The sequence below is a fragment of the Brienomyrus brachyistius genome, chromosome 9, assembly GCF_023856365.1.
Source record: "Brienomyrus brachyistius isolate T26 chromosome 9, BBRACH_0.4, whole genome shotgun sequence".
NCBI classification, from domain to species: Eukaryota; Metazoa; Chordata; class Actinopteri; order Osteoglossiformes; family Mormyridae; genus Brienomyrus; species Brienomyrus brachyistius.
The window spans coordinates 7973316-8189460 of record NC_064541.1 but is presented as its reverse complement, the minus strand read 5'-3'; the positions used below and the strand labels follow the sequence as shown (position 1 = coordinate 8189460).

The following is a 216145-nucleotide window of genomic DNA, read 5'->3' as shown; positions in this document are numbered from 1 at the left end:
TCTGTATCACGTAGATTTCCACTACTTCCTCCCTGCCGCTCCATATGCATTCTGAATGACCAGGAGTACCGCTTCTGTGGAATTAATCTTTTGACAAGCGTTTAAAGTCGTGGTTTTGTGAGCGTGTGTGTGGGGGGGGGGGGATTGTGGGTGGCTCGGGGGAGCTCCTGAAAGACCCAATGTCCTGTAATTACAGCAAAACGAGGCTCATAACCCTAACCCTCTTGGGGGGAAATGAAAACAGACCCGGTGATTCATACACGTGTTTTCCTGAGCCTGTGACAACATACGTTTAATACACATTGGTGCTAAAAATTAAGTAAATATTCCCTTTATTGCTTAACAAAAATGCCGGACATGTAGTCATAATTGCATGATTTGAAAGTCGCTGTCACTGACAAAAGGAAATACAGTTTTTTGGCAACCGTTGCCTACATATTGCATTTTATGAGCCTGGTAGTCATGTACCGTGGTTTCAAGGGAAAATGAATTAAAAGCAGGCGCTATTAGATCAAATTAAGGCCACATAGTTTAATACATGACTCGCTATGGCCCAAAAGGGCAATATCTTTCTGGGGCTGGTGTTATGGGCACAGCTGCCATGGGAGAACTCGAACCCGGGGACAGAAAGTTAAGAGTTATCTGGGGGGGTAATTTAAGTGGCACAGTTAACGCTGATCTTATAAGACAGAGAATGGAGGTTTTTACAGTAGGTGGGGAACGGTCTCATGCTTATGGAATGCTTCCCCCCCCCAGTCTGAAAGGGGATTTCGCTATGATTTCACTGTGCTCTTCTTGGAGGGTCTTGACTTACCCCCCCATCCTTCCCAGCCACCACCCAAAACAATAAGCCGCTTGTTTCCCGCCCCACCAGAGTACGGCCACCGGACCCCCCACCCCCTCAGCTTCCCCGTCGTGCCCCGGAGCCTCAACTCATGATGTCTTGTCGCTTTCTCGGGTTTGCCCAGTCAGGAGCAGACCGCTCCTCCCAGGAAGATCAGAATGCCAACATGCCATCATCGGCCACCTTGTCTGATACTAACAGCACCTCAGCAGTCCTGCGACTGTCGCCTTTGACGCTCATAACAAAGATGTAACACAGAGCAATACCGCCTGTTTCCCCAACATAACCACTAAACTACCACTTCTCTTTGGAGGGGACATGTACCATAAACCTGTAATCCTAACCAACGCACTAATTAGTAGCTGTGCTGCTAAAGGCCTCTTATAAAGTTTTAGTTATATTCCTGGTTAGTCATCAGTGAATGAGACCAGACACAGGGGGCCTCAAAGGTCATTTTCCAGGTAATTTTGGAGCTCAGTGTTTAGCCAACAAACTACAAAAACAGAGAGGAGTTAGAAAATCACATACGGTTTGTTTGTAGTTAAATTTACCGCCGAGGGCCACCATGTCTGCAGGGTCTGGACGTTCGAGTTGGATGAGCTTACACCCAATCCGAATACCAGCTCCGCGAAACCAGTCAAGAACGGAACCTGAGTGAATCCCAGTGGACCTGCGGGCTTTCATGGCTGGTGCGGGTTCTGCAGATGTTGACGTCCAGAACCAGAACCAACAGATTCAAATGGTGATGATGTTAAACACGCACATAGGATAGTTCAGGTTATGGATTCTCCCACCGGCAACAAGATTTTCAGTTTAAACATTTAAACACATCAGGGATATATAAAACTGATCCTCCATGGGGTGGGGTGGGGGGGCTCCTTTACTTATCAAATGCGTCGGCTCTTGTGGGTACAATTAGATACTTTCTAGTCCAAGATAAAAGAAACCACATGTGTTGAGTGGTAGGTCTCCCTTTGTGCAAGATCTCCGTGTGGGTTTGGCAGGAAAGCCGGATGTGGACTGGGCCTGAGACCGAGACATGGAGGCGGGCCAAACCCGTGTGATGGGTTAATGGGGAGTCAGAGACGGAAGGCGACCTGCCTGCCCCTGGAGTTCGGCCCTTCAGCCCCAACGGACTCGCTCACGGCATCTCTGAAGCTGAGCAGCCCCAGCCTGACCCATGAGATTTGCGCACTTATTCTGCGTTCCAGTTAATAGCTGACTGACCCCTGACGTCTGTCCAGAAAAGGGAACCTACTATTCCGGTAATGAATTCAATAATGCGCACAGTAGCTGAGATTTCACAATAAAACAGGAAACTCCATTTCCGCCACCATCGCAGGTGCCTCTTAAAACCCAAATTGGTCTTTCAAAACCTGCAAATACCAAAAGGGACAAAAAGGGCACAGAATGCTCTCACACATTAAGAGAAACGTGTTTTTAAGCAACTGGCTGTTTTTACGAACTGACACACACGCTGCTCCTGAGGGTCCTGCAGTGGGGAACCGCCTGAGAAAATCATGCACGACTTTTCCATTTAGCTCCTTCGCAATAAATGAAAGCTGCTCTGGTGTCTCCATGTGCATTCGGTCTTCTGTAAGTTCTGTGAACTTTTCAAATTGCACACCATGTCGTCATTAACCCCCCCACCCTGTCCCTGCTTTTTGCAAACATTATAGAATAAAACGTCATGACACAGAGTGGCACCGAACCAAATCCTTGGCAACACAGGAAGAAATGTGACTAAATCAGTTGTAATTAGACTAATAAATGTTTTAATATGGATCTGCTGGAAACAAAGCAGGTCTCACTGGTACATGCTAAACCTTCATTGTAAATCCCAGTAAGGGTATGATGCCCTCTGCTAAGAGTCAAAGGCCTTTCCATTTCTGTAGCAGTGAAACAATTTACGGGAGGCGTTCCTCTACGGACGTTAAATGGGGACCTGGCTTTTAATACAAGGATGCAATAAAATTTGTGTGTATGTTTAGTTATAATCTAAGGGGACTTTATGACAGAGTAAACCCCAGATTTAAAAAGAATAAATGAACACTCCTCTGGCAAATTCCGGAAGGCATATTGATTTGATTGTTTTTAATAAAGTGCTAAGTAACACAGATGCTTGACTGTATCCATAAAATGCATTTATAATCAGGTTCTGCTGCCATATTGGCCCAATCACATGGCCACTTTTTAAATATATGCTATTTTTTTTTACAGTGGGAAAGGCTCATTACTGAATGGATTTCGTTGATGCGGGCCCTCAGAGCGGCTTAGCCAGCGAGTACCTGTGCCCAACGCTTTCTGCTGCTTTTATTGGGGTCTGGTGGCTCCGAAGCACTCGCTGTTCCGGGGGACGAGGACACAGATGTGGTTTTTGGTTTTCTCAGTGCGTCGGGGGCTGAGGGGGCAGTTGCGGAGGTGGGAGGAGGGTGGGGCGTTGGGGGAGGAGGGGTCCTACCTGCCGGGCATGTGTGAAATCGTTGCCATGTGAGTTTTGACGTCTGCCGTTACACCAGACGATTGAGATTAGCTTAACGTGGTGGCAACCTGAATGGGGAAAGATGGGGCGGTGGGCTGGGCTGGATGCCGAAGTCGGTGTTTTTTACTTCACTCGCTGCATCTTTTCATGCTTCTTTCACACCAAGAGCAGTTCAGCTCCATATTAAGACGGGCGCGTGATACGGACTGGATGTCGCCTGTGATTTAGCAGCGGCCGTTGCCGCCCTCGTTACTTAACCGAACGAGCTGACCAGAAGTGAGGGCGCTGGCCCGCTGCAGCTTTGTTGACAGGAAAGGGCGTACGTTCAGGCGCCTTGTGCCGTGCTCTGGGTGGTTTTTGCGGACAGGGGGGGACTGCAGTTTCCAGAGCGCCTTCATGCTCCAGCCCCAGGCCAGCGACTGCGGGGGCCGTAAAAATGTTTGTGCAGAGAAATGCTGGGTCGCGGTGGAGTTCACCCAGAGCAGGGCCTTCAGTTACAGAGAGGCCGACCCTAATGAGAGAGAGCACCAGCTCTACAAGTGAGGCTTCCTTCATCAAAGACCCCAGGAGTACCGCTCCCAAAATATGTACCACGCCCCTTCCATAATGCAGTTCTTCCCAAGTGCCGGTTTTGACATCATTTCCTCACTCTCCCTCCATGTCAGAGGACTGAACGATGTGTGAAAATATCATACAGGTATAATAACAAGGACTGCACTCCAGTGTCACTCATTAGCAACGACCCAGCGGCATTGTGGGTAATGAAAGGCTTCATGTGGTGGAGAGAAGGTGTGGAGCTCCACCTCCCTCCATCAGCCATAAATGTCTGTCTGCCGTTTCCACGGATACACAAACTCCAGCCGCTGACAGAGGGCATGAGCGTCACCTATTTGTTACCTACGCATATTTTTGTACAGTCTGACTTACTTTGCCTCCTACATTTATGCAGCCACACAATTGCTAAAGCGTTTCGGCTGCTCTTTCTCCGTCACAAAATGCGAATGTGCCTTCTGGGCCTTAAATCTTTTGCATGATTAAATCTCGACCTTCCCTCCCCCATGACTCTATTTTAATAAATACATAATAATACATCACCTTGACAACCATACTTTATGTTTTACATTATGTGCTGCCTTCCAAGAGTATTCCACAGGTGTAAAAACACACTCGATGAAATTTGATTTTAAAAACAAATATAGCGTGTGACCTTCTGTGCATAGCAGGTTCCAGGATTCATTAGTCAGTTAGTCCGCTCCTGCGATAGGATCACAAATGCATCAGTTACACTCTGATTGTTTAATTGTCGTCGGGTTAGGGTGCGTTTACTGCTCACACCGGTTTTCAAGGTATCTGCAGTTTCTGAGATTAGGAAACATCACTCACAGACACCTGGGCCCGATCGTTAGTTTGGCTGGTCTGGGTTTGGTTCGTCGTCGTGTCGTGGATTACGAGCCACAAACTGCTACTGAATAAGTCCTAGAAATTGAATGGAATTACCTTTCCATCATTAATTTGTTAATTATTTTTTGTCTAAGATTATGTAAATTAGCTAATTGTCTCAAGGGTGTCTGAGGGGCATGAATACCCTGGCAGATTCTGGGGGGGGGGGGGGGGGGCAACACCCTCGAATAAGTAAAATTGCCCAAGGAGTCATTTTGTTAGGGGCCGCAGAATTTTGAGGTTTGCCACTTAATCGTGCGCTACCTGCCATCTGGGGCAGTACGGTGACTCTCCGGCCTGCATGGCCTCTGCGCTACCTGCCCCCTGGGGCAGTACGGTGACTCTCCGGCCCGTGTCGCCTCTGTGCTACCTGCCACCTGGGGCAGTAGGGTGACTCAGCGGCCCACATGGCCTCTTCAATGGGCTCTTGCCCCACCCTCCCCATGTCCCTGATCAGGATAAGTGGTTGAAAGATAGATGGATGAAGGGACAGGCTACGTTTATAGGTAATACTGCTGGTTCTTTTTTACTTTTTTATGATCAGTGTCCTAGTGACAAATTACCGGCTTTTTTGTGAGTAATTGTGAACTCTGGGTATTGACTGAAAAAGCAGAAATGGGTGTTTGGATAGGGTTAGGGTTAGGGTTAGGTTGGTGTTCCTTCAGGTGGACCTAAGTCCCAACCTGGTCTCCAGGAACGTACCTCCTGTCCTGCACTGTCACCATCACCCTGCCAAAGGTGAACGGGGGAAGGGAAGCTTCGTGGTTCTGACGTCCATCACGGCACATCTCGAACTCCTCACTGCATCGTCTCATGAAGTGACCTCAGCCCTCCCCTTAGAAGCTGCTACAGAGGAATGAGTCAGTGACACTGATGCTTAGCGGCAGCTGGGCGTCCAGCCGTGAGGACAGAGGCCAAACGCGGGCATGTTCTCAAGTTCCCATCCACTCTCCACGGTACGAATACCACGGTACGAATACGGGAAGCGTGGTCGCCTGTGTCACTCTGGATAAAAGCGTCCACTAAACTATCCTGACATGCTAGACATTTTAGTCCAAAGTAAATGCTGTTCCACCAAAAAATGTACAATCACCATAATTTACTGAAAGTATTTGTTGTAAGTATCCTTCCCAAAGGTACAACAGTAGATGCCCTCCTGGGAATAGACTATCAGTGTCTGTTCCCAGCATGGCCCTGGCTACGTTACACATTACCACATGCTTTCTAGAAATGAGGCTTAAAGGAATGTCGCGTTACAACCGACCGGGTCGACCGCAAAGAACTCTGGAAGTTTCCTTTTGGTCTGACACGGATCTCAAAGCATGTAAACTGCTTGGCCGATTCTGAGACATTAACTTTAACTCACGCTGTGTCGCGTCTGACATGCGGCCTGTATCGACATCCACCTCCCAAGATCCCAGCCCCGAGTCGTGCATCTTTCTGTCTTCCCTCCAAAATGCTAAATGACGGAGGGGGTGCTCCTTTTTCCGTCGATATTAACCTATTTTTTCCTCCCCTCGATTGCTTTTCCAGCTACTCGTCCAGTAGGATGGGGCACCAACTGCTAACCGCTCCGTTTCGTCCATCTTGCTTTACACCCAGGACTCATAACGTAATGTGGCAAGTATTACGCGTTAAGTGTGTAATGATATATTTTCTCAGCTGTAGCGTGGGGGTCTCGCTGTGGCAGAGCCGGGTCGGGTCTCACTAAATTGGTGCGTGTCGTTAAGTGAAAAGCGCACCGCTCGCCAGGGAAACGCTGGCCAGGGTCTTGAGGGAAACCCATTACCACATGATATTGGTGGGGGGGGGGGGGGGGGGCGGGGGACCAGGAAGATGCTGGCAAACCCAGACTTCACCATCTGACAGTGAGGAAATATCCATTTTAATATGGGGGATAGTGGTCCTGGCCAGACACTGGCCTCCACATGGAAACTCGCGACTAAAGTCTCCATCCAACGTGGCTGATGCCCGTCGAATTAACCAGTGAACGCCGAACTTCAAATAACCGGGAGTGACCAAGAACCTCTGGATAGCTAAAAGATATGGGACGGTTCTTCGGCCGCTGGTGCGGCTGCTCTTCCAGGGATGCACTCTGACCGCGACCTGATACACGTGAACCGAATCTGACTCGATCTGCTCGCTTTGCACCATCAGGATCTGCTCCCACCCTCATCTGCGTGGGGGCGACAGTGAGACGTACAAATCCCGACCAGGGGGACGTCTTTAGCAGACAACTCCTTTGCAGCCGCGAGCACGACCTGCTGAGCCGTTTGGGGCAGCAGTCCTGTTTCCCAACAGCAACCAACAGGAATCCATTTTTTATCAAACACCGATCCTGCACAGAGAGATCACGTAACTGAGTGTGACAGCAGGGATTTCTGGGAAAAATTCACCACCAGCAACGTCCACTGAAATGAAGAAGGAACCTTGGTCACACAACTGCTAAGGCAACATATTTAACACAAATGCGTAACATTATCGCATTAAATAAAACGTGTTACAGCTAACGAGAGCCTCCAACGAGGCGTCTCAGGTCAACGTGAAGCCAACGTTCATTCAGCGTTGCGTGGGAGACCCTTGATCTCCTGGGTAACGCTGCCGGCTGATTACGATGGACAAAACACAGCTTGCCTCTTACCTGCATTTCATTTAATTACATTTGATACATTCACAGGGCTTTTTAAATTCAAATGTAAAACAGAAGGACAACACACACATAGATGCCCATGGGTATCTAATTTTTTCCGTGCCCGTGGGGCTGGAGGGTTAGAACCATCTGGAAGGCCACTAAACGTCGCTAACCTTCTTCAAATGCCCCATTATTCCCCCCTCCTCGCCCCCCAACGGTGACACCACCTCCTAAAGGGGCCCTTCTCCTGGGACCCCACGGAGCGGATGCATGGATGCCACGAGGAGTCAGCCACTCCTGTTCTGCCCTTTTAGTGACTTTGATTATAATGCAGTGTTATTCAAAACACATGTGACTCGGGTGGTAATACCCAGCAGCTGAATGCCCCCCCCCCCCCCCCAGGGCACTCTTTGTTATATATAAAATACGCTTCCACATGCTAACATTTACAGAATGATTTCTTTTTAATTGCGTTGCGCTTTTTAATTTGCTTTGGACTAATGCTTTTAAAAGCAGGCTGGAGACCTTCCATTGAAGTCCCTCCTTATTCTGGACAGGATCTCTCCCTTTTCTTGATTGCCACCGCCTCGGCCCCCCGGTTTGTACCTGACAGCTCACATTAACCTGCGGCGCTCCCCTGTCAAATATGACTTGTGGAATTTAGCTGCCCAGGGGAGCCCCCCCCCCAGGACCGCTGCGGTGTGTGAGGGTTTCCCCAGAGGTGGCTCTTCAAACGACCGGCGGCAGATTAGCGAGTTGGGCAGGGCAGCGTCGGCATCCATCACGCCACGCGGCAGGCCGGGCCACTAAAAGGGGAACATGTTGTGTAACCCAAAACGCTGGGGCTCTAATGCATCCGAGTCGCGGTAAAAACAGGCAGCGGTGATGGTTATCTCACGGGCCGGGCAGACGCGCCGCTCAGCTAACGACTTCCAGCGATAACGTGCATCCAGTCAGAACTGTCAGAATAAATAGTATCTGAAATGGGCTGAAATTTAACTCCGCCGTCGACGGCCCAGAGTCTATTCCCAAAATCCACATTTTGGGATTGAAACATCTATATTCATACCAAATGTGACTAGTAAAGTCAGAGTCGTTTCAACAGACGCCATCGCTGTGGTTCCGACAGAGAGGCTCAAAAACACTGTCATGCTTTACCTGTAAAAAAGGGAGGATTTTCACAGCTGCTAATGACTTTGTTTCATTTTCCCGGTCACTTAATCTGCTATAAATCCAGCCGGCTCGGACGCAGGGTGTCCTACTGGGATGTCACATCCAGGTGTGTCTCTCTGTCCTCCCCCGCAGACAGAGAAATCAGTACATCACACCCTAATCCCTCATTTCCGCTAAAAATCAAGCACCTCATGACTTATGGTTGGAACTCGGGCCCCATGAGACCCCCCAGACATCTATGCTACTGTAACTCGTCCACTGTCGGTGTGTCGGTGTCATGTGGCCCTTCTTTATTTAATGGTTCCAGTCAACACCCCCCCCCCCCCCCATAAAGGGCATTTTCACACCGTGGGGAGCAGAGTTGGAGTGTGTGGTGCAACGTTTGGGTTTCCTGCTGACTCACTTCGAGCCCCTCGGGTGGATTTGGGGCCGAGGATGACCTGGGGTAGTCTGGCCAAATGAGTATCAAAGCTTTATTTAAACACTCCCCCCCCCCCCCCAAACTCGCCAGTGAACCATCAATGAAACGTAATCGTTTTCCCCCTGATCGTTATCGAGGTGGATTTAGGGCATGTTATAACAAAACACACATTTTTATAGAACACTCCTTCCTACTAAAGTACTGTTAATAGGGACTAAGCTATAAACGTCCGTCAGTTTGATGCAAAAGCGAGGAGCGAAGTGCTTCCTTTGCTGTTTGCAAGTGAGGGCTGTGTTCGCTGTGTTCGTGCGCTACTGCAGCAAAGTAGGTGACTAACCTGCCGGTCTCATACCCTAACAGAGCCCCCCCCCCGTCTGGGTCACCCCGAGTGCTTCATCTGTGTTAAAGCTAAAACCATCTATGTTTAAATTCCTCTCCATTCTCACCACTTTCTTAAACTAATACTCAAATAAAACCACATCCTCCAGTCCCATCCTGAGTCGGATTCCTGTTATAATTTCATTTTGTTTTTATTTAGGCCCAGAACCGGAAAGTTAATTCCTGTTTATTCCATGTGCTGCGATAAAATTGTTGACTTCCTGTCTGAGCCTGCTGACATTTTCAGGGAAAAGGTGCCGGTCGAGCCGCTGCCCTCCAGGGGTTGTCGACGCCTTGCACGGGCTATCGATGACCGCTGCGTGTCATTTATGGTTTCTGGGGGGCATGCCTTCCTCGGGCATTTTTAACAGCCAGTGACACGTGCTGGAAAGTGTAGCGGTTAGCGTGCGTTACAGAGTATGACTCCTCAGCCCAACCCAGGCACTTGGTCACAGGCTATAAAACTTCACCTCCAGATCAGAAATGCTGATGGCAGAATCAATTATCCCTGAAGTTGGCTGTCCAGCGAATACCGCCACTGTCCTGCAGGGTCTTCATTATTTACCCCAGTCATTATCATGCATACTAGGACCGCGTGGGACATCCTCTCTCTTTATGAATCGTTATTCACAAAACCCACCAGGGGGTGGCATGCTGCTTTGCACCTCCGATATCTGGTTGTGATTTACGGCTCTCGGGCCGCAGGAGGGCGCCCCCGAATCACCCCATCGAGCCCCATTTGCTGGAGCGGTCGCCTCCTCGCAATCCATCATGTTTGTCGGGGCACTGCTCCGGTCCAATCGGATTCATCAGCATGTCATCCAAGGTGGGGAGGGGTGACTCATGCAAAGATCATTGGGGTGGCGGGTGGTCTCCATGAAAAATGGCCACTGTGAATTAACTGAACATTCGGAATCTCCTTGAAGCAGTTATTGATTTTTATTTAACTTAATTCAGCTGTACGATTAAATGAATTGAAATCTAGTCAAGGACATACGTGTGCACAGTTCTCATCCAAGTTCCTTACTGAACACGACTGGATTTCCAGCTTCTCCATCTTTGTCCTCTGGTGTGACCCAAACCCCATCTCTTATTACCGCCGAAAATGGGCTCTCTGAACCTAAATACCCCATTTGCTAATTAATAGCCATCTTCTCCACTTTAATTAGTACAGAACTCAGCTGATATTGATGGCGATGATCCATAACGCTGTGGCGGACACAGATTCCTTTGCTGGTCATGTGAAGCTGCTGGCGTCGGTGGGTCTTGGGGGTTTGGCACTGGAGTTTGCCGATGACAGCTCGCAGCAAGTTGAAGTGTTCCCCGCTCAGAATGTCGGAAATTAAGAAATAACCTCAGTGGGTCTTTACGGTAATAACCAGAGAGAATCATTATGATTAAATATTGTGTCCTGGTGCTTATTTCACCAACAAAGATACCAATTTGCCCTTGATTTTTTTAAAATTTGCTTTCATAATGTATCCATTAAAGTATTCCAACAGCAGGTAATGAGTCACGAAATTACAGAAAAATAACAAGCCGTCCATCGGTTTTCAGCCTTCGGTGTTTGTTTTCTTGGAACTTAACAATCTCCTTGTTTTCCCACACAGGGCACTTGGCAGGGGCGTCAGAAGCATTTTGAATGTGAGGGGGACACAGTCGCATAAAAGTAATATTTTATATTAAATGTGGAGGGGAGGGGGGGGTCCAAACTAATAATTATGAAATGTGAGGGGGCGACGCCCATGGCACTTGCAGCCACTCAGGTGCTTTGCGCGGCGGTTTTGGCGAAGACTCCGATCAACGCATTTCGTTTGTTCTTCTGGTTAAATGACAACAGCGCCACCTTCTGGTAAAATACGTCAATTTCTTCGTTTTCTCCAAAGTTGTCTCCGTGCAGTTTCCGAATCGGTCCGTCACTAAAATGATGACTTCTCCTATAATGAACGCTAGGACTTCTCCTTATATTCATCAACTCATTTATCCAGATTGACTAAATTCACTGGGACTGTTCCATTTGTCTTTGTGCAGAAACGTTCGAATCCAGCTATTGGGACCAACTTCACAACTGTGCCCGTCCAGACAAAATGAAAAACACATTTCCTTGAGTCAAACGCGCATTTTAAAATGACATTTACGTTTCTACGATGAGAATCACACGCTGATTCATTCGAAACAGCACATTACCTCATTGCCGAACAGTAAATGAGATGTAATTGGGTCCTATTATAACTGGTGCGCGTAGCTGTTAGGGAAGGTCAGGACCCTTAAAAGGTGTCCAGTTTAACTTGTCCTTTGAACGGGCAGTTGCGTAAATGGGCTTCATATGCTCGGCTGAACTGGGGATCAGGCTGGTCCGCCGGTCATAGATGTTGGTCACACACTCGGGATGGAAATTTAAAGCGACAGCATCGGCACACTGACACATGTTCTTGCTGAATTGCATTTGTGTGGCGCTCATCTCAGGTGATGGGATGTGTCCTTCCTAAGGGTAGATCGTGCTGCGGAAGAATGACGTCCAGGTTTATCTGTAATAAGGCACAAAGGAGCTCTGATCCCCGTGAACTCAGTGAACCCGTCATGGTACACTTAGTAAGAATACCTACTTGCAGGTTCAACTCTCAGAAAGAAAATATATCTCTAGAGACCCTAGGAAGTCATTTGGCCACAAAAGTGTCGATAAAATATCAAGTGTTTTCCGTTGTGAGCTGCGGCTGTTTGGATAACAGCATCCGCTAAAATAGGCCCATACATAAAATAAAATGAATGCAACTAAACGAACGGTATTTTATGTGCAGTCGATGTATTGCTAAGGCCGCTATTTAGCTGGTTGCGGTCGATTATGGATTAGTACGGGACCACAGTAGACATCGATCATAAGCTTTGGTCCACCAAATAAATTTACCAAGCCGAGATGTCCGGCTCGGTCACTCGTCAGCTGCCTGACATCGTTACGATCAAAGTCACCCGGTCTTTTTTCAAAAAAGAGAGAAAGAACTCCTCATAAATTGGATCTTCTTCCGAATTCCCACCATAAAGACACACGATACACTTATTTTAGTCACTTATCCTGCTACTTCGTTAAAAGTTAAATACACGCAACTTACTGCTGAATAAACGAGGAAAAAATAAAGTAAATGCAATACTGTGGATTGAATATATATGCCTATAGGGCGATCATGTTGCGGCGTTCAGTTTTTAATGACTAGACTGTCCCGTTTAGTGGATACATAGTAAATAAGTCGTTTGGTTTTATTGGGATAGAAACTGCTGGGGCTGAAAAGTACGGGGTTCAAGAAAAACATCGAACGCGACATAGGACTTGGACCGCGAGCCGAGGCTCCGCATTGCGCGCACCCCGCTTTATTCGATCCATGTGCGAATTCAGCCCCCAGGCCGGATTAGTAAAATGAGAAAGGGCTCACATTTAAGCCCGTTCCCTGCTGAAAGGGGGAGCCAGCACTGCTTCTGACCCCACCGACACCTAGACACGCGTTGAATATGTATGCCCTTGACCCAGTCTAATTGTTTCACCATCCCCGAGATGTACAGGAAATGTTAATCTTTTCACATAAAACTCGAGAAATTGCAGTCAAGACAGAGACGAGGCAGCAAACCTGAAATTTTAACCGAGAGCTGTGAATAACTACGTATAGCGTCTCTTTGCCACTAGGTGGCATGAGTTCGCGTGTTCTCTTACTGCAACCTGTCTGTATACGAGTATAGAGTATTTGGTTCTGATAGTCGCACAGACAGGCTACAGATATAAAGACATATATACACAAATATACTTGTACCAGGTTGGTTCCCCTTTACATTCATAACTGCCTTAATTTTAAACAAGGTACTTGAAACATTCCTTGGACACTTCGGCCCATTTTGACATGAGGGCATCACACGCTTGCGGCAGATCTTTCGGCTCCACCTTTATGATGCGGATCTCCTGTTCCACCACATCTCATAGGTGTTCTATTGATTTGAGATCTGGTGAGCGTGGAGTCCATTTGTATACAGTGAACTCATTGTCATGTTGAGGAATCCAGTCCTTAGATGATATGAGCTTTGTGGCATGGCGTGTTATCCTGCTGGAAGTAGCCATTAGAAGCTGGGTACACTGTGCTCATTTAGAGATGGACATAGTCAGCAACAATACTAAGGTAGGCTGTGGCAATTTAATAATGCTTAACCGGGGCTCAAAATGTGCCAAGAAAATATTCCCACACCATTATACCACCAGCAGCAGCCTGAACTGTTGATACAAGGCAAGGTTAAAGCTCTAAATTAGGGTCTCTTGAGACCCCAGAAAAATTATGAAGAGTGGCATAATAGGGTCCTTTTAATCCCAGTTCAAGCTTAAGTTTTCCATAAGCAAATCTGACCTTAATACTCTGTATATGTACACAGATCTGCACCTTCAATAGAGTTACTACACAGATACTCTTTACGAACAGCCTGACAATTGAAATTCCTATTTAAAAACAGATTTGCCGTTTTTATCATTACAGGATCAGGGTGATTCCGGTGGTTTTATTTTTCTTGTTTGTCTTTGGGAATGGGAATCCAGGAATGTCATGCAAGGTAACAATTTGGGGGAACGGATCAGTGCTGCACTTCTCATTGGAGCCACTTGAGGGCAGTGTTGCATTAGCAATGGGGAAATGTAGAGCTATGGTCCATTTAGGCTGCTGTCCACATCTGTTAAACCCGGGGTGTATAGCCCTTATGGATTGAATGACGATGAAATAAGCATAAAATCAAGGAGTTAGCTGTGTATGTGAATAAAACTTTGATTTCTGATTTCTGACAGGATGGGTACATCTGCTGTAACTTTCTATTATGTTGTCACTGTTCTGGGGTATTTGATACATTTTCATGGCTGAGGTCATCACAGGACATTTAAATGTCTGAATGTTTTCATGGGTGAAAGACATTTTCCAGGCAGCTGATGTAAACTCCATCCATTTTCTGCCGATTCAGCTTTTTGAACACTGGATGCCTTCTTAGCTCAGGTCAATTTCCTCCCATTCGGCCTGTTCTGGGCAGGTCCAGAAGACTGGCAGGGACTGGGAATACTGGGCCTGTGCCCGGCTGTGGCCACAGGGCCTGGAGCCTGGATTTGGGGAGCACCCTGTTTCGCCGGCGCCGGCTCCCATTAAGAGGGGGCTTCAATATGAGCCGGGGCAGCCTACAATGCCAGCCTCTGTCGGGGGTTCTGAAGCAGCACAAAGAAAGTAAGGTCAAGGAGTGCCAGCTCGCAGAATGTGGGCTGGAGAGGTAGCAGGACAAAGGAGGACAGACAGTGACCCCTGATGCCTCTGATCGCTGCCCCTACATCCCATCCCAGCATGCCTCAGTACCTTCAAAGACACTGCGCTCAAAGGGTCTTTATGAAAGCGCAGAACACCTCTGTGCCGAACTGAAAGCGATTCAGCCCCTGTTCCAGCTCAAAGGCTTGGCCTGTATGGAAGTTACTTCCATGTTGGCCATCAGAGAATTTTCAAGCTACATCTTCAACGTTTCAACCTTTCTTTGCACACACGCACACGACAGAGCGTTTGAGCCTTCTAAGAGTGACACAGGAAGAATCCAAAAAACATGAAAGAACCCTAAAAACAAAAGATGGCACAGCTGCTGATGTGACATGCAAGGAAGCCCGACCAAAAGTTTAAAGTTCCAGGCAGAAATGAGAAAGGCGCCTTCCTGAATTCCTATTGGCAGGTGGCCATCTATATACAGCGCTGACAGAAAGTCTTGGTATACTAGCTTAATTCTGTAAAAATATTGCAAAATTATTGGCTTTATAGCAAAGGCCATTGAATAGCAATGTTTCAAAAATCTGCACATATCATCCACACAGACATTTTCCTTTTATTAGGTGTCATATTTTTTGAGTGACTCATTCAGTTCTGTTCTTGCCATTTTGCTATAAATTGCAATTGTAGTCATTGACTCCCCAAGCGAAACTAAACATTATGCAATATGTTATTGCAAAGGTGTTACCAATTAAAAAGCATCCAATGAGACTGATTGTCAATGAACCTTTTAACCCAAAACAGCTGTTTTTGAACTATAATTTGGGTTTAAATTTATTACTACTTGAAATGAATGTTTTGCTTAAAACTACTGGTTGTTTCTAATGCTGTACACCTTCTGAGAGCGTTCCTGTAGGCCGGCCGATGGGATGCGTTTTCTTGCCTAACATTTGGTAACAGTTTAATGTCAAAAGCAGCTGTGCAGAGAACACCCTGTACAGCACACTGCATGAGCCTCACTGGGCTCCTGCGTCCAGTGTGCCATGCAGTGGGGAGGTCCTTATGACAGTGATGATGCCAGGCCCAGTTTCCTGTGGCAACCCGTGATCCTGTATCCCATGAACGAAGCTTCTGTCGTTTCCATCAGGGGCTAATGAATGCATCTGGAACATCGCGAATGTGAGATGGCACAGGGATTCTCTCTGACTGGGACATGTTGGAAAGACCAAGTGAAAAACTTTTCATTAGTTGAAGACTGTTGGCAGTTCCATCTAGAAAGGTTGCCAACAAGCACCACTAATCCAGGGAAATTCAGAGATAAAAGGTAAATTCTCATTTTGTGTGCTCTTATCTCACGGGTGGTGTACGGCCCATTGACATGGCTCTTTCAAGATAATAAACTTAGATATAAAAAGCATGCTTAAGAAATGGACCTTGGAAATCTTAACCTTCTGGGATGCACAGGGATTCTTGTGTTCCTTTCATCTTCCAGCACCATCCCCAGTCTCCTGTACTTCGGTTTCCTCTGCAGATGTTTCCTCTGTAAGATGGTAGGACAGATTGAACTCGTATATGAGATAAAGTCCCTACATTCTGTTTGAGGCATTCAGAGATTAAGCGGTGTGTTTTACACGCACAATTTCAGCGTAATTGTTCCGATTACCTCTGGAAAGGCCCAAAGTGAATACTCTTTAAAGCAAGGTCTCCGATCTCAAACACATGTTACATTTGCTCTGCACGCAAAAGCAGGAATACGATTTACATTGACTTGTTTAACTTCTCAAGGCAGTTAGCAAAGGTTCCTGTTCACAGCTATGGAAATGTAAATAATTCATCCACGTCCCTTATTCTATTACATAACTTACATAAGAACATTTTGCAAGTGACATAATTACTTTTCGTATTGCACCTTGACACAACACAACACACATGGCCTATTGGTCTATGCTTGGCCATCGATATGTCCCGACACCCTCGTGCTCTGTCTTCCTCCCCACATGTGTGGGCGGTGTCTGCCGTGGGCACCATCTGAGCGTGACATCATCGGTTTACAGACAGACACCATGGGTGTGGCCTATGATATGCTGGCTGACAGACCTGCAGATGTGCCACTCATTGTTGGACTTTAATCTTGACCTCAGATTACACCTCAATTTTATTCTTTCTCTGACTTAGCTTGCTCAGGGGGGCTTGGGCAGCCAGCTGACCTTGGACCACAAGAAGTGTTATACTTTACTTGGAAATTTTTGGTTCCTTTCCACCATTGTCTTCTTTCTTTCTTTCTTTCTTTCTTTCTTTCTTTCTTTCTTTCTTTCTTTCTTTCTTTCTTTCTTTCTTTCTGTTTCATATACAGTATAAATGATGAAATAACAGATTACCACATACCCTTATCAAGCCCCTTTGGGGTGAATAAAATGCCTATATTGTGCTGTATGTTATCTTCCACTGTCTTGTCTTTTATTGCATGGCTGTTTCACCTTTACACTTTATCGCCCTCATTTGTTCTAATGTCTCACTTTGTCCCCATCCCTCCCCTGCAACTGTGGCACAAGAATTTCACCGCATTCCTTGGAACGCGTGACAATAAAACTTGACACTTGTAAAAAAAATTATGGAGCTTTATTTTAACTGTGAATATTTCTAAAGCCCAAGTGCTTCATGCCGCATTGCTCCACCTACGGCCTTTTGCTGCTGGTTACTCGGCTGTCTGCAACACCCACGCATTTTTTAAAGGACGCACTCAAAAGAAGCTTAGAAATGGCAGCAAGTACGAATTTTCTTCACCTGCTTCAGGATCTCAATGTTTTATGCTAACAGTCATTCTCTACCCAGCACCGGGAACCAAATATAACTTATTTATTTTATTGAGTTTTGGGGTTTCAGTTAACGACCCTGTGTCTTGTTCAGTCCTACATATGATTTAATTACGAAACTAATAATTAGCGAGATTTAATCAACTTTTGACTGGTACCTGGAATACGAGATGCAGTGGCTCTCTGTCTGTTATTCCCAGTTACCTCACAGCCCTTGAGGACCAAGGATGCACACCCTGGTTTACGGCCTTCAGCTAGGTGCTCCTCTGCCTCATCTTGCCCTATGCTCCAGCCTCAACAGGCAATGTCTTTCTCTGGAGGACACGGCTGTCCCCCTGGGCCGTTTGTGGGGCCTTCCAGTGAATCAAGGGAGTCTTGTTTGACACAGCTGACATGGGGTGGGGGGTCGACATCAGCGACTCCGTGGGTGCAGCCGAAATCCCATACTTACAGACTGATAATGACCTCCATTAGAAGCTGGGTATTTACCAATGACGCAGCTTGATCCCCAGTAAAATTTAAAAACTGTTAAAATGTGTTAGAGTGGACACTTCCTCCATCATCTTGACATCTTGTCCGAGCAAACAATATTCTTTGCTGCTTAAAAGTGGCTACAAGAATGATTCCTGACCGTAGGGGGATGTCTTACGAACAGAGGTTGGCAGAGTTAAATTCACTCAGCCTCGAGCAAGGGAGACTAAAAGGGTTTAGATGCTGTTCATCCGAATTGTTGCTTCAAAATAAGTTCTAATGCAAGAACCCGTGGCCTCAGTCGGAAGTTATAGGGGGAACACTTTAGTTTGGATATGAGAAAGAACTTCTTCTCAGAGCATGTAATTAGAGTATGGAATGGTCTAGTTAAGACCCTAGATTCCTTCAAATCTGAACAGGACAAGATCACTCAAGTAAATGATTAGTTTGACTCCCTGCAAGTGAGCTTGACGAGCCAAATGACCTCCTTTGGCTACAGATACATCCTTATCTTCTTTGCCTCTGGCGGCAGCTCCAGTGGCCTTGTGGGATAGCATAACATCCATCACTCTCACATATGGTAACTCCAGTACACTTTAGCGTGTTTTCTGACAGGGGGAACCCGGAGTACCCAGAGAAAACCCCACGATTACACATGAAGAACATGCAAACTCCACAGACATGAACCCAGGCTAGGCACTCGAACCCAGAGCCTAGAGGTGTGATGCAACCATGTCTACTGCTGGGCCATCGCACCACCCCGCAAGAGGATGTTCAATACGGAAAACATTATGCTAATTGTGGCCGTGAGTCGATTAAGGCTAATGCTGGTTACAGTCAGTCATAATCGGCAGTTTGGGAGCATTTTAGTTCGCTAATACATTAAACTTCTTATTTATTGTACATATTTATTTTTACAATGTGCAAATAAGCGTCTCTTAGCTTTGGTCACTCCAACGTGTCCATAGATGCATTGCCTTCGGTTTACACTGTTCATAATTGTCTGTGCCTGCAGTTTTAATAATAAATCATTTCAAAATTCTGTTTTTCCTGCTGTACCAAAATTACACCGAATTGCAAACCCAAAACTGAAGTTTTCCCTGAGTTGCGAATTTTGTGTATCGTTACAACTCCATGTAGGAAGGCGTCAGAATATTTCGGGCAATCGGTGGCTTCCTCTTGGGACGGGAACCCATCCCAGTATGGGGATGTAATGGTTATTCCAGTTTAGATGTTTTACTACCAGAGAAACATACCAGACTATACTTGCATCATCAGTGAGATGTGGCAGGTTTCTCCAACCATGTTAAGCTTGTTAAAAGTTGCACTTTACTTTTCTTAACAGTATTGATTTCTTCCTCCAGGACTGAATGTATCTGCCTGACAGATGCAGCTTGTCCACAGGGACATCTGCTGTGAGATTCCACGTGACTGATTTGGGGCTGACATGCTGATCTTCTTGCAGGTGTGATGTTTCGTGGACCTCACCCAGTAACTATGTTTGCCCAAAGGCTGGGCTGTTTGTTAAAAGGGTGCAGTGACTCTGTGGTGCAGCATTCTTGAAATCTGGTAGCTTATTTATTCATCATGTAGTGAGGTCTGTGTGAACAGGACGTTCAAAGCACGAATCAATAATCACATGTGTGCTAAACCTGCACCACGTAATACGTCTCAGTTTCTAAGCATGACTCCTTTTAAACAGACACAGATTATTATAAAAGGTATTATGATAGCAAATAAAGCAATATATGCAAAGTTTCCACTTACAGATGATAAATATTTTCTTACACGAATTTAAATAAGATCAGTGCCTACATGGAAGATCAGTATCGAAAAGTAAATAATGACAGTTGCTAGAGCATATTAATAAGTTAATTTAAAGGAAATACAACAACTATTTGGAAACTAAAATAAATAAATAAAACCACCCAGCCTTTATGCTTTTATCAATAATGTTCCCCCATCCGTGAGCCCCCATCAGGACGGATGCAGTGCGCGGTGCTGATGCGGCTCCCGGTGTTTCGCGTTTTTTTCATCCGAAACGCGGCAGCGGTGAATCCGCCGCATTGCTCACCGCGTCCGTGTAGCCGCTTATTGCTTTAGGGGGTGCCGATGTGTCGAGAGTGTGTCCACCCTAAATATCACTTGGCATCCCCCCCTCTCCAGGAAGCAGGCTGGGCGGGAGCTGTCAGGTGTACGATTTCCCCTTCGTTAATGATTCATTTTTAGAAAGGCACGGGAGGGCCGCGGAGGAAGGGCGGACAGCGGCGCTGCACGTCCGGACGCATAGCGGCGGACTGCGGATTGTGCCAAGCCAGCCTTTAAGGATAGGAGTGGCTATTTAAACATTACACACCGGATCGCTGAAGGGGTGGGGAAGCCAGTATTCCCTGGCGGAGCGATCGGCCGCATTCATGGGCTTGTGAAAGGACGGACCGACGCTGCAGGGCTGGATCCGCGCACGGTAAGCACCCCCAAAATGCACGGCGATGCCTATTTTTACCCGTCTTGTGGTTTCCCCCCGTGTGCATTTCACACTCAAGTCGTATCGCATAACACATAACAGTCGTCAACATGAGAATATGAACCGCAAGGCGAGAAGCAGATTCATAATTTCACGTTATTTGTTCACCGATCCAGTTGTTCTGAGGACATGCATTTACTTACAAGGATTAAAATTAGGAGGCAGGTGCACTGAGCTTTGCTACGCTAGAATAACGGCATTTTTTACACAGTAAACCCAGGGCAGTAGTGTCTTCTTTTTCTTCAGTTTGTTGTGCAATCACATCTACTTTACTCTACTCTGGTATTTCGTAAACAGGACTTGACAATGACTTTATATGAAGTAAGAAGTAACCATATAGCACACGTAATAAAAAGACGTGTGGGTTGCTGTCACGCGCCGTAATATATATATATATATATATATATATATATATATATATATATATATATATATATATATATATATATATATATATATACCATGTAACCGAAACGTTTCTCAAAGCCCGTTTTCAGTTGGTGGTAAGTCTTGCACCTTTGGATCACTACCCCCCACCCCCCAAGCAGGGAAAGGTCCAGACTAAGGCGCAGTTTAAAAGTGCCGCTGTCGCTTCCTTGCGCAGCCCGCTAATAGACCTGGGACGGTGCTAATGAATTATCCAATCGGGGAGGGCCTTGCAGCGGTCGGGCTGCGCTCTACCAGGGGGAAGGCAGCAAGCTAGGATATCGGGGATTGTGTGGGCAATTGACATGACAGCGTGTTAGCATAATTACGTCGACAGCGCATAACCTTGCCTTCTTGCAGCGGAATAATAATTCTAATGATGAGTACAGCCACTTTGCTCTGTAGCCTTTATCGGCCTAGTTTATTAATCACACGAACAGACACATCGCTTAAGGTACAACACTCCACACTTCGTGAGTGTTAACATACAGAACAAGAAAGACATTCCCTTATATAGGGGGTGCTGCCAAAAGTATACGCCCTACAAACACTGCCACCTTTTGGTCATGTGTTGGTACAGTTATATGCAATCATACATTTATCAACACTCCCACTTATGATTGACTTGTATACTGTATAACTTTAACCTAGTCAAATAAACAAACAAAAATGATAATCAAATGCCAAGCATTTACACACCGAACATGACCCTCGCAAATTTCATTTGCTTAAGTTTGGAGATAGGCTTGGTCATAGCATCGGCAACCATGTCATCTGTGGGACAGTAAGTAAGTGTCATCTCCTCGTTCCTTATGGTGGACCTAATAAAGTGATATTTAATGTCCACATGTTTACATCTTTGCCTGGACACAGGGTTCCTAACAAGTGCAATAGTCCCCTGGTTGTCCTCATAAACAACTGTTTTCATGTATACATGGGTATCTATACCTTTCAGCAGTTGCTCCAAATAAATACACTCCTGTATTGTTAGAGCTAGAGCCATGTATTCGGCTTCACACGTTGACAGGGCTACTGTGGGTTGCTTTTTGGTCTTCCAAGAGATCAATGAACTGTCTTTAGCCATACTCACACAATAACCACTCACGCTACGCCTGTCACTGGTGTCTGCCCCCCAGTCTGCGTCACTATAAGCTATGAGGCCTAAACTTTCGCCGCTCTTTCTGAAACAGAGCTGTCTGTCTGCAGTCCCCTTGAGATAACGTAAAACATGTTTCACTGTAGTCCAGTGCTCGTCTGTGGGGTTTGCAAAATGCTGTGATAACTTGCTTACCACGAAACATAGGTCAGGTCGTGTACAGGTAGCCAAGTATATGAGGCCGCCCACAGCCTCTCTATATTTCCTCACATCAGTCATCTTAGGTGCATCCACGGAATAGTCTATCTTTTGGTCACATGGTGTTTCCCTAGTTCTACACTCCTGCATGTCAAAACGATTCAAGATCTTTCCGACATACTTCTCTTGTGACATTTTTATGCAACCATCAGACTGGTCAAAGTCTATGCCTAGGAAATGCTTTAACCCGCCTAGATCCTTCATCTTAAACCTAGTGGAAAGCACGGTCTTCACCTGTCCCAGACTCTTGGTGTTGTTGGCTGCAATGATAAGATCATCCACCCAAATAACAACTATTACTTTACCTGTTTGTTTGGATTCTTTTGTATACACACAGTAGTCTGCTGGGTTCTGTGTAAAACCATCCTCAACTAGGCATGTGTGAAGCATCTCATTCCAATTACGTCCCGACTGTTTCAAGCCGTAAATGGACCTTTTTAACTTGCACACAAGCCCCTTTCCTCCCTTCTCGTAACCCTCCGGCTGTTCCATATAGATGTCACGATCGATGGGTGCATGCAGATAGGCTGTTTTTACATCCATTTGATGTAGTATCAAGTTCTCTTGAGCTGCCTTCTGCATCACTACGCGCATACTGGTCAGATTGGCTGTAGGTGAAAATGTCTCACCATAATCTATCCCTGCCTTCTGACTATATCCTTTTGCTACGAATCTAGCCTTGTATCGGTGATGTCCGTCACTGTCCTCCTTAATGGAATATACCCATTTACCCCCCACTGTCTCTCTGCCCTCTGGTAACGTAGTCAAGGTAAAGGTCTGGTTGTCCTCTAAAGACTGAAACTCCTCATCCATTGCTCTCTTCCATTCTTCTGACTCAGTTGATGCCATAGCCTCTTTAAAAGTTAGTGGAATACCACAAACAGCTCGGTAGCAATAGTCCATGCTAGTGAGTGTGCTGTCGTCCTCGTCACTATCCTCCTGACTATAATCCTTCAGATACCCTGGAGGTTTACGCTCTCTGATGGGATATTTCCCTCTGCTTGAGGCCTGTGACGTCACCCTAGGGAGTTCCTCGCCATCACCCTCTACTGACTGTGGATTATCAGTCTGTATATCAGTGTTGAGGGTACTAGACTGTGGTGTCTGTCTATCTTTACTATTCACTATGGGGTCCAGTTCTAGTTCCTTAGTCTGAGTCTCGTTTTCGCAGGTTGTCTTTGTGATAAATTTTACTAATCTGTGCTTTTGTACTTTATGTTTACCGGGGTAGTAGACTAGGAAGGCGGGGCTACCTTTGTCATGTCCTATGAACAGTCCCTTCTCGCACCTAGAATCTAATTTACCCCCGTCTGGTTGATAGGCATAGCACACAGACCCAAACTTGTACATTTTGGCTAGATCACACTTTTTTCCCGTCAGTGCTGTGTAAGGTGTAGTACCCGTGTACTTGTTAAAGCACCGATTCCTGGTGTAGGCAGCTTCCTGAATGGCATAATGCCAAAGGCTTTTGGGCAGACCACTGTCAATGAGCTTACACCTTGCCATTTCAAAAAGAGTGCGTCCCGCCCTCTCTGCTATCCCGTTCTGGTGAGGCGAGTAGGGACAAGACGTCTCGTGTTTGATTTTATTCTTTCTCAGTAGTGTCTGAAACTCTCTATTGATGAACTCAGTCCCGTTATCTGATCGAATGCATTTTATGCTGCCGTAAGGCGCTACATCGGCCAGGAACTTCTCAGTGGCCTGAACTGAATCACTCTTTGCTTTGAGAAAGTAAACGAACACCGCCCCTGTGCATACATCTGTGAAAGATTGCATATACTTGAAACCTTCTATTGATCCGTTGCTTACTGGACCAGCTAGATCCGTGTTCACCAGCTCAAGTGGTGCCTTTACTTTGTCGGTTGGCTCTCTGTTTCTTGTTTGAGTAAACTTACCCTCAATACATACACTACATTCTTTATCAGGTCTACGCTTTGCACCTTTAATGTGCATGCCTGTTGTTACTTCCTGCAATCTCAATATGTCCTCGTAGTTACAATGACCCATGATCTCGTGCCATGTCTGGATATCATGGCTGACATAACACACATCATTTTCATCACCCTCAGTTTGCAAGTAGTACATTCTCTTACACACATGAATGTTAAACCTTGCGCCACCAGGCGCCACAAGAACATTTTTACCTTCGTCAAAGAACACCTTGGCACCATTAGCGGTGGCACTCTTAACTGAGAAAAGTTCTTGTGGGAAGGAAGGGATGTAGAGGGCGCTTTTTAACGTCACTGTACATCGGCGTCCCTCGCTGTCGATGAGGCACACCTGTGCGTCTCCCCTGCCCTGTGCCAACCCGTAGGTGCGCTTCCCGTCTGCCAGCTCCATGCTGTGCCTCTCGGGCCTAAAGGTGCTATCAAAGTTCTTGAACCGGCTCCTGACGTTGATTATGTGGGATGACGCGCCCGTGTCGACGAGCAGCCCTTTTCTCTGGATCGGTAGCTGTTGCCCTGACTGGTTGGCCTCTTCTGCCTGCGCCCCGAAAGTGAAGTCTTCTCTTCCCGCGGCTTCCCGCCCGCCATCTCGCCCGCGACTGGCCTTACTGCTGTCGCCACCACGGTCGCCATCTTGGGCACACGCGCACCGAGAGCCCTGTGCACGTTCCTTCTTTCTACACGCTTTATCTGTGTGACCCGTGGTTTTGCAGAAACTACACCAAACTTTCTTTGTGCAGTTATTTTTCCGGTGGCCTTTTTCTCCGCATCGCCAACACACTAGATCTGTCACGTGTGCGTCCTTCTTCTTTGGCGCCGCCTGGGCCTTCAGGACTCGCTCTCCCGCTTCCTCGGCGGTTGGGTCTGAATCTTCCGATGCTTCAAAGTTTCGCAACTTGGCTTTAAACTCTCCCAACTTCATATCCGCTGAACCATGTGTAACCATCAGCGTGAACGGCTTGTACTTTTCTGGTAGTCCCCTCATAACCATCGCCATCATCAGTCCCTCACTTGGTGCTTCACCCGCACCTCTGAGCGCCGTAATGATTTGCTCTGCTCTGATAATGTATTCGGTTACGGTCTCTGTGTTCGTTTTCTTCAGCGAAGTAAGTGTTATATACAGGGAGACAATTCGTGGCCTACCTTTACCGATGTAGTGTTCTCGTAACACTCGGAGACTCTCTCTGCCTTTGTCTTTAGTGTCTCTGAATATCAGTCCCAAGCTCGTATTGTCGAGTAATGGCGCGAGCGCGCAATATGCATCCGCATTAAGCTTGTCCTCTTGGGTCTGTTCTTCCACCGTTAGAGGTGCAGCAGGCTCGTTCAGGATTGTCTGTTTCAGGCCAACACTGTGCATGCAGCACAACATTCTTTCTTCCCAGAGCTCATACTCCTCTGCTCTCCCGTCGAACGTGGGCCATTTGGTCTTGCTTCTGTTCGTCATGGCTTTCTGTGTCTGTAGCTCAGCTTAACTCCCGTTTCGGCTTACATTTAGCTCTCCGGTTCTCTCGCCGCTAAACTAGCTATCACTTTCAGTCAACTACTGTAGCTACTTCTTGACGCGCTAGTAACTAACCGTCTTGCTATCGCACATGTCTGCCTTTTCCTGGGCCCATAACCTGTTAGCATAATTACGTCGACAGCGCATAACCTTGCCTTCTTGCAGCGGAATAATAATTCTAATGATGAGTACAGCCACTTTGCTCTGTAGCCTTTATCGGCCTAGTTTATTAATCACACGAACAGACACATCGCTTAAGGTACAACACTCCACACTTCGTGAGTGTTAACATACAGAACAAGAAAGACATTCCCTTATATAGGGGGTGCTGCCAAAAGTATACGCCCTACAAACACTGCCACCTTTTGGTCATGTGTTGGTACAGTTATATGCAATCATACATTTATCAACACAGCGGCATTCATTTTGACACCCCCAACATCCATCCTCCTAAAACTTAATTGCAGTTTATAATCAGTTTGGACATTATTTTCTAAGGATGGAGACAAGAAAATGGAGATAAAGACTTTAACGATGGGTATTCCATCCATCCATCCATCCATCCATCCATCCATCCATCCATCCATGGCCTCATGACATACTGATTGAATTTTGCTGCCCAGTAGAGATTCCCATAATGACTTTAGCAAAGCTAAACATTTTCGGACTCCTGCCCCCCCAGCTGCATTGTCTGTTACAGGGTGAATCTTAAGGCCTGCTGTGTGTCACATCCTAAATTAAAGCAAGTGTCTTGGTGTTAGCAAACCACTTGATTTTTGTGACTCCTTGGTAGACGGATCACGGTACTGCATTCTCCTCAGAGCGATGGTCATTATTTGTAGTGAGGAAATGCTCTTCAGTTCCCCTTTCTACCAGCCATTGCTGCATTTTCAGCATGAGCTCTGCTGCCTGTTTTACGTCACAAGCAGCCGTGCAATGCTCCGGTTCACCCAGCAGGAGTCACTCTACTGATGAGCGGACACTTTTCCATCTTGAGGTTGGAGCACATTGCTGGAACACGGCTGAGGGCTGGAATTCTTCTTCCTGTTGCTCGTGGTTTGTGAGACTTGCGTGAGCTGGCTTTTCACGCTGCGCCTGTATAAGCACGTCGGCCCAGCACTGCAGTGGAGCTGCACAAACTCCTGCGTTGGGCATCAGAACCACAGCGAGCTCCTCTGACTATTATTAGACTGACCCACATATAGGGGAAGGTGGGGGGAGGGGTTCGATTTATGATATAGATCACAGAGAAGAGAGTTACAGTTATTTGGGAAGACTTTCTGAAGTGAGGGCCATCCTCACATTTCAGTGGGGGTGGGGGGGCGTGTATATCTAATTGGACCCATGGCAGAACTGGCACAGGTCCTGGATATCTATGCTGGAGGAAATGGCCTTACAGGCAAAGACAACCTACCCCCCCACCCCCACTCACCCCAATCTGTTTCATATTCATAAATCTAATATCGCAGGTCTTGTCTTTTTATTATGAATAAATTCTGCATTTCATGGAACTTCACCGGCATGCAGTCACCTGGATAGAAGATGCAAATGTCTGAGCTGCAGCACCCATCCATTTGCATTTAGCTCCAGTTGCTAAAAGATAAATAAAAATGGCCCATGTCTAACAAGATAAGCGACAGCCGTATGCTTGGCTTCCCAGCCGTCGGGAAGATTATCTGAAAAAGTTCCCCAATGCTTGTCAAAAGCATCCATGTTGGTATTTCAAGTGGATGCTAGCGAATCGATCTAGCTCAGTGTGTCCAGAGCTGCCTGTACACCGTTGCGCGTACATCGCTGCGCGTACACCGCTGCCCGTACACCGCTGTGCGTACAACGCTGCCCGTACACCGCTGTGCGTACACCGGTGCCTGTACATCACTGCGCATACTCCGCTGCCTGTACATCACTGCGCATACTCTGCTGCCCGTACATCACTGTGCGTACACCGCTGACCCATACACTGTTGCGCGTACACCGCTGCCTGTACATCACTGCGCGTACACCATTGGCCGTATCTCACTGCGCGTACACCGCTGCCTGTACATCACTGCGCGTACACCGCTGCCCGTACATCACTGCGCGTACACCACTGCCCGTACACTGCTGCGCGCGCATCACTGCGCGTACAGTGCTGCCCGTACATTGCTGCGCGTACACCGCTGCCCGTACATCACTGTGCGTACATCACTGCCCGTACATCACTGCGCGTACACCACTGCCCGTATACTGCTGCGCGCGCATCACTGCGCGTACACTGCTGCCTGTAGATCACTGCGCTTACATCGATGCCCGTACACCGCTGCGCGTACACCGATGCCCGTACACCGCTGCGCGTACACCGATGCCCATACACCGCTGCGCGTACACTGCTGTCCGTACACCACTGCGCGTTTGAGCAGACACGTGCGCTAGCACACGTGCAGAGAAGTTTTAACCAGCCTTAAGGCTCCTTGCTTCTACCTCATGTTGATGAGTTGATGGAATACTATGTTTTGACTTGTCCTCAGTTCTCCTCAGACGCCATTCCAGTGGCGCCGATATGCTAAAAGATCAGCAGTGAGAGCACCCTGGGAAATGTTACTGGTGCCATGAACAGTGTTGTGGCGTGTCTGTGTATGGATAAGTGCTTCTTCATGTCAGCTGCCACTCATACTGGTGTAGGAGTGACACGGCCCTTTTGGGAAAGGGACTTAGCGTCATAAACACTTTATTTCAAGTTGATCTTCGTTCAGTCGGTTTCCTCGCGCATGTGGGTCAGAGTGAACCCTGAAGATGGTGCCTCTTAGAAGCTACGCTAATGATGTTTCTCTTCCAGCTCCTTATCCAATCACATGTTTTTGCTGCTTTTATTTCCATCCCCTTTTGTTCCCCTTTTGTTCCCATTGATTTTCATTCCCGCCATGGTTTCTGAGGCTGTATTCAGTCACATGGTGATCGACCATTAGGGTTGACATCTATTTCGTTTGTGGCTCATAATTAGGGATAATAAGCCGCTGAATAGCTAATAAACAAAAGCTCCAGGACTCGTCTGATTGGCTACTTGGCTGCTTTGGTTCGCACCTTCCCTCGGTCTTAACTGAGACTGTAGCAACAGCGAGAGACAGTGTATATGAGACAGATTGTACTGCGCTGTCAGTCTCTGGTCTGACCTACTTCCCATTGGTCACATTATTGGTTCTCATCAAGATGTGATGTCACAGTAATGCCGCCATCCTCGCTGGTCAAGCCACTTTTCACTCATTACATTTTTCCATTCCAGGTTCTGGGTATAGTGTGTTTTAAATATTTAATCTACAAATGAATTTTTGAATATGCTTCTATCCATCCATCCATCCATCCATCCATCCATCCATCCATCCATCCATCCATCCATCCATCCATCCATCCATCCATCAATCAGTTCATCCATTTTACGTACCAGCTTGTCTAATGTAGGGTCATGGGGGTTCGGAGCCGATCCCAGAAGCTACGGGCACAAGGCAGGGAATAATCCAGAATGGGGAGCCAAATCATTTTCGGGGGACCTGAAAAATGACACGTTTTTATTACATTGTGGGGAACACACACACACACACACACACGCACACACATATCATTCACGCCTGTGTGCTATTTAGTACCTCCAGTTAACCTCAGCATGTTTTTGGACTGTGGGGGGGAAACCGGCGGAAACCCCACGACGACATGGGGAGAACATGCAAACTCCACACATGAGCCAGAGTGGAAATAATCTAGTGGTTAAATTGCCTATTCATGTCTCTTAAAGAGCCTTATACTGTTCTGATGCTAAAAAACTATTAACTTAAATGCCATCCATCCATCCATCCATCATCTCCCGCTTGATCCGGGGTCGGGTCGCGGGGGCAGCAGCCTCAGCAGGGAGACCCAGACTTCCCTCTCCCCGGCCACTTCGTCTAGCTCCTCTGGGGGGACCCCGAGGCGTTCCCAGGCCAGCCGAGAGACATAGTCTCTCCAGCGTGTCCTGGGTCTTCCCCGGGGTCTCCTCCCAGTGGGACATGCCCGGAATACCTCCCCAGGGAGGCGTCCCGGAGGCATCCTGATCAGATGCCCGAGCCACCTCATCTGGCTCCTCTCGATGCGGAGGAGCAGCGGCTCTACTCTGAGTCCCTCCCGAATGACTGAGCTCCTCACCCTATCTCTAAGGGAGAGCCCAGCCACCCTGCGGAGGAAACTCATTTCGGCCGCTTGTACCCGCGATCTCGTTCTTTCGGTCACAACCCAAAGCTCATGACCATAGGTGAGGGTAGGAACGTAGATCGACTGGTAAATCGAGAGCTTCGCCTTTTGGCTCAGCTCTCTCTTCACCATGACAGACCGATGCAGCGCCCGCATGACTGCCGACGCCGCACCGATCCGCCTGTCGATCTCCCGCTCCATCGTTCCCCCACTCGTGAACAAGATCCCGAGATACTTAAACTCCTCCACTTGGGGGAGGACCCCATCCCCAACCCGGAGAGAGCACTCTACCCTTTTCCGGCTGAGAACCATGGTCTCGGATTTGGAGGTGCTGATTCTCATCCCAGCCGCTTCGCACTCGGCTGCGAACTGCTCCAGCGAGAGCTGAAGGTCACGGCTCGATGAGGCCAACAGAACCACATCATCTGCAAAAAGCAGAGACCTAATCCTGAGGTCACCGAACCGGACGCCCTCAACGCCCTGGCTGCGCCTAGAAATTCTGTCCATAAAAACTATGAACAGAATCGGTGACAAAGGGCAGCCCTGACGGAGTCCAACCCTCACCGGGAACGAGTCCGACTTATTGCCGCCCATGCGGACCAAACTCTGGCACCGGTCATACAGGGACCGAACCGCCCTTAAAAGGGAGCCCGGTACCCCATACTCCCGGAGCACTCCCCACAGGACCCCACGAGGGACATGGTCGAATGCCTTTTCCAAGTCCACAAAACACATGTAGACTGGTCGGGCAAACTCCCATGAACCCTCCAGAACCCTGCTGAGAGTATAGAGCTGGTCCACTGTTCCACGGCCAGGGCGAAAACCACACTGCTCCTCCTGAATCCGAGGTTCGACAATCCGGCGGACCCTCCTTTCCAGGACCCCCGAATAGACCTTACCAGGGAGGCTGAGGAGTGTGATCCCCCTGTAGTTGGAGCACACCCTCCGGTCCCCCTTCTTAAAGAGGGGGACCACCACCCCGGTCTGCCAGTCCAGAGGTACTGCCCCCGATGTCCACGCGATGCTGCAGATGCGTGTCAACCAGGACAGCCCCGCAGCATCCAGAGCCTTGAGGAACTCTGGGCGAATCTCGTCCACCCCCGGGGCCCGGCCACCGAGGAGCTTTTTGACCACCTCAGCGACCTCCACCCCCGAGATAGGCGAGTCCACCCCCAAGTCCCCACACTCTGCTTCCATATTGGAAGGCGTGTCGGTGGGATTGAGGAGGTCTTCGAAGTACTCCCTCCACCGACCCAAAACGTCCCGAGCTGAGGTCAGCAGCGCACCATCCCCACCATAAATAGTGTTGATGCTGCACCGCTTTCCCGCCCGGAGCCGCCGGATGGTGGACCAGAATCTCCTCGAAGCCGTCCGGAAGTCGTTCTCCATGGCCTCACCAAACTCCTCCCACACCCGAGTTTTTGCCTCAGCGACCGCCAAAGCCGCATTCCGCTTGGCCTGCCGGTAGCCGTCAGCTGCGTCTGGAGTCCCACAGGCCAGAAAGGCCCGATAAGACTCCTTCTTCAGCTTGACGGCATCCCTTACCACCGGTGTCCACCAGCGGGTTCGGGGATTACCGCCGCGACAGGCACCGACCACCTTGCGGCCGCAGCTCCGGTCAGCCGCCTCCACAATGGAGGCACGGAACATGGCCCATTCGGACTCAATGTCCCCCGCCTCCCCCGGGATATGGGAGAAGTTCTGCTGGAGGTAGGAGTTGAAACTCTCCCTGACAGGGGATTCCGCCAGACGTTCCCAGCAGACCCTCACTATACGCTTGGGCCTGCCAGGCCTGGCCGGCTTCCTCCCCCACCAGCGGAGCCAACCCACCACCAGGTAGTGATCGGTTGACAGCTCCGCCCCTCTCTTCACCCGAGTGTCCAAAACATGCGGCCGCAAGTCCGACGACACGACTACAAAGTCGATCATCGAACTGCGGCCTAGGGTGTCCTGGTGCCAAGTGCACATATGGACACCCTTATGCTTGAACATGGTGTTCATTATGGACAGTCCGTGACGAGCACAGAAGTCCAATAACAAAACACCGCTCGGGTTCAGATCGGGGGGGCCGTTCCTCCCAATCACGCCCCTCCAGGTCTCACTGTCGCTGCCCACGTGAGCATTGAAGTCCCCCAGCAGAACAAGGGAGTCCCCAGGAGGAGCGCTCTCCAACACCCCTTCCAAGGACTCCAAAAAGGGTTGGTATTCCGAACTGCTGTTTGGCGCATAAGCGCAAACAACAGTCAGGACCCGTCCCCCCACCCGAAGGCGGAGGGAGGCTACCCTCTCGTCCACTGCGGTAAACCCCAATGTACAGGCGCCCAGCCTGGGGGCAATAAGTATGCCCACGCCCGCTCGGCGCCTCTCCCCGCGGGCAACTCCAGAGTGGAAAAGGGTCCAACCCCCCTCAAGGAGACTGGTTCCAGAGCCCAAGCCGTGCGTCGAGGTGAGTCCGACTATATCTAGCCGGAACTTCACAACCTCGCGCACCAGCTCAGGCTCTTTCCCCATCAGAGAGGTGACATTCCATGTCCCTAGAGCTAGCTTCTGCAGCCGAGGATCGGACCGCCAAGGTCCCCGCCTTTGGCCACCGCCCAGATCACTTCGCACCCGACCCCTTTGGCCTCTCCCATGGGTGGTGAGCCCATTGGAGGGGGGACCCACGTGCCTTGTTCGGGCTGCGCCCGACCAGGCCCCATGGGTGTAGGCCTGGCCGCCAGGCGCTCGCCATCGAGCCCCACCCCCAGTTAACTTAAATGCATTTTAACAAAGCAGTACAAATGAGCATAATTTAGATGTATAAACTAAGCACTAATGGGCTAAGAAGCATAATTTTCTATAATCAAGGGGCATAACTAAACATATGAGAAGGTCATGGGTTCCAAGCCCCATTTGTGTGGCTGGTTATACAGTCTGGGGAGTGACCACAGTATGTTCAGGGATTGCAGCCGAAAGGACAGCTGCTGCGGATCCATTAGATAGATACATTTAGTGATAAAAATCCTGTGTAGCTCAGCAGGAAGCACCAGGCTATCCACATTTTGCACATCACAAAAGCATCCACTAAATAAATAGATGAAATGGTAATTTAATTTGACACTTGCATCATGTTATTGTAGTTCATTACACCATATGCATCATATAGATATATGCAATAAAAAATTAATCATACATCGTGCTGATTTAAAAAGGGCCGTAACCTGATATTGGGTTAGAGGTTGGAGGACAGACAGGTGGATGGCTAACTGAAAAGCTCAGTGCTATTCAAGCACTTCAGGTGAAGCACATTCCTTAAGAGAGACCTACAGGCCGTTGATTAGCCTCACAAAGCCTTAACCGTGATGCTATGTTCTGACTCACACATCCTTCCTTGAATTATTTTAGTCTATATCCGGCTGGGTAAAGGCGGTACCCCCCGCAGGCAGATCCTTAATAGTACCTTGCTCCAGCTGAATCATGCATATTCTGATTCCTGTAACAAGTACCCACGGCCGCACTATATAAGCCGAGGCGACATGCAGAACCTTAGCATTGCAGAAACAACCACAGAAGGAAAGCAGAGGTAGACAGACCAGGCCCAGAAAGCAGAAACCCAGGCCGAGATTTTGTTTCAGCCAACCAGCTGAGTATAAAGAGTCACAGACGGAGAGTATTTCATTGGTTGGTTGCAACAAAATCTTGGTCTGGATTGTTACTCGCTGGAGATGGACTGTCTACCTCTGGAAAGTTTACAGCGCTAGTGTCTTAATTTTAAGAGGGTGAAAATCTGCAGAAAAGTCTTAACTGGAGATAAAATAGCATTGACATGGGCTGTAGTTGGTGCTGGGGAGGGTAGTTGCAGTCTTTAGCATCTGCAAAGCCTCACTTACCGCTGTTCTGAAAGCTCATTTACTCACTGATGTCGATGTTCTTTTATGAGTGCTGGGTTGTGCTACGACAATAGACAGTCATTGAATTCATTTCTAAACAAGGCACATCTTTGCTGAGTGGGAGGGGATGTTGTCGTAGATACCATTTAATGAAGAGCCTTGGATGCTCGAAAGAGAAGCTTGGAGTGTTATTCACTGGGATTAGTGGGACCAGACCTAATTATGAAATCCTTCTGGTTAATTATTTGTCTGGAAACGACATATGTCCAGAGCGATTTGTGTGTTATCCAGTCATGCAGAAAACATCAGGGCTCTAGGTCTGTCTAGTGAGGGATGGCTGTGCTTGTGCGTGGGGGTGTTCATGACTTTGAGATATTTTACCAGGAGGTTGGTCCTTTGTACGTCTGATGTCAACGCAGAATAAAAACATTTAACATGCCCAAGGCTTGTTTCTCCTCTAATGGAAAATGCTTACAGTAAGTGAAACTGAGCGGTAAAAATGCCATTAACAGCAGCCCTCATATCTGCAGTATAACTTATCTGTTTATTTCGCTGTTTGCAGAATGTCAGGCTTTGCTCTCTCTATCCCTGAAAGATTCACACTGTATCTCCTCTAAGAATCAATCTGTTGTTTTCTTTAGCTACCACGCCATCTTCTGCCTTCTCATATACAAAGCGCCGTAACATCCTAACAATTTTATCACATTTATGGCTAATAGTTTGGTTAACCACCATATTTACCAAATGGTACCCGTCAGGAGACCACAATTGGAAAGTTTGCCGATATTTGTTGTTTTCTGCTGGGCATTTGGATGGCGCTTCTGGCTGGCCACATCAGCCCTCACGCAGCCCTGTCTCGCTGGCTCCGAGGCAACAAGGAGCGCAAACGTTCTCCCATCTCGCCCCTTTGTTTTCTTCTCACCTCTGCGACGTGTTGTCATGGCAACCCGGCCACAAGATGGTGGGAAGCATCCTACTTCCTGCCGCCCACAGTAATAAATCACCTTCAGTCGACTGAACTGTGCATGTTAATGCTCCCCCCCCCCCCCAGGTGGATATATCGTCTATGTGATCAGGCTGCGGCTGTTTTTGTTTTCCCTCTGTAAAGGCTGTGCCTTTTCTGTGATTAGATCAGCCCCATCCGTAATACATATCCCCATTATGTACCTAAGGTTGATTGAGGGCAGACATTTTTAATGTCAGTTCAGGCTCAACTAGTGACTCCCAGTGAAGAGTTTGTGTGTGTGTGTGTGAGAGAGAGAGAGAGAGAGAGAGAGACAGAGAGAGAGAGACAGAAAGAAAGATTTGTTTGTACTTGTGTGTATGTTTGTGTGCTTTGAGTTTTTTGTAAAGCCCAAAATCGCTGTGATATTAGCTTGTTTTACTCTCTTGATCAATACTTTATGGTCCTTTATAGAAATAATTCTGTAAGGTTCAGTCATGATCACGATATCAGCTTTCAAAGAACCATGTGAAAACAGTGACTGACTGATATTATGTTTGTGTGACGATTCATCTGCAGGATGTAAGTTAAGCTCTGGTAAACACCCAGGTTTATGAATAAACAGAACTGTCAGTTATTAAAGGCATTTTTGGGGCAGCATCTTGTAGAAATAACCGATGACAAGTTTTTGAAGCTTTCTGAATTGGCTTTTTTAACTTATTCCCTTGATTTTCAGAGTTCAAAGCCCCTAACATGCCTTCTGTTTGTACATTTGTACATCCGTTTATGCATGTGAATATTTTACTGAAGGTATTTATGTATGTAAATTGACCGACTCTTCATTTGAAGATCACAGGGAGAACATGTGTATTCTTTTTTGACAAAACAGGTATTGCGATTCATTTATAATGCATATAGCAAAGCCCTTTTCGTGCTCAGCGTCATATTTCATTTATTATTTAGGCCGCGAGTGTCACCGTTCAGCTGAAGCTGGAGTGGGGGTATGGCAGGGGGGGCCGTTAGCCATCCTGATGTGTGTTGACATTATGAGGGCTGCGCAGATTCTGCTCTCTTTACATAGATCACTCCTCCTCTGTCAGCCAACACACAGCCATTCCCCTAACCCTGCTCAGAGAGGGAATTCCCACCAACCTGTAGTGGGAAATGCCCTTTAGGTTTTTCGTCTCTCAAGTGAGGATTAAACATTTAACTACAAAAAACAAGCATTTGGAAATGTGTAATGGTGTGTGTTTCCAGGAGGTGGGTTGATGTCAATGAAAATGGCTGCAAATTCATTGGAATCGTTAGCATCCATTTGATTTTTCAGTAATAGCGGTTGTTGTGCATTAACCTTCTATCCCACGCTTCTGTCGGTTCTGTTGGTCATGCTAATACAACAGTAAAGTATGTTTCTGCATGTAAATAATTTGCTGACAGGACACACTGGGTGGAGATGCTCAGTAGTGACCCCTAGTGTTTCACTGTGTCTTTCTCACCAGGCCATGGCAGCGCAACGGGAGAAGAAATGGGATGACAGGGGATCGGAAGGGAGCTCCTGGGGAGACATTAGCCCCCCCTGCCCTGGGGACACGTTGCCGTGGAACCTGGACAAGCACCAGAGAGTGAAACGCTCCAAGTCGGCCTCTGGAGATGTGCTGGATCCGGCAGAGCGGGCCGTCATCCGCATCGCAGGTGGGGGGGGCGTACCTCGTTTGAGTCACTAACATGCGTGACCACACAGGACATATCAACATATGAACACACATATGCATGTCAGACACCAGCTAGCTCCACCCCCCGACGGCTTAAAATGGCCAGGGTGTGAAAACGTGACGTATTCTGTTTGAGCGGCTGGCAAGTTGGCTGGAAACCGCTCAGCTGTAAACAAATAATGTCAGCCTGCCAGAGGGAGGGGGAGGGGCCCGCCTAGAGAGAGCAGACAATAGGGGGTGTGTTGGTGACATCAGCCCCGAACATTGTGTGATGTGGCAGAAATACACATGAATGGCTTAAGAGACATTAGGTCTTATCACTCGCTTAATGCTCATAATTATGCTTCTGAGCAAGATGATTTTCATTCTTGTTTTTTCAATGATATGGTACTAATGTGGTATGGTACTGAAATGCTGTGGTCCTAATTGGTGTGCTACAGAAATGCTGTGGCACTAAAAGTGTATGGTACTGAAATGCTGTGATACTAACGTATTATGGTGCTGAAATGCTGTGGCATGAAAGAGGTATGGTACTGAAATGCTGTGATACTAAAGTATTATGGTGCTGAAATGCTGTGTTACTAAATTGGTGCCGTACTGAAATGCTGTGGTACTAAAGTGGTATGGTGCTGAAATGCTGTGGTACTAAAGTGGTGTCGTACTGAAATGCTATGGTACTAAAATGGTATGGTGCTGAAATGCTGTGGTACTAAAGTGGTGTCGTACTGAAATGCTGTAGTACTACAATGTTACAATTGTGACATGGTATGGTACTGAAATGCCATGCAACTAAAGTTGCAAAGAGGTATGGTACTGAAGTGTTATGGTACTAATATGGCATGGTACTGTTAGGGTGCTGAAATGCTACACTATACTATACAAATGTAAATGTCAGATTACAGTACTTAAATCTTTAATAGACCTTTACCCTAAGTAGCCAACATCATTCATTTTGGATGTTGCTGGAGGTCTTTTGAGTGTTGAGCCTTCGAGTCCCACTGTGGACAGAATTATGGTGCATGTTGCCTTCTGTGAGTGGCTTGATTAATTCCAGTATGTTGAATCAGGCAGTGATTGAAGTAATAGCAGCTCTTTTGGGTTTCAGAACTGTGTTCCCCTGTCATATGGGCTTTAGATGTGCAGGTGATTATCCCCAAGATCCAGTTGCCTCTTCCGCCTTTGTGTGTTAGCCCCACTTGGCCTGGAAGTCTGTGGAGACTGTTAGCGATGTCCACAGCATCCCCGCTTCATCACTCCACCCTTTGTGAGGCCGTCTTCTCCTCACCTTTCAGAGCAAGGTGTTTCTGGGGCATCAGAGGGGTGCCTTGGCTGCCGGCCATTGCTGCCTCACAGCAACGTAGCAAACTCAACCGAACGCACGAGTCTAGCTGAGCCCAACTCGGCCAATCATGGTAGAACGTGCTTCATGGTTTCCGATGTCATTGCGGTCCTTTAGACTTCCTGCAGAAGGCAGTGGAGGTGTTTGTCAGGGTGAAAGGTCATCTCGCACCCATACTAGGAAATGTGCTGATATATAAGGTCATTCAACCTCAGGTGAGGCTGAGAAACAGAAGGGATGTTCAAGGCTGCCGCCGTGTGGCTGGCTTTGATCAGGCAGGCTTGGGCTGCTCTGATGCCCTTGTTTTTTCTTCAAGCAGCCCTCCCATGCTTCACTGTGGGAGCATGCTGCTCATGACCATATTTGGCAGGAGGTCAGTGTTGTGGGCGGGGGGGGGGGGGGGGTGGATGGGCTGACCTGCTGGCCAGCATGTGATCGGTTTCAAATGGGCATGTAGTGCAGATGTACGGACAGCCTACAGCATTTTAAAAGTGTGAGGCAGCCACCTGTCTAGCTGACACAACACCCCCGTTCATCGCCATGGGGACACGCCGCAGCCATGCCGGTCATCGATCCCTGAGTGTAAATGTGCCGACCTTTGACCCTGGGCCAGCTGGTCTCGCTATTCTGGCCAACGCCTTGCACCTCCTGGCCCGATGGGTGCGGATCGCTGGTCAGCAGACGCGCTGAAAGGCGTGGGACGCGCTGTGTGGTCCGCAAACGGAATGTTCTAGAGAGAGGAGAGGGGTTACCGCAGATGAGACCCTCCCTTAAATACCTTTCCATATCTTCCTGCTGGAACCATGGAGACCAGATTATTTGATTACATTTGATTACTCAGTTACCTCGAATTACACATAGTTTGTATTTGTGTTGTGTCACATTGTTACATGATGGTGTGACTGTTTCACATTTTGATTAAAGAAATTCGGTGGAAGAGCCGTTCCCTAGTTTGTGTGTGAAATGTGATCATTAAACAAATCATTGTGAAATCAACCAAGGAGTTTGTTCTCCTTCATAGCTGTGTTGTGTGTGTGAAAGATTTAAGGTCCAAACAGCTGTTATGTTTCACACTGCTGGTGCAAATCAGCTCATGCCTTTCTGAGAGCAAAACTTCCCACCCCCCCCAGATCCGTTGACTTCCCTGCCTGCAATACCCTCAATGTCCACAGTGTGGCAGCAAGTACACTGAATCACACAAATGCTGGAACAAGCATGGAAACCAATGGAAGAAGGGGTTCATATTTCGGTTTACCCATAATTACTCCAGCAGAAAGGCTTTTTTTTTCCTCTGAAGCTTTTTTTTTTCAAATACATGAGTACTTTCAGCCAGCACAGAAGCATGTGAGCTGGAAATGAGTATAGAATTCGATTATAAACAAAGGCTGCTCACGATGAGAGCTGGAATCTGCTTGTTTTGTCATAGTTAAATGAGCCCTTTTATGGAGCCTGTAGACTGGGAAATGGTGGACAAATGAAAGTTTGGGAATGAGAAGCTGAATTCTTTATTTAAATTTCTGATGAGTACCCCCTACTGGACTGGATGATAATCAGTATGTGCCATTAAACGTCGTAATAATGAATTGTTTCTTTTCCCCAAATATTAGGTTTCAGAACCTGCGGGTTACAAATAGTACTAAGAATGTGCTAGAACCTATTGTCGTGATTCACTGTCACTCTGTATATGTCTGTGCTGAACTGGGTACTATTGGCGAACAGGATAAACTGGGGCATTTCTGTTGTACCTTTGAATAAGACGGTTAAGCTGTAATTTTGTAAGCTGTGGAAACTGGTGTCAAACTCCGCTGGCTAACTGGAATACTGCAGGCTAACGATATGAGGATGCTTACCTGAAACTAAACAAAAGAAAGTCATTAATGCAAAGCCCAGAGAATGGAGACCCTGGGCTGCGTTCCTGGAGGGCCGCACATCTGCCTGTTGCTAGAGAAATGGTGCTCAATCCATCACCGTGTGTCCGTAACTTCTCCGGCATTTTGAATGTAAATGGGACTGACGGCTGACATTTATAGCTTATTTGCTCTCTGTGTGTCACTAAAGGTGTGGGGCTACGTTATGTCTGTGGTTTACAGACCTGCAGAACACAGTGATGAATATATCTGCTGGATGTATTACCAAAGCGAAACGGTTGGAATCTCTGATTCCTTAGGTACTGCTGTCCTCTGTGGAACTTACCTGGAGATCTTTTGGTTACCAGGCAACATCCCAAACCAGGCCACTGTTTACAGTGAGATCTTCTGAGGACCTGTTGCGTCATTGTCACGTAGGAGGCCGGTCTCACTTATCTGCATGGATCTCGTGGTCAAACGGATGTTTCATTCCTTAACACTTTGTCGCGAGTGATGTAGTTCGACTTGTTAATCCAGCTGGACATGAAACAGGAATCGAAACTTCAACCAGCAGTAGTGGAGGTATGGGGGGGATGCTGCGGAGGGGGGGGGGGGTGCTGGATTTGGCCCAGGAGTAACCAACAAAAGGACCAATGGGAACTTGGATAAGGCGGGACAGAAAGCCTCACCTGGCTAGTGTCCTGTGTCATGTGATATCTGTGAAATCACAGAAGAACAATGTGATGTGGAATTCAGCTGAACAGGGAACGTGCTGTATTACTTACGACTTCCATGCTCTTCAGTTTCATATCTGGTACTGAAATGGATTCTGCCAGCTCCATCTGCTTGTAGGTGTGCTTGCCATCTTGTAGTGTCACATTATAGGGTGAGTGAATCAGTGCTGTGAGTGATGTTGGTGGATTTCGGTGTCACTGTGCGAGGGGGGAGGACACACATGGTAAATCCTCCAGAATAGTGCAGGTATTTTTGCCACAGGTGACAGTATAGCAGATGCTTTTAGGTGGCTGGACTCCATTCAGCTTCTAAATGGAATTTCTAAAGGCACTAATGAGTGTGAGGTAGCAGACAGCATTCTGGCTACTGGACCTTCTCAGTGGAGAGCAGTTGAGGTCCTGTTGACCAGCAAGGTGCTTAGCCTGAGCAGTGAGGTTACAAAGAGTCTGTCCGTCTGTCCATCCATCCATCCATCCATCCATCCATCCATCCATCCATCCATCCATCCATCCATCCATCCATCCACCGACCGTCTAACTGCTTATACTGCTCCTGGAACCTGGTAAGAAAGCAGACATGTAAAATTAGAGTCACTTTGCAAAGTAGCTTCACACATCAGGTTTCTGTCACACACACACACACACACACACACACACACACACACGCACACGCACGCACGCACACACACAAACATAAAGATGTAGGCTCTTGTTCTCCTGCATCTACTGAGCCCTAGTCCTGTAGAAAAAGATTTGCATTCTATTTTTATAGCCCCCAGAAAGTACACTTTCCACTTTCCTTTGGCGGGTAAGCGGGTGGGCTAAGGCGTGGAGGGAGGGTGGGGGGTGTTGGAGTTACATTTTCCATGTTTGTCTTCCCCTGATATTGCAGAGCCAAGATTTGCCCTCTAGGCTGGGACTCGATTCGGGAACATCCCTCTCTATCCCTCTCTGCCGTGCTCCTCAGTCAAGGAGCGATGTTGGGCTTTGGAATTTCAAGGTGGGGGGGGGGGGGCGGTTTCAGAAAGGGTAGTGGTGTGATGTGGAGTAAATACAGGCAGGCACAGGTCATGGGAAAGTGACTGTACAGACGGCGATTCCAGTATCCCGGGAAGTACAGCGTGTTTGACTGAAGCCTTCATGATGGGTGTGTTACAAATGACGGCGTGTGCAGTCCGTGTTTATTTATAGCTTCTTCATTACACAGCTTCTGACGGGAAGCCCCCACGTTCTGTGGGTGTCATTCCTCGATGCCGTGTAAGATCGGAGAGGAGACTGATTTTGGCCTGCGTGTCTGCTGCGAGCTACATTGCTACAGTATGCTTTGGATATGATCCTCCATCACAGGTGCATTATGGGAACAAGCTGCCATTTAGTCAAGGTCAAGGTCTCTGGCCCTCACAGCAGTTTGTTTGAGCGGCGCATGTCCTGCGTTTGCTCAGTGCCCGGCGAACCTCTTGTAAATGTGTGCGTGTGGGGGGGGGGGGGGCTGCTTGCCTGGGTCTTACTACTGCATCTGTGTGCGTGCCTGTCTCTTTAAGAGGCGGGGTTTGACATGTGCAGCGTGGGTATTTCCATGTCTCAGTTTGGGAAGAGGAGGGGAGGGGGCCAGCAGTGGCTGCGGTGGAATGAGACCCAGAGTGAGAGAGAGAGGAGAAAGACAGAGAGAGAGAAAGAGAGAAGAGCGACTGGCTGAATTCTGACAGCCCAGCAGGCAAGAAGTTGCTCCAGTCAGGAGGGAAGGCAGAAAGAAGAAGGGGAGATAAAGGGGAGCTGCTTCAGGTGACGGCCATGGCCACGTTTGACCCCCCTGTCCTTCCCCCCAATGCGGAGGAGCAGGATTTCGTCCAGGCTTACGAGAACGTCAGGGAGAGATACAAAGGTAAAGGGGTCTCACTGGAAGGCCCAATGTGTGTGTGTGTGTGTGTGTGTGTGTGTGTGTGGGGGGGGGGGGGGGTCTTGTCAAGGTGAGGGCGGGCAGCCCTGACCCTGAGCATGGGCTCTGTTTGAGCCGTTCCCCGTGGCGTCACTCTGGAGGTTTGGGCATCTGTGAGGACACCTGTGAGGGCACAGAGTGTGAGCGCTGTGTGGTTTGGGCATCTGTGAGGACACCTGTGAGGGCACAGAGTGTGAGCGCTGTGTGGTTTGGGCATCTGTGAGGACACCTGTGAGGGCACAGAGTGTGAGCACTGTGTGGTTTGGGCATCTGTGAGGACACCTGTGAGGGCACAGAGTGTGAGCGCTGCGTGATTTGGGCACCGTGCCCCAGCCCCTGTACGGCACGCCAGCTTCTGCACCGCTTCCGCCATCGCTGTCGAAAGAGGTCAAAGGTCAGCGGTCAGTCCCGCCAAAGTGCAGGAGCTCAGGGACTTTGGGGGCTGTTGTTGAGAGCATTATTGCCGTTCTGAAGCACCTGTGATGGAGGGTCACCCCCCCACCACTTAACAGTTGATACAGCATAGAGACCCCCCTCCACTCTCATGACACCTATGTGTCTGTGTGCCAAACAGTATCACACACTTTAGTATGTGTGTGTGGGACACACACCTTTCACACTGTGTGTTCCCAGAGAGCTTTGTCTGACATCTCCTTAATTGCTTAAAAGTAGGAATACAGAACTGCATTGTTGCTGTGTTTTGGTGGCAATACTTAACAAAAAACTGTGGTACGTTTTGAATGATGGCATATGTCAGTCAAAAGATCACCATGCAATCTTAATCGTGACTTGAGGATTTACACCCCGTCTCACACATACAAATGCACACATGCGCATACACGCACGCACATGTCACACACACACACATGCGCACACATACATACACATACACAGACACGCACGCACACACACACACACACACACACTCACACACGTCAGGTACACCTATCCTTATGGGGCCTGCTCATTCACTTCTATGGGAAAAATGCTAACGCTAACTATGACAACCATAACCCCCACCCTGCCCTAACCAAGCAAACCGTACAAGAGTTTTTGCATTTCTAATTTTTTCCATAGCAGTTACTGATTTTTATAAAATAGAATTTTCCCTTATGGGGACCAGGAAACCGGTCCCCATCAGGGAAAAAAACGGCTATTTATCACGTTATGGGGACATTGTGTTCTCATAAGGATAGGTATACCCGCTCGCACACACACACACACACACACTTGCGCACGCATGCGCACACACGCAAACACACACTCGCACACACACATACGCACAGACAGACAGACAGACAGACAGACACACACACACACAGATACACACAGACAGACAGACACACACACACAGATAGACAGACACACACACAGATACACACAGACAGACACACACACACACAGACAGAAAGACAGACACACACACAGACAGACAGACACACAGACAGACACACACACACACACACACACACAGATAGACAGACACACAGACAGACAGACACACACACAGATACACACAGACAGACACACATACATAGATAGACAGACAGACACACACAGACATGCAGCACCACATGTCAATCCATGCCTTTGTGTCTGTTGTCCCTGAGGGTCACATGCAGAGATTAAGATGCTGCATCTGTGAGACAGAATCTGTTTGCACGTCTTCCTCTGTCATCTTTTGATGCTCTCTCTCATGCACCCTCTCATGCTTTCGTTTGCCACCCCTGGCTCCGCACCAGCTGATCGGCCTGAAGATGCCAGTGAAAGGGGGTCTTCTAAAAATATCGCCCCAGTTCGCCGCCGGTGCTAGCTGATTCAGGGCCTCCACGGCTGCGGGTGCAGGGGCCTGGAGATGGCCCGGCTGTGTATGGGAGACGCACGCATGCGAGGACCAGGCTTGCTCCCTTATTAAGGCATCGGAGCTTCTCACGGTGCATCTGATTGTTTGACGGCTCTATTTAAGGAGTTCAGGCACTGAAGGGAACAGCTCCAGACCTCTGTCCTGTCAGGCCCATGTGTAAAACGGCACCTGCGGGAGGGCATCTTGTGTAACATGTGACCAGCGGCTGAGTGACAGATCATGTTGTCAGGCAGTTTGGCCGCCTCCAGGATTGTATCAGGAAAAAAAAGTGGACATCTCTGTCCACAGAATTTTCCCATAATTGGAAAGCCATCTGAGTCTGATCCCGTTCGGAAGGACTTGCTCTTCGGCGGCCAGTGTGACTCTTCCCTGGGCCGTCATTCCTCCTCTGTCCTGTAGATTTACTCCATCTTGTCTCTTTCGCTCAGCTGCTAAGTTGCATTTGTGCTCTGAGACGTCTGCTTTCTCTCTGGGGTACGGTTGCTATAGAAGCACGCCAGACATCGCATTCCAGGCGTTTGTGGACATTAATTAGGAGACACAGCCACCCCCCCCTCTATTTTCCAATCAAGCCTTTAAAGCTGTGAGTTATGCTGTGAGGTCTCAAACAGTTATCACGCTGTTTCCTTTAGGATCCTTCCATGATGCGCCCATGTTTATACAATGATTTAAGTCCCCAAGGAGGGCTGTGTTTCCTGAAGCATTTCACCCTGCACTGTTTAAAATGCTGAGGATGCTTCAGTGGTGACTCTCTTTTAGGGCTCTTTTGTAAACGCAGGATCTCCAGCTCGCCCTGGGTTCCAGCCATCAGGTGCCCTCTGCTGTACATCGCCGGTCCCAGTCATCGAAATCATGGATCATTTGGTAACGCCGATGTTTCATTCCTTAACGTATCGTCTCGAGTGATGCAGTGTGACCTGTTCATCCAGCCAGACATGAAACATGACATGAAACTTCGACCAGCAGTGGTGCATATATCGGCTTGAAATATAGGGGTGGGTGGGATTCCTGCCATAACCCTGCAGGAACCAGGATTGAAACCAGTGAGAATTGAAGTCTGAAGGCAGGTCAAAGAACTTCACCTCCATCACTGTTATATGTAAACTTCAGATCAGAGGTCTGTCCTAACTGTCTACGACCCACAATGTCTGATTAAGGTCTATTCTTACAACATCAGCACTATTTGATGCTTTGCTGTAAAACACAAACAAGCCTTAGAGACTTCCTGCGAGATTCTCCTCTCTGTCCTTTCGTGCGACTGGCAGCTGGCGAGCTGCTCTAAGTGGGATTCCTCGTTGGCCTATCAGGCATCCACGCCAGCTCTCAACACTCGTGACAAGTTGTGGCGTATGGATGGACGCTGGCCGTGCTGTGAATCGGACCTCTCACACGAACATCAGCAGGTCTCTGGTCCTCCTGGACTGAGATACACCTGACAATGTGTTCTGACTGAAAACGATACCAGTTTACCAGTTGTCTGGAAATGTCCGTAGAATTAGGTTTAATGGTGGGCAGCTGGGGGTGTCAAGACAAATGGTCATTGCAGCTTCTTGGAAGGGGATATGGAGATTGGTCTGTGGAAAGTTAGACATGTCTTTAAAAATAGACAGCACCTGGGTACAGTGCCCTTGGGGGGGGGGGGGGGGGGGGTGGCACCACTGAATGTATTCAGTGTTTCTGGAAATGCCATACTCGAGTTGCCTTGAGGAAAGGGTTGGGAACAGCCCTCAACACCTTGGCGTTTGAGCTTCTGGAAGCTCAGTGACCTAGCCAGCTAGTCTTTCAAGGAATCTATCCTCCTAGAAGTTGTATGTCTGACTCAGTTTCCCTTAATCAGCCTCACTGGTTGTCCAGTGAAGTTGGTGGAGCAGTGGCTCTGAGGCTAGGGATCTGTGCCAGCCGGAAGGTTGTTAGGTCGAACCTTGTGAGTGATTCCAGGAGTGATACTCCATGAGCAATTCGCTTAACCTGCAGGCGCTTTGCCTTGGGTATGATGCTAGTTTACATCCAGCCCTGCGAGCAGGTCCTCCTAAAGGTTGGTGGCAGGACTGGCATTCCAGGCATCAGACAGCCACTTCACACTGGTCCATCCCGAATAGTGTGGTGCTGAGGTGCTGCCCACTGTGGCTGCACTCAGGTTCTCATCTCTTAGGTGCCTCATTGTGTGGTGAGTGCAGTAGTGCGGCATCAGTGCCATTAAATTAAAATCACAATCCGTGATACAGATCAGTGTTTCTCAAACCAGTCCAGAGGGGTCGTCAGATGGTCCATGTTTTTGCTACCTCCATATTCCCTGGAGGTTGGGGGGAGTAAAAACGTGGAGCGTCTGGGGGTCCCCAAGCACTGGTGTGAGAAACACTGATCACACTGTTTACAAACCAAACCAACCAAATTGGAATGTATATAATAATGTTCATTAGTCATCTAATTTAACCAGCAATTGACTTATGATAGCAAAAGTGTTTTTTAAGTTATTTTTTACAGTCCACATTTCAAATTCAATGTGCAGTTTTTGCTTGATGTGAGACATAAAGGTCCATGATAACGTGGATCAGCCATTCAAATTAGTGATTTGAATTCCTGGTTTTTAGCCATTGTTTACTGTGTGACACAAGTTCAGTGTTCTAGCAGTCCAGTGGTACATAAAATTTGTTTGTTTATCTCCAGGTTTGCTAACAGATCAGAAATGATCAGTTAAGGTTTAAGTTCAAAATCTAGTCACTAAGTTGAGATCCACTGAGACAGATAATCGGCAAAGAAGTGAGATGTACAGACAGAGCTGAGATGTTACGCATGTTGAGATCGCTTTGTTCCATGTCGGCCTGCATTTCATGTAGCACTGTTACAGCCTCTGAACACGTAGGCATCGTGTGATTGGTGCTTGCTGGTCTGTCCTGATGTTAGTGTTAAGTAGTACTGCATTGCAATTCTTGAAATAACTCAGAAACGCTTATTGTGGATTCATTCGCAACTGATCATGATAAATTGTCGTCACGTCTCCTGCCTCTGCAGTATCTGACCTGCAGCATCTTTGCTTTGACAGGTGTGTCATAATGTATGCAGTGTAAGGTGTCCTATGACTGATAAAGAATATTTTATCAGTATTCACAGAAGCGATTGCATCTTTGTGGATAAAACACACTAGAATAGAACATGTTTGCTGATACTGTTGACATCAGGGCCTTTTTTTACAGGCCATTTCTGACTGGGAGCTTCCTGGTAAACAGCGACAAACTGCATTTGCCGTTTCCTTGGAGATCATGCTGAATGTGTAGCTCAGAAAGTCTTTCCTCCTCATGCCAGAATGGTTTTGCTTGTGGCCACCTGGGTTCAGACCGGACCACATCATCCAGCATGAAGCTGGCAAACGTTTCGGTATCGACAGTCCAGTTGTAAAGTGAGCTGTTTGCAAAAGAAGGGGTTAAAATACCTGATTCTCCCATAAAAGTGGACAAAGAAGAAAGCAGGTGGATTTTTAAAGGATGATAATAAAATTATTCTAAGTATCAAATATAAACACATTTTATTTTGAATGATTTTTTTCAGCATGGTTGAAAGTGACTAGCTTCTCTGCCAGCTGGATGTCTGTAGGCTCTGTTTCGGGTATCTTTTGGTGTTGACTACACACCGTCTGGCTCAGGGTGTCCTTTCCGAGCTGGGAGTAAGGCTGCGGAACCTTCAGGTGACATGTCTGCGCTGATAACGTTGCCTCATTTTCAGTTTACCTCAACTTTGCTTGGGTTTTCAACTAAAGTGGCCTGTGTGGAAGAGAGTACCCTTGGTTAGATACTAGGGTCCAACAGCAGTACACCTGCGTCTCACTTGCTGAGCCTCTGTGCTGCCTACTGGATCATTTGCCTCTTTAGTTGTGATGGGGGTGTGCTGGTAGCTCTTCTCTAGCTTTCCATGCAGTTAAAGCATATTCTTTTCTGAAACTCTGTTAGTCACTGTGCCAGGAACTGGGAACTGAGCTTGGATGTTGAGTGACACCGACAAGCTTGGAACAAAGGTCACATTTTCATGACAGTAGAATGATTAGTACCCACATTCTGCAGTGATTCCCTATGGCTATGGTCTGCAGTCTACACCGCTCATGTTGCTGAATGATATTATTAGTCTCTTTCTACAGTAGGTCTGATGAATGTGACTGGTCTGTACCTAAACCAGTACCTCACAAAACCTGGTCCATTGATTCATAGTGGTCTATAGTTATTCTCATTGAGGAAAAGGTGTCTACCCTTATTTCAACTGAGTACCCTTAGACATCACCACTGAGTACAAGAGGCCCTTAGTTATCCCCACTGAGTACAAGAGGCCCTTAGTTAACTCTATTGAGTACAAGAGGCCCTTAGTTATCCCCACTGAGTACAAGAGGCCCTTAGTTATCACCACTGAATACAAGAGGCCCTTAGTTATCCCCACTGAGTACAAGAGGCCCTTAGTTATCACCACTGAGTACGAAAGGCCCTTAGTTATCCCCACTGAGTACAAGAGGCCCTTAGTTATCCCCATTGAGTATGAACCATCTATACTATCCCTGTTGAGTACTACTGTTCTTTATTTAGTTCCATTCAGTACAAGTTGTCTATACTTATTCCCATTGAATATGAGTGGTCTTTAGTTAGCTGCATTAAGTACAGGTCATCTAATTGGCTCCAGTGGTATTTTAATTAAAAATGTATCAGTCACTCTAATCAGTCTTCTATGAATTACAACACAATGTGGTGCTCTTATTGCAAACATGAATCACCGCTTTACCACTGAATGTCATAACCGATAGGAGCTTGTGCTGATATTATTGTTACCTATTCTGTGGTATAGAAGGGTGTGTGTCTTTGGCATGTCTACCCCACAACTCTGGCTAAAGTGCATTTTAGTCAGCAGTCTACTGATTTCCTGCTGCCTGACACGCCTCACTGCCCGCCATTTCTGTCCTGTGCCCCACCTCCCCCAGTGTCCAGTCTATTGCCTCTCTCCAGGGAATGATGTTGGTATTAGCAGACCTCCTGTCCCACCCAATGGCTCAATTCACCCAGCAAACGGAGAAAACTGTGAAGAATTTTAAATTGTCGCATAATGATGGAAGACCTGGCCTGCGTGCACGCACAGGATGCTGTGCCTCTGTTCGGCCTATGGTCATGGTCTGTGGTCCAAAGGTAAAGAAGCTGGGGATGGGGGAACGAGTGCAGGGCAACTGTGACCTGAGAATGCCAGCGTATGGCCTGAGAACTGTGTGCTTTCAACCGCACCCATGCTGGCCCTGAGAGTTACACTGGGAGTTGTACTTTGAATGGCAATGCTATTTACTCATTTCCGTGTGGTAGTCATTTGAGCAGCGATGGTCACGCTCAGATGAGGAGGTGTTTATGAGATAAGAAGGGCATCGTTTGAATGTGTTTATATGTGGGGTTTCTGCCGTGACCTTTGATTTGGATTATTGTGAGATGTGTCATCTGTCAATTTTCTGTGCTAATGAGTCACGATCAAATACCTAAACCTGTGTGACCAGATAAGTCAGATACAGCGTTTGCATGGAATGAGCAGAACGTAGAACAGGCTGGAGATTTCTAGGAAGCACGAGCTGAACAGGGTAGAGGGAAGTAAGGGCCAGAGAGGCAGCAGAAGGAGGCTGGCCGGCCTGCCGAGGAGGAACGCCTCATAGATCCTCGGGCAAGAATGCACTCGAACCCGTGTCAGATTGCTTTTACATGCATGAGATTTCCATTAGCAAGATGTCTGAAAGACAGGCTGTTTGATAGTGTCCTGCATGGCCACAGCAATGACAGGATAAGACTGAAAGCTTCTCATTGGCTAATGTATCCTTGTGGCGATACAAGCTGGCGAATCATGACTTGATGTGTTGTCAAGTTGTTGTGGTGAAATCAGGTATATTTATGAAAAACTTTAGTTACGCTTAGACAACGATCAATAGATAGATAGATAGATAGAGAGATATATAGATAGATAGACAGATGCACACATACAGTGCTGTGAAAAAGTATCCTGATTAATTATTTTTATGCATATTTGTCACACATGTTTCAGATCATCAAACAAATTCTAAAATTAGGCAAAGATAACCAAGGTTAATAAAAAATGCAGTTTTTAAATGATGATGTCATTTATTAAGGGAAAGAAGCTATCCAAACCAACCTGGCCCTGTGTGAAAAAGTAATCTAATAACTGGTTGTGCCCCCTTACTTTTGTGATGTTTTGTGGGCCGGTTTTGTGAGAGCTCGTCTTTCTTCCCCAGCTCTGGCATTATATAGACTATACACCAGGGGTATCCAACCCATCGTATTTTATTGGTAACCAACCCAAATTATCGACCTCACTGTCCCGCCGGTATCAATACACAAAAGCCACAAGCTCAACCCACCTGGATCAGGTGTGACTAACCCACCCCAGTCAACAGTACCCCCTGGCTTCATGAGGACCAGCCAGAAAATCTGTGCTGTGTGTATTTTGCTGCAGTATGAACAAGAATTATCTCATGGGACTGATGAAGTGCATTTTATGTTCTCACACAAGCTCTGGATTTGGTTTTATCCCACGATAACCAATATTCGCTGAGTAGTCATGCTGCTTACTTACACGCGGTGTTACTGGGAATTCTGTCAGACCAGCCAGGAAGCGAAACAATGGGCAGCTTTACCGCCTGAGTGGGTCACCGTGCGGCCTGTCAGCGTTGCTGGTTCACGCGCCGGCCTGGTGACCTTCAGAGGCACGCTAACAGGTCAGTGTTTGATGTTCATGCATGCAAGCTGGAAACTATGTGATGCCTGGTCCAGTTCTGTGGTGAAGTCTTCATCTCCGCCGTCTTTGACCCCATTCCTGACATCTTTTAATCAGATCACATGGTGTGTGGTCCAAGCAGAGATGTCACACGTGTCACCCTAAGCCAAATGTCTCCGTTTCTTGGGTGGTATTTCCTTTTGATGTGTGGCGTCAGGCGACAGTAAGAGACAATTGTTTGCCAGGGAAAAGCACCTGTCGACCCCAAACTCAGGTTCCCCCCTCCCCCCCGAGCACCAGTGACCATGAAAAAAGCGGGTGGGTGTCCAGGTCTAATTTAAACCCCCCTGGGGGGGTCTTGTTTCGCTCTCAGGGCACAAATCATGCCAGTCAGCCACCATCGATTGCAGAAAAAGCTTCTTTGGCCATTAAAAATGCAAGTGAGTGTTTAACATGCATTATTTATACATACAAAAAATTACACATGTTTTTGAAATGGTCTTATTGTTTCTTCAGACCTAAAAAAACAAGAAAAGAATGTTGTTGTTAGTGGCAAGTGTTTGTACCAATTTTTTTAACTTTTATTACTGTTTTGTCAGTGTCGCTCCCAGAATGCAAAGATCCCTCTGAAATTTGAGAGGGGGGCTTTTTAATGACCTTGGTAATGACTCAGAATTACCCCCACCCCTTTTAATCTTGGTCAGCGGTGATGGGGAGTTACCCAAGTTGCTTTGTCAGAGAGATTTGCAGGGACACTTCGGAACATTAATGTTGCCTCAACGACGGAACGTTTGGTAGTTTGATTAAATTGGTGTATTTTAAACAGCACAGAAATGCAACAAGAAATTGGCTCCGTGGTACTGAGTAAAATCTTTTCAGAGATTATTAAGTACCAATAACGAGAGTTGATTTCTCTTATTGCACAGTGACTGTGCTGTGGACATACGCTTTAGTCACGGGGGATTTCAAAAGCATCAGTATTGACAGGTCCCTCTGCATTGTTCCGCAGAACATCGTGTAACGGCTCAGATAATGTTTGATAGTTTAACTTGTTCTTGCTTAAGAAACTGATCTGGCAATACTTACGGTGGAAATATCTGTTGTTTTTTCTCCTGGCCTTCCGGTTGGTTTTGGCCAAATAGTAAATGTGTCCCTGTCTACGTCTGCAGTGTGTCGCTTTATGATGACGCCTTCCCACTTCCTGTCCTGTTTCCTGTCAGGCATTGCTTTTCCTCTGACCAATTTATGTATTAATACTGATCTTTCATCAAAATGAAAGACCAGTATTAATTACAGATTTCTGGTGACTCTATGGGATGGATCCCAGCTTCTACTCTTTAAGGAGTGTATATTTAGTGTTTTCTGTATGTCTGTGTCTGTATGTGATAAAGACCTGTTATTTTGACATTGTGGGGTCCACACAAAGATCTGTGAATGCAATCAAAAAATTTAAAATGCCAAAAGTCTTGTATTTAGTTTGATTACTTATGGTTAAGGTTAGGGCTGGGTAGGTCATCATGGGTTATGGTCATCGAAACGAATGGAGAGTCCTCACAAAGATATAATTACAAACCAGTGTGTGTGCGGGGGAGGGTGCGTATGTGTGTGTGTGTGTGTGTGAAACCTTCTGTAACAGAGGAAGTCTGCAGGAAGTGAGCAGAGAGCGTGGGCTGGTTATGTGACACGGCACATCCCAGTTCGTGACCAGAGATTCCCATTTCCTTCCTTTGCCCCCAGGAGAGGCAGAATTCGGCTTAAACAAGGAGCCTGGCCTCTCTCTCTCAACATGTCCATCCCTTACATTCCCTCAGTCGTCATTTCTATTCCTGTTTTCTTACAGTAGGGCTGCAGAATGTTTGGACACCTTTTCCTGAGAGTGATGCTTGAGGTCCTCATTAATTTTACCAAACAAGTGACTCACCTCACTTTGATTCTCAGACTTGGATCAATAATTAGCACTGAGTGACTAAGAAGGTAAATATCTCCCTGCTTTATTTTGGATGGTGGTCAGTCATTGGTGGTCCTGTGAGCAATATTGATAATAATAATTCAACTCTAGCACTGTGTCTGTGCTGAGTTTGGTTTGGAGAAGAAGACATCTTCAGATTTGATGGTTTACAGCCCAAACTTGAAACAAATACGAAACATGCCCTGTAGGTGGCGCCTATGTGGAACCTTTTGACAGTAATTCTCATTGAGCTGAACAATCTACTCGACTTTAGGGTAACAACAGCGAGATTCCTGTTTGAGTCCCACATCAAAGTATTGAAGGAGAGAAGACTTTGAACCTCTTTTGTTAGCCAGACACAAATAGTGTAACAAAGAAATCGTTGTAAGGGCTTTTTACCGAGACAGTAATGTTTAATTCAGTAAAAGGGATTTTTGTGTTGTCTGTAGACAGTTTTGGGAAACACTGAATAGCAGCAAGGATCACATGCTGCCCTGGAGGTTTCCGCCAGGGGCTGCTGTTGTTTTGGACAGGAGACATTTTGGCGTTGTGTTCCAGGCAAAATGACTTTCCAAGTTTGTTCATATCCAGGCGACGTCTTGTCCTGTCCAGTCTGGACAAATGAAAGTGGCCCAGCCAGGGCCGAATCTGGCTCGTATTTCAAAGTCATATAAGCAGGTGACTGATTTTGTAGTGCAAATCCTTAGTTTTAGGATTAAATCGTTCTTAGATATTTTTTAAATTAACAAATGATCTCAAGACCACAACCCAAAATATTAAAAAGTAATAAAAAGAAAATGGATTAAGTGTCTCATTATTAACTGATTTTAATGATCACTTTAAAATCCAGGAAATCCGGCATCCATTTTAATGTGGGTGGGCAGGCTGATGTTACATCATATGAATGACAATAAGACGCGGGAGGTGAAATATCTAGCAGCTTCTGGGTCAGTGTTGCTCTTATCAGTGTCAAATCTGCATAACTGGAGATACATGGATATTTCAAATAATGGTTTTGCCTACATCGCTAGAACCACCAACAAATGGAAACTGTTAAATCTGAGTTATAATTGTAAGCATTATTAGTTATTTTCTGAGAGAAGTCCTTCTCCCAAGAGAATTGCGATTTTTGTAATGGTAATGATTTTCCAATACAGTTTGTTCTGTTACTCTGATGTATTGTAGTGATTTTCACCACGATGTGATGTTATTTATGCCTGATGACTGTGCAGATTTCTTCTGCCAAAGACGAGATTCGAGTGGATTAAATTTGGGCAGAGCAGAGCAGTTCTTCAGTGGATCTTGAAGAGGACGTGACTGAATGGAGGCGTATAAGGGTCGGCGGGTTGGGCATGCACATGTCAGGATGTGGCCCGTTTGGGGCACATGGGGGCAGGGTGTAAGGTCATTAACAGCCTTAATTCTGCTTCATTCTACAGACTGTAACTGCCAGAGAAACTGCATCACTCAGACATCCCTGTTCATTAAGCACCACATCATGCAGTATGAAATGATCTGCATTTAGTTACTGTGCTTTTACATTAGGACACTAGGTTCCTGTATAGGCCAATGTGATGCTTACAGCATCATCACCATCGTAGGTGCTGCACTTCATATTACAAGCATCATTATCGTCATCATCATTATCGTTCATCATCATTATCGTCATCATCACTGTCGTCATCCTCATTATCGTCATCCTCATTATCGTCATCATCACTGTCATCATCATCATTATCATCATCATTACTGTCGTCATCATCATTATCGTTCATCCTCATTATCGTCATCATCACTGTCATCATCATCATTATCGTCATCATCATTATTGTCATCATCACTGCCATCATCATCATTATCGTCATCATTACTGTCATCATCATCATTATCGTTCATCATCATTATCGTCATCATCATTATCGTCATCATCACTGCCATCATCATCATTATCGTCATCATTACTGTCATCATCATCATTATCGTTCATCATCATTATCGTCATCATCATTATCGTCGTCATCATCACTATTGTCATTATATGATCATCATTAACAACATAAGCACCAGCTTTCTCATCATTATATCATCATCTTTAGCATCATACAAATTTCCAGCTCAGCAGGAACTCCGTTCCTTGGATTTCACAAAAAAGGAGATAATAAAAGAGAGAGAGAGAGAGAGAGAGAGAGAGAGAGAGAGAGAGAGAGAGAGAGCTTTAGAGAGAGGTTGGTTCAAACTGAAAGTGAAGGATGGGGGATTAAGACTGCACGCGTAGTGAGTGACAGGCTGGCTTTGGCACTGGAGGGAGGCAGTATTGGTTTCAGTCTTTCTCATGTGTGTGTCTGACTGCTTTCCAGGTCTGCTTCACTCCTAGCCTCCGCCAAGGGCAGCAGCTAATTATGAGCTCCATATGAGCCAGGTTCTTGTTTCCCAGTAGTGCCTGGCCGTCCGCCCAGTGTGTTTTATCTGCTTCTCTTTCAGGCCAGGGCAAACTTATACAGGCACAGCTTTTAGGTCCCCATCCTTTCCCTGCGGTCTTTCCTCTTTCTTTTCTCTTTACTTCTTTCATGTTTCTCTCCTTCTTTACCTCCCCCCGCCCGTATGTGTATCTCACACCCTCTGTGTCCGTAGCTCTGTCTGGCTCCTTTCTGTACACCAGGTTGGTGTTGGTGCAGGGAACTGGTTCTCGTGCGACGTGCTGGTTTGGTGCTAAGCTGTAGGGCAGAAGAATGTGCGTGTGAGGGGCTCACCACGAAAGACCGGCCCAGAGGGGGGTTCTTTGTGAGGCGAGAAAGGAGAGAGACAGGGCGGGGGCTGCGATGGTGGTGGGGGGGTTCCACTATATGATCCAAGCCCCGCAGGGCAACTGGAAGCTTCTTGATGAACTTGAGACTGCTTTTTATTACTGGGAATTAATTGGCTGAGAACAACTCGCACATCATGTATATGGACATGGCTTGGCTCCGTGTCTCTCAGCGCTCCAACGCGTGCCCTTTCCGGTAAGCAGGCTTGCGTGTTTTTCACAGTTTGCCTTTTTAGCGGCGTCTCTCGAAGTCATCTGCACATATCTCACTGTCAATGAGATTTTCACATTTTGTGTTGCCCAAACTCGAGGGCCTGGCACAAGGATGCGAAAACTGCCCGTCGTAATGTCACATGATCAGCGTGAGACAGGTTGCAGGATTCTGCAGTGCTGACAACCAGTCGTCACTCGTCACCACGGGGACCGAGGCTGGACCTGGTGAGACGGTCGGAGGATAGGTGGTCAGTTAGCATGCCGTGTTTGTCTGACACTGCATCCTGTGTCGTGGGGAATCGGAACAGGCCGGTCTGGCCCAATGGACCTGAACCGGCGCCAAGTCACACAGGTCGCTGTCTGCTGGCTTCGCCCCCGTCCGCTGTCTGTGACGCTCATTCAGGAGCTCAGGACATGACCTCCCACCGGGGCTGGTAGCATTGGCTCCCCGATTTGTGATATATCTCCATAGAAAAACGGTTCATTTGGCAAACGCTACACATCCAGTCATAGAGTCACTGCTCCTGCTGTCATCACAGATTCTTAAAATGATAATTTTATATTACAATCCACCAATAGATAAACAACAATGTGAAGGAGTGGCTGAATCAATATGTCTTTAGCATCTTTAGGTATTTAACCAAACACCCAAAGAGTACTATGACCCGCATAGTTTCCATTCATACAGTTAAATATTTAACTCAAGCATTTTAAGCTGGGAACTTCAGTAACCCCATGCACAGTTATAGTGCCTTTTGAGTGACCTCATCTTCAATTTGAGTATCTTTTGGCTCTTTAACTACTTCGCCACCTGCTGGTGAGAAGTATTATTAATGCTGACTGCAGTTGCAGCATGCAGGGGTGCCCCTTGTGCGTTTTTTCCTCTGTACAGCTCTGTGTATAAGGATTTTGTCTTTTGTCTGGAATTTGGAGCATATCTGTTAGAATATGGAAATGTATTATGTATAGATGTTAAGTATGTGAAATATCATCTGTTCTCTGGTCAATGCTTTGAACTTGTTAGAAATATAAAGGGATCGTCTGCTTTATTCGAAGCTCTGATCAGAGCCCCTAAGACCAGAGTGGAGCTGCTGAGATGGAGCTGAGGAATGTGTGGGGGTGTGAGCTCCACAATGGTGACCAGTGCCCCCCCTTCGCATGACCCCCCTAGCCCCCCCTCCGTAACCCCTTATCCTCCTCGCCATCCTGCCCTCATTAATGTCTCCCGCATGTTGTTTTACATCTCCCCTGAGAAGGGCGTGCTTGACATTTTTCTCAGCCTTGATGGTTTCGTCTCAGGAAAACATTCTGCTGTGAAAATGGATGCTTTTGGTGTTAGAAATTCGGGTTTTCTGGGGCTCGAATCTTAAGATTTTATGATTCTGATATTCGGGTGAAGTGCTGTGGCTCCCGGGGTGAAGCTCCCAGTGTTTCAGAGGTAGCGTTGGGGAGGGAATGTCAGCGGTGTGCCGTAAACGGAAATTTTGGCAGCCTCGCATTTTGCGGGATTCAGGGGGACGCTCAAGTGTGCGAGTGAGTCAGCATTTTTCGATTGTGCTTTCGCTCCCTGTTTTATTGCCTGTGACGTTGCCCTCATTTTTATGAACGTGAACCCCTGTAGGTAAAAGGGCACCTTGACAAGACTACCAGTTGGGGGCGGTGAAGCTTGTTGGGGGGTAACTTATCCGACTGGCTAGTTGACTGCCGTTCCAGGTGTTTCCGTACTGACTCTGCCGAGAACGGCCTGGGTTTGTCACTGCCGGCACTGTCGGGGGTCCTGGCCGGGACTTTGTGAACGTTGGCCCACTTAAAAACAGCAGAGATGCACCACCCAGCTTTTGTTCTAAAGGGATTTCCTGCATAGCGGCTGGGGGGTGGGGGGAGGGGGGGGGGAGGGTTCAACAGAGGGGTCGTCAAAGGATTGAGACAGTGTCAGAGAGCCGCTTGTCCTGCCATGGGGGAGGGGTGAGGGGTAACCTTGGAGACAAGGCTAAGGAGTCCCTTCCCAGTGCCGGACTCGGCTCATCAATGAATCAGACGTGAGAGCTGTTCCGTGATTGGCCGAAAGGGGCCAGACTCAACTGGGTGGAGCTTCACCCTAATTTTTTTTGCTCACAGCCAAATTCACGTGTAGACAGCAAAAGTGAGGGAGGCTGAGTGAGTGAGAGAGAAGGACACGGGGAGGGAGGGGGCCTCAGACACAGTAGCCACCGGCACGACCAGTAGCACCGCGGAGCGGACGGAGAGAGAGACAGTGAGACGTGGCCTGCAGTGGCAGGAGCATCCTGAGAGCCCGGAGCCAGAGACACAGACGAGCTTAGAAGCGGCATGGAGTGCAGATCTATTCAGCAGGAGATCACCTCCCTGAAAGGTACCACCCACGCCGCTGTGCCTTCCTGTTGCCCTTGGCTTGGGTTTTTCAGTGTGCTGTGTGTGTGTGTGTGTGTGTGTGGAGATCCAGCCTAAGGGGCCGTATGTCTGGTGGTCTTGGGTTGGGGATGTTTGAGTCCTGTGCCAGAGCACATCAATCATAGCCTCCTCATTCAGTTGGCACGGAGACGGGGGCACGGTCTTGGGCTGGATGTGTCCTGGGCTGGGGGTCGGGGTTTGGGCTAGATGCAGGTCCCCGTCTCCCCCACACAGAAACCTACTTGGAGGCCTGGGTTTCATTCCCAGATGGGCTGGATTTGAGGCTATAGAGGCTCCACTGTACCTCCTGACACCCCCCACCACATCACCGTCTGTGTGCTTCGGAAACTCCAGAACTTGCATTTCCTAGGCAAATATGACAAACAAATCCCCCCCCCCCCCAGTCCTTATTTAGCCCGAATATGTTATTGTGATTTGTCCACTTCTCTGGTGTTGTGTCTCTTTCACCTGAATCGTTTGGGGTGATTTGACCAGGTGGTGGAGGCTGCACATCTCATTCGTCGCTGTCCTGGGTGTGACATGCTGAATTCGTGTTCTGGTCATACCCTCTGTGTCTCATGGGACGGGCAGACAGAGATGCGGAACTGAGGCGGACGGCGAATAAGCAAATCTTTGAGCGGTGGAGACGTCTCTTAAACGATCGCGTCCGTTGTGTCCTGTTAGGGCCCCTCCCAGCGTCTGTCGACCCATGGCCTCTGTATAGCTCCGTCCTCGTAGACCATACTGCCCGGACTTATTTCTGACCCAGCAGCAAAGCAGAATGTGATCCTGCTTCCCTCATCTGGTTTTCATTGCCAAAAGAACCAAGACTTTTGAGAAGTAGGGTGGTCCCCTGTTTACCTGCATAAGCAGCTGACCTGCGCTGACCAATGACAGGTTCCCGAGTCCTAGACTCATGACACGATTGGAGCACAGAGACACAACGGGACCTTGGAAGCTTCTGTATTCTATCTCCTTTAGTGGATTTGAAATCTTTATATGCTGCAGGGTTCTTTGCTGAATCTGAGGATAAAAATCACCCTGGAAAAAAATATTGAATGACGCATAATGTATTTGAAACACACTTCATTAATTATTCAATATTCAATAACTGAAACATTACAGGGTGTCATAAACAGCTGATGAAATTACCCTGTAATATATTCTGTTAAATGTGAATCCTTCAAAAGAACATTTCCCAGCAGCCCTGTCGTTCGCTACGTGCATCTTTATATTCTAGCATTTGTGATTTTGGCCTTTACTCAGATTTCGTTCCATTGCTGTTTTGTGTTAACAGCTCCTCCTCACTACCCCGTGAATGTTAGCACGGCCGTGATAAATGCCAGGCAGATATTGGTTCCCACAAGCAAGCTATATGTGTACAATGCGCTGTGTTGCGCAGGCGATCAGGGAGATGAAGCCACGCAGTGATTCTGCATCGTCACTGTCCGTCTGCCGTGTCCACAGGAGCAGTGCATTGTGGGTACTGGCTGTTAGAGAAGGAGACCTCTCGTCCTGCCGTGAATCATTTCAGAAAGTTCTCATGTCTCTTGTGTCTTGTTTCTCTGCACAGACAGTGCAGCATCGATTTTCATCTCACGCCGACTTATTGACCAAGAGACACAAGCTTCCGGATCAATGACAGTCAAGCCTGGCTGGGAGTGCTACTTATGACTCTATCTTGGCTGGAGGATTTACTGGCAGAGCGTTTGGTAACATTAAAGATTGTCGGCCTCTAACCTTATGTAGCAATAGAGGCATTATATCCATTATGCTCTGTTTATACATCTTGCAGAATGAAATATTAAATCCGGTCTTTTATAAAGGGACTACTGCGTATTTATATGGGTCTGTAGAAGCCGCACTTAATGACGGGTAACACTGTCTTACGTGAAACTTACTGTTTTACGTGAATCCAGATGTGGGACTTCAGATCAGTGAGCATGTTCCACGACCCCTCAGGTTAACAGTGACTGAGTGTCTCTTACCCTCGGAGAAGGCAGGCTGGATCTCATAAAAGAGCTGTCTCACTTTCGGGCAAGAGAATTACCGCAGTGCAGCACTGGACAGGCGTGGCAATATGAACTCTTCTTACACTAGAGGGAGACATTCGGCAGCAGGTGGAATAATGGTTAAGGATTTGAGCAAAACACCATCTGTCTCCGGTCCAGCTAGAGTTGTGCTGCTGCTAATTTGCTCCTCTATAGATACCAACTGCTTTCAGATCGATAAGCCGGACTGTGTCTCCCAAAGGCATGGTCTAAATGGCGGAATGAGTTCTCCCTGGTCTTGTGAGGCTCCCAAAGCGGGCCCCACCCTTCATCCTGCGGTTCTTACACAGGAGCTAAGCTTCCCGCGGCCTTGGAGCATGTGCTGAGAGCAGTGGCTCGCTGTCTTGTGGGAGCTGACCTGTGCCCTATGATTAATTTGCTGATCCTCCCCGTTTTACCATGCCGTAAGCATGAAGCAATGTGGCTGCTTCTCCTCTGAGAAAACTCCCTCAGCAAAATGTTTTTCATTTTCCAATACTTGTTCTTTAAAGGGTCCGCCAGTTCTTATTTTAAGAGGGCGCTTGTTTGGTTTTCTCCATATCTGATCCCATGGTGTACTCAAGGAGCCTCAACTAACCCGTGTCTTCTTAAGGAAGACAGCTGCTTAAGTGAACCCCTGGTCTACTGTGCTGAAGGGTAGCGGCGTGATGAATACCCCGCCTTAGCCAAGGCACCTTACAGTTCCATAACTAATGGCCTGCTATACTAATATAACCTTAAAGAGTAGCTTCATGACTAATCACCTGCTATACTAATATAACCTTAACGGATAACTCTAACACTAATCCCATGTTATACTAAAGGCACCATAATGGATAGTCCCATAACTCATGCCATGTTATACTAAAGGCACCATAATGGATAGCCCCGTAACTAACCCCATGTTATACTAAAGGCACCATAATGGATAGCCCCATAAGTAGTCCCACGGTATAGTAAAGAAACCATTATGGATAGTCCCATATCTCATCCCACGTTATACTAAAGGCACCATAATGAATACCCCCATAACTAATCCCCTGCTGTACCCAAGTTACCTTAAAAAGTAGCTTTGTGGCTAATTAGCCCCATAACAAATCCCATGTTATATTAATCATAATGGATAGCATAAGGAATCATAATGGATAGCCCCGTAACTAATCTCATGTTATACTAAAGAAACCATAATGGATAGCCCTGTAACTCATCCCATGTTATACTAAAGGCACCGTAATGGATAGCCCGGAAACTAATCCCATTTATATTAAAGAAACTATAATGGATAGCCCCGTAACTAATCTCACATTATACTAAAGAAACCATAATGGATAGCCCCGTAACTAATCTCACGTTATACAAAAGAAACCATAATGGATAGCCCCATAACTCATCCCATGTTATACTAAAGGCACTATAATGAATACCCCCATAACTAATCCCTTGCTGTAACCAAGTTACCTTAAAAAGTAGCTTTGTGGCTAATTCCTTTCTTTATTTAAGGTACCTTAAAGCAGTTTTTCTCAAACCAGTCCTCGGAGACCCCCAGACGGTCCACATTTTTACTCTCTCTCCCAATTCCCTGGGAGCTGGGAGGGAGCAAAAATGTGGAGTCTGGGGGTCCCCAAGGACTGGTTTGAGAAACACCGCCTTAAAGATTAGGATGATGACTAATCCCCACACACCACTTAAAGTACCTTAAATGGTACCACCATGACTAATCTCCTGCTTTATCCACAACACATTAGTTTCATGGGTAAAGTCCCTCGTCTGGCCACGCATGCCTTGTTTTGTCCCTCTCACCACTAGGCATGATGGTAAAGCCATCTGGGAATATCCTCTTATCCGTCAGGAATACCAGTCAGCCCATTCCTTCCTGACCTTTCTCCACCTCAGTCTTCTATGTTACATATTTCCTGTGTATTCCCTTGAAGCATTAAGCTTAGAATGAGCACAAACAGTGGGTGAGGGCTGACAATGACTAAGTTCACTTAAATAAAGCTGGCTAAGGATGTGAGAGCCATTCCCTGCCCTTTGCCAGGGAAAACACTCGAGTCACTGGAAAACAAATACTGCTTTATTTTCTATTGCTGCATTTCCCTGTTTTTTTTTATAGCGGGTGACTTTGCCAGATCTACAACTGTGTGCCAGTGGTAATTTCCCTCCCTGGCAATTACAAAGGACTCCTGCATTTATTTAGCAATGAGATACATTTATGGTACATAACTGTTGTGGACTGACCTCTGTGCCTGAAGCACGAATGATGGAGTATCTGTGAGAGAGGATTATGCGGCTGCACCTCGACACGTCCTGGGTCACAGTGCAGGCACTCTGACAGCTGTGAGAGGGTAACCTAGTAGCTCACCTCGCACTCTCCCATCTGAATGACCTGCCCAATCAGAGAAGGCCATTACAATAACAAGCATACCTCAATCCAAATATCTCAGCACTCCACCCCAACATCAAGCCTACCCCTTTGTCTTATCATTTCAACTAATTGCACAGTAGATAAGGACCTGCCCCATGAATTCTCTGTGATCTTGTTGAGTCATTGTTTTGATTGATCTTGACCATTGTGGACAGAGCTACAGCTCTTTATCGGCTATTGCATGTTCTCTGTTCCGCCATTATACTAAAGCAATGCCTTTGTTTATGTTAAATTAAATCACAGCTTTTCACCATAACTGGTCTCGAGTCTCAAAATCAGAATTTTAATTTACAGACACGTTTTTAACCTGTAAATAAGAAAAATACATTAAATACATACTGTTTTTTCTTCGCATATGTTAGATAATACCTTGGGGGTGTTAGACTGGGCTGTAAATACATTATAATTGTTCCCACGTAAAATAATGGAAAGTTTTTCATTAATTTTTTTTTTTATTTACAATTTGGATTTTTAGAAATAAATTAGTAACACAAACCAAGGGAAAAGCTGTAACGTTAGTTTATTTACTGGTTAATAATGTTTAAGTGGGACTGTTTTATGTATTGAACTGTATAATGTATTGTTCTATAATGTACTGCAGGAACCTTTTTGGTCATATGGCGTGGAAAATAAATTTAACCAGTTAAAATAAAAAAATTAATATAGAGCTTATAGAGTTGATGGGGATGTTTCTCAGCATCTCTGTCGGAAGCACGTGAGACAGTAGGGGATCAGGGAGAAAGCTGCCTAGAGTGACCGTGCGGGGATTCGAGGAGCGAATCACCCCTCAGCGTCGCTCTATTCAAAACAAGCTGGCCTTCACCTGGGGTCCCACATCTTAGGACAGAGCATGAACAAACAACGCTCTTCTCTCTGATCTGCCTTTGCTATCTTCTGCAGTGCTGTTGTTGTGAATGAACTAATTAAAAACAAACATTTTCTCTTCTTACGGAGAATCATATTGCAGATCATGTACATGGAAGGTGAAACAGTGTGGACACTTTCCTTTGCTATGGCAAACAACCAGAAGATCTTTGAAAACATATGAGAACATGAGAAAGGAGCTGTTTTTAGTGGTCGACAGTCATCCACAAGCACAGTTACAGCAGAAAGTGAGAGGATACTTGCTCAATTCTGTAAAAATCTTGCAGATGTATTGGTTTCATAACAAAAGTCCAGTAACAAGCAGTGTTTCATATATCTGCATATACCTGCACAAGCATTTTTTTATTCAGTGTGGTTTTTTTCAGCGATACATTCAGTTCTGCTTTTGCCATTTTGTTATTAATTGCAATTGTAGTCACTGACTCCGAAAGGGTTACTAAAAACTCACGTTCGGTTAGGTTACGTTAGGGTTAGGGTTCGGGTTAGGTTACGTTGTCATAGGTTAGGTTAGGTCGTGTTGTGTTAAGTTAAGTTAGGTTATGTGGCGTCATAGAATATTACACTGGCATCATGTTGGCAAGTCTCAGGTTCAGTCAAGTCCACTACTGGGCCATAATCTGACAGTCTGGGCAGATGCAGGGACCCACTGTGGCCCCGTTGGAGGGCCAGCAACCCCTCCTTTCATGTCTCAACAAGTGCCCTCTGTGTTCAGTTAGCACGGGGGGGGGGGGGGTGTGCTACATTCTTGGTACCATCTGAACGCAGCAGGGGTGAAGAGGGAGAGTACTGCTCTCCAAAATAAGGAGATGTGTGTTGGTTTCCATGCAAATGCAGGACTCAGGAATCACATCCCCAAGAAAGCCTGGTGGTCTGTATTCAGGTGGAGTCGTCTTGTAGAAGCGCCACTCGTCGCTTGGCCAAGTCCCGAAAACACTCGGTCTTGCTGTGGCACCTCATTACAGACAAGCACCAGAAGTGGCCTTCCTACCTGACTCCACAGTGGCAGTTTTCTGTGACAGCTAGACATCTCAAGTGTGGGGATTCTGAAAATAATGAGGAACACCGGCAGTTTCATCCTTGACAAATGCTCTTGCATAAGGTTTTATATCTGTGTATAAATGTGGGGGCTTCTTACTGGCAGGTGAATGAGTCTCTACAGGCCTGCTCATCATTCTGAGCATGAAGTCCTCATCTGGGAATAGAATGACGGATGGTAGGGGGATCTGACTCTTGGATATCTGACTCTGGGACGAGGATGGGGTGATGACATATCGCAGCCTGTTTCTGTAACTCTATTTCTGTTGAGTGCTCGGGGGGGGGGGGGTTGGGTATTTATGCAGCCCGCACATTGGTGAGAATATCTGGGGACTCGGCTGCCTGTATGCCATGTCATAAAGTGGAATGAGTCTCAGCTGACCAGCTCTGACTCAGCCACGTCTGTTGGCTGCTGTGCAGGAAGACTTCGTTTGCGTGCTCCCCAGAGGGGGATAACGAGGCTCCGGTTATTGAAGTTCAGGAGAAGGGGTTCCAGGGGGCTGTGTTGGTTCAGGGCATCTGCAAGGAACAACGGCAGGAGGATTCTGGCTGAGGGGAATTTCTACTTCAGAATGAAACAGGAAAGCATCATTGTTTCTGGCATTTGTTCCTCGCAGATTAAAGGTTGGGTTATTTTTGTTGACGGCAGCTCCAGTTACGAACTTTTCGTTTCGTCCAGCTTTGTCAAGCCAGGCAGGAAGGGGGGTGATTTTTTTTACCACCTGCTGTGCTGCATGGCAGCATAAGAAAACACTAGATACAAAAAGGCCCCTTGACCTGGAACATTTCTATGTCTCTGCAGCACCAAAATAGCCTCTGACATCTTTTATATTTTATTTTATTCGAGGCGAACATACATATTGTCAGATTTTTTTTTTTTTGATTTAACTAGCAACCTTCCGATTATGGACATACAGTCTTAACCTTACGATTAACTAGTTATTAGTACTAGTTCAACAGGACCTCTTATACTCACACACTCAGGAATCATTACCAGCAGTGTTTATCTCTGACTATTAAAGTTAAAATATTTCTGTCCTTCAGTTGATGCCAGTAATTACTGGTGATTTTTCAAAGAATTTAAAGCGTGTGCTGCTTAACTCCTCCTCTTCCTCATTAATAAATGTCGAGCAGCAAGACAAGGCATCTTCTGCATTTATTCTTCCACGCCGCTCTGGGATGAGGAGGATGACGTCTGATCGATGGATGGACAGTTAGCAGCCTTGTTTTGCTTCTGCATGTGGCTTCTAACTACTGTAATTAATTGAATATCGGCCGCTACGCTTTCCAGTTGTCAGGCTGCCCCCTTTTGTCGATTCCCAGCCTCTGAAAGTATAACCATGCAAAAACAGGGTTTCACTGACAAAAAACCAGTGATGAGATCAGTTTTTTTTTTTGACTGAACTTAGCATACAAAGCCTGGTATAAGCCCCCACCTCAGGCTCCATTCACACGAATAACACAACTTGCAGTCGCGGCTGATTGCCGCATAACTGAGGGATGACCAGTCGGGAATGGAGGTGGGAGGTATTTTCGCCGGACTGCCATTAGGTGGCGCCAGGTGTTTCCTCTTTCCTTGGTCATCATCTGGACGTTTCGTCTGGCTCCAGCCCAGGTTGGAAGCCTTTGCATGTGGCTTGCCTTGTTTTAAAGGCAGTGTCCAGCCTCAGAGTAGTGTAAGTGCTCCCCAAGGGAGCTAAAATGAAAGGGCTTTATTTGTGCCAGTGCTATGCAAATGCAGTGAATTTGAGCTTCCCCACTCAGGGGGGCAGACATAAGCTTTCTCCCCCTAAATATCATCCAGACCCTCCGTGCTGTGTTCTTGGCTGCTGCTCGGTGTGGAGGCAGTATGCTCTTTCTGGGTGGTGTAATCTTGAGTTGGTTTTGTTTTCTTAAGCCGCCGTTGGCTGTGCCTTTTGTGTCTTGGCCTACTGGCCATTTCCTGTGTTCCCTTTCACGGCAGCATTGTTTGGAGTGTATCATGACAAGCCGCTGGTTTTGGAGTGGCTGGGGTGTGTGTGAGTGTGTGTGTGTGTGTGGGGGGGGGGGAACAAACGTGCTTTGGACGAAGGGTGATGGATGCGGATGTTTGCTTCCTACGCCAGTCACAATGAACGGCAGCTGAGTGAGATCGATGTGGAATCCGGCCGTCCTGCGACTGTAGAGCAGAACAAAGCAGTCGACACTGGGTCGATGCCCAGCTTCCCTTTCAGACGGTGAAACATAAACATCAGATGGAGCCGTTTATGGAGCCGTTTCAGGTTTTTTTCGCCTTGTACTGTGCCGTACTGACGATGTTCCTGAAATCGCATGTACAACAACCAAGTGGTATTTTGAAGTCTTTTTTTTTTTGCAGAAAATACTGTCCTCGTAACTGTCAGCATGCGAATATCAGCATGTGATGGAGACAAAGGAGAGGACATGCAGCCTCAGGGCCAAAGTAAATAGTGGGCAGTGTAAAGAGCCGCCGAAATGAGAACAGAACGTCCTCATTTGAGAGATTAGTGTAAGATTGCCAGTGGTGTCCAGAGGATGAAAATATATTAAATGCCCAGGTATGATAATTCTGATATTACTTGATCTCTGACAGGAGAGGCGGCTTTTAAAATCAGGCCCCTGTTAAGGAGTAGATGGTACACAGTTTATTTAAGCCTTACTTTGGAAAATGATATCTTTGAAGGTTTTCCACTGGGAAAATCATTATCAGCTTGCCAGCAGCTGCAGATTAAAGCAACGCTATTAGTTTTTTTTAACGTTCGATTGGCTCTCAGACCACAGCATGGGCTGGCGCCAGAGGTGAGGTAACCTTGTGAGCTTGGGGGGGGGGTCTCACCCCGCAGGTAAGAGTGCAAGGTCTCATAGGAAAACAACTCTCAGGATCTGAGTGTTTATAGTTCTCTTGCTCGAACCTGAACCCTTCCTGCTCTTATCACAGAAAGGTGGAGTGCTGGTTCTGAGGCTAGGGGTCTAACAATCGGAAGGTCGCTGGTTCGAATCCTGTGAATGCTGGGAGTGATTATACTTCATTGGGCCCTTGAGCAAGACCTTTAACTTGCAGATGCTCTGCTCTTGGTATGATGCTAATCTGCATCCAGCCCTCTAGCCCTGTAAGGAGGTCCTCCACTTTACAGGGTAAAGTTGGGAGTTGGTAGCAGGATTGGCACTCCAGCTACTGGGAGAAACAACTCTGCTGAGGTGTCACCTGCTGCATAGCTGAAGTCAGGTTCTCATCCCTGAGGTGGTTTGTCATGAGGTGGGTGCTGTAATCAGTGCACCTCTCTCTCTCTCTCTCTCTCTCTCTCTCTCTCTCACCACAGTCAGTCACCCCAGGACAGGTTTTTGTCCAAATTCTTCTACAGTCAACAAAGTACCATGTGACCACAAAGTACTTATACATTTCTGCAGCTAGAAATGATACAGTGTGTATTCGCTTAATTACATATTCATAAACACTCTGAAAAGCATACTGAAATAAATACAGATTGATGTTTCCTTTTCTTCAGGGATTGGTGTATAAGAGGGCTGTTTTTTGAGGGTTGTTTGAGTCGAGTTGTTTGATTGTTCATGCCCATTAATCCCCTTAATGTGTTTTCTTTTGTGCTCGTCGATTGACGTTGACTTGCATTCTGCCATTAATCATTCACCACTTCAGGCGTGGTCGCTTGCTGCACTTGTTCTGCGGTGCTACGATAATAAACTCTGCCTGCATTGTGTGGAGAGCCTCTCAGTGGTTAGCTGCCCGTCCCGCTCGCTGTACCGTGAGCGCCTGTCTGATTTTATTAGTTATATAACCAAACACGCAAGGCGTGTCAGGGTGAGAGCCCTGCTGAGAGGTGTGGCAGTTCTGCACCTCCTGCCATCGACTCCAGCTGTGACACCAGCCCTGCTGCTTTCTTCCAGCCCCTTCTGTCACCCGGTTCTGGCTGAACATGTGGGACGTGTGACGCAGATCGGTTCCTCTTCCCGTCTTCCTCTTCCTGACAACCATTGCCATCCTCCCCTCTCACCGTCACCCCTCGCATGTCCCCCCCCTCACCAGTTGACAAATACTTATCAAGGGGACCCCCAAAAGACCTCTTCCACAATTTGGTGCCCACCCAAAAATTCCCAAATGCCCACCTGGTAATGCCACTGGTTCTGGTTCTGTATCTCACCATCATCTGTCAGTCACATTCACACATGTAAATGATACCGGCGCGGTAACTGCGTGGCCATTTAAGTTTGTGTGATCCTCAGTTTGCCCTGGCGCATTTGAGGGGGGTGTTTCTCTGCATGGAAGGGACAGGGTTTCACCCTCATGGGACCGTGGAAACTTAATACCTGTTTTGTGCCTCGGGTGAGGTGAGTTTAAAGTCTCAAACACGATGCCTGGCTTTCACACGGTACGACCGGGGGCCCGTGTCGCTGTCTCGTGGGAGACCCAGTAAGGCCCACGCTTCTTCTCTCCTCCGGCTCCCGACCCGTACCAGGATCCGAGGAAGGTGGGGAAGAATCCCATTCTCTGAGACTGCCAGGCGTGACGTGTGTTGGATCAGAGAAAGAAAGAGAGAGAGAGGGAGGGAGAGAGAGGGAGACAGAGAGGCCGAGAGAGTGAGATAGGGACCAAAGCTTAGGAAAGCTTTCCCAGCAGTTCCAAAGTCCTCTTTTACCCTGGAACATGGATTACAGCTTCTCAGATAAAGGTACAGTAAGGCGACCATTAATTTGCTAAATTCAAAAGTTTGGTTGGTGGACCGTGTGCAAACCCAGCGTCTTGGGAATAGCAGCTGTGTTCTGCAGAGGGAGGGGGGCAGGTTAGGGAGCAGAACTAATGCACTACAGGTGCCTGGAATTCCGAGGCTGAGGGAGAGTGAGATGGCCGAGCAGAACACTAGCCGCTTGGGAGACTGAAAGGTGCATAACTTTAGTCGGCGGACAGGGCGGCTCTGAGGGGATGCGGAGGGGCGGAGTTTATCACGCGGTCACAGTATTTACCACACCTGTTGTCAAAAAACAATGCAGTGTTATTGAGTGCTTAAGATGTGGCGTTTTTGAAATATGCCTTTGCTTTGTACTCCTTTCAAGCTAATATTTAGATACAGTTTGAATGGAAATAGATTTATTTAATCCTCAGATACACAGTATTGACTTAAAAGCTTGGATCAGCTTATTTACATATAACTTTTGCAGTGGCTACCAAGTCTGCACTGTGAGGTTCCTGTGTGCCTCGTTTCGCGATACCGCCCCGTGTGTGACAGGCACTGGAAGCTCCGTAGCTCACTGTCACATTTCAACACCACTTGGATGGGTCTGTCCACGTAAGTGGCCAGCTGGGAGATGCATTTGTTTGCTTCTTTTGACTCAATAATTAACTGCGTGATTATAACAGGCCTTACAAACCATTCTGGATCAATCTGGCTCCACATAATGGAGGGGGAGTTGGGTAGGGTCCAGTGAAGCAGTGAGGGGTGTGCTATGAGACTGCTCCAGCAGTATGAGGGTGTACTCAAACTAGCTGATCTGTACCATGTCTGAGTACGTTTGACCCCCAAAGTCCAGTGCATTTGACTAGTGTGATCGCTCTGAACGATGCCCGGGCACAGTGCGCTTAACCATGCCCCCCCGCCCCCCCGGAGAGGCGCACCAAAGCACGGTTAGTCGGACTCAGGCACTGTATGGATGTAGTATGATCACTAACACAGAACACAGGCACCATGTGAATGATGTGACTGGCAAACGCATGCGTATAGTTAGCAATGTTTGCAGTAGTGTAATTTATAATATCACACAGCTTTGAATAACGTGGTACCACGGTACTTTATCATTACTGGTATCCCGTGCAACACTAGCCTGCAGAAACTCAGAGATATTTGGTAAAATGTGAGACTCTCATCTTATTGGTGCAGCACGGATAAATAAAAAATCACTGCATTTTATACTTGATATCTGTGTGTCATTGTACCCAAAACAATGTCAAATAAGCCACAAAATAAGGGCATCGATCATGAATTCCGGTACGCTGTACAATAGCGTTTTACTTCATATATTTTCTTCAGTATGAAAGTCGCACCGTGGTGGTGAAAGCTGGCCTGGGCCATGATCCTTAAGTGCAATGTGAGCGGGGGAGTGGGAAGGGGGGCGGGCAGTCGTACTCGGGCAACCGGGCTAAGTGTGAGTATGCAAACCCATAAAGGGCCTTTGGAAAAGGACGCAAGACCCCCTCCACCTTGAGGAAACCAAAGGCTGTGTTATGACAGTGACGTGATCTTGCCGTGTGACCACCGGAACCTGTGTGTTAGTGTGGTAGAACTTAAACACAGTATATTGTTGGCATAGTTAGGGTAGTACCAGAAACTGCCACCCATATCATGAATCAAAGTGTACTTAGTGGGTTGAGGCAGGGATTTTAGAGTAAGTACCAACCCAGGTCCGCACAGGATCGCGCTTCTCACAGTTTGCTTTTGCTGGATTGTGGCTGATTATTGGCTCAACGTTTTGCACATTTCTGTTGTTTTACACAAAATACCTTAAGATACTGCAGCAGTTAACAAGCAGTTTTGCTTTCCTGGACCATCTTACAAGCTGCGGGTGTAAAGCAAAGCAGCATTCACGTCCAGGAGCATGGCTGTAAATGTCAGCATTTTGCTGTGATCTCACTCCCGCAAAGTGCTCGTTCTCATGGTAACACAGAAGCACCTGGAAGATCAGGCTCCCAGGGAAACGACACAGTATGGCGATGTCTCAGATCTGCCGAACTTGGCAGCTGATGCTCTGTTTAATACGTCTTTTGGATCCGGCAACAGCTGATGAAGAGTTTGTTCTCGCCTGCTTGGTCTCGGTGCTTTCGGAGCATATTCTCAAGCTGTTCATTTACAAATTGGCAGCACGTTTGCAGAATGTCACTTGTCACTTGTTGGAAAGCGATGGAAAGGGTTACAGCCCTTGCTAAAGGCAAAGCTACTCAGCACAGGGCAGGTTAAACCTTCTCAAAAATGTTGGCTTGTGGAGCTTCTGTTCCTGACGCGCAGCAGCTTGGATCAAAGCGTACAGATGTTTAGCAGATTGTAGCTGCTGCTTTGTCGGTGTGGTGCTTGGCTGGGTGAGGCGGGCGTTCAAAGGGCCGTGTCTCCTGTGAGACACACAACACCTGTATCGTGTTTCACTGCTTCTCGGAGATTCCACAGCCCTTGTGCTTTACTGCCAGTTTATTGGTTCGCACAAGAGACACAGGGCCTGAAACACATAATCAGTTTCTTTGCTTCTCAGTAAAACCGTGGATTGATCTCTACCAGGGTTTCAGGTTAGTTACGGCCTTCACACATGGGGGTTACTGACAATAAGAGAGGGCAACAGTTGTTCCCAATCCCCAGAAGTTGCCCTGGTTTTTTGGTTTGAATAGTTAAAATTTTAGCTATTTAACCATCATGAAGGCTGTTTAAAGGTGGGTATTGTCCAACAGCCCCTCAGACAGGCTGTGTCTTGGCAGACTTTCGGTGATAAATTTTATTGGCTTTTTGGTGAGCTTGGCATCCCAGACCAGCCGAGGAATTCGTTGTGCTTTCGGTTCCCTGACCAGTTCCCCCACCATCATCTTATCAATTACTGGGTAATTATCTCCGCTCTTTATAATTGTGACTTTCCCTTAAATAATACTGGAGCCAGACCTCATATGTCTTTGAGTCATTTCACCGTTGGGAAGCTGAATGACGCTTTAAACCCTAACTGCACCGGGGACCGGCTGATCCCTATTTCTCAGCTGTACATCGCTTTCGATAAAAGCATCTGTTAAATCAATGCCTTTGATATTGCGTGAATTTGATATCTTGTACATGTATTTTCAAAAGTCAAAAATCATTATAAGAGCAGGATCCCCGGAGAACTATGTTCAAACAAAGAGTTTATAATTTAAAATGGGACTTCATCCCACTCCTTTGCTGTTCAGGTGTCCACCTACATGTTCATCTTGAATGTAAACTTAGGCCACATACTATGCAGACAAGGGTGAGTCTGGAGACTAGACTCGCGGTTCTGGATGTTTGAGCTTGTTTTCCTTTTGCCCTTCTCAGAAAGATAGTGAACAAAGTAAAAAATAAAATGACACCTCGTTCCAGGGTAAAATAATGTTGAACTACAAGACCCCAGGTTATATTAGAGTAAGATTGTCTTGGACGTGATCAGAAAGTCGCTTTTTCGATAAGGGGGAGATATGTAATGTTTTCACTCATATATAAAGGCTCATTGTCTGCACAAGTTGATTTATTAATGATTTTTAGTTTGATGATGCTTAAAAAATACGGTTTTGCACATCGTGAAGGTCAGATCAAGTTAAAGATGCTATATTCTTAAATCGAACTGGCAACCGCCACTGTGAGGATAATACAGAGATCACAAAGCGCCTGGCAGCTTAGTGTCACTTATTGGCAGTTTAATATGGGAAAGTATACCCGTCCGGTCACCCCAATGACGTCACCTAGTAGGAATCACAAGCGCGCTCTCTCTGCGGCAAGGCGCGCGAGCCGTGACGAACCGCGGAATCCTCACGCGGCAGTAGTCTGAGCGACCCGGGGTTCACGTGTTCATATTTTAGCCGCTTAGATTAACTAGTCAGCTGCGATCGGGCAGGACTGCTGCCGTATCCGTAAGGAGCCTTTTCTGATGGCTCACAGTTTGTTTTCACGGAAATTTACAAGTTTTCTTTCACCCAACTCCCTGATTTTTCTGCAGTTATATACGAAGCATAAGCAGTTACTATACTGTCGACAAACCCAGAATTGCCCGACACAGGACCGGTTATTCCAGTTATAACGAGAACCGCCCAGTTAGGGAATCCCTAATCTGCCCAAGATCCTTCTAGTGGGGTGTAAGGCATAACATGAAACTTCATGCCTGTCTATTTTATTTACCGCGCTGTCAGATTAAGGGGGTGGGGTAACGGGATTTTATTTGACACTCCGGATGGGCCGGTTTGACTATTTACTGCATTCTTTACTGCCTTAACTTTGTTACGGGTTATTTGTGGCTAAATGACACCATTCTGTGATATTTCCCGAAGGATTTACCAGAAGGACAGGGGTGCACAGTCAGTGTCAGTAAAATAAAGGTTCAGAAACAGCAAGCTGCAGCTTACCGATGGAATTCAGGTGTCATGGATGGCCTGGTTTACTGATGGACGATAACTTGATACATAAAGTGTCGTTTAACTTTGTTTTGGTTTCCGTTTTATTCTTTTTTAATTTAATCATTTCTCCACTAGGTGGTGCTGTTCGAAAGGAAACCGGAAATCAGTTTGCTTTAATATTTTGTTGCTTAACAGTTAGGAAGTTGTTGATATTAAGTGATATATGTTATGTTATGTCCAACTATTACTGAATCAATAAATATTTATCACCAGCCCAGTCTTTAGAAAATAACTCAAGCGCAGACCCAGAAGTGGGAAGTTCAGGTCCAGAACTTTAAGGGGGAAAATCCAGACCAAGGATTTGTTTTAAGCAACTAGCTGAGTAATCTGTGACTATTTCTCTTAATACTCAGCTGGTTGGTTGAAACAAAACCTGGTTAGTCTGGATTTGTACTCTCTGGACCTGAACTTTCCACCTCTGCACAGACCTTATAATGCAAAAAAAAACCTGTAGCCAAAAAGACCTAACCAAATACTTTACGTTTTTTGGTTTTCAGGTAAGTTCCAACCAGAACAGCTGCTGCTCAGGTTAACCAGTGGATGGTTTGAAATTCGTGGAGGATCTGAGACGGCCACTCAAACACACACACACAGGAAAGGGAAGGAGGTTGTGCAACTGTGGGCACGAGGTGGATGAGGAGCAACAGTGCTGTTGGTTCGCACGTCCGGCGGTTGTTTTGTCGGTGTCTTTTTTCACATCTGAAATTCCCTTTTCATTCTCTGCTAGTCCTGTGCAATGTAAGTATTCAAATGTCTCATTTGCAAAAAGTGCTACAAACCATTACTTGGAGCTATGCTGATGTCATCTCAGATCAGCCTTACACTGTGTTCAGTGATATCATTTTTGTGCCAAAGCGTAGTTAACTTCTATTTAATTCAGGTAAATGATGCCACCTCTTTAAAATGTGCCCATGTATTATTTATCTGAGAGCTGTCTCTTGTTGTGCAATCGACTGGTAAAAAAGCTTATGCAGGTTAAACAGGCACATGGGGCCAAGTGTTAATGTGCACTGAGGCTGTGGTTTCACTGTTCTCCTCAAACAAGCAGCCAGAAGGTCTCAGACCATGGCAGAGGCTCCTTTATAAGTGAAATAACAACAATGAAACAGTACACCAGCACCCTGTACTGGATGAATGGTTATATAAGATGGACAGATGGATGAAAAGATTAATTCTTCACAATAAAAAGAGTTCACACTGGATCCACTTACAGATAACGTGACTCACCTGCATTAACCACGCCTGAGAACACCTTCAGCAAATAGAGAAGTGGGACGGGATGACCAGGACAGCAGATGTCATGCAGATCGCAGACCTGCCCCAGACACACCCTAAACGACTCCTCTTTGCCTGATTTTTCAGGATAACACAGCATTCTGCAACTCGTCGCCGCAGTAGTTTTCATAAGCAAATTCTTACTTCTCCACCCTAACCTGCTGGCACTAATTATTTTTTTGGAAACAGAACACTTCGACAATGTTTTTTTGCAGTGCCGAGCTTCTGGCTTTATAGCAGAGAGATGTGATAAACAAGGAAAATATGGTAGAGGAATCTTATATTTATGATCGTTGATTTATGATCATCATTTGGAGGGCGATGGCCTACAGAAGGTTGTTATTGATTTATCTAAATCAGTTTGAGTTATGCCATGTCTGGATTTCATCGAGAAGTCAGTTATGAGGTGTTGGGCACGCTGATCATCTTTTCATATTCTCTCTTTGGCTTCTTTCCATACGGGCACTGCTGACTGAAGTAATGATGAGGCGAGTGAGCCAGTCCACCTCAGCATATCCATCCATGCTTTAGTTATGAATTCGGATGCGATTCCAAAGTCTGCAAGCCTCTGGTCGCAGAGGCCTTAATTGTTTTATATTTGCTACACTGAGCATGATTCCAGTCCACGTAGGTGGATGCAGAGGAACAGTTATATCTGAAACGGGGAGCCTTGTTGTTCTTAGCTGAGACTGAGGAACATATTGGTCTCTCACGCATTTCCTCGCCATAAGCTGTCTTCCTTGGCATTGTTCAGTATCTGCTCAGTTGGGCTGGGCCGGTAGCATTTTATGGCAGTCTCTGTACACAGCCATCTCTGTCTGTTTGAGCTGGCGGTCAGTCAAGATGCCATTTTCATAAGCTGCAGTTCTGTGGTTCAAAACAGGAAGTGAAATCACGGGACTCCAGATCGCAACTCTGGGAAAAGGACACATGGGTCTTGCAGATATATCCTGCCTGCACCCCCCCCCCCCCCACACACACACACACCTCACCCCTCTACTGTCAGCATGGGGCAGACAGATGCCCACCCTGAGAATCTGCCTCAGGGTGTTAGGCAGCGTTGCCCCTCACAGGTTTGAATGAGGTGAGTCACAGTCAGTACCATTTCCTTTCACCAAACTCCAGGTACCATACACTGAGTCCTGTCCTGAATTTAGACTGGTACCCCTGCAGATCCCATTCTAAAGTTTGGCTTTTGCTTGTGAGGGTGGGGTCCTGTGGTTTGCAAATTTCCTCTCCCTATGGGGTTTTGAGGCTTTTCAACAAGCTCCTGTTGTTTGGAGCCGGCTCTGGGGACTCTCTCTGTAGTGCATCCTGAGGTGGAGAGCGTGAATAGCAGCTGATTTCTAGACTCATACTAGTGGCGATTGTGGATTGGTGGAGTGTGAACATTGGGCCATGATTTGAGGTGCGTTTATCCACTCATCCATGAACAGCTGTTTACCCCCCCCATGGCCTTTCAGTGTCAAAGGCATGATTGGGGATAAAAGAGGTTTTTTTTCTTAACAGGCGGTGTGAACTCTGGGGTTTATCGAGGGGGCAGCGCTTTTCATATGAGATCTGAGCTTTAGTGTGGCTGCCAAGTTCACTGGAAACAGCGGGGGCCCCCCCACTCCATTGTGTCCAGAGATGGGTTGATTATCCAAGTGCATTCTGGGTGCTTGGTGTACTGCGGGCAAGTCTTGATTACAAGGCATTGATACATGGCTGCGAGGCATGGTTGGTCTTCGCGTTGCCGAGGTGAGGTCCTCTGTGGGTCCTGTTGACGTATGGGGCAGGTTGTGAACCCTTTCTGTAGAGTGATAAAGTTTCACACTGCTGTGACTGAACTACATCACAAATCAGTCAGAAGATAAATATGATGAGGACCAACACTGACTGTTTACTCAGCAGAAGTTGTGTGGTTAAGGATGTGGACTCCTAACCTGAGGGTCGTTGGTTCACATGCCAGGAAGGAGCCCTTCCATATTCACAAGAAAAAATGCTTAATCCACAATAAATCTCCAAGAGGAGATTGAATGCTATTCATTCCTTTGGATAAATGCTTTGGCTAGGTTACGCGATCTATCACCTGGTTTACTGGTTGACTTTCTTGTCTTGTGCTGCTGAAAAACTTACTGATGCAGGACAATACCGAGAGAAAGTAAAGAAACACAAATGGTTTCACATTAGTGAAGAAATATGACCTGATCCCTGCTTATCAGTCGACTGATATCCTAATGCACCACCCGGAAGTGCCGCTTCTGTGCACCGTAGTTTAAAGGATTTTTTTTTTCTCATCAAAGCATAGTGACAGTAAATTATTCATTCATTCCCATCAGTCAGGTGTTGCATGCTCCAGCTGGGGCAGGTAATTTCTGAAATGGGTAATGAAAGTATAAATATCGAATAGGCATGTTCAGGAAGCTGGAGGAGTACTGGCTTTCCTGTCCTTGATCTACAGATACTATACCTAAAATGCAGATTTTGCTTGGTGTTAATGCCTTAAAGGGCCCACGACTAGGCCAGACACGCTGCACTTATGCTATCATTGTAGATATGGGTGTCCAGATCATCTTGAATGATAGTCCTAGGAGATGATTTCACTAATTTCTTGTCGAACTCTGTAAGCCCTTCTGTGCCTGTGAGACTTGCTGCTTCTCACTGGTACGGGTGGGGCAGCCATGCCAGGTCCGTGCAAAAAGGCCGCAGTGTTGAGTTAGAGTTCACCACACAGTTTAATGTCACACTCGTTACATTTATTTATGTATCAGATCCTTTCATCCGAAGTGTATATTGGGGGTTAAGGATCTACTTCAGGGGCCCAATGGTGACATCACTCTGTCAGCCCTGTGATTTTAACCAGCCCACTTCTGATCGGTAACCTGCTGAGCCACACTCTGTCCCCTATATGTCCAATGAAGCAGATAATAGTGAAATTCCTGTAGTTCTAACTGCCAGAACCGGGGACCTTTAGATCTTCAGTCTAGCGCTCTCCTCACTCACCCATTATCACAGTACACTCACATTTCCTTCAAGTACCCGACCACACATACTTTTATAATCTTTAATCGTAACTATCTTTAATCTCACTAGGGGTTTGTTGAATAAGTATTCAGTTATCTCTGCTTCTCACTGCATGACTTCTCTTTTCATGCCTTCTGACATAGATATGAAAGTATTGTTTGAAGAAGTTTCACAGCGATTTGTGTCTTGCAGAGACAGAGCGTACCCTGTTTTCAACTGAGGTCATGTGTATATTACATTATGGGGTCCAAACATCCCCACATTCTGATAAAAATCTGTTATTTTGACCTTGTGGGGACATTTTTTTCTGTCCCCACAAAGGAAAACCCCGTTTTATGAAAATTTGTGAATCTGATCAAAAAAACTAAAAATGCCATAAGTCTTGTATTTTGTTTGGTTACTTTTGGGTAAAATTAGGGCTGGGTGGGGGTTACGGCTGTCAGCTGGAATTAGGGTTACGCCCATAGACATGAATGGAGAGTCCCCACAAAGATGTAGATACCTAATCTCTCTCTCTCTCTCTCTCTCTCTCTCTCGCTGAGCTCTTTGCAATTAGCCAGATGTTGCTTTAACGTTTACAATAAGCAGGGAATTATCACACATTCCATGAACAGAGTTTTAATTTTACAATTAGTGGAAAGCTGGTTTCTGAGCTACTCTCTCATGCAGTGTTGACTACGGCAGCCACTAAAGACTATTCTTCTCTAGAATAATCTATAGCTATTTTACTGACTGGTCAATTAATCTAAATGATTAATTTTCCTCTAGAAAATCCAATAGACCGTTTAATGTAAGTCTATTTTATTTTGACAACAGCAAACTATGTTATTGCAGGGTTTCAGAGAATGGACTTCCGGCACTACACTGACATTATTTTCTCCCACAAGTCGATATGCAAATTAGTGGTGCATATTAATAAGCTGCGTATTGTGATGCCCAAACGATAATAATGTGTATAAATTCGGCATATCCTTATTCAAACACTTATTCAATGGAAATTCTAAGGTAGCAGGCAGACAACTTTATGGCTGTAATAACGAGTGCATTAGCAGCTGCAAGGACAAAAGCTATTAAAAAGCTCTCTGTACTAATGGTAATTTAATAAACATGAACAGACAACACTTAGGGTGGTTTTCCTTATTCTGGTGGTCCAGAATAGCACCTGTGTGTGTTTTGTGTTCAGGTGCTCGTGCATAGAGCTGGTGAACGGGTAGTATATGCTAACTTTTCACAGTGTAAAATCATCTTTTTTTTTTGTGATTTTTTGATTATTATTCCCATAATGACATAGTGATATTAAAGGAAAAAAAAACATTTGTAATAATGAACTGAAACGTTTTAGAAATCATTTAATTAAATTTCATTAAAACAATAAAGAAGCGATGCATCGATTTAAAATACTGATCTCGTCGACGTCATCGATTACATCGACTAATCGCGGCAGCCATGCTGTGGACCCACCCCAGTGCTCTGCATGCTCTGTTGATTGATATGTCCCTCATTTTGAGAAAGGAGACCCCTTGTGGTAGATAGAGCCAGCTGAAAGCTCCGGAACTGTCAGTTACAGTACATATGGACGCAAATGCCATTCGACTGATTCATTTCACAGGCCCACAAGATAACTGAAAGCAATGACATCTGAAGTTTCCCTGAAAAACAAATCTCTTTATAGTCCCGACCTTGAAAAAAAAACTAAACTAAATGAAACTAAACCGGTCCTGTCTGCCTGCCAAGCTTTATCTTATTCAGTGTTTTCGGCAACAAAAAGCATATAGTTGAAACATTTGAACCAGATGGAAGTGTGCAAAGAGTATCTTTTGCATAACCCATTTCTTCTGACTACCACATTATTTCAGGTTTGTTAGATTTTTCACAAGCTGAAGTGTATGCGCAGGAAATACTTGTCATATAGGTATAGCCTTGTTTCAGTCCTAGTTGTGTTTGGGCACTGTTGCCAGGGGCAACAGTCATAGCTCTGACCGCAGCCCTCGGCTGGTCAGGGCATAATTTCGGTGGGTGAGTCATGTTGCCTGGGAAACTGCTGGATCCACATGGCCACACCCATCTGGGGCTTTTACCGCTGAGTCACCGGCTTCGTGGGTCTGGGTGTCGGACTAGGGAATTTCTGCTCTGCTTTCTTTTCTTGTTATACTTTTATTTTCTGTCCGTTGCCACTTGTGGCCTTCCCGTGCTAATCTTACTCTATAGTAACCCTGCAGACACCCCAGCCACTCTTCAGAGGCAGGAGTGGGCGGGGCCATCTCACATTTCAGCGAGAGTGGCAGGCCTGTGGCCGCGTGCCTTTAGGCCTTCGTGTTTGCCCCTGTCTCACTGGCACGGAATGCAGTGCAATCTGGTCGCCATCTTCTCTCCCCATAGTTATAATCCATTAGGAGCACAGTGGACAAGTGAGGCCAATCCTTCCGGACCTTAACCTCTAAATATAGATGTCTTTAGTTTGGATGTCCAGCATCTATTAAACAGATGCATCTTGTCACTATTATTATTACCATTTTTTCTATATTACTATTTTCTTCTAATATTATGTTCTATCATAAATGTTATTGGATGCTTCCAGCTACATAGTCATAATAAAATCTTAACTGAATGTTCTTAGTTCAGCATGTAACGTGACCATATATCTGCACGTTACGTGTGAGTTGTGCAGGTTATATGTTTGTGTGCCTGGGCGTGTTCATCCGTTTACTCTTTGGTGCCTCATTTTCATATGACAGATGGGACCAAAGGGCTTCTGTAGATATGCGCACATTAGTCATCAGCTTTTAATCTGATCCGAGTACTGTGAGCGTTTATTTTCCACACTTGCAGGAACATATGTGTGAGATAAGCCCTCTCTGTGAAGCTCACGGGATGTGAGTCTCCAGGCAGGACCATCCGTGTCATGGCAGCAGGTGGAGTGGTTGTTCAGGTGGGAATCACGTAACTAAAAGGCTTATTGTACTTTTGAAAAATGCCCTGAATGTAACTCGCTCCTTGCATAAATATGACCAGTGTACTCTGATTGGGGCTCGTGCCTGTGAAAACCACCGGGACAGGAAACTTGCTTTCCCTTTACCCATAATTCCACCCCTATTCCCACAATGCACTTCACCTGCTGACATGTCATTCCGAGCCAGTGGCGGGGGGATGTCTGTGCTGTGATGAAGAACACCTCGGGAGTCTGATCCACACCTCTTCAGCTCCGTGTGACTGACTCCCATCTCCAGTATTTGTTCTGATCCAGAATTATGAGGATATGAATAGGAATGTGACTATTTCACTCACTGGAATGTAGACTTTTAAATAGTAAAATGTATTGTGGAATGGTCAAGCCACAATAGCAATTAGACTGTGCGTGACAGATTAATTATATCTTATAATTAAAGGAAGTAAAAATGAATGGAGAATAACTTGTCTTGCCAGTCAGAGGTGCCCTGGCGAGTTCTTGTGAATAAAACTGGAAAATGGGGAAGTTGTGTTGAAATTATTATTGTTGTGTTGAAATTATTATTATTATTGAGTCAGTTGTTGTAGGCAGTAGTGGCCTAATGGTTAGGGAAGTGCCCTTATAGTTGAAAGATTGTTGGTTTGAATCCCGGACCAGCAAAGCACCACTAAGGTACACTGAGCAAGGCACTGCTCCCCGGGCGCTGAATTAGCTACCCGCTGGTACATCACATATGGGTTAAATGCAGAGGATACATTTTGTTGTGGTTTGTTAACACTGATCACCAAATAATTCTTCTTATTTTTTTAGTCTGACGATGCCAAATTAAAATTTTGAACACTAATCCTTCTTGTAATATTGACTCAGGCCAGTGTTTCTGCATCACAATGGTTCCCAAAAAAGCTTCACGGTGATGTTTCTATCCTGCCTGTCAGCTGGCTTGTGGCCTCCCGCACCTCGACATCCCTCCCTGGTCTCCTCTGGTCATCTTTCTGGCCACAGATGTCGCCCTTCACCTGCCCTGCACGTTTATCAGTAGCCTGGATGGCGTGGCTGCAGCCCAACAGCCCGTAGGGAGAAGATTATAAACCAGAAATGCGGGGGGGGGGGGGCAGGTGGTCAGTTAGATGGCCACACAGACAGCTAAGGCACCAAGCTGCTCCTGAAATACAACACTGCATTTTCACAAGCTGTTCCTTAGCTTACATAAAAAAAATAATGGATTTCACACCAATGCTAAGATTTGTGAATTTTCTCACCCAGGCCCCTCCCGTACCTCCCTGCCCTGCCCTTTTACCATGTTGTAGTGCTGATGTGTGGGAGTAACTGGCTGTTCTGTTGCCGCGATTCCCAAGGGAGCAGACTCAGCTCAGTGTTCCAAATGTCAGAGCACAGAGAAGCTTTTTAATGGCTTGGAGGGAGTTTAGCGTGGTGTAAATCTCACTTCATTAACTTGGACTAAGAATGGCACATTAAAAACAGGATCAGGTGGGATATCTAGGAGCACATTATGTTCAGAGAGAGTCGATGGTGCTGCTTGGGACCGGGGCCACCATTTTCCGTGCCTTTTGTCCTCCCTCATTGTCGCCGTCTCTCTCTCCCGCTCCATGGCAATGCTTGACTACCATAAATTGTCACGTGGTGAGTGTATGTCCTAGACAAGGCGCCTTGTGTGCAATCTCGGACTGGTGTTGCTGTAGCTGGGGGGGACACATGGTGGGGCAGGGGGGAGCAGAAGGGCGATTTGCTTTGGGATTTATGGGGTTCGATGATGCTGCGCATTTTCCGGCCCCAGATAAAGAAGGGGCCCCTGTTTGGTGTCTGCCCTCCTTCTTTTCTGCCCAATGGCTTACAGATGGTGGTGGGGGGGGTGGTTGGTGACCCATTCATCATTGGGGGTGGGGGACAGGAGGCGGGCCCCCTTGGGAATCCGTGGTGCAGGATTTTCGTGGTCACACAGCTTGCCGCAGAGACCCGCAAGAAGTGGCAGTGATGTCAGGCGCAGGGGCGGTGGGTGACTTCCTGGGTGACCGGTTCTGGCGTAGCAGCAGGAAAGGTAGGTGCCCTCCGCTCATCCTCGACCGGCCAAGGGAACCTGGGGAGTCAGCGGCAGGAAAACCCCCTCCCGTTTTGGATGGGATCTGCCAATTCATAAACGTATGCTGATGTGAGATTAGGAGGCTCTGTTGCTTAGTGAAACTTTAGCTTGGATCTGTCATGGAATCATACCTTTTATATACCTGCATTTCCTCTCTTTGGGAAGGAAATAAGAGCCACAGTGTCTGCAATATCAGCCCTGAAAGTGGGATTTGTCACGGAAAGTCAGATTGGAAGCAGATTCCTTCTACTTCAAGGCAGTAATTACTAATTGAATTCAGTGGTGCTCAAGTTCTGACTATTCAGCTGTCTCTCCAGCTTGGCTGGGGTTGTGCCGATATACTGCTCCCTCTGGATGGAATGGAAGACTGCATCGAATTCCCCCCTACCACAAATGAGGTCTTTTTCTCGGGTTGTTCATGGCTCAGAGATTGTGAACACAGTTTATCAAAAATCTTTCACAAGATGTTCGCTTTTCTCTGGGGGCGGTGTCGTGGCAGGACCTTCCAAAGCCTGCGTGAGTCAGTGTTCATGTTAGCATGTACTGTGCTAGCCCTAATGCTGCCTGCGGAGGTTTATAACACACAGTTTCCCATAAATCAAGTGCTTAATTTTCCTTCTGGAATCTCCTGGAAACTGGTGATTGTGGGTGAAATACTGAACATTCTCAGTAAAGAATTTGAGGAGGGTATTTTGTGCTTTCTTTTTTTTAAAAAAAATAACCACCTGTTAAGATGGGTAAAATGTTTGAGTAAACTATATATTCCATTCTTGAGCAGATTTATTGAGTATTGTAAAGCTACTGTGATTCTGGAATCTTCTGATTCCTTCCTTCCCTGTCCAGCCTGCATTGTGGTCTGGTGAAATCCCACCCACCACCTGCAGGGGGAGCCGACAGAGCCCCTGAGAGGTAGGTTACATAGAGCAGGCCAGCACAGGCTTAAAACAGGGATTAGGCCCAGATAGTGGGGATAGCAGCAAATGGACTGTGACTTCCTCCTGAATCTAGTCGATAACTGAGTTGACCATTTTGTGTCCCACACTTGCGAGTGACTTTTATATTTTTTAATTTCTTAAGACCTTCAAGTTTCCTGTCTGTATGTTTGCTGCCTGCAGGCGAGGGGCTGGAACAAGCACTCAAAAGCGGCAGGCCAGTGTGGCGGGCCAGCGTTGGCGTTGGCTCTGTCTTAACGATGCACCCCTGTGTTTGTTCTGGTCAGCACGCTCTGTACAGACCCGCCCCCCCCCCCCTGCCACACACACACAGGCACAGCCCCACCACAGCATTCAGGCTTTTCTGGCTTACTCTGTGCCTCCATGTGAGGATGTGCTATGTGCTGTGGGGTTAAACGGCTTTCCTGGGACGCATTTCTGGAATTTTGCTGTCAAACACATTTAGTGTCATGTTTAGTATAGACTGAGCAGTTTACACACACAAACACAGGGAGGGTCCCCTCTAAGGGGATCTACAGGATGCCTCTCTAATCGGAGACTCCTGTGTGAGTCACAGCCTGGTGCCTGGGAGTGTGGGGGGCGTGGGCCGGGGGGGGGGAGCTGGCTGAGCTGTGGCTCTGTGCCTGAAGCCTTCAGTCCGCCGCTCCCTTATTACGTAACTGCTGCCGTACGATTTCCTGTCTGCCGTCCGTCCCCAGGGCCTCTTTGCCAAAATGGTAGTTCAAGAGCCCGGGATCTGCCGGCTTGTGTGAACACCCACGGGAGCCCGGAGCTCACTGTCCGTAATTCCAGGGAAAAGGCGTAGCCCAGCTTTCACAATGTGTGCCGAAATCACACCCGGCGACTGAGCCGTGCCATCGCTGCTGGCCTGCTTTAAGGAGCTGACAATGTGAATTTGTTGTCTATTCAACATATAATGATTCATATAACTCCATATAATTTACCATATAACTGCTTTTAAATCTGGCTTATTGCTTTAATATATGGAAAGTACTAATTATATGTACATTATTGTACTTTTAATCCTTTCTAAATGATTCTGCCTTAGAAACTATTTTTTAAATTTAGTTCTGGGGGGGGGGGGGGTTGGGATTTACAGTTTATAGCCTTTGCCTTCTGAGCAGTTTAACATGGTTATTTTGGAGTTTGTGAAATAAACCATACACTCTGAAATTAAAACTTCCTTTAAATAATTTGACTTATAGACCCTTTGAAGCAGTGGTTCTCAAAGTCGGTCCTCGGGCCCCACTGCCCTGCTTGTTTTCCTGCTATCCCTGCCCCACACACAAGTCCCAGCTGTCTTTCAGCTTCTGATTGACTGAATACACCTGATCCAGGTAATCAGCAATGTGTAGGTCAGGGAGAGCTGGAAAACAAGCAGGGCAGTGAGGCCCGAGGACTGAGTTTAAGAACCACTGGTTAGAAGTAACAGCGCAAGACTGGAGGAAGGCTTGGTTGTCATGTGTCATGAGAACAGGTGCCGGGGAGTAACCAAGCACCCCCACAGTTGGGACCCCTATGGGGCTGGGGCTTTCCGGGTGTGCAGTGATAAGACCACCTCTCTGAGTCAGCACTTTCCTGGACCTGACAGCTGGAGAGCTCAGCTTTCAGGGAATACCGTGTTAAAGTGACTGGATTTCTTATGCATGGATACTCACATCTCTGTGTAAGGACTCACAGTGCCCCTATGTAGTTACACACTGTCCATGTGTTGAGTTAATCAGTGAGTACTCTGTGTTAGTACTTATTATGTCTGTGGAGCTTTTTGCAGTTACTCAGAATCCCCACATGTAGTTACAGTACCTGCATATAGTCACTTAGTGTCTCCATGAATACATACTCTGAGTCAGTCTGTGTATTCTGTGGATCTTTGTATTATAGCCATCTTATGCAGACACCAACGACAATATATGTAAACCGCAGTTTGTCTGAACTCCCTGCCATACCCAGTCTTGTTTGAATGCTATTTGAAAGCCAAAGTGTCAGGCTGTGTCTGCCTGTAGGTGAATGAACAGGGAAACACGATAGCTCTTCATGCCAGCAAGCAAAAATAAGGCTTGGTTAGTTGATTTTGGCGTAAATCATATTGTTCTTGTGAATCATCAAATTTATTCAGTTGCTTATTAACTTCAGTTATTAAAACTCACGTTCCTCTGTGTGAACTGTTAAGTCTTGTGCTATTGCAATAGCTTGTCTATAATTACAGATTTCTTGTGGTGAGTATTTTGTAATGCAGTCTGAGGGCTTGAGTCTTGTGACTTTTCTCTCGGCCTTCATTTATGGCAACCTGGTCCTCGGGGCAAAAACGTGGCAGGGAGCTGGGAGGGAGCAAGAACATGGACCGTCTGGGGGTCTCGGAGAACTGGATTGCGAAACACTAGTTTATAGTCATCAGTTCCCCTGGGGCGTGGCATAAGCATCATCAGATTACTGTGGGGCGTGGCATAAGCATCATCAGATTACCGTGGGGCGTGGCATAAGCATCATCAAACTACTGTGGGGCGTGGCATAAGCATCATCAAATTACTGTGGGGCGTGGCATAAGCGGCATCAGATTACCGTGGGGCGTGGCATAAGCATCATTAGATTACCGTGGGGCGTGGCATAAGCATAATCAGATTACCGTGGGCCATGGCATAAGCATCATCAAATTACTGTGGGGCGTGGCATAAACATCATCAGATTATCATGGGGCGTGGCATAAGCATCATCAGATTACCGTGGGGCGTGGCGTAAGCATCATAAAATTACTGTGGGGCATGGCATAAGCATCATCAGATTATCGTGGGGCGTGGCATAAGCATCATCAGATTACCGTGGGGCGTGGCATAAGCATCATCAAATTACTGTGGGGTGTGGCATAAGCATCATCAGATTACCGTGGGGCGAGGTTTGAGCAACCTCTTTGTGTCACAAATGACCTTCTCGTACGTGTCCTACAGCAGGTATACACATTCTGCTACAGCTGTGCTGCAGGATCTTACATGATAAAGTCAGACATTGGCCTGAGGGGGAGAACTGGGCAGTTCCAAACTTCTGTGAGCTTCAAGAGAAAAAACTAATTCTAAAGTGTCTTTCCTAAACATTAGGAGGACTGTGCAGCTTTAATACTCTGGGATTTTTGTGGGAACATGGCCTTGAATTTTTAAATATTCTTTAAAATGCCTCATGCTAAAGAGCTTGGTCTGGAGAGTCTCCAAGCCCTCAGTCGGGCATAACAGCGTCAAGAAAACACTGCTGTTTTACAACAATGGCCCGTCTGTACGTCAACACTTCTGTGTATCCTGACCCAAGAGTAAACAATACCCGTAGTGTGGAGCCTTTCATTTCTCTTTCCCTCCTGTGCTAACAATGAGAACGTAACCCACTGTGTTTTAAAGGCAGGTCGTGAACGCCTGGCATTGTCACCGATTCTTCCCACATAATTAATGCCCATCGCACTTATGTCAGCTCAATGGCGGTGTGTCTTGTTTTGATTAGGAGCGAGCTCGACTCCTCCGGCGTGCTGGACGACCGATGCCAGCGGTTGTTCTACTGTTGAAGGCAAAGTCAGTTCTGGAGGCCCTGTTCAGGAACATATTTATTCCACATTTCCAGAACGCCGGTACTTATGCAAAACATGTGTGCCAAGAACGCATCGCCCGTGGCCCGTAACGTGGGCGCAATGTGGCTCAGCTCGCAGCCGCTCGCTGATAGGCGTCATGGGCCTGTCTGCTGGTTCCTTTTATTATCGCCTTGTCTGTTTGCTTGCTGAATACTTTTTAATCTGGTGTCTTTCTTCTGTTGGTCTACCTCTTGTAAATACTTAGTCGAAAATACCTGGGCTGGGACACAAAGGGAGGATCCTGTGTTTTTTACAGCCCTGTTGGCAGCACCTGGGTAGGTGTCAGTGACAGACTTCAACTTGCGGAGAAGAGGCTGGTGCTGCCTGATCAGTTACGGTGGGTTTAGTGTCCTAGGCGCCTTCTCATTTATTTTCAGCTAATGGGCAGTTTGTGGTGACCACTGTGACCAGCTGCAACTCTGCTGAGGCAGGTCTGCTTTCATCGTGGTCTCCTGTATACTGACCCAAGGCTATAGGTGATAAGCTAGCTATGGGTTTTCTCAAGCTATACGACTTGATATTTTACTATAGGGAGAAGTTCTTAAAGGAAGTAAAAGTTCCTTTTACAACATGTGTTCAGTCACATGTGGATGCTAACCTCAATGCTATGTTCTGCTCTTGCTAACTCTGCAGGTTCTAGTTGTGGCTTGCTGAACCTTGCCAGAATGACAAATAGCTCCATTACACAACACCACCCCTCCTGGAGTTTGTGTTGAAGCAAAATAGATAAGCGTACATCCAGGAAATGCATCGGTAATTCAGTTTCGACTTGAATGATTGTGTCAGGAGTATCTTAGGCTTAGGCTTTGCGATGCCAAATATATTAAGCATGAGAGCTGGACAGATGCCAAATAGCATAGACAAACGCCGGAAAAGAATAGTAGAATAGTACAGATACCTGATATTTAAAAAGAGAGAGAGATTCCTTAGATGCAGCCCAGAAAACCTTCTTACTTTATGACTAACCTGCCTTCCGTTCTCAGTTGGGGTCAGGCCCTTGATCTGCTAGCAGGCTCTTGCATTGCCATTCTGAGCTTTCCATTTCTATGGACTGTTAGCCTAGTACCTTGGAGCAGCGAAAAAATAATTGCAGTGAAATGTAAGGCTGCGCATATCCAGGTTCATGAGCTTTACACCTCAGCCAGCATGGCAGACTACCAGCAGTATGAGGCATAGTAGTTAAGGGATAAAGATGCACATGTATCTTTATGGAAGGTTTTTTTGTGGCTATGATCTGTCATTAGTTGATACTAATACTAGTACATATTATATAATATAATATTAGTCTTTGACTGTACTGCAGTGATTGTGTGACCCTGTAGGTCTTTGACTGTGCTGAAGTGATTGTGTGACCCTGTAGGTCTTTGACTGTACTGTAGTGGTTGTTTGAGATTGTCTATGCTTCACTGTGCAGGGAGGGTTATTTGAAGGTGCTGTGCTTTGAACGTGCTGTTGACTGCGTTCTCTTGACTGAGTATAGTCATTAGGAGGTTACCACACAGGCAGCTATGCTGCTTCTCTGTTAGACTTCTCATGGTGCTCTGAAGGGCCGTGTGGTTCTGTGAGGCAACGCTTTTGGACTGAGAGCCATTCCTGACGTTCACTGCAACTTGTCAGTGTGTCACCATGCCGATCGGCTATATCGCGCACATGCATGCCCACACGCACACAAAGTGACAGATGTATAGAGGAAAAGTCACACAATCTGTGAGAGGGAAACATGAAACCACCCAGGGAATGCTGACAGATATAAGGCACGACTTTATATAGCTGGGGGCTTGCAGTTATTTCTCTTCCAAGGAGATGTGGCGTTTAAAGAGTGTTTGTCCATATTTAGTACAGGACAGTGGTGCTTACAGACTCTTGCGTCATTTAATGAGTTTTCTATCCATAACCTCACTGTTGGAATACTGACACTGAGGCACATTAAACCGAGTTGTATGACTCTTGTTTTATTATTAAGTCTGTAAGGATTAATTGTACCTCTTCTCCGCTAGTTGGCTGCCAATTCACCGAAAGTCACATTAAGAAAAGTCTTAACTGACATTTTGTGTGGAAAATGGATCACTCTGGATCGTTTGTTTATTTTAAAACATTTATGTAGATGTAGAGAATGTACAAAGATGGAAGGTGAATATCTTCAGGTGTTGGGGCCCAGGAGGCAAACTCAGTAACATACTGTACTTACTGACTTTCAAGGAAGTCAGGAGAACATCACTGTCGAGTAAAAGTCGCCCGATCACCTCCACAGGAATGATACCAAACCAGCCCTCCCATCTCGGGGCTCCCAAACTCTTTGTCCACCAAGCCTCGGGGGGAAAATTTGAGAACTGCCAAAGGTGAAGCCAAAAATACAAGAGGCGTGAGTGTCGGGCCTGGCAGTGCATTCCTGCTTTGCCCACTCCCGCTCTCCACATTATTTTAAGGCAGGTTTGCCGAGGACTGATGTCACCTGATATGAACAGTGTAAACTGTACTGGGCGTGGGCTACCCTGCCTCTGATTGCCTAGTTTGGCATTTCTAGAACAGGGGAGGTGACCCCCTTGTGTACTTTCTGTCCAGTGATTGTTGTGTGATGAGATGTAAAATGCAGAAACACATGCAGTCATCTGAGCAGTGAGTTTTCTGGAAGGCCCAGAAGTCTTCCCAGTTCTTATGCTTCAGCAAGCAGCATTCATTTCTTCAGTACAGTGTCCTGGGTGGTAGTGCACAGGCGTGTAAGGTATTTTTAGTCAGAATGCCTTTTTAGAAGCTGAGTAACAGTAGTAATGCACTGGAGGCAGAGCAGTTAAGATAAAGGCTTACTGTGCTTTCTTAGGATCCAGCCCTCACTCTTTCCCCAACCATCTCAGTTGGACCTGCCTCACCTTTGACAACATGTAGCCATTGCTGATCTTTTTCAGCTTCACTGTGGTTTAGCCACACGTGCAGAGGTGTCTCACTCGCTCTCTCGCTCTGCCGCTCGTCCATTCATTCACCCCCCCCCCTCCCATTTTGAGTTCTTTTTCCATGCCGTCTCTTCCGCGACTGAGAGAGAGGTGGGCGGGGCTGTGAGCTGGGCTGTGTGTCACTGCTGCCGCTGTAGACCAGAGCCTGCTCACTTCCAGGCTGGACTGACTGAGGACTGATTTCTGTCTCGAACAGACAGTTTTCTCTTTGTCTACGAAAAAAATCCTCTGCCGATCTTTGAAAACCAAAAGGACGAGGAACGTGAGATTAATGCGGATTGAGGTGACAGCATTTTCTCTTTCTTTTTTGTTGGACTTTGTTTAACTAACCGGAGAGCACGTGGCAGCTGGTCCCGCTGTTGGGCCCGTCTTGTAGGCAGTGAGGTCATCCAGCTCTTGTAGTGGGCGTAGCTGTTTAATTCGGCGCAGAGTAGGAGAAGGAGCAGGGATCACCATGGTAGCTGGGATGTTAATGCCGCTGGAGGACCTGAAAAAGATTTACGAGCTCCTGTTTCGCGATGGTGTCATGGTGGCCAAGAAGGACAAGTCTCCGGAGAGCCGGCACCCGGAGCTACAGGGGCGCATCACTAACCTGCAGGTAATTCGGGCTATGGGCTCACTTAAGTCCCGGGGCTACGTGAAGGAGACCTTTGCTTGGAGACACTATTACTGGTACCTCACAAACGAGGGGATCGCATACCTGCGTGAATACCTGCGGCTGCCCCCTGAGATCGTGCCTGCCTCCCTGCAGAGGGTTCGTCGCCAGGCAGCCACCTTGGAGGTGGCGCGTAGGACAGCTCGGGTCCAGACCTTGGAGGGACCCACCTCCTACGTACCTAAACCTGCCTCCCAGGTTCGTGCTGAGGGCCAAGAGATGCTGGCCGAGCGGCAGGCCTACCGGCACAAAAGGGCAGTAGCCATGGAGGAGGGGGCCCTGAGAACTGAGGGGATGGCTCGATCTCGAGGCCATCCCCTGGCTGTTGAGCCCAGGAAGCCCGGTGCATCCTGGGATTTTGGGGGCCAGAACCAGCCCTTCTCAAAGGATGGACAAGTGACTGTCAAAGAAGAGAGCGCGATGGAGAAGAGTCGGGTGAATAGAGTCTCGATGAGCAAGATGGTTCTGCCTGATGCCAAGGCCACGAAGTCTTCTACAGCAGTAACTTCTAGGGAGAAGGTCAATGCTATGGAGCAGCAGGGCCCAAAATTCACACCCATGAGAGATGGTGCACCTAAACCATTGCTCCCATCAACACTGGTGGAAACGGTGACTGTCAGACCAATGGAAGCTGCAGTGACGATGTGTACCTCAAAAGCCCCTGTGGTTAACAAGGCGGTCGAAGACGATTCTGTGAAAGCCGTCGCTGGGAACATCTCCACAAACCCAAGTCTACCTTCTGAACCTATAGCCAGTAAACCTGCCATACAGTCACCAAGGAAGGAATCTTTGACCCCTGAGGTGTTTAGTACGGTGAAGGACCAGAATGCCAGAGCAGCTTCACCAAAAATGCTGGGTGACAGTGTCACGGCCAAACCGGCACTTCCGGCAGGTACCCTTCCCGTCCCGGATGAAAAGATGAAAGACAAGGTGCGTGAGATGGCCTTGGTCACAGAAGTGACACATGAGGTTAGGAAAACACCAGGCCATGCCAAGGACGCACCACAGATGGCCTTAGAGAAGGCGCAATGGCAGGAAGTCCTCCAACCGGCTTTGGAGACCAACCAAACCAAAGAATCTGTACAGGGTGAGGATTTAACCATCACAAAGGTAATGGTTACCGGCGCCACTTTTTCCGCAGAAAGTGTCCCTGGTGAGCTAGTGCCCCCATCCTCGACAGCAATGGTGCTGCCCTCTCGCAAGTCGAAGAAGAAGAAAAAGTCAGAAAAGGCCTCTGAGGTGAAATTGACCGAGGAGACCGTGACCCCTTCTCCGGGTGACGTTACCCCTAAATCTAAGCCAACCTCGGCCCTGAAGGATCAGGCCGCCGCTCCCGTTAAGGCTGCCATTCCTGCTGGAAACTCTCTTCCCACTGAAGTCGCTGTTCCCAAGTCGGCCAGGAAGGATACAGTGCAGAAGATGGAGGCAGTGACAGTGGATCTGGGGGTTCTGCAACCTAACCTAAGCGATACCCCAGTGCAAGAAGCACTGCTCTCGAAGATGGTAGAAACTGTCCCACCAGACAGGGCTAAAGTTGTCAGAGCTAGTAAGCAACAAACAGCAGGGTCGGGTGAGACCCCTCAGTCACCCAGAGCCGAAAATGGAGTGACTGCGCAAGCCCCTGCTACAGTGGGGGAGGATGTTTCCCATCCAGGGAGCGCGAGCAGAGACGCTCGGCAGGCAATGTCAGACAGCGGCACTGCAAAGCAGAACGCAGCTGTAGCTGTGCGAGCTGATCTCTCTGCCCCAGCAGACAAAGGGAAGGCGGAGCCTGCAGAGCTGCATGCTGAAAAACCCAAGCAGGAGGTCCCAAAAACTTCTCCAGCTACAGATCCACGAGGAGCAGCGTCAGAGGCAACAAGCGCTGACAGCAGCTCTGGTGCGACACAGGCAGCATATCGGATTAGCACACACACACAGCACAGCCCTGTGACTGAGGAGCACGAGCAGCCCCTGGTCGAGAGGGACGCCCAGACTACGGATCCCACATCCCTCAGCGAGGCAGCCATGAAGAAGAAGATTGTGGTTGTGGAGGAGGTAATTGAGGAGGTGAAGCACGTTGGGTCGCCAGGAACTGAGGCACCCAATGCCTCCGGAGGTGCTGCCGACACAGGGTCCATCCCCGCCCTGCGAGCCGACGCCCCTAAGGGCAACTTGGACCACAGACCTGCCGTGTGGGTAGACGACGTGGAGGAGAAGACCTGGCCAAACTTTGTGGAAGGTTAGAGAATATCTCCACTAGGCTTTCTGTCTTCCTGTCCCACGTTTGTGATGTCACAGCCGTTGCTAAGGTTTCTCTCTGTGTTTGTGGGAGGTTCAAGGTAAACCCAGCATGGTGGCAGCATGAATAGCGTGTTTGTTTCTGCCAAGAATTGCTTGCGGTGGAATTCAAAGTGTTCTAGTCTGTTCCTGATATTTTGGCTTGAGGAGGAAAATTACTTTAAGCTTTTTCTTATATGAACATTTAGCAAGCTTGCAAATATGCTCTTTGTTTTGGAATTTTGTGTAGATGTTGTAAACACGTGGGAATTAGGAATTCTTGTCACAATTATTGTTTTTAATATGAATTTTTTTAGTTATGGCCATTTTGTGGAATCGTTAGCCATTAGCCTGCTTGCTCCTGTTGCTCTCGTACATTGGAGTAACACGTCTGTAGATACAGCCCCAAGTCCTGGGCTGGGCGTAGAACAGTTCCCTCACCGTTAACGCATGCTGCAGGCATTTACGACACTGCACGGTTGTACTTTCCGCTCTCCATGGGAGTCACGGGACGGAGCGAGCGAATCTCGGTTCTGCGGTTTCTGGCTTGCCTCCAGTGAGGTCTCATAAATGTGGGGCTCTCTGCCCTCTGTAGGGGTAGGCTGTCAGGCTGTGCGCTCCCGTCAGAACCGCTGGAGAGCTATGCTTGTCTCATCTCTCCCATATTGCGTAACAGAAACCCAGGATTGTTTGAAACCGCAAGTCTTTCAGAAATGCTCACCCTAAAACAGTATTTCTTGACAGTAAGTTTTATTTCATTGATTTATATTAGGTAGTGTTTTCGTGCATTCCTCCCTTCTGGCTTTTTAAATCTTTGAGAAGACTTGTGAGTGAGATTCCCCGTCCATTTGGTTCACAAATTTGTGGCAAGTTTTCTTTTGTTTTGCATATGCTCAGAACCCAGTCTGCTGTGGTCTGAAATAGCACAGTGGGGGAGGGAAGTTGGACCCTAAGGAGAGCTGCAGTCAGTGTCCTTGGTACATGTGAAGCAGGTGTTGGTGTCTGTGTGAAATGATGACCTCCATCAGGATCTCGCATGACACACCGTATGTATCAGACGATGCCCCCCTCCTCGTCAGTGGCCTGCCAAGCTTGCATTCTGAGCGAACACTCGGCTCTGATAACGATATTCCAAAAAATTTCACAACATTTTTCAGATAACTGAAGTTATTTTTCACACCTAACTTAACTCAATGCATCATTGAACATTGTATCCACTGTGCAGGGAACACAAAGCTGTAACGGAATTATATTTGCCTATTGGTGATACACGTAGAAAACACATTTTCTGTTTTATAGTAGGATTTCATTCTTGAGGTTGTCTTGGTCCCTCTTACGGCGTTATCAAATGATAATCATGTAAACAGTGGTGGAGTGCAGAGGTGTCATCAGGGGCACTGTTAAAAAGTCACAGACCAAATGCAAGCCATGTGTTCCGATCACGCCCAGGAATTCCAAACCCAGGAGGTGGGAAACTCACTACTGCCACCTGCTGGAACTGTTCTGGTGTTGTTCGCTCTCTAAGCAAGTAACCAGGCAGGTCGTTAAACACTCCCAGATTTCACCTCTTATTTCACCTTTTATTTTTATCTGATGGTTTGAAATTTGACACAGCTGGGAAAAAAAAATATGTACAGTATACATTCACCAGCTCACTTACCAAAACATGTAAACAAGACAATAAACTAGGTGCTCACATTAGGATTGTGAGGGCTGTCAGTTATCCTGAAACCAGTTATAATACCGTTACACATCTTCATACAAAACGTTAAAAAAAAAAGCATTTTGCCATTTTCATTCCATTCTTTTTAGGTAAAGGGGCTTACGGGTGTCTGGCTTATGAGTCCCTTCTGGATGAAATCTGAGAGGTGGATCTGAACCTGACCTTTAACAAAAAAAAAAACACTCTACCAGGTGTGTGTGCTAACATTAGTGAGTGTTGCCCCCTCCCTGCAATAAACCTGCTAGCGGAGTTGAGCAATACAGCAAATCTGCAAACACAAGGTCTGTCTGCGGCCGTATAGTGAGGGCGGAACATCGTTTGGTTACTGGCACCTGACCGGGAGAAAAGACTGTATTATTTTATCTCAGAAGGGGTATATTCCTTACACTCTGAAGTCCCGCAGATTGGGCTGGTCTTTTTAAAGACACTGAGTGGGCAATATTGTCTTATAACTGAATCATTGAAATGGTGCAGACACAAAAAAGGTAAGCCGAGTAAAAGTTTGGCTACCAGATTGTTCCGTCGCAAAACCTTCTTGCGGGTTCTTTGTCAGGACCGAGAACCACATTTATCAGTCATTCTAGTGTGAAAACGGAGTCACACCCGCATTATAACACTGGAGACGGGATTGCCAGGAGACGTGTGGCTCTCTGAGGGGTCACCTTCATCACGATGTATCGTCTCCAGCTGGCTGGCTGGAAGGAAACTTATAGCTCAGTGAACCTTATTTACAGCTACTAATATAATGTAGGAAGTGTGAGACAGTCCGCATCAGATTCCAGGAGCTTTTTCAAATCATGTGGTGCTCAGATGAATTATCCCAGTGGGACCTGTGGGATAGCACCACTAACAGCTAGCCGTCCTAAGGATCATTCAATTAAGTTCAGTTTATTTTTATAGGGCACCCTTTCCGAAATAGGTACCCCAAAGCCCTTTAGTTAGAATGGAAAAAGTAGGAGGAGAGAAGGAGGGGAGAAAACAAGGACCTCTGTGGTGATTATAAGCAAAGAAAAGCATGTGGGCCCCATATATCTTGGCTCCCCACTGCAAGCCAACCTGCAGGACTCTTGGGGCCCCAAGTCGCCGTGGTGTTGCCTCTTTGGGGACTCTCACACCAGGAAGTGTGCTTTTGGTATTTCAAGAAAGGACCAAAAGTACGGTACTTCAAACTCTTGGTTTTCCACCGGCCACAATGTCACTTTTCATTTTTTTTTTACTTTGTTTATTGTTGATTTTTTGAGTTTGCATCTTTTTTCAAGACAGCGGCCAAATTGTGTTTCACATGCTGGCTATTTGCATAACCAATCGACAGAGAAACCCAGTTGGTTTGGCACTTTAGGTACTGGAACTTTCCGTACTGGTACTCGACCAGTATTGTACCAGAACGATGATATCTGGCGTGGTGGAAAAGTGCCCTTTGTGTGAGTTGAGTGTAGCGTCCAGGCAGAAAGGAGCGGAGTGGATCTGAGGCATCGCTGCTGGGGATGCTGCCCTGCATGTGGCCCCGCATGTGGCCCCGCATGTAGCTCCGCATGTGGCCCCGCATGTGGCTCTGCACCATTCACCTTCGTTTCTCACCCATGCCCTTTCGGCTTTTCCCGGGAGCCCCATTCCTCGCTCCGTAGGGGGATAATTACCATACCAACGGAATGTTGCCCCAGGGTCAATGCCCCCCCGCCCCCTCCACATTCCACGGCCCTGTCTTTCAGGTGGGGCATCTCGCTTGCTCTCAGTGCAGGGGTTTGTGCACAAATTCTGTGCTGCTTTTTTTTAAGGGCTTATTTTTAGGAAGCATGTAATTACACAGGACCATAATTAAACTCCCCCCTACATTAAGATTTTAGGGGTTAAACTGCCCTTGGTTTAATGGAATTCCCTTTGATAAATTCCCATCACAAGGACTTAAGCTGTAGCTTGTTTTAGAATACTGTTTACTTAGTGAATTGTATGGCGTCCATAGAAACAGGTTAAAAAGCCACATGTGATATACAGTCCCTTGCCTATAATGCTTCAGCGTGGTATATTTAGGTTCAATTATGACAACCATGGAGTCCCAGAACCCAAAAGGGAACATGGTGATGGCATCTTGGGGCTCCAGCCGGCCTCCCGGCGCTTATTCACTCAGACGGGGGATTCCTGGCCTCTGCGTCATAGATTGCCTGGGTAAGGGGGTTTTTCCACTGTGGAAAACTTTGCTTTGAATCAGTTTCACATGATCTGCCTCTTACCCTGTTTTATCTTCTTTTCTCATATATATATATTTTAAATCAGTATCATTCAGGGGTCTGTCTTTTTGGTAGAGTTAACAGTGGGTGTTACTGTTGGAATGGTTGAGGGTCTGACTGCGGCTCTTACTCCAGTGTAGCTGAGCTTTGTCACGCCTGAGAGAAAGTTCTGGATCAGCCTGGGGTCTACTGGTACCTGATGTATTCTGTAATAGGCCTGGTGTTTTCCCTGTTGTACCTGCTTGTCCCGGGCAGCTCAGCTCCACTGTCTTCTTCATCCTCTAGTTTCTGTGCACAAGATTCCCTCCCTTCATGCAACGCTTGTTCTGGGAACTTCATCGTAATTATGAGCAATGTTGACAACTTGATACAAATGTGGAAGAGCCAATGGCGGCTTTAAATAGCACGAGACATCCGGCCGTTATCCTTCATCGAGGATCGGCCTGTCCGAAGGATGCGTGCCATGGGTGTACTTTGATTAAAAACGACGCGTAAACGCAGGGTTGGCAGAGGCTGGTTTAAGCTGCATCTGCCAAACGGTGATGGACATTTACCAAGTGGTCCATTGGATCATTAATGCCCCCCACCGCATGGGAGTCAGGTTGCAATTTTTTCCCCACGCAGAAGCACGATGCCACACAGTTGTGTCCCTGTCCTGTGACGTGATCTCACACATCTCTCAGGTCCGCCCCCTACGTTTTAAATGGTCTGGTCGGCTGGTCCAGGCTTCAGAATCCCGCCTGCCTCGCTACTTTCATCAGCTTCTAAGTGTGGTCGTATGACCAGCTCCCCATTTGATATTTATATCCACTTAAACTCTAATACCCTGCCGCTCCCCCGCTCCCCCCCCACCTTGCCACTCCAACCCCCCCCACCCAAAGCTAGTTGTTAGCCTTCTGGGGAGGAGGTTGACGTACTCAGACAGGAGGTATGGGCTGTCAAAGAAGGCAAACAACACGAATTAGAGTCTGAGCAAAGAGCAGCCTGTCCTCATTCCGCCAGCCCGTCCTGCTCTCGTCGCCTTGGGCCCGGCTTCTAGATGAAGATCTTACCTGGTAGGTGTCCACGCATGTCTATCGCCCGTTCCCGCGGGTAGCCGAAGTCGGGCCGTGCCGTTTGCCGAGGAGAGGGGGTGGGGCTGCGTGCGACCTTTACAGCGAGCCGGCCTGGATTCTTTTCCATTTTTAAACCTGTCCACACTATGCACGACTTAAATTACGTTTTATTGCCGTGACATTTTTTTTTTTCTCCAGCTTCTTTATTCGATGCTTTCATGACGGTCACCGGACATTTGCATGGGCAAGAGCGATATTTGATTTGTGGTAAAGCAAGCTGCCTTTATCCTCTTCCTCCTCGATGTATGCCCTGCTAAGATGCTGGCTCTGCTCTGTAGATGCGCGGCGAGAGATTGACACACCTGGATAAACGTGTTGTACAAAATGGATGCATGGACAATATACATATATAAATATTTATTGATGATTATGATCTTTTTGATGGACACTCAAACTGGCGTGCCCTTAATTTTAATTCCTCTATCCTCTAACCACTTATCTTGGTCAGCGTCACATGGGGGCCTGCAGTGTGTTGCAGGCAGTATAGCGAATGATGCAGTTCTACACCCTGGGTGGAACGCAGTAGTAGTAATATCATTAGTATTACTCTTGTTGTTAATAGTAAGTATCGATACTTTGTTAGGATTACCAGAAGCTGACAAACCATGACCCTTGCTGGCATCGGTGCTATTCTGCTGCCTTGATGGGGTTCAGTCCAAGGAAATGCTATCAGCCGGACTCTCCAGCCGAACTGGCTTCACGTTCTGTTTCTGGAAAAGAAAACATTAGCTTAAAGCATCCATCACCAACAGGAATAGCCGGGTGTAAACAGTGGGTTTGTTGAAAGCGTGCGTAATGGCGTACGGCGAGAATGAGGAACTTGGCGAGTTGTGGCGCTTGGCCTGTATGTGATTCCATTGAAGAAAGTGGCCTTTAGAAGTTTAGAAGAACTTACTGCTAGTGTAGGCATCACTCCGGCCGATGTGAACATAAAGAACAGCACCAATGGGATAGAGGGAAGAGGAGAAGGCAGAAAATCAAATAGGGGAATGAAGGAATGGCTGTTCTGGTTCTACAAAAAGGGAGAGGCAGGCCTGGAGAGGGATTAAAAGGGCAGAGGGAGAGCGACAAGCAAATTGCCCTTGGGGACAAGGAAGTAGGGATTTCCCATTTGCTGGGCTTTCTTGATGACAGGGACTGATCCGCCCATCCTATTTTGAGTTCGCCGCCCCCCCCCCCCTCACCCGGTGCCCTCCCACCTGTTGCTCGTGTCTTATTGTGGCCCGAATGCCGACGAGCTCCTCGGAGAGCGTTTTCCCAACCCTGGTGCTTCTGGGTCACATCGTCAGCCTGGTGGCCGTGTGGCGCTGGTTGGAGCAGCAGAGGCAGCGAAGTGATGGTAAGGCTGTGCCCGCGGAGTGAGGGTGAGGCTGTGCCCGCGGAGTGAGGGTGAGGCTGTGCCCGCGGAGTGAGGGTGAGGCTGTGCCCGTGGAGTGAGGGTGAGGCTGTGCCCGCGGAGTGAGGGTGAGGCTGTGCCCGCGGAGTGAGGGTGAGGCTGTGCCCGCGGAGTGAGGGTGAGGCTGTGCCCGCGGAGTGAGGGTAAGGCTGTGCCCGCGGAGTGAGGGTGAGGCTGTGCCCGCGGAGTGACGGTAAGGCTGTGCCCGCGGAGTGACGGTAAGGCTGTGCCCGCGGAGTGAGGGTAAGGCTGTGCCCGCGGAGTGAGGGTAAGGCTGTGCCCGCGGAGTGACGGTAAGGCTGTGCCCGCGGAGTGAGGGTGAGGCTGTGCTGCTGTCTGCTGCGCGTCCTGCTTCAGACACCGGGGCTGCTTAGGCGTGCTGCCCCCCCCCCCCCCTTTCCCCCCTTCCCACGCTGCATGTGGGTGGGGAAGCCATTCCTTTACATGCCAGTGCATTTTGCCAGTGTGAGACGTTTCTGCTCAATTGCTCCGTTCCAGCCCATTGATGAATCTCCTGGTTTCTGAATCTGATTAAGTCTATCACTGCATCAGAGCACTAAAATATTTATTTTGATCTCTAGATTGCATTTAGAGAGCAAGACAGGGGTGTTTCCAGCCATTGAAAAAACTCAGGGGCTAAGTCAAGTTCACCTGGAGCTTAACATTTTTCTTTTGAAGGCACCGGGGGTAAAATACTTGGGGTTAGACTTAAAATACTCTAGGCTATAGTTGCGAGGGATCAGACTTAACGACGCCCATGGAGCAAGGCAAATGTTTACATTATTACATGAGAAGATGACACTTCCCTGCCAAGAGAATTGATGGGGTGTTCTCAAAATGGGCATACTTACAGTTATCAAGAGGTCACCCTGAACACCGGTCCCATCCTGATCCACGTTCTCAGAATTTATGGATTGCTGTGGGTCTACTCCATGAATCTACTCCATGAATCTACTCCATGAATCTACTCCATGAATCTACTCCATGGTGTCAGAATATGTGAAGGTGACTGCGCATGTATCTCATCCTTGTCTTCACTTTGTCTAGATTACTGTTGTTGTATCCAATCATAATATAAAAATGTTACAGTGGGAAAACGCTGTTGATCTCGTGTTGAAGATTTCCCTTGGTGCATCCACTCCGTGTTGTAAGAATTATGAAGGTTACAGGTTACAGTCCCAGCTTTAAGCAGAGGTACAAATGGTTGACCTTTCAACAAAGGCAGCCAACCTATTTTCCTAGACCTCTTAGATCCCCCCGGCATCAATAAAACCACAGTTGTTCCTATTGATAGTCACCCTGTGGTCTGATCTTCTCTCACCTTCAAATCCAAAAGGCTCACAGTTAGAATGTTCCATTGCCAGGAGGAATGGCAATCCCAAAGACAAAAGTACCTAAACTGGTTCATTCTAATAAAGTATTATGGTGTATAAATACTCTAAATAAAACCTTAAGCTCTGAAAAAAATTGATATTTAAACCAATGCTTGTTTGATAAGGCCTTGGCAAGTTGACGGCCATCCCATACTTCCCTCTGGTTCCGTCCCCCCTCCCCCCCCCAACCCTAACCACCCCACATGTCTGCCTGGCGTGTTCCTACCTAGGGGACCCGTGACAGGCAGAGGGCACCTGCCAATAAAGAACCTAAATTTAGGTCGGCTGACTTGCTATGTGAAGCAGGACCTGCTGCAAAGTGTTTAGTCTTAAAATTAAAACGTGAAATGAATGTGAATTACAGCGTGAAATGAATAACCACTGCAGTGAACTCACAGTTGTCTCTAGTAAATGTCAGGCAGCGGTCAGTGGGCTTATTCCGGAACAGGCCCAAAAGGTTGTTGCCCTTGAGTCCTAAAAGCTTTTCTGCATGGTATCCTTGGAAACGTACAAAAATACAAGTAAAGAGTTCGTGCTAAAAGTCCCTGCAGGTAATTCATTGTCTTCCCCAACACAGTCCAGCTATCTGCACACGGCTGTAGCTCATCAGCAACTCCAGAAACCCAATAATAGGCTTCCTCCTATTGGCTCTGAACATCAGCTGAGGTCATGTGACTTCTGGGAACTATTAACTGACCATGCTACCCGGCCTGTGCTGAATGACAGTCTGGGAATTTTCTTAATATGTGGGAACCCTGCTTTTATGGGCTGCTATCAAGAAACACTGGAAAAGTACAACTTATAAACGAGACAAGCCAGAGATGGTCTGCGTTTCTCACATCTGATTTCCGATTAAGCTTGTGAGGCCCCGGCTATGTCTGTTTGTAAGATAATAATGCTCGGTGGCTTGGGGGCCTATTCAGGATCAGTACCGTCACCCTGGCATCATGACAACATAAAATGCTAAACCGGATAAGTGTGTTACCCGTGTGTTAAAATGTATCACTGCATAACACGTACAATATCTCTGCCTGTTGCATAATCAACTTGGATGTGTTGAAACCACAAAGGTGAAAGTCTGTAAGTGGATGTGAGTCTCAGTCAGCTCAGAAATACAAAAAGATGAGGTCTGTCATTTGCACTGGTACTGTCAGAAGATTTCACAAATTAACTCAGTGACACCCCCATAGGCAGATGCCTGCAACTGCAGGTCCCTGACTGAATTGTTATATCCAGGGGGAGGGAATTGGCATTTTACACAGTGCTTGACAGCTACTCGGCAACTATTGTTAGGACCCAAAGACAGACCTGGAGAAACCTCAATATGTCTCCTCCTTCCTAACCTTGTCACACCTCCCCCCATGCTGCATCCGTGCAGAATGAACTTTGCCTTTTTTATCGCCTTTGCCACTTGACTTTTACTTTACCTACTGACTTTTGTCTCTGGTTGGCCGCACTCTTCATATGGGCTGGAGGCAAATATAATTCAAACTGCTCTCCTTCTTTTGAAAGCGGATGTCTACACCCTGTTAGCCATCTAGGAATTAGACGGTGCGTACGATGACGTCTTACTTCACAGCACCGTCAGAACTCGCCTGTCCATTAGTCTCGATGCTGGGAAGGGTTTCCTGTCAGTGAGAAAGGGCCTGAATGGATCACATAGGTCACATTTAGTGTGTCTCCTCCTTCTCATACAGTGCGGCTGCTCTGATAAGCACGCTCATTCAGTTATTTTGGGATCAGATTTAGTGCAGTGTTTCTCAACATCAGTGTTTCTTTTCCCTTCCAGCTCCCGGAAGGGAGGAACGAGTTGGACTGTCTGGGGGTCCCCGAGGACCGAGATGAGAAAGACTGTTTTAGACTATTGTGTCCCACGCAATTCACGAGCTTGGTACACAGAAGCACATAGACGACCCCTTTCTCTGCATTTTCATCACTGTGTTTTTGTCCACATGGAACATGTTAAAACTGGAGTAAAATTAGACTGCCACTATTCATATGTGTATTAAATTAAATAACAGAAAACAGAATATAATAAAACAAAGTAAAACAGATACAAAATGGAGTTTAAAAGAAAATTTGGCACGATAGATATATTAAAATGCAAGCATCTCTGTAATTATTGCTGTGAGTGTCAGCACTCGGTCTAACCAGTCTTAGAGCTTGAACTATAAGGTATTTACTTGGATTAGATGCTTGTACTTGACAAGGAATGCTTCTTTCACTTTCACTAGAAGGAAGAAAGGGGAAGGTCCTTTCAGTAAAGAGGAATGGGTAGGGCTTTGCTATCAGTGTACAAGGACTGCCTGCGATTGGAGGAGCAGATGCGCTCTGGTTGAGAAGAGCATGACCCGGGGAAGGCCTGACTGAGCTTGTGATGATGGCGGCCGGTGTCCCTGATGCTGACAGCAGGGACCTGCTCCACTTGGGCTGGGAGGATCGGTACAGATGGGGCAGCTCTATGTACAATGTGGACTGGGGAGAAAGGAGACATTTTCTGCATGCCAGAATGTGCTGTGTAGGTGAGTGGTGGAGGCAGGACGGGGTGGGGTGGGGTGGCGCCACACGTGGAATTAAGGCTTTGCACACGCGAGATGGGCCAAATGGCCTTCTCTTGTTTGTAAATTTCTTATGTTATTATGGGATGCAGTACCACCAAAAATCTTGAGGGGCAGTATGGTCACCTTTTGTCACAGGACTGTGTGTTTATTGATATCAACATGCTAGCGACTAGTGTTAGTATTGAAGTAGCATCTGATTACTTTTTTTTACGAAAGAGTGACTGGAAGATATTCGAAACGGAATATTTTTAGAGGCAAGAGAGAAAATATCCTGAATACCATTGTGTACCATTGTGTGTAGAACGTCTTCATAATTCAGCAGTTTAAGTTTCCTTTGATTCTCAATTCAATCTGAGCTGAGAGCAGCATCGTGTACAAAGTACAATGAGATTCTTACTCGAATGCCTTCACTTCGGACTCCAGACAATGGAGAAAACAGTGCGAGGTTACAGTACAAAAATATAGAAGTAATATCTGTATCATGAATAAGTACGGCTGGGTGATATGCAATAATAATATTGACATGGCATGTTATGCACATGCAATTCTTATATCGCAACATGGTTGAGATCAGGCTTTTGCAGTTGGGCTGGAAAAAAATGTTATTATGAGGAAAAAATGGCATGAAAATTGTTAATATCGGTTGGTATCAATAATTATCACGATATACTTTTTTGGACTAATAATTCATTTTTTCTTTACCTTGAAGCCCTATATATATACTTAGGTTTACGCTTTACCTTAGGATTCCCCTTAAAGAGAACATGAAAAGGATGACAATTTGAATAGAATGCAAACTGAAATCTAATTTGAATTTTTCGTAGGGCGTAACACTGGTAATATGCCGACAACAAGGTTTATTGCTGTTTTTTTTTATTCACTGCTCATTACAGGGGACCGGTTTAACATGACTAGTAGAGTTGCCATCTGCCTGGTATTGAAATTATGCTGCGAGATAAGCAATATTATTTATCAGTACTGTTTGGGATTTTAGAAATCTTCGTAATAAAATTGCAGGGGGGGGTACTGTACATAGAACTAGGTCTGTTGCGATTAGTAGACACCATCAATGATGTCGATGCTGAAAATGCGTCAACATCAATATTTTTAATTGACACATCTTTTTTATTTTAATGAAATTATCATTATGATTTCTAATACGCTTCAAATGTTTTCCTTTAATATTACTGCGTAATTATGGGAGTAATTCAAATTATCACAAAACAAAAAGGTGCTTTTATACTGTTCGATGGTATATTACAGGGGCAGTAGCACTACACGAGCCATGAAGTTGTCTGCCTGCTACCTTAGAATTTCCATTGAATGAGTGTTTGAGAAAATGTTTAGGCTGAAATCTTGGCTTATTCATGGATCGACGGTACCAGTGTGTCTTGGAGCGCATTGGCCTCGATGGGACCAGTGTAATAATCGCAAACTAAACTGTAAACTAGACTTTAGTCAGCGAAAAGCAGCGCCACACCACCAACATCTTTTTCCTTATTTATCCGCAATATCTCCTCTTTTAAAAAACATTGTGGTTGCTGAGCTGTTCCTTTCTTGACTTCCGTGCTTATTGCTTCCATGATATACCAAACAGTCACATGTGTCATGCTCTCCTAGCCAAATTTAATGAGCATAAAGATATGCCGAATTCATACACATTACTAACGTTTGGGCGTCACAATACGCAGCTCATTAATTTTAGGCATACTGCTAATTTGCTTATCAAATTGCAGGTGAAAATAATGTCCGAATTGTGCTGAAAAGCAGAGGCCCATTATCTAAAGCCCCCAATAACAGAGTTCATTATCAAAATAAACTTAAACCGTCTATTTCATGTTCCATTATGGGAAATAGCAAGCTTTGCAACTTTTTTGATTGTTCCTTTTCAGTATTATTTACTATATATTTTTAATTTGTTGAAAGTTCACTGCTGCTAGTCTGGCATGAGCGCTGCATGCTACCTACAAGCCAGGCTTAATAATTTTCATCCTTGCTGCTTAAATCAGTCATGGACGAGTTTGTGAGAAATTGATTTTGAGCACCTTTTGCTTCATAAATATTGCAATGTTTATCGCAAAAAGTAGATTTTTCCCAATTTCGTTCGGCCTTAATACTAAACACCAAATACTATTACCAGATATCTAACCCAGCTTCTTGTACAGAGATTCAGGTTAGCTGCAGGGTCGCCGTTCACAGATACAGTATAACACAACATTCAACATGAGGTACTAAAATATGTGGCAGAGCAAGGTACGAATATGAAGTGGAGCAGTAGGTAGAGTATAGACAATCTTGCGACATCACTACGAAATTACCAAGTCGCTGTAGAGGCAGCTAGTGTACAACATTTCATGCCACAACCTCATACAAACAAATAAGACTGGAAATGAGGGAGCTGACCGGCATGGTTTTCTTGCACTGCCCTCTGTTGGGCATGACCTTTAATCCACCAAATTGACACTCCTTTTACCATACATGGATTATGTATGCAGTTAGCTGTCGCGGGACAGTAAGGTTATTAGTAGTATAAAATAATAGCAATAACCGTATGACACAGAGTTATGTTAAACCTTTAGGAGAATAGCAGCCCATGCTTCTAAAACACACCTCTGAAATTGAAAATTAAAGGTCATTACAGGAGTGTATATAGGGTCTTACGTGGATGATCTGCAGATTACTGATTTGATTGAAGACATAGATGATGAAATCAAGGCGTTTTATTTGTCATATCTGTGCATGTGCATAATATTCAGATCACTTTCTATGTTTCTATGAAAGGATGGATGGATGGATGGATTACAACACTTGACGTGTTTCGAAATTTTCCTGACTGATTCAGTTCTTGCGAAAATGAGAATGTACATTGGTCGTACATTGTTCGCGCGCCATCTAGTGGTTGACAAATTGAATTTAATCTACCGTTCGAATCCTTAATATTCGGGCCAAAAAGTATGTTTAGCCTCTATGATGAGACAATCAGTATTGCGAATATTACATAAAATATTAAATAGAGTATAAAGAATTTAAGTGGCCTAGGTGTATCTAAATGTAAATGAAATACTGCCACATTTTTGCTTTATTAAAAAAGAAGAAGAGCATTGTGGGTCATCTTTCACGGGCTTCTGCTCTAATGGAAGATGAATATCTGGCATCATTTTCTCTCAGCGGAGACGGTAACATGAGCTTTGGATCCAAACGTCAGTCTATAAATACAGATGTTAGTAATACCACTGCAGCTACTGTGTGTTTGGGTGCGGTTGCCATGGAAATCACTCGGTAATCAAATTTTCCAAAGGCTAGTCGGCTTTTGAACGAGTTTCTAGCTAATGTTGACTACATTTAAACATTCTCTATTAAAAATAAACAAGAAACGAAATATTATGTATTTGAATACGGAGAATTGCTTACACAATCTTAGGGTGTTGATTAGTTGCTATTTACTTTCGCAAGTAAACACATTGGGTGTAGTATGGTTTTCGGCCAACAGAGGGAGCTCGTTGTACTTATCAGATTTCCACAGCGTCATTCTCACAGTTCTAAATGAATAGAGTCCATTTGAAAATAGAGGGATCCCCATGCAGGAGGCGTGTGTTTGCTGTTTTTAAACACTGCTGTCAAGGCTGTTATATTACAGCCTCGTGTCTAAGGTTTAAGGAAGCCTGACTGTTTTTTTCTAGTGTCGACGATGAGGTTCCAGTGGCACCTAAGTTTTTGTTAAAGACGGCAGAACAGAGTGGACCTCAGGCTGTGCTGATCATTCGCTATGTCATGTGAAAGGAATGACCTTCATTTGCACAATCCTGAACTCGGCCCCTGATTGGATAGCTAAGCTCAGAGACAGGGAGTCCTTCGATACGAGGGAACTAATACATCCAGGGCGTGGCACACTGAGTTAACTTACTGCGTGCTCGCTGTGCCTGCCAAGAACGTGGCGCTCGTTCCACTCTGACGGCCTCTGAGACAGGCTGTTACAGGCAGAACCATCTCTCTGTTTGCTTCTGCCAGTGCCCAAGGCGTCCATTTTCCGTTTTACACTTCGTGGTAAATCCCCCGATGTTCGGGTGGAGCCGAAGGTGTAAGGCTGTCTGAGTATTTTCCTATTTTACTGGCATTCCATTCCCGCGGTGGGTGCAGCCGGTCGGCACACGCCATCACACGCATGCCGGGCCGGAGAAGGGGCAGTCTGCAGGGGAAGAGGCCCAGAAAGCCGTGCCAGCTCCGAGCCGCTTGCCCTGGCCGATGGATAGATCCCACCCTCATTATCTCTCTGCTCCTTCTGTTCAATCAATCACATTTTGTTCTGGGGACTGAGAGGCCTTTCTTGTGCACCCTGCTGCTGAGGAATGTGCTGGAAGCTCAGCTCGGCATACACACGCTTATCTCTCTGCTTTCTGAAGAGATTAAACAAACAAAAAACAAAAACAGGGAACTCCTTAAACATCCACGTTACAGGAATAGCGCAGGCAGGGATTATTAAGCTTGTACTTAATGAATGACCAGTGCAGGTAGGTAATCAGTAGTCAGCTTGTTGACACTCAGCCTATTCATGTGAGGTGGCCTCTTAGGCATTCTCTGTGGGTTTATGGGATGCCTGTCTCAGAACCGGCAGGGCTGTAGCCAGGATTTTTAAAATACCAAGGTCAAAAGTGTTAGCCCTTCCTAGCTGTGCCCCATAATGGACCGCAGTTATTGGAGTTGTAGAGTAAATACTGGGGACTTGACCTCGGTCTCCTCAATGGTAGCTACAGGCATGAGAACTGGTTGGCACACAATGGGCTTTCACCCCAGATTCTCTTTGGTTATGGCGCGTGTGGAGTGCAGGCCGCTTAGGGAGAGGTGTGTGTGTGCGAGGGAATGGAATCCCATGGTAAACGGCGATTCTCAGAATTGTTCTCCGATGACAAGCGGAAGCTGTTCTTCCCAAGAGTTGCTCTGCACGCATTCAGGAAACTCTGGAAGGCTTCTGTCCCGAAACGGGGCCCCATGGTCATCGAGGGGGAGAAGCCACAGCTGAGGCCAAAGCAGCTCGTGCAGCAAAGGCACAGCGCCCCCCCCCCCCCCCCCAGGGGCTTCCCTGCGTTGTGGAGGATGCACCATGTTCTTGGCCCTCAGTATTTAAGCAGGGGTGCCTGGATTTTCATCCCATTCTTCTGCCCCTAGTGCTCCCTTCTGGCTTTGCTGTGGAATTCCTAGGGATCCTTGCCCTGGGGAACGGACTTGAGGATGTTGAAGAGTCTCACCAGCACTTTATAATAAAATACTGATAGGAAGCCCGGATTGGAAGGTGCTGCTGTACCTTTGAGAGTCATACTTTTCCAGAATTAGTTTGATGCTCAATTGTTCCGGTGCTTTGTGCTTCTCATCTGAAAGTGAACATCACTGGGACTTTTGGTGACTAAGCTCAGAATCAGTTTAATGGTAGTCTGTTGCTGGGGGGGGGGGGGGGGCGTGGCTAATTTAATTTCTTGGTGGGCAGTCATGGTGTTGCCATGGATACCTGTCAGCTGAAGGATGCTGTTTTTTCTTGTGTCCTCACTATTAGCTTTGTTGTCTGTGCTCCCGCTTTTGCTGTGTGTGGTACTCAGTTCCCCTACCAGCCCTGAACAATGGTCTTCATTATTTGGCAATTGGTGCTGAAAAATACTGAGAAACTGCAGTGGAACGTAGGTTTTCCGTTTGGTCCGGCACCATTCCATGTGACCCGCAGTCTGTAAATAACGCAGTCCACTTGGAGGAGGGTAGACTGTAAAAAGGATCTGAACTCAGTCTTGGTCTGAATAAGACTGTCGGGTTTGGTGCTTACCTCCCTTCGATCTAGCAGCCTCAGCTTGACTAAGTCCTCCTGGAGCCAGACACCTACAAGTGGTAGGTGATCCGATCTAATGCAAGTGGGCAGCTGTCAATCTCCACAGTACTTCATCCCAGTTTGCCTTGTTAACATTCCTGCTTGTGTGCATCCTGGCTCCTGAGCGAATGAACTGACGGACGTGTAATGCAGAGATCCGAGTGACCCAAGCACCGTCTTTTTGTCTGACCATAATTGGCAGCACCCAGTTTTAAACAGCCCAAAACACACCTATCCCTTTGTACGCTGTTTGCAGAGGGATTAGTACCGGGTGAAGTCGTCATTCCCGAATGGGCTCACGTCGAGGGCGTGAGTGAGTCTGAGGCCCTCTGGTGTTCCGTCATGCGGGTGCTGTATTTCTGGATTTTTGCTGCTATTGGGTGTTTCCTGGTAGAGCGTCACCCCGCTCAGCTATGTCTGCCCCTCGTTACACGTCATAACAGGCTGCTGACTGAGAGTCGCACCCTTCCGTCATCCCTCTTCATCATCCATGATAATCATCAAGGAACACATCATCAAGGAACCCCTTAGACGATTCATGAGTCATGTGATATATTTTGATACTTGCTGTGCATTGACTCGCCGGTCTGAAAAGAGAGTATGGTGGCTTATCAGATGTACCGATGAGTGGAGAATGCCAGGCTCGGCCCTACATGTCCCGCCGCTCCAGTAGGCTCTGAGCGGCACCATGACAGTTCCGAGCTGGGCCGCTATTTCCCAGCTGTACCTTTATTCCATCTTCATTCTTTCACAAGCCCAGGCAGCGCGCAGAGCAAAAGCCATTAGGAAAGGGCGTGCCTTGTTGCCCCGCGGAGGAGAGGCAGCCTGCCCTCATCACATGTGTCAGCAGTTCTCAAGTATTCAAGCCGGGACAGGCAGCAGCCCGGAGCCACGTTCTTACAGAGTGCCGGTCTTTCAGAACTGCGAAGCAGAGCTGGTGGAAGGTGTCTGGTTTCTATTTCATACTTGCGGTCTGATTAGGGGCTCAAGTTTTCACTGTTTCCTGTAATGTTGTCATAAAGCTGCTTTCTTTTTCATCTTTTTGTTCCACTTAGAATGTTCTAGAACGATCGTGACACACACTAGTGAAGGTGTCTCCCAACCCAGTAGAAGGTGAAAGCATGCGGCGCTCACGGGGGGTTTGAGACCTGAACCTTCAAGACAGCCCTAAATGATGCCCCTTCTCCCTCAGTACTTCTGGACGGGCTCAGCTCTGTGGTTTTCATGCATTGGCCATGAATTTTTTTTATGCACAGCCTGGAATTCCAGCCTATTCTGTCCAGTTATATAATTACCCGCTGAAGTGGAATTATTTTCCATGTAATTTCCCGCTAGACACCACCAGCCCCTGTTAGACAAAATGATTTATCGAGCCGTCTGGCGATGGCATAGGGGAACTCCCCCAGGCGTTTAACAGGGCTTATTCGTCGCTGGGACGTTACAGACCCCAAACAGCTTCATTAACTTCCCAGATGTCTGAATGGATAGAATTTCAGTCTTTGTATTTTATGAGGACTAAGCCACTAATAACACAAACAAACCTCCAGGGACTTAGAGAACCTCGATACCCTTCCCAGGTGGGTCAGTGCCCACACATCGCCATTCCAGCTCGGGGCTGGTTTCCTGCCGATTCGGTGACCGTGCTTTTTTACATGCTTACACGTGAACACAAACATCAGCAGCCAATTTGGTGTGGCACTGATATACTGTATCTGTCTTATTTTATGGGGCTATGTTGCAACAAGTTATTGTATTTTACATGCAAAGTGTGTGTTTAAGGGCGGAGGAGTGTGTGAGACGTAGAGTAGGAGCAGAACTAGATCAGACCTGCTCTTTGCTCCCCCCTTTCTGCCTTCCTGTATGATCCTGTGGAATTCCATCAGGTAATGATTAAGGACAGGGTCAGAGGGGTCCGCACAGTAGGGGTGTGGAGCTGTGAAAAAGGCCCCTGGCGTTGCACGCTTGTGGCGTTGGGGCCCGCCCTACAAATCTGCCTCCCCTTCTCACTGTCACACCTTACTGTCACACCTCTTCCCCTCTGACCGCACCCCATATGACACAATCCTAAACGGGGGAGGAGCCAAGGTAACTCCCTGCCGACTCCGCCCTCCAGGAAGAGAGTAGGCAGCGCAGCGAGCCACTTAGTTCAGAGAGGCACCAGCCAGCGAAAAAAGGAAGCTCACAGCGCCCAGCGGGAACTCGAGACCAAACCGCTCACTCACAGCTGCTCATACCCGCTCGCAGCCGGTCGCAGGCAGCCAGCCGCACCACAGCTAGACGACCAGTCATTGTGCTCAGCGCCAACGCAAGACAGCATGTCTCAGCCGAGGTACCGAAACTTCTCCACTGACAGCCTGGGGAGAGACAGGCTTATGTCTGACGACGGCGTCTTCCAGGGGATGCTGAAAGCTACCGACGGCAGGAAAGGTGTGTGATTCGCGCAGACCGGGCCGCTCTTGACATGGTGACAGATGCCTAGCAGCCTGGCTTCCTGTGGTTAAAGCAGTAGCTGTGTGTGTGTGTGTGTGTTCAGCGGCTGCTTGCCCTTAGCTCTTTCTTAGGTAGTCTTTCCTTAACACTGCACCCTTGCTCAGTTTCCAGATGTTTCACATTCGAATTCGGCGGGCTTGTGGTTTCTCCATCTCTGTGCCTGTGAGGTCTGGTCAAACTCCGCTTTTCATTTCGAATCGGGGAATGTGTGCAGGTGTACGAACTGAGAGGAGCTTACGTTAGCGAGGTTTTTATCCTGCGCGCCACGGAGAACTGACAGGACTGCGATCCGGCATCGTGTTCTTGGAAAACCGCCTTGCTGTCGCCTCATTCCGCAAATGAATGGAAAGTCTTTTTTTTTTCCATGGCCTTGATTCGAGTGAGAACAAAAAAAAAATTAACGGTGGAGCCTTCAGTTCATATTCCTACAGTGCTTTTGGCACAAGTTGTGATTTGGAGAGGGGCGCTGTCTTCTTCACATGTCATTGTTTGAGAACCCATGTGATTGGCTGGTCCAGGCAATTGATATGAAAGCAGCCAATCAAAATCTTCTGCTGATGTAGAAGGTCCATGTGTAGCAGATATCTCCAAAACATAAACTACTGCATGGAAAGAGATGCTTGTGCAATGTCATGACATGTTATGTGTGTGTCTGTACACTAGGGGTGGGAATTAGCAGAGACTAGTTCAATATCACATTGATATCTGTTTGCCAGTTAGATATGAGCTGTGATTTTTAAAGTGGAATTGCAATTCTTCTTTTTTTACTTTTTGCTGTTAAAAAGAGACATTAATCCTGCTGCTTTTAACATGACTCATGTTGAGCATTTCAGGTCTACATTTGAAGTAAAGACATTCTCACATTAAGGAGCCTTTATTGGGCTCTACTGAACAAATAAACCAGACAAAAAAAGATCAGCGTAAATCTGTGCAGTACAAACTACAGGACTTCAGCAGTAGCTGCTATTTAGCAATTAAGGGATCATAATTAAAAATGTGGCTAGTGACACACATGCAGAAATGAGCACCCTTACAGTGTGCATGCATCTGAGACCAAGCATGGCATAGAAATCAACTGGCAAGTTGAAACTGTGAAAAATGTCTTACTAAATAGCTTGGTTTAAAAAATGAACTAAAATACAGTGGATTTGTCACTATCCTCACTATCCACTTAGCTTTGCCACTGCTGGCTGGGAGGATTTTTGAAGTTGTGTGGAGGGTTTGTTGCCATGTGCAGGCAACTGCGGGTGTGTGGTTGTCCAGCTGGGGATGGTGTTCAGAGAGATGCACGCGATTGATGGCACATATTCATGGTTTTACCACAATATTTTCCTGTGGCAAAGTGTGACAGTCCTGTGCCGACAAGTTAAGCAAAAAATGTCACCAACATGCAGTAACCTACACTTAAACTAATTAATTAAATTATTCTTTAAATTCTTGCAGGCTGCCACTTTATAAAATCACACACTTACATGTCTACTTGGCTTCCTCTTTTCAGTTATGCAGTTTCTACATTTTGTGGTTCTTTTCATACTTGCATATCTCCGTTCCTTAGATGGGCAGGATCTTTTAGTTAAGCCAGGGTTCTGATGGTGAAGTCGGGTGTCTCCCCAGTTCAAGTGGGGAGCCTGCCGTGTCGATTAATCGTTCGTGTTTTTGGGAATTTCTCCTGTGTGCTGTGCCGCTGCTTATCTTCACGCTGAGGATGATGATTAAGATTCATCAGGTATGACAGCCGTGCCTCTTTAGGAGCCCTGGTCTCCACTCGCTCAGCTCCCAGGTGCAGAGACTCAATGTTAAAGCTGCCTGTAATTGGTGATTGGAGATACCAGTTAGTCCTGGGGTTCAGGATTTACTGACTGCTGAGGTGTCATAAAAGATCTTTTCATATCTAAAAGGCGCTTGCCTTTGAATGTGCTGAACGCTCCGGGCCATTGTCAGCCGGAGAAGGAGCGTTGCTCTCTGGCTTTTGTTCAGCCCCGAGGCATCGCCTGGCAGGTCCTGCCCAGGACCCTGATGCGTCCTGGGTCAAGGTGCACTGGGCCATGACTGGAGCCCTGGGTGTCACCTTTCCCTGTGCAAGGGCTTGCGGTTGGTGTCCTGTTCATCTTCAAAGTCAATTTAAGCTGAGAAACTTGAGTTTGCGAATGGCCCATCAGTCATGCTTTCGTCTCCGTGGTAATTGATGGCCTGCCTGGACACATCAGAGTGATGGATAGATCTGCTGCGATTGGATCCTCACCCCAAGGCTCCCATGGATCCCGGCTTTTTGGCCAGTGTTTTACACTTTACTCTTCAAATGTTACATTCTCTTGCTTGTTTTGAAAGACCACACAGTTAATCTATTTCTCTGCTCATGTCAGGGATTGGGCAGCAGAGGGCGCACTTCTTAAGAGGTGGGGTTTGATGGAGGCCTAGGTGCTAATGTTACTCTGCCATCAATGTTATAAATGGATGCTGTGTCACACGGCGTGTAAGCGGATGTGCTGAACAAACACACACACACACACACAAACGCACACGTCAGTCTTCATCCGGGTCGTTGCCTCCATGCCGATCCGCCAGCAGGATCATTGTCCTCTCGAGGCCGGAGAAGTGAGAGTTTCTACAGGCGTAGGCAGACTTTCCCCATATAGCCAGCGAGCCACACCCCCCTGGTTAGTTACGTAACTCCCCCATGGGGCAGACACGCCTCTCTGTCAGAGTGAGTACCCCCCCAGACAGTGTAGCCATGTAGCATTGGCCATTAGCCAACTTTCTGTAGTGGGAGAGACACCCGCGTCTCTCTGAAGAGAGAGACCCGCGTCCTTGGGGTGAGCTGGTGGTGTGTGTGACACACGGATCTGTTAACACTGAACACAGTAGGGGGTGCAGATCCTCACTTGTCATTAACGCAGCCAGGAGCCTGACAAAGAGCCGAGAGCTTTTCCTCGGTCTGTGGATATTGTAAAGTGCCTGTTGGGGCGGGTTTCTGTCACGCTCCTCCAACCTCGTCCTTGGTCCGCCCCCCATGTGCCCTTTGCTGTTTGTGTGGGGCTGGCCTTCTCTTTTGTCATAGAGGATCGGGGCTGGGGGGGGGCTGGCATTATTGCCAGTGCTCTGTGATACCTTGCACTGTGGGAGCCTCCACCCACAAAAAGGGGGTTAGATTTGTCCTGGAAGGATTCAGACACACAGTGATGTTTTCCAGTGGATGGGTGTGGGGCACTCCCCCGAGCACCAGGCTGACCTCTGACCCCCTCAACTCTTTTGTGTCCCCCACAGATGAGCGTGATCGAGTTCAGAAGAAGACCTTCACCAAATGGGTCAACAAGCATTTGATGAAGGTAAGACCTCATGGAAGAATGTAACCTAAAGTTGTACCATAGTGGGGGGAGGGGAGTGAGGAGAGCCACAATTGCATGGGGGATCCTGACCATTGGTCACAAAATACAAAAGTCACAAAACAACCAGCATTCTTCTTTGAGAAGACTCATGAATGCTCTCCTCTTCCACTGAATATGTATTTTTGTAGCTCGTTCTGTTTGGTGCATTGTGGGTACTGCATGCTCTAATTATGGATTTCTGCGAGTCCAGTGAATGTGTTCTAGATGTTATCGAAAAGCAGAATTTAACATCTGAACATGAAATGTTGAGGATGCTGTATGGAAACTAGGTTATGCTGTAGCTTCAGGTTTCATCACTCTCCTGTAACACGGTAGTGACACTCCAAATTATGGCTAAGCTACCAGAAGTTCTGAAGTTTTTTTTTGGACTGAGGATGACCATCACCGTTTGATGTGGTGGTACCCAAAGAGACCTGGCTGACTCATTGTGACATTTCCACAGCAGAACGGTTCCGATGAGTCATATTTATTCTGACATTTACCCTAAACCCCGCTAAAGGTTTTTGATCCATTTTTAAAGGGACTGAAATGGCTGAATGTAAGATTCCTGAATGACGATTATGGTGATTTACATCATTGGTGCAAACCATATAGCAAACCATGCCAACGGCCTTGGTGTTATACAATGCCACAAGCACGTCCTGTCTTTCTGTAGAGCACTGTTTATCTAAAGATCTTTCGTTGTGTTGCGGTGGAAATAGGTTGCCATGTCGACTGTGTCATCAAACCTGCCCTTGCTATAATGAAAAAAAAAACGTGGCCATCCACCAATCTGGGCTTGCTGTTTCAGTAGCAAAAACGGAAGGAATCATGGTGAATCATTGCCGTTACTACGTTGTGGGCCACTAAGTCTCATATCGCTTGGTCTTTTAGTGCAGATGTTGAAATTCTTTGCCCACAAATCAGGAGATTTTAAGGTTTTGCTTCAGTTTTTAAGTTTTTCTTTTTTTTAATTGCTGGTATCTTATTTCATTGATATGAGAGAGAGGCCTTTTTTAAATAATTGCTCTTGTGTGATTCATATCAGGAAATCATATTTGCGTAGTAGGTGGAGTTTTACGTGGTTTTGAAGTTCTGCATAGTCGATGGTCTTGGTAGACGGGTGCCTTCAGTGAGAAGACCAAGCATACCAGAAACACAGGTCTGATGTCTGAGCACAACCTAAGAGATGGACACCTTCACATGACTGTATCTTATGAGTCTCAGACGGTTTCAGCTACCGAGGGCAGGAAAGGTGACATTTTCATTTTATATTTGTCACCAAGGAGACAATTGGATGTTGCACTTTCAGTTTTGTTTGTATGACACGTTACCAAATAATATACACTGGTAACCATGGAGATGAGACAGCACCACATCCCAGAATTATCCTCCTGATGATGTCACGCAAAAGTCACAGTGTGTTTGTCTGTCACTAGGATTGTCATAACCTCCCATTTAACATGGATGGACACAGTGTCATCATTTTAAACGGGATTCTGAAGCTCTTTTGAGACTCTTGGTTATACTTTTAAGATTATGGAAGACTAAGGGTTAGAGTTATGGTTCTTGTATTAAGGGCACCAGCAGTGGTGTGTGGAGTAATGATTGAGGCTGATCTTGAAAACATCAAAATGTCAGCATGTTATATTAGCTCGTGACCAGCTTGAAGCATTTATCCATGGAGGGTTAGACCCTCAGATATGGCAATTATGGAAGTTTACTATTTTGTGTCATTTAGGGTACAACAGCAGCACTCATGCTAGGGTTTGAATCAGCAGCAATTTGAATTAGCCTCAGTTCCCGCTATTTTCCCTACTATTCGTACCCCCCCCCCCCCCCCCCCGGCCTAATTCGTCACCATCAGGAAAAAATGAGAAAGCTAGTGGAATAAAACCTTTTTCTGAAATCTTTGACGTAAAAATAACTCAAAAGTGTCACGTTTCGTTGGCCGTGTTCTCGGGACAGCCTTCCAGCGCTGGGGGGGGGGTTCCCGAAATAGCAGTCAGCCTGGAAGGAGGGCTTCCCTGAAAAGGCCTTTGTCCTCAGTGCTGAAACGCAGGCTGTGGCCAGCGGCCCCGGGCCAGTGAAGACAAGCGCTCCGATTGCTGCCGTGCGTCTGCGAGCATGACTCACCCGCATCTGGATCTGCTCTGCCGCTGCCCGGCACTGCAGCCACAATCTGGGCCCCTGTCCAGCAGACCCGCTGAACGGTAGCACAGCTGGCCTGCAGACGGCTGAGTTTGAGGTTCTGGAGTTGGTGGTGGTGGGGAACTCAGTTCGTATTACACCAGTCCTGTGCCTTTCCAACCCTGCTTTTTGCCTCCTGAACACACCCGCACACACCCGCACACACCCACACACACCCACACACACCCGCACACACCCGTGAATGATAAAATGGATGCTGTGGGCTTGCTTCTGTTATCATCTGCAGAAAGAGCCCTCACCTCAGGGCGAGCGGCAGGGTAAATGGGTCAATTACCCAACTTTGCCCACTGACATAGACTTTTATGGCTTTTGTAAATGCATGTGCTGTGCTGTGGGGCAGGGCCCAGTTGCCAAGGGATACTGAGTCATTTCCTGCCTGGTGGCAAGAATGCTGGTGTTGTGAAATGACGACGGGAGGGGCTTTGAATGCAACCTAGGGGATAGGGGAGAGTCTCTTATATGTTTCATAAGCTGCTTTACCAGCCTGATCCAGTCTCTGATTCCCCGTCAATCTGGTCATGGGGGGGGGGGGGGGGGAGGGGTTCTGCTGTCAGTTACAAGGTAAATACCAGTTATTGAGCTTCCGTTTGATGAAGTAAAGCTGTAATGATGTCTGGGGTGTGGTACTGAATGACCGGGTACCACTTTACAATAAGGCTCCCTCTTGCCACTTGTAGATGACTTGTTTAAAATTATCTATTGATAATTTACAAAGTGTTAGAACATAATTAATAGCCAGATTATAACCCATTCATAAGCCCTTTGTATGGGTAGGGTTATTGTAAAGTGGCACCAGTGACCCCAGCAGCAGCAGGTGAGTACGTGACGCAGGCTGTAACCGACTCCCCCGTGAGCGTGTCCATCTCCTACTTATGACTGTGGGCAGCTGTCACAAGCTGCTGCCAGACGGACTCCAGCTTCTCGGCCGGAGTGGGGTCTCCAAGCTGCCAGGGTCCTCTCTTTCCTCCGAGCACTTCTCAGCATCAACAGCAGGTGGCGGAGCGGTTACGGAGCTGCATGAGGCTGCCGGTTTTATTTAAAAAAATGTCTTTAAACAACTTCCTATTTAAAGGTGATGATAAAAGTTCAATTGTCTATATAAAAGCAATGAAGCAATGTATCATACTAATCAGTAAAAAAAAAATCTTTTAATATCTCTTAATTTACTGCCTTGAATAATTAATTATTATTCATATATTGAATCATTCTTAAGTGAAACAAAAGTTTAAAAAGTACATGAAGTGAGCATTTAAGCTGTAACTGTAGACATTACGAAATGCTTTGTTAAATGCAAAAGCCCCAGGCACAATACAGCATTATTGTGATGCCGATGGAAACCTATAGCACTCACCATAAAGGGTGCGGCCCACCCTGAGTGTTCAACACAAGTAGTGTGGCAATGGCGACCTCTAGTGGGCAATGTTTGCATCACACTTTGGTGTGACCACCAGCAAGTAACACTGCATCATTCCTCCTAGTTAGTTAAGCCATGTCTGCTAGGCATCCCGAAAGGGGGTGCTGAGCGCACCACCCTGATCCTTCCCTATTCAAAGTTTCCATGCCTCTTAGAAATGCATTTTTGTCGCTTTGCGATGCCATATTGTCCCACAGCAGAATGTGTTTCTGGGTAGAATCCCCAGGGTGTCATTTTTCGCTCCATAAATTAACTTTGTCATCTGAAATGTGTCTGCTGAGGGAGACCCTCCTGTCAGCATTCTCAGAGACAGCCTCATGAGCGATGGTAGTAAGCCGCGGTTCATGATGGCTGCAGGGAACTGAGCTGTCATGCCATTAATATGATGTTACTTAGCAGTTTAGACAGACCAGATGCACCACAGGTCTCCCTGAAATCTGTCCTGGGCTGCGCTGTTTCAGTCGATGTCAGTGATTCCTGTTGGTGTAGGAACTCCAGGGAACCTGCCTGTTCACACTGAACATACATAAAGTGAATGGATTTTCAAACAAACAGTAAATAATGAAATAATAAGTAGTTAAGTGCGTGTGTACCTATGTATGCTTATGTATACTGCACAAATGTCATGTACAGCCATATTTTTTATTTGGTACGACGGCTCTGCAGAGAGATGGCCTTTGAATCTGTCATGTCTCCCCCCCCGTCCCCATTCTGTGGTGTCTGATTCCATGTGCCATCTCTCTCTGTCGTTAACTCTCCATCGCTTCTGTTCTCTACCCATGGTCCCTCAGCACTGGCGAGCAGAGGTAGGTGTTCCAGTCCTGACCTGCATGCTGACCCCTGCTTTGCTGAAATCCGCCCCCCCCCCGCCCCCTTAATCCTCCCCACTGTCACGCCCTTATTCACTGAGGTTCCACTTGAAACCTTCTGCATTTCTGTAATGAAATCCTCGATGCCAGCCTTTGTACTGCGTGTACATGCTGTTCTTCTTGGCAGTAAAGCCTCAGTGAAGAAGCGCTGTCACGCCCACCCATCCGTTTGAACATCTGACTGTCTCTGGTTACCTCCCGCCAGCTGGAGCACAGGTGCCTTGAAGTCTGAGGTGGAGGAATTTTCCAGCCTTTCTCCAAGTGCGCGATGACTTTCCTACATTTCCGTGATGAAATCGTTCATAGTTTCCAGTCATGGAACAAGACAACATTTAGTGGAACAACTGTAACAATATTATTAATAGATATTTTTAGATGATCTGGTCATCATCTACTATCAAGGGGCCTATAAATGTTCCAGACCTCAGACCAATAGTAGCACCATTCCCATGGCAACCAATAAAGCTTGCTCCCTCCCCTGCCCTCCCCCTCGCACAGTTTTTTTCCACATCAGAGGGTACACGTTTCGTGTGTTGGTTTGGTCACATGTGCTTGCTGGGATGAGTAGGCTCTGTGTGGCTGGGTACATGCGCTCCATGCAGTCCACAGCACCATCCTTAACCAATCACGTTCACATTCGCTTTGCTGGCCCTTTTCGCCAACTGTTTTGTGTATTAGATTAATTGCAAGAATAGGTGTCTTCAAACGGCGATAAGCAGGAAGGCCTTTAAACATGTGCACTCCACACTTCTGCGGGTGGTTTGTCCATGCTGGTGTGCTACAGGTATGCTGCGTCTGAATGAGAATCCGTAGCCCGAATCAGGACCACTGCTTGATGAAATACTCTGGGAATTCTGAGGACAAATAATGGCCTAGTAATTCTGAGAAATGCGAGTCATCTTTATACAGCCAGCTCACACGCAGCCAAGGAAATTTATATGACTTTAGCCTAATTCTGAGATATATTTTTATTGCTGTATGAAAAGAGCGAGGGCAGGCAGTGCTAAATTAACTGAATAAAGACAGGTATCATAAGAAGTAGCTTCTCAGCAGAATAGTTGCTCAGCTGGGTCAGTCAGCTATCTTTCCAGCCATACCTGCGGATCCGTAACATTCTGGAAGCTGGCATGCAGGGCTGCATGTAGCTCTACGTGCATTTTTTGCGTTGGCGATTAGCCCGCAGCTTGGGGTGCTCCTAGAAAGGAATTTGATCAGTATTTTCATACCACTCCCCCCAGGGACAGCATTTTATCAAGCTCTCACAGGAGTCCTGTCTTACCTGTCAAGGGGTCTGCAGCTGCTGTTGTTGCAGTCGCTGCCCTTTTGAATACCTGCAGAGACAGTGTACTGGGTGCGGTCAGTGTTGACTGGGTGTGGTTGAAGTTGGCTGGGTGTGGTCAAAGTTGGCTGGGTGTGGTCAAGACTGGATGCGTGTGGTCAAGGTTTTGCACTCACTTTCTGACCATGTAGAGAGGCATCAGTTTAGAATATATATATATATATATATATATATATATATATACATATACACATTCAAGGATTCTTTTTTGTTTTCTTTTGTTTTAAGTTATAATTTAGAGAGGTGAAAGAATATTCTGAGAAAGCTTACATTTTTTCTTTCGGCTGGAGTGATTTATTTCGGTCACAATTTAGCACAAAAGGTCATTTATTCAGCTGTCAGATGTCAGTATGTGGTTCAGATTCACCTCCAGCAGGCCCAGCACATCTCCTCGCTGCCTGGACCTAACCTCAGCCCTTTTTCCTCCCATAGGCACAATGTCAGGTGACAGACTTGTACGAAGACCTCCGCGATGGGCACAACCTCATCACCCTGCTGGAGGTTCTCTCGGGCAAGACGCTGGTGAGTGCGGCTGGCTGCTGATGTGAGGGAGGCCTGACCCCTGCTTCTGCAGCTGCCTGCCTTTCACCCCGGCCCTATCCCCCAGCTGGTCCACCCTGCATTTTGTCCCTCTCTCTTCTCTACTGCGTCACCTGTCTAAAATGTGCAAAATTGCTTTCTTTAATACCTTAATACTACTCATAATAGTTAGAAGACAGCTAATAAATGACTACATCAGAAAATAAAGAGAACCACAAGTTGCATAGCCCATACGGAAAAGAACGTATAACTGTGAGGGTGCCAGTTCATGTTCCTAAAAGGTGCTGTTGGACCCTAGAGTGTAGTGGAGTATCTATGTCCTACCCAACAACCAACTGTAAAGTTTCAATGTAGTATAAGAGGTTTGGCTAGTATTTTAATAATATTAAATTACATCATGCTATTTCACATTTCCATCCATCCATCCATCCATTTAACCATCATTTTATTTTCTAATGGCTTATCTTCGTCAGGGTCACAGGGGACTCCTTTGACAGGATGCCAATCCATCACAGGGCTCACTGCACATTTACAACTCGCCAATAAAATCTGTTCTCCAATCCTTCGGAGAACATCTGTTATCGCTGAACAATCTGTTTATCGAAACATAGTTTCCATAAGGGACCGAACTGTGACTGTCTCGGTAACCACAGTTCAGTTGGCTGTGCCCCAGCCATGTTGACAGCCATAACACATCAACATCAGTCATGCTTTTTTCTGTGAACTGTCTGTACCTTTTTGACTCCTCCTTTTCCTTTTTACCTCCCGTGTGCTGACCTCTTCCCTGACCTTTGCCCTTTCACCCTTGCCTCCTCCTTTGCTCTGCTCTGGCTGGGGTAGCCGAGGGAGCGGGACGTTGTCAGGAACTTGCGGTTGGTGAGTGGGTCTGATCTCGGGCACCTTCTTGACGTGGCATGGGGTCACTCCCATTGGCTGCGCTGTGCATGATGTCACTTCCTATTTTTTCGCTTTTTAATGGTGGACAAGCTGGCGATGCTTCCAAAGCTACTTTGGATCGGTGCCGGTATAAGACCGAGCACCTTTATTTAATCAGAAGGGCAACAACCTGTAAAATAACAGTGTTTTCCTCTGTAAAGGAAATGCACGTCCAGCATTTTTCATGTCAAGTCAGTGTCCAGCATAAATTATGTGCTGGAAAAAAATATATACTAAAATACTGGAATATTCTGTTTTCATATTACAAAATTAGACTTTTTCATATACAAATTTCATGTTTCTTCCCAAAATATGTAAAACATTGGCAGATTTGCCCGACATTGCGAAACGATGTGACATCATTCAGAGAAAGCCAGACAAAGCTGGACTAATTTTTAATAAAATACATAACTGACAAAATGCTTAAACTAATCTAAGCTGAAGCGGAGCATGTTTGATGTGTCTCTCCCGTTTCTGTTGGTCCGTGGTGGGTTTTGTAAGGTTAGGGTTAAAGCTGATGTCTGTCAGTTTGGTCCGTTCTGTCTGTCTGTCTGTGGACGCTGTGGTTTCTGTAGGCAGACCTTCTCGTTTGTGGGTTTTTTTGGTGGAATCTGTTGAATGTCTGTTTCCTTCATGAACAACTTTCGCTGCTGGCGGCGAGGTCTCGACTTCGGTGTAGGTCGGAGTATGGAATCTAGTTGTCCCAGCGGCTTTCCACAGTCTCTCGCATACATTGTATGGTTTTCACTCAGGTCCTCTCTCCTAGCTATCTGTTCAGGACCCACATTTACATCTCCCTGGAGCTGTCACATTCTGTCCCCATGTTCCCTAACCCTACCTCCATTTCCTCTTCCTTCCTCTCCTCCAGCCCCGGGAGAAAGGACGAATGCGTTTCCACAAGCTCCAGAATGTACAGATAGCGCTGGACTTCCTGAGACAAAAGCAGGTGAGATATGGTGAAATCTATGCCAGATGTATCCGAGCCCCCTTGTCGTCAATATTATCAGTGCAACAGATCAAAGGTCAAAATTTGAGTTTTATCCACTCAGGAAAGATTAAGAAGCAGCAAACTCTTCCATAGTATCTACCAAGAATGTTTCCATGTACAACTTTAAGAGTGCATTGGTAACCCAGAAGTATGTCATATCACATCAGGCGTTCATTGTGCAATAATATCATTTGAAGAGCTGCATTTAAGAAGTATAGGTTATCGAAAGGTTCTTAAGAGGAATTAACTTAGTCTCGTGACACTGCAATGGTCCTTTGCATTTACACAAAGGTCACCACGACAAAACAGGCCTTCTTTGGAATTTGCCGTGAAAGAAGCGACAATTTAATGCCGTACTTCTAAAATGCTTTTCTGTCTGTCTGCTATCATCCAGGTCAAGTTGGTGAACATCCGAAATGATGACATCGCCGACGGGAACCCCAAGCTGACGCTGGGGCTGATATGGACCATAATCCTCCACTTCCAGGTGTCAGAATCTGTCAGTATCATGTTCCCATACCATACCCTTTCTCTCTGCTTCAATCCAATCAACTCAAAATTAAATCTCCTCTTTTTTCAAATTGGTGGAGGCCTTTGCACTGTCTCTAAAACATTGTTTATAATCATGTTTTTAATTCTCATCTTTTTGGTTTAATATAAAACTTGGAAGATAATAGCAGACGTTTGACAGAACCCGAATATTTTTTTCCGTAAGTTAATTCCCAGATTGGGAACTTATGGGAAATTAGTGGTGCTTAGGTCTTCACCAAAAAACAGAGGAGGACCAGCACCTGAACATATGTTGATCACAATGTGTGGAAGCTGGGTTTCTAAAGATTTCTTGGAGCAGAGGAAATGGCTGGTGATGGGTTTTATGGGCAGAATTTCTACCATCTTGTCAGTGAGTTGACACCCCGATCACCCTGTCTGTGAGTTGACACACCCCTGCCACCCTGTCTGTGAGCTGACACGCCCCCACCACCCTGTCTGCGAGCTGACACGCCCCCGCCACCCTGTCTGTGAGCTGACACACTCCCACCACCCTGTCTGTGAGCTGACACACTCCCACCACCCTGTATGTGAGCTGACACGCCCCCGCCACCCTGTCTGTGAGCTGACACACTCCCACCACCCTGTCTGTGAGCTGACACACTCCCACCACCCTGTCTGTGAGCTGACACACCCCCACCACCATTTTTGTGAGCTGACACGCCCCCATCACCCTGTCTGTGAGCTGACACACTTCCACCACCCTTTCTGTGAGCTGCCACACCATGACCACCCTGTGTGTGAGCTGACACGCCCCCACCACCCTGTCCTCTTGTTGAAGGAGCCGTCAGTGTTGGAATAACACAGAGTAATATCCACGTGTCACAGTATGCCGAGTACCGACACAACACACACCCGTATCCATATCTTTTTAAGTTTACGTATTTGTATACATGGAGCACTTTATGCCAAGATCAAAGGTATATGAAGAACTCCCACCGGCATCCTCACAGTCACAATTCTAACTCCTTTAACTACCACACCCCCTTCTGGCTGATCTTTTATCAAACTCCTAACAGCTCCTGTCTGCAGAATTGTTTGTTTAAACAGATGTATCTAGTTAACTCAGGCCGCCCGAGGATGTGCATGCACTGCGGGCGTGTCTACACCTGAAGATGGCTTAGATAACAAAACAATTTTTGTGCCAGTGATAGCAGTTATAATGTCTGGTTTCTCTTGCGGAGACAAAGCACGAGGGCGGAGGCCAGGCCACAGGGTGGTGATTGTTCGGGGGGGGGGGGTGGGTAATGAGTCAGTGTGGATTTGTGGTGCGGAGTAGTTGGGATGGGTTGGGGCTGGTGTTGGCTTCAGTGGCCCTGACTATCGTGGGTGCGTGTGAGGGTCAGTCTCTGTCCAGCTTTGTTGGCACCATCAATGTCTGACACAAATGTGACAAACCTACCCCGTCCCCTAACCCTCCCCCTCGCAGATCTCCGACATCCAGGTGAACGGCCAGTCAGACGACATGACGGCCAAGGAGAAGCTGCTCCTGTGGTCACAGCGCATGGTGGATGGATATCAGGGCCTCCGCTGTGACAACTTCACCACCAGTTGGAGGGATGGCAAGCTATTCAATGCGGTCATCCACAGACACAAGTGAGTGCTGGCCTGGGCCATGTGGGGCTGGGGGGGAGGAGCCATTCTCAGGTGCTCTAGGTAAGGGGCAGTGCTGCGGTCCGGACAGCAAGCAGAAGCATGTGATATGGAGGCTCATTCTGGGGGGGGGGGCTTCCGGCTTTATGAGTTACTGAGACTAGACGGGAAAAGGATCAGCATGCTGTAGAAAATAAACGGGGAAAACAAAGGAGGTTTGCAACGGGCAGAAAGAAGTGGGGCGTGGGAGTCGGGGACAAAGAAAACAGGCAGCTGATGGCAGTCGGGAACTGGGTTTGCTGGGCTTACTGGGCTGAAACAAAAGAGAGCACAGTAATTTATGGACATCTAGAGAATAACCTTGGTCACCTGACTCTGAGTGCCTAGAGGCCCCGATGTCTCAAACTTGCATTGTTTCGCTGTGTAATGCCTGTGCTGACCCCCACCGTCAGCACAGGTAATGGACTTGTACCCTGGCGGGACTGAATGTGTTTTACCTGAGTCTGCTCATCAGACTCACTGCAGATGCTTCATCCACTGGGTTTCCGGATCAGGCGAGTAGAGATAATGGTAACCGGGTTGGGTTGCAGTTCCTTAGGGGTGGCGGGGGGGGGGGGGGGGGGGGGCTTTCTGTGTTTTCTCTGAGTCATTCAGTCCAGGCACATGCAGGAAGTCCCAGAGAGCGGAGGTGTACACATCGTCAGCTGCGGGTCTTTCGGCTCTTGACTCAACTTGTCCCTCAATTCATTCTTTTCATTGGACATTTCAATTATTTTCAGAGGGAATTCATGGCCTAAGGGCCTCTCATATCTGAAAGGGGAACCGCCCCTGTTTCAAAAATGAGCTGGCACTTACTAACCAGAGCTAAGACCATGGGAAATATTATTATTATTGTCATTATTATCAGTAACCATAACAGTATCATTACACAGAATGGCCTCTTATTTCCAACAGCATGTTTGCTTCTGCTGGCCCTGAAAAATGAGGCACTGACCATAATCTGAAGACTGAAATTGATTCTTCATGATTTAACGATATGATATATGGAACATATTTGTAAATGTGGACTACGCAGACATCCACGCAGACATGCACACAGACATGCACACAGACATGCACACAGACATGCATACAGACATGCACACAGACATCCACATAGACATCCACGCAGACATCCACGCAGACATGCACACAGACATCCACACAGACATGCATACAGACATGCACACAGACATCCACATAGACATCCACGCAGACATCCACGCAGACATGCACACAGACATCCACGCAGACATGCACACAGACATCCACACAGACATCCACACAGACATCCACACAGACATGCACACAGACATGCACACAGACATCCACACAGACATCCGCACAGACATCTGTGCAGACATTCACACAGACATCCACACAGACATCCACACCGACATTTGTGCTCAGTTTGCAGGCAGTGGGTTGGCTTGAATTGCGTGATGTGCCGTGGAAAGAATTCAGCCCGATCGGAACAATGGACGGTCACCTCTGATTGTCCTGCTGGGTGGATTTCACAAGGGCCAGGCTGGAGAGTGAAAGAATAGAGAGAGAATAGAGCAGGTAAAGTAAGAAAAGAGGCTAGGTGTGGCAGACAGCAGTGAGTCATTAGAGAGAGGAGAAAAGCTTCCCTTGGGGCAGGCAATTCAAGACGCTGGCATGTACCTGCAGAGAGTGGTACGCCCACCTGGCCTGCTGTCAGGCACCATGATCCAGCCCAGCAGCGCAGAGCTGGGCTTTTAGAAGCAGATGTGAGCTGCCTGGGAACAGGATTTAGGAGCTCTCGCACCTATACAGCACCCGTCGGCTAACCGTACGCTCGTTGGTCTGTAGAGATCTGGGGAAAGGTTTGGATTTTTGCATTTTGAATTCCTCTTTGGATATCTTTGTCCTTCTGGCTATTCTACCCAGTCAAGTAAAAGTGGCATGTTAAGGTTATGTTTATTCTTCGCTTAGGAAGCCTTTCTACTGCAGACGCTGGTGAGGGGAGTTTGTTTACAGAGGCACTGACGTGGAGCACGATTGGTCTATTGACAATGTCTGTCAACCAATAGGAGCCCTGACTTTTCACAAAGAAGCGCTTGGCTTGCAGTGGAGGAAGCCTCAGCATGTAGAGCATGGTGAATCATTGAATGGGACAATCTCAGTAGACACGTCAAGCTTGAACACACCCGTGGTGGACCATAAATAAACATCAGGAGGGCATGATCGACATGGAAGGAGGCGTTTAGGAGTAAGCCGCTCTGTGACTTACCTGTGACCTTCCCCCCGGTGGAGGACCGACCCATCCCACCAGCCACCATGTTTCAGAGCCTGAAGAGGAAGCTGACTCCCAGGGAGCGGCGGCGGGCTAGCTCTGCAGGCTCCGGCAGTGACCTGGAGGACCGCGTGGTCATGCTCTGCGAGGATGTCCCCTCGGAGAGCTCCTGTGACTCAGGCCATGGCTCCCAGGGGGCGGGAGGCCACTCGGGTGGGGATTCCCCCCGGATGGAGCAAAGGAATGGAAGGAGCCCCCGAGGGATTGGGCCGTCCAGCAGTCTCGAGAAGAGCGAGAGGCGGCAGTACTACGAGGCCCGCTCCGCGGAGCGTGAAAACAGCAGCAATACAGGCTACTACTCCGTGTGTTCAACTCTGCGCATCAAGGAATTGTACGACCCTCCAGTTCCTTTTTGGCTGCCTCAGTAGTCAGGGGATTAACGTCTTTTTTCGCTGGCATGCTGTCTCACCTCACTGTCGAAAGCTCGCGCAGTAGCAGTATCCCCTTTGCGCTTATGTTATGTTTCCAGGCTTTCGCAAAGTGCTGGTTTTTGGCCTTATTGTGTGTACTTAAGAATATAAGAAATATCACAGGTGAGAATAAGCTTAAAACCTGAGTGTGAAATTTTATGGAACCTGAATTGATTCAGTGGCTGTATCTACACTATAGAGGAGCTCTCCGTCATGTAAAGGCACATCTTTGTCTAAATGGATGTCAGAAGCCTTGGGCACCTGAGAGATAGGGGCTTGCTGATGCTCTAGCTGGTGGCCACATTGTGTCAGATTCCCTGTTTGGCTGATAACTGGGAACATCTGTCTTCCCACAGTGCTTCCTGGCAGTAAGGGCCAGATATTCATGTAGATTTATGGATGATGAATATTTTGCTGCTATGAAAGATTTATCCTTGTGGATATGTGAGCTGTTTGTCTGTTTACGATGTAAATATTAAGAAAAACAAACATCCTACTCAAGGAAATAGGCCCGACCTGGTTAATGTACGTAGGCTATGGGAAAATTTTTGTTGAATTTATTTTTTGCTCGTTTTGTGGAGTTCCTATTTTTGTGAGGTTATTCAAACACCAGAAATGCTTTAAAATGAATGGTTGACATTGGGCGTGGTGTGTACCGGTCGGGATTTTCAATGTGCATGATCTTTCGTAATAGGACAATGTTGAAAGAGGTGGTTTCCTGCTTGGTGCAGGGACGACGCTCCACATCTGACGAGATCTAACCGGTTTGCTGTTGAGACTCTAACCAGTGATGTGGTATGTCCCACCCCCTCACCGCAGGCCCATGCTTATCGACATGAGCAAAGTGTACCGGCAAACCAACCTGCAGAACCTGGAGCAGGCCTTCACCGTGGCGGAGAACAGCCTGGGGGTCACACGCCTGCTGGACCCCGAGGGTGAGAAGGCGCTTGCGATTCCGCCCCGTGTCTGGGTGGCGTGTCATCGCACTGCGTAGGATGAGCCCCTGCCTGTCTGATTGCACGTGCGAATGCTGTTTGTCTGCTATGCTTACAGTTGTACCCCATCTCCATGCACTTAGCCAGACGTTCTGTATTTTATATTTACTGTAAAGCTGTGTTTTAACAGTGACCACCCCCCCTCCTCCCCCCCCGCCGCAACATTTAATTGCTCATGACACTGACTTGCCTTGCCCGGGCAGTGAACAACACGAAGTATCACAAATGCCAGACTAATTACACTCAGCCGTGGCTGTAATTAAGATCGTTCCAAAGTGTATAATTTCACTTCTGCGGACCACCATCTGCATTTCCTTCAAAGGCATACTGGGTATACTGGTGGTTTTTCAAACAGCCAGGAGCTACCAGAGCTTCTGAGCTGGAAACACTGTTTCCCAAACACCTGAAGGAGGAGGACGTACTGGGAAACAGTCATGGCTTTTTACAAGCCCTGGACTCTCCAGATGCAGGGACGGATTATGGGTTGTGTGGGCCCCTGGGCAAAACGTTCACGAGGGCCCCCCCCCCACCACCACCACCAGCACCACCACCACAACCACAACCACCACAATTCAAGGGCCCTTGGCAGCCAAACACCCTCCCTATAGGGTCAGGGGCCCTTGTAGGCAGAGGATCAAAGAATGTAGGCCCTCTAAAATAGACAAACGAAAATACATTGTTGATAAGCGTTGCAAATTGTTTTGGGCTAGGGGCCCCACAGGCCCCCTGCACCCCAAGGGCCCCTGGGCAGCAGCCCCGCTGGCCCGGTCCGTAATCCGTCCCTCTCCAGATGTACTGATTGGCAAGAGCAACCACACCTCTGCAGCACGGCATGCTGTTGTGTTTACCCCCCCCCCCCATTTGCCAGGCCCGTGCTGGAGGTTTTCACCATGTTGCTCGAAAGTGAGTATACAGTGAAGGGTGTGTGTGTCAGCTTGTCACTGAGTTTGTGCCCCTCTTCCTGCTTTCAGATGTGGACGTGCCAAACCCCGATGAGAAGTCTATCATCACCTACGTCTCCTCCCTGTATGATGCCATGCCCCGGGTGGCCGACGTCCCGGATGGTGTGAAAACCAATGTGAGTATGGCGTCAGTGGGTCTGCCATACATGATTGACCTTGTTTGTAGCCACATGGTGAAAGATGATTGGCTGGCATCTGGATTGGTGGGCTTGGCTGATGAGGTAGCAGCCAGTGAAGGGCTCAGGAAGGCTTTAGCCTTTGTGCTACATTAATCCGCATTTGGAGGTCCACTTAGGACTTTTATAATAAATTAATCCTGTGTTGAATCTGGGATTTTGAACAGCTATAATGAGATCTATGTCATCTAAGCAAATAAAATCACAAAAAATCAGTAGCAATCTGCCGTGCACTCGTGCATTTTGGTTGTTTTTTTATGAGTTCTCAGTGTCATTGTCGCTGTGTATGGGTAATTACAGGATCTTCAGTGGTCTCACAAGATTCATGCTGGTCAGAGATTTTCTCAGCTGGTTTTTGTTTACTGGGGGTGGTTTTTCTACAGAACCTAAGTGGACACACTTGTCTGCCGCCTTCTCACAGGAATGTCCAAGAATGCAAGGTTGACAATCCGGCTTATCTAAGGATCTCTTTATTCTAGGCCTGGGGCGTAGCAGACACAATAAACAAATGTGCAGCCAACGTCGACCTCGTCAGGCCGTGCCTATGTTCAGCCATAATGATTGTTCCAGCGATTTCAATAAGCCCCCCTCCCCCCCGCATCCATGCTAAGGATACACAAGGCTGTGCCTGTAGTACGCAATTGAGTGTGGTGTGTCAGTAAGTGAGTTAGGGAGGTTATTCCTGATCTGGCTCACTGTTAAGATCCTCCTCTGTCACTCCTGCAGGAGCTGGAGCTGCGGTGGAAGGAGTACTATGAACTGGTCACCCTGCTTCTTCAGTGGATACGCCATTATATCACCATCTTCGAAGAGAGGAAGTTCCCTGCCAGCTACGAGGAGATCGAGGTGAGTGTCCCGCCCACCCATCTGCACATGCTCATGATTTTCCACAGGTAGACCTGTCACACGATTCTAGAAGTTTCTGACGGGGAAATCGATTCTGGCTTCCGCCTTCTGTGCTGGTCGTGATATTGCTGGAAAGCCGCTTGTTGCGTGTGACTGCAAACCGCAGTGATGAAAAGGAGAGAGCTGCCCTGTGTAGACAGGATCAAAGAGTCCTGAAGAGTGCTGTTGGCTCTCAGGGTGGGCATGGTGGGTGGGGTTTTTTGGGAGGGGATGGGGCTAAGCCTCTTCTTCTTCAGGCAGGGTGGCATAGGGTGTGGTTGAATTAAGGGTGAGTGAATTTGGGCGGGGGTAGCATTATGAAGACAAAACCTAACACGCAAGGTATGACCTGGGGACAAGTTTTCCCTTGACTAAGGAGCTAATCCCTGACAGGCCATGCAATGGAAGGATTCCAGGTGAAAATTCATGGTGACCTCATCAGATCTTTGTATCAACACAACAAGGGGACATTGAAGCTTAAATAGGTCACATTTCAGCAGTGCGCCTCTTATTTCTCTTCGTGGCATCAGACCATTGCCATTTAAAGCAACTCTTCCGATCATCCAGCCTGTCTGAACTTGTTGTTTTACCATATAAACTTTCAGACCAAGCCTGGATATCCTAACACTACATTCATGTGATTCGTGTTATGTGAGAAAATAGTTGAAATTGTACAGGAGTGACAAGTCGAATCTCACAAATGCAAAACACAGCGCATACCGGCAAAGGCTGGCATACAGCAGTTCAAGCTTGTTCACACTGGTACAGGCCAAATGTCTGATTTATTCCTGCACAATTCCTGCACAGTTTCTTGGGTTAGTCGTTTTTAATCATTTAATCCAAGAGACATAACCAAGATATTACAACATGTTGAATAAAAGCAGTATGTGAACATTTACATTTTATTAGTGGAGTAAATGTAAAGTCTCTGTATCTGTTTTGAGATATTTCACATTTAGTGGACTCTTGACCCCCAAAACAAAGCCCCCCCCCCCCCCCCCGAAAAAAAAACAAAGGTCATTACTCAAGCTGTGCTGGTTTTGGTTGCTTTCCTTTGTATAGATTCTGTGGCGCCAGTTTATGAAGTTCAAGGAGACTGAACTGCCAGCTAAAGAAACAGACAAGAATCACTCAAAGCTGATCTTCAATTCCTTTGAGGTGAGTGCATGAGTGGGGGGCCTGACCTGGGGCCGATGTAGAGTTCAGGTAGAGCACTTGTAAGGTCACGTACCCCAAGCCCAGCGGAGCACAAAGCGCTAATGACCAAACCCAACATTGGCTCTTCTGTGACTGTCTGACAAACTAACCCCCGGTGAAGGATTTTTTGTCGCTGACTCACTGCTAACTTTCCTGTGCTCCATGGATGGCTGTGAGTGAAATCCACAAACCCTCCTTCCTCTGCTCCCATTCCCAGTCTGCAGTCCAGGCTGGTCAGGTGAGAGTACCTCCAGGCTACCACCCCATCGATGTGGAGAAAGAATGGGGCCGTCTGCACCTGACAATCCTGGAGAGAGAGAGGCTGCTGAGGACCGAGCTTGAAAGGTCAGTCTGCAAAATGCTCACTGGACCCATTCTGACTTATAATGTGTTGGTGGCAACCCAGAGCTGGTCAAGTCCTAGGAGATTCAGGAGATGTTTCATTTGGTGAAAGGAGGAACCCGTTGCCTTTCCTAATTCATGGATGTTTTGGTTTCAGTCTCACTAGGACCTGGTCTATTAGCAGGCGGCAGACCAGCACTGTATCTCCATGCTAACCCTCACACTCTTCTTATTGTAGACAAGACGGTGCTTGTCTTGTTCTTGGCAGTGATTTGGCTATTAAGGCTGCCATTCTCTGGCTCCTGTGGGAGGCTCCTAGCCTAAAACTCCTGAGGTAGACAACTGGAGCTTGTCTTCCACAAGGTGGCATCACTTGCAGGGGCTGATGGGAAATATCTCACATAAAACTAGGATTTTGTTGCACAAGATCTCAAAGCTGCCATAACTTGAACAATTTCCTCATTAAAGGGACTTGGACTTAAACAGCTGTGGCAAGACGATGCTGCAAATAATTACCTCTTGGCAGCTCTTTCGTAACTTATCAAAGCTTGTGCTTGGGTTTTTTTTTCACTGTTGGGGGGGATTTGGCCTCTGTAATGGGGTGGGGGGCTTGGTTTTTGTCACAAGACGTCTGTGCTTCCCATGCCTACTGGGGGAAGCATAAAGCTCAAGCTGAAAAGGGAGGGTGGATACGTGGTGTTCTCTTTGCTTGGGTTTAGATCTGCTGTTGTACCACTGGGGGTGGACCTTCTATGACTGGAGATTTTCCAGGTTACCTCCCACATGGAAGTAATATCTTCCAGTTGCAGTTTAGAGCAGGGTTTTAATACCTGGGCCTCTGGGATTGGCTGGGAGCTGGCAGGTAGCGAAAACGTGATCTGTCTGAGGGTCCTCAAGGACAAGGTTGAGAAGCATTTGTTTAGAGTATCTGCTTTAGACAGGGAGGGCATATATATATACACACACACACATATATATACAAACGCACATATATATATATACATATATATATATATATATATACACACACTATATATATATAACAAGTATGTAAACTGTTTTTACGTACATATGTTTATTTATGTATTTCTAAAGTATTCATTTAGAGTGAATTAATATACAGTTCTTAATATCACACAACGTTCAAACCTATTCAGAAAATACATTTCCATAGAAATTATTACCCTACAGCACGAACCCTGTACTTCACAAAATATTGGGACTCATTTACCACTGCACTGGACTTGCCTATAAACTAAACCCACAGAATGTCGCACATAATTACACTCATACACGCACAGACACACACACACTGACACTCAACATTGACTCAACATTGACATATGCCACTTCTCATAAGCTCTCCCAGCTTCACAGAAAACCCCTAAATACCCCAGTGAGTGTATGGCTTTGCTGCCTCCTGTCCCGTCTTGTCTGTCTACGTCATGTCTTGTCTGTCTACGTCTCTGCACGGTCTTATAACGTCATGTCTTGTCTGTCTACGTCTCTGCACAGTCTTATAACGTCATGTCTTGTCTGTGTTACCTGCCATGTCTCATTTGTCCATCTGTGTGCCATGTTGTCATAATGGGGGGTGAGCAGGGGTGGGCAGGTTTGCAGTGGCTATTTAAAAAATCAGTTGTCCTCCGAAGAGGGGGGGGTTTGGTATTGAAAAAAAAATTATACACACACACACACACACACACACACACGCACACACACACACACACACACACACACACAGTGTTCTGAGGTGTAACTGTCTTGTTGATTTTTATGATTTGTTGTGGGAAAACATTGCATGTGCTACATATTTGGTATAACAGAACATCCATATCACTACCCCAGTGCTGGTATCTGTGCTGACATCGCCCCCGGTGGTGTTCACAGGTTAGAGCGTCTTCAGCGTATTGTCAGCAAGGTCCAAATGGAGTCCGGTGTCTGTGAGGAGCAGCTCAACCAGGTGGAGAGCCTTTTGCAGACGGTGAGTCACCAGCGAACTCTGGGTGCAGAGCTGGGTAGGGCGAGCGAGGCTAAGGGATGTTTTGAGCTGTGCAGTGACTGCTCCAGACAAAGGGGCAGGAACACAGATTTAGTTATTTCAGTGTTTGTCATTAATTAGCTCGATCAGTAACCACCGTCTTTGGCATGCTATCCAGGACATCCGTCTGCTGAACATGGGCAAGCCAGCTAAAAACATGATGGAGCTGGACAGGGACCTGGACAAGGCCGATGGTATGATACGCCTGCTCTTCAATGATGTACAGCTGCTGAAGGATGGGCGCCACCTGCAGGCCGAGCAAATGTACAGGAGGTGAGGGCACCATTTTTACGTAAAAGTCATAAGTGGGGGGGGGGCTAAAATGATAATGAAATAATCATTGAATTAATTTAGAGATTAATTGTCATTGTTGACACACCACAACACTCAGTGCACAACAACGAAATGTGTCCTCTGCATTTAACCCATATGTGACAATGTGATATAGCAGGGGGCAGATAATTCAGTGACCAGGGAGCCGTGTTTGGGGGTGGTACCTTGCTGGTCAGGGATTCGAACCTGCAATCTTTCAATTACACAAGTGCACATCCCTAACTATTAGGCCACCACTGCCCTTATTTTAAATATTAATATAATCATATTCTTTGCTGCTATTAATTAATCATACATATAGCATTAAGGGTCTCTCACTCTTCACCCTTCTGTGGATGTATTAGGATCTTCTCTGAATGCATTTAGCTGCTTGGACTGGAGATAACAGTTCTCCGATCCTCTCTGGTCATTCGCAGGGTGTACCATCTGCACGAGCGGCTGGTGAACCTGCGCACCGAGTACAACCTGAGGTTCCGTTCCAGTGTGACCCCCATCCAGGCGCCCGTCACCCTGCAGCAGACCATTGTGAAGGGCAGGCCCGAGCTGGACGAGGTGACCCTGCGCTACATCCAGGACCTGCTGGCCTGGGTGGAGGAGAACCAGAGGCGTGTGGACTCAGCTGGCTGGGGTGCGGACTTGCCCTCCGTGGAGTCGCAGCTGGGTAGCCACCGGGGACTGCACCAGACCGTGGAGGACTTCCGCTCAAAGATCGAGCGGGCTCGTGCTGATGAGGTGCGGGAAAGGGTTTGGCCAGCAAGGGAATCATTAGGCTTGCTATGGGAGGAAGGAGGAGCTTATGTTTTCAGCAGCTGTTCACAGGTTGTTTTTAATCAGTGACCTGAATGGTGGTGCCAATGTCTACATGGCTTGGGTTTCCAGATTAATTAAATGGAATCAAAAATAACCTACCGAGCAGACACTTTCAATGTGGTTCTTCACTGCCAAGTGCCTCAACTTACTGTCTACTGCCACTGTGTCTTCCCTGCAGAACCAGCTGTCACCAATCAGCAAAGGAACCTACAGGGAGTACCTGGGCAAACTGGACCTCATGTACGCCAAGCTGCTGGTGGGTACCGCAGAGAATCACTCTCCGAGGAATGCTGACACACTGCCCTGATCAGCTTATGTCTGCTACACACAAAATCCAGATTTGGTCAAAGGGACTTTAAATTAGCCTACATTCTGTCGAGTGGGTTACCATAGAGAGAGATTTGCTGGGGTTGCAGGTGGTATTGAGCTAATAGCACTCCGCTCTCCACATATAACATGAACGATGAAGTCTACAACCAGGGAGATATATTTGACTGGGCTGGTTTAGATGGAGTTTGTAGGAGGAACCTTAAGTACCTTTCTTTACGTTGGAAGAACTCGTCCAAGTCCCGCCTTCGCAACCTGGACCAGCTCCATGCCTTCGTCAGCGCCGCCACCAAGGAGCTGATGTGGCTGAACGACAAAGAGGAGGAGGAGGTGAACTTCGACTGGAGTGACCGCAACACCAACATGACTGCCAAGAAAGACAACTACTCGGTACGTCAAAAAACCAATCCAGTGACTGAAAGCCGAAAGACTGGATCTGAAGTTTTACAGGCCTATAGATAAAAGGATCAGATGAGACATAACAGGTACGTAGCTGTCAAGGAGCCAACTTAGGTACAAGTTGCTAGGTGAACCTTATACTGATTAATCAGAAATAAATACAAGGTAGGTTTGTTAAGTAGCGCGATACAATCACTGCTTAAATCCTCATGTTTTAATGAGAACTGCTAACATATCATTAAGTGGACAGACTCAGATGCAACACGCAATTAACCCATAAGTGTCTCTCGGAGAGAAAATAGTAAGTGCTAGGAAGTGCAAAAACACTAGTTGGTACCAAGTACACTTCACAATAGAACAGGTTAATGGTAGGTGGGGAGTTAGTAAGGGTCAGTGGTAGGAGATGAGGCTGGATTGAGGGACAAATATTGAGGTGTTCCTGGAAGAGGAAACTACATCTTATATTTTATTTATTCTGGACTTGCTGAGGATGACTTTTCCTAGTCAGTAACAAATATGTAAAACTGAATCAACAATGAATATTTCTTCAGTCGCTTCTGTCATTCAGCATTGTGGATGGATGGAGTGAAAAGCTGGGTCTTTATGATGAATGTCCCTCTTTGGACTCAGGGTCTGATGCGTGAGCTGGAGCAGAGGGAGAAGAAGGTGAATGAGATCCAGACCACTGGTGACAGGCTGCTGAAAGAGGGCCACCCAGGCAGAAAGACTGTAGAGGTGAGAATGAATGATGACTTTGCATGATGCATATTTGAAAGAAGGAACAGTCACTGTTGAACTACAGATCCCATTAACCTCAATGTCTCCAATTATCTGTCCAGGCTTTCACAGCTGCCTTGCAGACTCAGTGGAGCTGGATCCTTCAGCTGTGCTGCTGCATCGAAGCTCACCTCAAGGAGAATACTGCCTACTACCAGGTTGGATCATACACAACATAGCTTTCTTAAAAAATGAAGCAGAATTGAGAAGAAAAACTACTAAAGAAACGAATTTGCACAGGAACCAGGAAGTCGAACTTTTGTACTGATATTTCTGATTCTTTTCAATTGTATCACTTTGTGTATAGTTCACATGAGAAGGTTGCTTGTCTCTCTGTACGCTGAACAATTTTCTTCATCCTCTTCCCAATCCGTGCAGTTCTTTGCTGACGTGAAGGAGGCAGAGGAGAGGCTGGCAAAGACGCAGGAAGCCATGAAGAAGAAGTACACCTGCGACCGGTCTGTGACAGTGACACGCCTGGAGGACCTGCTGCTGGATGCTCTGGTGCATTCCGCTTACGTATGGCAGCCATACAGTCGCACGTCACCGTGATCGCAGTCGGCTGACGTTACGCCCTTTCGCCCGTTTGTCAAACGCAGGAGGAGAAGGAGCAGTTGAACGAGTTCAAGACTCATCTGGCCGGGCTGAACAAACGGGCCAGGACCGTGATTCAGCTGAAACCACGTAACCCCAACACCCCTGTCAAGGGCAGGCTACCCGTCCAGGCTGTGTGTGACTTCAAACAGATGGAGGTGGGTGGAGCATGACTACTCCGGTCATGTCAAACGTATCTACGGCTTCCTCATCCACAATGCTACTTGTCGCCCCATTTGAGCCCTTTTAGTTCAATCTAATTAAATATGGAAGTACTTTTCAAAAGTATATACTAACTAAATCCTCAGGCCATATTTGTATGCTGGATTTGGAGTCAGTCTTACTGATAGTATATTACCAGGCCTGAGTGTCACTCTTTGAAAGTATAAGCATAGCCCATCGTGAGCTATTCGTGTAAACAGCAAAGTGGCCCTCGTGACCCTGGGAAGGTGAATAGGCGGCCGTTGTGTTTGCCTGTCCACAGATCACTGTTCATAAAGGTGACGAGTGTCAGCTACTGAACAACTCGCAGCCCTACAAGTGGAGAGTGCAGAGCGCCTCTGGGGACGAGGCGGTGGTCCCATCTGTCTGCTTCATTGTCCCACCGCCCAACAAGGAGGCTGTGGACAGCATCTGCAGGTCAGTGCACCCCCCCCCAGTGCTGCTTCTCCATACAGCTGCTCCAGCTAATGGCCATAAGCTTGAAAGATTTCTATTGCTAATCACTTTACTTTAGTTTTCATCTGTTAAGCTGAGGCAAGTAATTCCGGTTCAGAAAGTGAAAATCCAGATCAAGATTTTTCTTCAACCAACCAGCTGAGTATAAAGAGTCACCGAGTACCGAACTGGTTGGTCGAAACAAAATCTTGGTCTGAAGTTTTACTCTCTGGAGCTGAACTATCCACCTTTGCTATTAGGACTGAATTTATATGTGTATTACCAGAAGACGATTCCTGAACAGTTTTCCTGGCTTGCCGAGGAAAGGCCGAGATTTAAGCGGAGAGGAACTGTGAGTCACTGCTTCCGCTTGTCCTTCCAGCCTGGATTCCAGCTACCAGAGGCTGATGACCCTGTGGCAGAGCCTGCACATCGACATGAGGAGTATGCTGGCCTGGCAGTACCTAGTAAGGGACATGCAGCAAATCCACTCCTGGAACATCACTACGGTGAGCATCTACCTCCAGCCCACAGCCTGCAGCCGTTTTAGAATGGACCGGAACCAGTTCCAGAATGTAATGGTATTTGTTCTGGGATGTGTTCCACAGTTTTAGAACATATTTAGGAAGCAGCTCAGTTTAATATGTCATGTGCGCTCTGAGTGCAGACAGCTCGAGGCAGCAGCAGCTTCTTAAGTATAGCTTACTCTGCAGTGAACATCTGCAGTGCTTCGTCATCTCTTCCATAGTCCCTAATTCATGTACACTCCTTGCGCTTCTTTGAATTGAACTATAAAAAGATGTTGTACTGTTCTTACAATTTACATCAGACAACAGAAGGTGTTTTTTCTTTCGCATAAAGATGGAATTCACAGATTTTGCTTTTTCATGATCTCTGTCCATGAAAAGAATGTGTCAACGTGTAGTTAATAAGAATGTTTTTCTCCCAAATGAGGTATCAGATCTCATGGAGGATTGTGAAGCTGAGCTGGCCCAGATCTGATTCACCTCACCTCACCTCACCTGTCCTCCATTTCTCCTCCTTCTCTCCCCCACCTCCCTCCAGTTTAAGACCATGAAACCCGAAGAGTACCGGCTGATTCTGAGGAACCTGGAGCTTCACTACCAGGACTTCATGAGGGACAGCCAGGACTCGCAGATGTTCGGAGCAGACGACCGAATGCAGATTGAGGCTGATTTCAACAAGGCCTCCCGCTACTATGACAGCTTGCTCCGCGGTGTGGAGAAAGGTGCGTGATGTGGGAGTGGCCAGAATGCATATATTCTAATAGCTTAAAATATGCCTCTAGGGTATGAAGTACTTGGCTCAGGGATTAATGAAGCATGTGTTATACATCACTTACATCTATTTCTTTACACTTTTGTCCACGTAACATACAAGAGAGGCAGGTAGTAGATGAGTGCTGAGTAACTGTTAAATCCACCTTTCAGGCTCAGAGGTCAGGCAGAATGGTGAGTTCCCTATAAATGGCTTTAGTTGGCTGACACAGGCGTTGGGCAAGCTCTGCCTGTTTGTGACAGAGCACACGTTCCCTTGTTTGTATCTCACCTCGCGATTCACATGCTTCTGGAAGCACTGGACCAGTCACATGGTTTGGTGTTCTTGCACGCGATTGGTTGACGTCAGGAGAGGCTTTAGTGGCTGCACTGGCTGACTGAGTGTGTGACTTTCTTAGGCTCGTTGGGTTGTGTTGCAAAAAAGGGAGACACCCCCAACAAATAAACCAAATAAGGGGCCGACCAATCTGTGCTACATCAGTAATGCTGTCCACCTAGTCCCAAGAGATGGTGGTACAAATACTGTCTCTCCTGATGCTCAGAAATCCTTGGTTTGCACAAAAATGGTTTGCCCCTCTCCATCTTCTCCTTCCTTTTCTTAATGATGGAGGGCATGTCCCAGACCATGCCTGACCCTCTGTGACCCCCATTTTCTGTCCCCATACAGGGGAGCAGAATGAGTTGACATGCCGGACTTACATCACCCAGCTGAAGGACCTGCGTCTGCAACTGGAGGGCTGTGAGGCTCGTACCGTGACTCGTATCCGCCAGCCTGTGGACAAGGAGCCTCTCAGGGACTGTGCCCAGCGTACGACTGAGCAAAAGGTATGGTGCCCCCTAGTGGCTGTCCCCTCGTATGCCTCTTTTAATTCCCAAAGGCTTGTCTTTCACAGTAAAATGCTGTAATTATCATAGTACTCAGTGTACCAAAGGAACAGAGAAACGGCAATAATCATTGATCTAACCCTGTTTTTCATTCAGTTCATTTATGGAAAATTGAGGAATGACCTGTAAGAACTGAGTGTTAAACTAAAAAGTATGTTAGCATATGCTAAATCAAAACACAGAGCCAGGTAAATTCATTGTGAGATTGCTGTCACAAATCTCAAGTTTCCCTTCTGTACATTTTTATATTATTTGTATGCATTATGATGAAATTATTTGACTCTTACCCAAAATAACCTTCTGATTAATTAATTAAATCTGATGCTGTATTTTGTCTTCTTATATACCATTTTTCTTTCTATCCCAGAAAATCCAAACGGAGCTGGATGGCATCAAAAAGGACCTGGGCAAGGTGTCTCAGGATGCAGAGGCCCTACTGGCATCGCCAGAGCAGTCCAACTCGACACCAGTGCTGAGATCAGAACTTGACCTCACCCTGCAGAAGATGGACCAGGTCTACAGCTTGTCCTCCATATACCTGGAGAAGTGAGTATCACCTTAGCTGTGACGCTTGGTCTGCTTTAGATGCTTAGGCAGTGTATGCACCAGCCAAGAAGCTACACCGGAGTTAATCTATGACAGGCCCATCAGCCCCAGCTAACAACCCCTCCCGTTGTTTTCTTCTCCTGTGCAGACTGAAGACCATCGAAGTGGTGATCCGCAGCACTCAAGGCACCGAGAACGTGCTGAAGAAGTATGAGGACCAGCTCCGCGATGTCACCAAAGTGCCAATGGATGTCAAGGAGGTGGAGATGCACCGCTCCCAGCTGAAGGTATGTGTTCATGGGCCGGGGCATCTCAGCCTGGCCTGTAGCAGCCGATTACAGCCCCACTGCTTCTTATCGGTTTGAATCATGCTTCTTATAAAGTTAAAAGTAGTTAGATGAAGAGAAATACAATGAATTTCTGTATGTTTATTGCACAGGTAGTGAATTGTTTGTAGTCTTTGGAAAGGGTTAGTTCATGGATGAGTTGCAGCATCTATTTCCTTTGCAAATCCAGTTTGCTGTAAATGACCTATAGAGACTCACCATGTATTACAAAAGCATGAATAGAAGTAATGGTCTGTAAAATAAAGATGGCAGCGTGTGGCATATATGTGTCATCTAAGGCAAGCAGTGCTGGTGAATCGGAATCGAGCTGAAATGAGCTGTGTGAGTGAGTATGTGTTCTGTCCTGTGTGGGACTGGTGTCCGATTAAGGATGTGTCCTGCCCTGCATTTACATCCCAGGAGCTCCGTGCCCCAGCTGGGAAAGTGTTTCTTGATCAGAATAACAGATGGATGAATAACATTCTTGCCCCTCTGGTGTAGAAATTACGCGGAGATGCAGAGGCCGAACAGCCCGCCTTCGACACCCTGGAGTCCGAGCTGCGCAAAGCCACGGCTGTCAGCGAGCGGCTGTCGCGACTGCACAGCGAGCGTGATGTGGAGCTGGACCACTACCGCCACCTGCTGGCTAGCCTACAGGACCGCTGGCAGGCCATGTTTGCCCAGGCGGACCTGCGGCAACGCGACCTGGAGCAGCTCGGTCGTCAGCTGGGCTACTACCGGCAGAGCTACGACTGGCTGATCCGCTGGATCGCCGACGCCAAGCAGCGGCAGGAGAACATCCAGGCTGTGCCCATCACCAACAGCAAGATCCTGAAGGAGCAGCTGGCCCAGGAGAAGGTGCAGTTGGCCTCGCTGCATGTGCCTTTGGGCTCAGATCATGAGTACTTGCCAGTTAGCTTTAAATGACCAAATGCGATTTCATTTGATTCTGTTTAAAACAGAAACTCCTGGAAGAGATTGAGAAAAACAAAGACAAAGTTGACGAGTGTCAGAAATACGCCAAGACCTACATTGACACAATCAAGGTAAACTAGCATAATGTGACGTGCAAACTAAAAGCACCTGTGCTCTCTCCCTCGAGCGATGGTGCTGCACAGAGTATGACCGCGACTGCTTTTCACAGGATTACGAGCTGCAGCTGGTAACCTACAGGGCCATTGCAGAGCCGTTGTCTCCAATAAAGAAACCCAAGATGGACTCTGCTTCTGACAACATAATCCAGGAGGTAAAGACCCTTTGGCCTGGTGCAGACTGTTACGCTTCGCTTTTATTTGTACTGTTTGGCGTACAGTTACACACAATTACGGAATTTACATGTAGATATACGTATTTATATATATAGGTTTACTCAGATTATGAAACCATCCATGTTTCAGGTCCTGCCCTTTGTTTTCTGCAATCACAATGTATCTGCAATAAAAGCTGTTTGCCCGGAATCTGTAGTGTACAGTCCCGTAGAAGTAAATCACATGTGTTTTTTTGTCCCAATCTGATAGTACGTGACCCTAAGGACACGGTACAGCGAGCTCATGACTCTGACCAGCCAGTACATCAAGTTCATCATGGACACACAGCAGCGCCTGGAGAACGAGGAGGTGCGTGACCCTCTACGTGCCTGTGCTCTTGGTTTGGTCTGCGGGATGGTTGGGCTTCTCTCTGCTTCAGGGTTTGGTTTGGGCTTCTCGGGTGCTGGTGTGGTGGTGGGGCCCATGGTCAGTAGCAGGTGGGGGAGGGCGGGGGGGGGGGGGGGGCGCTGTTTTCCCAGCATGTAGCCTGACTGAGCTTGGCCAAAGCAAATCCGGGCTGAGGATTCCCCCCATGGTACTCAGATGTTTCCTCAGAAGGTCATGTGCATGTTCAGCAGAGCAAGCTGGAGGAAACGTACTCGATTTAATGTTTGCGTGGCATTTTAGCATTTTCCGTTTGATATACATGCATTTGACCTGGTTTGCCTTGAATAACCCAAAACCAAATCAAAACCTTAATGCTTAATTAAGGCATTCATCCTAAACTGCAGGCTGCAGCTCCAGTCCTACAGAAGTGTACCTTTTGCTAATATGTTGTAGTGTTGGTTGTAAGTCTACTCAGTATCCTTTATCGAGAATATTTTCAAGCTCTAGATGTAAGAAATGACATTAAACTCCTTAGTTTGGGTTTATAAGCTTTGTTCTATTGTCTGGTGTTTGTATTGTTTAGTTATGGTTAAAGTTGTTGGCCAACCGAATCAACTCTATGCTGATCTAATTTATATCATTGTGGTCCAGCTAAAAAATAAGCTGCTTTTCTTTGAATAAAAATGCTTAAATGTCAAAGGCAGAGGTTTTCAAAAAATCGACAGTAACACACAGTGTTGACTAGTAATCGGTATAATTTTGATGAAGCAGAATGAAGCCAGATTGGTTTCAAACCATCATGCCAACTTATGAAGGACTGGAGTGGCCGACCCTGGTCTCACACTGTAGAGGAAGCTGATGTGCATTTAGTAGTCATGCTGCGATATCCGTAGTTCCTCCTTCTTTAGCCATAAGCCAGTCATTGTGTTCATTTTCAGAATAGACAGCTGTATCCGATTCTGTTCTCTGAGCTACTGAGTATGTTTCAGGCTGATAATCCCTTCCCTCAACCTTTTCTTAAATATTTAACACAATTTTCTTTATCCCGTTCTTTCTAATCCTATCTTCTTGCCTCTTTTGCTTCTCTACGCTGCTTGCCAGTGCTTTGTCATGATGAATGCTTGTCTTGTTTGGGCGCTAAAGAGGTAAATGATTCCAAAGCGATTTCTCTATCTCCGTGCCACACCCTCATTTAACACCCAGCACGCTGATCTCAGGGGTAGCCTGCATAAACCGTAAAAGAACAAAGTAGCTGTCCTGTGAGAATATAAAATGGTTAGGCTATGGTCTGCTTGCCTCATGTGTCTGACATCCCATACCGCTGTGCTCGCTGCGTGTCTGGCAGTGCGCTCTGCATCTTTCTCGAACCCGTGTCCCTCTCCTCTGCCCTTATTGCAACAGAATCACTGCCTTAGCACATAGCGGTTCACTCTCGCACATAGACCCAGGACACACGAGAGTAAAAGCTTTCACACCCATTATTTTTCCAGCCCATATCTTCCTCTATATTCTACTTCATTTTTTCCTCGCTGCTCCACTCCTGTGCTCTTTCGTACCAGTCAGATTATTATGTACAGGCTCTTCATTTACTGCTCATCCCAAAAGTGGCACACCACAGGTGTGACATAAACCAGTCCGATCCATCCATTATTTTTCTCTCCCATTTGCTATTGTTGTACGATCAAACTGTTTTAAGATGGATGTGGGGTCTCTGTTCCATACATAAGAACATAAGAACTATACAAACGAGAGGAGGCCATTCCGCCCATCAAGCTCGCTTGGGGAGAACTTAACTAATAGCTCAGAGTTGTTAAAATCTTATCTAGCTCTGATTTAAAGGAACCCAAGGATTCAGCTTGCACTACATTATCAGGAAGGCTATTCTATACTCTGACTACGCGCTGTGTAAAGAAGTGCTTCCTTATATCCAGTTTGAAATGTTCTCCCGCTAATTTCCACTTATGGCCGCGAGTTCGTGTATTTGAACTAATGCTGAAGTAACTATTTGGTTGAACAGCATCCCAGCCTTTAACTCCAATCTGAATGTTTCTTTTCTTTATTAATGACAAATAATGGACACCTACTTCTTGTCCTGAAGGAAAATCTGCCGTATTTCAATGAATTGTAGCAAGGACACTGCAGAGAGCGAATCTGTTTTCATTGTACCTCTTTAATCACAAGGCAGTATTTTTAGCTAGACTACTGACACTCGCTTGAAGATATGTGGAGAAATGAAAGCCTCTGTGCATCTCCGTGTTGCCATGTTAATGTCTGTCTCTGTCTTCCATACATTGCATAAATGTAACATGGTCTTGAGTGTCTTATCTAGAAGTCTGACATGTCTTCATATACTGAGTTTCATCTAGCATGTATAAACTAACACTTGCCTGTCTATACAATCTAATAACTTACCAGCTTACACATGCATGTGTTTGTAATCAGTCCGTCAGTCTAACATTTAACCCATTGTTCTCTAATTCATTTTTCTTTACCATTTGCTTCCACTAATACAGAAAGCTGCTGAAAAACTTAAGGAGGAAGAGAGGAGAAAAATGGCGGAGATGCAGGCTGAGTTAGAGAAGCAGAAGCAGTTAGCTGAGGCTCATGCAAAAGCCATCGCCAAGGCAGAGAAAGAGGCCCAGGAGTTAAAGCTTCGGATGCAAGAGGAGGTCAGCAAGAGGGAGGTCGTTGCTGTGGATGCAGAGAAGCAGAAGCTGAACATCCAGCAGCAACTACATGAGCTAAGGAACCTCTCGGAGCAGCAGATCAATCTCAAGAGCCAACAGGTGGATGATGCCCTGCAGAGCCGCACGAAGGTTGAGGAGGAGATACGCATCATCAGAGTCCAGCTGGACACCACCATGAAGCAAAAGACTACGGCTGAGGCGGAGCTGCAGCAACTTCGCGACCGAGCGGACAATGCAGAGCGCCTGCGGAAGGCTGCTCAGGATGAAGCAGAGAAACTCCGCAAGCAGGTCAATGATGAGTCCCAGAAGAAGCGCAAGGCAGAGGATGAGCTGAAGTTAAAGTCAGAAGCAGAAAGAGAGGCCGCCAGGCAAAAGCAAAAAGCCCTGGATGAACTGGATAGGCTGAGAATGCAGGCTGAAGAAGCAGAGCGGCAAATGAAACAAGCAGAAGTGGAAAAAGAAAGGCAGATCAAGCTGGCCCAAGATGCCGCACAGAAGAGTGCTACTGCTGAACTTCAGAGCAAACGCATGTCTTTTGCCGAGAAAACGACAAAACTCGAGGAGTCACTTAAACAGGAGCACACCACTGTCATCCAGCTGCAGGAGGAGGCGGAACGTCTCAAGAGACATCAAGAAGAAGCCGATAAAGCCAGGGAGGAAGCCGAGAAAGAGCTGGAGAAGTGGAGGCAGAAAGCTAACGAAGCACTCCGCTTGAGGCTCCAGGCTGAGGAGGACGCTCACAAGAAGAGCAGAGCCCAGGAAGAGGCAGAGAAGCAGAAGGAGGAGGCTGAGCGTGAAGCTAAGAGGAGAGCCAAGGCCGAGGAGTCTGCACTGAAGCAGAAGGACATGGCTGAGCTAGAGCTGGAGAAACAGCGCAAACTGGCAGAAGGCACAGCCCAGCAGAAACTGTCCGCTGAACAAGAACTTATACGTCTGAGAGCCGACTTTGACCATGCTGAACAGCAAAGGTCAGTGCTGGAAGACGAACTCTACCGCCTTAAAAATGAAGTGAGTGCTGCTGAACAACAGAGAAAGCAGCTCGAGGACGAGCTTTCCAAAATGAGGAGCGAAATGGAAATTCTTCTGCAGCTGAAGGCTAAGGCTGAGAAGGAGACCATGTCCAACACTGAAAAGAGCAAGCAACTCCTTGAAGCTGAGGCAACAAAGATGAGGGATCTGGCAGAGGAGGCTTCCAAACTGCGGTCTATTGCTGAAGAAGCAAAGAAGCAACGGCAGATCGCTGAAGAGGAAGCTGCCAGACAGAGAGCAGAAGCTGAGAGAATCCTTAAAGAGAAACTAACTGCCATCAATGACGCTACTCGACTTAAAACCGAAGCTGAAATCGCCCTCAAAGAGAAGGAGGCAGAGAACGAGAGACTGAGAAGACAAGCTGAAGATGAAACCTATCAGAGAAAGGCTCTCGAGGACCAAGCAACTCAGCACAAGCAAGATATTGAGCAAAAGATTAACCAGCTCAAGAAGTCCTCTGACACTGAATTAGATAGACAGAAACAAATCGTAGAAGAAACCCTCAAACAAAGGAGGATTGTGGAGGAGGAGATCCGTATCCTGAAACTTAATTTTGAGAAGGCCTCTTCTGGCAAACTAGACTTGGAACTGGAGCTGAACAAACTGAAGAACATTGCCGAAGAAACTCAACAAAGCAAGGTCCAGACGGAGAAGGAGGCAGAGAAGCTCCGCAAGCTGGTCCTGGAAGAGGAAATCAGAAGGAAGGAAGCAGAAGAGAAAGTAAGAAAGATCGCTGCTGCCGAAGAAGAGGCTGCCCGCCAGCGTAAGCTAGCACAGGAGGAAGTGGAGCGCTTAAAGAAGAGGGCGACTGAAGCTCACAAGCATAAGGAGGAAGCTGACAAAGAAGCTGAGAAGCAGATCCTTCTGGCCAAAGAGGCTGCACAGAAGTGCACTGCAGCAGAACAACAGGTCCAAAGTGTGCTTGTTCAGCAGAAGGAGGACAGCCGAGTTCAGAACAAGCTGAAGGAGGAGTTTGAAAAAGCCAGAAAGCTTGCCAAGGAAGCAGAGGAGGCCAAGGAGAAAGCTGAAAGGGAAGCTGCTCTCCTTCGCCAGCAGGCAGAGGATGCAGAGCGCCAGAAGCAAGCTGCAGAGGCGGAAGCTGCTAAACAGGCTAAAGCACAGGAGGATGCGGAGCGACTGAGAAAGGAGGCTGAACTCGAGGCTGTTAAGCGAGGCCAGGCTGAGGCAGCAGCAGTGAAACAAAAAGAACAGGCAGATGCTGAGATGGCAAAGCACAAGCAGATTGCAGAGCAGACACTGAAACAAAAGTCTCAAGTCGAACAGGAACTGACTAAGGTCAAGCTGCAGCTGGATGAGACAGACAAGCAAAAGTCTTTCTTGGATGAAGAGCTTCATCGCCTCAAAGATGAGGTCACTGACGCAATGAAGCAGAAGGCCCAGGTGGAGGAAGAGCTGTTCAAAGTCAAGATCCAGATGGAGGAACTGGTCAAACTGAAGCTCAGAATTGAGGAGGAAAACCAACGCCTGATCAGAAGAGACAAGGACAGCACTGAGAAGTTTTTGGCTGAGGAAGCAGAGAATATGAAGAGGCTGGCAGAAAAAGCTGCTCGACTCAGTGTAGAGGCCCAGGAGGCTGCCCGTATGAGACAAATTGCAGAGTCTGACCTTGCCCAGCAGAGGGCACTTGCAGAGCAGATGATGAAGGAGAAAATGCAAGTCATCCAAGAGGCCTCAAAACTGAGAACAGAGGCAGAGTTGCTCCAGAGACAAAAGGACCTGGCTCAGGAGCAGGCCCAGAAACTGTTGGAGGACAAGCAGCTGATGAAACAACGCTTACAGGAGGAGACCGAGGGCTTTCAGAAATCCCTGGAAGCTGAACGCAAGCGACAACTGATGATCACCGCTGAGGCCGAGGAACTAAAACTCAGGGTGACTCTGCTCAGCGACGCACAGACAAAAGCAGAGGAGGAAGCCAAGAGGTTCAAGAAGCAGGCGGATGAGATCAGCACTCGTCTGCATGAGACCGAGCTGTTGAATAAAGAGAAGTTCCATGTCGTAGAAAAACTGGAAGTCCAAAGACTGCAGAGTAGCAAAGAGGCTGATGAACTACGAAAAGCCATTGCTGAGCTTGAAAAAGAAAAGGATAAACTGAAAAGGGAGGCTGCAGAGTTACAAAATAAGTCAAAGGAGGTATTATTTCTAAAGTTTTATTATAAGTGCCATTTATGCTCTTTTAACAGTCTTTCCTACTAACTTAACTATGAGTGATGAAGTTCACTGTAACATTCGGCACATTCTATATAAGCTTTATATTATAATGGAAATACTTTTGAAGTACTGAATATTAATGCTTTTCATATAAAATAAATTATGTTCTTTATTGATTTAATGCTCATTAGCCACTAACTGGTCCACTTCTTACCACCCATATTAACGGGTATTTTGCCATAGTTATGCATTAATTAAAGAATTATTTTTTCCTTTTTTCTACAGACGGCTAATGCTCAGCAGGAACAAATTGAACATGAGATGATAATCCTTCAGAAGACTTTCACAACAGAGAAGGAGATGTTGCTCCAAAAAGAGAAACTTATCGAAGAGGAGAAGAAGAGGCTAGAAAAACAGTTTGAAGAAGAAGTTAAAAAAGCAAGAACCCTCAAGGATGAACAAGAGCATCAAAGAAAAGCGATGGAGGAGGAGAAGAGGAACCTTCAGAAGAACTTGGATGCTGCCCTCAAGAAGCAAACGGATGCAGAAGAAGAAATGCGCAATAAGCAGAAGGAGATGAAGGAGCTTGAAAAGAAGCGGTTAGAGCAGGAGAAGCTGCTGGCTGACGAGAACAAGAACCTCCGTGAAAAACTGAAAAAGCTTCAGGTTGCTCAGAAACCAGCAACAGCACATACGAGGGAGATTGAAATCCAAACAGAAGTAGTCCCCGAAGCAGAACTGGTTTTTGCAACATCAGTGGGAACATCAAAGGAGATTTTCAATGGCCAAAGTGGCAGGGATGATGTGGACAGGAATGGAGTCTCACCGTTGGCATTTGATGGGATCCGGGAGAAGGTCCCTGCAAGCAGACTATATGACATTGGCTTGCTGAGCAAAAAGGACTTTGATAAGTTAAATAAGGGAAAAATTACTGTGCAGGAGCTCAGCCAGGATGAAACCCTGAAGATGTACCTTAGAGGTACCAACTGCATTGGAGGCGTCTTAGTCAAACCTAACCAAAAGATGAGCATCTATCAAGCTATGAAAGAGAAGAAAATCACTCCTGGCACTGCACTGGTACTTCTGGAAGCTCAGGCAGCCTCTGGGTATATGATTGACCCAGTCAAGAATAAGCAGCTTACTGTCAATGAAGCTGTAAAGGAGGGACTAATTGGGCCTGAACTGCATAATAATATGCTCTCCGCTGAACGAGCAGTCACTGGTTACAAGGACCCATATACTGGTGGAAAAATCTCCCTCTTTGAAGCCATGAAAAAAGGTTTGATTGTGGAAAACCATGGCATTAGACTGCTTGAAGCTCAATTAGCTACTGGTGGAATCATTGACCCAGTTCATAGCCATCGTGTGCCTACCGAGACAGCCTACAAGCAAGGACAATTTGATGCACAGCTGAACAAAATTCTGTTAGATCCTACAGATGACACAAAAGGGTTCTTTGATCCAAACACTAAGGAAAATCTGACGTACTTACAGCTTTTGGAAAGGTGCACAGGAGACCCAGAAACTGGCCTGTTACTACTACCCATTACAGAGAAGGCTGCTTTAAGCGATAGAACATACACTGATGAGGAAACAAAAGATGTCTTCAGCAAGACCACTGTATCAGTTCCATTTGGAAGGTTCAAGGGAAAGAACATCACCATTTGGGAAATCATCAACTCCGAGTATTTCACTGAGGATCAAAGGAAAGATCTAATCCGACAGTACAGGACAGGGAAAATCACTGTGGAAAAAATCATCAAAATTGTTATTACTGTGGTAGAAGACAAAGAGAAAAAGAAAGAAATTGAATTTGATGGACTCAGGGGGCCTGTTCCTGCTACTGAACTTCTGGATTGCAAGATCATTGACAAAGACTTGTACAACAAACTTCACAAGGGCAATAAGTCAGTTAAAGAAGTGTCTGAGCTGGAGCCAGTAAAGAAAGCCCTGAAAGGTACTAACGGTATAGCCGGAGTGATCATTGAGTCAACAAAGGAGAAGATGCCATTCTATCAAGCTATGAAAAAAGATATTCTGAGTCCAGGCCCAGCTTTAAATCTTTTGGAGGCACAAGCTGGAACTGGGTTTATCATTGACCCAGTGAAAAATCAAAAGTTGACTGTTGATGAAGCTGTAAAAGAGGGTCTTGTTGGCCCTGAGCTACATGAAAAGTTGCGGTCTGCAGAGAGAGCTGTCACTGGCTACAAAGATCCCTACACAGGAAAAACTGTTTCTTTATTTGAAGCTATGAAGAAGGAACTCATTATCAGGGATCAAGGCATTCGTTTGCTGGAAGCTCAGCTGGCCACTGGTGGCATCATTGACCCGGTAAAAAGCTATCGAATCCCACACGATGTTGCCTGCAAGCGGGGATATTTTGATGATGAAATAAACCAGATTCTGAGTAACCCAACTGATGACACAAAGGGCTTTTTTGACCCCAACACCCAGGAAAATGTCACATACTTACAGCTCCAGGAAAGGTGCATCACTGACAAGGTGACTGGTCTTCAGCTTCTGCCTCTGTCTGAGAAAGCCATCAATGCAAAAGACTTTCAGACGTACACAGATGTACAAACTAAAGAGGCTTTCAACCAGGCAAGCATAGAAATGTCATCTGGACCATTCAAGGGAAGGAAAGTAACTATCTGGGAGCTAATCAACTCTGAGTATCTAACTGAGGAACAGAGACTTGAGCTGATCAGGCAATACAAATCTGGCAAGGTGACAATTGAAAAAATCATTAAGATTGTCATCACCATCATCGATGAGAAGGAAACAAAGAAAAATGAAGAGGTCACTTTCAAGGGACTCAGAGGTTCTGTCCCAGCTAGATCGTTGCTTGACTCCCAGATAATTGATAAAACTACATTTGAAAAGCTGCAACAAGGCAAAACTAGCCCGAAAGATGTTGCTGAACTTGACAAAGTTAAAAGTTATTTGCAAGGCACTGACTGCATTGCTGGCATTTACATCGAACCAACCAAAGAGAAGATGAGCATTTACCAAGCAATGAAGAAGAAATTACTAAGACACAACACAGGCCTCGTACTTCTTGAAGCGCAAGCAGCTACCGGATTCATTGTGGATCCAATCACAAACCAGCTGCTGACTGTGGATGAGGCCGTAAAGGCAGGCATCGTTGGCCCTGAGCTTCATGAAAAACTTCTTTCAGCTGAAAAAGCCGTAACTGGCTACAATGACCCCTACACAGGTAACAAGATCTCCCTCTTCCAAGCTATGCAGAAAGACTTCATCTTGAAGGAGCATGCTGTGCCTCTTCTCGAAGCTCAGATTGCTACTGGAGGAATCATTGACCCTGTCAATAGTCACAGGGTGCCTATGGAGGTAGCCTATGAGCGTGGCTATCTCAGCAAACCAATGTTTACGATTCTGTCCGAGCCAACAAATGACACCAAAGCATTCTCTGACCCCAACACAGAAGAAAGTGTCACTTACAAACAGCTAAAGGAGAAGTGCACGAGAGATCCTAAAACAGGATTCTGCTTGTTACGCCTTTCAAAACCAGAGTCCCCCACAGTGGTGGAGAAGACTTACCTGTACACTGAGGAACAAACTCAGAAGGATTTAGCTGACACTAAAATAGATATCCCACTTGGAGGTCATTCTGGACAGTCAATGTCTCTGTGGGATATCATGAACTCAGATATGCTCCCTGAAGAAGAAAGACTTAAACTCCTTGAAGAATATCGGTCTGGAAAAATCACAAAGGAACGAATGATCATCATAATTATAGAAATAATTGAGCAAAGGGAAATCATCAGGGGTGGGCATACTGCATCTTGCGACGTAATCAGACGAAGAGTTACAATTGAGGAACTATATAATGCTCACATTATTGACTTGGAAACTTACAATCTGCTGAAGCAAGAGAAAATAACCATTCGAGAAGTCATGGAAATGCAGACAGTGAAACAGTATCTTTTTGGCACTGGTAGCATTGCTGGGGTGTTGTCTGATGCCTCCAACCGAATCAGTATTTATCAGGCTATGAAGAGAGGACTAATGAAACCTGAAATTGCTATTAGTCTTCTGGAAGCTCAAGCAGCAACAGGGTTTATGATTGATCCAGTCAGGAATGAAATGTTAACTGTTGACGAGGCTGTCCGCAAAGGTGTTGTGGGTCCAGAGCTCCATGACAAACTTCTCTCTGCTGAGAGAGCTGTCACTGGTTATAAGGATCCTTACAGTGGTAAAATTATCTCTCTGTTCCAAGCAATGAAGAAAGACCTGCTTCCTGAAGAATATGCCCTAAAACTGCTGGAAGCACAGGCAGCCACAGGTGGCCTCGTGGATCCAGAATTCTACTTCCACCTTCCCACTGATGTTGCCATGCAGCGTGGATACATTAATAAAGAAGTCAATGAAAAGCTTTCAGGAGATGTTAAGGGTTATACTGACCCTGTCACAGATGAGAAACTATCGTATGCCCAACTGCTTAAGAGGTGCAAAATTGACAAGGGCAGTGGATTGCGAATGCTGTCACTGGCAGACAGAAGATTACTGTTCAAGGGTCTTAGGAAGCAGATTACTATAGAAGAATTGATACGCTCCCAGATCATTGACCAAAAGACAGTCACAGAACTAAATGAAGGCCTTGTTACAATTGAGGAGGTCAGCAAGGGGCTCCAGAAATATCTTGAAGGCACAAGTTGTATTTCTGGTGTATTTATCGAATCTACAAAGGAACGTCTGTCTGTTTATCAAGCAATGAAAAAGAATTTGATCAGGCCTGGAACCGCTTTTGAACTGCTGGAAGCTCAGGCAGCCACAGGATATGTCATTGACCCAATAAAGAACCTAAAGCTGACTGTAAATGAAGCTGTCAGGATGGGAATTGTGGGACCAGAGTTCAGAGACAAACTTCTCTCCGCTGAGCGTGCTGTCACAGGTTACAGAGACCCATATACTGGAAAGACTATCTCTTTATTCCAGGCTATGAAAAAAGGTCTCATTTTGAAAGACCATGGAATTCGCCTTCTGGAAGCTCAGATTGCCACTGGCGGCATCATTGATCCAGAGGAAAGTCATCGACTTCCAGTAGAGGTGGCCTACAACCGTGGCCTTTTTGATGAAGAGATGAATGAAATTCTCTCTGATCCATCTGATGACACCAAGGGATTCTTTGACCCAAATACTGAGGAGAACCTCACCTACTTAGGGCTGATGGAGAGGTGCATTACAGACCCAGATACAGGCCTCGTTCTCCTGCTTCTGAAGGACAAGAAGCGAGAGAGAAAGACATCATCCAAGTCTTCTGTTCGCAAACGCAGAGTAGTCATTGTGGACCCCGAATCTGGCAAAGAGATGTCTGTATATGAGGCATACCGCAATGGACTTATTGACCATCAGACCTACCTGGAACTTGCTGAGCAGGAATGTGAATGGGAGGAAATCACCACTACCACCTCTGATGGGACTGTGAAATCCATGATCATTGACAGAAGATCTGGACGACAGTATGACATAGATGACGCTATTTCAAGAGGCCTCATTGATCAGTCTGCTATGGATCAGTATCGTTCTGGCACTCTTTCCATCACAGAATTTGCTGATATGTTGTCTGGTACCATGAGTGGATTCCGATCCCGTTCATCCTCATTTGGATCCACTTCTTCCTATCCCATGAGTCCACTCCCATCCATCAAGACCCCAACAACAGTATGGAATGATCCAACTGAGGTAACAGGCCCAGTGGCTGGAATCCTGGATACAGACACTTTAGAGAAGGTGTCCGTAACTGAAGCTATGCATCGAAACATTTTAGACAACATCTCTGGTCAAAGACTACTGGAAGCCCAAGCATGTACTGGTGGTATCATTGATCCCACCACGGGGGAGACATTCTCTGTTGCTGATGCAGTGAGCAAAAACCTTGTTGATAAGATAATGGTTGATCGCCTCAACCTGGCTCAGAAAGCTTTCAATGGATTTGAAGATCCTAGAACCAAGACTAAAATGTCTGCTGCTCAGGCCTTGAAAAAAGGATGGCTTTATTATGAAGCTGGCCAGCGTTTCCTTGAGGTCCAGTACCTTACTGGAGGATTAATTGAACCTGATGTGTCTGTCAGAGTCTCACTAGATGAAGCTATCAGAAAGGGTACTTTGGATACACGTACTGCCCAGAAGCTGCGAGATGTGAGCGGCTATAACAAATACCTGACCTGTCCCAAAACCAAACTGAAGATTTCCTACAAAGATGCCATGGACAGAAGCATGGTTGAAGAGGGATCGGGTTTGCGTCTTCTGGAGGCATGCTCGCAGTCCAGCAAAGGCCTCTACAGCCCCTACAATGCCAGTGGTGCTGGGTCAGCTGTGGGTTCCCGGAGTGGATCAAGAACTGGGTCTAGACAAGGCTCAAGACGAGGAAGCTTTGATGCTACTGGCTCTGGTTTCACCATGAACTTCTCGTCCTCCTCCTTCAGCTCTTCATCCTACAGCCGCCGATACTAAGCCAAGCCATTGCATTAGTTATCATCAACAAGGCCTTGCCAATTTGAGGAACAACAAATCTTTGCAACAATGCTTCCAATGCACTTGTCAGCTTCATAATTTATAGGAAAAATATTCTGCTCTGCATGTGGTTGCATTAAATCATATTGCATTAATGCTGGATATAGTTATATATAAAGATCTCACTTAATGCAGTGTATATTCAGAATGATTCTTTTAGGGCTTATTTTATATTCTGAGATAAATCTAATTTCTGTGATTCTGTTTATTTGTGCAACAAAGTGCATATTTGTAAGGTTCTTGAACTCATTTAATATGTTTTGAATTGCTCAGTTTAACACTTTTTTGGTGTTAAGTAACACTATTTCGTGTTGTATATTATGATTAACACTACATATAAGGAATTTCCCAAAAAGTTATATCTGATAGAATTCTGACAGACGTATATAAAAACAAATGTATTTTTTCATGTTGTCTTCTGGTTTTAGTTTGAGATGTGTTTATCGGACATGCTGACCCAGAATTTAAAGTGATGCTCTTTACCCGAATTAAAAAAATATATATGGCTTTATACTCTGTACATGTATAGATATTTGATCAGAGATATTTTATAGGGTGAAAACTTTCCAGCAAAACATAGCAAATGATGAGCTTGCTGTCTGCAGAGCAGAATAAAGATAACAAATTTTATCACTGGAATAAAAATGCATCAAGATGCCACCATGGGAAGTCTTTTGATTTGTTCAACCAGCCTGCATTGCATAGATCAGTATAATCATTTCCCGGCTCAAAGTATCTGCATTAATACTCACCACAGACCCCTGGCACCACCAAGACACCTCAGATTAACGGAAAACTCCAGCAAATATTTTTGACCCAAACTATTATTTTTACTGGCTTGGTCCACCCTATCCACCCTCAAAAACTTGTGTGTCAAGAAATCCTAAATGGTATCAGCTGAAGATTTTGAGATGACCTCAGAAGACTCCTGACTCCACCGAGAGTGAAACTTCTAATACCTACATGCACCAACACTGACAGTTATGCATAAGTCTTCGTAAGTGACTCCAGCCCATGTCAGCCTGTTCACTCTGTACCCTGTCCTGTTCTCTCCTCCATATTTTTCTTCAGTCTTTCTTCAGTTTGTCCTGCTTCTCTTTCATCCCGATTCACTTGCATTAGCCCTTGAGAATAGTTCACAAGCTTTGGTTAGTCCTATGGTAAATTTCAGCATTTCTTACGTCCCCATGATTACCGGCACCTGTGCTGGAGAGTCCCCTATGGATTGGTGCGTGGATGTTTTCATAGGGAATCCTTAAATTTGATTAACTGAATGTTAATGCACTTTTATTTGCCATTTACAAAAATACAAATGCAGGTACCTATTTGTTCCCTATTTTGTTTGAAATATTGTTTATAAGTATCAATAATATTCATATATTATATAATAATGTTTTGAACACTGAAGTGACTTTAGTATTCTATTAATGATTTAATAAATATTACATTACTAATAAAACCCTGAAAAATGCATTTTCTTCCATGGATCACAGCCAGGATTAGCTACTGTATTAGTTGATGGGACTGCGTGCCGTTTCGCCCTTACAGTGATTGGTTGGTTATTAAATGTTGTGCAATTTTTCTTTTTAATAGATCAGCATTGGGCACAAAGGTGGAGGCATGGGTGTGCAAGCAGCTGGAACTGATCAATATCTTTGCAGAAAAACCCAAAGGTCTTCTTGTCAAGATATCCAGGTAACAGTTTGATATTGTGTGTATGTGTGTGCATGTGTGTGTGTATGAAAAACTGTTTCCGTGTAAAAGCAGAGATGAATAAATTTAATTAAATGACTCATAAGTTTATTCCCTAAATCCTTACGTTACACTCAGTCCTTCCCCACATTTTCATTTATTTTGTATCAGTTCTGTTCATGTCATTCATTTCTGTTTGTAGATCACCCTCCAGTGCCCTTATACCTTCACCTCATCTCCCACACATGGAGAGCCAATGTTGCTGATGCTCTGAGGTCATCCTGAAACCATTGGCTGCTGCGCTCCCTTCACCCACCAATCAAAAGAAACCTTTATATAGGCTTAACTTCAGAAAGTAATCTCCAGTCCAGTACCAGCCAGCATTGTTGAAGTGCCTTATGTTTTCATTTTTTGCTACATAACGTATGAATAACGAAGTCAAGGTGCTAATTGAGGTTTACAGCATTTGTGGCTAGCTGCTCCCCACCACAAACACATTATAAAACAAGTACAAGGGGAAGATCTGCTAAAATATAACTCAGTGTCGATAACACATTTCAGTCTCTAAAATTTTCCTGACTGAACATAAAAACAAGTTAGGAAAAGGGGTTGTCAAACATTACATGATGTAGTAAAGTTTATTGAGACAGTAATTTTTCATTCTGTGTTTATTCAAACCGTACACGTCAGAACAGTTAATTTCGCAGAAATATTTTTGGTGTGTATTCATTTCTAATGATGCCAGGCTTTACCTGCAGTTTCACTGATTCATTTCCTCTGCACCTCTTATTTTGCCATCTGTGTTCTGTTGTTCTTTGAAAGTACTTGACTGTAAATCATGTTTTATTTTCCATCTTTTTTTGATATATATATCTGTATTTTTGTTGTTCTGCATGCTGTACTAACCCAGAGACACAGATACAACACAAAGATGAGCAAATACGTATTCTCAGCAGTTCAGTTCTGTAGTTTAAATGTAGTTTAAAGGTTAGAGACAAATATTGTATCAAACTGACTGGTTTTGCCAATGAAAGAAAGTTTGCGTTGCAAGGCATGATAAAGATGTACGTTTTGAGGATAACACTATATTTTAATGTAAATAAACGTCTTACAAAACAGATTTACTTGTACTCTGATCATTATCAGAGGGAGGGGCGCAGAAAGGAAAACACAATTTAAAGTACAGCAGAACCTTGGAACTCGAACGCCTTTTAACTCGACCAACTCGGACATCGAATGGGGCTGCTGAATTTTTTTCTACTTGCACCTCAACCAAAATCTTGGAATTCGACCATTCCTGCTAAAACTTCTGTGGGCCAAGATGTGTTCAACTCTAGCAATCTGGACCTTGAACAGGTCGGTCGAGAAAAATCTAACCGCAATTCATCCATAAACTCGGAACACAACAAAACAAGTGAGACCTGCCAAAACCTGTACAGATCGGGACGCGTCTCTGACGGACTGAAACAAAGGCGAACGGACCCACTGGGATGCCGATGCCTATGAATCGCTCTCAGTCTCACGGCGCCTCTCGACCGAGGTCGACGCGTGAAAGCGTTTTTGTGCTTTATCTACAGCACATTTAGTGATACAGTAATCATGCCCCCTAGGAACGCGAGCAGTGATAGCAGCAAACCAAAGAGGAATGTGGTGAAAGTAACTGAAGAACTTAAAAAGGAAATTATAGGGAGACCTGAAGGTGGTGCGTGTGTCTTTGGAGGGTGATTGTCATTTATTTCATGTTTATTACTTTTGTATGTGTAGTTTTATATTGATTGATAATGCTTTTTTAGCATTAGCTAGGTAGATAAGTTTAAATAGGCAATCATCTAGAGATTTGGAATGAATTAAATTCATTTACATTATTTCTTATGGGGAAATTTGACTTCGAACTCGACCAAATCACAACTCAACCAGCCTTCTGGAATGAATTAAGTTTGAGTTCCAAGGTACCACTGCATAACATTTACACCTTTTTTACTACTCATTTACACTACAATTTGAAAATATTATTAGCAAAACAAAAGTAATTGCGAATGTTTTTTTAAATTATGTAATTATGTTGTTCAGTATGTGTATGCTAATGCTAATGTCATTTTAATAGCCTAGTCACATTTTCCAGGGTGCAATATGTCCGTTTGCCATTAGGGGGCACATTTTATTTTTCTTTGAATCATATATTGTCAATAGGACAATATAAGAAGTGTTTTTAAAAAGGTATAGAAAATGGCCTCTTTTGTTGAAGAATGACCCTGTATAATTTATAATATACAGTATATATATTATAATATAATAATAGATGACATTATACAACGCTATGTACAGTTGATATAAAAAGTGTAGACGTCCCTGTTAAAATATCACTGTAGCACACGATGGAGCTATTCAACCCCTAAGGCTCAGCTCATATAGGTTCCAGCATGTCAGTAACAGACTGATTATATATAGTTCAGAAATCCTCATTCCTCTTCTGGGGTCTCAGTCCCTTCCAGTTCACCAACCTCAGTAACTAATTAAACCAGGAAAGCAGTCACTAGTAATGGCATTAACAGATGTTTCAATCGATCAGTGACCGGCAGTGGAGGAGATTCCCACCCACTGGCTTCTGAAACTCATTCCTTTCATCTTTCTTTAGTAAATACTTTAATGAAAGACATGCATGTTTGTGAAAAGCAGGAGAAACCCTGAACGTCCCACCAGGACTGGGTGGTCAGGTCAAAGTGAGGAAATCACCTGATATTTCATTGCTTTGCTGGATACTAAATCAAGCAGGTACTGATGCCCTTTGTGACTGGCACTAAATGCTGGAGAGACTTCCTCCTCCTCCTCCTCCTCCTTCATGGATTGCCTGGAGATCAAATGGGCTGGGTACCTGTCCTTCAGGCACCTTTTGTGAGTCAAACCAGCAGCCTTCAGGTTTCAAATCCACACTGCTTAATTATCCTGCTGCAAATCTCTTCTGCTTGCTTTAGGAAGTCCAGGAAATCACTTTATAACAATCGCTAAAGTGACTTGGTGTCCAAAAACGATTAAGCGATTCTGTTAGTCATTACAGTGCTGCAGTTCCGGTACCAGGCAGATATTTTACACAAAGGTATTACTTACTCATGTTGAATCTGACAAATTCCCAAACTAGACTATTGCAGTCATCACTCTCAGCACTAAAGTTTTGTCTGCGGATTAGCGGTGGGTTTAACAGCTAGAAAATCAACTCAGATTGTAATCATAAAATAGATGTACGAGCCACTTTTGTATGTTGTCGCACCTTTTTTTTTTCCATAATAGGTGTAACATAATTTAACTGTGGCCTTTACCTGAAAAAGGGGCTTTATGGATGGATGTATAAGGAGGTTTATAGATTATTACTGCCATTTAATTCTATTTTTTCTCTCTCTTCCATTTAGGGTGATGGAAAGATGCTAGGCGTATCTAAACCGAAAGAAGACCAGAACTGGTAACTGAGATCCAAAGTACACTGAAACATGCCCTATGTGCCAAATGGAGCAAAGTTCTGCTGTAAAATGAGTCAAGCTGCTTCTTTCTGCCATTTCTATTTTTGGGAAAGGATGACCAGCTACACTGAGCAGTACTTCCTAATGGGCAATACTTCCTTATGGGCAATATTTCCTAATGGGCAATACTTCCTGATGGGCAGTACTTCCTAATGGGCAATATTTCCTGATGGGCAATACTTCCTAATGGGCAATACTTCCTGATGGGCAGTACTTCCTAATGGGCAATGCTTCCTGATGGGCAGTACTTCCTGATGGGCAATACTACCTGATAGGCAATACTTCTTAATTGGCAGCACTTCCTAATGGGCAATACTTCCTGATGGGCAGTACTTCCTTATTACTTATTTAGTATATTTTTAATTACATTTATTGTGTACACCTAGCCAGTAGGTCCCACTTTTTCCTTCAGAACCTCTTCAAGGACAGACAAGATGCATGTTCAGAGAAGCCTTTCTGCAAACCATTACTGCACAGAGCTGTTACTTGTGCTTTTGTAGCTTTTCACTGCTGACCTTGCACTTATTAACAAAGCGTTTACAGCCACAGAACTGCTGCTGAGTAGATGTTTTTTACTTATTGCGCCACTCTCTGAACTCTAGAAACTGTAGCGTGTGAAAATCCCAGCAAGGTGCTTATGTGTGAGATGCATTTCTGGCACGAGCAGCAACACCACTAAGCAAAATTGCTAAGATCACACATTTTTGCCATTTTAATGCTTAGCCAAACAGTAACAAAACCCCTTGACCCTTGTTTGTCTGTATTCAGTTGCAGCCACTTGATTTGCTTGTTTGAATGAACAGACTGTTTGCACTAACAAGCAGGTCTTTCTAATAGACAGGCCACTGAGTGTCTATTGTAATGGGTTTGCAATGTCTATGCTGAGAGTTTACAGCAACAATGGAACAGATCTTTAGTATTTATACATGATTTGGGAGCCTTTAAGAGGAGTTAGAAGCAGTTTGAGTTAGAGATACAAATAAATTTTTGTGTGTGAATTCCCTATAACACACCCCCCCCCATCCCCACCCACCTGATCCAGGAGCAATGTAGGGGAGTGGAGCCAATGGCAAGCTGAGTTCAGAGTTCAGATCCGGAGTCTGCGGCACTGGCTAAAGGACATGGAGAGAAAGCTTCCTCCTGTGGACCCAATGCTGGTCAGTCAGCTGCTCTTCACCTCCATCTAGACTTGCATTTCTCTGGCCATTCTGTTGATGAAAGGCTGTACAAGATCTCTAGACCTTTTCTTCTGCTGACTGTAATGTGAAAATACACACTGGTAGAAAACAAATATTCTTCTCCCCGGTTTTCTCAGAATTTTGCACTAAACTAACATACCTAACAGGATGTGGGTGTCGGAATTATTGTGAGTTCCCCTTATTCATGGCGAGGGACCAACAATTCTCAGATCACCTGTGGAGAGACCTTAGTAGTGAAAGTTGTTAATTGTTATTAATTTGATATATTTAAAGTTTGGTCTCAGTCATAGCGGGACTGATGCTTACATAATTGTAATTGTAATGTGGGTGAGGATTGTGGACTGCACAGTGAATTAAATTATTTAGTTCATTAATTAAGTTTTCTTTATAGTTACGATAGTAAGGGCCTTAAGGCATGAAAAGGCGATGAATAGAGCAGCTTCAGCATAATCGCTTCAGTCTCCGTTAATTCCTCAGAACCCCTCTAGCCGCTCCCTCACTGGTAAGCTGGATGTTGGCTTGCTATTCCTCAACTGCAGACGTTCAGACGACGAGAGTGGGGGGCGATCGACCTTTTCAGCAAATTCAAAGATGGCACAATTTCTGGTACCTTGTTTCTGCCACTTCAGGGTCCCTGATCACACAAAGACTGCAGTTATGCCATCAGCAACTGAATAATTGGCTAATCAGCCAAAGCACCTCATCTGGTTAATTTCGGACAGATTCAGATTGATGGAACTCTTTTCCAATTGTTCCCATGACAACACATAATGTATAAGCCTATGACTGTGTGAATCAGCTCCAAGCCCTGTAATACATCTCATTGTAGGTCAGTAATTATGTGGGCCGGGATCCTTTGTATGTCATGAGAAAAAGCCAGAGGGACCCATGACAATGGCAATGCATCAGACCGGCCTCTTTTACATAAGCCACCGTCTCTGCTGCTCAGTGTGAATCATCCTGAGCCGTCGGCTTTCTGGGGCCAAAGCGGCCGCTCCTGCAGCGGTGAACCCTGCCTCTGGATCTTACTGAGAGGGAGCGAGTGAGCGGCAGAAGGAGGGAAGAAGAGGCAGGAAGGGGGAGAAAAAGGGAAAGTAAACCAGGCGGGAGGAATGAACGGTTAGAGCAACGGAGTGCTAGATGCTTCGGGAAGGAAATTAGAGGACGGAGAACGGTGAAAGTGAGAAGACGAAGAGGAGGAAGAGAAGAAACGTGTGTGAGGCACAAAGCAACGGGATAGATGCATAAAGGAGAGCTGTGACAAGAGTGGAAGTCACCACAGAGAGGGAGAGAGAGAATAAAAGAAAGTGAGAGACTGCAGTGGGATATCATGGATGGAAATCCCCCCCCCACACACACACACAAACACACACACACAGCCTGGGGGAGGCTCCTCTGGAATGGGGGGGGCAGATTCTTTTGTGCGGCGGGCATGCAGGGAGCCTGGCGATCAGGGCGGCCTACACACATGAGAGAGCACGCTGAAAGGGCGTTAAACCGCCATCGGAGAGCGACGAATCACTGGCTGTAATATCGCTGAACGCCTGCTTCCTGTCTGCACCGCTGTCCTCGTCCAAGGGAAAGGTCACGTTGGAAAAATGCTAGCGTCGCGTCACAGATGGAAGAACGTGTAGACATGTAAAATCTATGCTTTGGGGGGGGGGGGGGGTTGGAGGGGGGTGCGGGTTAGCTGTCGTACAAAGAGGAGGACTAATTGAGTCTTGTATTTCAGCTCTTCTAAAGGACACCTGTGTCTCAATTAGGGTGACTTCCCAGGCCATGACGCTGCCTCACAGGAGAAGCATGCAGCTTACTTTACTGGTGGACAGATGGCTGGATTGTCAAACCTAAATCCTTATTCATCTGTAGTTTCCTTAATTATAATGTGCCTTATATTGTTAAGTGAAGCGTGTTACACACTGGTGCTGGCCCTTTAAGTAGATCAACACCACATGCAGAGAAGACGCTGCCATCTTTATTTAATAACACGTTCAGACCTTGCAGGAACAGAGGATGTTTGTGTTTGTGACTATTCACAAAGAGGATTTAAAATTTCTGCTTAATATCATAAACGTCTTTATCGTCACCTAGAAATAGAAAAATAAATGTTTCTGTTCATTTATAATCAGTTAATGATACACTGGTACTTAAGCTAAGCTAAATCGAGCTGAACTGTACTGAACTTTATTGTCATTCAGACTATGCGACAAGGAGTGCACAGCTAAACAGAATTGCTGTTATCCTGGGTCTATTTACGAACAGACATAAGATAAACACACGTTATACAACAGCAGATAAACGTAATGGAGAGATAGACAGACAAAGCTTAAGTGTAAAGTCCAATAAAAAGACTGAGAATAACGTCGTTACCTTGGTGAATGGTGGGAAAGTGCTCAATGACAAGAAACTTTAAAGTAATACAAAGCAATAGCAGCATTTTAAGAGAATTCCTGATAAATGTGTAGCATATAGTAGGATGTGTAGCTTAATTATCATGGTCCAATTGATTAAAATAACTTGCTCTGCTATTTGAACTTTTTTTTTCCCAGAGAAGATTTATGTGTTGTTTATGCGCACTCTTGGTTGAATGCAGATGTCAAGTTCACAGATGCATTGTGGCATTATGGGGAAGTTCACGAGCCCCCGCCCGCAGGAGCGTGTGTGAAACACACAGCACTTTTATCCTGCCGTGGCTTTGTCAGCCTACGTTCGACTACGCGGCTTTGTCATGCTAATGCGGTCGGCCTGCTCAACGGCTGTTGCCGGTGGGGCGATGTCTGCCTCACACGCCTACAATAGGGCTTCAACCCCCACCACCCCCCCCCCCCCGTTCTCGACCTCTCCATGTCACTGTGGGTTATGCTGCGTCGCTACCTGTTAGCACTGAAACACTTTCGACCGTTATCCACATGTCGATATGTGCGGTGCGGGTGGCGATCGAGTGTAGTGTGACTGCACTGTCCCCAAAAACGACTAGACAACACTGGCTTGGAGAACTTCCCTCCTGTCATCATCATTCCAGAGGAAAAATTGCGTGATAAAAGGCCTTTCTTTCTCCTTTATGGCTCCTCACCTCCTGTGTTCATTATCATCCCTGTCTGTTTAATAACCGTGCATATATAACCTGTATAGAGGCCATTTGGAGACCACAAACAGGCTGAAAGAACTTAGCTTCCTTCTTTTCTCCAGGCTGCTTTAATGGAACCGTGCAAACATCGCATGTTTTTTTTTCCTCTTTCCCTCAATGACTCGTCTGGGAAGTGGGGACCCTCCAGGGTCAGCGTTTGACAGCAGCCCCCTCAGAACGTCACTTGCTTCATGCTAACGGTCCCCAGTGGTTGCCATGGCATTAACGGCATCCCACTTCCAAAACCATTCACCTCAACTGCCAATTTACGTCAAAGTCTCGACTTCAAATTTAGCGCACTTTCATTGATATCTTTCACTGTATCCTCGGCCGGATTAGCATAACTAACACATCAAAGAGCGGTGATTATGAGGAACTGCCAGTCTGTTGAATGCTTTCTAAAGAGACTGTTGCCCCAACAGCCCCCGTGTGATTGGAGGCAGCAGAAGCATAAATCCCCGGGAAAGAAAATCTGCCAATTAGCAGTGACTCGTCTCTCGCCCTTTGCTGTGTAGTGTGATTACTGTTGAAGCCGGATTGGGGGTGGGGGGGGGGTGCTTTGTGAGGCCCCTGCCCCCAACCCTTCTCCCAGATAAAGCCCCCACTGAGTAAGCCAATATCTGGAAGCCTTGCTGGTGTTACCCAAATGTTATATCTCGCAGCTTTTCATTGGCTTGAACTTGCTTAGGCTTTCTGTTCAGGTGATGCACTTTCGTCTGGATGCGATGGCAGCGTTCCTGATGGCTGCCGGCACCATTTTCCCTTCTATCCCGTCACCTGCCGCCCAGTCTGACCAGCAGCTTTTCATTGTTTCTTGTTTTTACTGGAGCGAGTGCTGAGAAGTCCTCTGGCACAAAACACTGTGATCCCTGTCTTTGAAGAATGAGCACTTTCTGTGAACAAGCCAATCACATATGTGTGTTTCATTGTCCTCTGCAATTCTATCCTCAAATGTAACAACCAACACACAGCCACCTCTCCACACATCACCCCTATCCTGCCACGCCCCCCCACACATACCACCCCTATCCTGCCACGCCCCCCCACACATACCACCCCTATCCTGCCACGCCCCCCCCACACATCACCCCTATCCTGCCACGTCCCCCCACACATCACCCCTATCCTGCCACGCCCCCCCCCACACACCACCCCTATCCTGCCACGCCCCCCCCACACACCACCCCTATCCTGCCACGTCCCCCCACACATCACCCCTATCCTGCCACGTCCCCCCACACATCACCCCTATCCTGCCACGCCCCCCCCACACACCACCCCTATCCTGCCACGTCCCCCCACACATACCACCCCTATCCTGCCACGCCCCCCCACACATACCACCCCTATCCTGCCACGCCCCCCCACACATACCACCCCTATCCTGCCACGCCCCCCCACACATACCACCCCTATCCTGCCACGCCCCCCCACACATACCACCCCTATCCTGCCACGCCCCCCCCACACACCACCCCTATCCTGCCACGCCCCCCCACACACACCACCCCTATCCTGCCACGCCCCCCCACACATACCACCCCTATCCTGCCACGCCCCCCCCACACACCACCCCTATCCTGCCACGTCCCCCCACACATCACCCCTATCCTGCCACGCCCCCCCACACATCACCCCTATCCTGCCACGCCCCCCCACACATACCACCCCTATCCTGCCATGCCCCCCCCACACACCACCCCTATCCTGCCACGTCCCCCCACACATCACCCCTATCCTGCCATGCCCCCCCACACATACCACCCCTAACCTGCCACGCCCCCCCACACATACCACCCCTATCCTGCCACGCCCCCCACACACCACTCCTATCCTGCCACGCCCCCCCCACACACACACACGCACACACACCACTCCTATCCTGCCACGCCCCCCCCACACACACGCACACACACCATCCCTATCCTGCCACACCCCCACCCACACACACACCACCCCAGTTCTAACCACTAAAAAGCTGCATAATATAAAATCTGAGGAACACCAGCAAGGCTTCCAGATAGCGGCTTACCCGGGGGGGGGGGGGCTCTATTCTTATTCACAAAAAACACTACTCCCTGTGTCCCATTCCCCCTTTTTATGGAGTGGTATGGTCTGAAACAGTCTGAGGACCCATTCGGATCTCATTCAATTTTAGCAGACAGAGAATTGACGGGGGGTGGGGTTACGGCATAATGGAATAATCCACTTTCTGTGCTTTCAAGTCAACTAGCTCTCCAGGCTGTGATTTGATTTGTCCTCATTTGCAATCCATTCATCATGAGCTCCCTGTCTAAGCACCTGAACCCAAAGCTACTCGTCATACACCAGAAGCAGGCAGCTTCTCTGCTTTATGTCAAAGAGGAGCTTCAATGATAGAACCGTAAATTGATAGTATTGATGACCCTGGAGTGGCACTTGACAATCCCCCATCTTCAAAGCCTTAGTTTTCACCTCTAAGAAATGTATATTACCTGTGTTCTCGCCTGAATGTTCCACTAAGCCTTTCCCTTTCACATAGACCTACAAATCCCCTTATTACTCCCTTAGACATGTAGTGATGTTCACCACTATCCCAATACATAAGAGCACCTGAACTTCATTACTTTGGTCCATATCAATGTTGGGGAGTAACTAGTTACATTTAACTGCATTATGTAATTTCCTTAAAATAAATGTAATTTTAATCCGTTACAGTTACTGAGAAAAATGTTGGTGATTACAAAGGGGTTACATCCGAATATATTATTTTTTGCTAAAAAGCCTATTTGTAGAATTTAATATTCAATTTGCTGCTTTGCATCTTTTTGCCGTGCAGAAATGCCTTCTTCTGGCTTATTTCCAGACAACACGGGAAAGCAAAGCTGTTGGGGCTTTTCTGCTTTATTGCCCAGTTTAAAACCTTTGTTAGAAAAGTAATCAAATGTAATATGTTACATTACTTTGATGAAGCAATCAAAATAGTTACATTACCTATTACATTATTAACAGGGTAACTAGTAATCAGTAACCTATTATATTTCAAAAGTAACCTTCCCAATAATGGTCGTTATGGATCTCAACATAATGAACTGAATGTTAAACTATGGCTAAAAGTGATGAAAATGTTCAATTGTAGTCAGCAATACGGGGCACATCAGGACGTTGGACGTATAATTGGAGGGTTGTTGGTTCAAATTCCAGGGTTGGTGGAGAGGTTTTGCTCTTGAGCCCTAGAGAAAGGCCTTAGGCTGACTGGCTCCTGGGACGGTCTGATCCTGTTTTCTAAGTCGTATGTCACTTTGGTTAAAAGCATCTGTTAATAAATGGCCTTCCCTCCGGTTGTAAATATAAAGAAAGCAAGCCGGTGAATCCAAAGTGTGAAGTGTACTCTGCCATAAATCACCGTGCTTCTAGTTCAAGGCTGTGCACATGGATAGTGTTCATGGGAGGTGTGGTGCCGCTGGTTTTGCCGTTTATCAGCAAAAGGGAGCTGCTGCCTAATTAACACACCGGCGTGCACTTGCAGCCCAATCCAAAGATTAATCCGAATCTGTGTTTTTTGGCAAACTAGACCATTCTTGGTTTATGGGCGGCATCGATTTCCATTTTGAAGGGGCTGATTTATGGTTCCTGCTATGAATGTCAATTAGCCAAAGCCGGCTTGAGTCTGACCATCATCTGCTTGCCTGCGGTTGGGGGGCGAGATAGGGATTAAGAGGTGGGAGGCAGTAACGCTTCTTACCACTGTGGGGATCCGGCAGGGTTTCTCATTTGAGCAGAGCATCCTCTAGCTCAGCCCATCCATGAATTCCTCTTCCTGCCTTAGCCGACTATTCAGCCGATATAAGTGTCCTCCATTTACTTTTTACTATTTTTTTAAATGTGGGGTAAGATATAAAGAACAAGTAGCACAATGGCTAAGGATCAAATTACTGAATGCTTGGCTGTTCTACCTATGAACAAAACCCTTAAACCACAGTAAAATACTCTGCTCCATTCCTAGATATGTTATGAACAGTCTACATGGTTTTGGATTATGGCATGTTGGTATCACCAAGTAACTTTGGGGTCTGAACTGAACTGCTGAGCGATGGATGCTTGAAGCTTGTATTAAAGCTTGGCTTGGAGTTGAAACATCATTTCTGACAGACACGACTGCCCTGACCCCGGTGCCCCCCAGCAGGGGGTTAAAGAGCTTGACCTCGGGGGTAACTCCATTCAAATAATTTTCCCAAGAATCCCAAGTCGACAGGCATTCAGGCATTTTGTACACCTCTCTTTCCTTCCCTTATTTATTTCCTCCGCGTGGTGGAGTGATTTAAGCACCGCAAGCAGGTCAAAAGGCGTGCAAGTCCTTTCTGCAGTACCACTCGTCAGAGCAGAACCCCTTGAAGAAGCTGATTAATTGTCATGAACTCTGGAAAACTCTCTCCTCTACCCCCACGTTGCTCGACCGCCTCATTCCGGCTGCGGGTCCATTGGATGTGAATGGTTTAATTCCCAATGGAGGGCCGTCCACGAATCCCTCCGAAGAGGTCTGAGTTTTTGGTGCCTCCTCCCAGTGTCAGATAATTTACCTGCCCCCAAACACACCCCCAACCAGGACTTATTTATTTGCAAAATATAATCAATAAAATCACACACATATGCAGAACATTATGGTTCCCCAATTCCAGGCCAGAACCCTGTTTGCAGATTTCCCTGATTTAGCATCTTAGTCAGGTAATTACCAGGTTTAGTAGGTGTGTTTGAGCAGGGAAATCTGCAAACTGTGTTCAATTCTGGCCTCCGGGAAGTGGGGAACCCGCCAGGATATAACGATCGACTTGGTAACTGACGATTGACGATGGCAAACCACTGCACACTTATGTACTGCCTTTCCAGCACACTCCCGAATGCTAACGTGTATGAATCTCTACATAGGTTCACCACAGATGACATGATGGTGCCACGTCAATCTGAAAATTCAGTCTGAATTTTGAACATCCTGAAGGAACAATGCCTGCTGAGATAATTCCAACAATTCCAAGCCCATGATTCAGATGAAAGCTCCTGCCCCCCACTCACTTCTAACTCGGTTTGACGTGGCGTAGAAGTGGGACCGGGATGGAAATTGGGATCGATTTTCCATTATCCGCCCCTGGAGATCCCGTTTTTTCTCTTGGCGATTCCAAATGGCTTGGATGGAAGTGGAGGTGGAGGTGCTAGAGACTGGAGTTGGAGCGAATGTGGGGATGGGGCTTTGGTTGGCCGCGGGACGGAGCTGTAATAAGTGACAGAACCATCAGTCCACAGGCAAAGCTGGGCATTATATGCGAGTCAATTTTTATGTTTTTTTTAATATTTTCATCTTTCCATATTGATGCCTACATGACTTAGGGTGGTATTGAGGGAATTGCCTCCCTTCCCTGATGAGGGTGGCAGGTCCCTCATGAACCGGCATCTTTACCATGCTCTGGAGATCTGTGCTGCACCATAGATTCTCATTATGTCATTGGGTGCCATTAGATTGTTTTAATATCATGCCTGACAGTGCAACACATGAACAAACATTGTTTGCAGGAAGCAAACACAGTTTTGTCCACAGAAAGATTTTATCTAGGAGGATGATTTTGGCAAAATTTAAAGGCTGTTGTTCATTTTACATTGCAGCCTTAATAATCACCGTTATAGTAGTATTATAAAAACTTAGGTTATAGGATGCTGTCACAGCCTATGGCATTTAATACCTCCTTTTTTCTTTGTGAATTAACTGTTAGCTGTCTTGCTTTTGTTTAATGAGGGACAGAACTTGAACTCTGATGAATTAAAAGATTCACATGCATTCTATTTGTTCCGCGTTTACTTTTGTTTTGTTTTGCATTACTACCAGTGACTGTTTGCCGGTCAGAGTTTGGTAGGAAGGGCCATGTAAACCTAAAAGGAGGTGTTTTTCATTAATTAGTGCCTTGTCGGAGCCTCCGCCCCCTCGGCCGGGGGCTGGGCTTTGCTAGGAGGAGAGGGGCTTCTACTATTGTGACTCGCACGGTTTGCCTCTGTGTCCATCACGTGATAAGGTGGAGAGCAAGGGGCTGAAGGCAGCTGTCACTTAACATCTGAATGGGGTGGGGGAAAAGGAGGGGAGTCCTCTTTTTTTCATGGAGAGGGGAGCAGCATGGAGCTTTCAGTCCCCAAAGAATACCCGGGGGAGGGGCCAGCAGAGGGAGGGAAAGAGGGAGGGAACATGTCTAACAGTCCAGCAAGAAAGCAGAAGTGGGCACAGAGTTTGCTGGCAGAGATGGGGCAGGTGGGGGCACTGGGTCTCTCGGACGCCAAAGCGCTCCTGTTTTGCGGGAGGAGTGAGGGAGCTGGACCATGCAGCCGCGGCCGAACATCATCCAGAGGTACACATCAGGAATCTGACGGGAGAGATTCTTCTTTCTGGGGAGAACAATACAAGAACGAAGAGGAGGAGTGGTTCTGGGGTCGGGAGGTGCTCTTGTTGGGGGTGGGGGGGAGGTGTGGGTCCAGAGGAAAGTTGAACATTGTTTGGCTGGAACTCTGGGCAACAGAACAGCAGGGCCTATGGTTGGAGACTGGAGCGCACAGACAGGATGCTCGATGCAGGCGTGGATTTCTCACTGTGAACTCGCTAGCATAGTCATGTGGATTATTTGTGTGCCTTTTGTGCTCCAGAGTGCCGGTGAGTACATTCAACTTTCCCACAAGTTATGGGTAGCCTTGGACAGTCACACATAGGGAAATCTGAGCCCGGAAGGGTTTCTCTGGCTTCTTTGAGATAGCTCACCTCAGACCAACAACTTTGAATACTTGACTGTCTCATATCATAAGCACATCTACAGGTGATGGTTCAGAATAACGAATTTGTGGGATATTTACTACCTAATTTGTCAGGGTAGCTGTTCTGATAATTATTAACAACAACAAGAAGAACAGTATTATTAGTAGCAATACCATAATCATCATCATCATCATCATCATCATCAAGAATTATAATAACAATAATAACTGGATTAGAATGTACCACTGCATTGAAGATACTGTTCTCACTTTAAGGTTTGGGTTAAAATAATAACCTGAAGACTAATTTGTATCCTTATAAAAGGTACCTAGAATGAGCATGAGAATGGCTGTACCGTCACTGTGTGCTGTGTGAGCTGTGTGTGCTGTGTGAGCTGTGTGTGCTGTGTGAGCTGTGTGTGCTGTGTGTCCTGTGTGTGCTATGTGTCCTGTGGGAGCTGTGTGTGCTGTGTGTCCTGTGTGTGCTGTGTGCCCTGTGGGAGCTGTGTGAGCTGTGTGTGCTGTGTGTCCTGTGGGAGCTGTGTGTGCTGTGTGTGCTGTGTGAGCTGTGTGTGCTGTGTGTCCTGTGGGAGCTGTGTGTGCTGTGTGAGCTGTGTGAGCTGTGTGTGCTGTGGGAGCTATGTGAGCTGTGTGTGCTGTGTGAGCTGTGTGTGTTGTGTGAGCTGTGTGTGCTGTGTGAGCTGTGTGTGCTGTGGGAGCTGTGTGAGCTGTTTGTGCTGTGGGAGCTGTGGGAGCTGTGTGTGCTGTGTGAGCATGCAGCATCCTGAACCCAGTGTTATCCAGAAATCTCAGTCACCATTGAATGTGTTCAGTTCTGCAGGATTCTATCAGATAAAGGAGCAGTTCAATGCAGAGCTATCATATTATCCCAAACAAAAGGCCCTTTCACGGGTAGATAAACTCTATATGGAATAAGTTCTGCTTTCACTAATCTCGCTCTTGACCTTACAGCTATTTCAAGACTTGTTGACTGTATTAACGGCAACAATTTGAACATAAATATGCATCACACCTCCACTTAAACAAGCAACTTAGCCCGATATTGTGTGAAAGGAGTGACTGTACAGAGGAAGGACGGCTGGTCTCAAGAGTCAGCGTGTGAGCTAATCTGAAAGGGTGGAGATTACATTGTCGGGGAAATGGAGAGGTAAGCATAATGGACGGAGGGTTATGATCGGTAAATGCAAAGGGCTTTTGTGGTTAAGGCCATTACTGCATTTTTGGTATGGGATTCAGCCATGAGCCCAGCAGAAACTTATTTGGGCACAGTGACCGTGGTATACTTGGTAAGAGAGGAGCAGGGATTGTGGTGTATAGATGAGGAAGATTAAGGTGAGAAGGTCAAAGGGAACTGTGGTCAAACTGGCAAGGGTGATCTATCCTGTACGGGTGCGATGGTAGTCTGGTTGCAGACAGCTTGACGTAGGAACTTATTGGTCAAGGAATTAATTTCTGCCCATGACTGACCTCGAATTAATCACTCAGGAGAGAAAATGTTGTTCTGGGGATGGATGTTGGGGTTTATATGTATTAGTATCATATTACCATATTATGCCCCCCCCAAATTCACACAGCCCTTTCAGAGCATCGAATCAATGATCCGGGTCACGGCACCACTGTAGGCACAGTGTGAGGAAGTGATTTGTGATACTGTGCCAATGAAACTGAGCAACCAAGCAACCTCAGCGATGTCCAGTGTCCTTCTCATGGTGTCTGACCCTGCCTAGGGTGACTGTAACACACTATCTGCACCCAGCCAGTTTCTAACCATTTTTCATGAAGATGACTTTCATTTTTTTGATTGACATTTATCTTGCTACATGGTCTTCATTTATGTGATGCATTTATCCGACTCGAGAGATGAGTTACATTTTCATATGTGCGCTCTTAAAGATTTGAATCCACGCAATGCTCTATTTCTTGAGCTACAGGAGCACATACTTTTGAATTCCCATAATTGCTTTTTATGCAAAGTGATACAGTGCTAAAATATTCTGCAAATGTAGTAGAAGAATTACATTGTAAGTCATGTGTGTGGGTGCTGGTGCGTCACCTGTGAATTAATGTCATCCTGCCTGGGGAGTCCCTGGTCTTGTGTCCCATGCTCCCTACAGTAGGATCACTGGAAGCTTGTACTAGATAAGGTGGAAGATTTATTCATTTGTTGTACTAGGGCCATTTTGTGAAGTTTGTGAAGTTTGTGAAGATCGTGGTCCCCCAGAGCTTGAGCTTTGATGCCGTCAATCCATGGCTAATACAATACGGTTGTCCTCCCTGTGACAAGATCACTTCATGAGATGATTCAGTCAGCTGGACTCGTGAAGAAGTGCTTCATTTTTGGTCGCCGGTGGTCATCCTTCCTTTTCCATCACCATTACCATTACAATGTTCATCTCAGGTACACATGTACAGTACCAGCCAAAAGATTGAACACACCCAACTGCCTACAAAGGAGAGTGATAGTATCGTATCACATGACCTGGCCACCCGACTTAAACGTGGTTTTGGAGGAGTTTGACCATGGAGTGAAGGAAAAGTGGCCAATGAGCACTCAGCATATATGTGGGACCCCCTTCAGGACAGCTGGAAAAGCATCCCAGGAGGCCACCTCATGGAACTGGGATAGAGGAGACAGTAGGGTCAGCCAGTTCCTGGGGGAATAGGAGTTAAGGGCCTTCCTGAAGGGCCCAATGGTGGGATCACTCTGTCAACCACGGGATTTGAACCAGCAAGCTTCTGAGTCCACTGCCCCCTACCCTCAATATACTTCTTTGGTCAATGCATAATTCCATATATGTTAATTTATAGTTTTATATTCTTTGTCTGCCCTCCGCAGCCACCCTACCCCATGCAACTGTCTTATTTGTTACAGCTCTCCTTCTTCTCAATAAGCATTTAGAAACAAAGATGTTTCACCCCAAACCTCGTCAGTTTCCATACGGTGCTAACATGACAGTTGTCCAGGATTTGATATCAACTTTAAGCCCTACTATCAACCCTAATATCAGGGCCGTCACAACTCGCCCAAAGTTTGGAAGGCAAACTTGCTGTTTTAAGACTTAGCATAGCCACAGGTAAGAATCAGCTTCATATATCGAGTACACTGCATGTTAAAAGGGTATTCAAAGGGTTTTACGGATGTACATGTTTTTCATAAGCAAGCATAATCATGGCATCATCTGGATCCACGGGAAGTGGGTAATGGCAGGTCCGAGCATGGGGTCCCTCGCACTTACCTTGGAAATAGCCATTAATTTAATGACAAGAACACCACATTTGATTAAGCCTAACCCCGGGTAATTACAATATTGAAAGTGTGATACTTTCCACAAGGAGCAGAAGGGCAAGAATGTGGTTGTAGTTTTAGTAGCTATATTTATTTATGGTAATGTTATGCACACAGCATGATAGAGTGAGGAAACAAAAATTCTCTGAAAATCAAACATGTGTGCCCTACTTATCTGTGGGGAAACACGATTCTTAGCAGATGGTCTGAATAGTCAGACCTGCAGATAACTTGTGTCATTTTTCGTGTTCCACCATGTCAGTCTGTCGAGTTTGTGGTTTTACACTGACAATGGAGGGAAACTAAAGAAAGTCTGAACCCTTTAAAATGATGTTTGTGAAGGTCATACATTGTGTAGAGACGCATTCATAGTCTAGGGGTTGCAGCCATAAATTCTCGTAAATAAACTAAGACCGTGGAACTTCAGGTCGAAGAAAATGAGGTACCGTCGCATGCAATCAGATTAGTGTTAAAATTAGGTCAATACTATATAATTACTGACAATACCTTGCATTTTGCGAACCCGTGTTCACCCAAGGGTGAAAGCACATTCACGTGACATCCATCTCAGAAATGCTACTGCATCTTGAGAGGCGACTTTCCCAAATTAGGCCTGCATTGACGGATGGTGACCCGCAATGACCTCTGCTGGTTGAGTGGCAGCCAGGGACAGTGCTTTTTGACCCCTTACCCCAACACGGGCCTCTTTCCGTTACGCCCAATGGGATAAGCAGCTGACCCCTCATTTTACTTAGGGAACTTCAAAAAGTCAACTAAATATCCAAGGCATCTAGGCTGCAGATCGTTATTCCAGTGGCCGAAAGTTCCAAACCACGAACGGAATGTTCGAAGGTGGCGATTATTCTGGGCAGAGACGTTTCAGTGCTGTTTGCTCGCACACGCTGCAGTCCTGCGGAAGAGCCACAGCTTGGCGCAGACAATACGGCCCCAGTGATGCTGCTACATGGTACAGTGGCCAGGACTTTTCTTTGTGATGGCCCCAGCTCTCGGAAATGAAGCTGCGTCTTATGCCTGTCATATTCGATCAGGCGCTAAATGGCGTCCTGGCACCGGCCGGGGACCAGCGCTGGCCCGGAACAGAGGCCTTGGCTGCCAGGAGGAGCAGTGGGTATCCTGGATGATTCCTCCCCTCCCTCTGCACAGACAAGCCTGTCAATGCAATTCTTTCACCGGGGACTGTGGACGGCCACGTAGGTCTTGGGGCTCCAGCACCGAGAACGGCGAAGGCCTGTGCTGAGCTTTTTGTCTTCACCCCCCTTGGATGTAACCAAATCTAACCAGATCCAACCAGATCCAGCTGGTGCCTGTTGCTTTCTGAGGTCAATTTGAATCAGCAGGAAAAGTGATCAGTCCATTTGTGTCTTTTTAAAAAACACACTTATAGTTCACTTGCTCGAAAAATGTAAAACAAGGTGGTTCCCTTCAGACTGATCATATGAGTTTTTAGGGACCATAGCGAAATATTATATTATATATTATAATATATTATATATTATATTATATTATATTATAATAGTGTTTCTTGGATGCATACGGGAATGTGCACATTTATTTGAAGCTTCTGGAGATTTTGAAAAAATGCATTACTAATGTTATGCATGGTGTATGAATAAGTTTGTTTTTTACGTTGTCTGTCATATTACTGACATATTATTAACATTAGCACGTCAATAAATGAAATGAATATCAAATGTATGTATGATGGACTTCTCTCACGTGAGGGTGTGATGGGGGGGTTGGTGGGTGGTCCACCTGATGGGTTTATAAACAGCGCCCTTGTCTTGTTTTTAGGCAGTAAACAGGCCCCTTGCATGCATGACCCAGGGCTCGTCCCACTCGGCGCACCTCACTAGCTCAGTAGAGACATGGGAAACCTCATCAGTCGGCCCAGCTGTCTGGGTCAGAAGTCCAAGCAGGTCAAATCTGAGGAGCTAGACCAACCAAAGCACAGGAAGGAGCATCTGCCCAAGAAGGAGCCCCAAGAGCCAAACACGCCAGCCACACAGAGCCCAATCTTAGAAAGGCCACAGAGCACTTCTTTGCCCTTGAGCAATACCCGGCCAGGTACCCCTTCCCCAGCCAAAACATCTCTCAACGGGACCCTGACTAAGGGGACTACAACTGGGCTCAGAAGGGCACCCCCAGGACAGCAGGTGAAGGGGATTGAGGAGAGGCCACTGGTTTTCCAAAGAAGGAACTCTGGAAGTCCCTGGTCATGGAGAACGCTCTCTTCTCGGGAGGTGACGGAGGTAACGGAGGTGACGGAGACCATCGTGACAGAGATTGTGGAGGTGACCGAGTTTCCATCCGGGGACAAAGGGGGCGACCCGGTGGTCACCAGGACTGTACGCGTCCTTACCGGAGCGGCTGAGGAACTTACTGAGGTCAATACGCCACCAGCATCCAAACCCTGTAGATGCACTAGAAATGTGTAGCCCAGCAGGAAGAAAAAGTCAAAACTGAGTATCATTTCTGTCGCCCGTAAGGCCAAATGTATTCTTACCGAGAGGCTTAAATTTTTCACGATGCTCACATTGTCTGTCTTACAGCTACAAAGTGACGGACACTCCAGCTCAGACCAGGAATCTAGTGTGGACAGATGGACTGCTCTTAACAAGAAGGTCAGACCTTTACTTCTAATGCCTATGGTCCATTTACCACTAAAATAAACACCTGCTCCAAAACATTGTTGCCACTAAACAATATTTACCGAAAAAAGCAGCAATGCATCAAGATATTCCGGAAATGTACTCTTCAGAAAATGAAGTACAGTTTAAATGTGTTGATTATGGTATAAGGACTGAATGTACTTTTCTGTCTCTGACCTCAGAGTTTGCAGGTCTTGGCTGCCAAAGATGACGCCGAGGACTCGGAGACCTTTCATCAGGCCCTTGAGGCATTGCTAACATGGGTGTCTGAGATAGAAGAGCTGATAGCCAATCAGAAGCCGCCTTCTTCAGAGGTTAAGGTGTTGAAGGCACAGCTTCAGGAGCAGAAGGTATTTCTCAAGGAAGCAGAAGCATAAAATATATGCTTATTTTCACACACATTTCACATTACAGGCTTGTGCTTTCAGATTGGAACTGGGAGAAGAAGGGTTACATGTCTTGTCCTCAAAATGTCGGTCTTTTTTCCTTCAGAGGTGTAATTATTGATATTGTGGGCTCCCTAGGTGAGTTGAAACCTGCCTTCAGAACGACAATAAAGCCGTAAAGCCAATGTTTTTCACATAGCAATGCAAACAATTGTGATGTGGAGACAGCATTAGACTAATGGCTGTACACAGCTCCCAGTTGGGGGTTAACTCATGGGTAATAAAGTGCTGTATATTTTCAAGTTCTGTGTAGCTGAAAATATTTTTGGTGTACTGTTATTGTACTCAGTTATTAAAATAATTTCACTGATTTTAATCCAAGCACAGCAGACTTCATTCAATAATATCTCATGAAAATATATATATTGCAAATATTCTGAAATTAAAGTTAAGCATGATGCATGCACTATTTTTTAATACTTATTGATGCTGAAGGCAGCAAAGTTAATGTTAAAAACTTTTATAGACTTGGATTCCGGTGAGCTACATTAGCTGGTCTTGATGTACAAATGCTGGCAAAAGCACAAGGTGGAGTTTCCAGGGTGAAACCAAGTAGGATTCTATTTCTTATCATGTATTGTAATGGTGCACCAGTGCTCACGTTGCCGTGGGAAAATCCCAAAATCCCTTTCACAAACATAAATGCCAAGGTTATTCCTTGATGGGATGCAACCGAAAACGTAGGGTTAAGCTGAGGTTGCCTCATGTAAGGATTATTCATGTTTTTGTGCCAAGGAAGATAAAGTTACTGCACAGATACCTTTCCCTGATTCACTACTGTATTTCCTCTGAGCCAACAGAAACATTAGAACAGTGAATGTAAAGGATTTGAATTTTGGCTCAAAACGAACTGACACTCTCTTCTGTTCCGCTAGCTCTTACAGCGCCTCCTAGAGGACAGGAGGCCCAGCGTGGAATCAATGGTGAAACAGGGGCCACAACTAGCCAAGGTATTCCAGAGTACGGGGAGGGAGTCAGCAGCAAGTCAGATATGCAGCCTGCAGGAAAAATGGAAGGCGTTACTCCAACACGCAGAGAGCAGGTATCCGGTTCTTGCTTGTTGGCTTATGTTAAATCACTGCTGTTTGAAAGTAAATCCAGAGCTTAGTGACAGAAAAAGAAAACATGCCTGACATGAACTTTCACTGCAATGCAATATTTGGATACAAGCTGCTGTTCTGTATAATGAGCACCCATCATGATAAGATGTAACAGGATTACAGATAGAATGGAAAAGCAATTAACACTGTAAAAGCCAAATTGGGAGTATAAGAGTCTCTTGTGGATTGTGACCTAACGCCCTGAGACCCTTGTCGCTGAGCTTTCGCTGTGCCCCAAACGCCAGGCGAGGGGGCCTGGAGCAGATCCTGCCAAGAGCACAGCGGTTCCAGGAGAGCACAGACACCTTCCAGCACTGGCTCATGGCCGCCGAGCAGAGCCTGTCAGAACTACGCTCCGCCGAGAGGGGGATGGGCCGCATCCCGGAGGCTGCTGCACGTGCCAAGGTACAACAGCACAACCGATGGCTAGGAGGTGTGCGGATAAAAGGGACAGGCTGAAAGGATGAAACCAGAAACCACCATTAAGTATGGAATTTGTGGAAGCTATGTGGCTGGCAAGTGGCTCTGCCAGTTTGGCCTCTGGCCTTCTGAGCTAAAGGTTGTTGGTTCAAATCCCGTGGTTGTCTTTGTCCCTCTGCGAAAGCTGCTTAATCCCAGTTACTCCAGAGACTGGTTAACTCTGTTTTCACCAATGTATGTGGGTAAATGCATCTGCCAAATAATTGTCAATCAAATATGCATCTTTATATTGATAAAATATAATTGAGCTAAACCTCTGTGCCTGTGACCAGAAGGTTGCCGGTTCGAGCCCAGCCTCAGCACATCTGCAGAGTTATTGCTTTCGATTCCACCCCCTCGCTGTGTTATGGAGTTTGTGTGTTCTCCCTGTGCCGTACGGGTCTCATTCCAGTCCCCTGCTTTTCTCTCGCAGTCTAAAGCCGTGTAGTTAGGTTAATTGGCTTCTATAAATTGCCCATTGTGTGTGTATGGTTGCTGTAACGTACTGGCATCCTGTCCAGCATGTAGCCCTGCCGTCTGCTCTGTGTTGCCTGGAATGGGCTCCAAAGCCCCCCCGGGATGCCACTCACTGGAAGATGGATGGTTGGCTACGTTCTGGCAATGGTTCAGCCAGGGGTGGCGTGAAGAGGGCGCTATAATGAACGAACTTGGCTTGCGATCATACTGTCATTGTACTGCATGGTATGGCCAGTGTGTAAATTCCTCTATCCGCATCGCTCATGTTCGTTCACTCAGAGAACTCCTTCTTGAATCTCCAGGCTACGATTGAAGAAATAAAATGTAAGGGGGCTGACCTTGAGGACGTTCGACAGAGAGGCCACGAGCTCATGGAAAAGATTTCAGGTGGGTCAGTTGGAATGGACCAGCAGGCCACCATTTATAAAAACATCTACATACATGCAGAGAGCCAGCTGGTTCTAGCTACACGGGAGCTCAGGGTCTCTGGCCAGTCATATATAAAATGTTGAGCACACCCCAAAATAATTCTATGTATGGCAAAAACAGAATTTCTTGCTGCATTACGTGTCTGGGCAGCCCAGCTCACAACTCAGTAAAATAACCATTTGTAGATAGTATAAGGTCAGTGTGTTTTTGGATAAATAAAACCAGAGTAGTAGTCATAGTGATGTGTGTCACTGCAGAGGAGGAGTCCCAGTTAGTCCAAGAGAAGGCCGACAGCCTGAGAGTCAGGTACTCAGTGCTCAGCCTGAGTGGGGCAGACGTCTTGCAGCGCCTGGAACAGGCCCTGGAGGCTTCTCAGCGCTGCACCTCCAGCCAGGAGGAGCTGCATCTGTGGCTGGGGAGGATCGAGCGTGAGCTGCTGGGTGTGGGGAGCCAGCCCCCGCCTGGGGAGGGCGTCCTCTGTGCCACTGAAAGGCTTCGGGTGAGATACTTAATTATGGATGCGCTACGGAGATTCGTGCTAGATAGTAGAGTGTGTCTTGGCGAGTTTGGATGCTGTGTCTGTACTCTCAGTCGGCAGAGTGGTTTCACTTATGAGCAAGACCTTTAATCGCACCAGGGATTGACCCCGTTTTTCTCAGAAATGTTTGTTCCTTAGGGTAAAAGCATTTAATGAATTATTAGTCAGTTCACCCACCGTTCTTCATATATTGCTGATAATATGTGAAAAGCTTATTGATGTGGTGGACCAGCATGATGGAGGTACTTGTTGTGCTGCTATAGCTGGAGCAGGCGGTGGAGAAGGAGCTGCTCTGGTTTGAGGACACCGCCCGCAAGCTGGAGGAGCTGAGCAACATCAGCCTCGATCCCGACGTCATCTGCACTCAGCTGTATGACCAAAAGGTGGAGTTACAAACAGACGCCGATTCCATTTTCACATTTCGGTTAAGGAAGGATCCAGTGTCAGCAATGAGACACAGAGTGGAAAAGAAAACTGTAATAAAGTGATTGATAAATACAGAGTCTTGTGAAATGTTTTTGATTCTTGTGTAAACTGCATTCAGATTCTCGCCGTGGAGATAATGCAGCACAGATTTAACATCGAGAAGATGACGAAGGTCTTGGAAATCCTGCAGAGCTACAGCGAAGAGGGTGAAAACGAGAACCTACAGGTGATGATATGTACGACGTGCCGAAGACCTTGCAACATTTCCACAGAATCACTGTCACCAGCCCAACCCTCTAAGCAGCTCATTCGGGGTATCAAAAATGAACAGTTTAAAAATTGTATGTGGTTATACTATTGTGTAATGCAATAATAATACAAATAAATAAGAGAAAGTATCAGAGCACATTCATACAGCAGATCGTGTTGTTGTTGACCAATGAAAAGCACATATCTCCAAAAATCTTTTTCTCAGAAACTACTTTACAAAATAAATGTAAAACAATGTGATGAAACTTCCTTAGCACCACTAATATAGACCTTTTATTACAAACTCGTCAGTGAACAGTTAAAAATGTAAAACGGATTGTCAGCGAGGTAAGTATGTTAGTGTCAGCAAGATACAAACACTAATAACAAAAATGGTAGTTAACTAGCTACCTAGCTAATGGTTATTAACTTGATAAAATTAGTGATATGAAATAATCCAACGACCATCATGAATACAAATTTTAACTACTACAAGCATAAATACTAGGTAAATAGAGGACGCCATAAAACTTTGTGATTTAGGTGTCAGGTGGTAGCAGCAGGCAGAGGAGAATGAGCGTATTCCATCTATCGTAAAAAGTGACAATCGTCAAAAAGCGGACATACTCGGTTTTCAGTAGAAAGTCATGATGTGTATAAAGTCAAACCATAAACTGAGCTTATGTATTGAGCTTCTCCCTGTCCTTTATTCGCAGTCACAGCTTGACACTCTGCAGGAGAAGTGCCAGGCCGTATCGACCACACGCTCGCACGAGGTGCTGCAGTTAGAGCACGCTCAGGCGCTCCTTCTCCAGTTCTCCGAGAGCTACGCGGAGGTGTCGCCGTGGTTACAGGAGACCCAGGATCTGGTCGGCCAGCTCTCGCTGGAGGCGACCAGCTATGAGGCTTTCCGGGAACAACAGGAGCGCCTACAGGTCAGCCCCTTTCCCCCCATGCCCCTGCAGAATTAGGCGCCGAGTCTAAACACAAGACTCTGCAACAGGTCTTACAGCTGCAGGGTGGAGAGCAAAGTTTCCCGCTTGATCTAACTGGAGTGATGAAACCCTTGTAATATACCTTGTAATATATCTAATATCCAACTGGGTCAACCAAGAGGATATTCCATGAAAGTAGCTAAAGAAATCCAGACTTTCCCTTAATCCTGCTTCGTGGAACAGCCCCCAGGACCATCAGATTGAATGAATTTGTTTTTTACTGTGAACTTGCCCTTGATCAAGGTCCTCGACCCCAGCTTCTTACGGGACCTGGCTGACCCCGGTCTCTGACCAGAAGCTTCCTTACTTATGTTGCTTTGGACAGAAGTGTCTGCTAAATAACTGTAAATATAGAAAAACAAAAACAAAACTGTCTCTTGTATTGATTATAATAATAGCATAATATGGTGTAGAATGTCATCTTGTTTTTTTTCTTACATTTTAAGGTGCTTAAAATGTGTTTCTGTTACCTGTTCAGTGCTGGCATGTTTTACTGGGTTATTCAGTGCTTCCATGTTTTACTGGGCTATTTAGTGCCAGGCAGTTTCCCTGGGCTACTCAGTGCTGGCATGTTTTACTGGGCTACTCAGTGCTGGGCAGTTTCACTGAGTTACTCAGTTCTGGGCAGTTTCACTGGGCTACTCAGTGCTGGGCAGTTTCACTGGGCTACTCAGTGCTGGCATGTTCTATTGGGATACTCAGTGCTGGGCAGTTTCACTGAGTTACTCAGTTCTGGGCAGTTTCACTGGGCTACTCAGTGCCGGGCAGTTTCACTAGGTTACTCAGTGCTGGCATGTTTCACTGGGTTATTCAGTGTTATTAACCGCTAATGGGATTCCATGAGCTTCCCAATGCTAACATCTTTGGACACTGCAATCCTAATGCGCTTCTGTGGTGCAGTCAAAGCTAACATGCTTCCGTTAGGCTGCTCAGTGCAGACACAGCTCTGTGGCCCAAGCTGTGCTAGCCTATTTAGCCCAGTGCTAATGCTATTCCGCTCTGCTGCCGAAGGGTCTGAGGGAGTCCATAGCGGAGCACAAGCCCTTGATCTCACGGCTCTGCTCAGTGAGCCGTCGGCTGTCCGAGCTCAGCCCCACCCAGGGAGAGGAGTTCCGGCAGCGGGCCGCGGACACGGAGGAGAGGCACAGCGCCATCAGGGATCGGGTACGGGAGGTGGCCAGCCTGCTGGAGGAGTCTCTGCCTCGCTACACACAGGTAGCTTCAAACCTCTGACTTTATTCAAGATCCCCCTGGCAAAACTATAATTATATCTATACATTTATGAAAAAACCTAATTCTAACTTTTTAATTTTTTATCTCTTCTAATTTTTTCACATTAAAAATGCATGTATATTTTGTGAGATAAGATGAAGTCAGGAAGTTTGATTGGGCAAGTGCTTTATTGAGATTCCTGTCCTTTGTGCTGTTACTGGGATTCCTGTTGTCCTTCAGGTCATTATTGGGATTCCTCTTGACCTTTGTGTTGTTAGTAGGCTTCCTGTTGTCCTTCAGGTCATTATTGGGATTCCTCTTGACCTTTGTGTTGTTAGTAGGCTTCCTGTTGTCCTTCAGGTCATTATTGGGATTCCTCTTGACCTTTGTGTTGTTAGTAGGCCTCCTGTTGTTCTTCAGGTCATTATTGGGATTCCTCTTGACCTTTGTGTTGTTAGTAGGCTTCCTGTTTTCCTTCATGTCGTTACTTCCTCTTATTCTTGCCCTTCAGCTCAGCGAGAGGATGTCCCAGCTGGGCGAGAGCCTGGAGCGTCTGCGCAGCCGGCTGCAATCGCCCGTGACTCTGCGCGGTCAGACGTCTCGTATTCAGGAGCAGCTCCAGGAGAGTCGGATCACGCTGGCCGAGCTGGGCAAAATGGGGCAGGCGCTGGGCAATATTGAAGTGCAGGCACGCGAGCTCCTGGCCAGCGCCAAACCCACCGGGGACAGTGCCATCTGCATGGGTGGGTCTCCACAGTAGCCGCCTGTGGCAATCTCACAGGGCTTCCTAATTAATGCCTTACAGCTATTAGCACCAACCCAACAAGGCCTGAGACCATGTGAGCTGGCGGTGAAATTGAAATACATGGAATGGCTGGGGTGCCCTGCGGACAGACTTGGGGACTAAAGCTGTGTTCTTTTTTCTGAGCTCACTAACAAGATGAATAGTCTTAAGCTTTGTCTAAGACCTTTCTGTTTGTCTAAGACAGTGATCTTTCACTGGCTATTTACACTTTGTGTGCAAACGAACACGGAAGTGATTCTGTCGTTGTTAAGTATGTGTATTGTCATATATATAATTTCCATATTTTTCCAACCGATCGTCTATTTGGAAACTGAATACAGTATGATCCGCTGATTGCTTGATAGGCTTAAACAGTAATTGTTACACCCTGACATCACTGGCTGAGCCATTGCAGTGACTAACAACACTGTTCACTGCCTGCAGCCATCCAAGAGCAGGTGAGCGACCTAGGACAGCATTTGCAGGAGGTGCAGGCCCAGGCTCAGGAGAGGGACAAGTGGCTCCATCAACTCTTGGACCTGGCTGCCAAGTACTGGGGGGACGTGAACGACCTGACAGGCGTGCTGAACGACACGCAGCAGGCCATCCTGGACCTGAACGGGAACGGCTCTGACCCGGTGACCATCCAGCAGAGTCTGGAGAGCATGCAGGTGTGCCCGGCCACCCAAGTCTGTCTCCCTGGTTTGGGTTCAGGTTACATACCTAGTAACACAGCAGAGCAGTAGGGTTACTCTTACCACCGGAACTGACAACACATTCTTGTTTGCAGTCTAGTTCCTTAACCAATCAAAATCATTCCTTACACCTAGCCTTTTGGTTCCCTAGGCCCTCAGGGACGACATCGACAGCCTGCAGGGAGACCTTGACTCACTGGGAATTCTGGGAATGGATCTGATGTCAGCGTGTGGGGACATTGACAAGCCAGACGTCACTAAGTGTTTAGATGAGGTGAGAGTTCCTGTTTCAGGGCCAGCATCTGTGAATAATACATTCGCAAGCCTGTTTGACGTCAAAGCTGTATCTGATTTTACAGCTTTATGGTACATGGAACAACCTGAGCAAGCTGTGGACAGAGTGTCATAGCAAGCTGGAGAACTCCCAGCAGGTGGCGCTACACTACCAGGACACCATGCAGGTGGGAGCCATTTGAGATCCATGCCCACAATGGCACAGAGCCTGACACTCACTGGACGAGCCAAACTGCAGGCCTTTTGAAAAGCGTGTTCTTCATTCTCAGCTCGTTGGCCGGAAGGCGACCTTTGTCCCCTGGTGTTTTACTGATGACTGTCTGACAGAATTTGCCGGGCTCTGCCAGTGCAGAGCTAATGGTTCTTATGACCTTCACTGTAAAATTGTTGAACTTCAGCTGAGTTAAAGCCCAGAGTCTCTCTTCCGATTAATATTGTCTGAACTAGTCAGCAGGCTTCTGTGTTCCACTGAGAATTAATTATATTTTTTAAATAAGCTTTTTTTTAATTAAATTTGTTAAATGAACCACTTCTCCAGGCCAACATGCTTCATACTTGAGGGCTGCTGCCAGAGGGAATGAGCTTTGAGTTTTTGAAACATCAGCTCCATTATCTCTTATCCGAATGATTCGGACTGATAGCGTTAATCGTTTTGGTTATAACACGCAAAGGAGAATTCCATTTTTTTTTTAAAAAACATTGTTTTGTATACTATTTGTAAGCTGGTGACGTTTGAGTAGGTAGTCGGTGCTTGTAAATACAAAAATCCCTTTGCTATTTAGTTTTTCTGGTAACAAGATCGCATGTATGTAGTTCTCATCAGCTTATCAGCTCTGGAATGGGAAGAGACAGTATACTGTAAACATTATGAATTTATTGCAGTGATCACCAACTGGCGGATTCGGCTCCACATCCAGACCGCGTGATTTCCCCCCCCCCCCATTTGGCATTTTTTTTGGATGCAGTGAAGCTTGGCTATGTGCTGCTGGTGGAATTTAGTCCTTGGGAAAAAAGTTCCAAACCCGTGATTTATCAGGCGACTATGTTTGTTAGTTTACATGACTCAGAATATGTAGAATTTTACACATCTACTCGGCCCAGCCATTTAAATTCTCCTTTCATATCAAAGTGTTTAATACGGGTCGTAAAATTAATATCTAAAATTTGGTGACTCTCTGTGCAGTATTTAACTGAAAACAGCAGTCACATAGGTGACACCCTGTTGAAACAAAGGATCATATTAACTTTTTAGAACGTTTGAGGTTACGGTCATTTCTGTGCTCTACAGGGACTGTTTGAGTGGCTCAGATCGGCTGAGTTGAAGTCCACGGAAAAGTTTTTGGTAGAGACTGACTTGGAGGCTGTGAAACAGCAACTGTGTGACTTAAAGGTGAGGCGAATGAGCAGCTCCAGTGTGGATGCATCCACTTCACCTGCTCTGTATAATGTCCAATTTGCTTTACATCCTGTTAGTGACCATTACTAAGAGGTAGCGACATATTGACACAGGGCTTGCCCCACCTAGGCATTTAAACGGGAGCTGTACCAAAAGAAGATCGAGATGGAGAGCCTCAACCACCGCTTTGTCTACCGTCTCCCACTGGACCACGAGACGGCCGGCCTCACATCGCCTCTGGAGGACTTTCGCCGACGTTGGGATGGCCTGGAGGGGGAAACAGTGAGCAGACAGGTAATCGTGACCTCCATGTTCCACAAGCTGACCAAATTTATTCCCATGAATGGATGAGTAATTTTCCACATACTGTAATATATATTGGGAATATTGGGGAAATCAGAAGAACAGCATGTTTGGATTGTGGTCACAGCAGATTCAAGTCATGGCTGAAGCAGAATTTGTGATGTATTGACTGGGCTTTACCACCACGGCATTTCAGCACCAGCTGGAGTGTGCTCTCCTAGGCCTGGGTCAGTTCCAGAACACGCTGGATGAGCTACATACCTGGCTTTCCCACACAGCGGACCTTCTGCAGGGACCCCGTCCAATCAGCATCGACCTGCAGATCTGTGAGATCGAGTTAGCCAAGCATAAGGTACACCCGGAGTCACCCTGACTGTCAGCAAAGTGCCTTCTCCATAGACCAGAAAAGACAAGGTCATTGTTACTGTCCAGGTTCTCCGGAATGATGTGATGTCACACGTGCGGACAGTGGAGTCCCTGAATCGGGTGGGCAGGGAGCTTTTGGAGGCTGGCTCTGGTGATAGCCCTCATGGTCTTCAGGCCAAGCTAGAACAACTCAATGAACGCTGGGAGTATGTGCGCTGTGAGACCGAGAGGAGACAGCTAGAGTTGGAGAACAACCTGAGTCAGGTAAAGAATGGATCATATGTCAATATTGTATTGGGAGTAGTTCAGGTACAGCAGTGGAAGAGTGGGGAGAAGATAAGGAAGATTAAAAGTACTGGTAGAATGATCCCAAAGTGAACTAGACGTAGAGAACCAGATGTTCCATATTTTATGTCCTGTACTGCCCTCTAGTGTCAATAAATAATTAAGCTGTGTGATCATTAGTATCTATATTGTGATTCATACAGGGATCTGACAGAGACATTGAAAGTTTAGTTGACTGGCTGATTGAACATTTTATCTCCAGGTCCAAGATGTTACAATGGAGATCCAGGACCTGCTGCAGTGGCTGGAGAACACAGAGTTGAGGATGTCATCATCCAGGCTGGTGTGGGGGCTTCCTGAGACAGCCAATGAGAGGCTCAATGCACATCTGGTACCATGACACACCTTGTAGCACAACAGGCACTTGTTAACAAAATGTATGCCAGAAGTACAGTGGTGAACGGCTCATGACACATCATGAAGTAATCACTTAAACACCAGATAAGACAGAGCACGCGTGTTGACAGGAATACTTAATGTACCTTTATTGGTAGGAGACGAAAGAATGAGCGCTGACCTCTATGTGTCCCGCTTCTCCAGGAACTGTGCAAGGAGATGGAGTCCAAGCGACAGACCTATGACAATGTGAGGGACACCATCCACCGGCTTCTGGAGAACCACGATGTTGCCCGAGGTTCCAGCACAGAGCACAGTCTGTGCATACTGGAGCAGAAGTGGGAGACTGTCTACAGCAAAGTGCAAGAGAGAAAGGTAGAGCTCCTTATCGTCTGTGCTGATGCCTGTTGCTGTGGGACTTCAAAAAATGCCCCCTTCAATTGTGCTGGACAATCCATTCATCATCCAGTGCAGAGTAGTGGGTGTGTTGGAACATATTTTACAGAAATATCATAAGACACCAAGATGGGTGCCCTGATATTATGTAATCTAGGCCAGTGATTCTCAATCCATGGGTCGCAACCTGAAAGGGCCGAGAGGAGTTGGAAATGTAAGCATTGTAAAACTAGCAAGCTCCTATACTGATCCACGATCAGATTTCCCATCCCCAATTCTAGAGTTAACCTATATAAATGGGTCTTGGGTCTGTAAATGCTTACGTAAAGCTAGCGAATACTCATCCGGTGCAAGAAGTCAAACCATAGATACTTAATTTAAAATTCACTGGCACATCCAATCAGATTTGTACAATAGAGATTAATTGGCGTACACTGCAGAGTGCACTGCACTCTTGATCATAGCGTTAATTTAAACTTATACTTCATGTAGGGTTGTGACTGAGCTGGCATAGAAAATATTGGGTCGCACTACAAAAAAAAAAAAGGTTGAGAACCACTATTCTGGGCTTTAGTCACTCAGAAAATTAAAGAAAGTCAGCATGATTGGCCAGTGCTCAGCTGGACAAAGTGACATTTCACTGCAAATAAGAAATTAGCGTACACAAAGATAAGCAACCTTGTACACTGGTATGATGAAGGTCTCTCAGCCCCCTTCTCAGACATTTGGACGCGAATCAGACAAAAACAAAAGAATCTTATAGGCTGTAGAATTAAAAATGTACGATAAGGAGGAGCATAGAGTACCAAGCAGGGATGCAGTGACCTCTCACACACTTACAACCTAATGTTAATGAAGAAGTTAGGTGCAAAGTAATCCGTTTATTAATAAATCCCTAAATCATAACTACTGATGTAAAATCCCATGGTATGTTCTCGACACCTCCATGCTGTCCCCTGTCTTACTTTGTGTGCTTACTCCGATATCCATTCCGGCAAACTGGCTTAAAGGACATATGGGAGGGTATGGCGAGTACGGAGACCTTGAGCTACTAAAGCTACTCAACATATAGTCATCATTTATATACAGTACTGTGCAAAAGTCTTTAGCAGCCAAAGAAAATGATGTGTAAATGATTTTTTTGTTGGTGAAACACTATGCAATTATGCTTGTGAAGGTGTGTCTGCTTAGCAAAGACTTACAAAAACTCTGCTACAATCACCACACTATAACCAGCCAACATCCGATACATCCATGTATTTTTTGACTCGACCACTAGCACATCTCACATAGCTAATCAAAATCTATTTTTTTTTTATAATTAAGTTAAATAATTAAGTGAGCTGGTGGTGAAATTTAATAAATACTTGGAATGGCTGGGGTGCCCCTGAGGAGATGTTTGGAACTGAAAAGGTGACCATCTCACCATCCAACAAGATATCAGTAGCTTTTTGGAGAATGGAAGAAATTTTGGCTAGTTTTTATTGTATTACTCTTAATTTGCCTATGTTAAATTGTGTTTTTTTCTTCTGAGCAAATGTACACTTACAAACCAGATAAAGAACTTGAAACATTTCTTTTAACTGCCTAAGACTTCTGGACAGTGCTGTAGATGTCTATTTTGTGGGAGGTTTGAGTCTTAATCAGTTTAAGAGAAGTTTAAACAGCCCATACGCCACTAACTTGCAGTCTTGCGTTCTCTCTGATCAGGCTAAGTTGACTGAGGGACTGAGTCTGGCGAAGGAGTTTCATAGCACCGTCCAGGACTTGCTGACCAAGATGGCGCAATGTGAGGAGGCCATCAGTGCTCTGCAGACACCCAGCTTCCTCCTGGACGCAGTCTGTGCTCAGCTGCAGGACCACAGGGTGAGTCAGGACTTTCCGCGTTGGAGATGGGTATCCAGACCAGAAAGTGGCTCAGTAAATACAGGTCAGATGGCAGCTTAGGGTATGTGGGCTATTAGCCTACATTAGAGATGTGTTTGGGATGAGGGGTTTTCCCCCTAAAAGTAAATGGGAAGTCCCAACAAAGATATGAATGCAAACGTGTGTATGTGTGTGCCGGGATAGATGTTGGTGAGTGAGGTGCAGGCTTACGGCGAGAAGAAAGCCACAGTGGAGAGTGCAGCTTTACGGCTGAAGGAGCTCAGCAGGAAGGAGGAGGGTAACGTGGTGCAGAACTTGGTGATGACTGTACAGGCCCGCTATGAGAAGCTCCAGCAGCGTGTGGCTGAGAGGGCCGCCTCGCTGGAGGAGGTCAAGAAGCAAGCCAAGCAGGTAGTGTTCCTCACAGCCCGTTCTCCATCCATGTGGATCATACTCATGAAGACCCGCTGTAGTGAATCCCTCAATGAATCATTGTGTCAATTGCAGTTCAATGAGTCATGGCGCCTCCTGGTGGACTGGATGGTGGAAGTGGAGCAGACATTGGATACACATAAAGAGATCGCCGTGTCCCATGAAGAGATAAAGCAGCAGCTGACAGAGCAGAAGGTTGGCCACTCAAGCTGGGCCTGTGGACTGAAAGTCTTCTGATTCATAACATCTGTCTCCTATCTGCTGGTGTTGAAATGCGACAGCTTTGAGCAAACAATGATATTCTTTTAAATCTGGACATTAAAGAAGATACAGCCTTCTGGCATCTGAGACCCAAGACTTATGAGGCATCATCATCTACACAAACAATTTATCAAATTAATTCCAAAATTTTAAATCTATAGAACTAAATTATGTGTCCACACCAAAAACAAATGTTCACCTCAGAAAATAATTCTAGGCACATTCTAGCCCATGCTTAAATTCTTCATGTCTATGCATGTACCCAGGAATTCCAGAAGCTTCTGAGGCTTAAGAGGCCCATGTATGAGGCCACCATGAAGAGGGGAAGGGCTCTGCTCGAGAAATCCCAAAGCCCTGAGGACAAACAGCAGCTGGCAGACCTTGTGTCTGAGCTCCGAGACTCATGGGATACCATCAATGGAAAGTCTATGGAGAGGTCAGGGCAATTTAAAGGTCTTAGTGGACCGTCCATTTTTGAAACTGAATAAACATATAATTATATATATTTTATCTATGAATGATACATATATGTTTTTTTACTTTCAGGCAACACAAACTGGAAGAAGCATTATTGTTTTCAGGCAGATTCACAGACGCTCTTCAGGCGCTGATGGACTGGTTGTTTAGGGCTGAGCCACAGCTGGCCGAGGACATGCCTGTTGGAGGAGAAAAGGACCTGGTCACCAATCTTATAGACAAACATAAGGTCCATCTTATTTGATTATTTTGTGGAAATTTCCATGGCAGTATGAGAAATGAATTAGCAGAAGCTAATTGGTCCTCCTCACGTGCTCAGGTAGTAAAACCCAATTCCCGTGGTAATGCAGGTGTTTCAGAAGGAGCTGGGCAAGAGAGCGGGATGTATTAAGACTTTGAAGCGTTCTGTGCGGGACCTGACTAAAAGCAGCATGGCGGACAGCCGTTGGCTACTTGAGCAAATGGAGGAGCTTGATGGGCGTTGGGAGACAATTTGCAAGCTGTCCGTATCCAAGCAGGCAAGGTTGGAGGACGCCCTCCGACAGGTGGGCCTTGGTCCTAGGATTCCGGCAGAAGGGATGATAGTATCGAGAGGGTAGGGGGGGGCATCTGTGCTCTTTTTGATACAAAAATCCTGTGATATACCTTCACAGGCAGAGGAGTTTGACCGCTTGGTGCACTCCTTTCTGGAGCGTCTCTCCGACGTGGAGAGGACTTTGAAGTACGGGCCCATCCCGGAGGAAGAGGAAGCCTTGCTGATGTTCCACAAGCAGCACCAGGTGCGGGAGTGAGGCTGCAGTCACAAGCCCCAAAACAATATCACTGTACCTAGCAAATGCCTTTGTCCATAGTGACTTAAATAAAGGTATATACCTCAATCCATTAACACGCTGAATGACCTACTTCAATAATTCAGGGTATAATAACACAGTACAGGGATGGAACTTGCGACCTTTCGATTGTATGTCAATGCTGAAGGAACTTATCTTTCCCTCTGTCTATACAGGAGTCGATGAACTCACTGCAGTGCCAGGAGATGGAGCTCGATAGCATCCGTGCCCTTGGGGAGGAGATCCTCTCAGCCTGCCATCCTGACTCTGTCATTACTATCAAATCCTGGATCAGTGTCACTAAAACCCGCCTGGAAGAGGTGGGCTAGGCTACAACTCCTGAAGAAAACTACCTGGGCCTTTTAGCTTAGCATCTCACCGGGCCGCTTAGCTTTTTTAAGTGTTCTAACTGTGGCATTTTAAGTGTTACATCTCTTCTAACCACTTAGCATAACATCAGATCTCTTGCCTTGGTGTATCCTCTGTGCCCTTTAGCATCTGCTCTCTCACCTAAGGATCTAATTTCACACATGTTGCTTAGCAGCTCTTCTATTGCCTTCCCTTAAAATCTCCTTTAGCATAGCAAAGCTTCTCAACCAGTCTTCTCCGCTTAGAAGGTAGTTACACAACATACAATTTCACATATCTTCAGAAAAAAGTCTAAAGGAATCGGCCTGTCCTGGGACAGGGGACTGGCTGTCGCGTCTCTTAGGAGCTGGTAATAGTAAACTTTTGGTCGACGGTTCGACATATTTTCCTTTTGCTACAGGTGCAAGCTTGGGCTCAGCAGCAGGGAGAACGAATCCGAAGCGGCTTGTCGACGCTGGAGGCTGAGCGGGAGGAGGTGCAGCGGTTGCTTGACTGGATCTCCGCGGCTGAGGAGTCACTGGCCCTGAGGGATCAAGAGGGGTTTCCAGAAAGCATGGAGGGCACCGAGGAGCTCATATCTCAGCATGAGGTAGGAGTCCCCCTAGGAATTAGAAAAGACAATGAAGGGGAATGCTGAATTATCTACCCACCCTGCAGAAGAAAACGGAAGGAGATCTCTTAGCATGACTGATTTTGTGAACCTTAGATTTCACAAATGGTTTTTGCATTGAGGGTATTTTTATTGCTTATTAATGTCTTATTAGAAATGAGCTGATAACTCCAGACATCACTACAACAAATATAAACGCAGAAGCCAGTCATGCAAAGCAGTGTGTACTTGTGCCTTTAAAATTATTCGTTCTGTTCAACTGTACCAAATGGCATCAAGTTAATTCAATAAGTCTTTTTTTCTCCTTCCTAGGTCTTCATGGATGAGCTGAATCGAAAGGTTCCTGAGGTCGAGAGCGCCATAAAATCGTGCAAAATGAAGATGGTGCCGAAACAGCTCATGTCCCCGAGCCGTAAAACCTCCACAAGTTAGTGAGCTGCATTATTTGCTGTTTCATTAAATGCACCTTTGCATAGCGTATGAGTCGACTGAGAGATGAGTATGGGCAGCGTGTCTGACACTGACCGGCCGTTTGATTTCAGAGAGGAAGGGAACCCAGAAGCTTCAGCCCCCAACGACTTTGCCCTTGGAGAACCTGGAACCTCAAAATGCCAACCTGGGCCAGCTGGTCAGCCACTGGAAGCAGCTGTGGCTCGTGGCGTTGGCCCGACAAAGTCGACTTCTGGAGCACCAGCAAAAGCTACGAGAGGTGACCTCTTCTTAAGCTCTTCCTAAGTTCCATCGGGCGGTCTCTCTCCAATAAGCCATTTACTGTTGGTCAGCTCATTGATGATAATGCACCGGTACATTTGAACAGATCCTACAACTGCCGAATTTTCAGGGCTAAGATATTTCAGCTGCTTGTCTCAGCCGCCTCTCATTATTTAGGACGTTGTCGTGTGTCGGGGAGTAGACATCAAGACGCCACATGTAGGAGATGTGACAAGCATCTCTGGCCCCTTCTGTACTGTCACCTCAGTGTCATCATGTTCCTGCCATTCCCTGCTCGTCCGATCCTCCTGTGTCCCACGTCCCCTCATTTACCTTGTGTGGAATCCCGGTGTTTTCAGCTGTGTCTAGTTGTTGTTAATTAGTCCTGTATATTTAAGTCTTCGTTCGAGTATGTTTCCCCGTCTGGTCATTAACATTGTTGACGTTCGTGCATGCGTTTTCTGTCCTGTGTTTCCCAAATAAACCCCCGTTTACCTGAATTCACGGCATCTGTGCTGCTTCCTTGGACGCTAGCCGTAAAAGTTCCATAGCTACAGTAAGACTGATACTGTAAGAGGAGCATCACTGCATGCTATTTCAGTAATGCTATGCCCGCCATCAACCTCTGTCCTCTTTTACATCTCTTGCCTTACATTTTACATTAAAACTGAACGAGTATTTAATAAACAAAAAATAATCTATTTGAAACATTTTAGTCTGGTCTATCGCAGCATCAAAACAGCACTTATTCTAAATTATCTTAGAGTTAACACAGATATGTTCAACTTACCTTAGTGATATGATTGTTAGATATTCTGGTCATTCATTTAACCCAATACTAGACTTTATAAAATCTATAAATACTTTACATTTTTCTTCATATTGCTTCTGTTTCTTCCCCTTCGGTTGTGTTTCTGGACAGATGGAAGCGTTCGCCAACTTTGACTTCGAGGTCTGGAGGAAGCGGTACACTCAGTGGATCAGCCACCTGAAATCCCGCATCCTGGACGTCTTCCGGGGGATTGACAAGGACCAGGATGGCCGTATCACTCAGAAGGCCTTCGTTAACAGTGTGCTTGCCTCCAGTGAGCTCCTGCTGACCCAAAACATTCACTATTCATCTCCCCAGCACATTCCCTAGTCATCCCAACAATACATTAACTAGTCATTTGACCTGTCATATTTATTTACCAAATCGTTAGCTAGCACATCAGCAGTCCTCCATTATAAGTATGCGACATTTCTTAAAATGTCCTGCCTCTCCCGCTTTTCAGAATTCCCGACAAACTCTCTTGAGATGGCTGCAGTTGCTAATATCTTCGACATCAATGGAGATGGTTACATTGATTACTACGAGTTCGTAAGCACGCTCCACCCCAGCAGAGACCCATACCGAAGGACACTGGATGCAGACCAGATCAATGAAGAGGTGAATTTGTAGATTGCATGTGACTCAGACTGTTGCCATAAGACCTACATTCATTGCCAAATGAACCAGTATATAAGCCAGTCATTGTGCGAAAATGTTTCCATCATCCATCCACTTAACATCACCCAGTCATCCAGGACCATTCAGACATATCAACCAGACATTTATCTAATGAATATAGTGTGGAAGATAGTTCTTTTGGCATATTAGTTTACATTTTCAAGTTTATTAGGGGTGATTTATGCTCTAGGAAATTCCAGTTACGTTTATTTTCACACTAAAAACTCCAGAGAAAGGTGATCGAGAGTGACTTCAGAGGCATGCATTTGGGTCTGGCAGTGCACTTTACGGTTAGCGACTGTCCCCTTCTCGTCCCCCAGGTGAGTCGGCAGGTGTCCCAGTGTAACTGCCCCAAGAGGTTCCAGGTGGAGCAGATCAGTGCCAATCGTTACCGGGTACGTGAGCACTCAGACGGTGCACTTGCAGACATTGATTGAATTGGGGTGGGTGGGGGGGTTGAGCACACTGCTCAGCTGTTTCTTGTGGCTGCAGTTTGGGGACTCGCAGCAGCTGAGGATGGTCCGGATTCTGCGCAGCACCCTGATGGTACGTGTCGGTGGAGGCTGGACCGCACTGGATGAGTTCCTGGTTAAGAATGATCCTTGTAGAGGTAAGGGATACAACCTTGAGAGGGAGTATTTTGCAGAGTGTTCAGCGTGCATGGTTTTTAGTTAACTTTATTGTCATGAGTTGAAGCGCATGGACTAGGCAAGGGACAGAAAGGCTGGGGCAAATAGGGATTTAATGGGCGAAGGGAGAGGCATACAGGAACAAGAACCATAACCAAAACATAACATTACAATGACCGGACTAGGGAAAGATACTCTAACGTGGACTTAAATACACAGAACTAACAAAGACAACTCGAAACAGCTGATAAGCACTTGGAACCCACAAGAGGTAAATGAGGGACAGGGGACAGGAGGATCGGCATGATTGGGGTGTGACATTTATGTTTTGGGGGGTTTCGTTTTTCTGTTGACTGTCTTTCTTAAAGGAGCCTTATCCACATTATTTGTTAACATTTAATGTAATGAATCCTTTCCTTTATTCATTTGTGTTTTTACTACCCTGTGGTATTTCTCAGCCCTGCAACCTATCAAACATGGACAAAATGACGCTTCATGAACCATTTGCTGTATTTTTTCAATCCACTAGATGGTGCTCTCTGTTCACAAGGGCACAAAGCATGCCACAAATTCAAGAGCACTACCGTGCGGTAAAAAATACAGCATATGAATCATGAAGCATCATTTTGTCCATCACTTCTATCAACCATACTGTCTTCCCTCCTACCCTTTAGTGAAAGGGAGAACCAACCTGAAGATAAAGGAGAAATACCTCACCTCTGGCTCGTTCAGCACGTCCCGCAAGGGCAACAGCACGTCCAAGCCGCTGGGCGTCAGCCGCTCCAATTCTAGCCTGAGCCTGTACAGCACAGCCTCAGCACCCAGCAGCCCCCTCACACGCAAGGTATGCTACACGCAGCCAATCAGGAGCCCCTCCACCCCATGCAGCAGCCAGCAGTGATTGGTGACCATAAAGTTACACGATACATGAATCTCACATTATTTTATGCCTCAGCCAAGCTACTTTTTGTAATATATTTATTAATGATTGATTTATTCTGTAACAGTTATGATGAAAAAACACAGATTTGCCATCACTATATGACCTTGATCTGACTTTTCCTTTTCGTGTTAATAATAACAGTAGGAGCCGGAATATTACAAACCCATACAAACACACATATATATGACCCACATGTAGGGCTTCATCCCCTGAGTGTGTACCCTCTGTCCCTGCAGTCTGTCCTGCGGAGGAGCCTCTCAGGAGATCGCTGCAGCAGACCCAGAAGCTCCATCGCGGCCCTGGGACCCGAGCTGCAGTTTGCTTCTCCAGGGGACGATGGATCTCCATCTCCACTTGGTGGCAGTGGTGAGACTGCTGACATGGACCCTACGGCCTCGCAGCATGCCAGTACACAACCAGGGGCATTGCAGGATACCCTGCCACATTCAGTAGGCCCAACCCATTATAGAAGCCCGAAATTTTACCAAATTGTACCGTACAGGAACCATACTGAAAGTTGCAGGTCATTATTCCAGAATTCCATATCCCTGCACCTGTAAAAATGAAGTTTGATATATTGCAATGCTCAGTTTCTAGAATGAACCAGGGCAACTGACCTAAAATCAGTAGAAATGTTTTTGGAGGAATTTAGCTAGAGAGTGAAGGAAAAGTAGGCAATGAGCACTCAGCATATATGCGGTAGCTCCTGCAGGACAGCTGGAAAAGCATCCCAGGAGACCACCTCATGGAACTGGGATAGAGGAGACAGTAGGCTCAGCCAATCCCTGGAGCGATTGCCCATTGGTGGGATCACTCTGCCGGCCGCGGGATTTGAACTGGCAGCCTTCTGAGTTCCAACCCGCAGAGATGCCCCCTTCTCTCCAACAAATTACATTTTTTTGTTTAATACATTTTTTGGTCAGTGCATAATTCCATATATGTTATTTTATAGTTTTGATGTCTTTATAATTATTGTGAAATATAATCCTTTTAATAGGTCCAAACTTTTGACTGGTGCTGTATGTCATCAGACATACACCCTGAGGCCCAGGTGCTGCCTCTGTACCCAAAGAGAGCCTTGTGTAATCCTCAGCAGTCCCTGTGAGAATATCCTTAGGTTCAATCCTCTGCTAAACAATTCCGTTCTATATTACTACCCATAAAGCTCTGATCAGTCACACTGTCTGTGTGTTGATGGAGGTTTGCTTTCTGCTTGATCCACAGACGAAGCAGAGAGGCCCCCTACATGAGACCCAGGCTCGGCCCCCTTCCCTCGACCCTGGAGACCAGGTCGGAGGCAGCATACCGAGCTCTGCGGAGCTCCGGGCCACGACGCCAGACCAGCTCACCTGGAAGTCCTTGTACAGACTGACGGCAGCCAGGACAAACGCAGGCCCCCATGGAGAAGCCCCCTGGAAGGGGGAGGGGACTTCAACAGAGAAGGCAGCTGTTTGTAGGGGTGGGCTAGAGGGGGTGGTCTGCTACACCTCCTCTGTAACCTTGGTCCGACCGTCAGTCTGGTCTGATGCCTCTGCTCTGACACACTGAACCTCTTTCCTGTCCGGAACTTGTTTTAGTTCTTCAGACATTGAGTAGCCCCTGCTGGGTAACCTAAAGAGAAATGAACAGATTCAGTGATATGTGTAGCATGTACAACAATGGCATGATGTGTCTGAGCTAGAGAATGTATGCTTTATATCTATGTAGGTGTGTATGTGTTATTGCGTTTAACGTGACGTGAGAAGGCGAGGTGTATTCTGGGAAAGAGCGTCAGAACGTGTGAACATGGTTTAGACATCCTTGACTTCTTTTCGTCCATGTTTGAATCCATCTTCGATCGTCTTATCCTTCAGGCTGGAGTTTTTGCATCCAAAGTCCACCATCGTGTGATCCGAATCATTCTGTTGATGCACGGAGTCCGCTATTGCCTCTTGACATGTATACGTCTATTTGCATTTCCACCCGAAATTATCAGCACATTTATGTTAAACCATCCAAGCATGAGATAATGTCAACAGATTTTTAAACACATTTTGACTCGATGCAGCCACATCTGATAGGCCTGTAACGTTTTAGGAAACTTACCTCAAGATCTCATAAATAGTGATGTTCAGGAATGCTTATGGGCAACACTAATACATGAAAGATGAATAAAGACTATTTTAAGGGTTTTTTTATTATCTGAGGGAAAATAAACAAGCAAACATCCTTCTCTCAAAATTTTTCTGGTGCTCTAGGAATAATAACAGTGTAAATATTCCTCATTGAAATTCAAATGTAATATGAGGTCCTTCAGAGATGAATGAGCTGAAAGACCAATTTCATGGTTTGGCTTATTAAGAAAATAACCATGCCAATAAAAGAACAGGAATACAAAGAAATATTGTTTTCTGTGCTAATGCTACAGAATTCAGTCTGAGATCACATAATTAAACAGAAAGTTTTGCAGTCTGTCAGATGGTTGCTGGCCCTTTTCAATAAAAATATGCCAAGTCTTCAAAGGTCTTTAAAGGGCTATAATCTACACAATACAATTTTGACGGCATTTATGAAATTTTCTGTTTCCTCCAATGCCATTTGGTCTGAATGATGCTCCTGTCAGAAATCGAGCATTTTCCTGCTTCCAGAAGGAAGTACGGGGCACCTGGCAACCGTTTCTATGACGTGTTTGCCCATAATCCTCTATTTCTGCTACTGCAAAGGCAACACTAGCTAGTGTAGAGCTCAGTTCTGACTCTAACCTAGTGTAAATGTAGAGGAATGTAACTAATTGATACATGATCATCAGTGCATATGTAAATAAATCCTTTTGTAATAAAATGTAATAAAAAAAAAAACTATTGTGCCTGTTTGATAGCTACGGAGTGAAAAGTTGCTTGATGGATGTTTTTCATCGCACATTTGCATTGGGATCTACTGTATTTACAGTACCTGTACAGAACAGAATTTTGGAAACAGAAATAATAATAAGAATAGTAATAAAGGTGGGATGGAGAAAATAAAGTGTTGGGGAATGCAGAGTACAAACAAGCATAAGGAACATAAAACTCATTACAAAATTATAACAATAACTCTTATTTATAAACATTTATGTATAACATATATAATGTGGTTTTTTTGTCTGTCATTTCACCTGGTTCTGGAAATTTTATTATTCACCGGCAAATTGTTCCTGAGCTTCATTAAAAGTCCAGCGACCTGCTGTGACCTGTAGAGCTCAGCAGAAAGAGGCGGATCAGAAGCAGCTCAGGAAAATTCCTCCTGAACTTTACGGTGGGATTCCTGCTAACCTTTCAGCTGCCTTCAAAAAAGTGTTTTCTTAGTGCTAGGATTCTTTACTCTCCTTCCACTTACATACCAATATACCAGTGGTGTATTGGTAGCTTTACCAGTAAGTTTACTGATCAGTAATAGTGAACAATTCCACCGTGTAATTTCTGATAGTTTGAAGTGGTAGTTACATTTAGCCACTCGCTAGTTGGGGGACTGGGGGGGGGGGGTGGTGTGATCACTCTTATGATCACTATACTTTCTGAAGAGCGATTGCATGGAGCCTCTGTGGAAATCTGTGGCCCTCGCAGGCAGGATACTTCAGAGATCCCATCACACAAATGCATGTTTTGTTGGGAGGAAGGAAAAAAAACAAAGAACTGAAAAAAATGCTCTGTGTGGGAAGAGAAGGGCGGAAGGTTGGCGTACCGGCAGGCAGGCCGAGCATGGAGTCCTGTGACTGCAAATTACCACGGTCTGGTCATGCAGAAGCCTGGTGATGACCTTAAGCCTGGAGTTTAACTGTGAAGCTGATATCCTGAAAGATTTACTCGCAGTTGCTGAAAATTCACTGGCGCTGTGATGCGTAGTGCAATGAGCCTAAAAATATCGGAGAAATCTACATGCAAAGCACAGGAGTTTCATGAGAAATGTGTGCCATTATCTATCTGTCTGTCTGTCTGTAGCTGCTTATCCTGTTCAGGGTTGGGGGTTAGGGGAGGCCAGGGTCTATGAGCACAAGGCAGGGAACAACACACTGCAGTGCACACTGACAGTTCAGGAACTTCAATTAGCCTCAGGATGCGTTTGGGCTGTGGGGGGCAAACCGGAGTACCCACAGGAAACCCCACGACAGCATGGGGAGAACATGCAAACTCACATGGAACAGAGACCCAAACCTGTCAACAGTGCTAATCCTAACGCCACCATGCCACCCCACTTGCCAAGCTAATAAACAAATATACTATATACTGTCCAAATGGGTTTCTTCTGCGCTTGGGATTCCTCCTGACTTGATGATCCTGATTTGCCTTTAGAGTATAACTCATGAGAGATGAGTAGGGCCTCCCTGGTTCCCTTTAAGTCACCCTGACCTCTGAAAATGACTAACTGATGGCTTTGAATATCGCAGCGTATCCATGTTTAATACATGTATAATAACTACAATATATTTTAAACCTGGGGCCTGTGAGCAAGAGGGTTTAAATCTCCACAACAGAAGGAATAGCAGCATGTGCTGAGAAAGAACCAGCAAAGGTACAGTTTGTTACAATGTTACAGAGCCGATAAATGTCATTGGCTGTCACTGCACGGGTTGTGATGTGATTGGCTGGTTGCTCTGTCTGAGTAAATGCCAAGGATACTAATTCTCTTCTGTTTTGACTCCAGTGTCAGACGTCCTTCATATCCTTGTCACCAGGTCTTCAGACACAACATTCTTCATTTGGGGTGAAGATCATTTTGAAATTAACTATAAATTACATATTTCTTTTGTTCCCAACATTTAAAAGATGATTTTCAGACAAATAGCTCTTTTATGAATGAGCTTACATTCTTGTGTTGGCCTAACTACCAGGGAAGATTTTATTATAAGATATCATTTCCATAATACAGGGCAAAATAGTTTCACAATACCTTTTGTGATCATGTCTGAAGTTACAGTTCAAATACCAATTGTTCATCTAACAAGCCAAGCAAAATAAAATATGCAGTGAATCACAATAAATGTGTATCGATAAAGGATCACTTTCAAGCCGGTGCGTTTGAGGGATTATTTCCTTTGCCTGCATTATTTCCCTGATCTCGGTGCACGTGAAAGCCGTTCCCTTCTGGCCAGGGGCTCACACGCCACTAAGCCAGACGGATCCCTCCTAACCAATGAGATGCCTTGATTCTCAAGCACGAAAAATGGGCCCCCGGAGGCTATCCGATCTTTCTGCAAACCCTCATGGAGAGCTGGAACCAGCCCGTCTTGCAGTGGAACCGCAAACCATCACGAGGCCTCCACATCTCCCTGACCCAAGACCCGTAAAATTCCAGGGTGGCCGTCCCTTCACCAGCTGTCCTGCAGCATGTGAGTACCCCGGCTGGGGACATGCGTGTCCCCACCATCCTACATGAAAAGACGTTACGCTTCCAATCTAATAAAAGAGCCAGATTCCCATGGTTTTGTGCAGTTCTATTTTTATACTGAAATTTTGTCTTACAGCTATTTGTTTAGTTACCATCTCAATATGAATTGCGTTCAGATGAATAGAATACATGTCAGCAACACAAATATTAATCTGAACCCTGTAATCAAAAGGTTGTATGTTGACCATTAAGAATACATTAGCAGCGATAAAAGTCATTTTAGCTGGGAAAATATTACAGAGAGAATGAATCAGTGTATTATTATGGGTTTTCTCGGGAACATTGTTTGCCTGATGCTGTCATTTCCCAGCTAAGGGCTTTGTGTGTTGTGGGTGTTATTACACACTGGCTCCATGACTGTATTGAGGTTTCTGTAATGCTATATGATCACGGAACAGAGGTTATGATATACTGCAGTGTACTGATGAGGAGACCTTCAGATGTACTTCTGCTATACATGGGGGCAGTTTTCTCAGTCTTTTCTGACAGTAACTGTTAGAATTGGATTTTTTTCTGTGCTTGTGTTTCGCTGTTTTCCTGTTTGCTTGTTTCCTCCGAGTACCTTTCAGGCTCATTCTGTGTGCCGACTTTGTTAGAAGGATTAGCTGAATCTGATCGTAGGTCTCCCGTTCACGCGAATCACTTGTCCATCAGCCGCGACGGCTTCCAGATTGTTCACTGGTATGTTTAAGAATTTTGGTGGATACTTTACTTACTCTAACCGCCGGTAGAAACTCATTTTGAAGGTGTTCTTAACAACATAACTGTTTTAATTATGTCATACCACAAAATAGTGCTATAATATTATAATCAGGAAAAATCACAACAAAAAGAATAACTCAGAGAAAGTATTTTATGCTTTGGAAAACATTTGTGGCACTTTTGCAGAACGGGCGTCTTTTTCATGTTGGTATATAGTTCCCCCTAGTGGAAGTTATATGAAATACGTGCACAATTACCCAACACCTCAAAATAAACAGTAATTATGCTACGTGACCGACAGTGCTGAGTGATGGGGAAGTGCCCCCCCTCCGTCAATTTTGTGGGCTTGTGGGTGGGATGACTACCCTAAGTATTGTTTCATGATCTGAAAACAGGGGCAAATGGAGGAGATACTTGAGCACCCCCTGACCACCCACCCTACATGTGCCTGTCGATGAAAGCATGTAGTATAATTAAATTAGTCTTTCACACTCACCAACACTAAAAACTGAGTCTGACTATCTTCTTGCTCTGAGTAAACCGGAAAGCAGATGACGGTCTAACCATGATATTGAGAATGTAATTGTTTGAGGAACCTTCACATCTGGCTTGTGCAACATCGAGTGAATGACAGCTGCAATAATCATTTAAAGTGAAAGTCAGGTGGCCTGAATGAGGGTTTGAACCCAAAACCTCCAAGGTCTGCTGGCCTGGTCTGGATTTCGATGTAAGTGTTTTAAATTTGATATTAGGACAGTGAGGGTCTGAATTCCACAAGCCAGTTTAATTTTGTGGTGTAAGAGATGAACATTGTATGTAATAATCGCTGAAAGATTTTTGTGTTTCTAAATCAGACATAATTGACATAAGCAGCCACAACTGTGCATGAAAAAAACATACTATTGTTCTAATATTGCAAATACTATTTCTCTAAGCAAAATGTAACTCTTAAAATAGGGCAGTCTTATTCTCATGCAGCTTGAGGAATGCTGTGGGAATCTGGAGTTTTGAAATAATGTAATACACAGGAAGGATGATTTTTCACAGTGCAAAGCACAGTGACTCAGCAATTTCGAAATCCAGTGTGGCAATAAAATGCTTGGCCTGTACAGTGAATTCCAACTTTAGATCTGGAAATACAGGTCCCATCCTTAAATATTTCATGCATGTGTATGGGGGCGAGGATGGGTGATTGCATTGATGGAGAGGACACAGCTTTCATACTCCTAAAATGAAAAGAAGTGTCACACTTGTAACGAGTTTCTGATTCCTGTTCAGCAGTAACCTCAAGGTCAGCTAGGGAGGGGGTGAGCTCAGTGGGAGGAGCTTGTCGTGGAAGTACATGGTTGCTGTGGTTACATCAGAGCCTAGCTCAGCCAATCAGAGCAGCTGGGGGAGGAAGAGCGTGCCCCTCTCTCTACTCAAGTGCAGTATGGGCAGAGATGAGTAGGCTGGCAGGGAGCTGATGTAACAGTGAGCTCGATGGAGGTGAGCAGGCTGACGTTAGCAGAGCCCCGCTAAACAGCATGGTATGTTCTGGAGTACTGGATTGTGAATGCATGCCTGTATGTCTGTGTGTGTCTGCGAATGAGGGCTAGGCTTTTTAGAAGCTCTCATAGGTGACTGTGCTTCATGAACTGTACTGCTCACAGTGTCTTACAGTTCCTCACTTTTTAATGCAGTGTTTAAGTTGTGTTAAAACTGATCAATGGGCCCCTTCAAACTCTCAGCTGTTGCTGTTTCATGTGGTCAGTCTGTCATTAAGGATTAAATTGTCTGTTTATGTTTGACTAACTACTCAGTAACTATGTTTATATCAGACATTTATACACTGTAGTGTAATTCAACTGCCATGTATGTGTGTGTGTGTGTGTCTGTGTGTGTGTATGTTTTTTCTCCTAGTATAAATATCTGTAAGAGTACACATCATGAGGAAATCATTTTCAGATTTTGACTAATTTGCTGCTTTCTTCCTGTTTGTTTCGCCCTGTGGGGAAACTCTGGGTTTGTGATACGCTGTCTGTGAGAATGTGTCATGTTCATTACGCTGTGACAGATCCATCAAAGGTTCGAGGGGCGACCCTTCTGGTGACCCTGCAGGTTCAGGAAAGTCAAAGCCAAGCCCCTCCTTGTCTCACGGACCTCAGAGAGGGTGCTGAAGAGCACTAATGACCTGCTTTTAAGTGGAACATAACTGTAACGCCTTGACACAAATTTTTGTGACATAAAGTAACACGCTTGATAGCTTCTCCTGTCCCTGTACTATAAATAGCATTATCCGACCCAGAGCTGAGTTCACATATGTCACATGACTCATAGTACACATCTATATTCATTTACTAAAACATGGATATTTCATGGTATGTTGCATTGCCTTTCTCAGTTGTTATTTTAAGTTATATATATATATATATATATATATATATAAGTTTTATAACCATTAGTAAACAGTTCACAGAGGTGGATAGTTCAGGTCGAGAAAGCAAAAATCCAGGCCAAGATTTTGTTTCAACCAACCATTTGAGTCTAAAGAGTCACAGTCACAGAGTACTGAACTGGTTGGTTAAAACAAAATCTTGGTCAAGATTTTTATTTTCTGGAGCTGAACTATGCACATCTACACATATCAATAACTTTCTGAGGTACATACCAAGCCTGACTACCCTCCTTAAACAGCAGGCTGTATGTGCCTCTCCTCCTAGCAGTTAGGATGATGGATGCAGAAATGTGTAATGCTCACTTTTTCTGTGCTCCTGTTCCTTGTTTCAGACCTTGCTCTCACCTTGCCACCGGTCCCGCTCACCATGTCGTTTCGGACACACGTGCTCGCTTGCATGTTCGGCATGGGCTCCTGGGTGGCTATCAATGGCATGTGGGTGGAGCTTCCTCTCATCGTCCCCTACATCCCTGAGAGCTGGCACCTGCCTGCTTACCTGACTGTTCTCATCCAGGTGGCCAATGTGGGCCCCCTGCTGGTCACGCTGCTGCACCGCTTCCGGCCGGGCGTCGTAAATGAGCGGTCGGTCATCTACGCCATTGCGGCCGTGGGCTGCCTGGCCTGCCTCCTGCTGGCCTTCCTGTGGCACTACACGGTGGAGGTGGCGGGCGGCCCTCACAGCGTACCCCTGCTGGCGCTCACCTTCTTCCTGTCAGTGGTGGACTGTACCTCCTCCGTCACCTTCCTACCCTTCATGATGCACCTTGAGTCTCACTACCTCACCACATACTTTATCGGGGAGGGGCTGAGTGGACTTGTGCCGGCATTGGCTGCGCTGGTCCAGGGTGTGGGTGTGGTTCACTGTCACAACGCTACCCAGAAGGACAACGGGACTCGGGTCAATGCCTCGGAAGCAGGCCTCACCCTGGAGCTGGAGGCCCACTACCAGCCTGCTAATTTCTCCACCCAAACCTTCTTCATCTTCCTCACCACCATGATGGTGGCATCCATGTGGGCCTTCCATCTTCTGAACCGTCACCCATCTGTAAGGCAGGAGCACATGGGCAACGGATACCTGGCAGGACAGAAGGAGGAGCCAGGACTCAGACTGCAGAGCCCATTGGAACCAAAACCCATGATCACACCAGTGAACTGCCACCAGGGGGAGCAGAGGAGCGCCTTTGGCACTGGCACTTACAGCACGACGGAGATGCTGTTCATCTTTGTGGTCCTGGCGTGGGTGAATGCACTCACCAACACCGTCCTGCCCTCTGTCCAGACGTACTCTTGCCTCCCCTATGGCAACAAGGCCTATCATCTAGCGGCTGCCATGGGTGCATTAGCTAATCCGTTAGCTTGCTTCATTGCCATGTTTGTGCCCATAAGGTAAGTAGACTCATTCTCTGTTATTCTTATATGGCAGAAGTATTAACTAGCTCGACAATGCTAACAAATAGTTATGCACATTGGTGGTAGGTTACTGAATGCACAGAATCACTGTTACTGTCTCAACCACAAAAACCAAATTTAGTAGTACAGTTCGGAATGTGCTCTGTGGACTCACGGTCATGTGGTATGAAGAACGATTACCCACATATTGAATCTGCGGCAGTATGTTCATTAAATGCGATGATTTGCCACAGATTACAGCCAGATTTCTGCTTGCCGGTCATGTGTCGGCACATTTGTACAGAAGATGATTAAATGATTGTATGAACATGGTGCTGATGCTTGGTGACCAGCTGCCCTTCTCCTTCCCCAGGTCACTGATGCTGATGGGGTTTCTCACCCTGACCGGCACGAGCATTGGGGCTTACATAATGTTCATAGCGGCAATGAGCCCCTGTCCGCTTCTGGTCCACAGCGCATCAGGAACGGTCCTCATTGTGAGTGTCTGCTAATCACAGGAAAATTTGCACAGTTAATTTAGACAATACGTGTCTCATGCCATTTTGGGAAATACATGAATAGGATTAAGTAAATCCTTGAATCAAGTATGTCAAGAGTTTAACAGCAGTATACAGACGGGCGAACATAAAAAGTATTTTTTTAACTCTGTGTTTCCTTTGTTGCTTATATCCTATTTTTGAAACAGGTTGCAGCCTGGATTCTCTTTGTATTAACGCTATCCTATGTGAAAGTGATCATTGGGGTAATCCTGCGAGATGAAGGACATAGCGCCCTCGTGTGGTGTGGAGCGGTAGTGCAACTGGGATCTATGCTTGGAGCCTTAACAATGTTTCCCCTTGTTAGTGTGCACAGTCTCTTTACATCAGGAGACCCTTGTAACACTAGATGTCCACTTTAGAGATGCAATCAAGTTGTCTTGGTTATTTTTTAAGTTATGGGTGGATGTGTCCAGGACACAGTTTGTTTCTATATCTTTGTAGGTTCAAATAGTTGTATCCGCGTTTAGGGTCATGGGGGGCCTCGAGCCTATCCCAATCAGCATTGGGCACAAAGCAGGGGTATACCCTGGTTAGGATATCATGTACATTTATATGACACATGCATGTCTTGTCAAAACCCTGGCACCCTCTTCTTACTGTAAGTCAATGGGTATGAATTAGCGATGGCCAAATGAAGACTCATGAACCATTTGTTATATTTTTTGACCCCACTAGATGGTGCTCTTGGCTTGCTTTTGATCATGCTTTGAGCCCTTTTTTTAACAGACAGCACCATCCAGTAGGGTCAGAAAATACAGCAAGTGGTCCGTGAAACTACATTCGGCCATCACTAGTGTGAGTGATATTTTATTTTGCTTTAGCCTGAAACATCCTGCAGGACCCCATCATCAGGCCAACAGAATGTCTCTGGGATGAGCTGTGGCACAGAAACAGAAGGAGATGCAGACAGATCCTTCATAGGTGAGCATCAGGTGAGCACAAAAGCACCAGCTTCCCGAGATGCCCTGAAGCTACTGTAAAGACCAAAGGTGGGCTGAATAGCCACGTCTCAGGACTTTTGGTGCATCTCATGTGTGCAGCCTTTCATTTGGACTGTCAGGAAGGAGGCACTTAGTCTCATTTGGCTAAGTGCATGAAACAATGTGGTGAAATTCCAGTTCAGCTGCCTCAGTTACTATGCTGAAAATAGAGACATGCCTATATAATGCAGAAATGGCTGACTGGTACCAAAAAAGACCACAGGCACGAGAGCAAAGGGTACAAATGATGGCGTAGTAGCGCCCTGCTGTGCACAATATCCGTCACTGCAGCACTCAACCAACAAATGGGATTATTGTACTTCTTTTGCATCACTCGTAAAGTGAAATTCCGAGTTTGTCTAATAACCAAAGGTAGAGGTCCACTGGAAAGCCATCAGTCATGTGATATTTGTGCGACACGTCAAAGATGCACGGTGTCACTTTCGCATGGCGGTGTGACTCCTTTGTGGAGTCCCCCACTCTCATTCCCTCAGATGTGGCCCATCCTACGATTCCTACGACGGCTGAGAGTAACTCAGGGTGGCAAATGCAAGCCTGCTGTCTAAATATTGTGGAAAAGCCGGAATGACGGCAAGATGCTTAGCGATGTCACTGATTCAGCATGTTGTAGTGCATCCAGATGAATCACAGCACAGGTCGGCAACCTTTGATGTTTCTAAGAGGCTGTATATGGTCTTGATTTGCAATGTTTTATTTTGTATGCGGTTTCACATATTTCATTTGATAATGTACAACTGTTTAGTTTATTATATAGGTCAATAAACATTTTTTTACAAGTTCAAAAGGATACACATTTCCCCCCAAATAAAGTAAATCATTCTTCATTTTGCTATTATCTCAAAAGACAATAACCAACAGATAATCAACAGATGTATGTTACAGAGCTTGCTGAATCATTATTGCCAAGCCTTATTTCATCAATACTTCCATTTCCTGCTTTTTCATATTTGTTTTTGTTCTCTTGATAGGATTTTGGTTAATGAATAGCTGACCTTTACACTGCTGATGGTTCCCTAATACAATGTAATGTTGTCAGTAAACCCACTGAATGGATTTCAGTTTGAATATTAGCCATACATGTTTAGTGGGAGTTTGTCTCTCGCAGAATGTATTCATTAAAATTAAGTTTTTGTGAAGAGTTGATCCACTGCCACACGTTGAGTAACAGACATGCAGTGAGGCGCATGGTGCAGTGTGCTCGCACATTTTCAGAGTTTGCCACTAGAGGTCACTCAAAACCTTGAAAAGAAATGTTTACATTAACGTCACAAGTTTTAAATCATGAAAAATTCAATATGACTGTTTAATTACTAGCAAATCATCATAATAGCTTTATGTATTAAATATGTTAGCTTATTTTCCAGCACAGATAATCAGTATAAATAGATAATGAGCACTTAAGTGACAATCAATGAAGATTCTGGAATGGATGCTTCAGTCAAATCAAAAGTTATTCAAACAGAGCTAAAACCTGCTCGGCTGTTTGGACTGAATATGCAACGAAACTTCTCTAACCGTCTAGAACAGTTCGTTCCATCATGATACAGTATGTGGGCTACAGAAGACGACCGCATTTTTATCTTTCCGTAATTTATTCTGTCACTGAGCGCATCGGAAACACTGGTGCAAGTCATTCGTTGGATATCTGCAGTTTTCAGTCTGTATAGTTGTGTGTTCCCCCCGCACCTGTACACGTCCCAGTGAGGAAAGATGGATTTGAGTCATCAACTCTTCCCCTGTGGGAATCCCACCTCCCCTGGGAAAAGCCCGGGTTCGGGGCGGCTCTGTTTCCAGTATGTGCACGGCCCCTGGACTTAATACACTGACCTTATTCATTTGTGTAGTGCATGCTGGTACCCAGCATGCTTTGCATGGCCTGCTGCATTACCAAAAAAGCACATGCATGATTTAATGAAAGCGATTTAGCCAACGCGAAATAAAATAGACCTCGGTGTTACATTCAATCCTTGGAAAGTCATGCCAGCTGTTGGTACTAGCAGAGTTAACAGCATTCCACCCACAGCCCACACTGAGTAGTACAGTATGGTACAGTATAGTACAGTATAGTATAGTGCAGTATAGTATAGTATAGTATAGTACAGCACAGTATAGTACAGTACGGTACAATATAGTATAGTACAGACTCATCCAGCTGTATCACATTAACATTAGTGATACATGCATGACTATAGGAGACAGTGAGAGGGGCACACAGTGAGAACTTAGTGCTAAAGTGAAATCCGGGTCCTTTGAATTGAAATGGTAGTTTACCAATCCTGTCTTAGCTCAGCGTGTCCTCAGTGACATGGATTATCTGGTCACCTTACCCAAGAAGAAAAGAACATAAAAAACTTCTGGAGATCCAAGGTCAACTGGCTGCCCGAGCCCCCTGGGAATGCTAACATTACAGAAAATAGAAGGTGTGTGCTTGCTGGCTAATGGCAAGGCCTGCACTGTGGTCATGGGCAAAACCAAAGTCCATCATGGAGTCAGTTCTCCTCACTGGTCTGTGTGGGGAGGCAGAGGGACGGCTGCACCTGCAGTGTCACATTTCACAAGTGGCACCCACAATGCCATGCTTCCTTGGTTCTAGGAACCCATACAGATTTAGATAAATACAGAGCAGTATAATCAATTTGAAGACAGTGAAAAGGTACAGCCTAATAGTACAGTGAATAGAGGGGTATCGGTGAGCTTCCTGATTAAACTTTCCTATGATAAATCTATAAATCCATGTTTTTGCTTCCTCCCAGCTCCCCGCCAGACAGCCCACATTTATGCTCCCTCCCTGCATCCGCGACTGTCTATGGGTCACTAGGGACCGGATTGGGAAACCCCATGAACCAGTCACCATCACAACCAGAGGAAGATCTGGCACCTCTTGTTAATCTGGTGTTCAGTCTGGGGTGGTTTGTGGTGGGGTGGGGGGGGGGGGGGTGCTCTGCCTTCTGTTGATCAAGTGGAATTTAAAACAAAGTACAAAAAACTTTTTTTTGTATTAGGTGAATTATGTGAATATTGGGAGTATTAGGTGAATTTTGCCTGGCTTTACCAAACGCTCCTTCCTTCCTTCCTTCCTTCCATGCATGCGCTATTGGAGCCCTTCTTGTGTCATGGAAAAGCTGGTTTATTTATATGCTCATGTCACATCTGGGTCCGTGTTTCTGCACCTGCGGGAGACGGTGGCACCCTCAGCTGAGGGGCCCTCCCCGCTGACATCACACCCATCTTGGGGATGCTGATTGGCCACCGCCTCACCCACTTGTTCAAGGCCCGCCCCCGTCTAAGGTGGCAGCCATGAGGGTTGCGTGTACCAGCCGGTTGCTTTGTGTTTGGAAAATACGAGCCGGTTGAAAGTTAGAAGCGATGGCCATTACGACTTCCTACATTTCGGTCTGTCATCAAAATATTTCTTCAAAGGTACTTTTAACACGTTTTTCAAACTACTGGCACCAGTTTAAATACCCGGATGTTGTTGAGAGGGTGATGCTTAAACACTTAGGGTTCAGGGGCTGGGAGATCAAGAAACATGAAGCAACATCCTTTTCAGTCAGAAGAGCAGTTTGCAAAGCACTGCAGCTCCGCTCAAAACACAACAGGAACCTCCCGAAATTAGTCATTACCTCTGTGTATTGCGATATTAGGGCACGTCTGTCTGTCTAACAGGTAAACAATGCGATTCTGAACAGTGAGACTCCAGAGATCAACAAATATCAAAGCCCAAAAAGCCATCTTCAGTTTTAGGATGACAGATCGACGTGGACATCTCAGCTGAAACACTGTCCCACTGGACAAAGTCCAGTAATGCATGAGGTCAAGCAGAGGTCAGCAGCTCCTGGTCCAGCTTGTCCATTAGTAGGTTATTTAGTGTGTTATTTTGTCAGTGGGAGTGACAGACCAGCAAAAATGAATCATTATCCACCCCCTGGCCCAGCCCCCACCCTTACGGCAATCAATAATGAAAGATCATTAAAATGAATAGATGGACCTCCCTTTCTGTCCGGTTCCTAATTGTGAGATCAGTGTCAGGGGAATGAAGACAGAGAGGGTCCAGGGCCTTAAAAGCCGTCCTCTGATTGGCATGAACTCATCTTCGGAACTGGACTGATAGCTGGTGCCCCAATTCGCTTCCCACCCCCCTGTCCTCAGTTTTTAGACCTTTCAGATGCCAACTCAATGGCATCTCTTTACCCCAAAGCACAGAATGCTCAGTCCGTACACAAATAAAGTACTGATGAGTTTAATCAAGAGCTACCATTGAGGGATGAGAAGTGCTGGGAAACATGGTGGATTTCCAACCACCTGGAGAGAAACCTTGAGAAACCAAAGGAAACCTCATGTAAAAACATGGAGAAACCTAGAGAAATTCTGGATAACTCTGGAGAGGAACTAGGGAAAAGAAACAGGAGAAACCTACAGAAACCAGGGGAAACCTATAGAGAGTAGAGGACACCGAGTGAAACCTGCAGATGAACTAGAAACCTGAGAAAGGACTATGTGCCGCCCTGCTCACCTGCATGTGCTTTCAGGGATGTTAATGGGCTCTGTAGCTTTGTGAGTGTAAAGGCTGCAAGATACGCTGGTGTAGGACACTGATGTGGGCAAAAGGAGTGGAACTCGGCAGGTGTGTCTGTGACCGGGAGCACGGGGGAAGGTCATGTACCGCAGGACTGCAGAAAGGTACCGAGATGGATCTCTGCTGTTGGACATTTAAACAAAGCACTCGGATAAAACTATTTCAGTGATATTACCAGCTTAATGTGAATCTCTGCATATGACAGCTTGCAAAGTGTCTGAATAGCCAGCAGTTGACTATGAAGAGAGGAATACCTGTGGTTTTTGTTTTTGAAATGCAAAGAATGCACACAGGTCCTTATGAGACAGAGCACTTGCAGGTCTGGCATGGTCGAGCGATCATCCCTTTAAAGTGTCCTTCGGGGTCCAGCCGACAGGCCCTGTGTAATACAGGTACATCCACAATTTACGGTTTGCAGCTGTTCAGGGGCAGCAGGGCTAAGCTCTGTGCTGCTTAAATGAATCCCCATGCTTTCCTGCCTCCAACTTTGTCCCTAGTTTATGAAAGCTAATAGATGGGGCACCCTGGGACTACAGCGGGAAAGGAAGTGAGCTCGTGAAAATCTATAGGCAGATCGTAAGCCCCAAGCCCTCAGAAGTGTGGCCAGAAAGGGCGGTGATGGAATGTTCCGTCACCACGATGATGCGTCACCATAACGATAGCCAATTAGAGTTGAGAGAACGGGAAGGCCTAGCATCCCCGATCAGCTGAAAAGATAATAGGTGCCAAGATAAGTAAGTCTTGAAATTATTTGTACTATGTTAGAAGTTCAAGCATAGACACACAGTCAAAGGTGAAAAGTAACAAAGAAATTTCAACAGAGTATTTTGTGCTTTATTGCATATAGACTTTAAAGTTCAGGGTATTTGCAAACAGCATTATAATCCGTCAGAGGTAATAATAACACACTTCAGTATTGTTCCTTCCAGGAGAATGGGTGTGTGTCGGGGCGGGGAGGGTACCACAAGTGCTTTAAACAGAAGGGCTTCTTCTGAGACACCACTGACTGGCGCCCAGCAGGTGTCCTCATGACAGAGGGTTTGCAGGTGCTGTGTGGCTGCACGGCCACCCTGCTCCCCCCCCCAGTGCATCTACCCATTTAAGCAGGCACTGTCAAAGCTCTATCTTATTAAAATGCCAATGTTTTCAATGTGTATAAGGAGGTTCAACTTGTCCCAGGTCTCACAAGGTCAAGTGGGGCAAAAATCAGGGGAAAAAAACTACTTCAACTAAAGCAAAGCCATGTGGCCGATGAACGGAAGCTGATAAAACAGAATACATTCAACATGCAATGGCAAATAAACACTGGGACAGATAATTCATACTAGAACTTTACATGGAAAAGTATTCAAGTGTTCAAGGCAATTTTGCCCTGTCACTTAAACATATCATCGCAAGGCAGTCTGAAGGGTATACAAGATATGAACATACATATCTGTTCATAATCTGCAAAGCCTTGGTAGCCAATATAACGTGATTTACCGGTTAGGCCATAAGGCAGAGATAGCAATATACAACAGCCAAGGCAGAGATAGGCCTGTAGAGCATGGATCTGT

At 46.3% G+C, this 216145-nt stretch overlaps 3 protein-coding genes and 1 long non-coding RNA gene across 31 annotated transcripts; 3 read left to right on the top strand and 1 right to left on the bottom strand.

The window, feature by feature from the left end:
• Positions 1–15368: 15368 nt before the first annotated feature.
• Positions 15369–20146, bottom strand: LOC125748521 (uncharacterized). 2 transcript variants are annotated; one of them, XR_007399580.1, is made up of 3 exons: positions 19981–20146; positions 16056–16162; positions 15369–15828 (listed from the first exon to the last, which is right to left on the bottom strand). It is a non-coding gene; the product is annotated as an uncharacterized LOC125748521 (long non-coding RNA). The 2 variants fall into 2 exon arrangements; XR_007399578.1 differs by having other exon boundaries at positions 16071–16162.
• Positions 20147–20174: 28 nt separating this feature from the next.
• Positions 20175–157364, top strand: LOC125748508 (plectin-like). Of its 21 annotated transcripts, none has more exons than XM_049024729.1 (34): positions 20175–20370; positions 36166–36358; positions 115479–115540; positions 119996–120010; positions 121845–121934; positions 123757–123834; positions 124271–124375; positions 125855–126021; positions 129604–129719; positions 130751–130857; positions 131644–131763; positions 132865–132960; positions 133217–133344; positions 135232–135325; positions 135501–135655; positions 136132–136447; positions 136704–136781; positions 137081–137242; positions 137882–137986; positions 138091–138186; positions 138407–138532; positions 138628–138780; positions 139107–139261; positions 139662–139788; positions 140345–140528; positions 141245–141402; positions 141830–142008; positions 142157–142295; positions 142836–143192; positions 143297–143380; positions 143479–143580; positions 143852–143950; positions 146482–149835; positions 150139–157364. In XM_049024729.1, the coding sequence occupies exons 2-34, from the start codon at positions 36169–36171 to the stop codon at positions 156328–156330; spliced, it is 13689 nt and encodes a 4562-aa protein (XP_048880686.1). In that variant the 5' UTR covers positions 20175–20370; positions 36166–36168; the 3' UTR covers positions 156331–157364. The 21 variants fall into 21 exon arrangements, with proteins under 21 accessions (XP_048880686.1, XP_048880687.1, XP_048880689.1 ...); XM_049024730.1 differs by having other exon boundaries at positions 20176–20370; positions 124271–124363; XM_049024732.1 differs by lacking the exon at positions 119996–120010 and having other exon boundaries at positions 20176–20370; positions 124271–124363.
• Positions 157365–162636: 5272 nt separating this feature from the next.
• macf1b (microtubule actin crosslinking factor 1b) lies at positions 162637–201350 on the top strand. 5 transcript variants are annotated; one of them, XM_049024746.1, is made up of 41 exons: positions 172164–172584; positions 173655–173850; positions 177802–178394; positions 178560–178631; positions 178841–179008; positions 179980–180146; positions 180450–180609; positions 181443–181527; positions 181827–182068; positions 182371–182490; positions 182652–182759; positions 183499–183717; positions 184789–184992; positions 185501–185732; positions 186218–186444; positions 186620–186742; positions 186828–186929; positions 188051–188152; positions 188288–188452; positions 188658–188813; positions 188894–189091; positions 189375–189503; positions 189713–189883; positions 191615–191770; positions 191975–192181; positions 192278–192397; positions 192730–192899; positions 193010–193169; positions 193291–193485; positions 193594–193719; positions 193947–194090; positions 194540–194728; positions 195062–195176; positions 195292–195458; positions 196383–196545; positions 196735–196889; positions 197270–197344; positions 197442–197559; positions 198253–198422; positions 198758–198887; positions 199746–201350. In XM_049024746.1, exons 3-41 carry the CDS (start codon positions 177876–177878, stop codon positions 199769–199771), a joined length of 6255 nt encoding a protein of 2084 aa, XP_048880703.1. In that variant the 5' UTR covers positions 172164–172584; positions 173655–173850; positions 177802–177875; the 3' UTR covers positions 199772–201350. The 5 variants fall into 5 exon arrangements, with proteins under 5 accessions (XP_048880706.1, XP_048880703.1, XP_048880704.1 ...); XM_049024749.1 differs by lacking the exons at positions 172164–172584; positions 173655–173850 and adding an exon at positions 162637–162751; XM_049024747.1 differs by lacking the exon at positions 173655–173850.
• A 2422-nt stretch (positions 201351–203772) lies between these two features.
• Positions 203773–211151, top strand: LOC125749554 (riboflavin transporter 2-like). Of its 3 annotated transcripts, XM_049026930.1 has the most exons (5): positions 206063–206155; positions 207396–208449; positions 208826–208949; positions 209834–209944; positions 210487–211151. In XM_049026930.1, exons 2-5 carry the CDS (start codon positions 207431–207433, stop codon positions 210556–210558), a joined length of 1326 nt encoding a protein of 441 aa, XP_048882887.1. In that variant the 5' UTR covers positions 206063–206155; positions 207396–207430; the 3' UTR covers positions 210559–211151. The 3 variants fall into 3 exon arrangements, with proteins under 3 accessions (XP_048882888.1, XP_048882887.1, XP_048882886.1); XM_049026931.1 differs by lacking the exons at positions 206063–206155; positions 210487–211151 and adding an exon at positions 203773–203865 and having other exon boundaries at positions 209159–209970; XM_049026929.1 differs by lacking the exon at positions 210487–211151 and having other exon boundaries at positions 209159–209970.
• The last annotated feature ends 4994 nt before the right edge of the window (positions 211152–216145 follow it).

What these genes read in the sequence shown, in the direction of transcription:
- macf1b (XM_049024749.1), top strand. Translation starts at nt 177,876, where the DNA reads ATGGGAAACCTCATCAGTCGGCCCAGCTGTCTGGGTCAGAAGTCCAAG. An exon ending in CTAAAACCCGCCTGGAAGAG is followed by an intron (nt 194,091 to 194,539) that starts GTGGGCTAGGCT and finishes CTTTTGCTACAG; the next exon opens with GTGCAAGCTTGGGCTCAGCA. An exon ending in CAGACCAGATCAATGAAGAG is followed by an intron (nt 196,890 to 197,269) that starts GTGAATTTGTAG and finishes CTCGTCCCCCAG; the next exon opens with GTGAGTCGGCAGGTGTCCCA.
- LOC125749554 (XM_049026931.1), top strand. Translation starts at nt 207,431, where the DNA reads ATGTCGTTTCGGACACACGTGCTCGCTTGCATGTTCGGCATGGGCTCC. An exon ending in GCCATGTTTGTGCCCATAAG is followed by an intron (nt 208,450 to 208,825) that starts GTAAGTAGACTC and finishes CTCCTTCCCCAG; the next exon opens with GTCACTGATGCTGATGGGGT. An exon ending in CATCAGGAACGGTCCTCATT is followed by an intron (nt 208,950 to 209,158) that starts GTGAGTGTCTGC and finishes TTTTTGAAACAG; the next exon opens with GTTGCAGCCTGGATTCTCTT.
- LOC125748508 (XM_049024725.1), top strand. Translation starts at nt 91,024, where the DNA reads ATGGTAGCTGGGATGTTAATGCCGCTGGAGGACCTGAAAAAGATTTAC. An exon ending in GCTCCGCGGTGTGGAGAAAG is followed by an intron (nt 140,529 to 141,244) that starts GTGCGTGATGTG and finishes GTCCCCATACAG; the next exon opens with GGGAGCAGAATGAGTTGACA. An exon ending in TACAAAATAAGTCAAAGGAG is followed by an intron (nt 149,836 to 150,138) that starts GTATTATTTCTA and finishes TTTTTTCTACAG; the next exon opens with ACGGCTAATGCTCAGCAGGA.